Consider the following 288,358-nt stretch of genomic DNA (forward strand, 5'->3'; position numbering starts at 1 on the left):
CCATAGCCCCTGCTAGTTCTCACAGCATGGCAAATGGGCATAACTCGGTGCCTCGCACCCAGTGTTAATCTCTATGGCAGGTAAACCCATTCTGATGCAAGGGATGATAATGAGGCCGCCCTTCCTATAGATGGGTGTTTGGCAAAGCTTACACCAGAAGCACAATGTCTAAAAATAAGGGATGTTCAAAAATATGTGTTTATGTGTCTACTATCAGAATAACACTTATTAAAAATTAATGTTAGAACACCACAGAGAACAGCACTGCTCTTGAAAATATTGCTGCATGCATAAATATTACAAAAGGCAATATTTTCAGACTGTATTTGGAGGACAAATGGAACAGTATTCCAATACCAAAACCTTATCCTTACTATGAAGCATCACTATATGGGTTTGATTTGCTCTCATGGCCTGGACAACTTACCATCATTAAAGAAAAAGTGAATTTAACTCTGGATGATGCCAAAATGCAATAACCAGTTACATGAGTAAATAAATAACAGACATATATCATGATAATTGTATTTTGGAATGGTCAGAGTCATGCAGGTCTGATCAGAAGCTACAATAAACGTTATTGGTAATATTGTTTAAGGCACTAGTACAACTGTCAGTGTTTGCAAACTTTTGTTTTGTAGAAAAGTTACGTTTTCCAATTAAACAAATAATTGGCATAAGGATATAGAGTATGGCAAAGATCAGAGCCAGTCTTTACTGGTGGAAAGAAATTCTGCCTTCCTTTAATATGCACATGCTTTTGCAGGATTAAAGTCAGCAATTTAGTGAAATGCAGGGAGACTAAGTTTACATTCACCATGGATACTATTCTATCATATGATTATCATATCAAGGAGGGGAAAACCTCAGAATGGGGTCTAGTCTATGCAACATGAGCTAACATGTTCACTGCCTTCTCTTGCACAGTTAACAAAGTATCTACACAGACATAATTATATCTTAATGCCAACCTGAGTCACTTGGTAAATAGTTTTTCTAGACAAAAACTATTCTATTGCAGTAATCCGTCTGTCAGCTGGATTCCAGCTTTTACCTTCCTTTACACCATGTTTTCAGTAGTACTTAGCTAAACCCATTAGATGGAAAAACCTTTCACTCAAACCACTCTTACACAATGGAAGTCATTAATGCTAAGTTCACACTACACGACTTTCTGATTTGCCGGGTCGCTGTACAGTTCACACTACACGACTGAATCTTTTGCACTCGGGAGTCTTTCAGTCGGTGTGTATTTCACACTACACGACTGATCGGCGATAGGGGGTTTCACACTACACGACCTATCACCAACTGGAATCGCAGGCGAGCTTCTCTGCTCTCAGAAATATCGTTTTGTTACGAAAACACACGCGAGATGTGACGAAAGGTTTAATGATACCACATCCTAAAATGCACAAGTAGCGAGCGATCAAAGTTTGTGAACGTAAAAACAAAGAGGAAAAATAAATGAATCTTAGTGGATTTGGCTTGGGTTGTTGTATAGTGAGTTGGAGGATAATAAATATTTTTTGCAATGCAACGTTGGTGTTTTGTAGAGAACGATAAGGTCAGAAATACTGTAAAACTTGTGTGTAAGACCTGTGTATTATGATATAAACTATATTAAGCCCCTGTACAGCCTTTTACAATCCTCCTCTGCGTTTCTTCTCACGCTGTATCTTGCGTTCTCATTGGCTGTTCGACATAGCACTCACTGCCAGTGGGGAAACACCCATTCAGATATCTGACATGCTAGATATCTCGATCCGGTCGCCGAGCGCTCGGCGAGCCGTTCGGATCGAGTTGTTGGGTAGTTCACACTTAGCGATTAAGAGCCAAGTTTTGATCGCCGAGCAAACGCCGAGTTGCTCCTGAGCCAGCAAATCTAGCGCCGACCAGTCACTGAGCGAAAATCAGGGCAAAGATCGTGTAGTGTGAACTAGGCATAACAGACACCAAGTCTGAACCCAACCCAACTATATACACTGCTTTAAAACTTAAATCACACAACAGATCTTGAAAGATTCAAGTTGAACATTTTAACTGATATAAATTGTGTAATTTGTTGAGAATGATGATGTAGCAGTCAGTGGAAACCAAAATCAACACATTAAGGTCTGGATCCAAATTCCCACCGGAAATCAAAGAAAAATTTTAAATTACAGGCTGATCTAATTTGCTGGAATTTTAGCACAGAAAAAAATGTGACTCAGTAGAGTGTATGACCCCCCACGTGCCTGTATGCACTCCCGACCACATCTGAGCATGCTCCTGATGAGATGATGGATGGTGTCCTGGGGGATCTCCTCCCAAACAGATCAGAGCATCACTTAACTCCTGGATGGTCTTTGGAGCTACTTGGTGTCTAATGAAAGGTTCTTAATTATATTCAGGTCTGAGAAACGTGAGGACTCTCTAGTGCATCGGTTGTCACTTTCATTTGGATCAAAGCAGGTGAAATTGATTCACAATCGCTTATGGTTTCTAACTGGACAGATTGATCTTCCTAAAGCTTAACTGATTTGGTATTTCACTGTGATGATTAAGTGGTGTTCAGTTGGTCAGGAGGGTGGGTTAAATGGTGTCAAGGCTTGTGCCAGCTTCCAGTCCCTGCATGACAACGAGGTCTTGGAAAAGGAGGTGCTATCCATCCATCCATCCATCCATCCATCCATATAATTATGACCACATCCATACATTTTGGAACATGGACAGACATACAGACTTGGCATATCATATAATGTGTTAATATGTCATTAGGACATAATGTAAGAATATTATTTTTGTCTAAATTACAGCCAAACCATGCTGGTTAATTATACACTAGCCATGTGACACTTCTAAGTATGAACCATTGGTAAATGGAATACAAAACTACATCCCCCATAAAATCAAAAAGCAACATGGTATAACTAACCAGCACTGTTAGATCACATTAACTTTTTTGTCATGGTGTTGTTTCTTTCTATGCTCAGGAGAACCAGAGAGTTGAGTTATACCTTGAAAAACACCTACAAAATGTAGGCTATTAAATGCAATCATGTTGCTTATAGCTCTATACAGGCTTTCTGAATTTTATTAGTTTCCTTTGCTTGGGCCAAGAATTGTAATTGGGACTTTGGTTATGGTGCCAAAGTGGTGGGATCTGCCGACTTAGCACTCGGCTCAGGCCATCAGAGCACCGTGGATGGATTGTTAAACTCAACAGCCTACAACCAAATGCACTTTGGGTGAACACACGACTTGTGGAATTTGATGAATCCTACTAGCAGTGTAGACTCTGTTGGTTGTAAGCCATAACAGGATCCCTTTACACGCAGGATCCCTTTACACGCTGCATTCCTGCTATGCAGCTGTGGCTCAAGTGAAGAGAGCAAGAAGAAGTATGATCTCTCAGTGAAAACCCAGCATATGGTTTCACTCACATATTACGGAGAGAGGCTCACTCTTATCATCTGGTGCACATCACTAAGACACTCTATTCTACAGACCTGAAACAAAATATTAGTATAAGCACTGGCTAATAACTCATTCATTTTTGGATATTTGTCCAGATAGTGTCAGCTTGACAAGTGATAGTACAGATATTTAAGTCAGATATTTTGTTTACAGCTTCTGTACAGGCTGGTTTGCTTGAAAACATGGTGATATAGTGTCACACAGTTATTGGTATTAACAAATATAGAAAATTACAGTTTTACAGTTTGGTAAATGAAACTTGTTCAAGGACAATGTTGGCTTGGTAGTTAGCACTGTGGACTATTAACCATTGTCAAACCCTGGTTCAACCAAACTTTTATTTGGATCCCTTGAGAACAACCCATAACCTTTATTTTCACAGTGTAATTGTAAGTTACTTTAGATACAAAGCATCTACCAAATGCTTAATTGTAACTAATACAAACATTTATTAACCCTTTAATGGTCTCACCAAGAAAATAATGTTTAAATATTGTTTTCTGCATTTCTTAGTTTCTTGGGACTATACCAACAACAAAAAATTTTTTCTTCAATTTTTCCCCCAATTTTCTCCCCTAATCTAGTCATATCCAATTACCCTGATTGCGTTACGCTTCACCTCTACCGATACAACCCTCCACCACTGAATGAGGAGCTTCGCAACATGCAACACGCCCCCTCCGACACATGTGCAGTACCGACTGCATCTTTTCACTTGCACGAGGCGAGTTCATATGCGGATCAGCCTTGTGCACAGAGTCACACCCTGATCAGCATTATTTCTAAACTCTGCGCAGGCGCCATCAATCAGCCAGCAGAGGTCATAATTGTACCAGTTATGAGGAACCCTGGTCCGGATAATCCCACCCTGTGAACAACAGCCAGTCGCTGTTCATGTAGCTGCCCAGCCGAATGGCAGAGCTGAAATTCGATTCGATGTATTCAAAACCCAGCTCTGGTGTGCTAGCGTATTTTACCACTGCGCCACCTGAGCGTCACACACAGTATTTTTTTAATGAGCTTCTACCAAACAGTTGAGATGATCACAAAAATGATGCAACACATGTCAACCACGGAGTAGATATGGCCCAAACAAGATTATTTAAATACAGCTCATTTTTACCCAAGAAGAGCATTAAGGCTGTTCTATGTACTGTACTTGCATCCAAGTGGTGGAACAAACTTCCCTTGTCTGTCTGAACATCTGAATCTCTTGCTGTTTTCAAAAGACAATTAAATGCCCATCTCTTTACTAAGCACTTAAGCTGACATGGGTTTACTAATGCTCTTATTTTTTTTCTTATTTTTTTATGCTCATTTCTTGCATAAAAAAAAAGAAGAAAAAAAACCTTTGGTTCTAACACGGTTTCAGCAAATTTGTATTCTTGGACTGTTGTCTTTTTAAACTAGAGTAAGGTAAAGTTCACTATGGAAGCACTTTTGTAAGTCGCTCTGGATAAAAGCCTCTGCTAAATGTCAAAAATGTAAATGTAAATGTATTTAGGCTCAAAGTAAGACCATTGAACCATTAAAGAGTTAGTCACAGTGTTATTGTATTCAAAGCTTTTCCTCAGAATCCCAGAGCACAGCATGAATATACACCTGGACAGGGTGTCAGTCAATTTCAGGTCCCTGACTTATGCATTTACTCTCCTACAAGTGGTAAAAGAACAAGGGTACCCTGATTTGAGATGAGCATGCCAAAACTGGTAGCAAGGCAAAATTATCTTTGAGCCAGCTGGAGCCTAGACAGCCTCCCTCCTGGACTACTGAATCTCCAACTCCCTGGCCAGCACAACCCAGGACAGCCCAGTGCCGTGTTTCCTTTTGATATATGATATGCACACATTTACCTCCATTAGTCTAAATACATTTCCACAGGTAAATTTGTGGTTTTCTGCTTTTATGCATTAATCTATATACATTTTGTTAAAAGTTTTAAAAATGACATTATATTCCTTCAGTGATGTAAACTTTGAGCAACTTTGACATGAAATGGCCCTTACATAAAAAAACAAACATGGTTTAAAATTATTCAGGCATCAAGAAGATAAACGGGTGAGTGGCTGCTTAAAGAGGGGAAGTGTAAACACAGCTGACACTTTGTCTAGGAGGGAGATAAAAACAAAACTTCCTGCCACCTGTCAAAGCAATAATGACTCTGTTATGGATCCAGTTATAAAATAATAAACCCAAAAGCCAACAGAACTATGTGATATTCTGTTCTAAAAAACTGAAAGATGTATATACAGTGAGACCCAAAGGTCTGACACCACTAGTGAAAGTGCTTCCATTTTATTTATTTTATTTATGTTTTTCATTACAAATGATATAATCATTATGGCGGTTGAAGTGAAAAGTGAACATTAAAAATGTACATTAATTGAAATAATGTTTAATACACTGATCAGCCATAACATTAAAACCACCTCCTTGTTTCTACACTCACTGTCCATTGTATCAGCTCCACTTACCATATAGGAGCACTTTGTAGTTCTACAATCACTGACTGTAGTCCATCTGTCTCTCTGCATGCTTTGTTAGCCCCTTTTCTTGCTGTTCTTCAATGGTCAGGACTCTCCCAGGACCACCACATAGCAGGTATTATTTGGGTGGTGGATGATTCTCAGCACTGCAGTGACACTGACATGGTGGTGGTGTGTTAGTGTGTGTTGTGCTGGTATGAGTGGATCAGACACAGCAGCGCTGCTGGAGTTTTTAAATACTGTGTCCTCTCACTGTCCACTCTATTAGATACTCCTACCTAGTTGGTCCACCTTGAAGATGTAAAGTCAGAGACGATCACTCATCTATTGATGCTGTTTGAGTTGGTCATCTTTTAGACCTTCATCAGTGGTCAAAGGACGCTGCCCACAGGGCGCTGTTGGCTGGTTATTTTTGGTTGGTGGACTATTCCCAGTCCAGCAGTGAAAGTAAGTTGTTTAAAAACTCCAGCAGCACTGCTGAGTCTGATCCACTCATACCAGCACAACACACACTAACACACCACCACCATGTCGGTGTCACTGCAGTGCTGAGAATGCCATCCAAATAATACCTGCTCTGTAGTGGTCCTGGGAGAGTCCTGACCATTGAAGAACAGCAGGAAAGGGGGCTAACAAAGCATGCAGAGAAACAAATGGACTACAGTCAGTAATTGTAGAACTACAAAGTGCTCATATATGGTAAGTGGAGCTGATAAAATGGACAGTGAGTGTAGAAACAAAGAGGTGGTTTTAATGTTATGGCTGATAAGTGTATATATATAAAAACTATACCGTTTATAAAAACTCTGTTTAAAGGATTTAGTCAGATCTGGAAGACTAGCCTCAGTGCTGCTTAAGCAATTTAATACAGAACAGGAGCTTCTAACACTAACGTGAAATCACATTTTACACCCACAGTCTTTTTTATCAGTAAATTCCAGTCAGGAAAAAAAAGAAATTCATGGCTGGTACCCAGATGCAGAAGCATTTTAACAGATGTTTTAGTTAAATTATTATAGTTGAGCCAGCAGCAGGGGAGCACTGCTTTTATTTCTGCGTAACACAAGGTGAAGGAGTTCCATTTCTCCCCAGAGAGAGTGTTAGGCTACAGTCCTCTCCTGGCATTGCTTCTTCATGTGCTGAAAAACTGTTTGCACTTACACTCAGGTTCATCCATAATTCAAAACTTCATATGTGATAACGATTTCAGACTGTTAAAGCTCCCAGTCTGGAGCTCTGTTCTGCGGCTACATGATCCAAAGAAAATAGTGTGGAAGTGTCCAAAATCACTCCTTTTATAGTAGCTGAATTTAATTAGGACAGGAAGAGATAAAATTAAACAAACATTTCAGGTAGTCTGCAGATTGTCATTCTAATCATCTTAATTTTAATGGTCTGTGACACACATGGGTTTGCTAAGGCTTTAAAGTTTTCTTTGCATGTTTACATAGTTTGTGATAGCTCAGAAAATGTAAAAAATGACAATATTTTTTCTAATCATGCAACCACAACCTTTAGTAGAGACACAAATAGCATTCGGTTTCATCTCAGACTGCATACTTTACATAGTGGCTACATCCTTTCTTCATTTATTAATATATTTATTCATTCCTGGTTTGTTTTACCACCACTTTATGCTGATCAGGGTCACAGTGATTTCTTTAATATGTATACATATATATATATAAAAGAAATGACTGTGACCCTGATCAGCATAAAGTGGTGGTATATATATATATATATATTTCTTTATGCATTTTCTCTCCTTTTTTTCCCTTTTTAGCGCGTCCAATTGCCCGATTGCGTCACGCTTCCTCTCCACCAATGCCGATCCCTGCTCTGATTGAGGAGAACAAAGCTAACCCACGCCCCCTCCGACACGTGGGCAGCATGCCGTATGCATCTTATCACCTACATCTTGACGAGTGAAGTGCAGCTCAGCGTTGTGTAGGCGCCATCAATCAGCCAGCAGAGGTCGTAATTGCACCAGTCATGAGAGAGAGACCCCATTGGGCTCAGTCCCGCCCATCTGAACAACAGGCCAATTGTTGTTCATGTGGCCGCTCAGCCTTAGCCGACAGGCAGAGCTGAGATTCGATATGATGTATTCGAGATCCCAGCTCTGGTTCCAGCGTGTGTTTTTACCGCTGCACCACCTGAGCGGCCTGGGGTCACAGTGATTTCTGGCTTGTTGGGCGAAAAGCAGACTCACACTTAGTAGCCCCAGTTGGCCTGATTGCATGTCTTTGGACTTGTGGGTGGAAATTGAGAACATGCAAACTTCACAAAAAAAGGGAGTTTATGTGCCACCTGGCCAGGGAATTGAACCCAGGTCCTTTTTGTTCTTGTACTAATTAGTTAATATTTTTTGGTATTATTATACATAAATATACACCGATCAGGCATGACATTATGACCTCCTTCCTAATATTGTGTTGGTCCCCCTTTTTCTTCCAAAACAGCCCTGACCTGTCGAGGCATGGACACCACTAGACCCCTGAAGGTGTGCTGTGGTATCTGGCACCAAGATGTTAGCAGCAGATTCTTTAACTCCTCTAAGTTGTGAGGTGGGGCCTCCATGGATCAGACTTGTTTGTCCAGAACATCCCACAGATGTTCGATTGGATTGAGATCTGGGGAATTTGGAGGCCAAAGAAAATGTGATTCCTCAGACCAGGCCACCTTCTTCTATTGCTCTGTGGTCTAGTTCCGATGCTCACGTGCCCATTGTTGACGCTTTCGGCGGTGGACAGGGGTCAGCATGGGCACCCTGACTGGTCTGCAGCTATGCAGCCCTATATGCAACAAACTGTGATGCACTGTGTATTCTGACACCTTTCTATCAAAACCAGCATTAACTTCTTCAGCAATTTGAGCTACAGAAGCTCGTCTGCTGGATTGGACCACACGGGCCAGCCTTCACTCTCCACATGCATCAATGAACCTTGGTCACCAGTTTACCACTTTTCCTTCCTTGGACCACTTATGATAAATACTGACCCACTGCAGACCGGGAACAGCCCAGTCGTCTAGCCATCACAATTTGGCCCTTGTCAAACTTGCTCAAATCCTCACGCTTGTTCATTTTTCCTGCTTCTAACACATCAACTTTGAGGGTAAAATTGGTGTATATATAGATATATAGATGATATAGATATTTTTAAATAAGTACTCATAAACATGAATAATTTTTTAGTAAAAAGTAGTATTATTAAGTAGACAACGGTTTGTCTAAAATGTATACGTTTTAAATTCCCCCACTAATTAACCGGATCGTCAAACAGTTTGTCAGTCTCAATTCACACTGTGAAGACAGTAAACATCTTTATTTCATAGTTGACTGCCACCGAACACCAAGCTGTCCAGCTGGATTAAGCTTGTGAAATGTCATGTCATGTCACTATGCCATCATTGCTTTGTGATGGTTGGCTGCACAGATGGGTCAGCTTTCTCAAGTGCCCTCTGTCTCATGTCCAAAGCAGAGATGGGGAAGTCGCACGTAAGTCGCACACACAGCGACTTCAGACTCGACTCGGACTTGTTTCAATTGACTCGGACTTGACTCATGACTCACAAAAAAATGACTCATGACAAACAAGAGTCGCTAGCGTGAGCATGTATTAACATTAGTAATGTGTGACAATTATTTATATATACTGTATATATATATATATATATATATATATATATATATATATATATATATATATATTAGGGCTGTCAAACGATTAAAATTTTTAATCGCGATTAATCTCAGAATTTCATATAGTTCATCGCGATTAATCACATTAAAAAAAATCTGTGTAAATGTTATAGAAAACAAGGATTTTTAAGTGAAATGTTACAATTAAAATGGTGAACACATTTTATGCTAAATGTACTTATGTTAAAAACTGCTGGGACAAGAGAAAACTGTAAGGGAGTTTATTCACTCACATACTAGGCAGTAAATGTCAGATTGTAGGTTAGAATTTCTCCATCAGCAAACATTGTAGATCAGCAGTGCGTTAGGTGGGATAAGGCGTAGTTATTGTATCAGACTTGTCTGTGGTTGTATCGTGACGATGGTTTGATGGACGTTTCTACACGAAGTGAGTGTGTTTTGACCCTTTGGGGCTTCCATAGTTCATGAACTAACGTGCTCGACTCAGCTTTCCGGTATTCGGTACAGAAGAAGAAGTTAATTAAGTGTAATAAAGTATTCTGCTCCCGACAACTTGTGAATATAGCGTGTATTTATTTCTTTATTATGCAAGTGCATCACTACCACGATCGGTTACATTATGTTAACAAACCGCAAATGAAAAACGGTGGCAAGTCCGACATTAAAACGTTTGTTCTACCAGTCAAGTGTCAACATGAACTAGAATTTGCGTTAATGGCACAAATTTTTTTAATCGTGTTAAATTGAGGTCGCGTTAATGCGTTATTATCGCGTTAACTTCGACAGCCCTAATATATATATATATATATAATTTTAAATTATTATTATTATTATATATATATTCTGCTCTGGGCGGCACGGTGGCTTAGTGGGTAGCACTGTCGCCTCACAACAAGAAGGTCCTGGGTTCGATCCCCAGGTGGGGCGGTCCAGGTCCTTTCTGTGCGGAGTTTGCATATTCTCCCTGTGTCCGCGTGGGTTTCCTCCGGGTGTTCCGGTTTCCTCCCACAGTCCAAAGACATGCCACCAGGCTAATTGGAAACACTGAATTGTCCTATAGATACCTAGCCGCTACATGCACAAACCAGTGCATTGTAGTGCCGGTCCCAAGCCCGGATAAAATAGGGAGGGTTGTGTCAGGAAGGGCATCCGGCGTAAAAATTGTGCCAAGTCGATGCGCGGATCATGATCCGCCAAAGCGCTGACCCCGCAACCGAGCGGGACAAAGGCCCAGGAGAAGAAGAAGATTATATATATTCTGCTCTCTAATAACGCTCCAGCTGTCTTAACCCGCAACGCACACAATGGGTGAATGTTACAGCCAGCTTCCGGCATAGCGATGAAGCGTCACTCCCTACACAGTTTGAAGTTCACTTCATTTCAACATTTCCGTTACCTTTGGATTGGAATCTCATTTAAAATGGTGGAATACCCTACGTAGTGCACTTCACAGGAACAACTGGGTTAAATGGAACGCTCCTACAGAATTGGTGCTAATGGTTGAAAAAGTGCTTCCTGAACCAGTCAGACCTTCTGATTTTAATTTTTAGTAAGAAATGCTGCTTTTGCATTTATTCAGTTTGCATCACAGATGATTCAGTTTGCATCACAGATGATGTGTCAATGAAACAAATGCTTGATTGACTTGCTAACGAGTTAGTGTTTTACTTCACAACCGGGAAAAGTTTGGAGGTTTTTAATTATAAGCACATTTACAAAATAACGGATTATATTTCTAAAGGAACACACGGTTATAAATGTAATAGCATCTGGAAGAACTTAAGCTAAGGTAAGCAGTGGTTATGATTTTTTTGCTGTGTTTTGGATTTTGGCCGCTGTGCCGTGATTTATCAATGAAAACAAAACGTATCAGTTTGAGCTTTTAACTGGTACCTTCTTGTTACGGAAATTACATTCATTTGCACGATGACTAGGAAAGTAAAGGCACTAAGTAAAACGGCAAAATACAGTTGCTAATCTTGTTGTTTTTTATCTGAACTTACATATTATTTGTTTATTTCTATGCTACATTTCCAATATGTTTTGTGTAGATTATATTGACTTGTAACTTGACTTGGACTCTAGCCTAAAGACTCGTGACTTGACTCGGACTCTAGCCTAAAGACTCATGACTTGACTCGGACTCGTATTTTGTGACTTGTGAACATCTCTGGTCTAAAGTAACATAACTTGTTGAAATAAAGTAATGCATGTATGCATTATTAAAAGTGTTCTTTCAAAAAATGTGTAGACTTAAGAAGTATGCATTCTATTCTTTAAATTATCGGGGCAACACTTGTTGTCACCTCACAGCAAGAAGGCCCTGGTTTCAATTTCCAAGTAGAGCCGTCTTTCTGTGTGGAGTTTGCATGTTCTCCCTGTGTCTGCATGGGTTTCCTTCAGAAACTCTGGTTTCCTCCCACAGTACAAAAACTTGTAAGTTTGGTGAATTGGAGATACAAAATTGCCTGTGACAGTGTTTGACATTAAACCTAAACTAATGAATCTTGTGTAACCTTGTAACTACCTGTTCTTTTATTAACGAAAGAAAGTGAAAACATGATGTTAAAATCCTAATGAACAATCAAACACTGGATTGTGGTGCTGAAATATGTAAACATGAATCAGTGGAAAAGAGGCTTCGTGATTACATTAACATTTACAGAAAACAGATGTTATTAAGTCAATAACAGTAAAAAATTTAATAAATAACAAACATATACAGCATCTGGGCCCTGAGCGTCATTTCAAAAGCATGTTCTGGATGAATTAAGCCAGACTGTAATCCCAGTAGCCCCAGAGGAATGAACTTTATGACAAGATACTGAGTTCTCAGGCTGAGCAGGGACGACCTAATGCCTTGTTATGGTTACCGGCTAAACACAACATTAGTTGTTCTGATTTTTCTGTAATTTCCTATAACTATTAGGACTAATAGCTTAAACGTAATACAAACCAACACAGTGTATGTAATATTTAAAAGGATTAATATTCTGATCAAAAACAGACCAGTTAACTGAACCACAGTGCTGGAAGTTTAATGGGCAGCACTATCTTGTTGCACCCTTAAAGAAATTACTTCAGCAATAAATCTCGCCATATATATATATATATATATTAGGGCTGTCGTTTAACGCGTTAATTAACGCGATTAACGCGTTAAATTTTTAATCACGATTAAAAAAATTAATCGAGATTAAAAATTTTAATCTAACTATTTTTATTTGGCTGTTTGTGCCACATACATATGTGTCTCTGTGGTAATTAACTGCATTTCAGATGAATTAGGATGTAAAGCGCATGAACTGTCCGATGAAAAACTTTAGCGGTTTTCACTTTTTTTAACGTGCTGATGAAAAGAAATCACGCAAGCTTTGTAACGAGTATTTCCATTAGCTGCTAGACCTGTCCATCAAAACCGTGTAGCTCCGCCTCCTCCCCCCTCCGGTAAAAAGTGAAACTCTGAGAGATGTTTCATCTCAGGTTATTCAGGTTATTCTATCACATGGTTATAAACATGATTTATATTTGTGATGTTTGTAGTTTTTTAAAAACACATTCGTATCTGATATTTATATGGACTAAGCGTTTACATGGACTGTTTTAATTAACACTTTTTTTATAGCTACAGTCAATAACTTATATATAATGTCTGCTAACTTGACTGTTTCAGGTATTTATAGGTGTTTAAATGGTAATGTAGAACAGTATTTCCCAGTATTGTTTCTGCACAAACACAGTATTAAAAGGTTTTCTTAATAGATCTATGAAATAATCATATCTGTGTTTTGATGCTTTATTGATGCCTTATATTAAATCAAAACATTATGGTTGGTGCACCTGTTTTCAATGTCAGGGTTATAAACAGGAAAAGATCCTCACTTTTGTCAGATAATGTGCTTTCTAAAATGAATTTAGATTTAATAATTTTTTCATATTTCATGAATGTTTTATTGGTAAACACATTCTTGATATAACAATGTGCATAACTGTTCAAATTTTGCTAAATTATTAGTTTGCGATTAATTGAGATTATGGTGTGACAGCCCTAATATATATATATATATATATATATATATATATATATATATATATATATATATATATATATATATATATATATATACTGTATATATATATATATATATATATATATATATATATATATATATATATACAGTGTATCACAAAAGTGAGTACACCCCTCACATTTCTGCAAACATTTTATTATATCTTTTCATGGGACAACACTATAGAAATAAAACTTGGATATAACTTAGAGTAGTCAGTGTACAACTTGTATAGCAGTGTAGATTTACTGTCTTCTGAAAATAACTCAACACACAGCCATTAATGTCTAAATGGCTGGCAACATAAGTGAGTACACCCCACAGTGAACATGTCCAAATTGTGCCCAAAGTGTCAATATTTTGTGTGACCACCATTATTATCCAGCACTGCCTTAACCCTCCTGGGCATGGAATTCACCAGAGCTGCACAGGTTGCTACTGGAATCCTCTTCCACTCCTCCATGATGACATCACAGAGCTGGTGGATGTTAGACACCTTGAACTCCTCCACCTTCCACTTCCACTTCCACATCCAAGTTTCATGTCTATAGTGTTGTCCCATGAAAAGATATAATGAAATATTTGCAGAAATGTGAGGGGTATACTCACTTTTGTGATACACTGTATATATACAGTGTATCACAAAAGTGAGTACACCCCTCACATTTCTGCAGATATTTAAGTATATCTTTTCATGGGACAACACTGACAAAATGACTCTTTGACACAATGAAAAGTAGTCTGTGTGCAGCTTATATAACAGTGTACATTTATTCTTCCCTCAAAATAACTCAATATACAGCCATTAATGTCTAAACCACCGGCAACAAAAGTGAGTACACCCCTAAGAGACTACACCCCTAAATGTCCAAATTGAGCACTGCTTGTCATTTTCCCTCCAAAATGTCATGTGATTTGTTAGTGTTACTAGGTCTCAGGTGTGCATAGGGAGCAGGTGTGTTCAATTTAGTAGTACAGCGCTCACACTCTCTCATACTGGTCACTGAAAGTTCCAACATGGCACCTCATGGCAAAGAACTCTCTGAGGATCTTAAAAGACGAATTGTTGCGCTACATGAAGATGGCCAAGGCTACAAGAAGATTGCCAACACCCTGAAACTGAGCTGCAGCACAGTGGCCAAGATCATCCAGCGTTTTAAAAGAGCAGGGTCCACTCAGAACAGACCTCGCGTTGGTCGTCCAAAGAAGCTGAGTGCACGTGCTCAGCATCACATCCAACTGCTGTCTTTGAAAGATAGGCGCAGGAGTGCTGTCAGCATTGCTGCAGAGATTGAAAAGGTGGGGGGTCAGCCTGTCAGTGCTCAGACCATACGCCGCACACTACATTAAATTGGTCTGCATGGCTGTCACCCCAGAAGGAAGCCTCTTCTGAAGTCTCTACACAAGAAAGCCCGCAAACAGTTTGCTAAAGACATGTCAACAAAGGACATGGATTACTGGAACCATGTCCTATGGTCTGATGAGACCAAGATTAATTTGTTTGGTTCAGATGGTCTCAAGCATGTGTGGCGGCAATCAGGTGAGGAGTACAAAGATAAGTGTGTCATGCCTACAGTCAAGCATGGTGGTGGGAATGCCATGGTCTGGGGCTGCATGAGTGCAGCAGGTGTTGGGGAGTTACATTTCATTGAAGGACACATGAACTCCAATATGTACTGTGAAATACTGAGCAGAGCATGATCCCCTCCCTCCGGAAACTGGGTCGCAGGGCAGTGTTCCAGCATGATAATGACCCCAAACACACCTCTAAGACGACCACTGCTTTATTGAAGAGGCTGAGGGTAAAGGTGATGGACTGGCCAAGCATGTCTCCAGACCTAAACCCAATAGAACATCTTTGGGGCATCCTCAAGCGGAAGGTGGAGGAGCGCAAAGTCTCGAATATCCACCAGCTCCGTGATGTCGTCATGGAGGAGTGGAAAAGCATTCCAGTGGCAACCTGTGAAGCTCTGGTAAACTCCATGCCCAGGAGAGTTAAGGCAGTTCTGGGAAATAATGGTGGCCACACAAAATATTGACACTTCAGGAACTTTCACTAAGGGGTGTACTCACTTTTGTTGCCGGTGGTTTAGACATTAATGGCTGTATATTGAGTTATTTTGAGGGAAGAATAAATTTACACTGTTATATAAGCTGCACACAGACTACTTTTCATTGTGTCAAAGTGTCATTTTGTCAGTGTTGTCCCATGAAAAGATATACTTAAATATCTGCAGAAATGTGAGGGGTGTACTCACTTTTGTGATACACTGTATATACACATACTAATCAGCCAAAACCTTAAACCACCACCTTGTTTTAACACTCACTGTCCATTTTATCAGCTCTACTTATCATATAAAAATATAAAAGCACTTTGTGCTTGGTTAGCCCCCTTTCACCCTGTTCTTCAATGGTCAGGACTCTCCCAGGACCACTACAGAGCAGGTATTATTTGGGTGGTGGATCATTCTCAGCACTGCAGTGACACTGACATGGTGGTGGTGTGTTAGTGTGTGTTGTGCTGGTATGAGTGGATAAGACACAGCAGCGCTGATGGAGTTTTTAAACACCTCACTGTCACTGCTGGACTGAGAATAGTCCACCAACCATAACATCCAGCCAATAGCGCCCTGTGGGCAGCGTCCTGTGACCACTGATGAAGGTCTAGAAGATGACCAACTCAAACAGCAGCAATAGATGAGCAATCGTCTCTGACTTTACATCTACAAGGTGGACCAACTAGGTAGGAGTGTCTAATAGAGTGGACAGTGAGTGGACATGGTATTTACAAACTCCATCAGCGCTGCTGTGTCTGATCCACTCATACCAGCACAACACACACTAACACACCACCACCATGTCAGTTTCACTGCAGTACTGAGAATGATCCACCACCCAAATAATACCTGCTCTGTGATGGTCCTGTGGGGCTCCTGACCATTGAAGAACAGGGTGAAAGCAGGCTAAAAAGGTATGTAGAGAAACAGATGGACTACAGTCAGTAATTGTAGAACTACAAAGTGCTTTTATATGGTAAGTGGAGCTGATAAAATGGACAGTGAGTGTAGAAACAAGGAGGTGGTTTTAATGTTATACTATTTTTAGAAGATGAAATGTGGTTATGTTATATATGTGTTCTTTAGATACTTGCGGAGTTCAGTAGTTAGTTGAACTTGCATTATTCATTCATTCATTGTCTTTTTTGTTTAACCATAACTGTGTCCTGGTCAAGGTTGCAGTGGGTCTGATTTATTGGGTAAAAGGTAGGAAACACCCCAGACAGGCTGCCAGTCTATCACAGGGCAGACACACACACACACACACACACACACACTTCCAATTAACCTGACTGAACCTGGAGGAAACCTTACACAGACACCGGGAGAACATGCTAACTCTATACAGAAAGGACTGCGCTACCTACTGTGCCTCCATTTGCCCAGTTTGTATTATGTATATTTTAAACAGTCCTTGATTGCTGCAACAACATTTAAGTTGATGCTCTTGTAAATTCTATTTTCCAAGTGTTAAAATGATTGTATGTGGTTATCGCCAACACCATACAGCCTGCGTATGTAATAATTAAGTTCAAATCATGTATTTTTATAACATTAAGTTTTTTTTTTTCCCTTTTTCTCCCACTTTAGCGCATCCAATTTCTGCCCGTCAATTATCCTCTCACTAATGCTGGTCCCTGCTCCTGGTTGGGGAGGACGAGGCTGCTCCACGCCCCCTCCGACACGTGCACAGCAATCGAACATGTTAATACCTACACTTGACGAGTGCAGTGCAGTACAGCACTGTGTACGGAGAGCCACACCCTCTACCGCACTCCTTACCCATCTTCGTGCAGGTGCCACCAACCAGCCAGCAAAGGTCGTTATCGCACTAGTCTGAGAGAGAGTCCCCATCCGGCTTAGTCCCGCCCCTTATCTGAACAACAGGCCAATTGTTGTTCATGTAGCCACTCAGCCTAAGCCGGCAATGTATTCGAGATCTCAGCTCTGGTGAACAGTGTGTGTTTTACCGCTGTGCCACCTGAGCGGCTAACATTACGTTTTTGCTATGTTAGTGGGATGCTATGTGGGGCAGGATAGGGACAGGATGTATACTAGTGGTTAAGGAACTGGACTAGTAATCAAAAGGTCACTGGTTCAAGCCCCACAACTGTCACAGTACTGAAAGTCGCTTTGGATAAAAGCGTCTGCTAAATGCTAAAAATATAAATGTAAATCTATGTCTTCCTGCATGAGGCAGTTTACAAGCAGCACCTTAGTAAGAAATGGATTGGGATAAAATAAAATGATCTTGAAGAACCAAATGAAGATTGTTCTTCTTCCATTTCTGTACATCTACATGCTGCACTGTTATGACACACAAAAGAAAAGTTATAGGTTTGCGAGCCAACCACTGGAATGCAGACTGGGACTGATATAGATTAATGCCTGGCAGAGCCTAGCTATTTGCGTCTTGGTGGCGGGCTAAGGACACACCAACACTTCCATCCAAAGTGCTCTGCAACTAAAGTGGAAACAACCGAGGCCACCAGCGCTCCACCCAGGCTTGGTTGTGGTGAAGCTGGAAGAAAGAGAGACACAATTACACCAGCAAAGATGTCTATTATCCTACCTCCTACAGCCAAACCCACACAAGCTCCATCACAATTTAGCGTAACCCATGGAAGACCATAATAGCCACACAGATGTAATTTTGCCTCTGTGGGAAGACAGCAGTGCTAGAATGGGGGCAATAAAAATAGCAGCTTTTGTCACAGTGTTTCACAAGTTGTTTTTCTCAACTCACAGCGTCTCAAGCGCTGTAGGCCTGCATGTCTTGTTTTACAGTACATCATTTCATACTCACTCACTTTCTTATCCGCTTAACCAGTTATGGTCGGGGGTTATATAGTGTTACTGTGTGCTTTTCAAGGCACACAGTAACACTATATATACCTATAGGGCAATTCAGTTTCTCCAGTTAACCTGACTGCATGTTTTTGGACTGTAGGAGGAAACCAGAGCTCCCGGAGGAAACCCACGCAGACACGGGGAGAACATGCAAACTCCACACAGAAAGCCTGGGGATCGGACCCAGGACCTTCTTGCTGTGAGGTGACAGTGCTACCCACCGAGCCGCCCTGCACATACATTATTTTCTATTTTTCGAATGTACTACATAGGCCTTTCCACCAAATGGGTGCCATTTGCATGTATTAACTCGATGTAATTAAACTTCATTTTTTATCTTTGTTCAATACTGAATCTAGTAACAAATATACTTAACTACTCAGAATGTGTTTTGCTTAATCTCAGGCAACTTTGTTTAATTTTAACAAGGTTTTTAAGTGGAAGATGAGCTGTATATGAGTAACAGGACTGAAGGTAACAGGACTGAGTTTTTAACATAGAATTAGTCAATACATGAAATATAGCAGCATGGAGTTCATGCTAAAAGCATGAGAACACGGCACAGTCTGGTGATTTATTAAAAAAAATCTTTTTTTAAATACACAAATAACATCTAAGAAAAAATGTAGGTAACAGGAATGTACGTTGAGATGAATCTTCTCTGTCAGAGTTACAATATTATCAAACATATAGGGAGAAAAAGGGAGTACTTATTCTTCCCATGGCCTTCAGTAGATACACTCACTCACTCACTCACTTTCTTAACCACTTATCCAAATAGGGTCACGGGTGCTGGAGTGTATGCCAGCTTTTCAATGGGCGCAAGGCACACAGTAACCCCCTGGATGGGACGCCAGTCCATCACAGTGTCTCCAATTAACCTGACTACATGTTTTTGGACTGTGGGAGAAAACCGGAGCTCCCGGAGGAAACCCACACGGACACAAGGAGAACATGCAAACTCCACAGAGAAAGGACCCAGACCGCCCCGCCTGGGGATCGAACCCAGGACCTTCTTGCTGTGCTACCCATTGAGCCACCGTGCCGCCCTTAGTGGATACATTCATTCATTTTCTTAACTGCTTATTTAATTAGGGTTGCTGGAGCCTATCCCAGCTTTTCAATGGGCGCAAGGCACACAGTAACACCCTGGACGGGGCGCCAGTCCATCGCAGGGCAGACACACATACACACACCCATTCACCTATAGGGCAATTCAGTGTCTCCAATTAATCTGACTGCATGTTTTTGGACTGTGGGAGGAAACCGGAGCTTCCGTAGGAAACCCATGCAGACACAGGGAGAACATGCAAACTCCACAGAGAAAGGACCCGGACCGCCTCGCTTGGGAATCAAACCCAGGACCCACTTGCTGTGAGGCGACGATGATACCCACCGAGCCACCGTGCCACCCTCAATATTATTAGAGTTACAATATTATCAAACATACAGAGGGAAAAAAACTTACTTTTGGTCTTCCTGTGGCCTTCAGTAAATACAGATAATGTACATTTCTGTTGAAAATGTGACTTGTAGAATATTTTCAAATTATTTCAGAAGGATGAATATGTAGGGTAACAGGACTGAGTAAAAATCTGGGAACATGACTAAAACATGTATTTTAACCTCATTATTATTATACATTTCTTATGGAAAATAAATCTTAAAAACATAGGTGGGATATGGAGTCACCAAACAATATTTCATCGTAAAGTAGAGTGTTATATGGAGTTTTTATTAACGTTTTAAATTATACCTCCAAAAATTGCAATTAGATCAATGTGCAGGGCACTTTGCTCAATTAAAAAATGCATTTTAAGCTGCTCACGTGGCGTAGCGATAACACACACTAGCACACCAGAGCTGACATTTCGAACTTGTTGGTTCGAAACTCAGCTCTGCCATCCGGCTGGGCGGCTACATGAACAACGATTGGTTGTTGTTCACATAGAGAGAGTGCCGGAGGGGATTCCTCATAACTAATGCAATTACGACCTCTGCTGGCTGATTAATGCCACCTGCACAGAGTCGGGGAATAATGCGTTGATCAGGGTGTGGCTCTCCGTACACAAAGCTGATCCGCATATGAACTCGCCTCTTGCAGGTGAAAAGATGTGTCAGAGGGGGCATGTGTCAGTCTCGCTCTCCTCGATCAGAAGTGGAGATCAGCACCAGTAAAGAGGAAGCGTAATGCAATCGGGTAATTGGATACGACCAGATTGGGAGAAGGGGGACGGGAATGGCACCAGTTTGACGAAATGGCCCACATACACACTACATTACAGAAGTATGTGGAGACTCTTTCTAATAATTTAGTCTGGTGTGAGTTTAATGAGTTAAGCCTCATTGCAAGAAAGTATATAAAATAAAATGGACAGCTATGCAATTGCTTTCATACCCAGTGAGTATTTATAGTAGCTAATTCACACACAAGGCCATGTACAGTATTTGGGAGCTGTATGGAAAACAGGGTTACCTCGGGACACCCACATAGACACAAGTACAACATACCAAAAACAGTCTCTTCTCTTAGTGTCCTCAGGACCCTGAAGAATCAGTTCACACCCAGTGTGCCACCTTGCCACTCCATAAAACTGTTTGTACAAAAGAACTAACACAAACATACATGCACATGTGCCTACACAGAAATAAAATCACTCCATCATCACACTCACTCACACACACACACATACAAACAAAACAACGATTGTTGTAACTTTGATATCACTTTCCTGCCCTGTACCTAGTTCAGGTTTGTGGTGGATCACATGGAAATGCTGGATGCGAGGCAGGAATCCACCCTGAACAGAGCATTAATTCATCCTAAGCCACCAAACCAACTTTTTATGTTTTTGGGAGGTAAAAAGAAATATGAGGACTGACCTTGGAGACACAAGGAGAGCATTTGAAAGGCGAGAATTAAATCCAGGTCTACAGGACCAGTGTTGCCTTGCGACACCCACTACTGTGTCCTGTGCTGGATGGATCCCATAAAAGTGCTTTCAAAGATTAAGAAGCACTCATACATGTGGCCATTTCATTAAAGAGACTGTTTATTGAATTTACTATGCTCCAGTGCTCTGAGCAATGAACCAGATGATCTAACCAAAGTGTTTGTACAGTAAAAAGTTGTAAGAAAAATAAAGAACTGAAGGTGTTTATAGAGCTAAAGAACATGATCTGCACTGTTACATTAATATACTGATTTGCATACTTGTTTTACATTATGTAAACACTGTAGATACCGCAAAAACATCAAGTACACAAGCCAAGGTCTGACTGAATAATCCTGAAAGCTGAGGATTCATCACTGCACACAACAACTAGATGTAAACGTCTGGCCTAGTTTCACATTCTCCGAAGTGTCAGTGATTAGAACATTATTGTATTTCACTTCAAAGCTGTTGTGGAAGGCTGCTGAGAAAGGAATGCTACTTTCTCAGATTGCCAAAGTGTTATTTTGATTAAACTCTCACTGGGAGTAGAACTGACCTGAGTACAGTCACAGTGCTGAACATTTCCTGTCATTTTTATTCAGTGCTGGTGTTTCAGCTGCCCTGGAATTTGAGGACGATGTTTCATCTGGCTCGCTTTGCGGACTGTATCCTGTATGAGGGAGGACGCCTGGAAGAGCTGGAATCACCACACACACACATGTTCATTCTTTGTAACCTTTGGGATTAAATCTGTTTTGTGCATAATAAGGATTGAAAGCGATGTGGAGTAAACTAAGTAAGAAATAGAAATTATTAACATCAATGTGAAATTTTTTTATTTTAATTCCAATTACTGACTGTAGTCCATCTGTTTCTCTACATAGTTTTTTAGCCTGCTTTCACCCTGTTCTTCAATGGTCAGGACCCCCACAGGACCACTACAGAGCAGATATTATTTAGGTGGTGGATCATTCTCTGCACTGCACTGACAATGACATGGTGGTGGTGTGTTAGTGTGTGTTGTGCTGGTATGAGTGGATCAGACACAGCAATGCTGATGGAGTTTTTAAACACCTCACTGTCACTGCTGGACTGAGAATAGTCAACCAACCAAAAATATCCAGCCAACAGCGCCCCGTGGGCAGCATCCTGTGACCACTGATGAAGGTCTAGAAGATGACCAACTCAAACAGCAGCAATAGATGAGCGATCGTCTCTGACTTTACATCTACAAGATGGACAAACTAGGTAGGAGTGTCTAATAGAGTGGACAGTGAGTGGACACGGTATTTAAAAACTCCAGCAGCACTGCACACACCAACACACCACCACCATGTCAGTTCACTGCAGTGCTGAGACTGATCCGTCACCTAAATAATACCTGCTCTGTGGTGGTCCTGTGGGGGTCCTGACCATTGAAGAACAGGGTGAAAGCAGGCTAAATGTAGAAAAACAGATGAACTACAGTCAGTAATTGTAGAACTACAAAGTGTTTCTACATGGTAAGTGGAGCTGATAAAATGGACAGTGAGTGTAGAAACAAGGAGGTGCTACCCACTGAGCCACCGTGCCACTCCCTATATTATTTATTTATTCATAAGGATTTTAACATCATGTTTTACACTTTGGTTACATTCATGACAGGACAGGTTACACAAGATTCAGGAAACCCACGCAGACACAGGAAGAACATGCAAACTCCACACAGAAAGGACCGCTCCACCTGGGAATTAAACCCAGGACCTTCTTGCTGTGAGGCAACAGTGCTACCCACCGAGCCACCGTGTCGCCGTAAAAGGTATAAATGTTGACTCCGGAATAATGCAACAGAAGAGCTGATCCCTAGCCATCTGTGACCTGGAGCTGATTTATTCTGTTCTCTGGGTGAAGAGGATTATATTACACTGTCAATCAATCCTGTATATTCATCCCGGTCATCATGACTTTACATGACCTCCTGCATGAGTGGCTGTCTTGTCTTATTAGAGATGTAGTGAGTTGGAATTTACAGTGTTTTAAAATTGTACCTACAATTAACAAATAATGAAAAAGGAGGAGAGAGGGGGAAAGGGTTGCAATGACTTGTCCCACCATGTTAATTGTTGTTTGTTTAATAACCGTGTCTGCTGGCTTAACCTAGGATAGCATGGTGGTGCATCCCGCATTGCAACAAAGGTTCTGCAAACCAGCATTCAATCCTTGTCTTTGGTCACTGGCAATGAGGAGTTTTGGCATGCTCCTCCAGTGTTTAAATGAGTTTTCTTTATGTGTTCTTGTTTCCTCCTTCCTTCCTAAAACAAGAGATGATAGACTGGCTACTCTGGATTTAGGGGTGTATGAGCTGCAACATCTGTTTATCTGTTTATTTTATTCATGTATTAGTTATGCATTATTTATCTATGCAAACTAATGCAAACTCTATTGATTAATGTATTAATTTTTTCTTTACTTTGATTAACATTTTTGTCTAAGAGGCACACTGGGTATGAAGCCTGCACAAGGTGGGAATACAGTCTATACCAGGGGTGCCCACACTTTCGTGGCTTGAGATCTACTATTTCAGTCAACAGGTCATCGCGATCTACTTTTTAAGGTTAGCCTCATCATGCGCTTCAGTTGCCTATTGATATTTAGCATTACAGGGCAAGCGACTGAAAAACACAGTCCTTATTCTGATGATTTGCACTGAATGGTGTCAGCCAGGTTTATGTAGTCTGGACAATAGCTGCTGATACCAATTCTCAAGCAGGCTTCCAAGTGTTCATCAGTAAGGGTGGACCAATATTTAGACTTAATTATTTTCATGTGGGAAAAGGCTGATACACACAAGTAGGTTGATCAAATAATGCTGTCAATTATGTGGCACATTTTCTTATGTTTGGATATTTTTCCTTAGCCAGCAAGTTCCAAAATTGTCCAGCAGAGGCCCTTAACTTCATATGAATGTCAGGTTTTAAGGTTATAATTTCTGTATGTAACATGAGATCTGAGTATTCTTCGTCAGCTTCTTCCACGTATGAACGAAACAGCCATCTTTGCAGTGGTTTTGCCCGAATCGAACCATTTTTTATTACTTTGTGCTTGGTTGTGCACTCAACTCAACTCGATCTTCACAAACAGTATAGGTTACAAAAGGACAACTGCAAAATGGTGCAAACTGGCCACTGATGAATGAAAACTTTCTATATTCAGAGTGCTTTAGGTGGGCTGAGGCATAGTTTTAAAAAAAACAGTGGCCACATTTCATGTCAATCACGTTGACCTGTTTGAACGAGGCACGATCTACCAGCGTGCACTGTGCAATCGACTTGGTAGATCGCGATCGACGTATTGGGCACCCCTGGTCTATACATTTACTTAATCACTGGCTCACTTTTTTCTATTTTATTTATGCATTTCAGCCTTTTTTTCCCAAATTAGCATAGCCAGTTGGTCTTCCACTGCTGGAGAACCCAATCATGTCCGAGGAGAGTATATTCGCCTGCTAGGGGACGCACAGTCGACCGGTAGTAGTGCTGAGATTCTAATTTGGACATTTCAGAATCTCGGAATATCCCACTGCGCCACCTGGGTGCCACTGGCCCACTTTTAACTATTTTTTACCTAATTTATGTTTTTACTATGCTGTAGAAGACCAGCATTGTGCTACACAAGCCCCATGATAAAAAGCCAAGTACACCTACAGGAGATTTTGGACTGACAGCATTTTCCACCATCATCAAAATACCAGTAAAGATGGGGAGAATGAAATTTCATCTGTCCTGTTCTGGAACCTGTTTTGGTGGTTTGTTATGGTGGCTTGTTACCAACACAACATACTAGAGCTGTTTTTTTGCTTTATAGTCACACATATGGTGATGAGGGCATCTCTACACCCACCCCCCGCGGTGCCAACATGCCTTAGTACTGACAGTGGAAACAATGACTCTTATTGAAAGAATCTGCTCCCCCAAGGCAGAAGTTTACAGTTGGGCATTTGGAGACAGAAAACTACTGTTTTTGATTAACTATCCCAAAATATACTGACATGCAGAACAAATAGAGAAAACAGGCCAACTGACCCAATTGTATTTAAACCACAGATAAAATTAACCTTAATTGCGGCTCAGTATCAGTGAAAGTTACCCATGTTTAGGGATGGCTGTGCCTTACCCCTTTGGACATGTGTGCAATAACCAACCACTTTTTTCACCAGTAGAAGGCAGGTACACACAGAAATCAGTGACGCGTACAAAGAGTCAAACACTGATCTCCATTATTCACAGTCTCTGTGCAAGTGCTATAGATCAGCCAGCAGAGGCTGCAACTGCAACAGTAATAAGGAATCCATTCAGCCTGCCCTCCCTCAGACATAGCCAATCGTTCCAGTCTGTGTGTGGACCATGAAATGAGTCATTTCCTGTGTAATATGCAATTTGCTGTAGAATTCAAATTTTAAGGTTAGTGTTTAGGGATTTAACATTTTTAATTCCCGAAGCATTCCAGTGCCTCACATTTACTGGTTAATTTGCACTATAAGGCGGTCCTAGTGTAACAAAGCATCTTTACAGTTTGCTGAGTTTATAAAGAAAGATATAAACCGTACATAGACAAACTATCAGGAGCAAAATACTTTTGAGGTGCAGCACAGACTACAGAGAAATGATCATGAATGTAGAGAAGCACACTTTTCCACTGATTATGGAATCCCCAAAGGGAAAAATGCACTCAATATGTAAACACACACATCAAGCATTGTCAGCACACTACACCACAGAAAAGTCTGTTACAACAGCAATCCTACAGCAATTCAGTTAGCAATTGGTTAGTCAAAATGTCCAAGATGTTGAAGTGTAAAGCAGCTAAAAACACGACTTGGGTAACTGATTCTGTGGACACAGAGGGAGGGGGGTGTCAAAACACAGATGAGAATTTTCAACTATTAAGGTATACTGTGCTGTGTATTGCAGCTTCCATTTATTCTATCATTCAATTTATGAGTGTTAATTAATAACTGTATTGTATTTGTAAATACTATTGTATTTAGTATTGTATTTATAAAAATACTGTATTAAATACAGAAGTATTCTGCCCAACAGTGTGTTTTAAACAGGTTTGTTTTGAATGCAGCAGTTTTTTTAGCACTGTCAACAGTTCCTGGGACATGCAAACATCTGGGGTGTACACATTGAATTAGCCACCCAGCAGCAATGCAAGTTCTAATGGCTTTAAGTGAAAATTCCTCCAAGAAGTAGATGAAGCTAATCAGAAAAAGTGCATCCGGATCCCATTTTGATGTGCTTTTGTATATCCATGCACAGCACATATGGCGGATCTGCTTCGCAGGCCTATCTCTCCTTTCAACACATGGAAGCTTTTGGAAAGCAGAGCACTGTCATACTGTACACAAACAAAAGCTTAGAAAAAAGACCTCAGAGGCAGGAACATGAAGCACAATAAAGCATGGACTCCATGAAAGCATAAGGCTTTAATTGAGCAAATCTAAATCGGACATCTGGATAACAGAATCAATGAAGTTTTAGAGTTGAATGGAGGGTAGTGCTGCAGAATGTGGTACTGGATGGAAGAGAAAAGCCCTACAATCTTCTCCACAGGCTCACATTGTATGAACTGCCTTTCAATAGAAACTGGCAGGTTTGGCTTTTTAACAGGATATGTGTTTTTTTTTTTTTTTTTTTACATAAAAAGCTGCTTCAGTTTAAAGTCCCCCAATTCTCTCTAGCTCTTTATACAGTGTGCTAGCTGATAAGGTCAAAGTATTTGATACTAGTAATGCTTTAGTAACTGCTTATCCTGGTCAGGATTATAGTAGGCACATACCGAGAAAACCTGGTGCAACACATGAATAGACCTTTGACAGGGCACCAGGCCCAGATGGCATCACAAACTCACATACTCTTTCTTCATTTAGAGAAACAGACCACCAACAGGCATGTAATGGAGATGTGGGGAACTAAAAAGTAATTGATTATTATTAGTGAGTGATTATGTGGCAAAAGTACACAAATTCCAAAAAAACTGAGTATTTGATGTGCAAAGATGGCCAAAGAATCTCCAGTTTGTCAACAACTGTGAAGTAAAATCATTGAAATGTTTAAAAACAATGTACCTAAATAAAAGGAATGGAATGGATTTGCATATTTCTCCTTCTACAGTGCATAATAGTATTAAACAGTTCAAGGAATCTGAAGGAATTTCAGTGCATAAAAGGCAAGGGCGCAAGCTTAAGCTGAAAACCAGTGATCTCCGATCGCTCAGACGATCCAAAACTCAGTCATTCATCAGTCATTCATCAATAGCTGATATAACCACATGGGAAAAACCACTACAATATGGAGTTACATTCAGAGATTCAACTTTAAACTTTACTGTGCAAAAGTATTGAGTTCATTGGGCTCTGAGGCATCTGGGATGGACCATCACACAGTGGAAAGGTGTACTGTGGTCACACAAAATCAGTATTCCAGATACCAGATTCCAGATTTCTTTTTGGAAGAAATGGACACCGTGTGCTCCAGACCAAAGACGAAAAGGAACATCCAGACTGTTATCAGCAACAAGTCCAAAAGCCAGGGTCTGTCATGGTATGGGACTGTGTCAGTGCCCTTGGCAAAGGTAATTTACACTTCTGTGATGGCAGCATTAATGCAGAAAAGTTCATTGAGATCTTCAAGACGCCATCTTTTCCAGGGACGTCCATGCATTTTTCAACAAGACAATGCAAAACCACATGCTGCACACATTACAAAGGGATAGCTGCGGAAGAAGAGGGTATGGGTACTGGACTGGCCGTAGGATTAAACCCGGATTAAACCTGGGTTCCTGAAGCTGTGCCACCCCAACACTACCCGATGCTCGACTCTCTCTCTCTCTCTCTCTCTCTCTCTCAATTCAATTCAATTCAATTTGCTTTATTGACATGACAAATTTACATATTTGTATTGTCAAAGCTTACATTAGTATATATAAATATTTGAAAATGTCTCTGTCTCTCTCTCTCTCTCTCTCTATATATATATATATATATATATACACTGATCAGCCATGACATTAAAACCACCTCCTTGTGGCCATTTTATGTGGCCCGCGAGAGCTTAAACGACTGTATGATTGTTGTGATGGTTCGAGTCGTTACAGAGACGCGCTTATAATTTAACGGGACTCCTGCGCCTTTAACCGGCAACTGCTGACATCGTAGTCATGGCAACTAACTTTGACCTCGCTGAGTAGACATGTGGAATCGTCTGTAAGTAGTGGCGTTTATATTCTCAGTTGTTTGTAAATGTATATCACAGCGCTTTAGTTACAAATTTACCGTAATTAAATACAATTGTTACTGTTACTATAGCAATTAGTATCATTACACAAAATGCTAACTCCTTAGCGCTATTTTACGTTTGGTTAAATCTCATATTGTACCAGATGTAACACTTGACTACAGCTGTGTGCTTTTACTGTATTAAGTTCTTTATTGTTTTTATTGTTTGTATTTTTACTTCATTCTGGTGCACACAGTGTATCACACAGCTGGGAAGCAAATAAACCGACTGTATTCTGAAGAGAGCTGTCTGTCTGTCTGTCTGTCTGGCAGGGAAAGGGGGATAAACTATTAGTGAGGGCAGAATGATTGTCTTAAAAATACACTGTAAAATCCTAAACAAACTGCATCTTTCAAAATGCATGTTGATTTTGTGACCTGCAAAGTGACACATCCCGCCAGTAGATGAAGTTAAGAAATATTTACACATGATCCTAAAATGTACAAGAAGATAATTAAGAAAATTAAGCATAAGGAGGAAATTTAATGAAAGTGAAAACAAGTTTGTGCGTCTCTTGTGTTATGAGGCCGTGTGTGTGGTAAAGTAGGACAATATAAATGCAGAATTTAGCCTCCAAGAAAAACAACAGACTGCAATCACAGCAGGATACGTTACAATCGGCCCTTTGAGGGCCACAATAATGCTGATGTGGCCCTCGGTGAAAATGAGTTTGACACCCCTGGTCTAGAAGATGACCAACTCAAACAGCAGCAATAGATGAGTGATCATCTCTGACTTTACATCTACAAGGTGGACCAACTAGGTAGGAGTGTCTAATAGATTGGACAGTGAGTGGACACGGTATTTAAAAACTCCAGCAGCGCTGCTGTGTCTGATCCACTCAGACCAGCACACTGTAACACACACTAACACACCACCACCATGTCAGTGTCACTGCAGTGCTGAGAATGATCCACCACCTCAATAATACCTGCTCTGTGAAGAACAAGGTGAAAGCAGGCTAAAAAAGTATGTTGAGAAACAGATGGACAACAGTCAGTAATTGTAGAACCGCAAAGTGCTTCTATATGGTAAGTGGAGCTGATAAAATGGACAGTGAGTGTAGAAACAAGGAGGTGGTTTTAATGGTATGGCTGATCAGAGTATATATGTTTATAAACATGCACAAAAGGTTTGCCTGACTGGCTGCTCTGTATGGGGGGCAGCTGTATTTAGGAAATAAACACTCAGGCATTTCTGTATCCTGCCAAAATCTGCTCTTTTTCTTTTAGTTATAAATAGAATGTGCAGCACATCCAAACAGGCAACACTATTAGTCACTGAAACAATAAATGGTAGCACATAGTTTGTGTAAATGATTCAGTACCTTTTTATAGTTTGTTTTTTTCCTGCAAATTGAACTTGGAGTTGTATTTAACTGCGGAGGAGGTTCAGAGCTCTGGAATCCAGGAATAGTGGGAGTCAGAGCAACTGAAACCCATCAGTGCTAAACATGTTTTTGATTTGGGATGGCGCTGGATTTGGGGGTGAGTTACAATAATCCCTCAGGCTTTTGTGTCAAAGGTTGCCTTCTGCCCCTTCACATTCTTTCTCACCTTCGTAAGTGCTCTGGATGACTTTTCTCAAACTGACTAATGTTACGATTGGTGCCATATGCCTAAAACACTAGGTTGCGGGTTTGAATGACACAAAGTAACAAAGAAAGCTTTGTTTAAATAAACGTATCAAAAGGATTCCTATTCCTAAAGGTACTGCAGACAGCTAATTATTTAAATAAATCTTTCAATAAAATGTTCCTTGTTTTTCTATGCATCCTGAATTATCTAAATTTTTTTTCTAACATGAGCAAGTAGGCTGGAAATTCCCATGTCGGCAGCTCACAGCAGATCATCAACCCTCAACAAAGCATTTTTAAACTGTCCACATATCAACAACACTAAATCAAATCACCAAGAGCCATCACTGGTCTGGTTTTTAATGTGGCTACAGAAGGGAAGTGTAGTGGTTAGGATTATGTGTTGCTTGGTCTGGAGCACGAATTTCATTTTGAGAAGTTCAGGCATGGAAACACCAGCTTTAAACCAGTCCAAAAGCTTTCATGTTACATTTATAAAGACTACAGTCAAAGAAAAACAGATTTTTTTATTTGTCTGCACTTAAAAATGTAAGTACTGTGCTGCTTGTCATTGGAGTGCTACCTTCAGCTGAATAACTTGATAAGATTTTTTTCAATTTTCCTTTTCCAATGAATGCAGCATACTTAGCTAAGGAGCTACTACAACATAATTTGTTACCGTTATCTACTAATTTAATGAAAATCAACTTGATATCATTTGATACCTGTATTTTTAGGAAATCTTTTTAGTGTTAAGAAATACCATCTACTGCTCAGGTAGTGCAGCGGTAAAAACACACACTGGAACACCAGAGCTGGGATCCTGAATTCATCGTATAGAGTCTCGGCTCTGCCTGCCGGCTGGGCTGAGCAACCACATGAACAACGATTGGCCTGTTGTTCAGATAGGGGTGGGATATTAATCCGGATAGGGACTCTCTCATAACTAATGCAACTACGACCTCTGCTGGCTGATTGATGGCGCCTGCACAGAGATGGGGAAAAGAGTGCTGTCAGGGTGTGTCTCTCTATACCCAGTGCTGATTCGCATTGCACTCGTCAAAGTGTAGGTGACGATGCATACGGCTGCTGCCAACGTGTCGGAGGGGGAGTGGGTTAGCTTCGTTCCCCTCAATCAGGGCGGGGATTGGCATTGGTGGAGAGGAAGCATGACGCAACTGGCAATTGGACACGCTATATATATATAAAGAAATACCATCTGAAATTTTAGGATAGAAGCCAATAGTTAAACATCAAACAACATAAAAGACTGTGCAATCTGATCTAATTTTTGCAATTATGTGCATATGGGTGCCTTGTGTGAGACATGTGTTACTGTTGACTGTTACTTAAGATGGACTGTTATTTAAATTAAGTAAATCTAATAGATTATAATCAAACATAATAATAATATATTATAATAGTATATGCTATTATGTCATATTATATTATATTTTATATAGACATCCAAATAATAAAAAATTTTTTTTATAATATATTATTTTAACCACAAAAAGTTCACACAGGAACAGAACAAGCCATTAGGTCAAAGCAAAGATTAGAAATAAAACATTCATTCAGTCCTTTATCTTTAGTAAACATCCTGATCTGGGTCACCATGGGTCCTAGGCCTACACAGAAACAATGAATGCAAGACTGAAATACATCCTGGGCAGCTTACCAATTAATGACAGGCACATAGACCCACAGACTACAGAAATATTAACACACATTATGGAGGAAGAAAAAACCCTGTAGTCTTTAAATGTACAACCCCAAATCAGAAAAAGTTGGGACAGTATGGAAAATGCAAATAAAATGAAAATGCAGTGTTCCTTACATTTACTTTGACTTTTATTTGATTGCAGACAGTTTGAACCCAAGATATTCCATGTTTTGTCTGGTCAACTTCATTTCATTTGTTAATATACTGTACCTTCATTCCTGCATTTCAGGCCTGCAACACATTCCAAAAACAGCTGGGACAGAGGCAATTTAGGGCTAGTAATGAGGTGAAAAAACTAAATAATGACGTGATTTCAAACAGGTGATGTCAACAGGTGATTGTAATCATGGTTTGGTACAAAAACAGCATCCAGGAAAGGCTGAGTCTTTGATGAGCAAAGATGATCAGAGGATCTCCAGTTTGTCAACAAATGCATGAGAAAATGATTGTAATGTTAACAATTGTTTGTTAACAAACAATGAACCTCAAAAAAAGATTGGAAGGGATTTGCATATTTCTCCCTCTACAGTGCATAATGTCATTAAACGATTCAAGGAATCAGGAGGAATTTCAGTGCGTAAAGGCCAAGAGCGCAAGATTAAGCTGAACACCCGTGATCTTCGATCCCTCAGACGGCACTGCATCAAGAATCGACACTCAACAATAGCTGATATAACCACATGGGTGTACGGGTACTGGACTGGCCTGCCTGCAGTCCTGACCTGTCCCCAATAGAGAATGTGTGGAGAATTTTGAAACGGAAAATGCGACAACGACGACCCCGTACTGTTACACATCTTAAGACGTGTTTGCAGGAGAAATGGGACACAATAAAACCTGAAACATTAAATCACTTGGTATCCTCTGTGCCAAAACGTCTTTTAAGTGTGGTGAAAAGGAATTGCAACTTTTTTTGGAATGTGTTGCAGGCTTGAAATGCAGGAATGGATGTTTATTAATAAATGAAATGAAGTTGAGCAGATAAAACATGAAATATCTCAGGTCCATCCTGTCTGCAATCAAATAAAAGTCAAAGTAAATGTAAGGAAGACTGTGTTTTTTATTATTTGCATTTTCCATGCTGTCCCAACTTTTTCTGATTTGGGGTTATAGACACATGAGTGTTAATAGGGCATGTGTTTCTAATAAAGTCCCAACCACCCTAACATCAATTGGTCAATGAAGCTAACATGGGGGACAGTGGCGTTACAAACTGTAAAGAGCAACAGATAGGCCTAGGGCTGCACTAAGTTAGGTGTAGCTTATCAAATAATTAGTAAAGTGTTAAGTTAGTGTAAAATACAATAGAATAGAATACCTTTATTTGTCATATATACATATACACGTGTATGTTACAATAAAATGTTTTTAGCATATTACATTTACATTTTCAGCACGTAGCAGATGCTTTTATCCAAAGTGACTTACAGTACTGTGACAGTACACTGTGTAAGCAATTAGGGGTTAAGGGCCTTGCTCAAGGGCCCAACAGTGGCAATCTGGCAGTGGTGGGGCTTGATACCAGCGACCTTTCGATTACCAGTCCAGTAGCTTAACCGCTAGGCTACAAATGCAATAAGAGCTTGTTTGGGTCAGCCATTGAGCCAAAAGGCTTAAGGGTCTTGCTCAAGGGCTTAACATTAGCTGCATGGCAGAGACAGGATTTGAACCCACAACCTTTCTGTTGATAGCAGAAAGCTCCACCCACTAGACTGATGCTACTATAATATAATACTGTATATGATATGTGATATAATACGATCTACGCATTTGTACATGAATTGGTCACATTGGCAGCTTAGATATCATACCACTGCAAGACTTAACACTAGGAGCTAGAAGCTGAGAACTAAACACTACAAACGCATTTGATATGATTGCACTGGGGAAACAGTTCTTCCCTTTTGAAGCAGTGAGTACTGACTCTGCCAGTAAAGAAAGAACATATGACTTTGGTACTAGTCTGGTCAGGCTTTCCAGAGGAAGCACATGTTTGTTCACTGGTCCACCCACACAGTACAAAGATCACAGCTGGAGAGTTTTCTACAGTTAATTTTTTTCTTCATTTGTCATGATCAGTCAGCAAACTGTGGCTCATTTGCTGAGATATGTGGCGTTTCAGTTACATGTCTGAGTCATGCCTGCAGTCATCAGCATGTTTGTCGTTGGTAAATATTTTTTTCATCTGATATTGAAACCCTGCCTGACTGCTTAGAACATGTAACAGTGGGACTGGTACAAACTGAAAAACACTTGAACACTTGAACACATCTACAAAAAAAAAAAAAAAAAAAAAAAAGTAAATCGTGATTTAGTCACATTGGTTTTATTTATTATTATTATTATTATTATTAAATATATATATATATATATATATACAGTATATATATATATATATATATATATATATATATATTAATAGATAGATAGATACCTTTTTATATATAGTAATTTTTATATTATATTTTATTCTTTGTGCAGAGTGCCCAGGTGACGCAGTGGGATATTCTGCTAGCACACCAGAACCGACATTCTGAACTCCTTGGTTCGAAACTCGGCGTTGCCACCGATTGGCTGGGCGCCATCTAGGGCATAATTGGCAGTGCCTGCAGCAGACACGGTTCTGCTAGGGCGGGATGACCAGACTATGAAGGTGGGGTCTTCAACCGCTGTGTAAGGATACTGATTAGCAGATAGAGAGGCGCCTGAGCAGAGTGCATAGGTGAAAAAGGGTTCTGCTAAAGACTGCACGCGTGTCGGAGGAGGCATGAGCAGCAATACATCCACCTCGACTGCAATCAGGGATCCCCCAGCAGCGGAAGACAAATTGACTGTCCTTAATTCCCTCTGTTCTGCAATTTCCCTCTGGGATCAATAAAGTATTCTGATTAATTGGAACAAAATGGGAGAAAATGCCTAAATAAAATAGAAATCTTCGTGCAGAGATCCAGACAGCTGCTGTGAGACGACAGTGCTACCCACCGACGAGCCACCAAGCCGCCCGATACATAGACAGTTCTTTGGACTTAAAGGCCTTTACAAACTATGCCCAGTCATTTCAATTTGCAAAATGTGGCATCCATCTGAGTTTTAAACACACCTTGAACTGCCAAAGGGTCTGAATACTTTTGTGTATAATAGTTTTTAGTGTTTATAAAAAATTTAAATGGCAGTTATATCCACAACATTAAAATGTAGAAATAAAACCCATATGGGTCTGAATTGTCTGTTCATTAGGATTTTAACGTCATGTTTTACACTTTGGTTACATTCATGACAGGAATGGTAGTTACTCATTACACAAGGTCATATCAAACACAGTCATGAACAATTTCATATCTCCAATTCACCTTACTTGCATGTCTTTGGACTGTGGGAGGAAACCGGCGCACCCGGAGGAAACCCACGCAGACACGGGGAGAACATGCAAACTCCACACAGAAAGGACGCGGACCGCTCCACCTGGGGATCGAACCCAGGACCTCCTGCTGTGAGGCGACAGTGCTACCCACTTAGCCACCGTGTCACCACTGAATTGTCTGTGTCTGTGTGTGTGTGTGTGTGTTAAATTGTCTTTATCTACTTTAAATATACACAAACTTGTACTCATTCTCATTTTTTTTTTCATTTTAAGTATTTTTAAAGTCAATATAAGGACAAATCTAATATTTTGAGATCAGGTGTCAATATTTAAAGACAAAAGAGCTTAAACTTAAACCGACGACATTCTGAAAAGTCAATTTTTGAGACGTCAACATGACTGCTGTCTTTTTCTCCTCCTCTAGATGGAAGCAACGAGCCTTTATGGATTTTATTATGTATTACACATAGTCCATGTATATCTAGAGGGCGCTGTGAACCCACAGTTTACGGCCAACGACTCATGGAGGCCACTGGAGTTTAACAACAAAATTGTCCAATTATGTCTTTACACATTAGCACAGTCATGCTTACTCGGGACGGGGCCTTCCCTACCCTAACTAAATTTAGACACTCGCTACACCGATCAGCCATAACATTAAAACCACCTCCTTGTTTCTACACTCACTGTCCATTTTATCAGCTCCACTTACCATATAGAAGCACTTTGTAGTTCTACAATTACTGACTGTAGTCCATCTGTTTTTCTGCATGCTTTGTTAGCCCACTTTCATGCTGTTCTTCAATGGTCAGGACCCCCACAAGACCACTACAGAGCAGGTATTATTTAGGTGGTGGATCAATCTCAGCACTGCAGTGACACTGACATGGTGCTGGTATGAGTGGATCAGACACAGCAGCGCTGCTGGAGTTTTTAAATACCGTGTCCACTCACTGTCCACTATATTAGACACTCCTACCTAGTTGGTCCAGCTTGTAGATGTAAAGTCAGAGACGATCGCTCGTCTATTGCTGCTGTTTGAGTTGGTCATCTTCTAGACCTTCATCAGTGGTCACAGGTCACTGCCCACGGGACGCTGTTGGCTGGATGTATTTTTGATTGGTGGACTATTCTCAGTCCAGCAGTGAAAGTGAGGTGTTTAAAAAAACTCCCATCAGGGCTCCTGTGTCTTATCCATTCATACCAGCACAACACACACTAACACACCACCACCATGTCAATGTCACTGCAGTGCTGAGAATGATCCACCACCCAAATAATACCATACTGTAGTGGTCCTGATCATTGAAGAACAGCATTGAAGGGGGTTAACAAAGCATGCAGAACAGATGGACTACAGTCAGTAATTGTAGAACTACAAAGTGCTTCTATATGGTAAGTGGAGCTGATAAAATGGACAGTGAGTGTAGAAACAAGGAGGTGGTTTTAATGTTATGGCTGAGAAGTGTATGTATTGACACTCATGCTTATGTGAATATTCATTTGGTCTATTTTACTTACAGTGAGTTCATTAAGTATTCAGACCTATTCAATTTTGCACACTTTGTGTTGTGGATTTAATTTAAGTTGTAGGGCAAGTTGTAGCCTAGTGGTTAAGGTACTGGACTAGTAACCAGAAGGTCATTGGTTCAAGCCCCACCACTGCCAGGTTGCTGCTGTTGGGCCCTTGAGCAAGGCCCTTAACCCTCAGTTGCTCAGACTGTATACTGTAACTGTAATGTAAGTCGCTTTGGATAAAGGTGTCTGCTAAATGCCGTAAATGTAATATAGATTTAATTGAGATTTTTTACAAATCAATGTATAATTATTCACTCATGATAGTGACATGTAGTTTGAACTGGATGGCAGGCTTTTGTGAGCTAGATGGTTGATGGGGTTCAAATCTGGGTCACTCAAGGACATTCAGACAGACACTTGGCAGTTCAGTGATGTTTTGGCTATATGCTTTGGGTGATTGTCATGTTGTAAACTGTCACCACAGGAAGAATGTGTGTGTGCACTCTGGGGGAGGGTTTCTTAAAAAATTGCTTGCACTTGCCTGCATTCATCAACCCCAAAACTCTTTCCAAGGCACTTCTTGCCTGGTTGCCCACGGTCAAATCTAGACAGATCAAAGATTGTGCCATGCTTAATCCTGTGGTCCTGGGAACAAAATTTTTTACTTGTTTTATATCCTTGCTTTGATTAATGCCTTGCCAATATTTGATCCACAGACTGGTCCTTGGAGTTTGTTTGTTTGTTTATAACACTTTGGTTACATCCATGACAGGAACGGTAGTTACTCATTACACAAGATTCTTCAGTTTACGAGGTTGTATCGAACACAGTCCTGGACAATTTCATATCTCCAATTTACCTCACTTGCATGTCTTTGGACTGTGGGAGGAAACCGGAGCTCCCGGAGGAAACCCACACAGACACGGGGAGAACATGCAAACCACACAGAAAGGACCCGGCCCACCCCACCTGGGGATCGAACCCAGGACCTCCTTGCAGTGCTACCCACTTAGAAACCGTGCCACCCTCCTTGGAGTTTGTAATTTGGTTTCTATCTTGACCTTTCAATTCTGTCTAAATCAATAGTGTACCAGATTGCATTATTACATCACTCCTGAAGGCCCAACTGTCCTACAGTTTTTTTTTCTTTAAACACTTTTGATTTAGCTCATGAACTAAGGAAAGGTCAGAAAACACAATAAAAACATAGTAGTACCATTATTTTATCCAGTGAATCTTCAGCATTCCGCTAAAGTATGGGACCTAAACCGTAACTAAATGATACCATAAATAAACAAACAGACCCCTGCAGACAATCAGGGCAAAAACCAAAAATCCTACATGTTGATATATTTACAACAATCATTCTCAAGAGTTCATCAGAGACTTACCATGTTGGCTTACATAACATTTTAAAACCAAAAGCACTGATTTGCTTTAGTACACAGCCTGTGCATCAACAATAAAAACAACCAGCTCATAGGAAATGAGAGTGGAAATCAGGAACCATCACATTTGAAGTCGGGCATTCACAAAAACCTTTCTAGATTTGTAGTAGCTGTAATTTTCTCCAATGTTTTACCTTTTTCTGTCCTGTGTTTATAATTTCTCCACTAAGTTTAGGCAGTTCTGTAAATCTTTGTGTTAAAATTGTCATATTAAAAGATTTAAGGTGGTAAATCTACAGCTGTCACAGACCTTTAATTTGCTTTTGACTGGGGATAGGCATTGTTATTTATTGTTTGTTTATTAGGATTTTAACATCATGTTTTACACTTTTGGTTACATTCATGACAGGAACGGTCAAGGTTCATCAGTTCACAAGGTTATATGGAACACAGTCATGGACAATTTAGTATCTCCAATTCACCTCACTTGCATGTCTTTGGACTGTGGGAGGAAACCGGAGCACCCGGAGTTAACCCACGCAGACACGGGGAGAACATGCAAACTCCACACAGAAAGGACGCGGACCACCCCACCTGGGGATCGAACCCAGGACCTTCTTGCTGTGAGGCCTTAAATTGTTATTTAAAATACACAAAAAAGCTTGTTTTAAATGTGTAGAGATCAAATTTAAGGTTGAGGGTTAAGGGCCATGCTCAAGGGCCCAACAGCTGCAACCTGGCAGAGGTGAGGCTTGAACTGGCAACCTTCTGATTACTAGTCCAGTACCTTAACCACTAGGCTACAACTGCCCTATAAATGAAATATGCAGTAAAAATACAAGCAATACTAAAAGTCAATAATAGTAAATCCATTCATGCATTAATTTCTCCTCAACCAGTGACAATCCATTGTATAAGGGCCCAATCCTCCTCCTTCCCTTACATACCTATTCACATGATGGAACCATTGGAAGCAAATCAACCTTCTGCATATTTGGAAGGTGGAAGAAAACAGGAATACCTAGAGGGAACCCACAAAGCCATAGAGAACATGGCAAAGTACTCAACCACAGAGAACAAGAATAAGAACCCTGGGGCTGTGCAGCACATGGAACCATTCGTTTAATGTAAATGGTTTTCTATTATTTACTAAATGTGATCTGTGATTTCCAACGTCTCCTAATGCATGAGTATTTATTTTACAGTTTAGGCGGAATCTCAAATGTCTCCTTTACATACAATTTCTCTTCAAATAGTGTGTGATATAACAGTCTACATCACAATCTAATGATAATCTAGAGTAGATGGGATGCTTTTGTCATATATACAAGTGTACAGTACAATGAAATACAGCTTCTTTTCATAACCCATGTAGTGCTTTATATGCAATTAAAAACCCATTTGATAACCGTAACCACTGAGATCTAACTACTGTTCTGTATTGTCTGTTAGAGAGTAAAGGCCCACATTTACCCCGTTATTTATAAACCGCTTTGAATATACACCGGTCAGCCATAACATTAAAACCACCTCCTTGTTTCTACACTCACTGTCCATTTTATCAGCTCCACTTACCATAGAGAAGCACTTTGTAGTTCTACAATTACTGACTGTAGTCCATCTGTTTCTCTGCATACTTTTTTTTAGCCTGCTTTCACCCTGTTCCTCAATGGTCAGGACCCCCAAAGGACCACCACAGAGCAGGTATTATTTAGGTGGTGGATCATTCTTAGCACTGCAGTGACACTGACATGGTGGTGGTGTGTTAGTGTCTGTTGCTTTTGTTTGGGTTGGTCATCTTCTAGACCTTCATCAGTGGTTACAGGATGCTGCCCATGGGGCGCTGTTGGCTGGATATATTTTTGGTTGGTGGACTATTCTCAGTCCAGCAGTGACAGTGAGGTGTTTAAAAACTCCAGCAGCGCTGCTGTGTCTGATCCACTCATACCAGCACAACACACACTAACACACCACCACCATGTCAGTGTCACTGCAGTGCTGAGAATGATCCACCATCTAAATAATACCTGCTCTGTGGTGGTCCTGGGAGAGTCCTGACCATTAAGGAACAGCATGAAAGGGGGTTAACAAAGCATGTAGAGAAACAGATGGACTACAGTCAGTAATTGTAGAACTACAAAGTGCTCCTATACAGTGGTGTTCAAAAAAATAGCAGTCCAACACCATTAACTTGATAAATCACTGTTTTTAGTAGAAATGCTATTTCTACATAGCAAACAATTCACTTGAAAGTGTAGTAGAGTAATGAAAACAAAACAAACCCAACAATTAGGACTTGCATGCTGCTCATTCTAATCGAAGCATTGATTGAAAGGGGGTTGTTCAAAATAATAGCAGTGAGGAGTTCAATTGGTGAAGTCATTCATTCTGCAGAAGAACGGGTGTCAATTTTGGCCCTTATTTAATTTAGGAGGGGGGCAAATGTTGCACAGCTTGGTCATAGCACATTTCCTTTTGAAATACTGGGTAAAATGGGTTGTTCCAGACATTGTTCTGATGAACAGCGTACTTTGATTAAAAAGTTGATTGTAGAGGGAAAAAACATACAGAGAAGTGCAGCAAATTATAGCCTGCTCATCTAAAATGATCTCAAATGCCTTGAAGTGACAACCAAAACCTGAAAGACGCAGAAGGAAGCGTGGAACTACTGTTCAATTGGATCAGAGAATAGCCAGAATGGCAAAGGCTCAGCCAGTGATCACCAGCCAATTTACCAGCAAACACTCCTGCAAAGTCCCGTTGTTAAGAAAAAGACGTTTCCTGAATGGGTTCGAATCTGCCAAGGAACACATTGACTGGTCCAAAGAGAAATGGCTCAACATTTGTGGACTGGTGAAAGCAAAAATGTTCTTTTTGGGTCTAGTGGACGTAGACAGTATGTCAGACGACCCTCGAGCACTAAATTCAAGCCAAAGTTCACTGTGAAGACAGTAAAGCATGGTGGTACAAAATGATGATATGGGGATGTTTCTCATACCATGGTGTTACGCCTATTTATCACATACGAGGGATCATGGATCAGTTTAAATATATCAGAATACTTGAGGAGATCATGTTGCCCTATGTCGAAGAAGAAATGTCCTTAAAATGGGTGTTTCAACATGACAATGACCCAAAACATCTTGGTTACAGACCAACAAGATTGAGGTAATAGAGTGGCCAGCCCAATCTCCTGACCTCAATCCCAGAGAGAACTTGTGGGCTAAAATCTGAAACACGTTTTTTTGAGGCAAAACCCAAAAGTGCAGAAGAACTGTGGAATGTAGTCTAATCATCCTGGACTGGAATACCTATTCAGAGGTGCCAGAAGTTGGTCGACTCCATGCAACACAGATCTCGGAAACAATTGTTATGCCACTAAATATTAGTTCAGTAATTTAAAGTAAAGTGAAACCTCAAACATTTTTTCATGTTATAGATAAATTTTTTGAGTTTTGAAAGAAAAATGCTGCACTGCTATTATTTTGAACAGCCTAATATTCATTTTTCTTAACTTTCTGTAAAGGATGAACACAAACTGGCTACATTTAGTTAATGTTTTGATTTAGAATTGAAAGTGTAGTATTTTCAGTGCGTTTGCATTTATGGAAATAAAAGTTATTATAATGATTTTGTGCTTTATTCACTTTTTTAAAGTCACTGCTATTTTTTTGAACACCACTGTATGGTAAGTGAAGCCGATAAAATGAACAATGTGTGTAGAAACAAGGAGGTGGTTTTAATGTTATGGCTGATCGGTGTATAAAGAAATGAAATTAAATATCATAAATGCCTGAGATGAATACCACAGCTATATTTACCACATACACACATTCACACTCAATAATCAAGGAAGCCCAATTTTTCCATATCAAAGTTTTATTGCTGACATGCATGTAGAGATTTTATGAAGTACAAAAATATGTCATTTATACAAATTTGTTTTCATCTCTGTACAATTACCCAGTTCTTCTATGATTTCTATCCAAACAAGCAGCTTACAACACCAAACACTTAGGCTTCTGTCTAATTTCACCATTATTTCATTCTACACCTTTTTTTCCAGTTAGCAAAGGATTTTAGGGCAGGAGAAAATAAATCATTTTAAAATAAAAATCTCCCAAGTAATCACTGCTTCTGTTTTTAGTGTATTTTAACTGGACTATAACTTCATTTTTCAACATCTACAGCTGCGGAGATCTTGTGGCATGTCTTGCAAGTCCAAGTCATGCAATAATTACTTGATGTATGAACGTAGCTTAACATAGGTGAGATGCAATTCGGATGCCAAGCTACCATTTTTTTTTTTTTAAATCTACGCAGTTAACAATTTAGACACTGAAGTGGGTAATTTCACAAGGATAGCGGCCTAGGTTTGGGCACTGACTACAGTATATAACCACTCACACTGTAAACCTACAGGTTTATAGTAAGATGATACTGGGAAACTATGTTATCTTTCTGCCTGTGATTAATGGGTACAATAACATCAAGTTTTTAAAAGGGGATCTAGCACTTATGAATTACCCCCTGAATAATTCTGGCACTTACACAAACTGTCACACATGCCATCTAATACAATACTGCATTATATCCAAAATATTCACAGTTATGTGGGAGCAGAGTAATGCTTTTTAATGGAGGTGGCAACAATATTTTGATAAATACTAGTCGTGTTGATGCACTGGTGCATTCTTAATGGCAGCCTACTGGTACTGATGGTATATGCACACTGGCCAGAGTGTGTTGAATTCTATACAGTTCCTAAATGTGATATTAGATTTGTTTAAAAATATAGCTATGCAAAGTCTCATAATTAATGTAGCTTAATGAACCATCAAGGCTTGTGATGATGCTTACTCAAGACAAAAAAAAAAGGAAATAAACCTTCAAAGAGGCGGTTGGGGTGGGGGTACATTACTGGAAGTGGGTCACAGCAATACTACAGAATTAGATGATGTGATGTTCTGGTACTTCACACTTTACCAGGACAAATGTGATGTTCAAATAATACATAAGATCATTTATACACAGTGAATAAATAAAAAACAACAAAAACAAGAAAAGCCAAGCAGTTTCACTCATGCTACCTGCTGATTTGCTTTAGGCTTTAAAACGATGCGGGGACAAAAAATTATTTAAAAAAATAAACCACTGGTGAGAAGCTAAGACATACAGTACTGGATTATCTTTTTAACCTAATATTAAACCAGCCCAGCTAGGTCACAGGTTCAAAAGCTGATGCCACCTGTTAACTAATATACCAGACCAACTAAAGTAGATATTTACCCCTGACTGCTAAAATCGCTCTCTATGGCATTGTTTTCAGCGGCTGCATTGTACACACAGTAATCTTAAATGGGATTGAAAACAGTCCAGATTATAAACATCCTATGACATGAGGGTGGGTGAGGGTGTATCTCTAGATTAGTTCTCAATTGCCAATCCTCAATACCTGGACCTGAAGAGCAGCAGATATTTTAGCGCCAAGCGGAAGAGGCTCCGTTCACAAAGACATTTCTGATACTCACAAATACGCACTCTCGCTTCTGATATTAATGATGCCAGATAAATACAAACCCACTGTTAAAGCTTAACCGGAGCTGGACTTCCTGCTGAAGGTACTTGGATATAAACCATGTGCAAGTCAGTGCTACATGGTGGCTTTCATCATTCGCATGGTGGTGAGCTCTCAATTCTGATAGATGCACAATCCTTCAAACCCCATAAATACAGGGTATACAAGGGGTTTGGAACAGTAGTGTGATGCACCTCTGCAGGAAGCTGAATGGATTTTAACTGAAGATTAAATTTAAATTAATTAAAAATAGCACAAACTAAATGCCTTTTTGTTCACAGATTTTAAGGATATTAATTCTGCATAAAGCACCTGGGTTGAGATAGGTTTATCATCCAAAATAGGTTTCACATTTCATGCAATTGGTGGCAAATGAATAATATGCACTGTGGGTTATGGGATGTTTATGGGTTTGTATATTGTGCTGTTGGTGGAAGGGCTACAATTCCCCAGATGTGTGAGGCATTCCACCAAAAAGATTTGAATTTACCTGGGTTACTTGTTTATTATGAATGTTGGTCAAACCTCCAATTTCTGACAATTTAGCACAGAACTCTAATTTATACATGGTTACCAAGCTTTACAGAAGATCTACCCCAACAAACACATGCCTACAACAATTCACAATGCATTTATTCATGGATTCCAAAACTGTCTTGTTTATGAAGACTCAAACGCCGCACAACTTGGAGTGCCGTTTGTTTGCAAAGGGCAGCTGGAATGCTGGCAGAGGTCACCACAGGACCAGATAACATTTTCCCATTCGATGTTTGACATGATCGCAGCCATTTACTCCGGACAGCACTTTTTAAATGTGAAAACCTTAGCTACCTAATCATAGGTGTTTCATTTGCTAGATCGGGCAACTTGTGTGAGAAGTTCCATTTGGGCGTAAAAGTAGAACAAAAAATACTACAGAATCTTTAGCCGATCAGGAAGAACATCGTACCACATAGAGCAGCGAGATGCAAGAAAGCAACTGTGACCTCTTCCATTCCGTTTTTGTTATTTAGACTTTGAGCTGTACAATGCTAGCTGCCTATAAAAGCATACCAAGACCTTGGTCATAGTACAATGTCCTAAGTGGGGTTAAAGCAGGCAGGATTAAATAAAATTAGTGAGGGTAATCAGGTCTTAAAATGCTACCTTTTAAACAGGAGGAAGAGTAAAAAGCTTATTCAGAATCTGAGGGAAAACAAATCGCTGGTTTTGACATGCCTACACTTAAATATTAATAATAATGCTCTGCACCTGTGCTTGTGGCCATAAGCCCACATTTGGATACCTGTATAGGAACACAGTTCAAAGGAGACAGAAACAGACAGACTTTTTAAGAGGTAGATTTGCAACCGTGGACTTAGATGAGTGATACGGATCATCGTTGTGGTTGATGGCACGGGGACACGCGGAGGGGTGACTGAGGTCTGCTGATCTGAGCTGTTCCCATGAAAGAAGCTGAGAGAGTAGAAAACAGGGACTGAGGGTCTGTGTGTATAATGTACTGTGATGTGTTCTATGGTGTGTGTGTGTGTTTGCACCCATTTGCTACATGATTCAGCTCCTGTATTGCTGCTAATGTCTGTATGGCAGAGTAAAAGGAAAAGGGGATGGTAGGGGCTCAGAAGCCACACCTCTTGTGTGTGTCGCTCGATCAGAGTCAGGCTCCTTAAACAGCAAGAGGAGCAGATGAGAAATACCTGCTCCAAGGTCTCTCGAGGTCCAGCAGACGCACGAGCCCGGCTGCATGGCCCGGCCCGTGCGCTGCGGTCCACTACTTCCTGAGGAAGCGCTGGGCGAGTATGTCCGCGTCCAAGGGGCTGACGGGTTGAGCATCGTGACCCAGGCGCCTTACAGGAGGCACGCTGCTAAACGGCCTCTTGCTTAGGAAGTTTTTGGCCTCGTGAATAGTGTTCTTCTCTTCGGCCAGCAGCAGTTGCTGGCGCATGTAGTTCTCAAACTCGTACTGAGACGACTCCTCCGTCATCTTGACCTGACGAGCACAGAGACAGCAGGATTTAGCCATATGGCAGCACAGACATAAGTACGTAAATGCAGTACAATGGACATGTTACATCTATGCAATATAAATAATGAAAGGAGGAGGTCCTGCCTGGCAGAAATATGATATTTCAAGCAACTTGTGACATTTGTTTTGGTTATCAGGTGCAGATTAGCCTGGTGGTTGGAAGCGGTAGGTCGATACACATTATTTCTATTTCTATTACACTAGACCAATTTTGGGGTATCTTCCAACAGCTTGAACAACACCCTTACTGTCTGAGCAGGGCCAAAGTCTAGTACATGCATCCTCTGACATGTGAAGCTGCTGTGTACTTTACACCAGTTAGCAGCAGATTCTTACAGAGAGCCTCAGCATGCACAGAGAATCACGGGACAATTGCAATTGGAAATGTTTAATCTCTCCAAGCTTAAAAGGCATTATGGTGATAGAATTTAATGAAAATAAATAAGACGTCTCAGTCAACAGAGAATATGAATCGATACAAGCAGTTTTGATAACACAATCTGACATCAATGAGTTTAAATAAAACATCTAGTTCCCTAGACAAACATTTACATTTTCAGCATTTAGCAGACGCTTTTTTTATCCAAAGTGACTTACACTATTGTGACAGTATACAGTCCGAGCAATTGAGGGTTAAGGGTCTTGCCCAAGGGCCCAACAATGGCAACCTGGCAGTGGTGGGACTTGAACCGGCAACCTTTTGGTTACTAGTTCAGTACCTTAACCGCTAGGCTACAACTGCCCAAACGTCTATGTGCATTATTATTCACACCTTGTTCCGCCTGCTAATCTCTAATAAGTGTTTTAGGCTTCTTCCTCTTCTTTTGTGGAATCTTTGCCCATTCTTCTCATGCAAAAGCTTCCAGGTTCCAGAGGTTTGTTTATTCGATTCTTAAAGTGGGGGTTGATATGTTTCTTTATAGGAATTCATAAAAAGGATTAGGGTGTTTGAGTAACTGTGATGGTGTAGAGTTTAGTTGATTTTTTCATATCTTGTATGATGTTTAAGTCCTAGTGTTTGTTTGGATTTTAACACCATGTTTAACACGTGTCATTTAATGGCAACAATAGGCATTACAGTGGTGTTCAAAAAAATAGCAGTCCAACACCATTAACCTGATAAATCACTGTTTTTAGTAGAAGTGATATTTCTACATAGCAAAAAATTTACTTGAAAGTGTAGAAGAGTAATGAAAACAAAACAAACCCAACAATTAGGACATGCATCCCACTCATTCTGAGTAATCGAAGCATTGATTGAAAGGGGCTTGTTCAAAATAATAGCAGTGAGGAGTTCAATTGGTGAAGTCATTCATTCTGCAGAAGAACGGGTGTCAGTTTTGGCCCTTATTTAATGTAGGAGGGGGGCAAATGTTGCACAGGTTGGTCATAGCGCATTTCCCTTTGAAATACTGGGTAAAATGAGTTGTTCCAGACATTGTTCTGATGAACAGCGTACTTTGATTAAAAAGTTGATAGTAGAGAGAAAAAACATACAGAAAAGTGCAGTAAATTATAGCCTGCTCATCTAAAATGATCTCAAATGCCTTGAAGTGACAACCAAAACCTGAAGCGGAAGGAAGCGTGGAACTACTGTTCAATTGGATCGAAGATTAGCCAAAATAGCAAATACTCAGTCAATGATCACCTCCAGAAAGATCAAGGAACATCTAAATTTACCAGTAAGTACAGAAGATGATTAAATGAAGCCAATTTACCAGCAAGAACTCCTTGCAAAGTCCCGTTGTTAAGAAAAAGACGTGTCCTGAATGGGTTAACATTTGCCAAGGAACACATTAACTGGTCCAAAGAGAAATGGCTCAACATTTTGTGCACTGGTAAAAGCAAAATTGTTCTTTTTGGGTCTAGGTCATACACAGTATGTCAGACGACCCCTGAGCACTGAATTCAAGCCAAAGTTCACTGTGAAGACAGTAAAGCACGGTGGTACAAAATGATGATATGGGATGTTTTTAATACCATGGTGTTACACCTAGTTATCACATACGAGGGATCATGGATCAGTTTAAATATATCAGAATACTTGAGCAGATGAGCATGTTGCCCCATGTTGAAGAAGAAATGTCCTTAAAATGGGTGTTTCAACATGACAATGACCCAAAACATCTTGGTTACAGACAAACAAGATTGAGGTAATAGAGTGACCAGCCCAATCCCCTGACTTCAATCCCACAGAGAACTTGTGGGCTGATATCTGAAACGTGTTTTTTTTAGGCAAAACCCAAAATTGCAGAAGAACTGTGGAATGTAGTCTAATCATCCTGGACTGGAATACCTGTTCAGAGGTGCCAGAAGTTGGTTGACTCCATGCATCACAGATCTCCGAAACAATTGTTCTGCCACTGAATATTAGTTCAGTAATTTAAAGTAAAGTGAAACCTCAAAAAAAATTTTCATGTTATAGATACATTTTTTGAGTTTTTAAAGAAAAATGCTGGCACTGCTATTATTTTGAACAGCCTAATATTCATTTTTCTTAATTTTCTGTAAAGGATGAACACAAACTGGCTACATTTTGTTAATGTTTTGATTTAGAATTGAAAGTGTAGTATTTTCAGTGCATTTGCATTTATGGAAATAAAAGTTATTATAATGATTTTGTGCTTTATTCGCTTTTTTAAAATCACTGCTATTTTTTTGAACTCCACTGCATGTATCGGTCTTTATATTTTGGTCCATTTTATATTTTCATCTTTATTTTTATGGCTGAGGTAGGTTAAGACTGTTCTTTTATGGTTTTAGGCACTTGGTTCTCTTTCCTTGGTGTACTTGGGGCATTCCATCAGAATATGTTTTATTGTTACAGGTGTTTGGCAGATTTCACAGGTTGGGGGGTTTTCTCCTTTTACCAGGTGTTAATGGGTTATTCTGGCATGGCCGATTCGGCACCTTGTGTATACGACTTGATCTATGCGTCGTCCCTGGTGAATTCTTGGTTTGGCATTGACATTTGGGTGTATTTAAGTCCTAGTGCTTCTAAGAATTTAAGCAGTTTTTTTGGGTGGGACTGAGGTAAAGATTTCTTTGTAGCTGTCAATAAGGTTTAAATGCTTTAATGCTGCGACTGCTGTTTTTAAGTTCCAACAAAGATTTTCTATAGGATTTAAATGTGACGATGGAAAAGGCCACTCTCGGGTTTTCCAGGGTATTCTAGGACTGATTTCTTAACCAAGCTCTGATTGACTTGGAGGTGACTGGCAATAGCTAGGCTGTTAGGCCACAACCACTATCCCACCTTCTCTATTTAACGTTACTTTAGGCACTGACCTCTTGCAGATGCTCTGGCTGGTTAAGCTGATCGTCTATGTCCGGTACTACCTGCAGAGGTCCACTTAGGGATGAAACAGATTGCCTAAAAACAGAGGTCCACAAGAAAATCAATACCACAGATCTATTGAAACATTACCCAATAGAAGTGACTGAATATCATACATGAGCTTGACTGAGTCAAGTTGCTGTGAATCACACTGGTTTCTATTTGCTCTGATATCGGATTTGATTTGATTTTACTCACCAGGAGGCAATGATGCCACCGAGAGACTCCAGCACCTCTGCTGCAGTAAGCCTCTGCTGGGGATCTAGCACCAACAACTTGCGTATCAAACACACTGTGCTTTCTGACACGCGCCCGTCTCTGCACAAGAGCACAAACACAGAAATGCTGATTATACACACTTTGTAATGTGTAGTTTGTAATGCAGGTACACTAACTTTGTACTTTCACTTATTAGTCATTGGGTCACAATATATCCACCATGCTTGTGCACTTTGCAGGTATGTCATTGCTAACTGTAGCATATCTGCCATCTAGTCATCTTCCACCCATTCCATCAATGAAAGGAAGCACCATTAAAGAATATCATTTGGGTGGTGGGCCATACATGGCATAGCCGTTAAACTGATTGTACTAAAATAGTGTGCAGGTATTAGCATAGTATTTAGTGTTACCCAGCATGATTGTGATTTTTCAACTCTAAATAGGTTTCAAATAGATTAAGATACCTTTGGCACACTTTGGCCCATAAATGCAATTTTAATTTTACTACTGTGCAGAGAACGCTCCAAATATCTTCTTTTGAATATCATCCAATGAATGGCAGTCTTATGATGCCTAAAATAGCCCTAAATGGACCTATATAACAACATGTACCCAACACAACCTGGCAACCCTGTTTACACCGAGGGCTCCATTTCTGCTGTAAATACTCATGTCAGATTTGTGATGAGGTGAACAGTATCTGAGGTGCATGTGTGCAGCACTCACTCTGGAATGGAGTACTCTGCAGCTTTGATCTTGCGGAAGAGCTCCTGAGGTATGCTGTCGTAAAAGGGAAACTGGCCGTAGAGCATGGTGAACAGTACCACACCGAGAGCCCACATATCGCTCGGCTTCCCGCGGTACGGCCGACCTGCAACAGAGAAACAAGCAATGACCTTAATATTCATCAGTTTAATAACCCAGCATCTGCAAGTCAAAGTCCAGGAGCTGAAGATGATTACAAGAAGTGGAAAAAGACCCAATGCGGGTAGCTTTTGGAAGAGGGTGGCCAGGCAAAAAGTGGCAAAACATCGCAAGAAAAACAACATACAGCATATGATGTGCAGACCTGTGTGTATAGCACCTCAATTTAAAAAGCAGTCAGATAAAGTTTATTACAATTGTTCAAAGTGCAACAGAGTCAAGCACATGCACTCTCTGTGGGTATGAGGCCATGCTGTTGTAACTAAAATCACCGTGGACCTGCCAAAAGACGACATTGAAATGTCTCTGTAAAATCCCAATATATGCCTGTGTCAATAGAACCTTCACACATATACAAATCACCCATACTGTGAGTAGTAATGAAACCCCGTACCACGGGTCTGTCTGAAATCCTAGTGAGCGCTCTACATATACAGCAGTTTATGTCATCCTACACTCGCTCTCGAGAAGAAGCATGTCTAAATTCCTAGATACCTTAATATGCTGCCTACTAAGGTGCCTTATTTCAGATCTATAATCTAACTGAATAACGAGGGAGCATCCAATTCTTCCTTAGTGGAAATATGGCACATATTTCCTTACAAATATGGCAGACAAATATGGCGCAACAAACAGGCTTTTTTAAAAATGTTAATAAATTCACATTGATTTTTTTTAAATTAGTATAATTGTACAATATGTACAAGTGTAATTTATTTGCAATTTCAGGTTTGTGAGTGACAATTTAACCATTGATGTTAGATGTTAGCTGGCATGCAAGCGGGTTGTGCCGCCTCAGCCAATCGGTATGAATGGCCTAAGCCAGGGGTGGGCAATTAAATTTTCCAAGGGGCCACATAAGAAACTGGGACTGTTGTGGAGGGCCGGACCAATAAGGTGAACTTAATTCTGCTCAATATTAATTTTCTCTTTTTATTTACATTTACATTTTCAGCATTTAGCCATTATCCAAAGCGATTTATTTACAATACAGTTACAGTATACAGTCTGAGCAATTGAGGGTTAAGGGCCTTGCTCAAGAGCCCAACAGCAGCAACCTGGCAGTGGTGGGGCTTGAACCAGCAACCTTCTGATTACTAGTCCAGTACCTTAACCACTAAGCTACGACTGTCCACTCTTTATGAGAAGCAGTAAATTTTACAGTTCTAATAAGCTGTTAATGTTTTGATGTTACATTTAGAAAATTAGAAGTAGGTAGAGTAAAAACATCAACATTATTTTACTATTTAAACAAACAAATGCAAAAACAAATGTGAACAAAATGTGCAGGTTTTTAAACTTTACACTATTTTGTTTGGAGTCTAATTACCTCATTTGTTTTTCAGTCCTTTGTTATTGTTTAATATTCTTTTTAAAATCACAAAGCTGGTCCTGACTGCTTCAGTTCTGGATGTGTTAAACTTTATAAAAAGTCTTTGTTGCTTTTGCAGTTTAGTTAGTGAAGCTTCAGGTGTGACGCTCTGCATCGTTCATGTTCTTATATTTCTCTGTTTAGTACCGTAACAGCGATTTAGAGCCTAAATTCTGATCCTTAACCAGCGTTACATCTGACTTTAGTAAATAAACAATTCAGAAGTTCATGTCTTGTTAAAAACTTCACCGTTAGTCAGACTCAGTTCTGTTCGCATTACGGTGAAGCTGATACACTCGCGCACACACGCGCATACGCAAATCAAAACTTGCGGATATTTAAAGACAGCGCTCCCGTCAAAATCAATCCTGTTATATTGCATGTTTGATGTACATTTATTTACATCTAATTTTTAATTGCCTCGAACCTCATGCGGGCCGGTTGGGGATGGCTTGCGGGCCGGATGTGGCCCGCGGGCCGTACAATGCCCAGGTCTGGCCTAAGCCATCTGTGTTAGCTTAGTAAGCAAAACTGCAATGACATAAGTAGTGTGTCCAAATAATGTGTCCAAAAATGTCTCCAGACTCCCTGAATCTTTTCACAGTATTATGAATAGTAATAATAATAAGTTATACTTATATAGTCCATCAAGTAAGCCGGACCATGGCGGATGGTGGATGTATGGTGGATGGTAAAAGACCTAATTAATTTGTAAACTTGCATACAAATTATTTTTAACTGATTAAAAACTCAGTGACTTGCAAAGGCTGAGCCTTTGGTGGATACTTATTTTATACCCATTCATGATTCCATCACATGTACACTGATCAGACATAACATTAAAACCACCTCATTGCTTCTACGCTCACTGTCCATTTTATCAGCTCCACTTACCATATAGAAGCACTTTGTTGTTCTACAATTACTGACTGTAGTCAATCTGTTTCTCTACATACTTTTTTAGCCTGCTTTCACCCTGTTCTTCAATGGTCAGGACCCCCACAGGACCACCACAGAGTAGGTATTATTTAGGTGGTGGATCATTCTCAGCACTGCAGTGACACTGACATGGTGGTGGTGTGTTAGTGTGTGTTGTGCTGGTATGAGTGGATCAGACACAGCAGCACTGCTGGAGTTTTAAATACTGTGTCCACTCCCTGCCCACTCTATTAGACACTCCTACCTAGTTGTTCCACCTTGTAGATGTAAAGCTGTTGGCTGGATATTTTTGGTTGGTGGACTATTCTCAATCCAGCAGTGACAGTCAGTTGTTTAAAAACCCCATCAGCATTGCTGTGTCTGATCCACTCATACCAGCACAACACACACTAACACTACAGTACATCACCATGTCAGTGTCACTGCAGTGCTGAGAATGATCCACCACCTAAATAATACCAACTCTGTGGTGGTCCTGTGGGAACCTGAGCATTGAAGAACAGGGTGAAAGGGGGCTAAAGTATGCAGAGAAACAGATGGACTACAGTCAGTAATTGTAGAACTACAAAGTGCTTCTATGTGGTAAGTGGAGCTGAAAAATGGACAGTGAGTGTAGAAACAAGGAGGTGATCAGTGTATATTGTAGTTTTTTTTTTTAATAGTGCAACTTAAATTCTAAACTTTTAATTTGCAACCTAGAGTTGGACAGTAAAAACAATGGAAATCTTGGTTCACTTCAGTGAGATGTCATATGCCAGTAAATTAATGATATACTATTTAAGACCATAAATGGCCAATTAAACAAGAGCAGCAAGATAAAACATGAGTCACTGTAGATGACCGTTCCAGTATTATCACCTTCTCCATGTTTCACACAGGGACTTGGAGCTTTATTGTGTTTTATACAACAGTTAGTTCCGACCTTACAATCTGATTGGTTGAGAAGCGTTCTAACCGTGCTGATATTTGTGATAACAGCACGGCCTTTTCACACCACAACTGTATTACTCCGCTGACGCGTTGCCAGTAACGACAAGCTTCGTGCACACAAGCTGACGGTTGTTTTGTAGGCCTATTTGTACTTATACACATCCAGAAATCGATACGGAAGTGTGCAGATTAACATATACAAATAACGCAATAACTCTAATAAATCACTAAATTCTACCTTTTAATTCTTAGTTAATTTTATTTTTAGCTTTTTCTCCTTTCCCTTTCATATTCGCTTATTATTTTTATTCCAAACTAGCATTATTTTGTAGTGTTAAACTATATGCCTTTTTTAGCCTACTGTGTTAAGGCAGGGTAGGGATTGGGAATTTTTACCGTTGCATAGCAGCAACTCATTCGTTGTGGAACTACTTTTTGGCGGAAGGTATTGTCAATATTAAAGCATATTCAATATTAAATTCTTTGATTTATTTTCTTTCTTGATTTTGTAAAGCCTTCGGCTCGTGCCTGCGACCAAATCACAGCCGTGATGTTATTCGAGATAACACACTCCCTCTCGTGTTCTATTGCTTAATTTGATGGCTGCATGCACAAGGCAGTTTTAGTTTTTGTTCTGTGCATTTTATGAGCAAAATCACAAAAGGAAACTAAACATAAAAGATGCGTAAGAAATGGAAAGGAAAGGGAGCAATAATAAAAGGGTCAAAATAAAAGAAACTAGAAGTAGAGAAAGAGAGGAGGAAGGAGGAGGAGGAAGGAGGAGGAGTTTCCCCTCAGGGTGACTCATTGTGGTGACTCATTCAGGCAGAGCTTCATTGTTCTTTAGGTCACGTTCTGCTGAACTACAACCTCTTTGTTTCTGTCACCAGAGAAAAGCAAACAAACACTAAGCTGCGTTACTCATCTAATTTACTCACACCGCTACACTAAGCTGCAACGTTTCTGGCTTATTGTTGACCGTCAGCTATGGGTGCACAGCATTGGCAAAATCCACTCACATTTCAAAACATTATATCCAGGCAGCGTTCAAGAATATTTACACTGTAGGCACCTAGAAGCCATTTACACCTGATCAAGGACACAATTCAAGGGACCAGGTTGGAGGTGGCAGGGCTTCAATTTTACATTACATTTTCAGCATTTAGCAGACGCTTTTATCCAAAGCGACTTACACAATGAGCAACTGAGGGTTAAGGGCCTTGCTCAGGGACCCAACAGTGGCAACTTGGTGGTGGTGGGGCTTGAACCGGCAACCTTCTGTTTACTAGTCCAGTACCTTAACCACTGAGCTATCACTGGCCTCAACCCTCTGGCTTCAACCCTCATCCATCTAATCAATAGTTCAGTAGCTAAATACAATGGTACCTTGAAACTCGATGTTAATTGGTTCTGGGACTGGCGTCGAGTTTAAAAGACGTCGAGTTTCAAGCTATTTTTTCCAATAAGGATGTATGGGAAACCTGTTAATGCGGTTCATGGTCCAGTGGAACTGCATTTACACTGACCAGGCATAACATCATCACCACTGACAGGTGATCAGTTCATCACTGTTAGTGGGTGGGATATATTAAGCAGCAAGTGAACATTTTACCCTCAGAGTTGATGTGTTAGAAGCAGGAAAAATGGGCAAGCGTAAAGATTTGAGCAAGTTTGACCAGGGCCAAACTGTGATGGCTAGACGACTGGGTCAGAGCATCCGGTCTGCAGTGGTCAGTGTCTATCAAAAGTGGTCCACGGAAGGAACAGTGATAAACCGGCGACAGGGTCATGGGCGGCCAAGGCTCAGTGATGCACGTGGGGAGCGAAGGCTGGCCCGTGTGGTCCGATCCAACAGACGAGCTACTGGAGCTCAGATTGCTGAAGAAGTTAAAGCTGGTTCTGATAGAAAGGTGTCAGACTCCATGCCTGGTCAGGGCTGTTTTGGCAGCAGAAGGGGGACCAACACAATATTAGCAAGGCGGTCATAATGTTATGCCTCATTGGTATCTTTTGGGCTGATGTAAAATAATGGGGTATTTTTACACTTATACACTGAAAATAACAAGTATAACATAAAACACTGAAATACAATTGAAAAAGTTAAAATTAATATAAAGATACAATAAAACCTGCTCTTTATTTTTTACGATAAGCGTTTTAGACTCTCTCGGAAAAGCTGATTCTCACAATTTCTCAGCACCCCCCGCTTTATCACAAGTTTATAAGTGATACAGTGAGGAGTACAAGTACAGCTAAAAACAGAGTGGATTTGATGTTTTTCGTCTCATATTCACACTCTGATGACGTGTTACCACACCACTCAAGCCGAGCACTGACCAAAGCAGCTGTTCATTGTTAATTTGTAATGAAATAAATAATTATTTTTTTAATGGCTGAACATGTCGAGTTTAAGGGCACAAATTTCTCCCCAAAACGCGTCGAGTTTTACATATATTTTATGTTTAGGGGACGCCGAGTTACAAGGTACTACTGTAGCTAGTAAACAGAAACAGTTAGTGGTTATTTTTGTCAGATCTAGCATGTCTGTGCCTGTTTACTGCAAACTTTTCGATTGCGTCGAACTCTCATACAAACAGGAAATTGTCAAGCTGTCATATGGTTGATAAGTTGATAAAAGCTCATTGCCTGGCTCTGATAATTTCCTTGTACTGCAGTATAAAGGGTCTTTGCCAGAAGACAAATGTTGATGGTAAAGATCATATCATTCAGCCCTACAGTAAGATAAAAAAGCTTGTTCTTCCAAAATTCCATGGCAAAATAAAACCACTTAACGTATCTCTTTGATTACACAAAAGCATGAGCAAGCTCTTTGATTACACTACACACAAGACCAGTGACTCACTCAAGCTATGATTTATCTTAATCCATGTAACCTTTGTTATGTTGCTCTTGGCTGCTATCATGATTACTGCAGTTTGGGCAGGTCAGTTTAGTATTGGTTTTGAGCCTTTGAAAGACAGTTGCATGCTTACCGCTCAAGACGTCTGGGCTAATGTAAGCTGGACTGCCTCTCTGGTCCTTCAGTAGGTCCTCTTCACTCACTAAATGCTTGCCCAGGCAGAAGTTAGTGATCGTGATCCGATGAGTCCTACAACACAAACAGCAAAAAAAAAAAAAGTGTGAACCATGAGGGCAGACATCCGCTGAAACAAAATCAGTGATGGTGTCAAGACATTTTACCACAAAACTCAGCAGTCTAGGTTTTATGAGGAATCTTCAAAAAGCAGTGGTGTATAAAGTATAAAAGTACAAGTAACATTTTCTTCCTTTCCTCTGAACATGTTCAGAGGGAAGGAAGAAAATGTATTATTTTTTTGTAGGTATAGAGTAGTCTCTATTGTTAAAGTGAACAATCAAAATTCATTCATTCTGACCGTGTTTTTATTACCAGCATTTCCTTGTACTTCTACTTTCAATACTTAGATACATTTAATATCAGAAAATTACTTTTGATACTTAAATACATTAAACATCAGATCAAGTAATATTCTAAGAGGTGACTTTTACTTTTAATCAAAGTAAATTTCTGGTAAGATACTTGTAATTTTATACTTTATACACCACTGTCAAAAAAAAGTTCTCTCACTTTTATATTTTGGTTGGAAACGCTGAGGGCGGGAGGAGCAGTAATTGGTCGTGTCTGAGACAGAGAGAGCTTATAGTCCGGATTTAGCACCATCTGATTTCCACCCTTTTGGACCACTCAAAGAAGCTTTAAGGGGAAGAAGATTTTCATGTGGTGATGATGTGAAAGCAGTGGTGCATCAGTGGCTATGTGCTTAACCAAATACATTTTTTGCTAATGGACTTGAAAAAGTTGTATGACACTGGGGAAAAATGCATTGGAAGGTGACTAGAAAAGTGTGGAAACTTTTTGAAGAACCCTTGTATTTCAGTTTGTTTCTTAACGCCATGTCAGCTACCATCATGACTCAATAATAAAATATTTAAAAGGTCAAAGTGGGGGTCGACTTCTTTCTTTTTAGGAATTCAAGAAGACTTTATAGGGATCACATTTTAGATGGCATTTTAAGTCCTACTGCTTCTAAGAATTTAAGCAGCTGTTTGGGTGGGGCTGATGTTTGTTTATTAGGATTTTAACGTCATGTTTTACACTTTGGTTACATTCATGACAGGAACGGTAGTTACTCATTCCACAAGATTCATCACTTCACAAGGTTATATCGAACACAAGGTTATATCTTGTACAATTTAGTCTCTCCAATCCACCTCGCTGTGACTGTGGGAGGAAACCAAAGCACCCGAAGGAAACCCACACTGACACGGGGAGAACATGCAAACTCCACACAGAAAGGACCTGGACCGCCCCACCTGGGGATCGAACCCAGGACCTTCTTGCTGTGAGGCGACAGTGCTAACCACTTAGCCACCGTGCCGCCCTGCTGATGGCATTAAAAAGTTGGGGTCCTACTGCTGCTGAGAATTTAAGCAGTTGTTTGGGTGGGACTGATGCAAAGATTTCCTTGTAGCTGTTCGTATTGTATATTTTGTTTAGATATTTAGATAATTTAGTGATCATTTTGGAAGGCCTGTAGAAGGTAGAGTGCTGCATTATTGTGGGACAACAGAACACTACCCTCAACACTCATTGTCTGTCTGGTGGTTCACTCCTGCCTGCAATTCTCTGAATCAAACAACAGTGTGGGCTGGAGCTGACAAAAAAAAAAAAAAAAGACCATGGGGAGTCTAAAAATAACAATTACATTGTTAAAATCTAACTAAAAAGATAAACCAAAGATGGCATTACTCAGAACAGTACTGCACAATTCTTATTAGAGCTCTATGGTGGGAACACACTGTGCTTATCAGGTACATGTACATGGGTAAGCACTTTAAAGCACAAAGAAAATCAGAATTCACTAACAGCGTACTGAATCGTAAGTCACGGTTTCTGTACGAACACATGTGGCGTCTTTGTCGGCATCATCGTGACTTGGGCTGTCGTGGGCGGCAGACATACTTTAAGGGCAGCAGAATCGTACTGGCCCACCTTTACAGAACAGAACTCGCTGTTACAGCATGTACAGTGTCTTTCCTTTGACAAACATGTGAGTCAACCTGTGGCCTCGCACAAGCTCCATGATGACTAATCCATCATGCTAAAGAGGCGATCTTAACAAATGAACACGAACACAAGCTTAAACACCAGTTCATGTGTCGGAAAAGCCCGTTCGGCTGACGGCCGCTTTGGAGCATACAGCTGAGCAAGGCAGCTCGAGAGAAGGCACACGGAAAAACCGCATAATGCTGGCTGTGCCACCACGCTGGAAAACAATCCACAGTATTGACGGTTTGTTCTGTATGAAACGTATTTTAGTTTGAAACAAGAAAACTGGCAGTGATTGTCAATTGGAAACGTAAAAAGACAAAAACCCAGCAAAAAAATAAAACTTAAAAGAATAATAATCTTCATGAAAATTACTTTAAATATATACCACCACAGAACAGGTATTAATTAGGTGGTGGATCATTCTCAGCACTGCAGTGACACTGACATGGTGGTGGTGTGTTAGTGTGTGTTGTGCTGGTATGAGTGGATCAGACACAGCAGCGCTGCTGGAGTTTTTAAATACCGTGTCCACTCACTGTCCACTCTATTAGACACTCCTACCTAGTTGGTCCACCTTGTAGATGTAAAGTCAGAGACGATCGCTCATCTATTGCTGCTGTTTGAGTTGGTCATCTTCTAGACCTTCATCAGTGGTCATGGGACGCTGCCCACTGGGTGCTGTTGGCTGGATATTTTTGGTTGGTGGACAATTCTCAGTCCAGCAGTGACAGTGAGGTGTTTAAAAACTCCATCAGCATTGCTGTGTCTTATCCACTCATACCAGCACAACACACACTAACTGAGAATGACCTACCACCTAAATAATACCTGCTCTGTAGTGGTACTGGGAGAGTCCTGATCATTGAAGAATAGCATGAAAGGGGGCTAACAAAGTATGAAGAAATAGTTGGACTACAGTCAGTAATTGTAAAACTACAAAGTGCTTCTATATGGTGAGTGGAGCTGATAAAATGAACAGTGTTTATAAAAACAAGGAGGTGGTGATCGGTGTACATCACATTTGTCTCACTGGCGGCACTTTGAATGTTGACCTGGTTTGCTGCTGGTCTTTTTAGATTAAGCACAGTGACGAGCAGTAAAAGCCAAACAAAGCAGTGAATGTGCGCAGTGGCAAGGTAAGCGACACGGCCTCATTCTATGTGAATGCAGTCTAACAAATTTGGAAGGTTAAGCCACATAAAAGTTTTTAGTCATTACTACTGCGTGTTTACAACCCACCCTCTCGTTTAAAGAGCCTGCCACTGTTCTGATGAGCAATACAAGCTCCAGGCTTTCCAACATTTATTTCACACACAGCATTTATTTCAGATGCACTTCTGAGGAAGCACATCATAACTTCTACTCAAGAAACGATTCCCTCGGTCACATCCTCTTTTAGAGCTTCCCCAATTCTCTCTCACTTTCACACCCTGATAATGACTCACAAGCTCAGAAAGCTAAAGTTAGGATTGTTTAACAAGCATTTGGATTTTCCCTCATTAAGTTCTCTATTAGGTAGAAATTCAGGTTTATTCGGTGCTGGTACAAGGTCATGCCCGGTTCCACTCCACTGTAGATCCAATTTGATAATCTCCTTTGTGCTGCACTGCGAGATCGTTAAAGCTCTTATAAGGGTCGCCATAAGGTCACGATTTTACCTTGTGTCCACTTTCTGCAAATGTCAGCAAGTTGGAAGTTCTAGTGTTTCGCATTGCATCTAATAACAACATACACCGATCAGTCATAACATTATGACCACCTACCTAATATTGTGTTGGTTCCCCTTTTGCTGACCCATACACAACAAACTGTGATGCAGTGTGTATTCTGACACCTTTCTAACAGAACCAGCATTAACGTCTTCAGCAATTTGAGTTAAAGTAGCTCGTCTGTTGGTTCGAACCACACGTGCATCGATGACCCTTGGCCACCAATGACCCTGTCGCTGGTTTACCACTGTTCCTTCCTGATAGATACTGACCACTGCAGACCGGGAACACCCCACAAAAGCTGCAGTTTTGGAGATGCTCTGACCCAGTCGTCTAGTCATCACAATTTGGCTCTTGTCAAACTCGCTCAAATCCTTACGCTTGTCCATTTTTCTTGCTTCTAACACATCAACCTTAAGGATAAAATGTTCACTTGCTGCTTAATATATCCCACCCACTAACAGGTGCCGTGATGAGATCATCAGTGTTATTCACTTCACCTGTCAGTGTTCATAATGTTATGCCTAGTCGGTGTATAAATACAGAAGCCTTGTACGTTGGTTTTTGTCTTAAGCAGCTCATCTTTTGTGTTGGTCAATAAAGAACAGTCTAAAGTTAAGCTTTGTCCAAAACCACTCTGTACACTAAACATTTCATTCAATCAGTACACCACCAGTAACATCCACTAGTATTTTGAACAGCCTGTAGTGAAGCGTTTGAACTGTAACCTTGTCAGCACACAAGCAACAGCAGCATCTTTAACCACTTTAACCTGATCCAGTGTAAACTGTGCTAACACATTACTCACTCACACTTAGTGCAGTTTACTTTATGCGTTTTTTCGAAGGTTGAGAAAACCAAAGTAGCCCGAAAAAACACACACAAATTACAGTTCTTGCTTCTGATGGTTTGGAAGCCTGTTTATTTAGCCTTGACTGCACACTATGTTTTGAACAATAGGTAATCTCTGCTGTCCAAATCAACCCAATCAATGTAGCCTTCAATTCCAATGTCTCTGTTTAAATTTCAGCTGTAGAGACACACGAGAAACTAAGTCATGAAACCACTCCACACATAAGCCTGCCATTTGCAGCAGCACTTACTTAAAAGTGTCTCTTAACCATGTGGTCTCTTTGTTGAAGAAGCCCAGAGGACCCCTAGTGAAAAGGAAAGTGTGTGGGCTCAGCAGGACATGAATGGGTGGAGGCAGCTGTTTGTCACGATGGAGATTCACTTACTTCTCAAACAGCCATTTTTTAGAGGACAAACTACTGAGCACAAACACAGCTAGATAACCACTCACTTTGCAGTCTAGCATATTGGCAACAGCTGTATTTGACAATCCATTAGAACCACCAGGTTGTGTTTGATCTATGTTATAAGTCTCAGTGACATGCATGCAATGTTCTTAAATAGAACTGATTTCATAAGGCAATGCAAGTGAAAGTAAGAAAAGTGGTTGACACTAACCAATACTGGAGTATAGTATCAAAGAGTAGAATACAGTTAAGTAAACTTCAGGATGCTACATTTTTTTTTCAAATGACTAAAAATCCAACAAAGAAGTTCAGTTAATGCTGTCAGTTAAAAATGACTTTGACCAACAGCAGGTTATGAATTAAAAACATTGGGAATATCTACATCCCATATGCCACACAGCACTAGAAACGTGAGGTCCTGGGTTTAACACGTCACCCTTCATCACTGTCCCCTGTAAGAAATTATTTTGCACGTTCTCTCCATGTCCATATGGGTTTCTAGCTAGTATTCTTAAAAACAATGATGGGTGATTGGCTGTTATTATTTTCCACTAAAGGTGAGAAACAAGGTGGCTGTTGCATCTTTTCCACTGCATGGTACCCTGTGGTACCTTGTTTAGCGGTTTAACTAACCCCTGCTAAATTTTATTAACTCCGCTTGAAAGCAAACTTGGGGGGACATTAAGCAGGACATTAAAGGCCACAGGAACTGCAGCGGGGCAAACAAAAATCGTTCTATTAGCGCCCAGGAGGCGCAGCGGGATATTCTGCTAGCACACCAGCACCGAGATTCTGAACTCCTCGGTTCGAAACTCGCCGTTGGCACCGGTCAGCTGGGCGATATCTAGCGGGCATAATTGGCAGTGCCGGCAGCAGATACTAATTGGCTACCGTTTCTGCTAGGGCGAGATGACCGGACTATGTGGGTGGGGTCTTCAAACGATGTGCAAGGACCCTGATTAGAGGATAGAGGCGTCTGTGCAGAGTGCATGGGCGTAAAGAAGGGGTCTGCTAGGACTGTGCATGTGTCGGAGGAGGCGTAAGCAGCAACATACCCTCCTCGAATGCAACAGCGGATCTCCCGCAGCGGAAGACAGATTGACTACGCTAAATCGGGAGAAAATGGAAGAAATTGCATAAATAAATAGAAAAAAAAAATCGTTCTGCTGTTGCTACTTCTGTTTACAGTTACCATGATGTATTTTCTATCAGCGTCTGGTGAAACAACAACATCACAGCCTTACTTTCACTGAAGTCCTCTTACTTTCACGAGCAATCTTCACCAGAAATGGATAACAGTACATTAGGTACAGAACAGACAGTTCTGTATTTAAACATACACTGATCAGCCATAACATTAAAACCACCTCATTGTTTCTACACTCACTGTCCAGCTCCACTTACCATATAGAAGCACTTTGTAGTTCTACAATTACTGACTGTAGTCCATCTGTTTCTCTACATACTTTTTTTAGCCTGCTTTCACCCTGTTCTTCAATGGTAAGGACCCCCACAGAGCAGGTATTATTTAGGTGGTGGATCGTTCTCAGCACTGCAGTGACAATGACATGGTGGTGGTGTGTTAGTGTGTGTTGTGCTGGTAAGAGTGGATCAGACACAGCAGCGCTGCTGGAGTTTTTAAATACTGTGTCCACTCACTGTCCACTCTATTAGTAAAGTCAGAGGCGATCGCTCATCTATTGCTGCTGTTTGAGTTGGTCATCTTCTAGACCTTCATCAGTGGTTACAGGATGCTGCCAACGGGGCACTGCTGGCTGGACATTTTTGGTTGGTGGACTATTCTCAGTCCAGCAGTGACAGTGAGGTGTTTAAAAACTCCATCAGCATTGCGGTGTCTGTGGAGGTCCTGACCATTGAAGAACAGCATGAAAGGGGGCTAACAAAGCATGCAGAGAAACAGACGGACTACAGTCAGTAATTGTAGAACTACAAAGTGCTTCTATATGGTAAGTGAAGCTGATAACATGGACAATGTGTGTAGAAACAAAGGTGGTTTTAATGTTATGGCTGATCGGTGTATACTGTATTATACTATAGGGTTCACATTAATAAAAAAAAGGTAATAACAATTAAACAGCCTTAGTTATCACGACCAGGCTACCATGTATGGTCCATGAGCTTAGACTGTCAAACATTTTCTTAATGCAGTCAAAATAGAAAACGATCCAAGACCAAACATCTGCAGGGAGTCTGTTCAAAGCCACTAAACATGCAAGTGTAAGTGCAACATTAGTGCTCGACGTCACCTCAACTACTGTATCACCAAGGCAGCCTTTGAGAAAGCCTCACTCGCTGCCTAAACCTACAGTCTTCAAAAGCAGATCCTGGTTAAATTAAAAAATAAATCGATACACTTCAAAGGCGGCTGCTTACTAAGCTGCATGTTTACCTCCTGTTCTTACAATCAGGTTTTGCAATGCGATTTTGCAATCAGCAGAAGGAACAGGATGAGAAGACTGACGGGTATATGGAAAAACTGCAGGGGGAGAGCGGTGCCAGGGTGACGTGAGCGTATGTATGACTCAGCTCTGAGTTATGGCTCGTTTGACAGCGCTCTGTATTGTCTTCAGCTGGGACACAGTGTTCTGCTCTCCAGCTCCACTGAGCCAGGCAGACTTGCTTTCATCACCACAGGGGACGACATGCGAGTGTGTGCAGGCAAGTAAGCTGGAAGAAGCTTGCTGAGCTGTTTCCAAGCGGTACACGTCATGACGTCTTGCTAACCGTTCTGATTTTTCGTTTGAGGAATTGCATACACTGTGCCAACAAGTAAATGTTCCTGAAAATGAGATACCTCCCATATGAAGAGTTTCCTGTTTTCCTGTTTTGGTCATTTCCCGATTTGCTTAGAACAAAACACTAACCAGCCTTATTAAATACACAAATCATGAGTACTGACTGACTTAAACCTTGGAATCTCTTGGAAGGTCTTTACCAATCACTGCTCATAGAGCTATAATAAAGCAATAAGCCACGAGAGGCCGTGCGTTACTGTGATTTTAGCATGGGGATGACGTTTTTGGCATGACGCGAAGCGGAGTGCCTAAAACTTCTTTCCCCGTGCTAAAATCATAACAGTAATGCACGGTCTCGAGTGGCTTATTGCTTTTATAAAACGGCGGTCAACATAAAATATAATAAATACAACAATGTTTAATTCATAAATGTATTTATTGTGTATAAACTTACAATAAAGCGTTCTTCCGCGACGCAAAATAGTTCGATTAACAGTGTTGCTAGGCAACATGAGGGCGAAAATAACATTAACTTTTTCTATTCAGTGGCGTATTAATATGGAATGATGTGAGGTGGTCATAGGTGTGCGTTTATCGGGGATTTTACAACGGCTTCGAACGCGGCTCAGCCAATCAGATTTTAGGACCGGAACTATCCGTTTTATAATTTTATATAAGTGTTCTGCAAATGGGATCGGCACATTCTGGGAATAGACTGGAGTAAACAAGAACGGGTATTACACATTCACACATTCCACAGAGCAGGTTAATCCTAATGTAATCCCCCTGCAACCCAGACCCTTTTATATTAACAGAAAAGAAAAATCAGGACTGAATGGGTCCAATTATTCTGTAGTATGAACCAGACACGCTGGCAGGCTTTTTTAAAATGACGTTGTCAACAACCACTTCATCCTGATTAGAGCTGTGCTGGCTCTGACACCACTCAGACTTTGAGAAAATAAGTCTCTTCTATGTTCTAGGTCTTTCCTGGAAACCTTTCCTGGAAATACTAGGTGTGAGGCAGAGGTGAACAGAACACCAAACCAGCGCAGGGTTTTACAAACTTGCACAAATGGGAAAATTGAGTGTCCAGTACGCACACAGGGACATTTTTGGAAGGTAAATAATTGTCTTGGGGAAAGCGAGGTGTTACTGTGGCTGAAGAGCCTAGCCATTGGGAGGTGAATGTGCTAATGCACTCTGACTGCTGGTCCCACACCCAGATAAAAAACACAAGTAGAAGGAAAAAAAACAAAAGTAGGGTTGCATCAGAAAAAAATGTGGACCAGAATGATCTGCAGTAGCAACCCCTAAAATAATAATAAACAAATATCTAGCCACCTATCCAAGGTACAGTCAACTCTAAACAGATGGTAAGTTACAGCAAGTCTGACTTGTCAAGCTCAAATGGTGCAGCAAAGTGTGGTCCAGGTTTGGATTGCTAAATTAAGACCAGCAGGAATGGTTTTAACCTGGCCTCAAGTTTGTGTGTTTATTAGGATTTTAACGTCATGTTTTACACTTTGGTTACATTCATGACAGGAACGGTAGTTGCTCAATATACAAGGTTCATAATATCAAACACAGTCATGGACAATTTAGTATCTCCAATTCACCTCACTTGCACGTCTTTGTGTGGGTTTCTTCCGGGAGCTCCGGTTTCCTCCCACAGTCCAGACACGGGGAGAACATGCAAACTCCACACAGAAAGGACCCGGACCGCCCCACCTGGGGATCGAACCCAGGACCTTCTTGCTGTGAGGTGACAGTGCTACACACTAAGCCACCATGCCACCCACCTGGCCTCAAGCGACATGCAGATAAATATGAGCAGTCATGACAAACATGCATATCTACATATTAAATTGTATCATACACACACGGGCTGCCACTAACGACTACTTTTCTATCGATTAATCTATAGACAACAAACTATATGACATAATAATATGGCACAAAACTAAATGTAAACAGGGTTTATGTCCATATTATCACATTCTCAAGTGCTCCATATTAAACAAAGTGCAGCATGTGTTTATGGCATTCTGTACACAAAGCAAAGTGCTTAAACTTACAGCAGAAATAAAAGTTAGAGGTGAGCACGTCTCATCAAGTCCGACGTACAGTAACGACAGAATGAGCCCAGATTCTAACACTCCCTTAAAATTTACTTCACATTCTAAGCGATGTAAACACAGTGGTTAGCGTTAGGGCTCATTCATATGAGAAGCTTTTTCCGCTAGATCTCCACGATTAAGAAGCTTAATGAAACAATACAGACATGCAACATCGCACTGGTGTTGCTGTGGTATACCCTCAAAGCTTTGCAGTGTACAAACCACCTTTATGTTTACGCCAGTTTTACGTATTCACAAACTTTTAATGATTTGGGTCTTGGAAAACTTTTAGCTTTTCTTTGAAAGCTCTCTACAATCTGCCTCTGACTGCTGAAGATGACATTTTTTAAGACTGCGCTTAACGCTGCCAACCAGTGACCGGACCAGTTATGACTTAGGTCATGTACGCAGCATGTAGTGCTGAGGAAAATCATATGAATGGTAATATGAATGGAAACATTGAGAAATTTAAAAAGATCATTTATAAGCATAGTTTTAAAAATGATGTATCGACTTTAAATATTGACTAGGTCGACCAATCAAGTGCTAGTGGGAAACATCCTGGACAGGTCACACACAAACTCTCTCTCATACAGTCGCACCTAGGGCAATTTTTGTATGTCCAATTAAGCTTAATGCAGACCAAAGTCAAACAGACCAAATGTCAAACATCAATAACTATTAAAGAAGTGCAAAGAAAGACATTAAAAGTTAAAAAAAAGTTAAAAAATTATGGAATAGACCATTGACAATTTGCTTTCTTCTCAAAAGTTCCTCTCTATAACTCAGTAAAAGAGTAAACAGTAAAACAAAATTCCAATTATCTGACATGCACACATTACGGTGTCTAGAACTGTCTTAAGACAGAGTTGGAATCCTGCACAACATATTCAGTTTGCTGAACACGTTTACCTCAACCAACCCCTGCCTCTATATGTGGTTTTCCTGCTACTCACCCATTCTGCCAAAGAATAAAGCATGGGCATGTTCCACACTGTTTTATTTACACTGGAAAACGCTCCAGAGCCCAACTGCAGGGCTGAATCACGGGTCTTCCCCCAAGCTTGGAGCATGCCTACAAGGCCAGACTTCAATCTGGTGAGCAAGCACTTTTTTCCAAATCTGCCAGCAAGATAAAATGCAAAAAACCCAGAGGTGAGGTCTTACCTTTTGTTAAGCACCATGTTTCCAAGCTTTAAGTCTCTGTGCACAATGTTCTTCTGCAGAGAGAAAACACATGCAAGATATAAGAGCATGGAAACAACTACTTTGAGTCAAGTGCTCACTAGATGACTTTCAAAACCTCAATATTTTTTGTAGCACTGATACCACATGACTCACTTGTACTCTTGTTGTTATTATAAGGGTGCACACACACTGTGATTGTTGACTAGCGTCTCACACTATGTTTTCACCAGTGGCCCAGCAAAAAGTCATCCAGCTTCTCAAAAATGATTGCAAAAGTGATATAGTAGTAAAAATTTTTAGAAATGTGACCAACTGCAAAGACACACTTTAAGAAAAAGCAAAAAAGATCTAAAAGTATCCAGTGTGATACAGCAAGGTGCTTGTTACACTTCAGCATGAAAAATGGGGCTGATACCAAAAATCCCTCTATGGCTGTGTTTCAAACCACATACTACACTGATCAGCCATAACATTAAAACCACCTCCTTGTTTCTACACTCACTGTCCATTTTATCAGCTCCACTTACCATACAGAAGCACTCCCAGGACCACTACAGAGCAGGTATTATTTAGGTGGTGGATCATTGCAGTGACACTGACATGGTGGTGGGGTGTTAGTGTGTGTTGTGCTGGTATGAGTGGATAAGACACAGCAGTGCTGATGGAGTTTTTAAACACCTCACTGTCACTGCTGGACTGAGAATAGTCCACCAATCAAAATATCCAGCCTACAGCACCCCATGGGCAGCGTCCTGTGACCACTGATGAGGGTCTAGAAGCAATAGATCAGCAGCAATAGATGAGCGATCGTCTCTGACTTTACAACTAGAAGGTGGACCAACTAGGTAAGAGTGGACAATGAGTGGACACGGTATTTAGAAACTCCAGCAGCACTGCTGTGTCTGATCCACTCATACCAGCACAACACACACTAACACACCACCACCATAAGTGTCACTGCAGTGCTGAGAATGATCCACCACCTAAATAATACCTGCTCTGTGGTGGTCCTGACCATTGAAAAACAGCATGAAAGGGGGCTAACAAAGCATGCAGAGAAACAGATGGACTAGAGTCAGTAATTAAAGAACTACAAAGTGCTTCTATATGGTAAGTGGAGCTGATAAAATGGACAGTGAGTGTAGAAACAAGGAGGTGGTTTTAATGTTATGGCTGATCGGTGTATATTCAGCAGCAACACTACTGGTGGTGAGCTAGTATACGCACTAATACAGTAATAGAGTTTGGGACACAGCCAGGTTATGCTGTGATGTAATTCTAGCTGCTCTGAATCTATTACTTGTTGCCAGCTTGCACAAGTTTCCCCACCCACACTTTTTTTTTGCTGCTGATCACCTCTTGGCTTTCAACTAGTCATTTAGGGGTCACACACACACTACATCACTAATAGCTAATAACATCAGTAATGCTGGAAAGAAAGCTAGAAAGCTGATCTGAGAATAGGAAGTAACACATTGGGCCTCATTTAAATGGGCCATACAGTTCTTGATGGTATACCTGTACTTGTACATGGATTTGTGAGATGCCGTTTAAAAGCCACTGCTTACCTTATGCAGAGCCTCCACAACTCGCACCACGTCATAAAAGATGACAATGGCTTCACGCTCACTCAGCCTTTTTTCTTTAATGACATAGTGTTGCAGGTTGATCAGGTCCACTGTTTTGTCGCTGAAGTCGTGGGCGCACAGACAGTCCAGCACTAGACAGATCCGCTTCATCTTGCGCACCTTACTGGCCTCAGTGTTCTCCACAATCTCATAGGAGCGGTCCTATTTTAAATATAAATGTTGTATTATATACACTGAATACTATATACACTGAGTCTACACACCGCTATTAAAATATCAGGTTTCTATGTGATGTAAAAAAATCAGACCAAGATAAATCAGATTTATGTCCACCTTTAATGTGACACATAAACAATAATGTTTGGCGCAAAAACACAGTGCATCACCAAAAGTACACCATACCCACAGTAAGGCATGGTGGTAGCACACATTATGCTTTGGGGCTATTTTTCTTCAGCTGAAACTGGGTCTTTAGTCAAGGTGAAGAAAATTATGAACAGTTAATTATAGTCAATTATAGCACATCAAGTATTGAAACAGATCTGAACAAATCTGAATCCGATTGAAAAAATCTATGGGGGCTGTGCAGAAGAGATGCCCTCACAATCTGACAGACTTAGAACATTTTGGCAAGGAAGAGTAGGCAAAGATTGGCAAGACAAGATGTGGAATGCTGATAGACACCTACCCAAAAAGACTGAATGCTGTTATGAAATCAAAAAGCACTTCAACCAAGTATTAGTTTAAGGATGTGCATGGATGTGCATATACATGCAACTACATTATTGAAACTTTTCTATTATTTTCCCAGTAAAAGGTTTCAGTGTGTTTTTCTAATGGACTACAAATTATTGATCACATTAAAGGTGGAAAAAAGTTTAAAATTATTTATGATGGTCTAATTTTTTACCTCACAAAGCCTGTCATTGTATCATTGGTGTGTAGACTTTTTATATCCATTGTATAGAATTCAAAACTGCAATACAAAACTTAAGCTCTCACGTTTAACTTTGAGATTAAACATTCCCAGATGAAACCGGATAAGGTTTGAAGGGGTTAAATCTTCGTTTCTCTCCAGCTTCAGGTGGAAATTCACATTTTTCATTTATTTAAAGTTTACATTTTGTTCTTTTTCACTTTATATTTTGAATGGCGGACCTAAATCGGTATAACATAAAACCACAAAAGACGAACTCTAGCTTCGAGTTTGAAAGGTGCAGCAATCCAGCAAACTTGTACAAAAGAACAAAAACTAAATCATTAAGACACGCACAAAAACGTACAAACAAGTCTGATGCATGAACGAGAAATGGTCCATAAACATTTAAAGGATTCAAATATGGCAGGGAGGTAATTCATTACATGAATGAGCAGCAGGATGACTGTACTGTACTTTACAGGCTTAGTAAACTGAGCCACAAGCCCACTGGAGAGGAGATAAAATAACCCAATCAATAACGTGTGCTTGAATGAAAGGTACCTACAGCTCAGCGGCACTGTAAAGCCTTGCTTCACTGGAATTAATGGTAGAAGTGGCAATAGCAGCCGCGCAGATGGAAGAGTGGGAAAAGAATGTCTGGCTCAAAGTAAAACTAACTGATGAGTCAGTATGAGTGCTGGGGAGTAAACGTTCTTATAGAAAGAACATTTATGCAAAGACTATGCAGAGAGAGCCAAATACGACTTTGCGAAACAAAGCTTTAATCTACACGGCAGCAAAAATAAGAATTTAATAGACATGATGTTAACTGAGCATGAAAAAGACCAAAGTACATTTCCAGATATTTAATATGTTCTTTAACAAGGATTGTCTCAATTTTCAATCATTTATAGTCAGGATAACAGAATTATACCATGGTATTTAAGGGTTACCCAAAATATACACCCATATTCCATGAAATTACACTTTCTGGGAAATCACTTCCAATTTTTAATTAAGAATCTGCTGCTGCTTGCATAACCCCTGAACTGATCAAGGGGAGCTGGATCAATACACATCCCCTCAGACACATGTCCATTCTACATGCCCTCCAACACGTGTCCAATCTACAATCACTTATCACCTGCCAGTGTTGGGTTTCCCACACAGAGCTGTATCCATCCAGACAGCCACTCTAGCCTCCGACATTAAAACGTTGGTTCTACCAGTCAAGTCTCAACATGAACTAGAATTTGCGTTAACGGCACTATTTTTTTTAATCGCGTTAAATTGAAATCGCGTTAATGCGTTATTATCGCGTTAACTTCGACAGCCCTATTTTAAACACATTGATTGCTGCAGTAAACAGGGCTTACTGTTTAAACAGCTGTCACTATGAAGATATTCCTCATTTTGTTGTAGCATTGTTTTAGACAGCTACAGTATTTCAGTGGACTGCAAGGTTATTATTGCTGGAACATTCAAATATTGTGATAAGAGGAAAACACTGAAAATATGTTACAGGATTACAGCTATTGTAACCGCACTACATGTAGCTCTGCCTTGTCTAGTTTCATTTGTATAGCTGCATAGATGCCGTTTAACCAATCAGTGTTTTCTCTTACCTGAAAAAGGCCATGGTGGTGCACAACCCCATCCTGATTGTGAAGCAGTGACAAGAGTGAGTATTCAGTGTGCAACAGCATCTTGCCCTGCCTCTCCTCCTGTGTCTCCCCGGCTGCGTCTGGCCGTTCCTCCAGGGTCAGTATCTAAAGACAGGCCAAAGCTCAGAGGTCACGATCCCGACAGATTCGATCTTAAGTCACCATGAGCTTCTAAACATCCTTATCTTCACAGTACAAAGCAAGCAGAGTCGAGATATTGATCCTGACAGATGATCTGATAACAGCTTTAGTTGAGAGAAACAAGTCCATAGGCTTCATTCAGCACAGCCAGAAATAGGAACAAAGAGCTAACGGGCACTTGGCTCTCCAGAGAATTGGGGTAAAAAGTTCAGATTTTAGATTGGACGGTGCATCTCAGTTTTCCGACTCATTATGTAATAGCACTCCATAAAATCAGTGAATTGCCCGAAGATCTCCAGATCACACAAATCCCTTGATGAAGGTCATAATTGAACTATATGGAGCAGATCTGTTAAGGAAGGTCAGAAGTTCAGAGCAACAACGACATGGGTCTTTTGTTCTCAGCTGACTGTCTTGAACAGGTCACTTCCGAACACAGGTTCAGGTCAAGCAATAAAAAGAACTCACTTTCAGCTGGTAGAAGTCGTCGGTTCCATCTCTCCTTGCCAGACATTGCACTATGCTCTGCACAGGAGAGTTACCCAGTCGAGGCCCTGATAAGCAGAAAGAGGTGGAAGCGTGAACAGCTGGTGTTGGACCAAATGGCAAAGTTTGTACAGTGGACAGCAATTTCCCCCAGACCCAAAGATGAACCCATTAACAATTCACACATTAGCAATGGTGTTAATTCTAATACCTACATGAGCACACCATACAGTGTGAGCACATCCTAGTGCAAATACTTCTTCCCATATAAGCTGCAGATAATCATTTAGATTCCAGGCATATCCTAAATATCTAGCACAAATGGAGGAAACCAAATTTTGCATTGACCACTCTTCAGTCTTTTACCTAAGACAAAGGGTCCGGCTCTCTTTGCATTGCTGCAAGATATCCCATGACAAAGAAGCTTGCTGGCCCTGCCGGATGACTCCCCTGCTCCTCTGTCTGAAGCACGGCGCTTGGACATTCTGCAAATCTGTAAAAACAAGCAAATCATGTAGACGGAACATCAGACAGACAAGTCATGAATGTGTCTGACAACTAGCAAAATGTTCATCAAAATGAAAGACACACATTGATGGATTAGCAAACACTTTGAAAGTTCTTAATGGCCCATTATGCACCTATGCAAACCTATAGGAAGCAGAACCGGCTCATTGCATTACAAATCAGGGAGAAAACATTCAGTCAACTACTGCTGAGAGCTTCCAGTAAACTGGCAGCGAAGGGGTGAGCCACAGGGAGGGGGGGAGGGGGGGATTTATATGGGGGATGGGATTTGGTTTCAGTAAAAGATATCCCCTCCCCACCACTTTTTGACAATCAGAAGATTCGCCAACAGCGGTAGCTCTGAATGAATGAAAGCCATCACAGGCCCATTTGCATCAACAGAGCATCAGAGGATGGCTGGGGTGAATTCTTTAATGGGCTGCATCAACACAACGGGGTTACATGCATAAAACCAGACAGTGGACATGAGGTGATTGAATTGTAGCAAATGTGAAAGACTGCACGCAAAGACGAACTAGTCAGGGTTATTATGATGACATCCAAGTGGATTGGATTCTTGTATTAACCTAATCAGCTACTCAAATATTGCATATGCAAGTTGCAAAAACAGGTAACAGCCAAAGGAAAAAATTGTATTTAAGCTTAACTAGAAATAGAACCGACAGTTACATTAAATTCTGAATGTCTTGCTATTCCCTAGACGGCCTCACACGGTATAGAAAGCACATTTGGCTACATAAGATACAATTATAACAAAATTTCTGCACTCAAGCAGTGCACTATCTAACCAGAAAAAAAATAATAAATAAATAAATTCACATCTGAATATGAAGTTAAGCTTAGACGTAAGTACAAGTGGCTTCACAAAAACGTCAATAAAATGCACCAAAACAAACCAATCTTACAAATAATTAACATTCAAATATTTCATCCACCATGTCCTTTAGCCTGATTTATGGTTTTGGTAAATCCTGATTTAGTAAATCCAAGGCATTTAAACAAAATTTATATTCCAGTATTTTTGGATTTGGATGCTCCTCCTAAGCCTTAACTGGTTTACTAACCTATAATGCTCACAAACACTTTACTATGTAATAATTTAATTACTATCAAGTAGGGATGTAATGTAACGATGCACCACAAGACAGTTAAAAATCGATGCACATGAGCCACGATTTGAATCGGTTATTCATTTAAGATGAATCGATATCCACATTAAACAGCAGAGGGCACTGGTGCTATTTACCTCGCCTGGTTGACGGTACTTTACAAAGTTGCCGGGTAGGGAGATTTTCCAGCCACATTTATTTGTGAGGATACTTTCTTTATTTGTATTATTCATTTATTTATATAATGTCGGATTTGTTTTAAAATTTCATTTCATTTTTTTTTTTTTTTTTTACACAATAAGCATTATTTGGCATAGTTTGTACCTATCTCAGAAATAAAAGGGCATTCATTATTAGGATGAATAAAGGATAAGCACGAATACAGTATTTTATTTTATTTATTTTTTAAAGAGAAATAATATAAGGAAACTGTCATAATTTGTCTTCAAACCATATTGTGAACCCAGTATCGTGAATCGTATTGCGGGTAGAGTGTATCGTTACATCCCTACTATTAAGTCTAACTTTATACTAAAACTACACCTCACACCACACAGTCACATCTGTTAGTTCTAGTTTTTCTGTTTTTTGTTTTGCACTGTACTGTTAATTCTTTGTTGTATAATGCTACTGGGGCATTAATCCTTCGAGATCAATAAAGTATCTATCTATCGTCAATAAACAATAAACAAGCATTACATTTTGTTTGTGATCATTAATAAGTAATATATTAACTCCCTTTGGCTGCTCCCATATTTAGGGCTCCCTATAGCAAATCACTGTCTGCATACCTGATTTGTCTGCATTTCCTTATTTAATATTTAAATACTTTTCCATTATCCAAGCAAAACTGCAAATGTGCACAGACCAAAGCAGATAATCTGGTCAGCAAGTAAACTAAAGGCTTCCACTTTGGCCTTTTGTTTACCTGCTCATTATTACTCACCTGTTCTCACTTTGCAGTTAGAAGTCTAGCTGTGAATACATCAAGCTCAAAATCGAACATTTCTGACTGATTCCAATTCCAAGAGCTTTTAAAAATGCTGAATTATGCAAAACAGCATTTTAGAATAAAGTCCTTTAGAACTTTCAGCCTTAACTACTAATAAACTAAACCATCTAGAGCAGGGACAGCTCGCCTATTTGTTTTGTCAAGAAACTGGTTCCTATAATTAGCTGAAACTCTCTCCTGAGTTCCTGTAAGAAGGAAGTACATGCCCAATATTAACACTGCATGATTCACACAGAGGCTGCAGGGTTGTCATGACTAGTCAGAAACAAAAATACCTTTTAAAACTAACAGAAGCATCACAGCTCATAACAGATGTTGGATATTTAGTCGAAGCTGAAAAGATTTTGTCGAATAAATCAAGAAAAAAATCATTGTAAATAAACACTAATCCATAAACTATGAGGCAGGGCAAGTTATTATTACTACCAGATTGCAACTTAAAAAATTGATAGACATACAAAGATATATAGATATTCCAGTAATTGATTAAAGAGTCATATGTTCATGCATGCTCATGCTTTCATGCGTAACAGTAATATGCATGACTTTATAGCAGCTCTTTAGCTCAGCACATAGTGCATCTGCAGAGAGTACGATTCAACTGGCTGCTCTTGTTCATGACACTTTTTAAAAGGGATTAATTTACTCGACTGACTAGACACTGTAAATGAAACCAACATGTTAAAACCATCACAGCCCTTTTAGGATGTAGTAACAGATTGCACAATCTATCTGTACCTGATCTTGCATGGTTTGTTGAGCATACGTATATTTAAAGAGTTATAAAGCTGAGTCAATGCTTTTTATATTTATTTTCTGCTTAACCTAACGTTTGCTGTGCATTTAGTCATTTTCAGGAACGCTACTATATTAGGTCAAATGATGACATCTGTGTGTAATGCACTTCGTAAACACACGCCATAGTGTGAGCTAAAGTTTCAGCCATATGGCCGAAATTACAGAAGAGGTTAGAAATGCCAGTAGATTTTTCTCTAAAAGCTCTGCAGTGTTCTGTTTCAGCACAGTAAGAGCCAGTCATCATATCATAGCAACTTAAATAAATTCCATTAATAAATAAATTGAAATACATCACATTTTTATGTTCTAAACGTGACACCACTGCATTGTTACCAAGCCTGAGCAAGTCATTATAGAATATTTATTGTAGAGTGAAATTATGCATTATACATCTAGCGCATCATGAAATGCCTTAAATAAATAAATAAACAATTTAATTTTGCTAGATTCGTATTTAACAGCTCTGCTAGTAAAGTCCCCCTGGTGTTTAAAAACAGCTGATCAGTACTAAGGCACTTGAACAAGATCATCAAGATCATTAGTCACAGGAATAAAGGAACGTCGTCTAGATTTGGGGTTTAGTTGATTAGACTGATAATGCTGCCTTTACACACTCAGACGATCTTAATGCATGCTTGCTGAACAGTAATCATGACTTGCATAGAAGTGCATTGCTATTATTAGGCAGTCTGATCCATTTTGGTATTTATCATTAGAATCTGCTTCATTCTAATTAGGATCCTGATCCCAAGCCTATTACAGAAACCCAAGGTACAGGTCAGATACTAAACCTGACAGGGCACCATTTCATTGTAGTGCAACATATTTAAATCATGCACAAACAATAGTGCCCAATACACATACTGGGATGTTTTAGGACATAAGAGGAAACTGTAGAACACTGAAAAAGCTCACACGCATGAGAACTTGTCCAACTCTAAACAGTTACCAAAGGTGAGGTTTAAACAAGGACCACAGGTCCATGGAGAAGTGCTGCATTCACACTACCTACAACTAGAGGTTTATTACTTTTATTATTACTCTACTTACACCCCATGTTATTTTATTGTGTAAAAAGCCGTTTTGGTTTTGAATTTTTCACATTCATTTCATTTATTTTAGGGACAGTGGCAGCCTAATGGGTAGAGTTTTGGGCTACCAACTGAAAGGTTGAGAGTTCGAATCCCAGCTCAGCCATTCCAAACAAGCTGGGATATGCGAAGAAAGAATTTCGTTGTACTGTACACGTGTAATGTATAAATGATAAACATTTACATTTTCGGCATTTAGCAGACGCTCTTATCCAGAGCGACATACAGAAGTGCTTCCATAGCAAACATTTCATTACTGTAGTTTAAGTAGACAACAGTTCAAGAACACAAATCTGCTAAAATAAGGGCATTGTATTCTATTTATCGACCACTATCATCCAGGTCAGGGTTGTGGTGAGTCAAGACAGGGCACCAACCTATTGCAGAGCATTGGCCACCTACATTCCCTACAATTTTTTGTAAATTGTAATATTTAAGACTGATCTGTATCTGACCTTTCACCTTTCACCTTTCATTAGGAGTTGGATTGTTTTGTGTGTTCAGCAGTAATTCTTACATTAAATAAAATGTAGAATTAGATCTCTCTGTGTTTGGATTAATATGACTACAAACATTATTTTGCCATCTTTATTGTAGAAAATGGAAATGAAAAGACTCTTTCTCTATTGTTGACCTCCTTAACCTGCTGCCTGTAGGAATGTGGCCTGTACTATTACTATTCTTATTAGTGTAATACTTAACCACTACTAGTGTAAGACATTTAGCAGTCACTGATAAGACCACAAAAGCTGCTTCCATTAATAAAGATTGGTCATATGAATATGTTTACAACAAACTTACTAACGTGCAGCTAAACGCTACATATTTGTAATTATGCATTTTATAGTGGCAAATATCACTATGCCATGAGCAATATCGACTGATATTATTTCGTTAATTAATAAGCAAGTTAATATTAAGTTATTGTTATTAACTAAACATACATACATTCTGTCTCGGGCTAACTGTATCTGAACCAACAATAGCGTTATTTCTAAACACTGAGTTAGCACTGGTTAGCTGCTAGCAGAAGAGCTTGAACTAGTCGGCTATGGCTGCGTCCCAAACCACACAATACACGCTACATAGTGAATAAAATCTTAAGTCTTTTGAAGCTGGTGTATACACATTTAAACCCCTATTTAGTAATGCAGGACGCGGTTTGGTACGCAGCCTGTGCAGCAGCAGTTTGGCTCTTTAATCCAGCGCTCTGAATGACGGGCCATTTAATAACTCACCTCTAGCTTAAAACCGCCGCGACAGTCTTCAATGTTCTCTACACAAACGCCGACATGTTGGTCCAGGTTACAGCTGAGGAGCGGTGCACAGACGCTCAGTCCACACCACACAGCGATGCGACTTTCGAAATGCAGCTTATTTCACAGTATTAGCGACAGAGGGAATGAGGAAAAGCCTTCTTCTCCCCTACTGCTGATCACATCTTTCCATAGCAGCACCACCTGACAACGGAAATGACGCACGTAGAACGAGTGACAGCCCACCTCAGCCAATCAAACAACAGCGCCCGCCTCTTTTACTTTATACCAGCCCGGTCTTGCAGAAGGACAAATTATGAAAGCGCAGAAAGTCATGTTAGCACACTTACTATCCTGACATGCTTAATATGGAACACGGCCAATACACCCATATGCATATATATACACTGATCAGCCATAACATTAAAACCACCTCCTTGTTTCTACACTAACTGTCCATTTTATCAGCTCCACTTACCATATAGAAGCACTTTATAGTTCTACAATTACTGACTGTAGTCCATCTGTTTCTCTACATACTTTATTAGCCTCCTTTCATGCTGTTCTTTAATGGTCAGGACTCTCCCAGGACCACCACAGAGTACCACCAGCACTGCAGTGACACTGACATGGTGGTGGTGTGTTAGTGTGTGTTGTGCCGGTATGAGTGGATCAGACACAGCAGCACTGATGGAGTTTTTAAACACCTCACTGTCACTGCTGGACTGAGAATAGTCCACCAACCAAATATATCCAGCCAACAGCACCCCGTGAAGGTCTAGAAGATGACCAACTCAAACAGCAGCAATAGATGAGCGATCATCTCTGACTTTACATCTACAAGGTGGACCAACTAGGTAGGAGTGTCTAACAGAGTGGACAGTGAGTGGACACGGTATTTAGAAACTCCAGCAGCGCTGCTGTGTCTGATCCACTCATACCAGCACAACACACACTAACACACCACCACCATGTCATTGTCACTGCAGTGCTGAGAATTATTCACCACCTAAATAATACCTGCTCTGTGGTGGTCCTGGGAGACATATATATATATATATACATATATATGTATGTGTGTATATATGTACAGTATATAGATTTGTATTTGTCAGTACTTGCACAACTTTTCTTGTCACTTTTGCACACTTAGTTAACTTAAAAAACCCTTTTTTTCAATTTCTATTTTAAATGTTCTAATTTTTCTACACTTTTTACATTTTAAAACATTTCTATTTTTAATATATATATATATATATATATACTGTATATATATACAGTATATATATATATAGTCTATTTTGTAATTACTAAAGTGGCTGAGCAGTCACAAAAGCATTTCACTGCCAGTTGTACTGTGTATGATTATGTATGTGACAAATAAATCTTGATTTGATTTGATTTTAATATTTTTAACAAGAATGTAGATAACAATTAAATAACAGGCATAGTTTTTGTTTATTAATGTGTTCATTATTTTTTACTAATCACTTCATATTGTTATAAGACACTGTTGTTGGACAAGAAGGCCTGACCCAGTTTACGCCCCAATTTGTCCCACAAACTGGGGTTGAGGATAGTGTGTTGTGCTGACCACACCAAACCTGACAGACTTAACTTTGTGCACAGGGGCACATGTTGACAAAGTTATTTAATATAATTAAGTGGCTGGAATACTTCATAATTAGAAGGGATGTACACACACAAACACACTTTTGGCCATATATTATATAATGAGGTCTTTGTTGGCCAAATGTTCCAAAAGGTTTGGGAATTATCAAGGAGATTATCTTCTTTTCAAGCACTGGCTAAGAGTTGTGGTATTATATCATGAACAGTGCCTAATGACATCTCCAGTGCTGTCCTGCTTTTTAACTGAAATCTTAAATAATAAATTGTTGTGACATTATAAATGTGAGCAGACCAGACAGTCCTTGGTAGGTTTACTATTGATCCAGTATTCCATTTTTTGGCTAAATGACTTTTAATGTGAAGTTCTTGAGCCTTACATTCTGGCACAATTAAATGTGAAAGAAAACCACAGGCAAAATCTGACACAGATCTCAGGAGCTGTGTGGACTAACCCTACCTGGTGCACCACCATCTACCCATAAAATATTTGTCAAAAGGAGTATAGGCCCAGTACCTAAATAATTTGATACTGTTTTTTTATATTTTTCATTAAATAAAATTACTATTTTCTGCATATCTCAGTATCTCAATTTTATTTTCGGACTCTACTCTGTACTTGTTTGCTTTGCAGATAGATTGGTTAGACTATAACAGTTAGAAGGTACAGTACAAGGACAAAAACAGCAGAACATTGTGTTTAGTTCTTGACTCCACAATGCTGGATGTTTAGCCCAGATACCTAACTAGTTTAAGTTTAAGCAGTGCAGGGTGCTTTTTTCTTACACATTTATACATGCTTGAATAAATGGTTTACTAATATTTCATTGTGTTCTTCAGATGTTGTTATTGTAATTATTTACCAATGCTCATTTAAATGCTTAAACAACATTTCTGCTTGATCTTCGATTTATTCTACATGTCTAGAACATATGTTGCCTTAATTACACAAGCAAATGGAGTATAGCTTATTAGGTTTATGAGCCTTTAGTTCCATTTACTTAAAGGCTTTACAAGGAAAAAAATTAAAGGCTTAAAATAGACAACATAATCAGAACATCCTTCACAAAGAATAGAAGCAGTCAAACTGCTATACAAATATTCAGCTCAGCCTGTTCTAATACTAAATTAAATATTTATTCTTAAACTGGGTATTGAAATCAACACTGATCATGACACTATGACACCCATTTCTTTCATGCACATAAACCCTTAAGAGCAACTATTTTAGTGTTTGTTATAAAAAAGCCCACATACTCCTGCCAACTCAGTTCAGTTTAGAGGAGTGGGCAGCTTGTTAAAACCCAAGTTTGGCTTTCTTTCATAACTGGTTTTATTTTCCTGCTTTGACTCAGCAAACCTTCTTACATTTAGCCACATAAAACACACGATGAGTCTGTGGCTTAACATAGGACGTCCCACAGTGTGCTGGGTGGAAACTAAGTGAATCATGCTCTAGGGAGTGGGTTCACCTTATGTAATATAAAAACAGTGAAAATGTAAATGTAGCTCCTCCACGCCGTCTCAGACTCCAGTCTCGGCTAACATCGCACTGTCATCGTGCAAACCGAAGTGGCATAGATGATAACTCTTGGTTGCATCCAAAGCGCATGTTTAGACACACATCACTGCCTTTTAATCCACATTGCTTTTGGTGTGGGCCATGGCTTGAGTATTCTTTAAAAGTGAATGCTTGCTTTTGCTTTTCTTGTAGCTTTCACAAAGCAAGTTTTTACTTTAATTAGAATTATTTTATAGACTTTAAAAAACTTTTTATATTAACTTTTTTTTTTTACATTTTATTTATTTAAATATTAATTAAACTAAACAGACTGGGTTTTAACATCTTCAACATCTTCCACTAAGTAATAATGCTGGTTATCATATATCACCTCAAATATTTCTGTATTTGTAGCATTATCCAAGGCATGTGTGCAGGTTGTACCACACCATATACAGCATAAACCAACGATAAAAGAAAGCTGGTGATTCTATATAACCACATCTGTATTTCCCTTATAGTTGTTTGACATTATGGATTTTCAAGGCAACTTGGTGTTAATTACATATATGGGTAAAGTGAAAAAAATGACCATACAGTCATGTGAAAAAGTTAGGACACCCCATGAGAACCTTTGTCTTTTTGAACATATTTAAACATGTGAACGTTTGAGCTTCATTTGAACAGTACTGAGAGATGGAGCTTATATAACTAAACAAAAATGTTAAAATGTACTTTTAAACACAAGTTGTAAAATGTAATGAACAAAAATAGAAATGTATTGTGAGGAAAACGTTAGGACTCCCCCACATTTATTACTACCACATTACACCACATCAGCTGCAATGATTAGAGCATCGTTAGAGGACACTGGAGTTTTATTTAAACCTCAGACATTAGTCTGGTTTGCTCTTGATTGCTGAAGTGAGTGGTATCACCATGGTGAGATCTAAAGAGCTCTCTGAGGCCTTCAGAAAGAAGGCTGTAGATTCATGATTCTGGGAAGGGATTTAAAAAGATAAATTAAACAACTTTAATTTAACAACTAGAAATCAGCCATTCCACTGTCCGGAAAATCATTTACAAGTTGAGAACATTTAAAACAACTGCCAACATGGTCAGGTCAGGCCATCCTAGCAAGTTCAGCCCAAGAGCAGACCGCAATATGCGTAAAGAAGTCTCCAATAATTCTACAATGTCATCACAGGACCTACAGCTAGATCTTGCCACAGTTGATGTCAAGTTACATGCATCTACCATCAGAAAGAGACTGCACACGTTTGATTTTCATGGGAGGTGTGCAGGGAGGAAGGAAACCCTTGCTGTCAAAAAAAAAAAAAAAAAAAAACATCAGGGCAAGACTAAAGTTTGCCAGAGAACACCTAGACAAAGACCAGGACTTCTGGAACAATGTCCTTTGGAAGCATGGAGGTGTGAAGCATGGAAGCATGGAGGTGGAAATGTCATGGGCCTGGCAGGCTCTCCATTATATTTACATTTACAAAATACAATCAAACTGGTCTACCACATTTTACAGTTGGTGGGATGTTACCACCATGTTACTCCATCAATGTGAGTTTCTGCCACTAACATTAAGGTCTCCTATATAAATATATCCCTCTGACAACAAGTCCATTTAGCAGAACCCAAAGTCACCTACAGTTGCAGACACAAAATTCTGCAAGTCACAATATTTTTTCAAGGCTGTGTATATTTGTAAAAACTACACAGTGGCTCAGTGTGAAAGACAGTATGAGTGTTTTCTTATTGGGAATGGAATGTGACAGCAATTGATTCATTCATGTGTAGGAGCAGAATGGTTCTCCCACCACTACATAGATGAATGTAGGGTTTCAGAATTGCTTATTAGAAAATGTCATCAAAAGCCTGAGTGAGCAGTGTGGGTGAACGAGAGACTGGGTGGGCAGCGGGACATGATGACTAATATGACTCAGTGACCTGTTTGCACTGCTGGAGGAGCAGATTTTATTGTCTGTTACTGTTACAGGCCTAATAAAATAAAATGTAATGTAATAAACTGACATACTTTATTGCCATAATTATCAAAACAGAATTGTGTTTACTGTGGTGTTTGCATTTTTAATACAACACAAGTATTACAAACGTCAAATGTTCTGTGTGGACTTGCTTCTTAAATATTGCATTTTTCTACTTGCCAATTGTAGACAGTGATGGAACTAAATGAGAATTACAACCCCAAATCAGAAAAAGTTGGGACAGCATGGGAAATGCAAACAATAAAAACAGTTTCTTACATTTACTTTGACTTTTATTTGATTGCAGACAGAATGAACCTGAGATATTTCATGTTTTATCTGCTCAACTTCATTTCATTTATTAATAAACATCCATTCCTGCATTTCAGGCCTGCACATTATACACATTTCAAAAAAAGTTGGGACAGTAAAGCATTTACCACTTTGTAATGTTGCTATTCCTTTTCACCACACTTAAAAGATGTTTTGGCACAGAGGAGACCAAGTGATTTAGTGTTTCAGCTTTTATTTTGTCTCGTTCTTCCTGTAAACACGTCTTAAGATGTGTAACAGTACGGGGTCGTTGTTGTTGCATTTTTCCTTTCAAAATTCTCCACACATTCTCTATTTGGGACAGGTCAGGACTGCAGGCAGGCCAGTCCAGTACCCGTACAATCTTCTTCCGCAGCCATGCCTTTGTAATGTGTGCAGCATGTGGTTTTGCATTGTCTTGCTTGCTGAAAAATGCATGGACAACCCTGGAAAAGATGACGTCTTGAAGGCGGCATAAGTTGCTCTAAGATCTCAATGTACTGTATATGATAACAATCACCTGTTGACATCACCTATTTGGAATCACATCATTATTTAGTTTTTTCACCTCATTACTAGTCCTAAATTGCCCCCGTCCCAAGTTTTTTTGGAATGTGTTGCAGGCCCGAAATGCAGGAATGGAGGTTTATTAACAAATGAAATGAAGTTGAGCAGATAAAACATGAACTATCTTGGGTTCATCCTGTCTGCAATCAAATAAAAGTCAATAAAAGTAAATGTAAGAAACTAAAATAAAATGTAACTTTTATTATTATTATTTTTTTTTTGCATTTTCCATACTGTCCCAACTTTTTCTGATTTGGGGTTGTACAAAGAAGTACCATAAACAATCTTGTGTGTGGACTTCCTAAATATTTTACTTTACTTGCCAGTTACTTACTTACATTTAGGGTCAGTTTAAAGACTTTAGTTTAGGGTAATTTTACTTTTTCCTAAAGTTAACATACAGCAAAAAAATAAAAAATATATAAGATCTGTTTTAATCTGCCCCTTGCATATGGCACATTTTATATTTAGCAAATGAACAATAATGGTTTTAATACAGTATATTAATAAAATTTCTTGGAATCATGTGGTGTAAAAGCTTTTGTATATGACTTGCTGTGGCACCCAGTGACAAAATAGTTTAGCATTTAACCCTTGTGTGGTGTTTATAGTTTTGTTACTCAGCCAGTGTTTGCGGGTCTGGTGGACCTACCGCATTATTGTGTTTTTAAATCAATACAATCAAACTTATTTAACATACAAAATATCAGATGTTTACTTTAAGATGTTTACGAGCAATAAAGACAGCATATTTGGTTAACATTTACTATTTACCCATGTTGGATCATGTTTATAAACAACAGTGCCATCCATTTGTTGTGATAAAATATAAAAAAGGAAAAATCACTATCAAAATATGGCTGGAAAAACGTGTTTACTTTGAACAAATCAAAATGAAACAACCTGTCTGTCTGTCTCTCTCTGACTGCCTGCCTTCCTGTCTGCCTGTTTTTCTCTCTCTGTGTGTGTCTCTGTCTGTCTCTCTGTCTGGCACTCTGTCTGTCTCTCTCTTACACAGAGACACACCCACTCACAGCAGGACATGTTGTAGTAGGACAGAGTAAAGGGACACACATTTATACCTGTGGGTCCAGTGGACCCAAACACCACATGTGTAATATAAATGTGTAATATAAATGTGTAGGGGGGGGGGGGGGGGGGGATGTACAGTGTGAACTAAACGTGTTATTTTATATGTTCTTCACACAAAATAAGCCAAAGTCAAGGAGTCTGAGGTTAAAATAATAATAATAAATTGCATAATTGTTTTTTTGGTAAACATTGAAAATGGGTCCCACAGACCCGAACACCACACAAGGGTTAAAATAGCACTTTTTTAGATTAATGTACTAGCACTATTTTAAAGAATGCTTTCTAAAAGTAAAACCAATAATAATAAACCAATTATTTGTATCGAGATACAGCATCACTACAGCTGTAATGAGGCGACTGTCATTCCCCTTTGCATTGCTTATTCGGAGAGACGTCAATTTGTATACGCTAACAGGATTATTATTTATTAGGATTTTAACGTCATGTTTTACACACTTTGCTTACATTTATGACAGAAACAGTAGTTACTCATCAGTTCACAAGTTTAATGTCAAACATAGTCATGGACAATTCTGTATCTCCAATTCACCTCACTTAAATGTCTTTGGACTGTGGGAGAAAACCGGAGCTCCCGGAGGAAACCCACGCAGACACGGGGAGAACATGCAAACTCCAAACAGCAAGGACCCAGACCCAGGACCTCCTTGCTGTGAGGCGACAGTGATACCCACCGAGCCACCGTGCCGCCCATACGCTATCAGGAACCTCAGATTGTTTTAAGGTTGGTTGATAAAAAGCACACATATATTTTCATTCCATGATTTTTATTTTTAGATGGAACTACTTAACATAACATTCCAACAAAAAAAAATTATGTAAAGCAATAAAGACCATTCCTGATACACACTTAAATTACTATAGTGCCAACAGCTCCCCACTGAGGAGAAACTTGGAGAAACTGCCTGCACAATGTATGTTACAAACATAATAAATAAAATAGATTAGACATTAAACCTGAATCTACTGAAATGACATGATCTGCACTTCATGAGGAGGGCTACTATACTTAACACGTGTGTGTGTGTGTGTTTTCCTCTTTACATTTGAGAATTTGTTGGTTAAAATAGCAATTACATGGGGTGTGCAACAAACTTATGGTCAGGTGGTCTTCACAATTTGAACCATACAGTGAACCCTTAACATACAGATCCAGGTAAGAAAAAAATCAACATGATTTACATTTATGCATGTGTTAATGTGCTTTAAAAGCAAAACTTAGATTTTTTTTCTCAGATTTTGCAACAAAAGCACAGAGACAAAACACAATAAATACAATAATAAATGAATTAGTTTCTAGTAGTATGCTGACCATTCTACTGGAGTAACTTCTTTATCTTCATGAATTATGGGTGCATTATCAGGGACTGTTTGCACCACAGTGTTTTCCTGCTGTAAAAATCTTCACATTTGTTTTTTTTTCTTTTTATGACCACACAAAGCAATAAAATATTCATCCCGAGGGACATTTTTGAGCAATTAAGGGATAAGGGTACTGGTTAAGCGGGGCGGCACGGTGGCTAAGTGGGTAGCACTGTCGCCTCACAGCAAGAAGGTCCTGGGTTCGATCCCCAGGTGGGGCGGTCCGGGTCCTTTCTGTGTGGAGTTTGCATGTTCTCCCCGTGTCCGCGTGGGTTTCCTCCGGGTGCTCTGGTTTCCTCCCACAGTCCAAAGACATGCAAATGCAAGTGAGGTGAATTGGGGTTGCTAAATTGTCCATGACTGTGTTCAATATAACCTTGTGCAATGAGTATCTACTGTTCCTGTCATGAATGTAACCAAAGTGTAAAACATGACGTTAAAATCCTAATAAACAAACAAACAAACAAACTAGTTTAGCGCTTTACCACTGGCAATATTAAATATCTGTTATTGTTGATCCCTCTCTGCAAAAAAAATCTACATGTTTCTGTAATAAATATAACCACATCGTTTTTTGGGGAATATTTCAGAAAACCAAAAAAAGCAGAAACTAGACATCAACAACATTCAGAAACCCACCGACTTCTCTGGGCTCTGGCTGATCTCACCCAAAATTCTTTAAATACTGGTGCAGGTATTGTGGGTGCAGCACAGCTTCAGGGTCCCGGGTTTCCCACATGCTGAGTAATAGACTGGCTACAGTGATTGCCAGAAGGTGCAATAGAGTCAGTTATTAGGTAAGTGAACTGATACCATGTCCAAAATGTGTGCTCGGCTTGTGCCTGTGATGGACTTAAGACCCACTGTGACCCTGACCAGGATAAATGAATAACAATGGCTTTTTATGACGTTTGATTCTACAGTGCTTTGAATACCTCAGTACAAATAATATAACACACTAACACTTCGTGTAGGGTGTAGTGTCTTCTCGTATGCTACTTTTCACTTTTACTTCAATTTTTCTCAAGTAAAATAATGACGGGGTGAAGTTGGATGGGTCATGACTAGTGCCTTGTTTCTTTAAATTTTTAGGAAAGGGGTCTGAATACTTTCTGAATGCACTGTATTGTATTTTCCAGCAAATCTTGTCAGGGAATAGTTTTTTTCTACTGATTTAGCGAACTTGAATTGGCTGGCTACTCACAGTCAGTACCTTAAAAGGCAAATTACACTATCTGAAATCATTTTCATTTTGTTTGGTCTAGTTCTGATTTGCTGTTATTGGTTGACCAAATTGTGCTAACATTTCAAGATATACTTTCTCGCAGACTGTCTCCATCGTGACTTAAAATAGCATTTGTTGCTGAAACAACAAAGTGGCTGACAGTGAATTCACTACATTATGTAAACATACATAAAGTTATGACTGCACTGCAGCTGCTTAGACGTGAAGAATCCTCCACACCGGAAGGCTCCACACAAGATGAACAGATCGACTACACCAGTACGAACACACATCAGCTCCTAACAGTTGCTGTGGTGTAAGATGGTAGGTCTGTCAGCTCCCAGATTAAGACACTTCAGTACATCCACACAGTACAAAGCCTGATGTAATGCATCATCACTGTGTCACAGGCCGTCCATCATGGCCAGCAGGTCATCTCCTTTGCTGCTGGAACTCGGAGCAGGATCTCTAGCTTCAGTGAATTCTCCCATGATCTTTTGCAATTCTGCATTGGCCTGTTTGTCCTAAAACAAAAAGCAGTTGACAGAAGATCTTTTAATCACCTGTGATCGTTTTAAGTCAGTGAAAAATATATACCGATCAGCCATAACATTAAAACCACATCCTTGTTTCTACACTCACTGTCCATTTTATCAGCTCCACTTACCATATAGGAGCAATTTTTAATTCTACAATTACTGACTGTAGTCCATCTATTTCTCTACATATTTTTTAGCCTGCTTTCACCCTGTTATTCATTGGTCAGGACCATTATTTAGGTGGTGGATCACTCTCAGCACTGCAATGACAATGACATGGTGGTGGTGTGTTAGTGTGTGTTGTGCTGGAATAAGTGGATCAGACACAGCAGCGCTGCTGGAGTTTTTTAAATAAGTGTCCACTCACTGTTCATTCTATTAGACACTCCTACCTAGTTGGTCCACCTTGTAGATGTAAAGTCAGAGACGATCGCTCATCTATTGCTGCTGATTGAATTGGTCATATTCTAGACCTTCATCAGTGGTCACAGCACGCTGCCCATGCCCACGCTGCCGGATATATTTTTGGTTGGTGGACTATTCTCAGTCCAGCAGTGACAATGAGGTGTTTAAAAACTCCATCAGCACTGCTGTGTCTGATCCACTCATACCAGCACAACACACACTAACACACCACCACCATGTCAGTGTCACTGCAGTGCTGAGAATCATCCACCACGCAAATAATACCTACTCTGTAGTGGTCCTGGGGGGGGGGGGCTGTCCTGACCATTGAAGAACAGCATGAAAGAGAGCTAACAAAGCATGCAGAGAAGTAGATGGACTACAGTAAGTAATTGTAGAACTACAAAGTGCTTCTATATGGTAAGTGGAGCTGATAAAATGGACAGTGAGTGTAGAAACAAGGAGGTGGTTTTAATGTAATGGCTGATCGAAGTATTATTGAAAGTTGTGTCTTAACATGTCATTAGTATTAGTATTGCACTGGGGTGCTTAGATGGGGCAGCGGTCTACAATGCTAGCCCACCACCACTGAGATCAGGGTTTGAATCGCTGCCCGTCTGCACACACATGATTGGCTATGTATGGGAGGGGGATGTCTGAGGCCATGCAATGGGTTTGGCGCTCTGTCCAGGGTGTTCCTGGCTTGCGCCCAGTGTGTCTCAGTGAAACCAGGCCCTGCCACAACCCTGACCACAATAAAACAGTTAAAGACAAAACTAATATAAAGCAGTTATTTTACTATTTACATAATTTTTTAGATACAAAACAAACATAAGGCAAGTAAATGAGGATAAACTATATGCCTTGTCACTTTCTTACACGCACTACTTAATTCTCCATATTCTTTGGCTGTGCATGCTTTGAGATGATAGCCAAACAGACCAATTTGTTTTTATGCCTGCACTTTGAATGTAGCATTAAAACAATGGCAGTGTAATTAAAGCGTTTATGCAAATAAGTAGCTGATGTCATGCCTATTGTGCAATTCAAATTATTAGCCAGTGAAGACTGTCGGCTAAAAATAATGCACTTGCTTGACCACATGAGATGTAAGTAAATGGCACCTCACAAAAGCATGATGGTGCCTGACAAAAGTGAAAAAGGCTGAAGGTCTGCAGCATTATTTACCCACCAAGCACAGGAAATGTGGGTTTGAAATGTTTGTGCGAGCCAGGGTGTCTGGCTTTGTGTCTGGCTTTATTCTGTACACAGACAACATTTAATGTAACTACATTACTAAATGTACTTTACATTTAGACAAAAAGGCAAAAAGCTGCAACTGTGGTTCTAAAAAATGTGGTTGAAGCCCTGCAATAGTTTGACGTCCTGTCCGGGGTTGAACCAGACACACTGCTACCCTGACCAGGATAAAGTTTTTTATGAAGTAATCAAAAAAGTGTAGCCCTACCTTAGTTGCTTGGATATTAATAACTTCATAGGAGAACTCCTCTGGTCTTGAGATCAAAGCCTCCCTGTGGGAGAACATGACCTTTTTAATAATCAGAACCCATTCAGTGCAATAAATCCAGTGGCACAAAAGTAGCCCAACTATACTGTATGGTCAACAATATGAGGACACCCCATGTAAATACTGAGTTTATATTTATTAATAATAAATATTTATTTATTTATTAGGACTTTAACATCATATTTTACACATTTTGCTTACATTCATGACACATTTTTTAATGTCAAACACAGTCATGGACAATTCTGTATCTTCAAATCACCTCACCTGCACGTCTTTGGGAGGAAACTCCACACAAAAAGGACCGGACCGCTCCATCTGGGAATTAAACCCTGGACCTTCTTGCTATGAGGCGACAGTGCTACCCACCAAGCCACTGTGCCACCCCGAAAAGTGAATTAAATTCAAAAGCGAGGTCCATATAGACAAAGCTTGATGAGTTGGGTATAGAGGAGCTTTAACCTCAAAACTTATTAAAGCCCCAACCTCAAAACGTATTCAATGTCTTAGGGCTAAAGTGTAACATCAAATGGAGCCAAGCTTCTTGTTCAAAATAAAAACCTGGCCTCACTATTGCTTTTTTACCTGAATGGCCACCCATAGAGACACTTTATAAACCTGCGGAACGCCTTCTCAGAAGTGTAAAAGCTGTTATGACCACATTGGAGGGTTCCAAATGGATAAAATAGGAAAGCCAAGAAGCTCATGGTCAGATTTGGCCAGACAGATTTGGCCATACAGTGCATGTCATTTTCCCACTGGTTAGTTAATATTGGACTTCAAAGGACAACTGCATTTCCCTGCTCTGACATCACGCATAGCTCACAATCAGTGAGAGTGCCATATGTTTCTTCAGAGACACAAAGGCCAGTCACAACATTGTTATAATCCAAAAATATCAGCAGGTGAACTGGCCTCTTAAAATTGCAAGCAAATGTGTAACGCCTGCAATAGATGAACTTGCTCTTTATGTGTATTCCTACAAAATAGGATCTGGACTCATCATGACTTCAACAAAAATGAAACTTAACTTAAAGTGAATGTACAACAAGCTAATGGTCAGGTGTCCTCATACATTTGGTAATGTAGTGTTGCTCTATACTGGCCTTGAAAAAGTAAAAATCTCGACTGAATGCAAACTCACTCTTCTTCCTCGTCAGTAGCAAAGAGGTTAACGCGGAAACCAGAGTCTGTGTTGCTTGATTTCTGAACCTCTAAACCTCCCATCAGTTTAGCAAGCAGATTTAGCTCCTCCTTTGCCAATGGGTTTGGTATTGTGTTGACCTTTATAAAGATGAGCAGATAAGAACACAGTGTAAATGCATAAATACAGGGGTTGGACAAAATAACTGAAACACCTGTCATTTTAGTGTGGGAGGTTTCATGGCTAAATTGGACCAGTCTGGTGGCCAATCTTCATTAATTGCACATTGCACCAGTAAGAGCAGAGTGTGAAGGTTCAATTAGCAGGGTAAGAGCACAGTTTTGCTCAAAATATTGCAATGCACACAACATTATGGGTGACATACCAGAGTTCAAAAGAGGACAAATTGTTGGTGCACGTCTTGCTGGCGCATCTGTGACCAAGACAGCAAGTCTTTGTGATGTATCAAGAGCCACGGTATCCAGGGTAATGTCAGCATACCACCAAGGAGGACAAACCACATCCAACAGGATTAACTGTGGACGCAAGAGGAAGCTGTCTGAAAGGGATGTTCGGGTGCTAACCCGGATCGTATCCAAAAAACATAAAACCACGGCTGCCCAAATCACGGCAGAATTAAATGTGCACCTCGACTCTCCTGTTTCCACCAGAACTGTCCGTCGGGAGCTCCACAGGGTCAATATACACGGTCGGGCTGCTATAGCCAAACCTTTGGTCACTCGTGCCAATGCCAAACGTCGGTTTCAATGGTGCAAGGAGCGCAAATCTTGGGCTGTGGACAATGTGAAACATGTATTGTTCTCTGATGAGTCCACCTTTACTGTTTTCCCCACATCCGGGAGAGTTACGGTGTGGAGAAGCCCCAAAGAAGCGTACCACCCAGACTGTTGCATGCCCAGAATGAAGCATGGGGGTGGATCAGTGATGGTTTGGGCTGCCATATCATGGCATTCCCTTGGCCCAATACTTGTGCTAGATGGGCGCGTCACTGCCAAGGACTACCGAACCATTCTGGAGAACCATGTGCATCCAATGGCGGTGCCGTGTATCAGGATGACAATGGACCAATACACACAGCAAGACTGGTGAAAGATTGGTTTGATGAACATGAAAGTGAAGTTGAACATCTCCCATGGCCTGCACAGTCACCAGATCTAAATATTATTGAGCCACTTTGGGGTGTTTTGGAGAAGCGAGTCAGGAAACGTTTTCCTCCACCAGCATCACGTAGTGACCTGGCCACTATCCTGCAAGAAGAATGGCTTAAAATCCCTCTGACCACTGTGCAGGACTTGTATATGTCATTTCCAAGACGAATTGACGCTGTATTGGCCGCAAAAGGAGGCCCTACACCATACTAATAAATTATTGTGGTCTAAAACCAGGTGTTTCAGTTATTTTGTCCAACCCCTGTATAAGAGATATGCATGAGTGAAGCATGATTTAAAAAAAGGACAACAGCTTATTTTTTAGGGATTAAGATTTATCCTTCGCTTACCTTGGTATGCTGGGAGGAATTTTTAGATGTTCCAGACAAGTGTGTCTCCACAGGACGACTAACACTATACCTGTTGGAAAAAACCTCACTGTCAGAGTCTGTGTAAAATACACTGGGGTTTTGATGCTGTCAGTGTTGCATTTCTGTGATGAGTGTTTCATGCTTCGTTCCCCTCAAATATTTGCGGCTTAATAAAGGGTTTAAGCTGTTCACATGACATGACTGCTTTCTGCTGGCTGTGTAACTGAGAGGCAAGCTTGAAAACAAACCACAATACTGACAGACTGTATTGACAGTTTATTCACAAGCAGTTGTTTGAAATCTCTTGTAGTTTAAAACGAAAGCACTGGTAGTGATTATTGTTCTGAGACATAAAGGATAGAAAAAGAAATGGATTAATGAAACTATATTACTTCAATCATAGTGCACATTAATCCTATTATGAAGCTACAAGGCCACAACAAGCAATTTCAGGATTAGTAAATGCTGGATTGCCATCTCTGCCATCTAAATTACAAACCTGGTCCCCATTTTACAGTATAATATTTACCATAGTGCATTCTCCCTCTCAATGTTTAATACAACAAAATGTCAATGTTTAATACAATAGTTCAGGGTTTTGTGAAACAGTGAGAATCAGTTTTGCTCTGCCATGTCTCTACATCATATAAGCAACTCATCTGATTGGCAGTGCTTTGAAAAGGTCAGAGGCAAACTAGGTCAAAGTTCAGTTAGACTGAACTTCAAGTGCAGAGGTAAGCAGTAAAAACTGACTGTCAAAGTGGTAAATGTGCATGGTGCTCAGCAATGCACCATCTCACTACACAATAAACATGGCACAGCCGGCACAGAAGCACTTTTGCCGTGTATCAAGCAAATACAGCCATAATAGCACATAAAGTACACAATTAAAATGTAACAATAATTACAATATGGTCTAATCATTTATCAGTAATGGACTCACATGTTTGTGCCTAGTTTAATAACTCTGTCTCCAAACAGCTCGAAAGAACCCTCACGAAGTGCAGCAGTGTAGTTTCCTCCATCATGAAACTGCAACCTCTTTACCTCCTCACCGTTACAGCTAAACATGCTGCAGATCCAAGACAAGATACAAAATAAATGCTAAATAAAAATTATTAGATTATTAAAGGATGCAGTCACTAATCGTATAATTGTTTGTAGTTTAATGCCATGTTTACACATTGGTCATTCTCATGGCAAGATAGGCACCTAGATTTTGTTCAGGTTATTTATTCATGTTCTTTGTTTAGTGTCCTTTCCGTGTTTAGGTCTAGATGTGTATTATCAGTCTTGTATTTTTTAAAACATTGAGTCTCTGTTTTGGTTTGTAAAAATTTTTTAAAAAAACCATTGTATTTGGTATTGCAAGTCTTTGACGTTCTATGTTATATTTTGTGCACTTTGTTAATAAATGTTCAATGGTTATTTGTGTATTACAGTGGTCACATATCGGTGGGTGCTCTCCCTTCCACTAATCATATGATCACCATTCAGAATAACATTTATAACAATAATGTGGGATTGATATTGCTTTGACACTGCGTTTACTCCATTAGACTAATAGATTGTGTACAGGCTGTTCCTATTTCAAGTACTTTTCACTTACATAAGATCTCATGTACTTTTTATTCTTTTTCCTATATAGTACTTACTTCTTCTTATTACATTATTTCTGTTGCTTAAATGTGGTTTACTTGGGCATGAGTTGCACTGCAGGGTGTATCTACTGTACAAAATAATATAGTATAAAACACATGAATAGTAAAGAGGAAGTCAGTCTAGTTTGCAAATCTACAACATTTGCATTTTTTAATATTAGATGATGGCATTGCCTTTTCCTAATTTACTTTGCTCCAACAAGAGACAGATTTCACCCATTGTAAATTAGGTGATGCCCACAGTGTACCGCTACTGCTAATATTTGCTTGGTCTGTTCTTTTTTAAAAGCCTAACATAATAAGCTTTAAATCTTTTGAGGCATTAATTATTTAAAAAAAATAAAGTCTGAAAGACTGGTCTAGGATAATGTTGCATATGCAAAGCAATCTAGCAGATAGGATGGTTTTCTAGACGACAAAAATAATTTTTGTAATGGTCACATATTGCACATTTATACCTTTTTTTTTTTTTTATCTCATTTGATTCTGCATAGAGAGTAACACAATACATTAGTACATTTTCAGCAAATATATTTTGGTTAAGATGCCTAAAAGCTTGTATTTCAACTTTTTACTTTTTAAAGTATTAGTACTTCAATATATTAAGATCTTGCTACTCTATTGACAGTCTATAGCTACACAAACACATAAAAATCTAAAGATACCGAATAAGTCCTGGGGTTTGGGTGCCATATGGAACAGGTCCTGATGTTGGAAGTACGAAGCGTCCGTTGGAGTTCTGCACTTTGTCTTTTAAAAATATAGACACCTGTGAATATTAGGGGACAAAAATACATTATATTTTTACAATTTCAATAAATTAAGATGTACTAAATGTATTTGCATTTTACTATTTTTATTTTCATTAATGATTCCTCACACATTTTAGAATGAATGCAATCTTGATTCTATCTCAGTATATCATAGCTAATTTTAATGTACAATATTTGTAAATTAAAAAAGATCTGACTTACTCTTATATGCATATCTTGAAAGAATATGAGCAATGTTTGCCTAATAAGTTGAAATTCTCCAGCAGACAGAGGTGTATAGATCTGAAAAAAAGTATGTAAAATATGTTACATTCCCTGCATAATGGAGGTATGTAATGTTATTTAAAGCCATAGGAGCACAGTTGGTCATTGCTTGATGGATGAGTGATAGTATGAGGATACAGTATGATTTACCTCTATGAGTTGGCTGTATGTCTCATCAACTTGGTTTAGAATGCTGGGAGTGTCCCTCACAAAATCCTTTATTGCATCCATGTGGTTAAAGGTCACAAGGAGAATATCTTTTGGGCGAGGACACAAAAGGACTTGATATTTAAATGCCATGGTCATTAAGTCATAAAGCTGAAAAATAAGAAAACACAGGCAAACAAAAAGTCAGCCAGAAGGGTTACTGGTACTCTTGGTAAAGAAAAAAAATGCAGTTGCATTCAAAAATATTCCGCAAAGAAAACCAGGATTTATAACTCAGACAAGAATCACACACTACCATGTCGATACCATGTTAATGTCATTGCAGGGCTAGGAATGGTCCACCCAAACATTATCTGGTCAGTAGTTCTATGGGGGTCGCTTTCAATTGATACATGTCTAAATTATGTGTTGAGAAGGGGGCATTGATGTGGACAAAGTGTACAGAGCAACAGATGGGCTATAATCAGTAACTGTATACTCATAGCGTTCATCTTAAAAGTAGGTGTGGCTTATAGGTTAATCAATAAATGCACAAATGAACTAAACCAAATATGGCACAATTATTGGCACCCCAAAAAATGTTTTACAAACAAAATGTGAGTAAGACATGTTTTCAATTACATTTTACTTTTTTTTATGTTAATTAAAAAAACAATAAAACATTACAATATTTAAAAATAAATACAATAATGCACTATTTACAGCATAACTGAATTTAAAACAAGTGGTGTCACAGTAAGGCTCACTGGATGGTATTGAGGATGTTATTGAGTCTAGATATACAGAGACCACATCCTTGCAGACAAACTATTCAAAATGCATAGCAAGCACAATTTTTTATCACTCTAGGTAAGACCTTAAGCACCTGAGGTTTCCTTTAATGATACTGATGTTTTGAAAACAAGTTCTATTGGCAGATGAAAAAACCTAAGCGCTCTTGACAACAAACCCTCAAAATCGGTTTGGTGTTTAAAAAAATGAATAAAAGAATCACATTCTACGTTCACTATGGTGGAGAAGATAGATAGATAGATTAGATAGATAGATTAGATTAGATAGATAGATAGATAGATAGATAGATAGATAGATAGATAGATAGATAGATAGATAGATAGATAGATAGATAGATAGATAGATAGATAGATAGATAGATAGATAGATAGATAGATAGATAGATTAGATAGATAGATAGATAGATAGATAGATAGATAGATAGATAGATAGATAGATAGATAGATAGATAGATAGATAGATAGATAGATAGATTATTACCCATATTTATCAGAGGTGCCAATCATTTAGGAACAAGAGTACTCATTTTAAAAGGCAATAACTCACAGACTAACTTAAAAAAAACCTACACCAGAGGGAGCCGTTTAGCCCATGAGTGAACACTACTGGCAAATAACACTCACTCACTTTCTTAACCACTCATCCAATTAGGGTCGTGGAGCCTATCCCAGCTTTTCAATGGGCCCAAGGCACACAGTAACACCCTGGACAGGGCGCCAGAGGAAACCCACGCAGACAAGGGGTGAACATGCAAACTACGCACCGAAAGGACCCGGGCCACCCCGCCTGGGGATCAAATTCAGGACCTTTTGCTGTGAGGTGACAGTGCTACCCACCGAGCCACTGTGCCGCCAGATACTGCGAAAACTAGTTTATTATTATTTACTGTTGTCAAGCAACCAAAACAAAACCTAACTTTATTTAATGCTGTTAGATTGTTGGATATTATATCATACTTGATTAATTTAAGTAATAACTTATAATGTACATATTTATTAAATCATTCTCTTTTGTGTTACTGATCTGGTGTATTGGCATGTTGTTCTTGGGCATGTGTGTGATGCATTTTGGCCTTATGACCAGATTTCCTGATACATAGATCACTGTGGCTTTTGCTAAGAGAAATTTGTTACTGCAATGTACAGTCTTTTCTTTCCGGTTGTCTTTTTACACCACGCATCTATTAAAGCATAGATCAATAGTAAAGTTGACATGAGATTAAGCATCTGTTGTTACCTTGTCCATACTTGCTTGGTTCAGTCTCATGATGGAGGCATGGGCAAGTCGATCAAACACTGTCCTCAAAGCCTTTTTGGAGTAGAGCTCTTGTGGCTTGAACAGTTCCTCCAGGAATTTCTTGTTGAACATAGTGGTAATGATGTCATTCATCACTGCCACGAAACAGAAACAGAGGCTGATAATCATTTCAGTTCACATGGCTTTTACCCAAGCAAGCAAACAGCAATCTATGAGCTAAATAGCAAGTATAATATATGCCAAATATATGCAAAATAATATATGCCAAATTACATCCTCATGGAGATATTTCAATAGAAAATGCTCTACTCTTTTTAAATGCCATGTTTTTGGTGAAAGTGTCCTGGCTTTTTGAGGCAATCGCTTCAATGGTCTGTTGTTAAAAATGCTGCTAAAGGACTTTAAAGGAATTAAGCATACTAGAAGAGTCCCAAATCTGCCATGCAAGGTGACCTGCAGTTTCAGATACTACTTTCGTTATACTGCCATAAGCAAAGCAAGCGTAGGAGCAGCAATACCTCGTTTTCTGTCCTTCTCTATCCATTCTGCTACTGTGGCTAAAAAATTGCAAAATGTTATGGTGAAGACTGTTAGGAGAAAGCTATGACTAACTACACATTTATCACAGTACAATGCCCACTTTAGATTTCCGAAGCATTTTGTTAGCCTTACTTGTGAAAACATACAGTACATTATAATAAATCTTGTTTACAATTAGATTGCGTCAGAGCTCTAATAAATGCATCATTACTCATTGAAACCAGTAGCACATGATTGTCTTTGTTGTGGATTAGTAGGTCATATACAATATCACAACATATACAATTCAGTATATAATACAGTATTTTAATTTACACTTTATAGCCAAAGGTTTGTGGACACCTGATCATTGGCATGCTGGACATCCCATTCCAAAACTATGGGTATTAATATAGAATAGCCTTCAGTAACAAACTCCAAGAATTCCACTCCAAGAATAGATTTTTAAGTGTGTCCGTAATAATTGTGATGTTAGGTACTGATGCTGAATTAAAAGCAAAGCCTTAATCACACTATATATACAATATACATACAGTATATGCTCAAAATGCCCCCCCCCCCCCCCCCCCCATACTGATGTAAACATTATAAATTGACTGATTTTCTACACCAGTTAACACCAGTGTGGCTGAATTGCACAACCCTACACAGATGAGCCAAAACATTAAGGCCACCTGTGTTAAACAATCAAAACAACTTTGAACCGCTAAAACATGGACTCCACAAGACATCTATAGGAGTCCTGTGATATCAGGCACCAGAAAGACCATTACATTCTGAGGTGGATCATCCAACCATGCCTCTCTTCCACGAGTAAACCATGCCCAGTCGTCCACATGATCTTGGAGAAAACGTGATTCATCAAATCAGTAAGTTTCTTCCGTTGCTCTGATGTCCACTGTCTGTGCTTTCAGTGGTGGACAGGAGTTGGCATAGGCACTTTGACTGGACAGCGACTATGCAGCCCCATACAGGTGATGGTTCTGTCCACAGTGTGTTGTGAGCAGCACTTTCTGTTTCAAAAATACTACAAATCATTTGTCTCACCACAACAATTTAGAACCTATCAAAGTCCACTCAGGTACATTATGCATCTATTTTGATTTTTTAAGAACCTGAAATGAAACTTCCCTCTATATGTTTGTATATACAGTGGTACCTTGAAACTCAACATCAATTGGTTCTGGGAGTGGCGTTTAGTTTTAAAGACGTTGAGTTTCAAGGTATTTTTTCCCAAAGGGATATATTGGAAACCTGTTAATGCGTTCCATGGTCCCGTGGACTTGCATATATTTTAGACTAATGTAAAATAATGGGGTTGTTTTTAACACTTATACACTGAAAATCACACAAGTATAATAAAAAAAACACTGAAATAAAAAGCTGATTCTTACAATTTCTCAGAACCCCGAGCTGTAACACAAGTTTAAAAGTGAAACAGGAGGAAAATCCAGCTAAGCACAGATACACGTGGAGCTTTCAGTGTGAATCTGACGGTTATTCCACACAAATGCAGATTCGTCTCATATTTGCACTTTGATGACTAGGGATGTAACGATGCACCACAATACAGTTAATAACCGATTTAAAAATTCCACGATTAAAACCGATTTGACATGTAAAATGAATCGATGTTCACTTTAAACAGCAGAGGGCTGTTGGCGCTATACACCTCGCCTGGTTGCCGTCACTGGCGCTATATGCCTGGTTGCCAAATTTGGGGTTTTTCAGCCAAATTGGGCTTAATTCAAAATTGTTTAGCATAGTTTGTTCATACCTCAGAAATAAAAGGGCATTCATTATTCAGATAAATAAAAGATAATCACAAATACAGTTTCTTATTTTCTTTTTTTAAGATAAATAATAAAAGGAAACTTAATAATTTGTCATAACTTGTCTTCAATTTCAAAAATCGGGAAAAAAATCGTATCGTGAACCCAGTATCGTAAATCACATCGCATCGTGGGTAGAGTGTATCGTTGCATCCCTATTGATGATGTTTTACCACACCGCTCAAGCCGAGCGCTGATCAAAACGATTGTTCATTGTTTGTTTGTTTATTAGGATTTTAACGTCATGTTTTGGTTACATTCATGACAGGAACGGTAGTTACTCATTACACAAGGTTCTTCAGTTCACAAGTTTAAATCAAACACAGTCCTGGACAATTTGGTATCTCCAATTTACCTCACTTGCATGTCTTTGGACTGTGGGAGGAAACCGGAGCTCCCGGAGGAAACCCACGCAGACACAGGGAGAACATGCAAACTCCACACAGAAAGGACCCGGACCGCCCCACCTGGGAATCGAACCCAGGACCTTCTTGATGTGAGGCGGCAGTGCTACCCACTGTTCATTGTTAATTTGAAATTAAATAAATCATTTTTTATAACCGAACTGAACACGTTGAGTTTAAGGGAAACGTTGAGTTTAAGGGTACACATTTCTCGACGAAGGGCGTTGAGTTTCAAAGACTTTTGGTTTAGGGGACGTTACGTTACAAGGTACCAGTGTACTTTATAATACATACTTGCAACATTAATAACTAACTAAATTAATTGACTTATCTAATATATTTATTTATTTACTGACACATTCATTAGATTCTTCTTACTGTATATCAATGTGCTGACAGGTTAGAAGCAGGTTACTTAAGTTTGTTTGTTTGTTTATTAGGATTTTAACGTCATGTTTTACACTTTCGGTTACATTCATGACAGGAAACGGTAGTTTATCTTCACACAAGTTTTTTATCAGTTCACAAGTTTATATCAAACACAGTCATGGACAATTTAGTGTCTCCAATTCACCTCACTTGCATGTTTTTGGACTGTGGGAGGAAACCGGAGCTCCCGGAGTAAACCCACGCAGACACGGGGAGAACATGCAAACTCCACACAGAAAGGACCCAGACCGCCCCACCTGGGAATCGAACCCAGGACCTTCTCACAGTGCTACCCACTTAGCCACCGTGCCGCCCGGTTACTTAAGTATTTTGTGAAATGGTAAAAATACACATATAAAATAAAAAAACAAGACACATTGTAAAAGTGACATTAGCAGGTAAACTAGGACTTTGTTTGTTGTAGTTTTATGTTGTGATAACAGATTCATTAGCTGCGTGTACACCGCTTAGCTTTAGCTGCGTTACCTTTCTTAGCTTTGTCGGTTGGGATATTTTGAGCTCGCAGTCGCTGGTCCAGAATGTACAGCATTTCACCACCGAGATTAATAAACACAAGAGGCAATGTTCGCGCCGACATGTTTACTGTGTTTTTATTTCCTTTTATTTTAAACCCACCCGTCCTATTTAAAACAGCAGTGAGGGTCTACTAGAAGCACCCAGAGAGGATGAACAGGCGTCTATGAGCTTCTTCTCGGTTGCCAGGTCACGACGAACAAAGACCAATCAGAAACCGCCTTACTGATCCGCTCCACAGCAGCGTTTCAGCCCACGCAGAGTTGCCCAGTGTTGCCAACTCCTCAGTAAGGAAAGTAGCTATTGGCTGTCCTAAAACGTCATCGCCTAATTTGCATAAGGGTTAGCGCATGTCTATAGGTTTATATATTATTATAGGTAGTGGTAGCACATCTCAATAAGTCTATATATTATTATAAACTATAGGTAGCACATCTCAATAGATCCATTGATATGTATCTCAGACATATATCTCAAATGTATTTATTAGGATTTTAATTAAATTTAAATTTATTTTTATATTAGCCAGTATACAAAACATTTTGTAGTAAATAATATGCTAACACTATGAGGAATATCTTCTGAGGTTTTGCCTCCGTGATTTATTATACCCTGTTGGATAAGATCCCAGTGAGAAAACTATAGATCACACAGATCTCATCTATAGCTACAAAAAACATGGAATAAGGAACAAATAATTAGAACTGAACTGACAAGGGAAAAGCAGCAAACATTGATTTACGTATACAAACAGCTAAGTACAAGATAACGTAATAAATGCTCAACATATTCACTCAGTAATTCACTTTGACACAACCTTTACTGCACCAGTTGAACTGTTAAGAGCACAAAACTGAAAAATAACCAAATACATTTTGTGTTGTCGTAATGTTAAGGTCGCAGATGATTGATTGGCTTTCCTAGATGTATGAAAAACACTCTAAAATCACTGAACGCATGTATAAATGTGGTTAAATAAAACGTTAACACATAGCATTAGTTAAACAACTGTTATTCAACTGTATGCAATCACGTATAGCTAATTTGAGCATCTTGCATAGTTCTGAAATAGAATACAAAATAAGTGACATAATAACGGCTTTACATTCACTCAAACTTTACACTTTTAAAGGAATTAAAACTAAAACCACACATTACTAACCGCTAGCAGAAATCAATTGGGCAATGTTAGCACAGAATTCTAGCCGTTCCACTCAACGAGTCAAAAACAGACTCGGCAGGACAAATCGATGGGTACTTTGGGAAGGATAAATTAAGAGAGAACAACGACAGCACCCGCTGCTCATTGAGGACAGAAACTGCAGAGCGATATGTGCTTTCGTCCGAGTCTCCAAAACTTTCCAATAACACCATAAAAAGTCGCTAGATTTGTCTCTAGTTGCTTTTTTAAAAGGGTCTGAAAACTCGCTAAATATAGCGACAAAGTTGCTAAGTTGGCAACACTGTTCTTGACCCTTTACTCTTATACCCCCTGGATATTAAATTAAAAATTCTGGGACCCCTTGACACAGGTTACGATATTATTCTTACACTTTGCACAAGGATGGTAAAAGCTATTGTGTTCTTGCTCATGAATAATTTATTGAATCCATGATAAGAGTAAATACACTATATTGCCTAAAGTATTCACTCACCCATCCAAATAATTAAATTCAGGTGTTCCAATCACTTCCATGGCCACAGGTGTATAAACCAAGCACCTAGGCATGCAGACTGCTTCTACAAACGTTAGTGAAAGAATGGGTCGCTCTCAGGAGCTCAGTGAATTCCGTGTGGTACCGTGATAGGATGCCACCTGTGCAACAAATCCAGTCGTGAAATTTCCTCACTACTAAATATTTCACAGTCAACTGTCAGTGGTATTATAACAAAGTGGAAGCGATTGGGAACGACAGCAACTCAGCCACGAAGTGGTAGCCACGTAAAATGACAGAGCGGGGTCAGCGGATGCTGAGGCTCATAGTGCGCAGAGGTCACCAACTTTCTGCAGAGTCAATCACTACAGACCTCCAAACTTCATGTGGCCTTCAGATTAGTTTAAGAACAGTGTGTAGAGAGCATCATGGAATGGGTTTCCATGGCCGAACAGCTGCATCCAAGCCTTACATCACCAAGCGCAATGCAAAGCGTCGGATGCAGTGGTATAAAGCACGCTGTCACTGGACTCTAGAGCAGTGGAGACGTTCTCTGGAGTGATGAATCACGCTTCGTCTGGCAATCCAATGGATTCTGGATTAAGAATGGGATGTCACTCAAGTTCATATGCGTCTGAAGGCAGATGAGCGAATACTTTTGGCAATATAGTGTATCTTGATATTTCCTGATTTTGGTTGATGTAGTGGGTTCACTTTTGGTGAACTGGTGGTGGGATCTTTTTCACCTTGATAAATCTGCATCAACAACTGAACTGAAATGTCCATTGACCTTTACATTTTAGAGGTGAATAAGTGAAAGCTATAGGCAGTTTGAAATACTTAAAACAAGCCACTGCATCTTTATAATCCAAAACATGGCAGCAGGTGGATTGGCAACTTTAAAGTGTAAGTGAGTATGAGTATGTATGTGAGGTCTGCAATAGACCAGTGTCTTTTCTGCCTTGCACTATGTTTAAGGGCTATGGACAAGGATGAAGTTGGAGTAAATTAAAGTTGAGTTAACTTTGGAAACAAGAAATGTCAGGTGCTCGGGTGGAGCAGTGGTAAAATAGCACGCTACCACTGGAATCCAGGGTTCAAATTCCCAATGGTTGTATCAGCCAGTCGGGTGTCTACATTAGGGATGTAACGATACACTCTACCCACGATGCGATATGATTTACGAAAATTGGTTCAAGATACAATTTCAAATTGAAGACAAATTATGACAGTTTCCTTTTATTATTTCTCTTAAAAAAAATAAATAAAATACTGTATTTCTGCTTATCTTTTATTTATCTAAATAATGAATGCCCTTTTATTTCTGAGGTAGGTACAAACTATGCCAAATAATGCTTATTGTGTAAAAAAAACAAATAAAACAAATCCAACATTATATAAATAAATGAATAATACAAATAAAAAAAGTATCCTCACATAAATAAATTTGGCTGGAAAATTCCCCTACCTGGCAACTTTGTGAAGTGCCGTCAACCAGGCGAGGTGAATAGTGCCAGTGCCCTCTGCTGTTTAAAGTGAATATTGATTCATCTTAAATGAATAACCGATTCGAATCGTGGCATCTTGTGGTGCATCGTTACATCCCTAGTCTACATACAGACATGATTGGCTGTGTCTAGTGGGGAGATGGCTGAGGCCCTGTGATGAATTAGCATTCTGTCTGGGATTTATTACTGCATTGCACCAATTCAGGGAAAGCCAGACCTGCTGCGACTGTGACCAGGATAAAGCAGAATAAAAACATAACAATGAAATGAAACTAGATATGCCAAAAGGGTTTATTTTAAAGCAGTAAAATGTGTTCACATAAACAAGGTAATGCAGAAAAATGTCATTTAACTTAATTAACTTGTTTAAAAGAAAGAAATGTGTGAAACAAGTTTACAGAATGTTTTGACACATGTCCATTTCCATTTATGACATATTTTACCAGTATTTTAAAAAAGGAAAGAAGTAAGGTTCATAAAATCAAAGAGCTGATTGTATGTTGAATTTTTACAGGCCATAACATCATCTAGTATCTATTTAGTCATTAAAACCAATATATATATTTAATATAAAACCCCTTAAAACTCTTTAAGCCAGTAAAATAAAACAAATTGAAGGGACATACAGACTGGTCCGCAGTAACTGTAGATCTTTGCTACAAAGTACTGTTACAGTGGTAACATTATTAAGCCTCTCCATTTCTAATACGAATTTCTCTGGCCATTCGACAGGTCTCAAAAATTCCACAGCAGAAGGTCATCAGGGCATCGTTGCATATTGTACCCTGTAGGAGTGATGAATGACTTAGTGAGTGTCACACAAATTGATAAATATGTTGTACAAAATTAAATATCATATAAAATGTAAGCCTTTATATTAAATGTATAAATGTAAGCCAAGATTTTCACATTTACTTCCATTTCTTATTTATATATTTTTCTACTTTCTATAGTTTTTATTTTGCACAAAACTGCACCTTTTTGAAACCACAATGTAAATTGCACATGCTAAATGTTTACAATGTTTTCTATGCTTACGGGTATGAATGTGTGTGTTAAGGAGAGAGTGAGCTGTGAGCTGAGATTGTCTGTATTGTATTTTTCATGCACTGCAAGCATCTGTGTAACCAAAAACAAATTCCTTGTATGTGTGAGCATACTTGGCCAATAAAGCCTGATTCTGATTCTGATTTAGAGTCTTCATTTCATATAATAATGACACTTACTTGGATGCCATAAGTCAGTCTCATGTGCGTCCTCATAGCAGCCATGCCTCCAGGAACGCACGCCAGGCATGGAGTCTCACCATACTTATTTGCTGTGTAGCAGTACAGTGCAATTGGACAGAGACAACCAATGGCACCTGTATAACAAGAGAGAATGAAAAAAGTAAATGCTTGTCATGGAGAAAGAGAAAAGATTAAAAAAAAAATTCATTTTAATGCAACAGCTTTTAACAAAAACACAATTTTAAATCAGATTTTGCCTTTAAATCATGTTCTTTCTTTATCAGTATTCTGTTTTGGTTATGTAGGCTATTTAGAATTAAAACTGAAGCCTTTGGAGTTAGCTGGATTTCTGAATTTATTACTAATAAAATTACAATTATATCACATTAAAACCACCTCCTTGTTTTTACACTCACTGTCCATTTTATCAGCTCCACTTACCATATAGAAGCACTTTGTAGTTCTACAATTACTGACTGTAGTCCATCTGTTTCTCTGCATGCTTTGTTAGCCCCCTTTCATGCTGTTCTTCAATGGTCAGGACCCCCACAGGACCACCACAGAGCAGGTATTATTTGGGTGGTGGATCATTCTCAGCACTGCAGTGAAACTGACGTGGTGGTGGTGTGTTAGTGTGTGTTGTGCTGGTATGAGTGGATAAGACACAGCAGCGCTGATGAAAGTCTAAAGGATGACCAACTCAAACAGCAGCAATAGATGAGCGGTCGTCTCTGACTTTACATCTACAAGGTGGACCAACTAGGTAGGAGTGTCTAATAGAGTGGACAGTGAGTGGACACGGTATTTAAAAACTCCAGCAGTGCTGCTGTGTCTGATACACTCATACCAGCACAACACACACTAACACACCACCACCATGTCAGTGTCACTGCAGTGCTCTGAATGATCCACCACCCAAATAATATCTGCTCTGTAGTGGTCCTGGGAGAGTCCTGACCATGGAAAACAGCATGAAAGGGGGCTAACAAAGCATGCAGAGAAACAGATGGACTACAGCCAGTAATTGTAGAACTACAAAGTGCTTCTATATGGTAAGTGGAGCTGATAAAATTGACAGTGAGTGTATAGAAACAAGGTGATTTTAATGTCATGGCTGATCAGTGTAGATAAACACAATCAGTTGTTCTGCTCATGTCTTTATTAAGCTCATTAGGTAAACATCCACAGTGCATGGAGAGTAAGTGGACCTCTGTGTTAATTACTTCTTCAAGAGGTAATTGGCGAATGGTATTTGAGTTGAGATCAGATTGCATATGTATGTTTCACAGGTGGTTTGTTCAATAAATTATGATTTTGTCCAATAAATTACAACACACAAAGCTTGGTTACTGACAAATGTTTCTCAAGAAAAAGTGGTTAGTGTGAGTCATGTATTGAGGCAAACAACTTGCAGAAGGCTTCAGAAGATGTGCTGAAGAAAGGTGTGAAACTCAAAAAGGCTGTTGCTAAAGATCTCAGTGTACATCAATCTACGGTTAGACAGACTGTCTACAAATAAAAAAAAAAAATTGTGTTGTTCGTCCTGTTAAGAACACTCCAAAATCAGAGCAGGCAATCTTCAAAGAGGTAAGAAGGAACCCAAGGGATCCTGCTGAAGACAAACTGCAAAAGAACTCTAGTCCACTATTAGAAAAACACTCAATTTAAATGGTGTTCATGGAAGGACACAATGGAGAAAGCTGCTACTGTCCCAAAACCCTTATTGTGGTCAGCTTTGAGTTTGTCCATGACCACCTGAATGGTCCACATTGCTTTTTAGCATAAACCTTGGGGAAAAACACTTCACCAACCCCAAAACCTTATCCTAACTGTAAAGCATGGCGGAGCGAGTATCATGGTTTAGGGCTATTTGGCTCCCATTTTCTCCCAGTTTAGCATAGTCAATCTGTCTTCCGCTGCTGGGGATCCCTGATTGCAGTCGAGGTGGGTATATTGCTGCTCACGCCCCCTCCAACCTGCGCACAGCCCTTAGCAGAACACTTTTTCACCTATGCACTCTGCACAGGCACCTCTCTATCTGCTAATCAGGATCCTTACACAGCATTTGAAGACCCCACCCACATAGAAACGTGTCTGCTGCAGGCACTGCCAATTCTGCCCGCTAGATAGCGCCCAGCCAACCGGTGGCAACGCTGAGTTTTGAACCGAGGAGTTCAGAATCTCGGCGTTGGTGTGCTAGCGGAATATCACGCTGCACCACCTGGACACCTGCAAAGCTGTTTTAAAATGCTGAAATCTTATTGGCAGCTACAGAAAAGATTTGGTGGAGGTAATTGCTGCTAATACAGGATCTACAGGCTATTAACATCAATAGTTTATGTTTTCTCACTGAGCTGTGGATGTTTAATCAATGCGCACAATTAAAAAAACATGAATTTTAAGTTTGTGTGTTACTAGCTTAGGCTGTGTTTGTGTGTTATTGTGACTTCGATAATAATAAGACCACATTTTATTAGCAATCGATGCAGAAATGCAGGTAATTCCAAACAGTCATTCATTCATTTCTTGTTTTACTACCGCTTTATCCTGGTCAGGGTCATAGTGGGTGCAATTTGGTGGGTGAAAGGTAGGAAACACTGTGGACAGGTCGCCACTCCATCACAAGGCAAACACACACACACACACACACACACACACACACACACACACACACACACACACACACAGTCACAGCTAGGGCAATTTTGTATTTCCAATTAACTTGACTACATGTCTTTGGACTGTGGGAGGAAACTGGAGTACCTGGAGAAAACCCACACGAATTACGGGGAGAGCATTCAGGCTCCACACAGAAAGGACCCAGATTACTCCACCTGGGAATCAAACCCAGGACCGTCTTGCTGTGAGGCGACAGATATATTTTTGCAACTTTACTCAGTCCATGGGTTTTATGAAGCAAGATTTACATATGATGTGCTGAATTTTTTACTGGCAGTTTGACTCTGTGCAGCAAACTTAAAGGGTATCATGTCTATTAACTAGGTAAATATTTGTGCATATAACTATACCATCATAACTAAACTAACTTATTACCATTTATAAAAGTTACTGCTTTTTGCACTTATACTGAGATATTACTGTATGTTTGTGTATTTGTCAGTACTCACAGACGAGCATGTCATTGCAGCAGGAGCAGAGACCCGTGCTCCACTCTCCTGTCTGTACGTTGGTGCCATAGGAGGCGGCTCCTGGCTGTTGAGTGACTGGGTTGGACATGTCAGTCAGCTGGGGGTACTACACTGGTCTGGAATATCTGTTTTATAAAGAACAAGGTGACAACAGTGTTTTACTGATGAAAATGTATTGTCTCGCTGTACTAAAAATGTTTATAAAAATATCATATAGAGCTTGAAGCCCTAAAGAATAAAAATCTACAGTACATACAACATTTAAGCTCATAAATGAACAAGCTGGTTATACTTTTATTATCATAAACATTTATCAGAAAGCAAAAGATTGCTAAATCTCACTTACACCTAATCTCAAAAATTACTAGAAGATTTTTCACAATCCCCTCATCCTCATCAGGATCAGAGTGGCCGTCCAGAATTACATCTACTTACACAAACCTAGGGACAATTAAAAGTAGCCGCCTCACCTTTCGCATGTACCCCCCCCCAAAACAAATCCTTGCAAACATGTAGTGAACATCATCAACTCATGAGATTACTAGATAACTAACTAGAAATCTTTAATAATGGTAGATTATCAAAGCACAACCATATTTACCCAAGTAACATACATAGACAAATTAATTGCTGCCAAAACAGCCCTGCAACTGTGATGCACTGTGTATTCTGACACCTTTCTATCAGAACCAGCATGAACTTCTTTAGCAATTTGTTGGATCGGACCACACATGCCAGCCTTCGCTCCCCACGTGCATCAATGAATCTTTGTCACCCATGACCCTGTCGCCGGTTTATCACTGTTCCTTCCTTGGACCACTTTTGATAGATACTGACCACTGCAGACCAGGAACACCCCACAACAGCTGCAGTTTTGGAGATGCTCTGACCCAGTTGTCTAGCCATCACAATTTGGCCCTTATCAAACTCACTCGAATCCTTACGCTTGCCCATTTTTCCTGCTTCTAACATCAACTTTGAGGATAAAATATTCACTTGCTGCCTAATATATCCCACCCACTAACAGGTGCTGTGATGAAGAGATCATCAGTGTTATTCACTTCACCTGTCAGAGGTCATAATGTTATGCCAGGTTGGTGTATATTGTCAATTTAATGTGTATTTTTCTTAGCACGCTTTTACAAATACATGCTGGAAATAATCTAACAATTCATAGCATAGCTATTTAAAAGTAACTCCAAATAAACACATTGATTTGTCTTATTCTGATGATGCTTTCACAAAAAAGAAGACATTTAAATTATAGGTTATCTACAAACCTCATTTCCAGAAAAGTTGGGACATCTAAAAAACAATAAGTGCAAAAAGTATGTTTCTCTATGCAGATGTCAAGAAATGTATTTCCTTTACTATCAACTGTACCCAATATTGTAAAAGGATTTAAGGAATATTTAGAGATCTCAGTCCATGTAGAGCAAGGTTGGAAACCACTGTTGAATGTGCATGACCTTCGAATTCTCAGAAGACGCTGCATGAGAGGCAGTCACGCTACTGTGTTAAATATAGCTACATGAGCTCTGGTGTGCTTCAGAAAACTGTCGTAACCTAACACAGTCAACCGCATCAAGTAATGCAATCTGAAACTGCAATATAAAATATTACACCAAGAGAATGCTGCACATCACTTCAATACAGTAACACTGCCATATTCAGATGGGCCGAAAGACTTGGACACGTGCACTGTTGTCAGACGAGTCCATGTTTCAGCTTGTTTTGGAGAAAAGGACATAGATTTCTCCATGGCAAAGATGAAAAGGTCAAAAGCCAACATATGACATGGCACGGGTGACTTGCATATGTCTGAAGGTACCATTGATAGGAATGCATATACTGGGATTTTAGAGACATGCTGCCATCAAGGTGACATCTGTTCCCAAAAAGTCCATGATGCCAGGCCTCATTCTGCACATCCTTAAACAGGACGCATGTGCTTGACTGGCCTGCCTGAAGTCCAGACCTGTCTCCTATTAAAACGTATGGTGGACCATGAGTAAAATCAGACAACAGCCAAGGACTGTTGAGCAGCTGGAGTCTCATATTAAGCAAAATGGAGCAAAAATCCACTTGCAAAACTGGGACAATTAGTGTCCTCAGTTCCCAAACTATGAAAATGTGTCATTAACAGGAAACGTGATGGGACTTAGTACTAAACCCGTCCCATCTTGTTGCAGGCATCAAATTCAACGTTTTTATATTTACAAAATACAATAATTAGTGAAAACCTTGGACATTTTTTCAATACACGATTGTCAGTTAAATAAACATTAGAGTTACAAATTGTCACAACTTTTCTGGAAATAGGGTTTCTACAAATAATGTTATAAATACGTAATAATCAATTTAATAATGTATATATGTATCTATCTACATATCACACACTAACTTACAATTTATATATATATATATATATGTCCATTTATATATGTGACAACACAAGGAGATTAAAGCTTCATACCTGCTCTTCTGATTCTCTCGATCTGAATCTTTCAACCCAAAAGGAAGTTGTGACACACTACCGCACAATGATCCACGCCTGCAATGTTTCCGATGTTCTTTACAACTCTAACGGTGGCTTGGTCACAAGAGAGCCTTACGATCAAAGCTCAAAGAGAAATGTCACTCAATCTTAAACTCGGTCATAAAAAAGCATTCTGACCCGACACGTCAGCCTGATCTGACACGTTGACCTTGAATTTATTTCACTTTCATACCCTTCTTGTACAAAACAGAATTCGCTGAACTGAGAACAGACAAGATGCATCTTCTAACCACAACCACAGATGCATCAGGCTGCAGACGTGGCTTATCCTTAACTCGAGACTTTTATTAGTCAGTCTGATTAGTCAGTCCGATAAAACCTATTCTTTGTAACCATGTGTATTACAGGATATAGTATTTATTTAGACTCCAAATCAGAAAAAGTTAGACAGTATGGAAAATGCAAATAATAAAAAACACACAGAGTTTCTTACATTTACTTTGACTTTTATTTGATTGCAGACAGGATGAACCTGAGATATTTCATGTTTTATCTGCTCAACTTCATTTCATTTATTAATTAACATCCATTCCTGCACTTCAGGCCTGCAACACGTTCCAGAAAAGGACAATAAAGCATTTACCACTTTGTAATGTTGCCATTCCTTTTCACCACACTTAATAGACACTGAGGCACAGAGGATGCCAAGTGATTTAGTGTTTCAGCTTTTATTTTGTCCCATTCTTACTGCAAACACGTCTTAAGAAGTGTAACAGTACGGGGTCGTCATTGTCGCATTTTTTCATTTTAAAATTCTCTATTGGGGACAGGTCAGGACTGCAGGCAGGCCAGTCCAGTACCCGTACCCTCTTCTTCCACAGCCATGCCTTTGTAATGTGTGCAGCATGTGGTTTTGCATTGTCTTGTTGAAAAGTGCATGGACGTCCCTGGAAAAGATGACGTCTTGAAGGCAGCACATGTTGCTCTAAGATCTCAATGTACTTTTCTGAATTAATGCTGCCATCACAGAAGTGAATGACCTTTGCCAAGGGCACTGACACAGCCCCATACCATGACAGACCCTGGCATTTGGACTTGTTGCTGATAACAGTCTGGATGGTCCTTTTCATCTTTGGTCCGGAGCACACTGAGTCCATTTATTCCAAAAAAGACCTGGAATGCTGATTCATCTGACCACAATACGTTTCCACTGTGTGATTGTCCATCCTAGATGCCTCTGAGCCCAGAGAAGTCGATGCCACTTCTGGACATGGTTAACATAAGGCTTCTTTTTTGCACAGTAAAGTTTTAAGTGGCCCATGTGGTTATATCAGCTATTGTTGAGTGGCGGTTCTTGATGCAGTGTCGTCTGAGACTGGGATTTATAATCACGGGCGTTCAGCTTAAGCTTGCGCCCTTGGCCTTTTCGCACTGAAATTCCTCCCGATTCCTTGAATAGTTTAATGATATTAGGCACTGTAGAGGGAGAAATATGCAAATCCCTTCCAATCTTTCTTTGAGGTTGTTTTTAAACATTGCAATCATTTTCTCACACATTTGTTGACAAACTGGAGATCCTCCGATCATCTTTGCTCATCAAAGGCTCAGCCTTTCCTGGATGCTGCTTTTGTACCAAACCATGATTACAATCACCCGTTGACATCACCTGTTTGGAATCACATTGATATTTCATTTTTTCACCTCAATACTAGCCCTAAATTGCCCCTGTATATTAACAAATGAAATGAAGTTGAGCAGATAAAACATGAAATATTTTGGGTTCAAACTGTCTGCAATCAAATAAAAGTCAAAGTAAATGTAAGGAACACTGCATTTTTATTTTATTTGCATTTTTCATTCTGTCCCAACTTCTTCTGATTTGGGGTTGTATTTAGATGTTGTATGCCGTGCTTACTCAATGCTTATATTCACATCATTTTTATATCAGTCACTTGATATCGTCAAGTGTTGTTTTAGTAGGTTGTTTTTTAGTTGCGTTCTTTTAGACCAATTATTTTCAAGAAATTAAGGATTCTTTCTCTTCTGGCTTGGTTAAACGGTATTGCTATATATTGTCCTTCCTGTAAGTATTTAGTATTCAGTCAGTATATGTTTGACAGAAATAGGTATTTGGCAAATATCACAGAGTGGGGTAGCTTCCTCATTTACAAGATATGAAAGTGTGTGTGTCTAATGCAGCATCTGGTATAGACCACATGATTAGATAAACAAAACAGTTGAATAAGACATTGCTCACTGTGCGTTTAATTTATTGACCAGAATTTCAGTATAGAAAGAAGAAACACAGAGTGAAATATGTAAAATTTAAAACACGGAACATCAGATGTTGTAATCATGAGTGTTCAGTTCTGTTGTAAGTTCCGCAGCTGCAGTTTCGGTTGGTGATCACCATGTGGTTGAACCATTTAGTTGAACGTTATTATACTTCAGTTGTCTGTGTGTCTGTAGGATCTGAGCTGGTGCTCTTACTCTTCTGAGCCAGAGCTGGATTCATTTTATTCCTCTTCTCTGCTTTTTGCTTCTGCACTTCTTTGAAAACCTAAAACAGAAACAAAAGTAAGGATCCAAAATGTTAATACTAGGGCTGGCTCAATACCACCTTTTATCGGTCCGATACTGATACTGCAAATTGAGTATCTGCCGATACCGATACCAATCCGATACCATCATTTCTCCTCTCAAACAACTAAGCAGTAATTACATGTCTCAATGCACCATGGTTAAACTACTGTAGCTATCTAAATAACAATGCTCAGACTGTGAAACAAATATTCTACAGATATAATATAAAGGTATTAATATAAAGGTAAAGCAATGGTTTGAACAGAAACAAACTTGTGAACACTGTATTAGTTGATAAACAGATATAAAGATGGACTCATCACAAATGTAATCGCTTAAATCAGTATGTTGTTTTATGTATTATATGTATTTACATTTTATACTATTTTGTTATAAAAGCCTAACCAGGGACGGGCTGAAAATTAGCATATGCTAGAAGCCTTTTATACAATACATCTGGTGCATTTTATATAACAATGTTTATCTGTATTGTCCCTGTTAAATAAACTATTAAAATATTAAAAAAATAAAATAAATAAATACAGAACCTACAACATCACACTCATACAAAACTGCTGTTTTTATTTTCAGAACATTTAGCAGCATTTTTGGCTTGTTTAACAAAAGTGTCTACAATTGGAAGATGTGGATGTCAATCGAACGTGATGGACCAATTAGAATTGATGCAGTGCTTGGTTGAGATTTTCCATTAAAGTTCGGTCACGTTTTTAGATTATTAAAAACTAAAGCGCGCTAATTAAAAATCCCTGCTGGATTTTGAAGAGGACGTCTGTGGCTAAACGGGCAACAGTGTAGTTTGTTTTATTACATTACACTAATGGATTAATCGTTAAGGATGTGAGATATCTCCAGGCTGGGACAAGATAGATTTTCTTTATCTCAGGTGAGTGATTTATCATTTATAAAGCAATTATTGTGTTTAAACAGTGTGTTTAGATGTGGCAGTAGATGATGATTTTTAAAATGCTAAATGTTTAAGTAGATCAGTGTGTTTTCATTTCTGAACGGCTGTTGCGGATGAGTTGTAGATCAGTGGCACATGATAATGATGTCCTCAAGCGTGAGTGGTAATAAATGGCACTCTGTTGGAACGTATCATTGTGTGTTATTTGCTTTACACACAAACAATGGCCTTATTTACATTAAGTGTTATTTACATTAAGCAATAGTATTGGATCGGATTACACGTTTTTTTTCCTTCTGATATCCGATCCAGTGATTTGGGCCAATATCGGACCGATACAGATACAGAGTATCGGATCGGTGCCAGCCCTAGTTAATACAAGTGATACCAAATATTATTCAAACAAGGATGACAAGGTCTACTGAATTAATAATAATAATAAAAAAAAAACAATTCTTAACAGCAAACATGGCAGTTATGTAGAAAAGTTGCATGACCATAAATTTAATATCTACAGCTAGTTTAACATTTACAATGCACGTTACAAATAATAAAGTCAGTAGCATAAAGTTTATTACAAGATGGAGTTTAAAACAGACCAATCGAGTAATAAAATGTAGCCGGTATCTCAAAGCTAATCTTTAACAACATTAGTTAATGTAATCAGTAGCACCTCACTATTATACTGTACCACAACACAAAATATCTGTATCCTTTTTTATTAGAAATACTGACATTTACATGTGCAGCTCTATACTATTACACACTAAATTCCTACATAAAAAAAAAAAACTAACACACAGTACTGATGAGTGGGGATGACTGCACTATTGTGTTCTCCTAGTTAAAGAGGAAAAGGATCTCAATTGTTACCAACACAGTTGTTAAAAGGTCAGCGTCTGTCAAGGTATGGGGGTTTATTAGTGCCAGTGACATGGGGAACTGATGGGCACAAACAGATTTTGGAGCAACATACACCGATCAGCCATAACATTAAAACCACCTCCTTGTTTCTACACTCACTGCCCATTTCATCAGCTCCACTTACCATATATGAGCACTTTGTAGTTCTACAAATACTGACTGTAGTCCATCTGTTTCTCTGCATACTTTCATGCTGTTCTTCAATGGTCAGGACTCTCCCAGGACCACCACAGAGCAAGTATTATTTGGGTGGTGGATCATTCTCAGCACTGCAGTGACACTGACATGGTGGTGGTGTGTTGGTGTGTGTTGTGCTGGTATGAGTGGATCAGACACGGCAGCGCTGCTGGAGTTTTTAAACACCTCACTGTCACTGCTGGACTGAGAATAGTCCACCAACCAAAATCATCCAGCCAACTGTGTCCCATGGGCAGCGTCCTGTGACCACTGATGAAGGTCTAGAAGATGACCAACTCAAACAGCAGCAATACATGAGCGATCGTCTCTGACTTTACATCTACAAGGTGGACCAACTAGGTAGGAGTGTCTAATAGAGTGGACAGTGAGTGGACACGGTATTTAAAAACTCCAGCAGCGCTGCTGTGTCTGATCCACTCATACCAGCACAACACACACTAACACACCACCACGTCAGTGTCACTGCAGTGCTGAGAATGATCCTGTGGGGGGGTCCTGACCATTGAATAACAGGGTGATAGCAGGCTAAAAAGGTATGCAGAGAAATAGATGGACTACAGTCAGTAATTGTAGAACTTTAAAGTGCTTCTATATGGTAAGTGGAGCTGATATGAAATGGACAGTGAGTGTAGAAACAAGGAGGTGGTTTTAATGTTATGGCTGATCAGTGTAAGCTGCCATCTAGACCTTGCCTTTTTCAGGGACGTCCCTGTTTGTTCACCAAGCCACATTCTGAATGTTACAAGAGCAAGAAGATGAAGCAAGAACAGGGAAAACGTCCTTTCACAATTTCACTTCATGAACAATTACAAAACGTCAACAGAAAAGGTGACGTAGAGGTTAATTGGTTGTACTGTTTGGTCTGTCGTTTTTATTAATATTTTTCCTATGGTCCCACTTATCTTACGGTCCCAATTTTTTAAATCAATCAAAACTAAAAATACTACAAATAACTTATTTATTTCTTTACTAGGATTTTAACGTCATGTTTTACACACTTTGGTTACATTCATGACAGAAACTGTAGTTACTCATTACACAAGATTCATCAGTTCACAAGTTCAATGTCAAACACAGTCATGGACAATTTTGTATCTCCAATCTACAGGGGTTGGACAAAATAACTGAAACACCTGGTTTTAGACCACAATAATTTATTAGTATGGTGTAGGGCCTCCTTTTGCGGCCAATACAGCGTCAATTCGTCTTGGAAATGACATATACAAGTCCTGCACAGTGGTCAGAGGGATTTTAAGCCATTCTTCTTGCAGGATAGTGGTCAGGTCACTACGTGATGCTGGTGGAGGAAAACGTTTCCTGACTCGCTTCTCCAAAACACCCCAAAGTGGCTCAATAATATTTAGATCTGGTGACTGTGCAGGCCATGGGAGATGTTCAACTTCACTTTCATGTTCATCAAACCAATCTTTCACCAGTCTTGCTGTGTGTATTGGTGCATTGTCATCCTGATACACGGCACCGCCATTGGATGCACATGGTCCTCCAGAATGGTTCGGTAGTCCTTGGCAGTGACGCGCCCATCTAGCACAAGTATTGGGCCAAGGGAATGCCATGATATGGCAGCCCAAACCATCACTGATCCACCTCCATGCTTCACTCTGGGCATGCAACAGTCTGGGTGGTACGCTTCTTTGGGGCTTCTCCACACCGTAACTCTCCCGGATGTGGGGAAAACAGTAAAGGTGGACTCATCAGAGAACAATACATGTTTCACATTGTCCACAGCCCAAGATTTGCGCTCCTTGCACCATTGAAACCGACGTTTGGCATTGGCACGAGTGACCAAAGGTTTGGCTATAGCAGCCCGGCAGTGTTGTTGACCCTGTGGAGCTCCCGACGGACAGTTCTGGTGGAAACAGGAGAGTTGAGGTGCACATTTAATTCTGCCGTGATTTGGGCAGCCGTGGTTTTATGTTTTTTGGATACAATCCGGGTTAGCACCCGAACATTCCTTTCAGACAGCTTCCTCTTGCGTCCACAGTTAATCCTGTTGGATGTGGTTTGTCCTTCTTGGTGGTATGCTGACATTACCCTGGATACCGTGGCTCTTGATACATCACAAAGACTTGCTGTCTTGGTCACAGATGCGCCAGCAAGACGTGCACCAACAATTTGTCCTCTTTTGAACTCTGGTATGTCACCCATAATGTTGTGTGCATTGCAATATTTTGAGCAAAACTGTGCTCTTACCCTGCTAATTGAACCTTCACACTCTGCTCTTACTGGTGCAATGTGCAATTAATGAAGACTGGCCACCAGACTGGTCCAATTTAGCCATGAAACCTACCACACTAAAATGACAGGTGTTTCAGTTATTTTGTCCAACCCCTGTACCTCACTTGTATGTATTTGGACTGTGGGAGCTCCCAGAGGAAACCCACACAGACATGGGGTACTACAAATAAAACAACAAACAATAGTAAACACAATATATTTGGAAACACACTATAGGGCTATACAATTTGTCTGAGAAAGATCCCTATCCCTGTGTTTGCTGCTATAACAGGCTACTCTTTGGTTTGTTTGTTTGTTTGTTTATTTATTTGGATTTTAATGTCATGTTTTACACTCTTTGGTAACTTCTATATTACTACTACTATAAACTATATATTAAAAACACTTTAATAAAGCATTTTCTTAGATTTTTTCTCTCCCAATCTAGTCTTATCCAATCGCCCAATGTTATTTCACCTCTACTGCTGCAGACCTCCACTCTCTCAAACACGTGTGAAGTAGCCGGCTGCTTCTTTTCACCTTCACGAGGCAAGTTCATATGGAAATCTGTATAGTGTATAGTCACACTGTGAGCTGCAGTATCCCCCATCTCTGTGCAAACGCCATCGATCAGCCAGTAGTTATGAGGAATCCCCTCTGCAATCCCACCCTTGGACGAGCTAGCAAATCATTGTCCACATATAGGCATCTGGTCTGCCCGTAGCGGAGTTGAGATTGAAACTTGTGAGTCCAAATGTCAGCTCTGGGGTGCTAGTGTGTTTTACCACTGAGCCACTCGAGAAAAAAAGAAACCTTTTTATAGGTACAACTAGTACATAACTTTGGGGCTGTCAGTATACTGAAGAGGGGGTCTTTCATTTTGGTAGTCTCTTTGATTTAGAGTGCAATGGCAAAGTGCTTTACACAACTACAGCTGACACACTGTGAACAGTTCTTGTATTAATGTTGCTTCTAGAACTCATTAGTAAGTGTTGCAATAAAGGAAAGGACACTCGATGATGAGCTTGTTTGCTTTGTTGCTTTGCAGTTGCGCTGTTCCAATTCCCATCAGCAGTAGCTGACCACCACATCTCTAACCTGGCAGAACTTTGACCTAATTTCATTCAAAAGTACCCTGTAATGTAATTAGGCTAAACACTGTATATAGATTTTGTATAGCTAAATGTTTAATTTTATGCACCTGTATGCAATAGCTAAATAACTGAATCAACCAGTTAAAATACCTTATTTTATTAACCCTTGGCTTATGTATTTGTAATTACAAGAGCAACTATCAAAATAATAGACCAGTGTATTTTGCAGCATTTTAGCACTAAAGCTCACTTTTAGGTTGTGTTTATACTTGTCAGTTTTAGTTTGAGTAAAACGAACCTTGGTGCAATTGCTTTATTAGTGCAGCTCGTTACAGTAAGTATAAATGCTTCCTTTCGAGCTCTGGTAATAATGCTAAGTTCACACTACACGAGTTCAGATCGCTGTACAATTCACACTATAAACAACTTGATCTCTTGTAATCGGGGTGTGGTTTTCACACTACATGACTGATCGGCGATAGGAGGTCACACACTACACCAACTATCAGCAGAAGGATTCTCAGATGAGTCTGACTGGTCTCCCAAACTATGTTTGTCACGAAAACACATGCAAGAAGTGATGAGGTGTTTAATGATACCGTGTTCAAGAATACACGTCAACAGAAAATAAATCTGATTGGAGGAGAGGATTTGGCTACGCGGCCAGCAAGGATCAGCTGATCTGCAGACAATCACAACCTGATCGCAACACCTTTTACACTACATGGTTTTGACTTGCCGACAGGTCCAGATATTTAGCATGCTAGATATTTTTCTTGAGTCTGCAAGCGCTTAGATCGAGGTGTTGAAAAGTTCACACACAGTGATAGAGAGCTGATAGAGAGATTGCCTCAGCCGGATGGTCTCGGTCCATTTTTAAACAAATGCTGGTGAGACTGGTTTCAAGTATAAACACAATACAAATAAAAAGCATCTAAGTGAACTATACACTATATGTGACGTCACAATATGCACTATATGCGATATATTCATTAAACACACCGCGAGAGAACAGAGTACATTCTTTGGTGTGTGCAGCACAGGAATTTTTGGTGCTGTTTTTTTACTCCTTTATCCATTTTCCCACCTCCTGCTGTGTTTCCAAATGGTAAAAATACCAGCTAGTATACACAACCCAGTGGAAAGGCAGTGGTAGCTCAGCGGTTAAGGTACTGGATTAGTAATTGGAAGATTGCTGTTTCAAGCCCAAATGCCAATAGGTTACCACTGTAAAGCTCTTGAGCAAGGCCCTTAACCCTCAATTGCTCAAACTGTATTTAATCATAATTAACGTCATGTTTTACACTTTGGTTACATTCATGACAGGAACGGTAGTTACTCATTACACAAGGTTCATCAGTTCACAAGTTTATATCAAACACAGTCTTGGACAATTTATTGTCTCCAATTCACCTCACTTGCATGTCTTTGGACTGTGGGAGGAAACCGGAGCACCTGGAGGAAACCCACACAGACACGGGGAGAACATGCAAACTCCAAACAGAAAGAACCTGGACCGCCCCACCTTGGGATCGAACCCAGGACCTTCTTGCTGTGAGGTGACAGTGCTACCCACTTAGCCACCGTGCCGCCCAAAATCATAATTGTAAGTCGCTTTGGATTAAAGGCATCTGCTAAATGGCGCAAATGTAAATGTAAAACCCAAATAAGGTTTGGCACATGTCCTTACAGACATTCATAACATCTCCCTGAGACAAGCTATCGTGCCACCATGCTTCAAGACCACCACTATTGTACCACTACCAAAGAAGTCACCAGCACGGACACTTAACGACTACCGCCCTATAGCACTCACTCCCATCATGATGAAGTGCTTTGAAAAACTGGTAAAAGACCACATTACATCCAGACTCCCTGCAACTTTCGACCAACTTCAATTTGCATACCGCCCTAACCGCTCCACTGATGATGCCATATCAGCAGCACTACACCTGAGCCTGGACCATCTGGAGAATAAGAACAGTTATGTGCGGATGCTCTTTATCGACTTCAGTTCAGCGTTCAATACAGTAATCCCCCAGCACCTGGTGAGAAAACTTGGACCAGTAGGCATCGAAACCCCACTGTGTAACTGGTTATTGGACTTCCTCACTGACAGACCCCAGACAGTAAAGGTTGGAAAAAACACCTCTCAAACTATCATCATGAGCACTGGGGTTCCCCAGGGCTGTGTCTTGAGTCCTCTGCTGTTTACCCTGATGACACATGACTGCTGTGCCAAATTCAACTCGAACCACATCATAAAGTTCGCGGACGACACAACAGTGGTGGGCCTTATCAGCAACGACGATGACTCGGCCTACAGAGAGGAAGTAAACCAACTCGTTGTCTGGTGTGAAAGCAACAACCTGTCACTGAATGTCAACAAAACAAAGGAAATCACTGTTGACTTCAGGAGGAAACACATGGTACATGCACCGCTTACAATCCATGGAAACGCTGTGGAGTCAGTCAGAAGCACCAAGTTTCTGGGGGTGCACCTCACAAACGACCTGACATGGACTACACACACCACCTCCCTTGTCAAGCGGGCACAACAACGTCTTCACTTCCTGCGACGGATGAGAAGAGCAAACCTTCCCCCTCCGATCCTCACAACTTTCTATAAAGGTGCTATGGAGAACATTCTCACCAACAGCCTCCCAGTCTGGTATGGAAATTGTACAGCCTCAGACCAGAAATCCCTTCAGAGAGTAGTGAGGACGGCGGAGAAGATCATCAGAACCTCACTCCCTTCCATACAAGAACTATACCAGTCACGCTGCCTCAGAAGAGCCACCACGATAATTGGTGACCCCACACACCCGGCCTATGGACTGTTCAGTCTCTTGCCCTCTGGCAAACGCTACCGCAGCACGCGATGCAGGACCACCAGACTCAGCAAGAGCTTTTTTCCACAAGCCACCAGATTACTCAACTCCCTGTAACAGCAAACATAATGTACCTGCTCACACTTACGGACTTTCTAACCACATATATTTATTAAGATTTAAATACCTACACCATGCTGCTACTCTTTATTATATTCTGTTTAACACCATGCCATTTTTTATTTATTTATTACACCGGTACCTCATCACTATAAATTATGTGCAATATTTCCTACTGGTGTGTATATATTTTTTACTTTACTTAACGTGTATTTTATGTCTGTTTACAATGTATGTGCAATAGTGCTTTTTTAATTTTTAAATTTTTTACTGAATGTATATCTTTTTTTTAAAACTTAATGTATATTTTGTCTTGTATATGCTCTTTTTCTTCTTGTTTTATATTCTGCACATTGGAGCTTGGGAAACGCAATCTCGTTCAGCTGTGCACTCCTAGCTGTATAGTCTGAATGACAAAGTTCACTTTGACTTTGACTAAATTAAACCCAGTTTTTATTTATTTACTTTTGTTTGACTGTAAATGTGTTTAAATGTGAATGCTAAGCAAACCAGGACTAAATGTAACACTGTATAATTTTCTTGTTTAGTCTTGACCAAGCGAGTTGAACTACAAGTATAAACACAACCTTAAAGGAAGAAATTCAACTTGGTGTGCTACCTTGATGCATAGGGCCTTCTTAGCAAGCCAGCGTCGAGTGGCTCGTCTGTAGTACTCTGGAGGGAAGGTGTATGTGATGCCCAGCTCAGCACAGACCTTCTCAAAAGCGTCATAGCGTGTCCTCCTCAGGAACTTGAGCATTTTCTTTCTACGGTCAATGCTCATCAGCATCCACCTTTTGTTAGCTTTGTCCTGGCATAATATAAAGGAATATAAAATTGGTGAGCAAGAAACATTAAATAGCTGCAATATGAGTAACAAACTACAAAAAGCTCAATAAGTTTAATATGTACATTTTGCTTCGTGTGTGAACAGGATATCCTGTTTCTCACTAAAGTTGTAAATGACACAGACGATGCGACGTGATATCACACCTTTGTTGTTTGGAAACAGGTCTGCATTTATCTGAGCATAATACACAGCTCATACTCATTCTGTTTTATACCTTAGGGTGCTTCTGCAAATGCTCCTGGAAATTGCGGATCCGTGCCGTCAAAATAGCCACTAAAACAGACACCAGGAAAGTCCATTAAACCGTGTCAGTCTGTGTTAAGGTCTGAGGTTGCCAAGTGGTTAAAGCTCTGATTATCTCACATGGACAAAAGAGGAACTTACCCTTCACTTCAGCTGAAGTTCGGTCATTTTCACGTCTCTGGACCTTCGCAATTAGCTGTTCTTCTTTCAAGCGCAGTCTCTCACTCTGAACATAAAGTGAAATAGTTTTTATGTTAAATGAATGTTCTGTGAGAGTTTTATTAAACATATTAAGCTCAGGTGGTGCAGCAGTAAAATCACATGCTGGAACCAGAGCTGGGATCTCGAATACATCATATCGAATCTCAGCTCTGGCTGCCGGCTAAGGAACAACTATTGGCCTGTTGTTCAGAAATGGACGGGACTAAGACGGATGGGGTCTCTCTCTCTCATAACTGGTGCAGTTACGACCTCTGCTGGCTGATTGATGGCACTTGCACAGAGATGAGAAAAGAGTGCTCTCAGGGTGTGTCTCTCCTTACACAACGCTGAGCTGCACTGCACTCGTCAAAGTGTAGGTGATAAGATGCATACGGCATGCTGCCCACGTTTCGGAGGGGGCGTGGGTTAGCTTAGTTCTCCTCAATCAGAGCAGGGATCGGCATTGGTGGAGAGGAAGCATGATGCAATCGGGCAATTGGACACGCTACAAAGGGAGAAAAAAAAATGGGAGACAATGCATAAATAAAATAAATTAAAATAAAAAAGTAAAGAATCCTACATGGCTTGCAAGCTCCAGTGAGAGAAGCTTCTTGACCACATCATCGACTCTGAAAACATACAACAGAATTTGTGTAAGACAGAAAAAGAATGTGGACTTATTCTAATTACTGAGTTCAAGTGTTTGTTACAGAAAGCTATTGATAAGTATTGCCTTTGCACATAGCAGTACTAACTAATTACAATAGCAAACAGAAATACAGTAGAATGCCTTTATGTCATATATACATATACACGTGTACACTACAACAAAATTCTTTCTTCTTTCTTGTTTGGAAGCTCAGTGCCTTTCAACTTGACACTGCTATACAATCCCATCATTCAAGCAAGTCAGTTGATCAAATTATCAATTAGAAATACATAGAAGCAATAACAGTATGAGATCCATAATAAAATGGTTTCCTAAAGCTAGTGTCAAGAACATAACTAGCCTGTTGAATGAAGACCACAAACCCAATTCAATACCCTTCGTTTCTCTGCAACACCAATTGTGAGCTATGCCCTACTGGCAGCAGTATCAACATCAGTAATTTAAAACACTTGTAAATAAACACTTCCAGAATTGTGAATTCTGTTAGAGGTGAATAAGGAACAAAAGATTTAAGCATATATGGATGTAATGTTTAGGTGTCCACATAGTTTTGGCCTAAAATGAACAAAATAACAGTTCAGTGCCAAGATGAATCAGAAAGTAAAGAGTGGCAACTTACGTATGAGCAAGTGGAACAGAAGCATAATCAAGTTTCAGCATTGTTGGCGGCAGGTCTTGCAGCTGACTCTGAAATTCTGTTTGTAAACGGAAACAGGTCAGAAGGCCGAGCACAAATTCAAACAGACAACATATTAAAAACATGAAACTGTTTTATAATACTCATACAGACCTTGCTTTTTTCGTACTGCTCGCGCATACTGTCTTACTTGCAGGTTTGTGACTGATTCATTACCTGAAAAATCACCATAAAACTTAAATTAGCATTGGTCAAAATGTTATTGTTGTTAATAATACAAATAATGTAAAATTAAATACGTAACAAATACAATGAAACTAAAACTGTTCATAAAATGAGACCAAAACAAGTTCATCATAAGCCTGAGAACATGTAAATCCAATCACTCAACACATTTATTTAAACTGGATTCAAAAAAGTATTTAGACCTTGTTTTATGGATTTCATCTGAATGAGAATCTTTTGCCATTTTTACACATTACTACATCAAATCAGCCATACTAACATTAGCATTTCAGGCATTTAGCAGATGCTTTTATCCAACTTACAATTATGACTGAATACGATTTAGGCAGTTGAGGGTTAGGGGCCCTGTTTAGAGGCCCAACAGTGGCAACTTGCTGGTGTTGGGGCTTTACCAGCAACCCTCTAATCACTAGTCCAGAATATATCTATGTTTATGATCTAAAGTCCTGAAAATGCATTATAAATTGCGAGCCCTTATAGATTATGGTGTACATGTTTGTTTGTGTGTTTATTAGGATTTTAACGTCATGTTTTACACTTTGGTTACAATCATGACAGGAATGGTAGTTACTCATTATTACTCATTACACAAGGTTCATCAGTTATATTGAACACAGTCATGGACAATTTAGCATCTCCAATTCACCTCACTTGCATGTCTTTGGACTGTGGGAGGAAACCGGAGCACCCGCAGGAAACCCACATGGACACGGGGAGAACATGCAAACTCCACACAGAAAGGACCCGGACCGCCCCACCTGGGGATCGAACCCAGGACCTTCTTGCTGTGAGGCGACAGTGCTACCCACTTAGCCACCGTGCCGCCCTGGTGTACATGTACAATTAATTCAAAAAAACAGCATGTGGACTGCCATATAGCTCTAGATACATCCTAAAAATAAAGAAACAAGATGCACCTGACCACAATTTAAAATTGCCACAGCAAATGGTCTGAATATCTGTGTAAATAATAAAAAAAAGATTTAAAGTGTTTTGCTTTTCAATTAATGTTCCATTTTGTCATTATGGATTAAGTGCAGATTAAAGGGCAAAAACTGCAATTTTATAGATATAAACAAAATAAAATCCATAAATGCGTGTAAAAAGTCAATCTTCCATCTAATATCTATGTATTTATATATTTAACATTTTCGACATTTTAACAGATGCCTTTATCCAAAGCGACTTACAGTACTGTGACAGTATATTTTCTAAGCAATTGAGGGTTAAGGGCCTTTTTCAAGGACCCAACAGTGGCAACCTGGCAGTGGTGGGGCTTGAGCCAGCGATCTTTTGTTTACTAGTCCAGTACCTTAACCACTAGGCTACAACTGTCCCACAAATAATGTAGAAATACTAGTGAATGTTGTGAAACTACATTGTTAAATGCAGTGAAACAAAATAAGATCAAAGCACATAAATCATAAAGCTGAAAATGCTAAAAAAAACACCTTTAAATATAATGCACCAGTATAAAAAAAGATCTTTTACAGAAGAAACCTAAAGATGTTTATATTTCTCTAATGCTGACAGTTATTTCTACTGTTACTACCCCCACTACTAATAAGCAATCATTTATTTAGCAATTTTTGTCACACCCCGATTATTCTTTAACATTCAATCAATCAACACATTTATTATACATCTACAGCAAAAACACAAATCTAATTATGTTTCATATTATAAGCATATTCTAAATGTCAATCAAACTAGGCCAACATTAAGCCAAATAAGCAAACGCAGTAAAAAGCAGGTTTAAAGACCAGAGCTGACAAAATTGCCTGAGAAATGAAAAAGGAAAAGCATGTCATGAAGGGGGGATGGTGGTAAAATATGAGTTGGTAGCCCACATCCTTTCTACACCCACATACAAGAGTTCTCACATCACCACTGACTAGCATTTCACTCTGAACGGAACTTCTGCCAAAAGCATTATTGTAGACATTAAGCATTCTGTATTATATAGCATGTTAACACAGAACTGTACAGATCATAATATTTGATATTGTAAAGAATGCATTCATGTAATCACTTAGTTATCCTACCAATATTACCTTGTGTATACAATATGATGATCATCATCTTTTGATTATTATTATCACTATCTTTTACACTAACATGGTTGTGATTTGCTAAACCATTATAAATCATTTACTCCATTATGTTGTGTAGTTATTGTTGTCTAGACCAAAGCACAAATATCTTTTTTTCACAGTTTTCATCTTAATTTAGTCATTTCCAATTACCTGATCGCATTTCGCTATCTTTACTGCTGCAGACCTTAATTCCTTAGCAAGTAAGGCCTTAACACGTGCCCCCTCCAACACGTGTGCAATAGCTGACCACTACTTTTTCATCCGTATAGGCGTGATACATATGGAGATCGGTCACATGCAGAGGTCAGCAGATCAGCCAGCAGAAGTCATTATTGCAGCAATTATAAAAAATCCCCACCGGCATTCCCGCCCAACCTGCCGGTAGCAGAGCTAAGATCCAAACTTGCCAGTTTAAGATGTCAGTTCTGGTGTGCTAGCGTGTTTTACTGCTGCACTATGCAAGACCCTTAAAGCACAATCATCTTAAAGTTAATCCCAACAAAGCCAACAGCATCCAAGGACATCCTGCTTCTAGGTCCTTCACTAAAGCAGTGTCCCAAGTAGACTTAAACCGTATAGAATTTCTGTGGAGGGACCTAAAAATGGCAGTTCACATACGATAGCAATCCAGCAATCCAGCAATCCAGTCCGACAAAGATTGAAAGGATCTGCCATAAAGAATGAGATAAACTGCCCAAAGCTTATACAGACATACCCAGTACAACAGATATACCCAGTCTCTCTGTCTCTGTCTCTGTCTCTCTCTCGATTTACACAAGCAGAAAGAATAAAATAACACACAATATAGACCAAGAGGTTACTGTAATCTTCTCCAAACTGGTCAAAGCCAGGGTGAAGATAGATTTTATTTTTTACAAAAGTATGCATGACCTGGACTCTTTCCGGATGGTATGGTGTGATGGAGATGTGGTGTGCTCGGTGGAGGAAGGTGAACTCTTTTTCGCACCTGAGCTTATATGAGAAGTATGACTATATTTTAAAGGACTACAGTGGCTGGCCTGCTTGCTTTTATTCTCATCTTTTTATTTTTTGTATTGAACTATTATGAAAGTTAATAAAATGCAAAACTGACAGACATAATAAAGGATTGTTAAAAGTCTCTCTCTCTCTCTCTATATATATATATATACATATATTTTTTTTTTCAATCAAAATTCTGAAAGCAGAGTCCTCAAATCTACTAAGCTGTCTAGCCACATCACTCCCATCCTCCATCAGTTTCATTGGCTTCCAATAGCCTCCTGTATCAAATACTAAATAATTCTGCGTACTTTTCAGTTACTTTTAAAGCCCATCATGGCCTCGCCCCTGCCTACCTCTTTGCACTTCTTCACCCTTACTGTCCCAAACGCTCCCTTAGATCCTCTGGCATGGGCCTTCTAGCTGTCCCCCGGTTTAGACTGTGTTTGTCTGTGGGTGGCAGGTCTCTGGAGCTCTTTGCGACTGTTCCATCTCTGTATTCAAAGGTCAGCTAAAAACTGTACTGCACAATAATCTTCTTTTTCCATGTCTTAGCTTACTTGTGTTTTTTTTTTTTCATGTTGCTATGTGTTCTTTCTGCTAATATTTACTTTGTAAAACATCCTTGGATATGTGGAATGCGCTATATAATTTAAACGTAATAATATATTATAATTACTATATAATAGTATTATAGTATATTAATTCGAGTGACAAACACCATCACCAACAAGCTTCAGACCTTTAGTAACAGATGCCTGCGCCACATCCTCAATATCAACTGGCCTGAGAAGATCCTTAGTAACGACCTGTGGGCAAGAACCAGCCAGAACTCCATCAGCCAGGACGTGAAGAAACAGAAGCGGGGTTGGATTGGCCATACCCTACACAAACCAGCTGGTAATGTCACAAGACAAGCCCTGGACTGGAACCCACAGGGGAAATGCAGAGTGGGGAGGCCAAAACAGACGTGGAGAAGATCAGTCGAGGGCGAGGCAAGGCAAGAAATCCAGCCTGTCATGGAGCCAGCTGAGGAGGGACACGCAGAACAGGGTCCGCTGGAAGGGGTGCATTTGCGGCCCTTTGCTCCACAAGGAGCGAACAGGCAAAATGATGATTATATATTATTTATATTATTAATGAATTCTATTATTATACTATAATATTTAATAATTATTAAATGATATCTTCTTCTTCCTCAGCCTTCGTCCTGTTTTTCGGTTACGGGGTCGGCTTCTTCCCGTTAGGGGTCGGCGGCGGGATTTGGCACAGTTTTACGCCGGATGCCCTTCCTGACACGACCCTCCCTATATATCCGGTCTGTGCATCCCAGCGGCTAGGTAACTATGGGACAATTCAGTGTCTCCAATTAGCCTAGCGGCATGTCTTTGGACCGTGGGAGGAAACCGGAGCACCCGGAGGAAACCCACGCAGACACGGGGAGAACATGCAAACTCCGCACAGAAAGGACCTGGACCGCCCCACCCGGGGATCGAACCCAGGACCTTCTCGCTGTGAGGCGACAGTGCTACCCACTTAGCCACCGTGCCGCCATAATTATTAAACGATAGCATTAATATATAATAATAATCATTATCACTAATATTAGTATTATATAATGAATATATATACTGAACTATATATGAACTTAACATAATAACTATTACATGATATGAAGTTATTAATAATAATGATTATTATTGCAAAGTTGATGTTATTCGTTGGGCACGACATTTACAGTTTAAAGTAACAAATGGCGCCACATAGCGGTAAATAAAGGAAATGTATAAATCCAGCACAGCAAAGTGGTTTATTGTAGTTATTTTAATTTATCAAACTAAGTCACTTGTTTTCTAAAATGAAACAAATGTGTTTGGAGTGTTTTAACTGAATATTGATTAGACACAACAGCTAAACATATAGAATTGTTTACTAGCATTACTAACAGGCTAGTTACTAGAATTACTAGCAGGCTAGCTAAATGAGCTTAATGCGTTGGTGACATAACTAGTTACATTAAATAAAGAGTACATTAATATTAGGATTTTTATAATATAAACATAAATAAACATACATGTCAATGCACTCCTTCGTATCCAGGTCAGGTCACCATAGCATCGTCCACTCGCCATGCACGGCCGGTACTGCAGCTTTGCTGACTGGACGCTGCCCTGTTTTAACCCTGTAAATACATTCCACGCTCGCAAAGCCGCCGCTGTCGAGTTCAGACTGTTTTTTAAAAGCATTTTGTTTACAAAAATTAAACGTGCATTTAGCAGAATTAATCATACACAGACGTCCTCTCAGTACACGGAGGCAGCCATCTTTCTCAAGCACTCGCGGTGCTTGTCCGAAATCACAAGCTAATCCCTACATAGTGAACTAGATTAAGGAGCCTCGATATTGCATAACTCGTGCTTTAAAAAAATAATAATACTTTTTTTATATTATCTAGCGCACATATGGAATTACAAAACGAGCTGTAATAAACACAGGTTAAAACAGTATAGCCTGTAGGACGCAAAGCACTCATTATTTTCTTTTCACTTTGTAGGGAATAGGGAACAAGAAACCATTTTGAACACATCCTTCCTTACTTAAGAGACTATATGAATGTATGAGGTGTTTACCGCCGCTCTCTGTTGTGGAGAAACAACGACTGTACAGTAGTGGTGTCCGATACCAAGTAAATACAGGGCTAGTATCGCCGATATCGATCCGATACCGATACTTTTTAATAATTAAGGTAGATGCATCCTTAAATTGCTAAATCTGAATGAATTTTCATGACCTTTAAGTGTATTACTGTAATACATACTTTTTTTGTAAGTAACTGCTTTCAGAAGGGTTGTAGATCAATTCAGTTGTTTAAAGCGGTCCGATTTCTTGTTTCTGGTGCTATACTTTCTCACAACGTTACCATCAGGGCGTATCACCACCAAGCGGCTAACTCATACCACATAGTTGTGTTTGCTGGGTGAATAAATTAGTAAATTTTTAATAGTGACCGAATACATGTGTCCTTTATAAGCACAAAGACAAAAGAAAAGAGCACTTATTCACCAAAACACAGAATAACAACCTCACTACATGCACCGATTCATGTGCGTAGGCTGCACAAAGTGCATAAGGTGCATCCGTACTTCACCTATGTATAGTTTACAGGAGGGGAGGAGCGAGGTGAGCATGTAAGATGTGAGAGGAGCGAGTCTGTACAGACATGGTCTTAACTTTCTGGCGAAATGGGAGAAACGTGCTGAATGTAGCGGAGAAAAAGTAAAACTAAAGTATTGATCCCATCACACTAGTATCGATCCGATACCAATACCAATGTTGGTATCGATAATATCGATATTTGGATCGATCCGCCCACCACTACTGTACAGTCTGTTTTATAACAGTAGACACATGCTGCATCATGGTCGAGTATAAAAACAGTATTTACATATATTTTATTCATTTATTAGGATTTTAACTTCATGTTTTACACACTTTGGTTACATTCATGACAGAAACGGTAGTTACTCGTTACACAAGGTTCATCAGTTCACAAGTTTAATGTCAAACACAGTCATGGACAATTTAGTATCTCCAATTCACACAGAAAGGACCCAGACCGCCCCACCTGGGGATCAAACCCAGGACCTTCTTGCAACAGTGCTACCCACGGAGCCACTGTGCCACCCATTTACTTAAGGACAAGTTTTCCTAATATAAATGCACGAAACAGGTCATCACTGCACAAATGAAAATCAGGACTTAAGTACACAAAGCAGAAGCCATTCTGTTTATAACCATCAACAAAAAACTGTAAAAAAAAGTATGCTGTGGTATTTCAAGTACACGGAAACGTGGTAAATAATTAATGTTTTTTTTATTTATTTGTTTTGGAACTGTTTAACTGTACCTAAACAACAAAAATTGTTCAAAGTTGCATGATACCCCCAAAAAAGACCCTGAAAAGTGGACTTATGCCTAGTTCACACTACACTGAAAATTTTTGCCCTGATTTACGCTCGTCGACTGGTCGGTGCTAGATTTGCTGACTCAGGAGCAACTCGACGTTTGCTCGATCCAAGCAACTCGCTGATCGCTCAGCAATAAATAAAGATAAATATCTAGCTTGCTAAATATCTGGATATGAGTCGGCCGACTGGAGTGTGGTGTTGAACAGTTAATGAGAACGCAAGATATGGGGTGAGGGGAAACGCAGGGAAAGAGTTTAAAAAAGGTAAGACACGAGCAGACACTCAAGTTTTACAGTATTTCTGACCTTATCGTTCTTTACAAAACATAACACTAATGTTGCATTGCAAAAAATATTTATTAACCTCCAGCTCAGTACAGAACAAACAATCCCTGCTGGCCATGTAGCCCAATTCACCCAGATTCATTTATTTTTTCTCATCAGCGCACAAACTTTGATCGCTCACTACTTGTTGACGTGCATTTTTGGACATGGTAAACAGGTTTTGTTAAATATTAAAAATGTTGTTAATTTTTTTTTCTATTTTATCTGTTCCCGTAGTTTTTAAAACGATGGCTGCTCTTCCTAATAGGAAGAGGAAAGGGCACTATTCAATGGCAAGGATATTTAAAAGGATCTGGCACATCAATAATCTGTGCCTCCATGTGCCCTCTCACAGGCATTAATGGCATTGCAGATGGGCATAATTCTGTAACTTGTGCCGATTACATGCCTTATGTTGTGTCTGCATAAGAAGTAAGATAAGATAAGATATCCTTTATTAATCCCACAATGGGGAAATTTGCATCGTTAGAAATGGTAATACATTGGGAGAGTAGGAGATAAAAAAAAAACTAGCAACCAGATTGTGCTCCCTGAGGAGCACACTGTGGTAACATGAAAAAAAAAGCCCCTAACAGCACACAAGCACATGTAAACATAAGAACATAACATAGTCACACAACGAGCCACGGGTTAGGGGTGAGGGGATAGGGAAGGTACCAGCTACGACAAGCAGCCTCAGCGATTTGCAGCCATATGCAGGCGCACACTGCAGACCCGTCCTGCCGTATTGGTGGGATCAAGCTAAGAGAGTGGAGACGTTGTTTTTGGGTTGGTAAAGTTCTGACAGTCATTCGTGCAGCAAGAAAAAGTCTGTACAAAGTTCACGATGACATGGTTGTTGACAGCTCTTACTGCCCCGAATGAACCAGCCAGTGGAGGGAGGGTAGGGTACTTCGCAGCAGATCCTCTGGAGGAATTTTCTTATCACCAAGGTCGTTGATGATAACAGTGGGAGCCAAGAGCAGAAATGACATGTTGTTTAGTCTGAGCCCTAATACAAATTTAACAAGAACTCACGGAATTAATGCATCTCTGATCCGTCTCATTTCGCAAAGCCGTTAGTTTCTCCAAAATGGAATCCATGTTGCGATTAATAACCACAGTCCGAGTTCCAACAGCTCTACCCACCATATCAATCAAATTGGGCAGTTCCTTGGGACCATTGACAACTGACCCAACTTTTTTAATTTCCCGATACAGCAGGGCTAAGCCTAAACCAATCAGCAGAAACCCCACAATTAAAGTTCCGAATAGGTAAACATCCTCTACGTCCTCCAACGAAAGAGGTGCCAGGCACACGACTCTCCACTTCCCCCACGAGTCCGTCGCGTATCCTGCCATCTGCGTTCCATCGGGGCATGTGGGTTCCCCCGAACCCGAACTTCTCGATGAGAAGATGGTGTCAATAGCATTCAGAGACCATTTAACCAATTCCATAATTTGTTCTTTGAGGAGCTGTGCTGAGAAAATCTCTGTAGAGTAGAGTAGACGAGACAGTACGATACAGGACAGCCAAGCAGGAAAGATAAGGGAGGAGGGAAAATGCAACCGCCTTCCACGAGAGCAAGAACAGAAAGGCAGGAAGGCAATGTACTCAAAATACCACATTAAGTGAATGTCAGGTACTGAAGTCATGCACTGTGCTTTAGAGTCATTGGCATCGACAGGTCCGATATTGGCCCAAATCACTGGATCGGATATCGGAAGGAAAAAAAGGTGTAATCCTATCTGATACTGTTGCTTAATGTAAACAACACTTAATGTAAATAACACTTAATGTAAATAAGGTCATTCAGAAATGAAAACACACAGATCTACTTAAACTTTTACCATCTTAAAAAATCATCTACTACTGCCACATCTAAAAACACTGTTTTACGGCGTGTCGTCCAAAATGTATACAATTGGAAGATGTCAGTGGATGTCAATCAAGCGCGATGGACCAATTAGAATTGACGCAGTGCTTGGTTGAGATTTTCCGTTAAAGTTCAGTCACATTTTTAGATTTTTTTTAAATTAAAAACCAGTGTGCTTATTAAAAAACCCTGCTGGATTTTGAAGAGGACGTCTGTGGCTAAACAGGAAACAGTGTAGTTTGTTTTATTTCATAACACTAATGGATTAAATTTCATTGAGGATGTGAGAGATCTCCAAGCCAGAACAAGATAGATACATTTGTTTATTTTTTTATTATTTAATTGTTTCATTTTTATTGTTTATAAATAAAATTTTTTTGCTGCCTCTTCAAGGTGTAGACTTGACTGTTGACAGATCTAGAATTTTATATTGAAATTATAAATTATTTGTTAAATACAGATAAAGTTGCACTTTACAGTTTATTTTAAATGTTTGTATGGTGCTGTTAAAAACAGACAAAAATGCTGCTAAATGTTCTGTGTGTAAAAGTGAAAATAAAAACAGCAGTTTTGTATAAGTGTGATGTTGTTGGTTCTGTATTCTTTTAAAATATTTGTTTCACAGTCTGAGCATTGTTATTTAGATAGGTAATTTAACCATGGTGCACTGAGACATGTATTATTACTGCTAAGTTGTTTGAGAAATGACGGTATCGGATTGGTATTGGTATCGGCAGATACTCAATTTGCAGTATCGGTATCGGACATAAAAAAGTGGTATCGAGCCAGCCCTAGTCTGTATAATATAAAACTACAATATATATTTCTGTTTGTATTTGTTTATTTATTAAAAGTATTCAAAAAGAAAAAAGTAATAGAGTAAAAAAAGTTAAAAAAAGTAGTAGAAATACAAAAAGGGTAACAAACAACAGGTGAGACATAATTGGGCAGTTATTTTATGATTTAAGTCATAAACAAGTCTTGCAAACTATAAAAGAAAGTTTAATAAAATGATTTTATACATCTTACTAGTTGCCTCACATGATCAGCAGCTAAGGCACATGGTCAAATAAAATTGCATAACATTGTATCATCCCTTAGGTCAAAAATGAGCAAAATAAACATTATTTAAAACAGCACCTTTTGAGACAATAGTACACAAACGCAGCCAATAAATTTAAACCTTTTTGTGATTTTCTAAAGAGCTCAGCATAGGAAAATCCTCCCAAACTGTCACCTTATTCTCATCTCCACTTAAATCCTCCTGAAATGTCGAAAACTGGTCTACATCAGAAAGACTCACTTGGGAGGACAGTTTCTCATACGAGCGAGGACTGGATGACTCTTCCTCCTCCAGCAGGGGTTGGGTGGACTCTGATCGCAGGTAGATTGGTGGAGGGACAGGCTGGCTGCGATAAGGTGCAGACAATATGACGGTCGCGTAAGTCACAGATTCACTCCGCTGATCTGAGTTATAGGCCACTGAATCAGGTGATGAATCACTGTGGCGTTCATCAGCGTTTCCACTATCGTATTTCCACTTCTCACACTTCAGGTTCTTTTCTCCCTTCCACAGATTCGTCTCAGACAAGCTCAACAGGCTGAAGTGGGAAACGTAGACCAGTGCAGGGTCCTTGTACTCTTTAAATGAAGGCATGCCCTAAGACAAACAAATTATAAATATATTACACAATAAACAAGCCAATGAATTATACAAAAAAAATTACTTTTCAAAAAGTATATGGACATTCCTAACTAGATAACTGTACTACCTGATATACTTGACAGTATGTGGACACCTATTCTAATTATTAAGTTCAAGTCTTTTAGCAACACACATTCCTAACATGTACACCGATCATCCATAACATTAAAACCATCTCCTTGTCTCTACACTCACTGTCCATTTTATCAGCTCCACTTACCATATAGCAGCACTTTGTAGTTCTACAATTACTGACAATTACTGACAAAGGACCATCCAGACTGTTACCAGCAACAAGTCCAAAAGCCAGGGTCTGTCATGGTATGGGGCTGTGTCAGTGCCCTTGGCAAAGGTCATTTACACTTCTGTGATGGCAGCATTAATGCAGAAAAGTACATTGAGATCTTAGAGCAACATATGCTGCCTTCAAGACGTCATCTTTTCCAGGGACGTTGATGCATTTTTCAACAAGACAATGCAAAACCACATGCTGCACACATTACAAAGGCATGGCTGTGGAGGAAGAGGGTACGGGTACTGGACTGGCCTGCCTGCAGTGCTGACCTGTCCCCAATAAAGAATGTGTGGAGAATTTTGAAACGAAAAATGCAACACTGACAACCCCATACTGTTGCACATCTTAAGACGTGTTTGCAGGAAGAATGAGACAAAATAAAAGCTGAAACACTAAATTACTTGGCATCCTCGGTGCCAAAACGTCTTTTAAATGTGGTGAAAAGGAATAGCAACATTACAAAGTGGTAAATGCTTTACTGTCCCAACTTTTTTTGGAATGTGTTGCAGGCCTGAAATACAGGAATGGATGTTTATTAATAAATGAAATGAAGTTGAGCAGATAAAACATGAAATATCTCAGGTTCATCCTGTCTGCAATCAAATAAAACTCAAAGTAAATGTAAGAAACTCTGTGTTTTTTATTATTTGCATTTTCCATACTGTCCCAACTTTTTCTGATTTAGGGTTGTATATGCAAAAATAGCTTTTTACACAGCAAGAAAATAAAAATGTGTAAGATATATTTCCCTACACAAAACAAACCATACTTACTACCAGTGAATCAGCAGTTGTCCACTTTTTAATATTACTGTTAGCTGGGTCTGGAATGATAGGCCATAGATGCTTCTTCCTATAACAGAAAAACAAAGAGAAACAAAGTGTTTATAACTATAAAAATACATTTTAATAAAAGTAAACCATATTATAATTTAATCAAAATGAGTAGTAATTTAGTGTGTATTGATATCAACTTTAGGGTTTGTTTGTTTGTTTATTAGGATTGTAACGTCATGTTTTACACTTTGGTTACATTCATGACAGGAACGGTAGTTACTCATTACACAAGATTCAACACTTCTCAAGGTTATATTAAACAGTCATGGACAATTTAGTATCTTCAATTCACCTCACTTGCATGTCTTTGGACTGTGGGAGCACCTGGAGGAAACCCACGCAGACACGGGGAGCACATGCAAACTCCACACAGAAAGGACCGCACCCAGGCGACAGTGCTACCCACTTAGACACCGTGCCGCCCCAACTTTAGAGGTCTGATAGACTACAATAACTATGCTCTGTTTTTTTCTAATAGGATGTATGTGTAAATTGAGTGAATTAAAAATTTGGTTTACTATGAATTATGTGGAACCTGTAACTACATGCCATGTCATGAATGGAACCAAAGTGTAAACATGACGTTAAAATCCTAATAAATAAATGAATAAATAAATAAATTCCCTTAAAACTAAACTACATAAACTGGAGTTTAAAAACTAGATCTATCAAATATTAGCATTAAATAATTTTAGGAATAGCCATTTAGTGGAGACCTACCAGTCATTATTACTGAAACAGGCAAAGATGATAAAGATGAGGATTGTAAAGCCAACACAGGCCGGGATGATAAAAAGAACTAATTCAAAGGCATCTGCAAACAAATAAAGCATGCATTCTTGGTAAAATACATTTATTTCATTAACTTATTCATCCTTACTAAACAATTCTTCTTAATCATGGTTGCTTTGGGTCTAGTGGCACTTAAAAACACTGGGGACGGCCGCTCAGGTGGCGCAGTGGTAAAAAAAAAAAAAACATGCTGGAACACCAGAGCTGGGATCCAGAATACATCGTATTGAGTCTCAGCTCTGCCTGCCGGCTGGGCTGAACAGCCACATGAACAACGATTGGCCTGTTGTTCAGATAGGGGTGGGATATTAAGCCGGATAGGGACTCTCTCATAACTAATGCTACTACGACCTCTGGTGGTTGATTGATGGCGCCTGCACAGAGACGGGAAAAGAGTGCTGTCAGAGTGTGTCTCTCCGTACACAGTGCTGATCCGCATTGCACTCGTCAAAGTGTAGGTGACAAAATGCTTGCGGCTGCTGCCCACATGTCGGAGGGGGCATGGGTTAGCTTTGTTCTCCTCAATCAGAGCGGGGATCGGCATTGGTGGAGAGGAAGCATGATGTAATTGGCAATTGGACACGCTAAAAGGGAGAAAAAGGGAGAAAGTGCATTAAAAAAAAAAAAACACTGGGGACAAGGCAGGAACGTACCCTACACAGGACATCAGTCCATCCCATCACATGCATTCACTCACACCTAGGAGCAATTTAGAGCAGCCAATCTGGACAGAAACCAGAGACCAGGGGCAAGGCTGAAAACCTGCACTCCCCTGCTGCACCACCATGCTGCCCCAGTAAAGAAAGATCATTCTGCAGAAAACAGTCTGGAATTACATACCAGTAGATACAGTTGTCACAGTGATAACAGGGCCATTTAAACTTCCACCATGTGTGCTGGTCATGAGGAAGATTTCGTAGTGGGAAAAAGGATGAAGATCTTTCAAAATCACTTTTCTGTTGGCCGCACTGGTGTCCACAGCTTAAAAAAAACCCACCACAGTTAAGAAACTCAAGTGAAATGGCAAAACGGTTTTAAGAATAATGTAAGATAAAAAAAACTAATAATTTATAAATAATTTATTCATACCTCCTGTGTTGTTTTTCTCATCTGTGTAAAAAACCCTATAGCCAGTAATAATTCCGTTCCTCTGCAGCAGCGGAATCTCATCCCAGAAAAGCTCAATGTAAGAAGATCCGATCCTTCCAAACTTCAGTATTGGAGATACAGATGGTGCTGTATGGACAGTCTGTATTATTACAGAAGGATTTTTTTTGTTTGGCATATTACTAAACAGATTTAATACAAGTTATACTTAACCCTTGTGTGGTGTTCATAGTTTTGTTACTCAGCCAGTGTTTGCGGGTCTGGTGGACCCATCACATTATTGTGTTTTTAAATCAATACAGCCATAACTTATTTAACATACAAAATATCAGATGTTTACTTTAAGATACAAGCAATAAAGATACAAGCATATTTGGTTAACATTTACTATTTACATATGTTGGATCATATTTATTATTAACAGTGCCATCCGTTTGTTGTGATGAAATATAAAAAAGAAAAATCACTATCAGAATATGGCTGGAAAAACGTGTTTACTTTAAACAAATCAAAATGAAACAACCTTAAGTCATTTAAAACATTTATCAGTGTAAGAAACAGCAGCCTGAACAGATCCAGTATCTGTATCAGTCTACACATCAGTCCTATTGAACACAGTTTATTCATGCTCGCCTATACAACACATGAGGGTCAGCTTTACTGTGTGTGTGTGTTACATACATTCATTTGATGCATGTATGCTGTGTCTGTCTGTCTGTCTGTTTCTCTCTGTATCAGTATGTCTCTCTGAATGTCTGTCTCGCTCTCTCTCTGCCTGCCTGCCTTCCTGTCTCTCTGCCTGTCTGTCTTTTTTATCTATCTGTCTGTCTCTGCCTGTTTGTCTGTTTCTCTCTCCGTTTCTCTCTGCCTGTCTCTCTGTTTCTCTCTGTCCATCTGTTTCTCTCTGTCTGTCTGTCTGTCTTTCTCTCTCTCTGTTTCTCTGTCTGTTTCTCTCTGTCTGGCACTCTGTCTGTCTGTTTCTCTCGCTGTCTGTCTCTGCCTGTCTGTTTTTATCTATCTGTCTGTCTGTCTCTGCCTGTTTGTCTGTTTCTCTCTCTGTTTCTCTCTGTCTGTCTCTCTCTCACACACAGAGACACACAAACTCACAGCAGGACATGTTATAGTAGGACAGAGTAAAAGGACACACTTTCGTACCTGCGGTACAGTGTGAACTCATTAAAAACGTGTTATTTTATATGTTCTTCACACAAAATGAGCCAAAGACAAGGAGTCTGAGGTTATAATAATAATAAATAGCATCATTTTCCTTTTGGTAAACATTGAAAACGGATCCCACAGACCCAAACACCACACAAGGGTTAAATATATTGGGAGAAAGGTTCCACTAGAGGGAAGTATTGTATCATTATAAAGGACACATTGTATAACTCGGGATTTTTGTCCTCCCGACAGAAAACTAACCTTTTTGTTTTGTGAACATCACAACGCTGTATGGTTGACCAATTCCATCCTTATACTTAGGATATACTGAAATTTCATAGGGCTGATATGGCTCGAGACCTAAAAGCAATAAGAGGATTGATAAAAGCATTACAAATACAGTTAAACATATACACCGATCAGCTATAACATTAAAACCACCTCCTTGTTTCTACACTCACTGTCCATTTCATCAGCTCCACTTTATAGTTCTACAATCACTGACTGTAGTCCATCTGTTTCTTTACATACTTTTTTAGCCTGCTTTCACCCTGTTCTTTAATGGTCAGGACAGAGTAGGTACACTGACATGGCGGTGGTGTGTTAGTTACTTAAAAAACTCCAGCAGTGCTGCTGTGTCTGATCTACTCATACCAGCACGGTATGAGTGGATCAGACACAGTAGCGCTGCTGGAGTTTTTTAAGTACCGTGTCCACTCACTGTACACAATATAGACACTCCTACCTAGTTGGTCCACCTTGTAGATGTAAAGTCAGAGACGATCGCTCATCTATTGCTGCTGTTTGAGCTGGTCATCTTCTAGACCTTCATCAGTGGTCACAGGACGCTGCCCACGGGGTGCTGTTGGTGGATTATTCTTAGTCCAGCAGTGACAATGAGGTATTTAAAAACTCCATCAGCATTGTTGTGTCTTACTTACTCATTCCAGCTCAACACACACTAACACACCACCACTGAGAATGATCCACCATCCAAATAATACCTGCTCTGTAGTGGTCCTGTGGGGGTCCTGACCATTGAAGAACAGCATGCAGAGAAACAGATGGACTACAGTCAGTAACTGTAGAACTACAAAGTGCTTCTATATGGTGCTGAGTAAATGGACAGTGAGTTTAGAAACAAGGAGGTGGTTTTAATGTTATGGCTGACAAGTGTATTCAGTATGCAAGCTGTAAAATAGTGGTCAATGATTTTTGATAGATTTTTAATACATTTGATTTTACACACATTCCTAAAAATAGAATTAAAATTGCAGTTTGGGAAAAAAATGTTTGGTTGTGACATGAAGTCCTAGAAAATTAAATAAATATGTACATTTAACCAGTTACAATAAGAAGGCATTCTCAGTAGCTTGTGTGTTTATGATGTGGTTGTGGGAAGAAAGTTGTGGGCAATGGTAGCTCAGAGGTTAAGGTACTGGACTGCAGGTTCAAGCACCACAATTGCTAAGTTACCACTGTTGGACCACTGAGCAAGGCCCTTAACCCTCAATTGACTGAGCTGTATTCAGTGATTAGTGTATTTTGCTTTGGATAAAAGGCTCAGATCTAACCTTTCCCAAAATTACTGATAGACTATTAATAGATGCTAAAATACATTTAAAATTGTACCTGTCATCACAAAGCTGGTTTGATTTTTGTTTAGAATTTCAAAGGAGGTTAGACTTGAGTTTGAGTCATTCAAAGCTTTCCACTCGATCACATAAGCATTAACAATCAGATTTTCAGGGCTTGCCCATTCTGTCAACAAAGACTCATCAGACTGTGGAAGCACTGTTAGAAGAGATACAGGATCCATTTCTGAAAATCAAACAAAAATAAAAGGACATAGTAAATGTTTGTTATTGATATTTGACTGAAAATGTATGAAAAATCACCCACATAAACATAACATATGCTGAAATTAGCCATAACATTAAAACCACCTCCTTGTTTCTCACACATTTTATCAGCTCCACTTACCATATAGAAGCATTTTGTAAGTAAACAATTACTGACTGTACTCCATCTGTTTCTCTGCACTCTTTGTTAGCCTCCTTTCATTCTGTTCTTCAATGGTCAGGACATTTCCAGGGCAGAGCAAGTATTATTTGGGTGGTGGATCATTCTCAGCACTGCAGTGACACTGACATGGTGGTGGTGTGTTAGTGTTTTGTGCTGGTATGAGTGGATAAGACACAGCAATGCTGATGGAGTTTTTAAACACCTCACTGTCACTGCTGGACTGAGAATAGTCCACCAACCAAAAATATCCAGCCAACAGCGCCCAGTGGGCAGCATCCTGTGACCACTGATGAGGGTCTAGAAGATGACCAACTTAAACAGCAGCAATAGATGAGTGATCGTCTCTGACTTTACATCTACAAGGTGGACCAACTAGGTAGGAGTGTCTAATATAGTGGACAGTAAGTGGACACTGTATTTAAAAGTCCAGCAGCATTACTGTGTCTGATCCACTCATACCAGCACAACACACACTAACACACCACCACCATGTCATTGTCACTGCAGTGCTGAGAATGATCCACCACCTAAATAATACCTGTTCTGTGGTGGTCCTGACCATTGAAGAACAGGGTGAAAGCAGGCTAAAAAAGTATGTAGAGAAATAGATGGACTACAGTCAGTAATTGTAGAGCTACAAAGTGCTTCTATATGGTAAGTGGAGCTGATAAAATGGACAGTGAGTGTAAAAACAAGGAGGTGGTTGTAATGTTATGGCTGATCAGTGTATATGGCTGAGTACTGAATATACTGTCTGTAATGTATTCTGCACTGTATGTATGTATTTCAATTACATTATAAAAATGCACAAATAAAACAGACAAGTCACAATATTCCTTATTTCTGTTATTGAAAGTGGGCAGTGCCACTGCATCTCTAAACCTCTATTCACTGCGGTCCTCAACGTATGAATTTGAATTAGTGGATCTGTTAAGGGAATTGGTTACATTAATAAATATAAATGGCACGGAGTTGACCGAATTTGGAGCAAATGTGAAGTGTTTTCTAAATTAATGAAGCAGATAGCTGTTCTATTTTATTCATATTTACCACTAATAATAGTACAACGGCAAGAGCTAAATCTTAACCTCAAACCAGTTAACTGATAATTAGTTGTGGTTCAGAAGAACTTGGCAACCCTGTGTGGAGTGCAATAGAAAAAGAACCCTGCTCTGTAAAGGGAATTTATGTCATTAAACTACCCTTATTTTTTAAATATAAAATGTTTAAAGTGTTACAGTGATGCAGCAAGTACAGTGGGTTCTGCACTGCTTTGGGGTCTTTAAAGACCTGTGTTTAAATCTTACTAATTAGTCTGTAAGGAGTTTAACATGTTTTTGAGCAGAATTAAGCAGTTACATAAGTACAAGAAAATAAATAAATACATTACTTAATTAATTAATGGAGTATTTGGTCACAAATACTTAGGTCACAAATTGTTCTTTACACCAATCAACCATAACATTTAAACCACCTCCTTGTTTCTACACACATTGTCCGTTTTATCAGCTCCAATTACCATATAGAAGCACTTTGTAGTACTACAATTACTGACTGGCGTCCATCTGTTTCTCTACATACTCTGTTGGCCCCCTTTCATGCTGTTCTTCAATGGTCAGGAAACCCAGGACCACTACAGAGTAGGTATTATTTGGGTGGTGGATCATTCTCAGCACTGCAGTGACACTGACATGGTGGTGGTGTGTTAGTGTGTGTTGTGCTAGTATGAGTGGATAAGACACAGCAGTGCTGATGGACACCTCACTGTCCCTGCTGGACTGAGAATAGTCCATCAAACCAAAAATATCCAGCCAACAGCGCCCCGTGGGCAACGTCCTGTGACCACTGATGAAGGTCTAGAAGATGAGACAACTCAAACAGCAGCAATAGATGAGTGATCGTCTCTGACTTTACATCTACAAGGTGGCCCAACTAGGTAGGAGTGTCTAATAGAGTGCACAGTGAGTGGACACGGTATTTAAAAACTCCAGCAGCGCTGCTGTGTCTGATCCACTCATACAAGTAGTGGTCCTGACCATTGAAGAACAGCATGAAAGAGAGCTAACAAAGCATGCAGAGAAACAGATGGACTACAGTCAGTAATTGTAGAGCTACAAAGTGCTCCTATATGGTAAGTGGAGCTGATAAAATGGACAGTGAGTGTAGAAACAAGGAGGTGGTTTTAATGTTATGGCTGATCAGCGTATATTACTATAATTATAGCACTACTCTCCTAACCCTCCCGGTACTACGTTGTGACTCATTTGCTTTATTATTTCTGAATACCACAATAGAATAGAAAACAGAATTATAGATAGTTGTTTTATGTTACAGCTCAACCCTGTGTATGAATTACCTGTTCCTCTGTGAACTAACACTTCAGTAGGCCAGGATTTTCCTTTTGCATTCATGGCTGTCAGGTGAAATTTCCTGACCCCTGCAGGGATTTGGAAAGAGCAGTATTGCTGAACAGTGACACACACATTTCTCCCCTTCACTGAGATGGCGTAAGACACGTTCATGCTGTTGGGACGGAAGTGTGAAGATGGCTGAAAGAACAAGTGTGGCATAATCAAACCACTTCCAAAGACTGAGTGATTAAAATACACAAGGTTGTTTATATAGATATCTAGTATGCAGGAGAAGAACTAGCGCTATAGTGCTAAGACAGATGATACAAGAGTTCAAAGTGACCCTGTATTCAATAATCAATCCCTCACAGCTTGGTAAGGTGTTGTATTTGTTGGGTTCTCACCTTCCAGAAAAGTTGTGCTTTTTGATGTCTGTTTTCTAGCCGCCCTGTGAGCTTCAGCCATGTGACTAGTCGGCCAGTAGGAGCTGAAACAAGACCCTCCAGTTAAGCAAACTTCAGAACACCAAAGCTTTTATCATTTTCATTGTAATCATCATCACAGAAGCAAATGTTTCAGGGAAAGTGAAACATTGTAGCACACAGCTTATACACCCATCCGCCATAACATTAAAACCACCTCCTTGTTCTAGACTCCCTGTCCATTTTATCAGCTCAACTTACCATATAGGAGCACTTTGTAGTTCTACAATTACTGACTGTAGTCCATTTGTTTCTCTACATACTTTTTAGCCTGCTTTCACCCTGTTTTTTAATGGTCAGGACCCCCACAGAGCAGGTATTATTTAGGTGGTGGATGATTCTCAGCTGCAGTGACACTGACTTGGTGGTGGTGTGTTAGTGTGTGTTGTGCTGGTATGAGTGGATAAGACACAGCAATACTGCTGGAATTTTTACACACTGCTGAGAATAGTCCACCAACCAAAAATATATCCAGCCAACAGCGCCCCGTGGGCAGCGTCTTGTGACCACTGATGAAGGTCTAAAGGATGACCAACTCAAACAGCAGCAATAGATGAGCGATCGTCTCTGACTTTACATCTACAAGGTGGACCAACTAGGTAGGAGTGTCTAAAAGAGTGGACAGTGAGTGGACACAGTATTTAAAAACTCCAGCAGCGCTGCTGTGTCTGATCCACTCATATCAGCACAACACACACTAACACCACCACCATGTCAGTGTCACTGCAGTGTTGAGAATGATCCACCACCTAAATAATACCTGCTCTGTGGTGGTCCTGTGGGTGTCCTGACCATTGCAGAACAGGGTGAAGGCAGGCTAAAAATGTATGTAGAGAAACAGATGGACTACAGTCAGTAATTGTAGAACTACAAAGTGCTTCTATATGGTAAGTGGAGCTGATAAAATAAAAGTGTGTGTCACTGATAAAAGTGTGTGTAGAAACAAGGAGGTGGTTTTAATGTTATGGCTGATCAGTGTATAATGCACTCAATGAGCTAACTAGAAACCAGGGACTCCTACAGCCTAATGTTTGCTCTTCGCCTCCAGTCATCTTCTGTGAAGAGTTTTACATGTTCTTTCTGTCTACCCATCATTTTCCACAATTTCTACATCCCAGAAACTCTAAATTACTCCTAAGTGTGAGGCAAAGTCATGTATAAAGCTGTGATGTCTTGCAATGTGTTGGTGCCTAGTTCAGGTGCCTAGTTGTCCTGCCATGTATGCAGTGTTTCTGGGCCTGGGCCCACTGGGACACTGACCAGAATAAAATGGTTAATAGAAAATAAATAAATTGTATAAATCTTGGGTGGCACAGCGATAAATTATGCTATTCCACTACCACTAGGATCTAGGGTTCAAATCCCCAGCAGTGCTATCAGCCTGTTCTCATAGAGACATGATTGGCTATATCTGACAGGGAGGCCCAATGTGGATTGTCATCCTGTCCAGTATGTGTTACTGCATTGCATCCAGTAATTCCATGGAAACCGGACCCATTGTGGTCCTAACCAGGATAAAGCAATGGTAAAACATGATAATGCAATGAAATAAAATTATATTTATGCCAACTATGCAGCAACAGTTTGAGATTAAGATTAAGATTAAGAAAGATTCTGTACTGTTTCATCATAACTGTGTCCCTGACTAATTTGGTGTGAAGAAATTGACCCTAACCAGATAATAATGCCCAGTGAGATATCTGATAAGCTTATGATCAAAGGACAGTGGTAGCCTAGTGAGTATAGCCTTGGACTATGGTATGGAAGGTATGGGTTTGAATCTTGGCTCTGCCATAAAGGCACTGTTGGGCCTTTGAGCAAGACCCTTAACCCGCACAGCTCCAGGGGTGCCAGAGAATGGCTGACCCTTTGCTCTAACACCAGCTTACAAACAAGATGGGAACATTTCATTGTACTATGCACATGAATATGTATGTATGCTAACATTGCAAATATCTACCCATCATTCTGTCTGATTCAAAATAAAATTATAAACAAGTGTCCACATATATCTGAAAATACTAAATATTCTTACATTAGTACATATTACTTCTTACTTGTGGAATTACGTCTAATTTAATATACTGTATATATATATATATATATATATATATATATATATATATATATAAATATATAATATAATATATATATAACAACTTTTAAATGTCCACAAAAAAGTATAAGTACCACTCATGGGTGTGAAAGCGACGGCAGGTTTACTCCACTCGCTCCATGGGCTATTAGTGTGATACTTTACTCTCATCCTGGATTCATACAACATTCCATAAAGTAGGCCACACACCTCCTTTGTACCAGGTCTGGCTTTGAAAGAGGTGATCTAAAACAAGTAATCAAATTAAAAGTTATTAATGAAAATGGTTTAAAATAACTGCTCATAGTTGTAAGAGTCAAAGACATCATAAAATCTACATTTGGATCTATAATCAGTAATTAAGTTTGGAAATTGTGGTTAAAAACAAAACATTTTTACATACAAAAAAGGTTTTTAGTATTTAATCACTTAATAAACACTATAAGCATTTAAGCTGACTTGTACTTATTTATTAACATCTTGTTCCATTCTTTTCCATTTCCAAAAAAAAAAAAAAAAAACTTTGGTTCTAACAGGTTTTAGCAGATTTGTGTTCTTCGACTGTTGTTTACCTAAACTTGAGAAATGAAATGTTCACTTTGGAAGCACTTCTGTAAGTCGCTCTGGATAAGAGCGTCTGCTAAATGCTGAAAATGTAAATGTAAATATGGACAAAAGCATTGGGACACCACATCTAATTATGCAGTGTATGTGTTTCAGCCACAACCATGCTAACGGGTAATAAATGAATGACCCACTGCTGGAGCCTATCCCAGCTTTTCAATGGGCGCAAGGCACACAGTAACACCCTGGAGGGGGTGCCAGTCCATCGCAGGGCAGACACACATATACACACACACCCATTCACCTATAGGGGAATTTCATTGTCTCCAATTAACCTGCCTGCATGTTTTTGGACTGTGGGAGGAAACCGAAGCTCCTGGAGTAAACCCACACAGACTTGGGGAGAACATGCAAACTCTGCACAGAAAGGACCCGGACCACCTTTCTTGCTGTGAGGCAACAGTGCTACCCACCGAGCCACTGTGCCGCCCAATAAATGAATTATATAGAAGGAAAGTACGTGCTTCCAACTTTGCAGCAACATTTTAGGGAAGGTCCTTTGCTGTTCCTGTATGACTGTGTCCCTGTGTACCAAGCAAGGTCTATTAAGACATTAAGAGGCTTTCTTGACCCAGCCATTCAAATGGTCTTTTGACTGAATGCACACAAGCACCACAGACATACTTCTAAAGTCTTGTAAGAAGCCTGCTAAGAAGAGTGGCTGTTGTTCTAGCTCACTTAGGTGTCCAAATACTTTTGGCCATTTGGCATTTTTGAGCTTTGTGAAATGCACAAACAGTAACAATATGTGTCCTCATCTATTTGTTTTATGGACAGTTTAATTTATTAAAGGAAAAAAGCAAACTATGTGCTATTTCCCCTCTTTGCTATCAACGTGTTCTTTTTGGGGTCCCTGAGACCCCAGAGCCTCTTTAACAGCTGAACTTGATACTTTATGACTTTTCTTAATTTTTTTTATATTGATATAGTGTTCCAAACACCACCTTAATTTATACACTTATGCTTGCGGTCTCAGAGACCGCAGCTAGTATACATGATTAAAGGTAATAGATTTTTATATGTTTTTATTTTCTGTCTGGTGTTCAGGATACAGCTGGTTTTCTTTTTGTATTTCGAACTCAGTGTAATTTAATTTTACCCTGACGACACTGGGGTCTCTGGGTCCCCAAAGAACAAGGCAACAAAGTAAATCTCAACAGAACACAAGAGTTAGGGTTAGGATTAAATGTAATCTGTTGTTTAACATTTACAACCCAAATCAGAAAAAGTTGGGACAGTATGGAAGTGCAAAGAAAATAAAAATGCAGTGTTCCTTACATTTACTTTGACTTTTAGTTAATTGCAGACTGTTTGAACCGGCAACTTTCATGTTTTGTCTGCTCAACTATATTTCATTTGTTAATATATGGGGGGTGATTTAGGGCTAGTAATGAGATGAAAAAACTAAATAATAGTGATACCAAACAGGTGATGTCAACAGGTGATTGTATTCATGGTTTGGTACAAAGCAGCATCCAGGAAAGGCTGAGTCTTTGATGAGCAAAGATGATCAGATGATCTCCAGTTTGTCGACAAATGTGTGAGAAAATTATTAAAATGTATAAAAACAATGTACCTCAAAGAAAGATTGGAAGGGATTTGTATATTCCCCCCTCTACAGTGCATAATATCATTAAACTATTTAAGACATCGGGAAGAATTTCTGTCTGCAGTCCTGACCTGTCCCCAATAGAGAATGTGTGGAGAATTTTGAAACAAACAATGTGACACTGACGACCCCGTACTGTTGCACATCTTAAGACGTGTTTGCAGGAAGAATGAGACAAAATAAACCCTGAAACACTAAATCACTTGATATCTTCGGTGCCAAAACGTCTTTTAAGTGTGGTGAAAAGGAATGGCAACATTACAAAGTGGTAAACGCTTTACTGTCCCAACTTTTTTTGGAATGTGTTGCAGGGGTGAAATGCAGGAATGGATGTTTATTAATAAATGAAATGAAATTGAGCAGATAAAACATGAAATATCTCAGGTTCATCCTGTCTGCAATCAAATAAAAGTCAAAGTAAATGTTGCATTGTTTCATTTCCCATGCTGTCCCAACTTTTTCTGATCTGGGGTTGTAAAATACTAAATGACATGATATTACTTCTTAATTTCTTTATGTATTATTGACCTAACTCACTAAATAAGAACATTACTTAATAGAATCACACAATCATGGGCTTAAAAGCAGGGTTGTGATGAGGTTAAATCTGAGGAAAAACCTTGAGCTTGTAAAAGGGGGTCACTTAAGCAACACACTTTTCTTAAAAGCCAAAGTAAACCAGAGCCAAGCAGCCAGAATTATCATCATTTAAGAGCTGGTACATGATTAGGGTCAAAGCAATGGTCCACTCAAAAGCAACCATATTACACCAGAGACATAAGCAGGTACACAGATATTAAATAAAGATAAGATAAATAAGACAGTAGTAGCCTAGTGGGTAGAGCTTTGGGCTATCAACCGAAAGATTGATTAAATCCAGGCATTGCTATGCAGCCACTGTTGGGTCCTTGAGCAAGGCCCTTAACCCTGTCTGCTCCAGGGGCGCCGTATGATGGCTGACCCTGTGCTCTGACCCCAGCTTCCACCAAGCTGGGATATGCGAAGAAAGAATTTCATTGTACTGTATCTCTAGGGTGGCACAGAGTGGCTTAGTGGGTAGCACTGTCGCCTCACAGCAAGAAGGTCCTGGGTTCGATCCCCAGGCGGGGCAGTCCGGGTCCTTTCTGTGTGGAGTTTGCATGTTCTCCCCGTGTCTGCGTGGGTTTCCTCCAGGAGCTCTGGTTTCCTCCCACAATCCAAAAACATGCAGTCAGGTTAATTGGAGACACTGAATTGCCCTATAAGTGAATGTGTGTGTGTGTGTGTCTGCCCTGCGATGGACTGGCGTCCTGTCCAGGGTGTTACTGTGTGCCGTGCGCCCACTGAAATGCTGGGATAGGCTCCAGCACAGCCCCCCTCCCCGGGACCCTAATTGGATAAGCGGATAAGAAAATGAATGAATGTACTTCTGTATATGTATATATGACAAATAAATTATGTTATAAGGCACAAATGGTGTGTTATTTCTTTGTGCGTTATTTCTTTCTTTCTTCAGGTATTTTGGTAGGAACAATTCATAACTCCCTTTAACATACCCAAGGCTATGCTTGTTGTACTTATTAATGCAGACAATCACAATGAGAAACAGAAGAAGCAATACTAAGTACCTGCTCTTTCTCTGAAAGCTTGTTTATCACAGGTTTAAGGCTTATCTCCACGTATAAACTATTTCTTATCCAACTCTGCTTTCTTGAGAGACTCCAGTTGTGCTCTAGACACTCAAACCTTTTTGTCCCAACTTTAATTTCTGGAGGATCAAGCTTAGCTGTAAATGAAACACATGGAATTAACATTATAATTACAATAGAAAGATTTCACATGAAGTAGTGAGTAGTAGCCACACTAATTGGCCTAAAATATGTGAATGCCATAAACTGTTGGGCATCTCATTCCAGAATCAATTAGTTACGAAGCATACAAATGATCTTATATTGACAATGTCAATATTTAGGAGGTGTGTCCTCATATTTTTGGCCATATAGTGCATATCAGATGACCATGTACAGTGCAATGAAAGTGCATTTCTAACCTGTTTCCATTGGGTTAAACATTAAGAGCTCAGATGTTGCACGTCCAAAATCATTTACTGCCTCCACAAACACTTGCACAGTACTGTACAAAGTAAAGCCATGACGTGGAACCCTGTATAAATACTCTTCAGGTAGTGGGACATAGGAAAACCTTTCAGACGAATCACTAAAAAACAACAAAAAATTCACTGTAAACTCAACTTTTTTTTAAAATCAATAATTATAATTAATCTGTGATAATTGATAATGTTCATACATTTATTTTAAAAAGGACTACATCATTAGCTTTTTTGACTTTCATCAGTTTATATCCTCTAACCATTTTATCTTGATCAGTTGTGTTTTATGGATTTGGAACTGCAGAATTATAAACTACAAGTACAAGCTAAAAGACATTCCATCTGTCAGTCCGTCCATCCATCCATCTTCTAAAAGACATTCCATCCATCAGTCTGTCCATCCATCCATCCATCCATCCATCCATCCATCTGTCTATCCATCCATCCTTCTATTCATCCATCAATCTGTCCATCCATCCATCCTTCTATTCATCCATCAATCTCTCCATCCATCCATCCTTCTATTCATCCATCCATCCGTCTGTCCATCTATTCAACCATCCATCAATCTGTCCATCCATCCATCCATTCTTCCATCCAATCCATCAATCTGTCCATCCATCCATCTCTCTGTTTGTCCATATGTCCATCCATCCAACCATCCGTCCGTCCGTCCATCCATCCATCTATCCATCCATCAATCTGTCCATCCATCCATCCATCCATCCATCCATCTTTCTATTTTCTAAAAGACATTCCATCCATCAGTCCATCTGTCTGTCCATCCATCCTATCTTTATGTTGCTATAAAAGTTGATAAATACTTGTTTACATTTTTGGAAGAATTGGTACATTTCATAAAATGCTATAAAATATAGTTTCTGTGATTCTGCTAATTATCTTGAACTTTCAGGTAAACTGGTAACATAAGGATGAATGTATCATGTATCATGGTTATCAACAGAAGGATCCTTCAAAGGCTCAGTCTTGTCAAGAATTTGGTCAAGCATTTATTGCATTTTACAACATTTCCTAATTCTTCCAGAAATGGGGGTTGCAAATGGATTCCAGGTTACATTTTTGAATTTAACTCATTGTTACATATTGTTACAGTAGTAATGAATCCAAAAACACTATATAACATTGTTTTGTTTTTAGAGAGCTATAAAATGACCAATGCTCTTAAAAATTATTTTGCTAAATTAGTACTATATCACTGATGGCTTGACAAATGATGAGCTTGACATTCTGCTCAGGATGTTATTTTTATTTTATTTTGAATAATGTAAAAAATTCAGAAAGAGAAAAAAAATCCTTATCTAACCCCCATAGGCACTGTACATTCTGTTGCTAAAAACAGGCCTTGTTATGTATTATCAGCAAAACCTGACAGAGACCACTAAACATTTACCCCCTTATATGTCATTGCAAGTTTGACTGCAAAGATGTGAGAGTTACATACAACCAAACCTCATAGGAACATTACAGCAAAAAAAAAAAAATTAGCTAGGTCTATTTAACTGTGAACTTTTCTTTGATGTGTTCATAATGAGACGAATGTCATGGGAAAAATATGTCACACTACAGTGCCACTACCTGATTACTGTGTATAGTGTGTAGTTTGTTCGACTATTTAAAGTTTTTTGGCCAGGGTCCCACTTGCACACCAGAGTGTTTGGTTCCATGAGATTTAATTGGCAGGTTAGGTTCTCAGGGGCAGATGGAGGATCTTTAAAAAAGAAAAAGATTTTAGTAAAATAGAACTTACACTTTATAAATCACCATAATTAAAGTCAGCTATAGATAGTGAAAAGCGGTCTGCTTGCTTTCCCCCTGCAGTTTTAAAACATGATGACACAAGAATGCTAGAGGTAGTGCTAGAAGGCACTAAATACTGATATCTTTTTTTTTTTACTAAACTACAGTCAAGAGTCTCAAAGAAGTCCATAAAGTTAAGCATTAAAAGTGCCTCTACAAAGTCATTTCTAAACTAGTAGCATATAGTGATATAATATACACTGACCAGCCATAACATTAAAACCATCACCTTGTTTCTAAACTCACTGTCCATTTGATCAGCTCCACTTACCATATAGGAGCACTTTGTAGTTCTACAATTACTGACTGTAGTCCATCTGTAGTTTCTCTGCATGCTTTGTTAGCCTTCTTTCATGCTGTTCTTTAATGGTCAGGACTCTCCCAGGACCACTACAGAGTAGGTATTATTTAGGTGGTGGATCATTCTCAGCACTGCAGTGACACTGACATGGTGGTGGTGTGTTAGTGTGTGTTGTGCTGGTAGAAGTGGATCAGACACAGCAATGCTGATGGAGTTTTTAAATACCTCACTGTCACTACTGGACTGAGAATAGTCCACCAACCAAAAATTTTAAGCCAACAGCGCTCCGTGGGCAGCGTCCTGTGATCACTGATAAAGGTCAGGAAGATGACCAACTCAAACAGCAGCAACAGATGAGTGATCGTCTCTGACTTTACATCTACAAGGTGGACCAACTAGGTAAGAGTGTCTAATAGAGTGGACAGTGAGTGGACATGGTATTTAAAAACTCCAGCAGCGCTGCTGTGTCTGATCCACTCATACCAGCACAACACACACTAACACACCACCACCATGTCAGTGTCACTGCAGTGCTGAGAATAATCTACCACCTAAATAATACCTGCTCTGTGGTGGTCCTGTGGGGTCCTGACCACTGAAGAACTGGGTGAAAGCAGGCTAAAAGTATGTAGAGAAACAGATGGACTACAGTCAGTAATTGTAGAACTACAAAGTGCTATATGGTAAGTGGAGCTGATAAAATGAAGTGAGTGTAAAAACAAGGAGGTGGTTTTAATGTTATGGCTGATTGGTGTATATCCTGGTTAAGGTCACAGTGGAAACTACCTGGAACCAGTAAGAACAAACCAGTGAGCAACACTGTACTAGGTGCCAGTCCATCACAGGGCATTACAAACTTAAACATTCACTCACGTTACACCAATTGGCATTTTTTTAGAAAGGCCAAAAATTGAAATGTGTGTATTGTTAGCAGTCGATTTTGAAATGATTTCCATATGCAATAATATGTGTAGGCAACATTAGCTTGTGCTAGTCAGTGATATAATCTGATAAAGTATCCTACTAATAATAATTGAAATATGTAATTACTTTGATTCCCAGGTGAAGTGGTTTGGGACCTTTCTCCCTGCATCTGAATAGTTTTCCTCTGGAAGCTTTGGTCCCACTAGGTATGCTTACGTGTGTGAGTGTGCCCTGTGATGGACTAGCAACTTGTCCAGTGTGTTTCCAGCCTTTTGCCTAATGCCTAGTTCACACTACATGATTTTTGCCCTGATTTGCTCTAGATTTGCCGGCTTGGAGACAACTTGGCATTTGCTCGGCTCTTGATCGCTATGTGTGAAGAGAGATATCTAGCATGCAAAATATCTGGATATTAGTCGACCAACTGGCAATGAGTGCGGTGTCAAACTACAGCCATTGAGAACGTGAGATATTGACAAGTGCAGTGCAGCTCAGTGTTGTGTATGGAGAGACACACCCTGAGAGCACTCTTTTTTCATCTCTGTGTAGGTGCCATCAATCAGTCAGCAGAGGATGTAATTGCACCAGTCATGGGAGAGAGACCCCATCCGGCTTAGTCCTGCCCATATCTGATGTCTGATGATCTGATGATCATATCTAATATATATTAATGCATTTTCTCCTCTTTTTCTCCCTTTTAGCGCATCCAATTGCCCGATTGCGTCATGCTACCTCTCCACCAACGCCGATACCTGCTCTGATTGAGGAGAACGAAGCTAACCCTCCGACACGTGGGCAGCATGTCATATGCATCTTATCACCTACACTTTGACTTTGTGCAGTGCAGCTCAGCATTGTGTACAGAGAGACACACCCTGAGCACCTTTTTTCTCATCTTTGTGCAGGCGCCATCAATCAGTCAGCAGAGTCGTAATTGCACCAGTAATGGGAGAGAGACCCCATCTGGCTTAGAAGAAGAAGTCCCGCCCATATCTAAACAATCAGGCCAATCACTGTTCATGTGGTCGCTCAGCCTTAGACGGCAAGCAGAGCTGAGATTCGATACGATGTATTCGAGATCCCAGCTCTGGTTTCAGCATGTGATTTTACTGCTGCACCACCTGAGCGGCCTATAAAAAAAATATACTGTATATATATATATATATATGCCTCTTTTTTACTAAATTAATCATATATCACTGATGACTTGACTCGTGATTAGCTTGACTTTCTGCACAGGATGTTATTTTACTTAGATAATAATCAGATAGAAAAAAAATCAGATAGAGAGAAAAAAAAAAGTCCTTACATCCCGCTTCCATTTCCACAGCATCAACTATGTTGCAGGTATCGCCTGAACAGACCAAACATTTTAGCACCGCTTGCCTGTCAGTGAAGCTGGGTATGAAAATCTCATACACTTTCTTTTCTTGACTGGCTTCAATTTTCTGGATTAAGGTATTATTGTAATGCCACTCCACAGATAGTCTTTGGAAATTCATTAGCAAACAATCATCTTTAAAGTGACAGGAAGCTGTGACTGGTGAGCCAAAAAGCACCACTTTTGATGTAGTGTGTACCTCAGCACATGGTGATGCTCTGACATCTGTATGAGATAACATATAAAACAATTCTTGTTAACTTTTATTATCATCATTTTATTAGATAATAATAAATGTTTTTATATGAAGATAAATAAAGATAAAAATGTATTATCTTAATTTATCTTCATATAAAACATTTTAAACTATATGATATGAAACATGTATACTCAATGAATTTTATAATACATATAAATAAAGTTAGTTACTGCACTTTCCACCCTGCATTTGTTCTAATCAATATTTTTGACAGCTGGACCAATTAAAAATACATGGTAAGAGTGTTTTTGTTAAAATGCTGTATATTTAGACTTCAGCAGGATATCTGAAGAAAACATTGAAAGTCATTATGGCTCATGTGCAGTGAGCAGTCAACAAAACGATACATTTGCATTTTTTCATTAGTAAACAAAGCAAATAAGAGCTGTTTATATACAGAATTTTATTGCTGTACATTTCAGAGTTCAATTCTAATCTCACGTATATTATGTTGAAGTAACCATGAAGTCTTTACAAAGCTTTAAGCTTTAAGCATTTGAGCAAGTCCATTCACACCAGACTTATCAAACTACTTCTTTATAGACGTTTCTTTGTGTACAAGGGCACGGTCATGCTGGAACAGTGAAAGGCTTTTTCCAAATTATCATTAAAAAGTTGGAACCCTGTTATTAGAAGGCCTTTATTTGTGATTGTACTTTTTTTGCCATTGTATTGTACATATACTGTATATGTATAATTTATAATGTATAATGCATATAATGTATTTATTAAAAGTAAAAAAAAGTTATGAAACACATATTCCGTGTGGCAAAGTAATTGCACATTATCATTAACTTAATGATAATTTTGTGCTAACTCAGGTCGTCTTATATAACAGATGAAGTGAAAGATCTGTAGTCTGACAAATATACAAAAACAGATAAAACCAAGAAGAGGGACAAATACGTAGGCAATGTATGTGATATTCAGTTAAAGGAAAAGATTTGCAGAAGTCATTGAAATCTTAGTACTGCTATATCTATGACATACACGTCTCTTACAAGTGTATATATATAAAAATCAATGAGAATTTTTTAATAATGCTCTGCATTCGTTCGCAATATTTGAAATCTTCGGAGAATTCTAGTAATGTCTTCACCGCTAAGGAAGTGCATTTGTCCCTTTTGGGATTCCATAGTCAATAAAAAAGTGAGCTTCTACACACAAAAAATAAGCCAGTAAAGTATTATGCTTCTGATAATTTGTCTATGTATAGTTTAATTCTTTCTTTATAAACTCAGCACACTCTGAAGACGCTCAGTTACACTAGCAATCGGTTAGACAAAACTGAGTTTGGAAAACTCCCAACCGATTCTGTGGAACCAGAGGGAGGAGTGTGAAAACACTGATGAGTATTTACATATATGTTAAGCTAAGTCTTTACAATGCTTTAAGCTTTGCGCACAAGTACATTCACACCAAACTTATCAAACTATTTGTTTATAGACTTTTCATTGTGTACGGTCATGCTGGAACAGTAAAGGGCTTTTTCCAAATTATCATTAAAAAGTTGGAACCCTGTTATTAGAAGGCTTTTATTTGTCATTTTACTTATTTGTCATTGTACTGTACACATGTACGTATAATTTATAATGTATAATGAATATAATGATTTTATTTAAAGATAAAAAGGTTATGAAACACTTATATAACCAAAGTCAAATTCCCTGTATGTGTGAGCATACTTGGCCAATAAAGTCTGATTCTGATATCACTTGTGTGGCAAAATAATTGCACATAACCTTAATGATAAAACAGTATTTTGTGCTAACTCAGGTTGTCTATTATAACAGATGAAGGAAAAGTGATGAAGTAAAAGATCTGTAGTCTGACAAATATACAAAAACAGATAAAACCAAGAAGAGGGACAAATACGTAGGCAATGTATGTGATATTCAGTTAAAGTCGCAGAAGTCATTGAAATCTTAGGACTGCCATATGATACGATATTATTTGCACTATTTAACAAGCAACATTTTTTTTCCTGAGACGTTTACTGTCACTTTATGTGTAAACAAATCAGTTAAACCATGTCCTAATAAATACCTGAGCAGCTTTTTTGTGTACAGTGATGTTAGTAAATAACTGTGAGGTCATAAGTTCTTCTTGATTTAATGACTTTAAATGACCGTTTTACCCTAATATTTTTTATTCAGTTGTTCATGATTACTAATAGATATAACAACATAAATATGCGCATTTTATCTTACTTGGAATGAATGAATTTAAGGAAAGCAGCCGTATAGAGCAGCATATAGAGTTTAAATATTTCTATGGATCTTATGTTACGTTTTATCAAAATATGATGTAATACAAATAAAAAAAACATATTTGCATTAATACGTATATTAATTTACATTAATATATAACTTATGGTAAATGGTCAAGATATTAAATCACTGTAATGCACATTAATACAACAAAGGATACAGTACATCTCATGTTTGGCCCTTATTTATTAATTATTTAATTAATTAATTAACTTATTTATTATTTATGCATTAATTTTTAATTGTCTATACTGAAACTATAAATTTTAGACTGTGTAACTGTACTTGATTTTAAACTGGTCGACTGGTCTAGTGACAAATAGTGGTTAAAAGAAAGCATTTCTCTTACTTGCTATGAATAAAGACATAAAAGTCCAAAGCACAGCATGTACTGAGGTCCAGTGCAGCACCATGGTAGAATCTGTAAAACAAGCATACATATGTTTAGTTTGTCATTTATTACTTACTTTACATTCCTTTAATTGGAATACTTTCAAGATCAAAAACTAAATGAAAGTCATGTGTCCAAAGATAAACAATTCTAAGAAATGTAACCAGATCCACTTCAAGAAAATTCCCAATTCTTCTTTTTACTTATTGCCACATAGTTACTGTAAAGCAGAAGTAACCAAACAGTAACTAAACACACCCTAACTGAAAAATGGAAAATGCACAAATGCAGGAACACACCAGCAGTCCTTTTAAAACATGGAAGTTGGGTTTCTTCTGTACAGGTTGATTTTTCCAGAAAGACAGACCTTCTAAATTTAAGTCTTCTTATAACTAGATGCTGTTAGGAGGAAAGATTCCTTGTTTCTCACCTGTGTGCTCTCCCTGGTGTGTTGAGTGCTTTGTGGTACCGTTAACCCCATCCTAAACCGCAGGGGCCTCCCAGAGGAGGAAACGTCAACCTGTTGTGCAACCCGCTGCGACCCTTGTTGCAACACACACTGCTGTCTCCACCTTACTCCCCCACATCCGTCGTTACTAGCCTAATTTATTAATCTGTGTTATATGTTTAATATACCTAGTTTTAGAAAAGGATTTAGCCTTTTTAAATGATTTTATAAATTCTGTTAATACTTATAGATACATTTCTGCAAAAAGTTGGTACTGTTTGTTTATTAGGATTTTAATGTCATATTTTACACTTTGGTTACAATCATGACAGGAACGGTAGTTACACAAGATTCTTCAGTTCACAAGGTTATATCAAACACAGTCATGGACAATTTAGTATCTCCAATTCACCTCACTTGCATGTCTTTGGATTGTGGGAGGAAAACGGTGCACCCGGAGGAAACCCACACAGACACGGGGAGAACATGCAAACTCCACACAGAAAGGACCCAGATCACCCCACCTGGGGATCGAACCCAGGACCTTCTTGCTGTGAGGCGACAGTGCTACCCACTTAGCCACATGCTGCCCAAGTTGGTACTGTAGGTAATATGGTATTAAAATGAAAATTTCTGAACAGATATTTAATTGACAACAGCTCAAACTAATATTTTATCCTATTAACATTATTTTTTTAATATAACATTATCTCTAAACTGATGCATGCAACACATTCCAAAAAAGTAGGACAGGGTAGACTTCAGTAAAACTGCAAAGTTTGTGGAATGATCAGAAACACCTGTTTGAAACTTTAAACAAGTAAACAGATCAATAGGTAGCATTAACAAAAGGCTTAGTTATTTACAAGCAAGGATGGGTTAATGTGTGTCAATCTCTGAGAAAATTGTCCAACAGTTTAGAATTCTGAATCACAATAGTAAGGGACAGGCAGGAAGGCAGGAATTTTACCATCTACAGTCCATAACATTATCAAAAGATTCAAAGAATCTGATGATAATTGTGCAAGGCCAAAAAACAATATTGAACTTTTGTGACCTTTGATCCATCAGACAGCACATGGAATGGTTTGTCGCTGGATGTATATATCCAGTCTGTTATGCAATGCAGATGCCATATCAAAACAAAATGTGAAATAAACAAGAAAAGGTTAACACAGTGGTAAACATTTTTTAACTGGCATATTTATACGAATCATCACGCCCTAGCAGACATGGTGGAGTTAGTGTCTTCTGCAGGCACTGCCAATTATGCCAGCTAGATGGCGCCCAGCCGACTGGTTGCAACGGCGAGTTTCAAACCAAGGAGTTCAGAATCTTGGCGTTGGTGTGCTAGTGGAATATCCCGCTGTACCACCTGGGCACCTTGAGCTGCGTTTTTTGTGTGCATTATTTCATATTCTGCCTGGATTACTAAAGTTTATGAAATTCACAGCACCTGGTTTTGTACCTAATTTTTTCCAGTTCTTAAAAGTGTGTGTACATCAGCCACAGTCAATATTAAGTGGTTGGACAGTGAGTGGACATGGTATTTAAAAACTCCAGCAGCGCTGCTGTGTCTGATCCACTCATACCAGCACAACACACACTTACACACCACCACCATGTCAGTGTCACTGCAGTGCTGAGAATGATCCACCACCTAAATAATACCTGCTTTGTGGTGGTCCAGTCAGGGTCCTGGTCATTGAAGAACAGAGTGAAAGCAGTCAGTCAGTAAGCAACTACAGTCAGTAAATGTAGAACTACAAAGTGGAGCTGACAAAATGGACAGTGAGTGTAGAAACCAGGAGGTGGTTTTAATGTTATGGCTGATCGGTGTATGCTTATAATATAATATAATACAAAAGAAAATACTTGACCTTGGATGGAATAATGAACAATAATGTGACTACATCTGATCATTGACACAAAAATATGATTTTAGTCAATTTTATACCAGAACAAGTTTATTTTCTCACCCTAATTAGGTCACCCCAGTGCAATCTGTCCCTGTGGTAGATAAAAATTTTTTCCTCCTCTGGAATTATGTGCATTTGTGAGGGAATGTTAGAAAAACTGGAGTATTGAAGTTGAACTCCATTCTTTTCTTATCATTCGCTTCCATAAAGGCCTTCATTTCTCGGCATTCTTTTTTCAGCATTTCTCTTCATTGCGGAGGCTAATTGCCTGTGGCTTCTAAATTTGCTTTGCAGCCTGCCAAGGAGAGAGTAGTTATTATATTTGTAGTGATTTTTATTGTGTCTGCCTGGCATGTTGCTTCAGTACAGTGATTTAATGTGCTTGTGAACATAAATGAGACTGCCAGTTTCTCATTTTCTCCTAAAAAAAGCTTGTTGTTAATGAGTTTTTTTTGCTCTCAATTTGGTTCCATGCATTTATTAACTGAATTAATTTAATATCGTAATGCAAATATAAAAATTATATTTCAAATATCTAACTGTCTGTCTGTCTGTCTGTCTGTCTGTCTGTCTGTCCTTCTATCTATCTAGAGTTACTACTGTGTACTTAATACTGTGTACTTTTTATTGTGTACTTAATACTGTCTACCCAATATTGTCTACTTAATACTGTCTACTTTTTATTGTGTACTTAATACTGTCTACTTAAAACTGTTTACTTAATACTGTCTACCCAATACTGTCTACTTAATACTGTGTACTTAATACTGTGTACTTAATACTGTCTACTTAAAACTGTTTACTTAATACTGTCTACCCAATACTGTCTACTTAATACTGTGTACTTACTACTGTGTACTTACTACTGTGTACTTAATACTGTCTACTTAATACTGTGTACTTAATACGGTGTACTTAATACTGTGTACTTAATACTGTGTACTTAATAATGTGTACTTAAAACTGTTTACTTAATACTGTCTACCCAATACTGTCTACTTAATACTGTCTACCTAAACCTGTCTATCTAATACTGTGTACTTAATACTGTCTAACCAATACTGTGTACTTAATACTGTCTACTTAATACTGTCTACCTTAACCTGTCTATCTAATACTGTGTACTTAATACTGTCTACTTAATACTGTCTACCTAAACCTGTCTATCTAATACTGTGTACTTAATACTGTCTACTTAATACTGTCTACCCAATACTGTGTACTTAATACTGTCTACTTAATACTGTGTACTTAATACTGTGTACTTAAAACTGTGTACTTAATACTGTCTACCTAATACTGTGTACTTAATACTGTGTACTTAATACTGTCTACCTAATACTGTGTACTTAATACTGGGTACTTAATACTGTCTACCTAATACTGTGTACTTAATACTGTCTACCTAATACTGTGTACTTAATACTGTCTACTTAATACTGTTCACTTAATACTGTCTACTTAATACTGTCTACTTAATACTGACTACTTAATACTGTATACCTAATACTGTGTACTTAATACTGTCTACCTAATACTGTGTACTTAATACTGTCTACTTAATACTGTCTACCCAATACTGTGTACTTAATACTGTCTACCTAATACTGTGTACTTACTACTGTCTACCTAATACTGTGTACTTAATACTGTCTACTTAATACTGTCTACTTAATACTGTCTACTTAATACTGTCTACCTAATACTGTGTACTTAATACTGTCTACTTAATACTGTCTACTTAATACTGTGTACTTACTACTGTCTACCTAATACTGTGTATTTAATACTGTGTACTTAATACTGTCTACTTAATACTGTGTACTTAATACTGTCTACTTAATACTGTCTACCTAAAACTGTGTACTTAATACTGTCTACTTAATACTGTCTACTTAACACTGTGTGCTTAATACTGTCTACTTAATACTGTCTAATTAATACTGTGTACTTAATACTGTCTACTTAATACTGTCTACTTAATACTGTCTACCTAACACTGTGTACTTAATACTGTCTACTTAATACTGTCTACCCAATACTGTCTACTTAATACTGTCTACCTAATACTGTGTACTTAATACTGTCTACTTAATACTGTCTACTTAATACTGTGTACTTACTACTGTCTACCTAATACTGTGTATTTAATACTGTGTACTTAATACTGTCTACTTAATACTGTGTACTTAATACTGTCTACTTAATACTGTCTACCTAAAACTGTGTACTTAATACTGTCTACTTAATACTGTCTACTTAACACTGTGTACTTAATACTGTCTACTTAATACTGTCTAATTAATACTGTGTACTTAATACTGTTTACTTAATACTGTCTACCCAGTACTGTCTACTTAATACTGTCTGCCTAATACTGTGTACTTAATAATGTCTACCCAATACTGTCTACCTAATACTGTCTACTCAATTCTGTCTACTTAATACTGTCTACCTAATACTGTCTACTTAATACTGTCTACTTAATACTGTCTACCTAATACTGTCTATATAATACTGTCTACCTAATACTGTCTACTTAATATTGTCTACCTAATACTGTCTACATAATACTGTCTACCCAATACTGTCTACTTATTATTGTCTACCCAATACTGTCTACTTAATACTGTCTACTTAATACTGTGTACTTAATCCTGTCTACTTAATACTGTCTACCTAATACTGTCTACCTAATACTGTCTACTTAATATTGTCTACCTAATACTGTCTACATAATACTGTCTACCCAATACTGTCTACTTAATATTGTCTACCTAATACTGTCTATTTAATACTGTCTAACTAATACTGTCTACTTAATATTGTCTACCTAATACTGTCTACTTAATACTGTCTAACTAATACTGTCTACTTAATACTGTCTACCTAATACTGTGTACTTAATAGTCTACTTAATACTGTCTACTTAATACTGTCTACCCAGTACTGTCTCTTTAATACTGTGTACTTAATAGTGTCTACCCAATTCTGTCTCCTTAATGCTGTGTACTTAATACTGTCTACTAAATACTGTCTATTTAATACTGTGTACCTAATACTGTCTACCCAATACTGTCTATTTAATACTGTGTAGTTAATACTGTCTACCCAATACTGTCTCTTTAATACTGTGTAGTTAATACTGTCTACCCAATACTGTCTCTTTAATACTGTGTAGTTAATACTGTGCACTTTATACTGTCTACCCAATACTGTCTCTTTAATACTGTGTACTTAATACTGTCTACCTAATACTGTGTACTTAATACTGTCTACTTAATACTGTGTACTTAATACTGTCTACTTAATACTGCCACCATTATACAATGTGTTATAGAAAAAAAAGAAGAAAAACAAGAGTAAGAAGAAGAAACACAGACCCTGCTAATCTATGCTGTCTGTTTTCCCATATGTAACAGATTTTGTATTAAATTGTTAATATAACCATGATTTTTTTATCTTTTAAAACATAGGTATACACAACCCTATTTGTTTCTTCCAAGCAGTGGCCTTAGAACATGCTGTACTCGGGTAACAGGAAGCTGTTTGTTTGCCAGTAATTGTTTTTTTTCTTTTAAATAGAATGTTTTGGACAAATACCAGACCTCAACTATTGTGCAATAGTGTGGGATTGTGTCATGTCAAAAGAAGAGGAAAAAGCAGAAGAAATGAGACTTTTAAAATGTTTTTTTATGGATATATATAATAAAAAGTGTATTTTTAAATATGTAGACAGAAACAAGTATTTAAAAAAAGCAAAATTACTGGTAAAATGACGTCACTGTAACTCTATTGAAACATCATTTGTAAATAAAACAGCTCTGAAAGATCTGAGAATGTAACATTAATTAAAACATTAAAACATTTTTAATTAAAAAAACACAAAAATTAGATTTTTTAAAATAAATGTGTATAAATGTAAACACAGAAAAAAAAAAAAAAACACGTACCACATGCAGTAGCACAACCCGGGCACTTTCATAGTCTTCAAGGGTGTTCTGCTAAAACCAGACTGATCAGTTACCCCTGTTTGCGTCAGAGCAGTATAGCAAAATGGGTTTCACAATTTTTAACATCACATGACTTAAGGAAGAAAAGCAGAAATCTAAGATTAAGTGTATTTACACACAAAAACATTTCATAAATTACAAACTAATAATAAAAGACTGAGTGCATGCCATAGACAAAAGTATGAGGACATCTGACACTTGAATGTTATATCCAAAACCTTGAGTAATGCAATTAATTTGCTTCCATTGGCCACTAAGAGCCAAAATTGGCAAGGCTTTCCACTAGATTTTGAAAGTGTAGAGATTCATTTTTATACAGTCTAAAGACCATTTGTGAGTTTAATTAGAGATGCTGAATAATAATGTTTGGCTCACAGTTGGCATTTCAATGTTGAGTTGGGTAGAGATCAGTTAGGTTCTTTCACACCAAACTCTATTGAAAACTATATTTACAGACCTAGTTGTATAATGAATGAATGAATACATGAATGAATGAATGTCTTTATTTTTATAGTATATAAAATGAAACAATATAAAATACAACAAAATGGTTCTGACAACATACACTGTCACATACAATACAAAGGTAAAAAACACACAACAATTAAATCCTTTGATATTAAGGTCAAATAGTATGTAGAAGGCGCTCAAGTGGTGCAGCAGTAAAACACATTAGCACACCAGAGCTGACATTTCGAACTCATAGGTTCTCTCAGCTTTGCTACTGGCTGGGCTGGGCGCCTACATGAACAACGATTGGCTGTTGTTCATACAGGGTGGAAGCCGAATAGGGACTCTCTCATAACTGATGCTGATTGATGGCGCCTGCACAGAGTCGAGGAATAATGTGTTGATCAGGGTGTGGCTCTCCGTACACAAAGCTGATCTACATATGAACTCGCCTTGTGCAGGTGAACAGATGCAGTCGGCTACTGCACACGTGTCGGAGGGGGCATGTGTCAGTCTTGCTCTCCTCAATCAGGGCCGGGATCGGCATCAGTAGAGAGGAAGCATAATGCAATTAAGAAAAAGGGGAGAAAATGCATAAACAAAAATATGTATAAAAAATAAATATGTACAAAAGTATGTAAGAAACAGTATATATATATATATATATATATATATACACACACACACGCACGCACACATATATATAGATACAGATATATACATATCCATATGAACCAGGGGGCCCAGCTCTTATCAAAACATCAAAAACTACTGAGCTTTCAGGTCTCAAGTTTGAATCTTAGCTGTGCTATCAAACTGGCTGGACGTCAAGCAGAGAGAGAGATCGATAGGGTTTCAAGTGCCTTCGCTGTCTGGTTGAGATTCCTGCATTAAAGGTGACTGATTCATGGAATAGTGTGGCTCTCTGGATGATGATACAGCTAGGAATGAGACGCCACCTCTGGCAGGTAAAATAGGCAGTCGGTGACTGTCCGGATGAGTCTGCGGCTCCCACAGGTCAGTGTATGGGTAGTGCAGGCAGCAGGGAATTGCAATGGGGAATTGGAAACTGCTAAATTTGGGAAAAAATCCTCCCGGGGCCAGAGCATTATGCCCCCTCCAGTGTAATTTAGACCATTATGTCCCTCCACTCTAATTTAGACCATAAAATCAGACAAATAGGTTTATCAATGTTTTTTATGGGTATCTTCCATGGATTTTATTTTGCCCATTTCTATTCTACTGTTGTACTCTTATTCTAATACAAACACAGTCTACAGTCACCTCCAGATGTTTGTCTTGGTTACTTTGTTCCTGGATGAGTGCTTAATGATGGCTTTGCAACCCATTTCAGAGTAATAAACATTACATGGATGTGTGATTAAACTATAATTAAAGAACTGAAGTAAAAATCAAAGTATAATTTGCTGTTAAGGTAATAACCTTATGTCAACAACAGCTGACATCCAGGCGCCCAGGTGGCGCAGCAGGATATTCCGCTAGCACACCAGCGCCAAGATTCTGAACTCCTCGGTTCGAAACTCGACGTTGCCACTGGTCGGCTGGGTGCCATCCGGGCATAATTGGCAGTGCCTGCAGGGAGGAATGACTGGAATATGTGAACGAGGTCCTCAAACGCTGTGTAGGGACTAGGGATGTAACGATACACTCTACCCACGATGCGATACGATTCACAATACTGGGTTCATGATACGATTTTTTCCCGATTTTTTTAAACAAAATGAAATTAAAGACAAATTATGACAAAGTTTGCTTTTATTATTTCTCTTTAAAAAAATAAAATAAAACTGTATTTGTGCTTTTCTTTCATTTATCTAAATAGTGAAGGTCCTTTTATTTCTGAGGTACTATGCCAAATAATGCTTATTGTGTAAAAAAATGAAACGAAAATTTTAAACTAATCCAACATTAAATAAATAAATGAATAATACAAATAAAGAAAGTATCCTCAAATTTGGCTGGAAAATCCCCCTAACTGGCAACTTTGTGAATAGCGCCAGTGCCCTCTGCTGTTTAAAGTGAATATCGATTCATCTTAAATGAATAACCAGTTCGAATTGTGGCACATGTGCACTGATTTTTAACTGTCTTGTGGTGCATTGTTACATCTCTAGTAAGGACCAGATATACCGAAAATGACACTGATCCCGCATTGTTGCTTAATGATGTTGAAGGTCATAAGAAATCCATGTTAGCTTGTTTTAAATCCTGTTTTCCTGAAGACCAGGCAACATGATTCTGAGAATTTTCAAACCCTAAAAGAAGAAGCTGACAGTGCTATGCAACAAAAACAGGAAATGTTGTAAGTTATGCGATTCATCAGTGGTACAGCAAATCTGGGCACGCAAGCATAAATCTTGAGTGTGCATCTAATATTTAAGTTTAAATTGTGCTTGAAATTTATTTATGTATTTATTAGATTAATTTCTTGAATCTTTCTTCTATAGTAAGAGCTTTAATCTGAACAAGCGTCATGTGGTACAGAGTGCCAGTTCATCATAGTTACACCGATCACCCCTTTGGCTGCCCCATACACAACAAACTGTGATGCACTGTGTATTCTGACACCTTTCTATCAGAACCAGAATTAACTTCTTCAGCAATTTGAGCTACAGTAGCTCGTCTGTTGGATCGGACCACATGGGCCAACCTTCGCTCCCCACGTGCATCAGTGACCCTGTCGCCGGTTTACCACTGTTCCTTCCTTGGACCACTTTTGATAGATAGTGACCACTGCAGACCGGGAACATCCCACAAGAGCTGCAGTTTTGGAGATGCTCTGATTCAGTCGTCTAGCCATCACAATTTGGCCCTTGTCAAACTCACTCAAATCCTTATGCTTGCTCATTTTTCCTGCTTCTAACATCAACTTTGAGGATAAAATATTCACTTGTGTCCTAATATATCCCATCCACTAACAGGTGCCGTGATGAAGAGATAATCAGTGTTATTCACTTCACCTGTCAGTGGTCATAATGTTATGCCTGGTCGGTGTATATCAGATCACTTGTTAAAAGAACTTTACTAGCTTATGTAATTAAACATTCATTCATTGTCTGTTTTACCACTGCTTTATCCTATTTGTGGCCACTGTGGGTCTGATTGACTGGGCAAAAGGTGGGAAACTCCTTGGACAGGTCACCAGTATTCACACACACACACATACACACACACACACACACACACACAGACTCATACCTAGGGAGACTTTAGGATCTCCAATTTATCTGATTGCATGTCTTTGGACTGTGGGAGGAAACCGGAGCACCTGGACAAAACCCACACAGACACGAGAATTCCAATCCAGGACCTTCTTACTGTGGGACGACAGAGCTACCCACCAAGCCACCATGCCACCCTGTAATTAAACATATTAAACCCAGTTGAGACAGAAAATAAAATGCAAGTAAAAACAGAAATCAGTGATTTGTAAACAGGTATTTAGTTAATAACAGTGCAGCTTTAGTAATTTTTGTACATTTACTCCTAATTCCAAATGTGATGCTTGCAATATAATCTGAAAGTCTATGTCATGATGGCGCCGTGGATAATTTTTCTTTGTTTTTGTTTATTTTATGTGTGTTATTTAGCGTGTTAAATTTGTACATTATCTGTATAGTCTTGTCTGTATGTTGTATTGTTTGTATATTGTAGAGAGATAACAACACCCGAAAACAAATTCCCTGTGTGTGTGAACATACTAGGCAAATAAAGCTGATTCTGAACACATTGAAAAGAGAGCAATAAAAGACTGTAAAGTTTGTGGAATTATTAAAAAAGTGAAGAAAAAAGGCCACTCAGGTGGTGCAGCGGTAAAACACGCTAGCGCACCAGAGCTAGGATTTTGAATACATCGTATTAATTCTCAGCTCTGCCATCCGGCTGGGCTGGGCGACTGTATGAACAACGTTTGGCTGTTGTTCATACAGGGTTAGGGAGCCGGAGAGGGACCTCATTACTGATGCAATTCGGCTGGTGCAGGTGAAAAAATGCTACTGCTCACGTATCGGAGGGGACCTGTGTCAGTTCGCTCTCCTCAATCAGGGGCAAGGGTAGGCACCAGTAGAGAGAAAGCATAATGCAATTGGGTAAAAATTGGACGTGCTAAAAATTGGGAGAAAAAATAGAGAAAATAAAAAATGAATAAATAAGAAAAAAGCTTTTTGCAAATAAACATAATTAAAAGGCTTATTTGTTTATGAGCAAAAAAATGTAAATGAATGCCGCTCAGGTGGCGCAGAGGTAAACTACGCTAGCTCACCAGAGTTGGGGTTTCGAATACATCGTATCGAACCTCAGCTCTGCCTTTCTGACTAGGCTGGGCGGCAGTATGAACAACCATTGGCTGTTGTTCTTAGGGGTAAGAAAGTCGGATCATAGGTCCTCATAACTGGTGCGACTGTGGCCCCTGCTGGCTGACTGATGGCGCCTGCACAGGGCTGAGAAATAATGCTGATGGGGGTGTGGCCCTCCATACACAGTGCCCGTCAGTGTATGAACTCGACTCGTGCAGGTGAAAAATGCAGTCTGTACTGACTGTGCGTACCGGAGGGGGCGTATGTCAGTTGAGAGGCGTCCTCAGTCAGCGGTGAAGGGTCGAATCAGTATAGAGGACGCATTCAAGGTAATTGGACACGACTAAACTGGGGGATAAAAATTGGGGGGAAAAAAGAGGGGAAAAGTTATAAATAAAGAAAAATGTAAATGAGTTAATTAAAGAGACAGCACAGTGAGGATGTTTTAGAGCCAAAGTTAGGGAGAAAAGATTGAGATGGTGTGGGCATGTGCAAAAAAGGGGTGAGAGTTATATCGGGAGAAGGGTGCTGAGGAAGGAGCTGCCAAGCAGGAGCAGGAGGGGAAGGCCAAAGTGGAGGTTATGGATGAGGTGCAGAGGGACATTCAGGTGTTTAATGAGACAGAGGAGGATGTTCAGGACAGGACAAGATGGAGACGAATGATCCATTGTGGCGACCTCTAATGGGGGCAGCCGAAAGACGACAAAGAATGAGTGCTTCTTTTTTAGGGACTGTCACCTGCCCACAGCCCAGGCCTGTTTGTCACTGAAAACGTTTGGCACGCTGTACTGGCAATATAAAACAACAAGGCTGCAGACTAATAAGCAGCTGAAGTGTTCTATACGGTGGCCGAGAAGTGCAAAACAAATTAACATTTTAGAAAACAAAATTACAAAAAAACCAAAAACAAATGTACAAAAAAACAAAAACAAATTTACAACGAAAACAAAAACAAATTTACAATAGGTGAAACACTTTTACAAATGCCGAAACAAATTTACAAGTGCTGAAACACTTTTACATATGCCGAAACAAATTTACAAGTGCTGAAACACTTTTACATATGCCGAAACAAATTTACAAGTGCTGAAACACTTTTACACATGCCGAAACTAATTTACAAGTGCTGAAACACTTTTACATATGCCGAAACAAATTTACAAGTGCTGAAACACTTTTACACATGCCGAAACAAATTTACAAGTGCTGAAACACTTTTACACATGCCGAAACTAATTTACAAACGGGCAGATATGACGGAAAGGGTAGGGACAATACACCGGAAGTACATGTTGCTTACCTGCTGTCACTCAAACTGTTTCTCGGTGGTGAAGTGAACATAATTTGTGATGGGAATTATAAAACTGCACTTTATAAAAAATATAACGGGTCATTACACTGTCATGAGAACATTATCAAAATGTTTTATTTAGGGTGTTTAACATTTATTATTTTCATTCTTTATTATAACAAGTCAGAACCATATTTTAGGCAAAACATCGCACTCTGCCCACTGCGCTACTCATACAGTGGTGTATTAAACAGGTTATGCTGCTATAACCAGCGCACACACACCGTTACTAAGAATAAAAAGTGAATACCACTTAATATAGTAACCAAATGCTTTCTAATTCCCATGGTAGCAGCCGTTTTCTTCTGTTTCATACACATCACCCTGTCTCCCATTGATAAAAATACAGAACAAAGCACGTCCTGTATCAGTTCAATACGGAACACCACGTTTAGTCTCCGAATAAAGAACGATTCTGTATTTTACGGGACGGTTGGTAACCCTAGTTTGATTGTCTCTTATATAGTCAGTGAGATAAAACACAGCACCAAAGCTTTGAATCAGTCCCGCACATTCCTGCTGGTTTAATACAAGCTCCGATACACTGAGTCCAGTGTTACAAAAGTGAAACAAGCTTCAAAGCCTCGGTATCAAATGTTCCGTCCCTAATAAACTATCGTAGTAGTAGAATCTACCCAGATTCTGGTGCAATCACTTGTAATCTCACGGTTGGACTACTGCAACTCCCTTCTGGCAGGAGCGCCCATGTCCACGATTAAACCCTTACAGCTCATTCAAAACGCAGCTGCCCGTCTGGTTTTTAACCAGCCCAAACACTGCCACATCACCCCACTGCTGCGTTCTCTTCACTGGCTTCCTGTAGCTGCACGCATTCAGTTTAAAACACTGATGCTCGCCTACAAAGCCAAAAATGGACCAGCCCCAAGCTACCTTCGTGGTCTAATCAAACCCCGCTCTGTACCACGCAACCTCCGAGCCACCAGTCTCGCTCAACTTGAGCCTCCATCCAGGACTAAAGGAAGACAAGCATCAAGGCTCTTCTCTGTTCTAGCGCCCAAGTGGTGGAATGAACTTCCTCTGTCTGTCCGAACATCTGAGTCTCTTGCTGTCTTTAAAAAACGATTAAAAACCCACCTTTTTATGAAGCACTTAAGCTGACTTGTACTTATTTACTAACATCTTGTTCCATCCTTTTCCATTTCCAAAAAAAAAAAAAAAAAAAAAAAAAAAAAAACCACTTTGGTTCTAACAGGTTTTAGCAGATTTGTGCTCTTCGACTGTTGTTTACCTAAACTTGAGAAATGAAATGTTCACTTTGGAAGCACTTCTGTAAGTCGCTCTGGATAAGAGCGTCTGCTAAATGCTGAAAATGTAAATGTAATAAACAATGTTTTGTCCATTTTGTGTTAATTATTTCAGCCAGTTGGCCGCTTTTGTTTTTCTTGTGGAAATTCTTTAGATGTTTAGAAGTGCGGATGATAGATAGAGATGCACAGGCCACGTCTGCACTTTTAAACGATCTAATGACCCCCCCCCCCCCCCTCGAGTCAACTGGATAAAATGATTTCCACAAAATAGACAAAACATTGTTTAGCGTTACCATCATTAACTCCGTTCACCGCACCCCCGAGAAACAGTTTGATTGACAGCAGGTAAGCAGCACGCACTTCCGGTGTATTGTCCCTACCCTTTCCGTCAGATCTGCCCGTTTGTAAATTTGTTGTAAACTTTTACAGCACTTGTAAACCTTGTAGATGTAAAGTCAGACACGATCGCTCATCTATTGCTGCTGTTTGAGTAGGTCATCTTCTAGACCTTCATCAGTGGTCACGGGACGCTGCCCACAAGACGCTGTTGGCTGGATATTTTTGGTTGGTGGACTATTCTCAGTCCAGCAGTGACAGTGAGGTGTTTAAAAACTCCATCAGCGCTGCTGTGTCTGATCCACTCATACCAGCACAACACACACTAACACACCACCACCATGTCAGTGTCACTGCAGTGCTGAGAATGATCCACCACCTAAATAATACCTGCTCTGTGATGGTCCTGGGAGAGTCCTGACCATTAAAGAACAGGGTGAAAGCAGGCTAAAGAAGTATGTAGAGAAACAGATGGACTACAGTCAGTAATTGTAGAACTACAAAGTGCTTCTATATGGTAAGTGGAGCTGATATAAAATGGACATTATATGTATATATATAAGGCATATGCCGATCAGGCATAACATTATGACCTCCTTCCTAATATTGTGTTGGTCCCCCTTTTGCAACAGCCCTGACCCATCAAGGCATTTACATTTTCAGCATTTAGCAGACACTTTTATCCAAAGTGACTTACATTATGCAGTCTAAGCAATTGAGGGTTAAGGGCCTTGCTCAAGGGCCCAACAGTGGAAACCTGGCAGTTGATAGGGTTTGAACCAGCAACCTTCTGCTTACTAGTCCAATACCTTAACCACTAGGCTACAACTGCTACAACTGAGGCATGGACTCCACTAGACCCCTGAAGGTGTTCTGTGGTGTCTGGCACCAAGATGTTAGCAGCAGATCCTTTAACTCCTGTAAGTTGTGAGGTGGGGCCTCCATGGATCGGAATTGTTTGTCCAGAACATCCCACAGATGTTCGATTGAATTGAGATCTGGGGTATTTGGAGGCCAAGTCAACACCTCAAACTCATTGTTGTGCTCCTCAAACCATTCCTGAACCATTTCTGAACCATTTTTGACAGGGTGACTTTGTGGCAGGGTGCATTATCCTGCTGAAAGAGGCCACAGACATTAGGGAATACTGTTTCCATGACAGGTTGTACATGGTCTGCAACAATGCTTAGGTAGGCGCTATGTGTCAAAGTAACATCTACATGGATGGCAGGACCCAAGGTTTCCCAGAAGAACATTGCTCAAAGCATCACACTGCATCCGTCGGCTTGCCTTCTTCCCATAGTGCATCCTGGTGCCATGTGTTCCCCAGGTAAGCGACGCATCCGGCCATCCACGTGATGTAAAAGCAAACGTGATTCATCAGACCAGGCCACCTTTTTCCATTGCTCCGTGGCCCAGTTCCTTGGACCATTTTTGATAGATACTGACCACTGCAGACCGGGAACACACCACAAGAGCTGCAGTTTTGGAGATGCTCTGACCCAGTCGTCTAGCCATCACAATTTGGCCCTTGTCAAACTCGCTCAAATCCTTACATTTAAAATGATTTTACAGCCATAAAGCTCGAGTCAAACTCCTCACAAAGTTCTTTACTCCATTAATTTTAATTTTAAAAAGAGAAATACAGCAGTTAATTAGAACCCAGTGAACACAAACTGAGCAAAGCACAGTTGAAATAAAAAACGCAATTATCTGATTAGTATGAAGCTGACACATTTTCATTCATCTATGTGCTAATCAGCAATAATGAACAGAATACATTGCAAAGGACATTTTCTGCTTTGTGAACTTCAGGCCTGCAGTTAACAGCGCTGGATAAAAACTGACACATTATTCCTGAGTAGAATCAGTAATGCCAATCTAATCTAATACAACATACATCACTCTTAATCCTGCCAGCAGCGCTAACCTTAACTGTGTGCTTTCTTCCACACCGGTTAGTTTTGTGGACGAGTGAATTTGCAATCATTTATCGTGTTGGATTTGCATTTTATCAGGTTTTATACCACAAATAGTTTCAGATACAAAATGTAGTAAGATAATGAGGACACAAAAAACAGAGATTATTTATTCATTCAATTTTCACTGTCTGTTTTGCCACCATGTTTTCCTATTTAGGGTTGTGGTGGGTCTGATGTACTGGGTGAAAGGCAGGAAAACACCCTGAGCAGGTCACCAGTCCATCACAAGGCACACACACATACACACACACACACTCATACCTAGGGGGACTTTAGAATCTCCAGTCAACTTGAATGCATTTCACTTGTAGGAAACCCACACAGACACAGGGAGAACATGCAAACTCTACACAGAAAAGGACCCGGACCACTCCAAATTGGAATTGAATATATACGCTATATAAACCCTATGCTGCTAACTGTATATCAGACTATGTTTTTACCTCACTTATCACTTACTCATTACCATGTACTGGCCAACACTACTCTTGTCTTTGGTCCCGTCCCCCTTAATTTCTTTAGATTAGAAATGTATTTTTGTTTTTATTGTAGATCTTAGTAATTATTGTACTGTTTCTTCATGGTGCATATTGAATTGTTTTTTGTAGTTGTGTCCTGTGTTGCACCCTGGTCCTGGAGGAACTTTTTTCATTTCAGTATGTACAGTGCAGAGGTGGAAAGAGTACTAAAATATTGTACTCAAGTAAATGTACTATTACTTTAATGAATTTTTACTTAAGTATGAGTAAAATCACTAGTCTAAAAATTTACTCAAGTAAAAAGTAACTCATTTAAAATGTACTCAGAGTAAACGTTACTTAGTTACTTTTTTTAACAGGAGAGGGTGAAAAGTGGCTGTAAATCTCACAATAGTTGTTTTTTATTTAAATATAATAGAAACAAACATGTTGATACAACATTTAAAACATTTAGGGATGTGTAATGTGTCATTTAATACAGACCATCCCATAAAACGTTTTTAAACTGTATAACCACTAGTGATGGGTCAATTCTATTGAACGGCTCTTTAAAATGAACGAAAGGATCATATATATATATATATATTGTTTTTTTAATTTAATTTTGCGCACTTCTTATCGGCGGTAATCCACCCATTCCGCTTAGCAGAAACAAACACAGGCACATCTCTGCACAAGAGAGGATTTTTCTGAAACTAAATGCAATGCAACCACAGTATGTCTCTTCCCTGTAGTTTTTTCTCTATCACATATTACCGAGCGGAATGTAATGAAATGAAATGTAATGTACAAGCCTACTTGTAGCCCAGTTTGGCTACAAGTTATACAACAGCCTCTCGCTGCCTGAACAAAAGAATGAAGAGCCATTTTTTTGAACGGCTCTTTAAAAGGAACCGAGCCAAAAGATCCCACTCCCCTTCACAGAATTTACTGCAGCAGTTTCCCAGATGCGATTTTTTTAGTGTTTATTTTACTCAGTAATGGATGTTATTTAAAATGTAGCAAATTACAATTCCTAATACAAAACATACTTAAGTAAATGTAAACTTACTGGTTGTAAAATCTACTTTAAAAAGTACAAGTACACAAAAACTACTCAATTACAGTAACGCGAGTAAATGTAATTCGTTACTTTCCACCTCTGGTACAGTGGTATCCTGAAACGATACGTCAGTTGGTTCTGGAAGTGGCGTCAAGTTTTAAAGGCGTTGAGTTACAAGGTATTTTTTCCCCATAAGAATGTATGGGAAACCTGTTAATATTTTAGTCTAATGTAAAATAATGGGGTTGTTTTTGACACTTATACACTAACAATAACACAATACCTGCTCGCTCTCCCTTTTAGTTATGCTGTAATAATTCGGGGTGCCGGAGTCTAAAGCTACTCTCTGCAAACCTGACATTTCATTCTTAATGATTTCACATTTTAACTACATCTTCTGTTGTTTTACCGCGAGGTTAAAGACTACACGTCAAAACTGCCGTGGCAACAATGCTGCTCCTGCTAGATGTGATGGAAACCTGGCTTGTTTGCACCAAAAATGTCAAGAACTCACTACAGACTTTATCACAGACAAATAATAAAGAACTCCAATTATTTTTTACTAGTTATAACTTTTAGTTTCATTTAATTTTGTGTATGTATGATTTGTGTAAATCCTATTTATTCAAATGATCCTCCAGGCCACCCAAGAAGGATGGGTTCCTGCTGAGTCTGGTTTCTCTCAAGGTTTCTTCCTGTAATTTTAAGGGAGTTTTTCCTTGCCCTTGTCACCCTTGGCTTGCTCAACAGGGTTTTCTGGTCTGTAGGTCCTGGATTCTGTGAAGTTGCTTTGAGACATTGTTCATTGTAAAAAGCGCTATATAAAATTTACTTGACTTGTATTTAACTGAAATGACAATAAAGCCCCTCTTAAACTCTTGAACACAGAACCTTCTTTCTATAAGGTGAAAGTGCTACCCACTGTGCTGTTTAAATAATCATTTAATTGACTGTAAAAATTGCAACACCTTTATCACCTATGTAAAACAGTGACCCCCCAAAGTTAATGACTAGTTGTGCCACCTTTAGCAGCAACAAGTACAACCAAATGCTTTAGATAAATTAGATTCATGTCTTTAACATTACTGCGGAGGAATTCTGGCTCACTCTTCATTGCAGAATTCCTTTCATTTAGCCACATTGGAGGGCTTTCAAGCATGAAGCGCCCTTTTAAGGTCCTGCCCCGACATTTTAATGGGCTTTAAGTCAGACCTTTGAGTTAATTAGGGCAATTGCTTGTTCAAACAGGTTAAGCTGGTGGTGGAACTTTTTCCTTCAGAGAATAAATGAATAAATTAATCATTTATTGGTAGGTTTTGTCTTATAGTAATCTTTATACAATCAAGTGTGCGAAGAAATCAAAGAGAATTAAAAATGTAAATAATTTTTTTGACTTTTCATTTTTAACTCAAAAAGTTAATCTTACTTTAAAAAAACAACAAAGAAGGAAAGTCTGTAGATCTTATATACTTCAAACATTCAAGATTATTAATGACAATTCAGGTTTTACTAGTAATGTTAGTTAATTATGTTATTATAGAAAGGAAGACAGACAGTTTGAACCCAAGATATTTCATGTTTTCTCTGCTCAACTTCATTTCATTTAATAATATACCTCCATTCCTGCATTTCAGGCTTGCAACACATTCCAAAAAAATTTGGGACGGGGGCAATTTAGGGCTAGTAATGAGGTGAAAAAACTAAATAATGATGTGATTCCAAACAGGTGATGTTAACATGTGATTGTAATCATGGATTGGTACAAAAGCAGCATCCAGGTAAGGCTGAGTCTTTGATAAGCAAAGATGATCAGAGGATCTCCAGATTGTCAACAAATGAGTGAGAAAATGATTGAAATGTTTAAAAACAATGTACCTCAAAGAACGATTGGAATGGATTTGCATACAGTATTTCTCCCTCTACAATGCATAATAACACTAAAGGATTAAAGGAATCGGGAGAAATTTCAGCGCGTAAAGGCCAAGGGTGCAAGCTAAAGCTGAAACTTTACTGTGCAAAAATGAAGCCTTACGTTAACCATGTCCAGAAGTAGCGTCGACTTCTCTGGGCTCGGAGGCATCTAGGATGGACCATCACACACTGGAAACTGTATTGTATATTGTGGTCAGATGAATCAGCATTCCAGGACTTTTTTGGAAAAAATGGATGCTGTGTGCTCCGGACCAAAGATGAAGAGGACCATCCAGACTGTTATCAGCAACAAGTCTAAAAGCCAGGGTCTGTCATGGTATGGGGCTGTGTCAGTGCCCTTTGGGAAAGATCATTTACACTTCTGTGATGCAGCATTAATGCAGAAAAGTACATTGAGATCTTAGAGCAACATATGCTGTCTTCAAGACGTCATCTTTTCCAGGGACGTCCATGCATTCTTCAACAAGACAATGCAAAACCAAATGCTGCACACATTACAAAGGCATGGCTGCAGAAGAAGAGGGTACGGGTACTGGACTGGCCTGCCTGCAGTCCTGACCTGTCCCCAATTTGATGGAAATGCGACAACGACGACCCCGTACTGTTGCACATCTTAAGACGTGTTTGCAGGAAGAATGGGACAAAAAAAAAGCTGAAACACTAAATCACTTGGTATCCTCGGGGCCAAAACATCTTTTAAGTGTGGTGAAAAGGAATGGCAACATTACAAAGTGGTAAATGCTTTACTGTCCCAACTTTTTTTGGAATGTGTTGCAGGCCTGAAATGCAAGAATGAATGTTTATTAATAAATGAAATGAAGTTGAGCAGATAAAACATAAAATATATCAGGTTTATCCTGTCTGCAATCAAATAAAAATAAAAGTAAATGTAAGAAACTCCAACTTTTTCTGATTTGGGGTTGTATATTTCTTGTAACCGAATGGGTTGGGGTTAAATCAGAAGACACTCCAGAGACAAAATTCTGCGTAGAGTGACACTTTAGGTTGCCAGGTTGAGACTCTCCAATATATAACACATATTGGCAATGCTAACACATCTCAATTTGATAACTAACCATCAGAGATCCATTTAAATAGCAGAGAATAAGAAGAGTGTATATGTATATGTGTCTGTCTGGGGGGTGCCAGACAATTTTGGTTCAACACTTCTGCTCCTTACAAGCATCCAATGAACTCCTATCTCACAGCTGTCATAGGAAGCTGCAAAATGGAATTGACTATTGATTTCCTTCTTACCACAGGTCAGTGGCACTGGCAGGGAGGTTAGCGGGAGGCAATATAAATTATATATCTCCCTTTAAAGCAACGGAGGTATAGACGGGAGGACATGTGAAGGGTGTAGGTGTCGGGGCGAGAGAGAGAGAGAGAGAGAGAGAGAGAGAGAATGACACTCTTATTAACCATAGCAGCCCTCCAGCACCTGCCAAGAAATAGACTATAAGAATAGAAAGACAGTTATTTTATGAGGTTGGCAATCACATGGCATAATAGCAAGTCAAATTGATGACAATTATTGATTAGCATTGAATACAAGCATGGTGAGCAGTCAAAAATTTTAATACATTTGGTGGGGATATGTACTGTATGTCAATGCAATCTTGTGATTAGATAGATAGATGGATGGATGGATGGATGGATGGATAGATAGATAGATAGATCTCCTGACCACATCTGAGCATGCTCCTGATGAGATGATCAATAGTGTCTTAGGGGACCTCCTCCCAGACCTGGATCAGAGCATCAGTGAATGGTCACTGATACATAAAGTTCCAGATGTTCTCAATTATATTCAGGTCTGAGAAACATGAGGACCAATCAATGGCATCAATGCTTTCATAATCCAGGAACTGCCTACACACTCTGGAAAGATGAGGCCGGGCATTGTCGTACACCAGGAGGAACCCAGGGCCCACTGCACCAGCGTAAGGTCTGACAGTGGCTCTGAGGATCCCGGTTCCTAACAGCAGTCAGGGTACCATTGGCTATCATGAGGAGGTTTGTGTGACCCTTCAAGGACCATGGTGTGACCATGTTGTCTCCAGACTTTTGCACTTTTATCACATGTGCTCAATGTGATCCTGCTCTAATCTGTGAAGAGAACGGTCACCAGTGGCAGATCTGCTATTTCAGTTCTTTGTTAAATGCCAATTAAGCTGCACAGTGCTGAGATGTAAGTACAGGTTCCGTTGGAGGTCGACCCCTCATTTCATCCTCATGGAGTGTACACCATTAGCTCACTGGAGGTCATTTGGCTCTGGCAGTGAATTTGTCCAGATTGTAAGATGTAATTTAAAAACCATTAAAAACAGGTTCACCATGAATTAAAAGCTGATGGGACATGCATGACACTGTCCACAGTCAAGCTGTGCTGCCATTTTTTTTGTAGAAAACACTTAATTCACTTGAACCTTTATTTAACTGGCAAAAGTACAATGATTCCCAAAGTTTTTACTAATAAACTTAATTAGATTTGGTAACATTTTGGTAACATCAAGAATTTGCTGCCTGCAACACTCAAAAAACTTGGGAGGCATTTTCTTCAGGTGCTATATCACCTTTAATATTAAATACACTTTTTAAATGTTTGGGAACTGAGGACAATAATTGTTATAGTTTTGCAAGTGACATTTTTACTCATTCTTGCTTGATACAAGTCTTGCTGCTCAACAGTCCATAGTCGCTGTTGTTTAATACTTTGATACACTATACATTTTAAGTAAAAGGAAGATCTGTACTGCAGGCAGGCTAGTCAAGTGCACACAGTGGGTGTGTTCGAAAAGCTAGTGAGCTCTCTACATAGACAGCATTTTACGTCATCCTACGCGCGCTCCAGAGAATGAGGCTGTTCGAAATCCTAGATGCCTTAAGCGTCCTTAGTGATCAAGGCAATCCCAGCATTCAGTGTGGCAGCTCTTCTCTCACAGAAAAATAATAAAAACATGGCTGATGGGGTGGAGAGTTATTTTCAAACGTAAATAAATTATTATTGATTTTTAACTTGTATAAACTTGCACGAGTGTTTTTATTTGCAAGTTCGGGCTTGTGAGCGAATGTAACCGTTTTCGGTACATGAAGGGAGATAGGGAGAAGAGAGTTAGTTGACATGCTAGCATGCTGTGCCACCCCATCCCATTGATTTGAATGACAAGATGCTAAATGCGAAACCCGATGGAATCATTGTCTAAGTAGCATGTTCGAATAACCTGACTTATAAGTCACTGACTTATTAGAATCCTCTCTACTGAGGCAGCTGCCTATGTAGACAGTAAGACAGCAAGGCAGCTCCCTAGGTTTTCGAACACACCCACTCTGTATCTAAAAAGCTACATGGTTTCAGCATAAGTGTAATGATATATGGGCTATGACAAGACAAGAGCGGGCGGACACAGACGTTTTAACTAAAGTTTATTAATAACAAGACACGACAAGGATACACAAGTCAAACACACAACCTATGCTAAATGCTAACTATAAATGAACAAAGTTAAACATGAACTGGACTAAAACAAGAGACAAACCTGCCAAACAGGGGCAAACCGGAACAAACAGAGCTAAACAAGGCTAACAGGGCTAAACGGGGCTAAACAGAGTTAAACAGGAACTTAAACAAATAAGCCAAACAAACCAGATCAAACGGACAGGACAAAGGCAATCAAAATAACATGAGCAAACAGCAAGACGATTCAAATCAAAGTCATATCAATCCCAATCCCAAGCCCAAGCCCAAGTCCAACATCAGAACAACACACATTCTCAATTAGGCGCCGTGCTGAGTGGCTGCCAATTGCAACAGCTCCGTCTTTAGAGACGTTACTTTTAACCTATATTAGATCGATACTCTACCGTACTTCTTATTATGCTGCTTTCTTACCTTAACTTTTATTTTTACATTCATCTTTAGTTTTTGTATTGTTTAGTCACGTTTTTCATTAGTTATAAGCGCTTTTCTAATCCGGAATGGAGAACAGAACTTGCTTCACCTACTCACGGGAGCAGCTTTTGGAGCTCCGTAAATCTGCTCCACGCTCTGCCGGTGTTATCATTCCTAAAGAACTACGGAGACCATTCAGAGGATGCAGAGCTGGAGTTAAACAGATGTCAAAGAGGAGACGCTACAAGCCCTTCATCCCTTACATCATCATGGGGAACATGAGGTCTCTCGGAAATAAGATGGACGAGTTGAACGCGCTGATCGGAACCCAGCGGGAGTATCGGGAGAGCAGTGTGCTGTGTTTCTCTGAGACGTGGCTTCATGCTGATATTCCGGACTCCAATGTTTCGATTCCCGGCTTTCAGATCGTGAGAGGGGACAGAGATGCTGAACGAAGCAGTAAGAAGAAAGGCGGCGGAGTCGCACTGTTTGTGAATAACAGATGGTGTAATCCGGGACATATTACTGTGAAGGAGAGTCACTGTTGCCCGAACGCCGAACTTTTAGCTGTCGGATTACGTCCGTATTACCTGCCGAGGGAGTTCACGGTCGCCATTATTGTTATTGTTTACATCCCGCCGACCGCCAATGCGGAAGTGGCGTGTGACGTCATCCTCTCCGCTATTTGTTGCTATCACAGGGGACTTTAAACATGTCACACTCACCACTACTTTACCAAACTTTCATCAGTTTGTTAATTGTCCAACAAGGGAAAACAGTGCTGGATCTACTTTATGCTAACGTAAAGGATGCTTACAGCTCATCTGCTCTTCCACCGCTGGGAAGATCTGACCACAACCTGGTTCTGCTGACTCCCACATACTGGCCTGTGGTCTTAAGACAACCAGTGACAAAGAAAACAATCAGAAAGTGGTCACCAGAGGCAGAGGAGGCTCTGCAGGTCTGCTTTGAGCCCACAGATTGGGAAGTCTTGTGTGAATCAGCTGGAGAGGACATTAACGAGATGACAGAATGCATCACTGATTACATAAACTTCTGCACAGACACCATTGTTCCTGTCAGACGGGTGCGTTGTTTTCCCAACAACAAACCATGGATCACCAAGGACCTGAAGGAATTGTTGAATAAAAAGAAGCAGGCCTTCAGACTAAAGGATAAAGAGCTGCTAAAGGGTGTGCAGAAGGAACTGAAGGTGAAACTGAGGGAGAATAAGGAGGCCTACAAAAGGAAGCTGGAGGGGAAAATACAACAAAATAATACAAAGGAAGTCTGGACTGGAATAAAACAGATTACTGGCCTAAAAACGAAGCAAAGACACAGCCAATGAGCTGAATGTATTCTTTAACAGGTTCAGCACAACACCATCCTTCTCCAGCAATGGCAGCACCCCCCCCCCCCCCCCCCCCCCCCCACTCCTTCACAGCCACCACTTCTTATGCACAACGACTCACACCTCGTCACCCTACAGCCTTGTTCCTCTGACGACAACCCATTGCAGGAGGACCCACTGACTGATGACAGCCATTCACCCCACATCACTACACAGCCTTCTTCTGACGACCCATTGCTGGAGGACCCACAGGCTGACGACAGCCATTCACCCCACCTCACTCCACAGCCTTCTTCTGACGACCCATTACAGGAGGACCCACAGTCTGATGACACATCAACTGATGGCCCACATTCCCCCCTGGAGGGGACAACGAGCCAGGTGAGGAGACAGCTGGAGAGACTCAAACTGGGCAAAGCTGCCGGACCGGATGGAATCAGCACGAGAGTACTGAGGGTCTGCGCCACTCAGCTATGTGGGATTCTCCAGCATCTCTTCAACCTAAGCCTCAAACAAAAACGGGTACCAGTGATGTGGAAAACATGGTTCCTGTTCCTAAGAAGTCACATACTTCCTCACTAAATGACTTCAGACCAGTGGCCCTCACATCCCATGTCATGAAGGTCCTGGGAAGACTAGTGCTGGCACATCCTCTGCAGTTTGCAGAGGGCTCATTCCCATCTGGACCAGAACAACATCACAGTTAAAATCACCTTCTTTGACTTCTCCAGTGCATTCAATACAATCCAACCTTACATGCTGGGGGAGAAGATAGAGAACATGTGGGTGGACAAAGCCATGATCGACTGGGTCTTGGACTACCTGTCTGGAAGACCCCAGTATGTGCAACTTGGGACCTACCAGTCTGATCGCCTGGTCAGTAACATTGGAGCACCACAGGGAACTGTGCTCTCCCCCTTCCTCTTCACCCTGTACACCACCGACTTCCAGTACAGGTCAGACCTCTGCCACCTTCAGAAATTTTCTGATGATTGTGTGGTGGTCGGATGTATCAGGGATGGGCAGGAAGGTGAATACAGGGACCTTGTGGACGGCTTTGGCAAGTGGTGCGTTAGGAACCATCTGCTCCTGAATGTCTCCAAAACTAATGAGATGTCCGTGGATTTCAGGAGGAAGAGAAGGACTGCGACCACCCCTGTTACCATCATGGGTCAGCATGTTGAACTGGTGGACACGTACTTGGGTGTCTGGCTTGACAACAGACTGGACTGGATGGCCAACACAGAGGCTGTGTACAGGAAAGAGATGAGCAGACTTTACTTTCTGAGAAAGCTCAGGTCCTTTAATGTGTGCAGCAAGATGCTGACCATTTTCTACCAGTCTGTTGTTGTGGGGGCTGTGTTTTTTGCAGCAGTGTGTTGGGGAGGCAGCATCAGAGCGGGAGATGCAAAAAAACTTAATAAACTGTTTAAAAAGGCTGGCTCAGTCTTGGGCTGCTCACTGGATGGCTTCGAGTTGGTGGTCAAAAGGAGGTCTGTAAACAAACTCATTTCCATACTGGACAATCCATCACATCCATTCTATGACCTCCTAGTCAGACAGCGGAGCACCTTCAGTAACAGACTCATTCAGCTCCGCTGTAAGAAGGAACGATACAGGAAATCGTTTGTACCAACAGCAATCTCACTGTATAACTCATCCCCACTGTGCCGGGACATCATTGCTCACTGAATTAATACCAGGACTATCAGGACAGACTCATGAAGCATGATCTGTCACTCTGTTTATGTCATTGCACATCTCTGTACATTTAATGCCAAGACACTTTTGTAATTTCTCTATTATATTACATATTGCATATATATTTATTCCTACCAACATTGAACTGCAATACTTACTTAATATTTCCTATGCACCTTTAGCCTATTTAATTAATATTTTTTAACTGACACTTTTATTTACTTAATACTTTTTCTATTGTACCTTGAGCTGTTGTAATACTTGACTTTCCCCTCTGGGATTAATAAAGTGATCTATCTATCTATCTGTCTGTCTGTCTAAAGTCCAAGCCCAATTCAAATCCCAATTCAAATCAGAACAGTCACATCAAAATACTCTCCACAGACTGTTCCCCAGCTCCCCTCTTAAATACTCTCAGATGAGGGGCAGCTGGGGCTAATTAGAGCAGAGGGGACCAATCATAAGAGGGGCGTTGGCTCAGAACTGAGAGTGAGAAAGGGGCGTGGCACCTCTACACTGGGAGCACAGAAGGCTAAATCCGTGACAATAAGCAGAATTTGGTCTGGCATTGTCTTGTGGAAGCAACCATTGACTTCCTGGAAAAATACATCGCTTTGATGGCAGCATGTGTCTTTCTAAAATCCCAGTATGTGTTTTTGTACCATTGTTAACTTCACACATATGTAAGTAACCCATCTTTTTTTTACAATATTATGTACAGTAGATGATGATCTTATTACTTTTTCTAACTGATTGAGGATTTCTTTGCCATTTTTGCTTGCAGACTAAGCTTTTGGTGGATCCATTAATACCAAAGCATGTACCACTTAACTTGCTTAATATGGACTTTTCCAAAATGGTCAAAGGAATAGAACATGCTGATAAATGCAGCAAAAATAAAAGTGATGAACACTAAAGAAGTACTGGGGATTATGGTGATGGGCAAACTGACAAGGATATGAAAAAGAATATGAAAATATAAAAAAAAAAAACTGTCAATTAGCACCATCATCAAGTTACAATTGATAAAAGCCTTGATTTGGCCTGCTGCCACATATGGATGTAAAGCCTGAACACTGAAAAAAAGAGAAAGAAAGATGCTTTTAGGCTTTTGAGAACAAATGCATCCAAAAACTGATGAAGATGATCAAGCAAGTTTACAAGACATCCAGAACAGAAAAGGAGCTACTGAACCACTTTAAGTTCCACAAGTTCTGTTACTTTGGACATAAGCCACCCACATGACAACATTGAAGGCAGTGTTATGATGTGAGAATTGGTCTCTAACTGATGCCAATCTAAGCTGGACTGACATCATAACATAAGTTGCTTTATCAGGGGCTGGTCTGCAACACAGACTGCAAGACAGAAAGCATTGGAGTAAGATAACCCATCTGTGAAGGCAAGCTTTGCAAAGCAATGCCAGCATAGTGGCATTCAAAATGGTGCAACTCTCAAGTTTTATAAAGAATTTACTCGTTTTGCAACCGTCCCAGCTTTTAAATCCTGGAGAGTTCTCTTTTTCTTTGATCCCCCCAATTTTCTTCCCTAATCGAGTAGTATCCAATTACCCTGGTTGCGTTATGCTTCACCTCTACCGATACAACCTTCCACTGCTGACTGAGGAGCTTCGCAACTGACACACGCCCCCTCCGACACGTGTGCAGTACCGACTGCCTCTTTTAACCTGCACAAGGCGAGTTCATATGCAGATCAGCATTATTCCCCAACTCTGTGCGGGCACCATCAATCAGTTAGCAGAGGTTGTAATTGCACCAGATTTGGCTTTCCCATCCCTGAACAACAGCCAATCGTTGTTCATGTGGCCACCCAGCCCAGACGGATGGCAGAGCTGAGATTCGATACGATGTATTGAAAATCCCAGCTCTGGTGTGCTAGCTTGTTTTACCGCTGTGCCACCTGAGCGGCAAGACATAAAATTTTATTCACATTTACAAAAAAAAAAATCAAGTTGGTCAGCTTGATTCTTGTTTTATTGCATTTCACAAAATATCCCAACTTTTACATCAATGGGGTTTGTAGTAAATACTTTTTCCTCTAAATAGTTCCTAAGTGTAATGTATTGGAAACCTGGATTGGAAACCTTTCCAAAATGAATCCTTGCAGCATAATTAGCATTTCTGAGTAGGCTTTGGAACCACCCCGGCCAGTCACAGGACAAATAGGTTACTAAAGTTGAATAAATGTTTAGAATAATACATTTTACAATAGCAGCAAGTCATAGTTGTACTTTTACTTTTCTTTTAAATATACAGTAAATAAGCGCTCAGAAAATCCACTTTCCTTAAACTGAACATCTCTGGTACACTTCCTCACCGCATTCAGCTCACCGATTTATCTCCCTTCCTTCTATAGGACCCCCACACAACACTCATTTCAACAAATGATGAATAGCCGGATTCCCTCTCTTAAGAAAACACAGTGAATTGCCTGACTTTGTTCTGTCACTTGCTATTCCATTTGCGCTAGTAAAAGGTGTTTAAAGTCAGCTCCCTTTTTAGCAAGATTGATTTATGAACCGCTGGCTGTAATCGTTTTATCCTCTGGTTTCAGCTCTGAAAAGGGTTTTCAGGAGGAGATGAAAGCGAGAACTCAGGCTCCAACACAAAAAGGAGAGGACAACCAGATTAATCAATCACACCTGTAGAACAATGACAATTCTACAGTTCCGCTCTACAGCCTCTACAATGCGCAGACGGGAAATATCCATTCTTCTACAAGTCAAGTATAGATGATAAGTTTAATGTGTGAAATACTTAATGTGCACAAAAGTTGAGAAGTGTAAATGTATCTAATATTCTATCATTAGCGTACAGTGTGAATCATGAGAAGTGGACCATTATATAATTATTGTAAACCAATAACGATTGTACATGAGAATATCATTTTAATGCACATAGCCACTCAACATTAAACACTTAAGTCAGTAGAACGTTTCTACATCACCAAGTGCAATGAACCCATTGACATCTATTAAGGTTAAACATAATGGTAACAGAGTAATACATTTGAAGTGCCTGCAACCACTGTTGAACTTAATGCAGCTCGTTTTATTAAGCACAGATTCCAGACAAGTTACAGCACACACACACACACACACACACACTTATTAAAATTTTAATGTCATGTTTTACACTTTGGTTCCATTCATTACAGGACAGGTAGTTACTAGTTATACAAGATTTATCAGTTGAAGTTCAATGTCAAACACCAACACAGCCAAGTCTGTATCTTTAATTCACCTTACTTACACTTCCTAATGTGGGAGGAAACCCACATTTACACAAGGGGAAAATGCAAACTTCACACAGAGAGGACTAGAACCATTCCTCTTGGGAATCAAACCCAGGAACATCTCCTTGTTGTGATGCAACAGTGGTAACCACCGAGCCACCATTATATACTGTATGCTTTGTGTATATGATACATACATACATACATAAATACATATATACCGATCAGCCATAACATTAAAACCACCTCCTTGTTTCTACACTCACTGTCCATTTTATCAGCTCCACTTACCATATTGAAGCACTTTAGTTCTACAATTACTGACTGTAGTCCATCTGTTATTCTGCATGCTTTGTTAGCCCCCATTCACCCTGTTCTGCAATGGTCAGGACTCCCACAGCACCACTACAGAGCAGGTATTATTTAGGTGGTGGATCATTCTCAGCACTGCAGTGACACTGACATGATGGTGGTGTGTTAGTGTGTGTTGTGCTGGTATGAGTGGATCAGACACAGCAGCGCTGATGGAATTTTTAAATACCATGTCCACTCACTGTCCACTCTATTAGACACTCCTAGCTAGTCAGCCCACCTTGTAAATGTAAAATCAGAGACAATCGCTCATCTATTGCTGCTGTTTGAGTTGGTCATCTTTGAGATCTTCATCAGTGGTCACAGGACGCTGCCCACGGGGTGCTGTTGGCTGGATATATTTTTGGATGGTGGACTATTCTCAGTCCAGCAAAGACAGTGAGGTGTTTGAAAACTCCATCAGCACTGCTGTGTCTTATCCACTCATACCAGCACAACGCACACTAATTATAACAGAGTAATTCCTAAACTCTATTATAATTAGTGGGGACACATTTAGAGGCCAATTTAATGATAGAGCTGAATACTATTGCCATAAAAATAAGTAAATCATTTATTTGTTTAGCTAAGCCAGACAAAGACCATGTATGTGAAAGCAGCCCTGGTATTAAAATCCAGATTTTGTCGAAATTGTAATCTATTATAAATGCTGTACAAGGAATTTATTTGAATACAGACCTTTTAAAATTATTATTATACATCTAATTTTTATAGGACCTCAGCACTTATTTTGCAGCACACAAACTACTTACTGTATTTTCTAGTACAAATAAATTAATATAAACTTGTATTACAAAGGTTTCTAATTGTGAAACAACACTAATTTATTATTGGTTTAAATTTCACAAACAACATGGTAGCTATGGGTCCATTGACAACTGGAAATGGAGTACAAGGCAGAAATACAATTTGGACAGGTTACCAATTAATTATAAACAACTAGGGCTGGCACCGATTCTATACTCTGTATTGGTATCGGTCCGATATTGGCCCAAATCACTGGATCAGATATTAGAAGAAAAAAAAAAAAACGTAATCCGATACTGTTGCATAATGTAAATAACACAATGTAAATAAGGCCATTTTTTGTGGGTAAAGCAAATAACACACAAAAATATGTTCCAACAGATTTTTCATTTTTTGCCAGCTCACTCGGCAACTGCCATAACAAGGTGCATCTTGATGACATCATTAACGTGTCACTGATCTACAACTCATCTGCAACAGTCATTCAGAAATTAAAACACAATGATCTACTTAAACTTTTCGCATTTTAAAAATCATCTACTACTGCCACAACTTAAAACACTTTTTAAACACAATAGAAACGCTTTATAAATGATAAATCACTCACCTGAGATAAAGAACCTATCTTGTCCCGGCTTGGCGATCTCTCACATCCTCAACCATTAATCCATTAGTGTTATGAAATAAAACAAACTACACTGTTTCCCGTTTAGCCACAGATGTCCTCTTCAAAATCCAGCAGGGTTTAATAATCTAAAAACGTGACAGAACTTTAACGGAAAATCTCAACTCTAATTGGTCCATCGTGTTTCATTGACATCCACATCTTCCAACTTTAGACACTTTGGACGACACGCCGTAAAGCGAGATGTGTCACATGAACAGCTTGAACGTAAGTGAAATAAAAAATGCTGCTAAATGTTCTGTGTGTAAAAGTGAAAATAAAAACAGCAGTTTTGTATAAGTGTGATGTTGTAGGTTCTGTATTTATTCCTGTAGAATATTTGTTTCACACTCTGAGCATTGTTATTTAGATAGCTAGTTTAACCATGGTGCATTGAGACATGTAATTACTGCTTAGTTGTTTGAGAGGAGAAATTACGGTATCGGATTGGTGTCGGTATCGGACATGAAAAAGTGGTATCGAGCCAGCCCTAATAACAACACATTGTAGTTTGCAATAACTGCTTTATTTATATATCACACACACACACACACTCACACTCACACTCACACTCACACTCACACTCACACTCACACTCACACTCACTTTTTGCTGGATAAATCTGTTAGGTGGCCACTTCATATCAGGATCGTAGTTTTCATTGGGGGAAACTATAGCCAATCCAGGTTCATAATTCCTAATTCTTAGCACTGTGGGATTGGATGCAGTTTCTCTTTGAACAGACTGAAACCTGCTGAGAGAGGGCTGAGCCCAAATATCCGTGGAAGGATCTGGGTGCTTGTTTGGAATTTGCCACTGCTGGTTTGAAATAGCTCCATTCCTGCCACCACTATAGCCAAAGGCACTGAATTTGGGGTTGAGTTGTGGATAGTGTGCTTGTGCCCAGTCACTTCCATAGGGGTAAGGATAATAATGGCATCTTAAACCAACAGGTACATTAAGGTTTTCTGTAGGTATTCCAGTTCCTGGTGGTGGCAAACCTCTAGCTGCATCATATGCTGAAATAAAGGAACAAACACTAAGCAATGTTATAAGAGCCATTTCAAGGAATAAAGGTAAATACTAACAAACAAATGTACCTCTTGCTTTGTGTGCACAATATGCACCGCCACCGAGCACCAAGCAGCCTTAAAAATGACAAAGAAAGATGTACACCGATCAGCCATAACATTAAAACCACCTCCTGGTTTCTACACACACTGTCTATTTTATCAGCTCCACTTACCATATAGAGGCACGTTGTAGTTCTACAATTACTGACTGTAGTCCATCTTCTTCTCTACATACCTTTTTAGCCTGCTTTCACCCTGTTCTTCAATGATCAGGACCACCACAGAGCAAGTATTATTTGGGTGGTGGATCATTCTCAGCACTGCAGTGACACTGACATGGTGGTGGTGTGTTAGTGTGTGATGTGCTGGTATGAGTGGATCAGACACAGCAGCGCTGCTGGAGTTTTTAAATACTGTGTCCACTCACTGTCCACTCTATTAGACACTCCTACCTAGTTGGTCCACCTTGTAGATGTAAAGTCAGAGATGATCGCTCATCTACTGCTGTTTCTTCATCAGTGGTCACAGGATGCTGCCCACGGGGCGCTGTTGGCTGAGTATTTTTGGTTGGTGGATTATTCTCAGTCCAGCAGTGACAGTGACTCCATCAGCATTGCTGTGTTTTATCCACTCATACCAGCACAACACACACTAACCCACCACCACCATGTCAGTGTCACTGCAGTGCTGAGAATGATCCACCAGTCAAATAATACCTGCTCCGTAGTGGTCCTGTGGGGGTCCTGACCATAAAGGAACAGGGTGAAGGCAGGCTAAAAAAGTATGTAGAGACACAGATGGACTACAGTCAGTAATTGTACTGTAGAACTAGTGCTTCTATATGGTAAGTGGAGCTGATAACATGGACAGTGACTTTTGATAAAACAAAAAAAAAAATAGAGCATTTATAACAGGAAGGGATTAAATAAATAAATAATTAATTTAGTAGACGTACATCCACACACAACTGTTAGTGTTGTGTGTGGATGTACGTCTACTAAATTAAATGTTTTTATATTTTGTATAATTATATTAGTATTTTAACGTTACATTGTCCAACCTGGCAACCCTACATATAGCGCTGTTAGTGTTGTGTGTGCATGTACATCTACTAAATTAAATGTAAATAGACACAGGGAGAAGATGCAGGACCCAGGCCACTCAAACCCAGGATCTTCTCATTTTGAGGTGACAGTGCCACCCACTAAGCCACCTATATATGTATTTGGATTAAACATTTAAATATATTTTCTTTTAAGTGATAACAGGTGTTCTAAATACCACTTTTTCAAACTGAATCTTGAGCTAAATACAAATTCTCCTGTTTTGCATTTTGAATATGTATTCTTTAATACGTGTGTTCCATTACTGCACAACTCTGCCTGCAAAGCAGACCGTGAAATTCAAAACCAAATTTCACAAATTCATATTAAAAACACAACTCACCAGAGATAAAGTGAGACTTTAACTAACTGCATATTTGTACCCACAGCTGAAGAACAAACTGTTAAACCTCTTTAGATGGTTTTGTTTTGTGCTGCTTTGGGTTCTGTTGCTTGATTAAGTAATTAGAGGCAGCTGGTTGACTCAGTACTAATGCTACATTCAAGTGCTCCTTCCAAATACGGTTTTCATGGGGAGTATTTATTTGCACTCATATTTTGCAGATTCTGACAATTTGTAACATACTGCTTACATGCTGATTGATTAAAGTAAAATAGTTAAAGTCCTAAATCATTTGAGAATTATTGGATGCTTTACTGCATGTGTTTGTTTATTAGGATTTTAACGTCATGTTTTACACTTTGGTTACATTCATGACAGGAACGGTAGTTACTCATCACACAAGATTCATCAGTTCACAAGGTTATATCGAACACAGTCTTGGACAATTTAGTATCTTCAATTCACCTCCTTTGCATGTCTTTGGACTGGGAGGAAACCGAAGCACCCAGAGGAAACCCACGTGGACATGGGGAGAACATGCAAACTCCACACAGAAAGGACCTGGACCGCTCCAACTGGGAATTGAACCCAGGACCTTCTTGCTGTGAGGTGACAGTGATACCCACTTAGCCATGTGTGTGTGTTCGCCCTGTGATGAACTGGCAACATGTTTCCTGCCTTTCACCCGGTGAATCAGACCCACCACAACCCTGAATAGTATAAATTAGTAAAATAAATGAAACAGACAATTAATAAATGAAAGAATGAGTGCCCCTGTGACAACCAGCTTGGCCCTCCCTACAGCCCCCCTAATGAGTGAGTCAGCTCACTCTTGCGAACACACGGTGACAAAGCTGCACACCAAAGTAACCCACATTTTCCAGTCGGACTGTTTTAAGTGTTTTTTTGACTGAAAACTACATAAATAAAATGTTGAATTGTATTGAATATCAACTGTTTTGTCTTAATGCCCACAATGCACATTTGGGCAGAAAGTAATTGGCCCCTCTAACATAGCCTCTGGCCCCTGCCTGGCCCCCCCACCTCACATGGTCTAGAACCGCCACTGCCTGAATGGACATACAAGTATTTTTTTTATGAAACGGACCATGACGTTTTCTCATGTCTGGTGTGCTTGGAATGCATGGCAGTGGCAAAGGAATATAATTTACGGAGGCATTACGAAACAAAACACCCAAAACTCGGCGATCTCCGAGGTGAGGACAGAAAGCAAAAAATTTAAGCACTAAAAAAATTGAGACCACCACATTAATCAGTTGGTGTCAGAAAGATGCTGCAATATCTACCATTGACCAAGACATTTCTTGTAAGTACCTGATTTTATGTAACTGTATTACAAATTCATGTGGACAGGTCTGTAAAAATGACATTTGTGGCCCTCTAGTGTAGGTGTTTATGTGAAATCGGCCCTTGGTAAAAAGAAGTTGTGCAACCCCGCTCTAGAGAATCGAAGCCTGATCAGTCAGGCTAGAACTGCGTTCTGTAGGCCAAATTTTCAAAAACAGGTCTGATGATTACTGAGTTATACTATAACAAGGTGTTCACTTATCTTTTAGAATTGAGAACTGAGTAGTGTAAATGTGACATTTGAAGAACAGAGTCTCTGGTAGGGTATTCCTTCAGTGGTCTGTCCAAAACTCACTAAAATGTACTTAATGGTTTTATTAGATTACAACAAAAAGACCAAGAATTGGACATTTTGCAGTATTGCTGTGGAGGCGTTCAATAATTCACTGAAATTATCTCTGTCAGCAGTGACAAGCTAAACGGTGACTTTGATTTAATTCTGTAATTGCACATGCACCTTTACCCTCAGCCCATACTTTGGTAATTAATAGGGCCTTCCATTTTTTTGAAAAGTGGCATGGCAACTAATGGAATTCAGATTGAACTTGATGTGTGGCTGAGGATGTCTGGGCCAGCAGAGCTCAGCCATTCACCTTTTAATGGGTTCAGAATTACTGGAGAAGGAAGCTGCCGGAAATAAAAGTCAAGCTTTACTCCACCTGTAAAGGCAGGAAAGAGAACTGGGCTGGAAATATTTTAGGACAGTGCAGTGGTTATCACATAGCACCAGAGTCCTGAGGACCTGGACTCAAATCTTACTTCCAGCATATTATTTGTGAATGTTTGGCATGTTCTTCCTGCATTCATGTGTTTTCACTTTGGGTTTCCTCCCACCTCCCAAAAACACACAGTATATATACACCGACCAGGCATAACATTATGACCACTGACAGGTGAAGTGAATAACACTGATTATCTCTTCATCACTGAACCTGTTAGTGGGTGGGCTGTATTAGGAAGCAAGTGGACATTTTATCCTCAGAGTTGATTGGTCAGAGCATCTCCAAAACTGCAGCTCTTGTGGGGTGTTCCTGGTCTGCAGTGGTCAGTATCTATCAGAAGTGGTCCAAGGAAGGAACAGTGGTAAACCGGCGACAGGATCATGAGCGGCCAAGGCTCATTAATGCACGTGGGGAGCGAAGGCTGGCCTGTGTGGTCCGATCCAACCAACGAGCTGAAGAAGTTAATGCTGGTTCTGATAGAAAGGTGTCAGAATACACAGTGCATCACAGTTGCAGGGCTGTTTTGGCAGTAAAAGGGGGACCAACACAATATTAGGAAGGTGGTCATAATGTTATGCCTAATTGGTGTAGATAGTCTGTTTTAAATAAAACATAGTTGTGACTGAGTGAGTGAATTGTATGCTGCCCTGTGATGGACGGGTACCCTGGGTTTCCAGGGTGTAATAATGCTTATCACTCCCAACCCACTGTTACCCTGGTAAGGATAAAGCATTAACTGAAGATGAATGAAATACATTGTTTTTTAAAAGCATGCCAAAATAAAAGTACTTCACAATGTCAACATTTAGGAACAAATTTTAAAACATACGAGGGAAAAGTTTCTGCACTTTTACATTTTGGTTGGAAATGTTGAGGCCGGAAGGAGTAGTAATTGGTTGTGTCAGAGACTGAGAGAGAGCTTATAGTCCAGATTTAGCGGCATCTGATTTCCACATTTTTTGACGCTCAAAGAAGCTTTATTTTTATTTATTTTTGTTTATGCATTTTCTCCAAATTTTCTCCCTTTTAGTGCGTCCAATTGCCTGATTGCGTCATGCTTCCTCTCCACCAATGCCGATGCTGATTTTGGAGAATGAAACTAATCCACGCCCCTCTGACACGTGGGCAGCAGCCGTATGCATTTTGTCACCTACACTTTGACGAGTGCAATGCAGATCAGCACTGTGTACGGAGAGACACACCCATCTCTGTGCAGGCGCCATCAGTCAGCCAGCAGAGGTCGTAATTGCATTAGTTATGGGAGAGACCCTATCCAGCTTTTAATATCCCACCCCTATCTGAACAACAGGCCAATCGTTGTTCATGTGGCTGCTCGGCCCAGCCGGCAGGCAGAGCTGAGACTCAATATGATGTATTTGAGATCCCAGCTCTGGTGTACCAGCATGAGTTTTTACCGCTGCGCCACCTGAGCAGCAAAAAAGGTTTAAGAGGAAGAAGATTTTCATGTGATGATGATGTGAAACCACCAGTGCATCAGTGGCTGCTGATGGCATTATAAAGTTGGTACGATGCAGGGAAAAATGCATCGGAAGGTGATTATATAGAAAAGTGATGTAATTTGTTTTTGAAATTCTTAATAAATAGAGAAAAAAAAGTGCGGAAACTTTTTGAAGAAACCTTGTATTTTTAAGTGGCCTATTTTCTATATAATTTTCTAAAAAAGTGTTAATTAATGTTTAAATATTATATTTATATTGTATAATGTTACAGCCTAAGATGTCAGATGGCACACACATTAATAACATAACATCTATCAGTATAGAGGATATTTATTTATCTATTATTATGCTTATCTGCAAATCTAATTATATTACATGCTGTTCTACACGGCACTTGGCTTATCTCTAATTTCCACACCAATAATTCATTTTCGTTGTTAACAAAATGTGTCATTAATTCCATGAGTTGACAGAATTGTCCAGGTTAACAAAAAATGTCAACTGTACTTCTGCCAGTGGGTGTGTTTTGATTGTACAACACAATGTGGAAGCTCTCCAGAGCATGCCACTGGGGCTAATTTGTATCAGGCTGCTAGTTTGTGGTTCTGCTTTTGGCAACTGTAACAAGCTCAAAGTTGACACCGTGTCACGCAAGGAAACATGAATCAGTGTTGAGACTGGAGTCTGGGGGCAGAGTAAGAAAAACAAAATTAGAATGAAGAGCACTGGTGTGTAGAGGCAAGAATTCTGACCAGTACTTTGAAATTCATAATTTGAAGTTACAAGATTTATTTAGTTATTAGGATTTTAACGTCATGTTTTACACTTTAGAAACGGTGGTTACTCATTACACAAGATTCATGAGTTCACAAGTTTAATGTCAATTTTGTATCTCCTATTAACCTGACTGCATGTCTGTGGACTGTGGGAGCAAACCGGAGCTCCTGGAGGAAACCCACACAGACACGGGGAGAACATGCAAACTCCACACAGAAAGGATCCAGACCGCCCCACCTGGGGATCAAACCCAGGACCTTCTTGCTGTGAGGCAACAGTGCTACCAACCGAGCCACTGTGCCACCCATACATGAGAGAAACGGTAGTTACTCATTACACAAGGTTCTTCAGTTCACAAGGTTATATTGAACACAGTCTTGGACAATTTAGTGTCTCCAGTTCATTTCATTTGCATGTCTTTGGACTGTTGGAGAAAACCGAAGCACCCGGAGGAAACCCACGCGGACACTGGGAGAACACGCAAACTCCACACAGAAAGGACCTGGAGCGCCCCACCTGGGGAACGAACTCAGGACCTTCTTGCTGTGAGGCGACTGTGCTACCCACCATGCCACCCAAGTTGCAAGATAAATGCTACATTATTAATAGTACCAGGCTTAGGTTGTAAAATAAATATAAAAATGTGTGAATAGAAAAGAAAATAGATTGTCCAGTGAACTTTCTTTCTGTTTTAATTAAATACTATTAACTACTTAACAGTTGCAGAAAAATAGTAACGACTGTAATTCATAACCTCAAGAAAATAATTTATCATTTTTCTTAGTTTTTTTACTGCAAATTTGATAATTACCTCTGCATCACAATCAATTACACTTTATTGAGCAAAATATGTTAAAATTGTGGTGCATCAAAACACATAACAGAATTATTACAAGTGTTCACTGTGCAGATTCAATGTAATTGCTATAAATTTTTATTAGTGATATACAGTATACCAGCATATGGTGTGATATAACCATAAAACCAACTGGTTTGTTGTTATAGTCAGCACAATCATAATTGTTTTACAAAACTTGTCCTTTGACATGTACTTGTTAGCCTGACCTACTTCCCCTTGACATGCAATGATTTTCCTGCAATCTTTTAATAATGTTTTGGACATTTGGTGAAAAGATGGTCAAATTAATAAAATCCACGCAATCGTGCATAAAATTTTAACTATTCACTCATGCAGCTTTTTTATTTATTTATTTTTCTGGTCAGTGTTGACAGGTTGGCTATACTTTTTTTTTTTTATTATCTATTTTTCCCCACTTTGTCCCCCCAATTTTTTTCCCCCTATTCTAGTCGTGTCCAATTACCCTGATTGGGTCCTCTATGCTGGTTCGACCCTTCACTGCTGACTGACGATGCCTCTCAACTGACTTGCGCCCCCTCCGGTACGCAATCAGTACAGACTGCATTTTTCAGGTTGGCTATACTTAAAGTGTAAAAAATAAAGAGTCAAATGTTTAGTTTTAGAATTGTACATTTTCATATTGTAAACATGTTGCTCACAGAACAATGTGTAGTGATATTCTAACCTCTCAGCTTGGCAAAAACTTACCAGGATATTTTTTTGTTAAATCTCCCATACCAGTGTGGACCTGAGGTTAAAACTTTGTTAGTTTGATTATACAATTCTGGTTTGACTCCAAATCTTTTGGCATTCACCCATACACTTTTGTTTATGAAGTTTATGGAGTTTTAAGGAATGAATTTGCCAAAATGTTTGGGGTGTCATAAAGCATTTACAACCCCAAATCAGAAAAAGTTGGGACAGTATGGGAAATGCAAATAAAATAAAAATGCAGTGTTCTTTACATTTGATTGCAGACAGCTTGAACCCAATATATTAAATGTTTTGTCTGTTCAACTTAATTTCATTCAACAATAGCTGATATAACCACATGGGTGAGGGATTACTTTGGCAAACCTTTGTCAAGCACTACAATACAGAGTTACATGCACAAATGCCACTTAAAACTTTACTGTGCAAAAAAGAAGCCTTATGTTAACCATATCCAGAAGCGGCGTCGACTTCTCTGGGCTCGGAGGCATCTAGGATGGACCAACACACAGTGGAAACATGTACTGTGGTCAGATAAATCAGCATTTCAGGTCTTTTTTGGAAAAGACAAAAAGGACCATGCAGACTGTTATCAGCAACAAGCCCAAAAGCCAGGGTCTGTCATGGTATGGGGCTGTGTCAGTGCCCTTGGCAAAGGTCATTTACACTACTGTGATGGCAGCATTAATGCAGAAAAGTACATTGAGATCTTAGAGCAACATATGCTGCCTTCAAGACATCTTTTCCAGGGACGTTCATGCATTTTTCAACAAGACGATGCAAAACCACATGCTGCACACATTACAAAGGCATGGCTGCGGAAGAAGAGGGTATGGGTAATGGACTGGCCTGCCTGCAGTCCTGACCTGTCCCCAATAGAGAATGTGTGGAGAATTATGAAATGAAAAATGAGACAACGACGACCCCGTACGGTTGCACATCTTAAGACGTGTTTGCAGTAAGAATGAGACAAAATGAAAGCTGAAACACTAAATCACTTGGTCTCCTCGGTGCCAAAACGTCTTTTAAGTGTGGTGAAAAGGAATGGCAACATTACAAAGTGGTAAATGCTTTACTGTCCCAACTTTTTTTGGAATGTGTTGCAGGCCTGAAATGCAGAAATGGATGTTTATTAACAAATGAAATAAAGTTGAGCAGACAAAACATGAAATATCTCAGGTTCATCATGTCTGCAATGAAATAAAAGTCAAAGTAAATGTAAGAAACTCTGTGTTTTTTTATTATTATTTGCATTTTCCATGCTGTCCCAACTTTTTCTGATTTGGGGTTGTATATAATTTATAACTGATGGTTGGTTATTTACAAGAGCATACATTTAATCCTTTTCGTATTACAAACACTAATTAGCATACCTCATAAAATAAAGGTGGCCCAAAGTAACCACTATAGTTTTGTACATCCTAAAATACATACACTTTATAAAGAAAACTATTGGGAGCTTTTATAATATTTCATCTTAAATTCATACATATGCACTGATATGAAGTTGGTCCCACCTTTGCAGGTATAACAGCTTTTACTTTTCTGGGAAGTGTCACAAATGCAGCCTCTCTGTGCTCCCAGTGTTTGTGTATGTGCCACACCCCGGTCTCTGGGAGCACATGGTTGAGGAGGATTTGGTTTATGTTGTCAGGCCTATGCCTCCTCATTCTGATTGGTCAATGATGCTAATGATCCACAGCTGCTCCTTGTTGCAGGTAATACTCAGGGCATTTAAGGGAGCAGCTGTGGATCCTTCAGCGGAGACTATTTTGATTCCAAGCTCATGCTGGTTCGGTTCGGTTCGGTTCGGTTCATTTCATTTCATGCTCGCAGTAGTTAGCTCATGCTCATGTTTGTTCATGCTCAGAAGTCAAGTTAAGTGTTTTATTCTTGTTCATGTTTGGTGTTAGCTTAGCTTCGGGTCTAGTATAGTTTAGTCAAGTTCCTTGTGTGTTTAGGTTAGTGCTAGCTAATTAGCATTTAGATTAGCATTTAGCTTAGGTCATCTGTTAGTGTGTCTTGTGAACCCCTTGTCTTGTTTGTATAACCTTGTCTTGTGTTTTGCTATTATTAAACGTTATTAAACATCTCTGCATGTGTGTCCGCCCCCTCTTGTCTCGTCTAGCAAAGTTGGAAGCATATCATTGTCCACGATGTCTTGATTTGCTGAAGGGTTAAGATTTCCCTTTACTAAAACCAGAGGTGGAAAGAGTACTAAAATATTGTACTCAAGTAAAAAGTATTATTACTTTAATGATTTTTTACTTAAGTACGAATAAAATTACTAGTCTAAAAATCTACTCAAGTAAAAAGTAACTCATTTAAAATGTACTCAGAGTAAACGTTACTTCGTTACTTGTTTAACAGAAGGAGGGACGTTCTTTTCCAACAGAAGTTGATAGATGAATGATACAGCAGACTCTACACACAGCTCACCAGCCATGCAGCATATTAGCAATTCATGTGTGGATTTAACCTCTCTACACACCTAACAGACTGCAACTGCTCTTATCAATTCAAAACAGCATTATTTCTGTTTATCCTCAGTAAAAGGGTTAGACGGTTAGGGTTGCACCTATGAAAAATATAACGGGTCTTACACCATCATAGGAACATAATCAAAAACAAACCAGAATCTCACAATCACATTTATGCTGTCCGTTTTACTCAAATAAGTACTCAAAAATAATGAACATAAAAAAATCACAATATTTCATAATGCTTTGCTATCATTGCAAAATGAAAGCCAACCGTAAACAGCAGAACCGCGACCCAGATCAGTCACACAGCAAAAGAAAATCATAACCACTTATCTGCTTACCTGATCTATATCCATGTGTTGTTCCATTAGGGATATAATCCACTTTATATAAGACCATCTTGTATGTTTCCAGATTATATAAATCCATACTCAACTGTTTTATCCACCTAATTAATGAAACCTATATTTATTCTCTCGGCTTTACCGGTAAAAAGCTTAAATTGGTGATTCGTTCACTAAACTGTCATTTATAGAACAACCAATGAAGAAAGAGATTGAAATTCCGCCCAGAATGTGAATTCTGAAGCTCTGATTGCTTTATACATCTGAATCTCTTCACCAAATGAACCGATTCATGGAGTTGTTTATGCACAACATCATAATGAAACAGAGTGAGTCGTTTCTGACTCGTTAAATCAGTGATTCAGTTCGCAAGCCCAACTCTAAAGCACACAAATGCGTAAATGCTCAGCGGGCCGGATCAAACAGCATAACGGGCCGGTTTAATGTCGAGTTTTTTATTGTTTTCTTTTTTTTTTTTTTTTACTCAGTAACAGATGTTATTTAAAATGTAGCGAATTACAATTCTTAATACAAAACATACTTAAGTAAAAGTCAAATTACAGGTTGTAAAATCTACTTTAAAAAGTACAAGCACAAAAAAAACTACTTAATTACAGTAACGCGAGTAAATGTAATTCGTTACTTTCCACCTCTGACTGGAACTAAGGGGCATTGGACAACCAGTGAAAATGAAACCCCATAGCACTATCCCTCATTAACCAAACAGTTAAGTAACGTTCTCCTGGGATTTGCCAAACCCAGACCTGTATATCAGACTGCCAGACTGAAAAGCATGATTTGCTTCCAATGCTGCAGTGTCCAGTGGCAGTATGCTTTACACCACTCCATCCAACACTTGGCATTGTGCTTAGTGTCGTAAGGCTTGAATGCAGCTGCTCGACCATGGAAACTCATGCATGAAGCTCCCGGCACACAGTTTATGTTCTGATGTTAATGTCTGAAGAGGTTTAGAACTCTGCATTTACTGAGTTAGAAGAGCGTTGGCGACTTTTATGCACTATGCACGTCAGCACTCGTCGACCCCGCTCTGTAACGGTATGTCGTCTGCCACTTCCTGGCTCAGTTGCTATGGTTTCTAAACACTTCTTTTTTTAAATAATATTAATCACAGTTGATCATAGAATATATAGAAGGGAAGAAATTTTACTAGTTGAGTTGTGAGCATTTTAAAACGACAGGCAGACTGCATGTGCTTTGAATTCAGTGATTAAGGCATGTGTCCTAATACTTTTGTCCATATAGTGTACACCAAAATAGAACCTTTCATCACCTACCCAGTGTGATGACTTTAACCTTGACATCATTTTCAGGTTTGAGAGACCAAACATATTATCTATAATGGGGCTGTTTTCCCATTTGATGCTTTTAACAATTTTTATTCCTCTGTGATAAGTTTCCATTAAAAAGGAAGAGTATGTTTTACTTTCATCTATCCAAAGTGGAATTAGGCTGCCAAATGTGTTGAAAGGGATCAAAGTTAATGCTCTAAACAGGTCAGTCCTTCCCTACCAAACATGGCAAACTATTTCTATCGGAGGCATTGCTATGCTGAAACAGGAAACAGTTTACTTAACATTAGTCCAGCCAAACTGTCAAAAACAGCTCTAGATCATTATTTTTCCTTCATCATTTCTTCATCTTTATAGTAATTAAATTAGACAAGTACAGTATCATCTCTACACTGGCTGCCAGTTAAATTCCGCATTGATTACAAAATACTTCTACTAACTTATAAAGCGCTACATGGTCTGGCTCCACAGTATCTAAGTGAACTTATTGATCACTACAACCCAGCATGTTCACTTCATTCACAAGGTTCAGGGTTACTTATAGTTCCTAGAATTAAAAAGATCATGGCTGGTGGAAGAGCATTTTCTTACAAACCTCCACAACTTTGGAATAATCTCCCTGCCTCTGTTCGGGACTCGGACACAGTCTCAATGTTTAAGGCTAGACTAGTAACATATTTATTTACTCAGGCTTTTGAATAGTTTTTTCCAGACTAGGGGTGTGTGGCTATGGTCCTGGAGATCTGGGGTCTTGGCGGTCTGAAGCTCGCATGTTTTGTCAGATTTGCTGGCGCTGCGTGTTGGCTTCTGGCTGCGTTTAGCTTCTGGACTCTGGGGCTGGAGCTGTCCACCCCGAATATAGACAAAGGCACAGAGCTTGGGGGTTCTTGGTCATAGAAACTTGTGGTGATCAGGGATGTTGGGTTGAAGTCGTTCTGCCTCTCTCCGATCACTCAGGTTTGATGACGGTGGGGGAGATGGGCACTACTGGCCTTCATGACCTTGTTACCTGCTCGCTCTCCCTTTTAGTTATGCTGTAATAATTAGGGGTGACGGATTGCTACTCCTACGAAGCTACTAGTAAAACTGATATTTTACTTAATTCACATTTTACATTTTGAACTACATTTTCTGTTGTTTTACCCCGAGGTGGTTCTGATGGAAACCTGTTTACCCACCCGAGGTTAAGGAATGAAGTCGAAACTGCCATGCCAACAATGCTGCTCCTGCCAGATGTGATGAAAACCTGGCTTGTTTTCACAAAGAATGTCAAGAACTCACTACAGACTTTATCACAGACTGGACTAAATAATGACGAACTCCAATTATTTTTGCTAGTTATAACTTTTAGTTCATTTTAATTTGTGTGTATGATTTTGTGTAAATCCTATTTATTCAAATTATTCTCCAGGCCACCCAAGGAGGATGGGGGTCCCTACTGAGTCTGGTTCCTCTCAAGGTTTCTTCCTGTAATTTTAAGGGAGCTAAAATGTTGGTCCTGGATTCTGTAAAGTTGCTTTGAGACAATGTCTATTGTAAAAAGCGCTATATAAATAAAGTTGACTTGACTACAGTGTTTTGATAGACTACCAGATAGAGATGCATAAATAATTAATCCACTAAATTTCCAATAGAAGTCAGCTTTTAGCATGAAACATCTTTTTTCTATTCTATTTATACAATTTCCTCCCAATTTTCTCCCAGTCTAGTCGTATCCAACAACCTTATTCAAAATTATACCTCTACTGCCAGTGGTGTAAAATAATGAAGTAATAATACTTCGTTACAGTACAAAATAACGACATCGTGTAGCTAAATGATGTGAGATGTGTGACAAACTGCAGACAAGCAGGTTTGGCGAATCTGCACTTGTAAATTAGATTTGTGGTTAAACATGTTAATGCACAAGTGCAAACAAGCTCTCTAATAGTGATCGGAGTGAAAGATTCTCCGTATCAGAGGGAGCACTTTTTATGTCTACCCAAAGTTACGGAAATATGGCCATTTCAGAACAGAACTCCCCCTCCAACCTCACCAAACACACTGATGTAAATTAAGAATTTACATTTTCGGCATTTAGCAGACGCTTTTATCCAAAGCGAATTACAGTTGTGACAGTATACAGTCTAAGCAATTGAGGGTTAAGGGCCTTGCTCAAGGGCCCAACAGTGGCAACCTGGTAGTGGTGAGGCTTGAACCGGCAACCTTCTGAATACTGGACCAGTACCTTAACCACTAGGCTACACTGCCGAAGAATGATTAACAAAGTAAAGCAGCAGCATCATAGTTTTTTATTTTTTAGAATTAGCATTAAGATTGTTAAGTGAAAATACAGTAGACCCTTGAGTTACGAACGGTTTACCGTACGAACATTTCAGGTTACGAACGATCTTTTTCAACTTTCAGATTACGAACAGAAATTTCGGATTACGAACAGAAATTCGTGAAACACGTGACATCACGAACAAGTTGACTCCAACCGTCTCTCTCTCTCTCTAAATATATATTTATACAGTGAGCGAACAGGAAGTGCAGTGGTGAGAAAATGAAAAGAAATCACTATTTGTTGTGTTGTATAATTACTCCTGCCAGTAGCTGTCACTGTCTATTCGGCTGAGTAAAGTATTCTTTCTTTCGTGCAATTACACCTACAAAATACAACACTATTGAAATAAAGAGGGAAATAACAGAGAAATATGAGAGTTATTGTTGTTTCTGGTAGATACATTTTATATAAAAAGAAGGAAATGTATTATGGTGTATGGTACAGCACACGTACTGTACTGAAATGTGATGTGTGTTTTTATGTACAGTACTACTGTGTATTGTTGTTTATTATTGTTTATTACAGGAATGTATATTCTATCATTTAAGATTAAGGGAAAATATACTTGTATTTATAAAAAAAAGAGCATTTAAGACATTAGAAAGGTTAGGTAAGGGAGTGGTTTGGGAGGTCTGGCACAGATTAATTCTATTTACATGATTTCTTATGGGGAAAATAGGTTTAACTAACAAACATTTTGACTTAAGAACAGCCCTTCGGAACCAATTAAATTCGTAAGTCAAGGGTCTACTGTAATATTCTAAAAGGTGACTTTTACTTCTATCAAAGTACATTTCTGGTAAGATACTTGTACTTTTACTCAAGTATGGCTTTCAGATACACCATTGTCTACTGCTGCAATCCTCCCCTCCCGATCCTAACAGAGGCATGACCACCAAACACCAAACTTGACACGTACAGAGCCAGAAGCCTCTTTTTACCTGATGATGTGGGATCATAAAGGGATCTGTATCACATACAGAGAGTTGCACACCGATCCCCCTTATCCCCCGTCTCATTGTCCAGATGCTCTTGATCAACCTGCGGAGGTTGTTATCTTCTTTGGTGATCCCACCCCACTGATGAGTCAATCATTGTCCAACTAGGTGTACGGCCAGCCAGGCAACCTGACATCTGGCATGGCTCTTGTTTATCTTTGTGTGCGGCCATGAAAACCCAACCCACAAAGCTTCCGCCGGACAGTAAAAGTAATGTTTCTTAAACAATAACCAGAACATTTGTTACAAAACTATGTCCTACATACATCTGAATAACCAATCATTAACATGTCTGTCTAAGAATCAATAGAATTATGTAAAAGTTGGTGAAACTGTGGAACAAATCTATCACCATTTCTGCAAATAAAAATGAAGGTAAGTGACCAGGCACCTGCTGGTACAGTGATGGACCAGTGTCAACATTAACCTTGACAATGTCACAGAGACAGCTTTTTAAGTTCAGCTCTTTTAACAGTGGCGCGCAATATATCCCTATTAATCCACCCATGCAGACTGAATGAAAGTTTGTTTTGGTGAGAGTTAGCATGCAATTTCCTGTGAACTGATCTCGATGTTCAATGTCGGTATATCTGCGTGCCACCAAACCCACATCCTCCGAGCATCAGCTTGTGTCTAGGGACTAATTAATCAGGTCGGGCTTCTTTGTGGGATTTAAGCTCAAAGGGAAAGACAGATACAAAGAGAACACAGACAGAGAGAACACAGACAGAGAGAGAGAGCTCAGCTGTGGATTCTGAAAGAGTTGGGGGGGGGGGGGGGGGGTTCTGAGTTGTGGTATTGTAGCACTAAATGAGCAATCATTATTGTATTATAAAGTCATTTTGTATCAGTTATGTTTTGATACTGAGCAACTTTATAACCTTTAGACCTGACCCACTGGGCACTGAGAAAACAAACATTTAGAAATGAGCAAATAAGTTCTAACTTTCTGTTATACACTTGTGTTCTTGTGGGGACTTGATATTTTAGATTTATTGCAAGTAGGCCTAGAAATGAGCAGACAGAACTTCTACGTAAAACAGTCTGCCACCAATTAATAAAACCATATGTCATAAACCTTTCACACAAGATTCTGTACAGCTTTGGAAGGTTAAACAGAAATGTTACTAAAGATATCAGGGTTGCATGATACCCAATTTGGTATGTTTATACTACACAGCAATATTTCTTCATTCATTGTCTGTTTTACCACCGCTTTATCCTACTTGTGGTGGGTATAATTCACAGGGTGAAAGTTAGGAAACAACCTGGACAGGTCGCCAGTCTATCACAGTGCAAACACACACACACACACACACACACACATTCATACCTGAGGCAAATTTGTTAGCTTACAGACAAGAACAAGACTTGACTACATAGCACCAGAGACCATCTTATATACACCGATCAGCCATAACATTAAAACCACCTCCTTGTTTCTACACTCACTGTTCATTTTATCAGCTCCACTTACCATATAGAAGCACTTTGTAGTTCTACAATTACTGACTGGAGTCCATCTGTTTCTCTGCATGCTTTGTTAGCCCCCTTTCATGCTGTTCTTCAATGGTCAGGACCCCCACATTACCACTACAGAGCAGGTATTATTTAGGTGGTGGATGATCCTCAGCACTGCAGTGACAATGACATGGTGGTGGTGTGTTAGTGTGTGTTGTGCTGGTATGAGTGGATAAGTCACAGCAGCACTGCTTGAGTTTTTAAATACCGTGTCCACTCACTGTCCACTCTGTTAGACACTCCTACCTAGTTGATCCAAAATGGGCAAGCGTAAGCATTTGAGTGAGTTTGACCAGGGCCAAATTGTGATGGCTAGACGACTGGATCAGAGCATCTCCAAAACTGCAGCTCTTGTGGGGTGTTCCTGGTCTGCAGTGGTCAGTATCTTTCAAAAGTGGTACAAGGAAGGAACAGTAGTAAACCGGCGACAGGGTCATGGGCGGCCAAGGCTCATTGATGCACGTGGGGAGCGAAGGCTGGCCCGTGTGGTCTGATCCAACAGACGAGCTACTGTAGCTCAAATTGCTGAAGAAGTTAATGCTGGTTCTGATAGAAAGGTGTCAGAATACACAGTGCATCACAGTTTGTTGCATATGGGGCAGCAAAAGGGGGACCAACACAATATTAGAAATATATAGAATTATTAGTCATAATGTTATGCCTAATAGGTGTAATTAATAAGTGCTTATCTGTCATTTACAAAAAAGCACCTGGAACGATGAGACCACATCGGAGGTCTCATTATGTCTGACTTGCTGTCATTACAATCTTTAGTAGAATCTAAATGGCTGGAAATTTAGAATAATTGAAGTTTTGGAGTGTGCTAGTCAAAAACTTACTTGCACTGAAAAGTTCATTTACAAGTTCATGACGAAAAATCTAGTGGTGTGTCTGGTTCACTGAAGTTCTACCTTAATTACCTGCAGTTTCATCATTGCTCACCTCAAAGGACCAAAGTTTAGAGACTATGAGAGAGATGGAGCAGTTCTGTAAAGGAAGGAATGCATTAATCTGTGGTATATCTGAAGAAATTATTTAGACATGACTGACAGAGTGTGTGCCAAAAGTAAAATTCTTCTGCTTTAAGGGTATTATGTAAGCAGTTAATGTCATTGCATTTTAATTGATGTATAATTATTTGCTGTCCTAGTAGTTATATTTACATGGAGATTAATCACTGTATTTATTTTTAGTAGCAGCTTCATTCTAGTCATGGCTGCAATGGTTTGGAACCTCTAGATAGGGCACTAATCCATCACAGTGCAACTCATTTACTCACTCCCAGAGACAATTTAGATTAACCAGTTCACCTGCAGGCATGTTTTGGAGATTCAGAGAAAACTGTAGTACCTGGAAAAACATTTCAAACTCTGCACAGACAGTGACCAAAGGCAAGGCAAGGTTTAAATCTAGTTTTTCAAAACCATGGTGTTTTGCAGCTCTCACACTGGGTGTGTTTGAAAACCTTGTGAGCTGCCTTGCTGTCTTACTGCCGACATAGACAGCTGCCTCAGTAGAGAGGATTCTAATAAGTCAATGACTTATAAGTCAGGTTATTCGAATGCGCTACTTAGACAGCGATTCCATCGGGTTTTGCATTTAGCATCTTGCCATTCAAACTAATGGAATGGGGTGGCACAGCACACTAGCATGTCAACTAACATCTCCCTTCGTGTACCGAAAACGGTTGAATTCGCTGACAAGCCCGAACTTCCAAATAAATCACACTTGTGCAAGTTTATACAAGTTAAAAATCAATAATAATTTATTTACGTTTGAAAATAACGCACCGTCTCTGCCGCACTGAATGCTGGGATTGCCTTGATCACTAAGGACGCTTCCGATGCTCACTCGTTCTTGAGTCAAAATAACATTGAAATTTTAAGATGCCTAACTATACAGCTTATTAAGGCATCTAGGATTTGGAACAGCCTACTTCTCGGGAGCGCGTGTAGGATGACGTAAAATGCTGTCTATGTAGAGAGCTCCCTAGCTTTTCGAACACACCCACTAAGTGCTGTTCTAGGTACTGTTGCTGTTAAGGTACTGGTTTAGTAATCAGAAGTTTACTGGTTTAACCACTGCCAGGTTGCCTTTAGCAAGGCCCTTGAGCAAGGCCCGTTACCCTTAATTGCTTAGATTGAATACGGTCACAGTCCTCTAAGTCGCTTTGGATAAAAGCGTCTGCTAAATGCTGAAAATGTAAATAATTTTTAAACATTGTTTTCTCGGTCAGACCATTAAAAGGTTAAGTTCAGCTTTTATTACCAAAATAAAATGAAATGTTATGCTATTTTTATCCAAATGGTTATCAAAATATACCTGCAAAATGACTATAGGGTCTTTGAAATATATTCAGTATTTTGAAATGTACAGGTTATTACTTTAGTGTGTTAAAGGTTTATACATATTTTATGTTTGAACTTACAAAGGTGCCTGCATTCTAAAAGCAAATCTTTATCACAAATGTGAAACATGATTTGAGGACATATAATAGACTGGGACAAGCCTGGACAGCTCGCTATCAGAACAATGCATTTGAATTTAAACAAAACAATCAATCTAAATTTGTGGTTCTGCACAGGTATGAGTATACAAGTATATAAATTAAATTGATATAGCGCCTATCTCATACCCAAGGTCACTTTACAGAGTAAAAGAAAAGAGAGGAGAGGGGTGAAAATCTTCAGTGAGTAAAAGAATGAAAGTACTGCGAAAAAAGGTAAATTTTAAGCTGAGCTTTAAGGGCAAATAGTGAGTGACATTAATGAAGAGATTGGTGTTTCATAGTTTGGTGGCCATAAAGCTGAAAGATCTGCCCCAACAGTAACCAGTATAGATTTTGGGACAGATAAACACCCTGTAACAAAAGACCTAGGTATTTGGGCAGGGCAGTAGGGGTGCAGGAGTTCAGCTAGATAGGATGGTCTTAGGCCAAGTAGAGATTTGTACGTTAGCAGAAAGAGTTTACAATGAAGTGGGACAGGTATTTAATCAGTATATTATGGGGGGAATGGGGGGTTAGCATATCTGAATATTCGGGGGTCATGTCCCCACCAAAAAATATTGTGATTATGGCCTTGCCTTAAATACAAGATACACTGGCAGGGGTGGAAGGTTAGAGGCAGACTTGTCGCTGACGTAGATCCCAATATCATCAGCATAACAGTGAACATGAGGTCTATGATGGTAGCTAATCTAACCTAAGGGTTACATATATATTGTATATATATATATATATATATATATATATATACAGTGTATCACAAAAGTGAGTACACCCCTCACATTTCTGCAAATATTTCATTATATCTTTTCATGGGACAACACTATAGACATGAAACTTGGATATAACTTAGAGTAGTCAGTGTACAGCTCGTATAGCAGTGTAGATTTACTGTCTTCTGAAAATAACTCAACACACAGCCATTAATGTCTAAATAGCTGGCAACATAAGTGAGTACACCCCACAGTGAACATGTCCAAATTGTGCCCAAATGTGTCGTTGTCCCTCCCTGGTGTCATGTGTCAAGGTCCCAGGTGTAAATGGGGAGCAGGGCTGTTAAATTTGGTGTTTTGGGTACAATTCTCTCATACTGGCCACTGGATATTCAACATGGCACCTCATGGCAAAGAACTCTCTGAGGATGTGAGAAATAGAATTGTTGCTCTCCACAAAGATGGCCTGGGCTATAAGAAGATTGCTAACACCCTGAAACTGAGCTACAGCATGGTGGCCAAGGTCATACAGCGGTTTTCCAGGACAGGTTCCACTCGGAACAGGCTTCGCCAGGGTCGACCAAAGAAGTTGAGTCCACGTGTTCGGCGTCATATCCAGAGGTTGGCTTTAAAAAATAGACACATGAGTGCTGCCAGCATTGCTGCAGAGGTTGAAGACGTGGGAGGTCAGCCTGTCAGTGCTCAGACCATACGCCACACACTGCATCAACTCGGTCTGCATGGTCGTCATCCCAGAAGGAAGCTGACGCACAAGAAAGCCCGCAAACAGTTTGCTGAAGACAAGCAGACCAAGAACATGGATTACTGGAATGCCCTGTGGTCTGACGAGACCAAGATAAACTTGTTTGGCTCAGATGGTGTCCAGCATGTGTGGCGGCGCCCTGGTGAGAAGTACCAAGACAACTGTATCTTGCCTACAGTCAAGCATGGTGGTGGTAGCATCATGGTCTTGGGCTGCATGAGTGTTGCTGGCACTGGGGAGCTGCAGTTCATTGAGGGAAACATGAATTCCAACATGTACTGTGACATTCTGAAACAGAGCATGATCCCCTCCCTTCGAAAACTGGGCCTCATGGCAGTTTTCCAACAGGATAACGACCCCAAACACAACCTCCAAGATGACAACTGCCTTGCTGAGGAAGCTGAAGGTAAAGGTGATGGACTAAACCCAATTGAGCACCTGTGGCGCATCCTTAAGTGGAAGGTGGAGGAGTTCAAGGTGTCTAACATCCACCAGCTCCGTGATGTCATCATGGAGGAGTGGAAGAGGATTCCAGTAGGAACCTGTGCAGCTCTGGTGAATTCCATGCCCAAGAGGGTTAAGGCAGTGCTGGATAATAATGGTGGTCACACAAAATATTGACACTTTGGGCACAATTTGGACATGTTCACTGTGGGGTGTACTCACTTATGTTGCCAGCCATTTAGACATTAATGGCTGTGTGTTGAGTTATTTTCAGAAGACAGTAAATCTACACTGCTATACAAGCTGTACACTGACTACTCTAAATTATATCCAAGTTTCATTTCTATAGTGTTGTCACATGAAAAGATATAATGAAATATTTGCAGAAATGTGAGGGGTGTACTCACTTTTGTGATACACTGTATATATATATATATATATATATATAATGAAAAGTAAAGGACCAAGGATTGATCCCTGGAGAACACCTTGTTTAACACCACTAATAGCAGGATGATGCTTACCAAGAGCAACAGAGTGTAAACTATTAGAGATGTAGGATATAAACCAGGCAAGGTCAATGCTAGGAATGCCAGCGACTGAAAGGCAGGAGATAAGTATGTCATCATTAATGGTGTCAAATGCAGCACTTAATCTAACAGTAGTAGAATATTGATAGCACTGGAATCAGAAGAAAGGAGAAGGTCATTTAGTACCTGAAAAAAGGCTGTCTTCGTGCTATGCATTGTACAGAAACCGGATTAAAAAAGGTTTAAAAAGACCATTGTTTTTAAAAAACGACTGCACTTGGAAGCGACGACCCTTTCTAACAGCTCGGATAAAAAGGTTAGATTAGAAATTCATGATAGTCTTCAAGGGTGGCTGTATCCACCTGGCTTCTTGAGAATAGGAGCGATAGTCGAAGTTTTACGAGCAGTAGGGACATAACCAGAAGCGAGAGATGAGTTATTAAAATGACAGATAAGGTCAGAGATAACTGAAGGACATTTTAAAGAGGTGAGGCGGGAGCTGGATCGAGCTGACAGGTAGATGCATTTGATTGACAATTAACTCAGAAATAAGCCCAGGTTCAATAGGAGAAAAAAACAGGCAGAGGTTCGACAGCTGGGTTGGGAGGAATGTGACTGTAGACAGGTATTAACAGTGCAAGAATGAGTAGCAGGACAGTAAGGAAATGTGTTAATAGTAGAGACAAGTATCTTGAAAAGTATCTTATATCAATTACAATTAATAAAATATACCGGGCAGGTAATTCATCAACAATAGATAGATGGATGGATGGATGGATGGATAGACAGACAGACAGACAGATAGGTGGATGGAAGGATGGACGGACAGATAGATAGGTGGATGGATGGATGGACGGACGGACGGATGGGGGAGGATCCATAGAGCGAACACGGCAATCGAGATGGTCCCACAGATGCTCAATTGAGTTCAAGTCTGGGATATTAGGGAGCCAGGGTAGTACTTGGAAGTCTTGGTCATGCTCTTCCAACCAGTGTTGGACATTTCTAGCCATGTGACATGTCACACTGTCTTGCTGGAAGATTTCATCCACCTCAGGGAAGACAATTTTACCCATGATACTTTTACCCATGACAGCAACGAGGGATATACAGTGTATCACAAAAGTGAGTACACCTCTCACATTTCTGCAAATATTTCATTATATCTTTTCATGGGACAACACTATAGACATGAAACTTGGATATAACTTAAAGTAGTCAGTGTACAGCTTGTATAGCAGTGTAGATTTACTGTCTTCTGAAAATAACTTAACACACAGCCATTAATGTCTAAATAGCTGGCAACATAAGTGAGTACACCCCACAGTGAACATGTCCAAATTGTGCCCAAATGTGTCGTTGTCCCTCCCTGGTGTCATGTGTCATGGTCCCAGGTGTAAATGGGGAGCAGGGCTGTTAAATTTGGTGTTTTGGGTACAATTCTCTCATACTGGCCACTGGATATTCAACATGGCACCTCATGGCAAAGAACTCTTTGAGGATGTGAGAAATAGAATTGTTGCTCTCCACAAAGATGGCCTGGGCTATAAGAAGATTGCTAACACCCTGAAACTGAGCTACAGCATGGTGGCCAAGGTCATACAGCGGTTTTCCAGGACAGGTTCCACTCGGAACAGGCTTCGCCAGGGTCGACCAAAGAAGTTGAGTCCACGTGTTCGGCGTCATATCCAGAGGTCGGCTTTAAAAAATAGACACATGAGTGCTGCCAGCATTGCTGCAGAGGTTGAAGACGTGGGAGGTCAGCCTGTCAGTGCTCAGACCATACGCCGCACACTGCATCAATTCGGTCTGCATGGTCGTCATCCCAGAAGGAAGCTGACGCACAAGAAAGCCAGCAAACAGTTTGCTGAAGACAAGTAGTCCAAGAACATGGATTACTGGAATGCCCTGTGGTCTGACCAGACCAAGATAAACTTGTTTGGTTCAGATGGTGTCCAGCATGTGTGGCGGCGCCCTGGTGAGAAGTACCAAGACAACTGTATCTTGCCTACAGTCAAGCCTGGTGGTGGTAGCATCATGGTCTTGGGCTGCATGAGTGTTGCTGGCACTGGGGAACTGCAGTTCATTGAGGGAAACATGAATTCCAACATGTACTGTGACATTCTGAAACAGAGCATGATCCCCTCCCTTCGAAAACCGGGCCTCATGGCAGTTTTCCAACAGGATAATGACCCCAAACACAACCTCCAAGATGACAACTGCCTTGCTGAGGAAGCTGAAGGTAAAGGTGATGGACTAAACCCAATTGAGCACCTGTGGCGCATCCTCAAGTGGAAGGTGGATGAGTTCAAGGTGTCTAACATCCACCAGCTCCTTGATGTCATCATGGAGGAGTGGAAGAGGATTCCAGTAGCAACCTGTGCAGCTCTGGTGAGTTCCATGCCCAGGAGGGTTAAGGCAGTGATAATAATGGTGGTCACACAAAATATTGACACTTTGGGCACAATTTGGACATGTTCACTGTGGGGTGTACTCACTTATGTTGCCAGCCATTTAGACATTAATGGCTGTGTGTTGAGTTATTTTCAGAAGACAGTAAATCTACACTGCTATACAAGTTGTACACTGACTACTCTAAGTTATATCCAAGTTTCATGTCTATAGTGTCGTCCCATGAAAAGATATAATAAAATATTTGCAGAAATGTGAGGGGTGTACTCACTTTTGTGATACACTGTACATTGATCAGCCATAACACCACCTCCTTGTTTCTACACTCACTGTCCATTTTATCAGCTCACTTATAGAAGCACTTTGTAGTTCTACAATTACTGTCTGTAGTCCATCTGTTTCTCTGCATGCTTTTTTTAGCCTGCTTTCACCCTGTTCTGCAATGGTCAGGACTAGGGCTGAAAAGATTCCTCGAGAAACTCGAGTAATTCGATTACTAAAAATCTACAAATTTTTTCGCATCAAAGCATCATTTCATCCGTACAACTATATACAACTCACGGTGTTTCGCACTTTTGCACAACCCGTTCAGGCTGTGGGCAGTGACATGAAGAAGTCAAGGGCTGCATCCGGAATCTCATACTTAAACAGCACTTAACAGGACTTAATCTGGGCACTTTTCACGTACAGTTTAATGAATACTACGTATTTGTACACGCTCACCACTCCTGCTTACTGTTCAGTATGAAAGTGCGATTTAGGACGCAGCCGAGATTTGATAGCGCGGACTTCAAAATGGAGAGATATAGAGAGAAAATAACGTGGGCGAACAGAGGAGACTGAATAGAGAAAACCACAGAAAGTTTAAGATCATTTTAAGCTGGAAAAAACGAAACTCAGTACAACATCCACACCATCAGAGCGTCTTGTTGATACGTTTACTTTTCTTCATTGCAACCACCGCAGGTAAACACACATGTACACGCGTACATGCCAAATCTACTTCATCTGACAGATACAATTGCCACAAATCCTCCCAATAAAATATTAAAGCTTTATGTTCTGCCTGAGCTGTAGCTGAAACTTTTAGTTCTGAAAGTTGCACAAATTAGAGGCTTATGTTTATGTATTATTGTTTATTATTATTTATGCCTTAGTTTTAGGTTTAAAAGTATTTTGATTTATTTTTGATGTATTTGTTTTTGCATTTTTCAATAATGTTCTCTTTAAACTGTCTTGTATGCAAGGAATAAAAATGTGCAGTTTGTTGTAAGAGACATGTCTTATTTAATCTTATATGTATTTATTTTTGCTCTTTATTAAAGCAAAAGTATTTCTTATCCGATTACTCGATTAATCGTTGGAATAATCGATAGAATACTCTATTACAAAAATAATCGATAGTTGCAGCCCTAGTCAGGACCCCCACAGAGCAGGTATTATTTAGGTGGTGGATGATTCTCAGAACTGCAGTGACACTGACATGGTGGTTGTGTGTTAGTGTGTGTTGTGCTGGTATGAGTTTTTAAAAACCGTGTCCACTTACTGTCCACTCTATTAGACACTCCTACCTAGTTGGTTTACCTCATAGATGTAAAGTCAGAGACGATCACTCATCTATTGCTGCTGTTTGAGTTTGTCATCTTTTAGACTTTCATGAGTGGTCAGAGGACGCTGCCCACGGGGCACTGTTGGCTGGATATCTTCGGTTGGTGGACTATTCTCAGTCCAGCAGTGACAGTGAGGTGTTTAAAAACTCCAGCAGTATTGCTGTGTCTTATCCACTCATACCAGCACAACACACACTAACACACCACCACCATGTTACTGCAGTGCTGAGAATGATCCACCACCCAAATAATACCTGCTCTGTAGTGGTCCTGGGAGAGTCCTGACCATTGAAGAACAGCATGAAAGGAGGCTAACAAAGCATGCAGAGAAACAGATGGACTACAGTCAGTAATTGTAGAACTACAAAGTGCTCCTATATGGTAAGTGGAGCTGATAAAATAGACAGTGAGTATAGAAACAAGGTGGTTTTAATGTTATGGCTGATCGGTGTATGTGCAGACAGCCTATCGCACACCTTATATACCCACCAAGCCAGCTCACTAAACATCGTTTCATGAGGTACGTGCTGCCACTGTCGAAAGTGCTCATAATAATGTCTCGATTATAATAATGACATTATTTTTGTTTTCTGTTTGTATTCATGACATGTAAGATCTAGTGGTAGAGACCTTCAGAGCAGTACAGCTGGTCCCAGCCTGGTCTCTAATTTAAAATGGTCTAAAACCGTCAATGTATGCCAAAGCTTTGACTTTCACTTTCTGCCCCGTTTGTCACCCCACTGATCATGGGTATGTTTAATAAAGCCGCGGAGAGCAGGCTTACTCTTCCACTAATGAGACATGGACAGATGGTGCTAGGTGCACCATATTGAGTTTATTGATTGGCCCAACAAAGATGCGTGTGGCACATGATGCCTTTGACTGGGCCATGCCATGCTGAGATAAACCGGTTGAAGTGACTGTGATAAAAGACATCCAGTCTTTTATTTGGCACATGGCTGTATTCAGAGGCCGTGGGGCAATCTGCAATGACATAGACAGCAAGGTCAGAAAAAAAAAACACTTCCCATTGTGGCTCAATCTGCAGGGTGGGGTCGGTGAGTTTGTGACAGTGTTTGGGAGGGGTGCAGCAAAAGGATGAGAACGATGACAGTCGATTAGACTTAGTGGGATATTTCAGGCAGCAGGTTTCTGAAACAGCGCTCGTACCCGGTGTCTGTGGCAGACGTCACCTAGCAGGGGAGAACGTGCAGGAAACACTGGGATGCTGTGCTTTTCATCAATGTGCCTTTTAATTTGCCAGTAAAAGAAGCTTTGTTGTTTAAGCAGCAGATTTTTTTCTTTCCTCCCACACAGATGCACCTAACTCATGCTGAATTTTAAAGCTGGCAGTAAAGGTACAGCATGCAACATTTGGGAATTGATGGATTTAGAGCAGGTACAAAGCATTAGCTTTAAGCATGAGCTTATGGAAAAAAGCATCTAGGGTGTTAGAGGCCCATTTAAAAGTAGCTATTTATAAGTGTTTATTTATTTCAAGTTGTCTTTGATTGAATAGTACAAATAATATTCTGAGTCATATTAGATCATCTAATACCATAATTAATTTTATTTTATTTCCTTTTCATTAACAGCTTTATCATGGTCAGGGAAACACTTGGTAGAAATAGGCAGAAATACCCTGGACAGGGCACCTGTACATCAGATAGATGGATGGATGGATGGATGGATAGGTCCTTTTTGTGTGAAGTTTGCATGTTCTCCCCAGGTGCTCCAAATTCCTCTTTTTCACCTTCATGTTTCTCAATTTTCGCCCGGTGAACAGTCTGTACCCACCACGACGCTAAAAAGGCTGAAGTGGTGGCCTAACAGACATGTGAATAAAAATTAAATAAAAACATTTCAGGGTTTAATTTCAGAGATAAATGTAACATTTTTGGGCATTTTACATCAAGCTATTGTCCACACTTACACACAGTCTAAAAAAAAAGTAAGCCGTTAACAATAATAATAATAATAATGATAAAAACAATAATAATAATAATAATAATAATAATAATAAAAATAATAATAAAAATAATAATAAAAATAATAATAATAATAACAACAATAAAAAATAATGATAATAATAATAATAAAAACAATAATAATAAAAATAATAACAACAATAAAAATAAAAATAATAATAATTAAAAAATAATAATAACAACAATAATAATAATAACAATAACAATAATGATAATAATAATAACAATAACAATGATTACAATAATAATAACAATAAAAATAACAATGAAAATAATAACAATAAAAATAATGATAATAATAATAATAATAATAACAATAATAATAACAACAATAATAATAATAACAATAAAAAATAATGATAATAATAACAATAATAATAATAACAACAATAATAATAACAATAAAATAATAATAATAACAATAATGATAATAATAATAATATTATTAATAACAATACAAAATAATGATAATAATAATAACAACAACAACAATAATAATAATAATAATATAATAATAATAATAATAATAATATAATAATAATAATAATGACATTATTAAAATTCTCAGTTTTTAAAAATTGGAAAACTAGATTGACTGACATTAAGGTAAATGTTATGTAATTTAATACAATGCATTTATTTGCAAAACAGTATACATACATTCATTTATTTTTTACTATGAGGGTTGAGCCAAAGCCACCAGGACCCTGAGCTGAACATGATGTGTTGCCTCACTGTACGACTTTTGTATGGGAAATTATGAATGATTTTATAAAATAAAAAAATAAAAAAATATAAACGTTTAATTAACTTTTACAAAAAAGACAACACCAGCAATGTTTCCCTTTATATAATATAAGCATATGTTATTTATATACCATAAGCATTTAAGATAAATGTAAGATAATGCATTTAATATAAAGTTACAATAAAAACAAAACATAAAAGCATACTACAAAATAGGTTTTAATATAGTAGGTCTAAGTATTTGGGTCTGTATCCTATACCTTAACCTAGCTGGATCCCAGGTGGGTCCAGTCCATGCAATCTACATGACCCAACAAGCTGAACTCAGCCACTGAGTCGAAAATCTAATTCAGCATATAAATGTGTCGATAAAATAGTCTGACTATTAGGGTCTTTAGCATTGGTTAAAACTGACCAGTGAATTCATCTTTTTACTGTAAAATACATAACAGGAATAGGAATAAGAAGGCTGGATAATAAGATGTCATCAGTGTCACACATTTCACATGCAAGGCTTTAAAAACCTATTTAAGTCGTGTTCAGTGAAGCGATAAATTAAAGCTGCATTTACATTACATCCTCAGAGCAGGTGTGAGATGTGTGTCGAAACAAGCTACAGGACAATGAAGGGACATGAGAATATATGCTCAGAATGAAACCATTACTAATTCAAAAGCCATGCTTTTTCATGCTAAAATCTGACCTGTGAGGACATCTCATTCCAAAACTGAATGCATTAATATGACGTTAGCACCCATTGTGGCTAAAACAGCCTTCCGCTACTGGGTAGACTGTCCACAAGATTTTTAATAATGTCTGAGAAAACCATTCACTTAAAATATAATTTATATGGTAAGGTACTTGGAGGAAAAAACCAGGGGCTCTCAATTGCCCTTAAAAAAATAAATATATATTTTTTACAAAGTACTTAAAAAAACATAGTGCTTTCACTTTTATTTCATTGTAGGCAGTATGTCTGGACAACTTTATTCCTTTATTCCTGCAAACAGTGGGACTGGAGCAATTAAGGGCCAGGTTAAAACAAGTGATGTCAACAGGTGATTGTAATCATGATTTGGTACAAAAGCAGCATCCAGGAAAGGCTGAGTCTTTGTGGAGCAAATATGATCAGAGGATCTCCAGTTTGTCAACAAATGTGTGAGAAAATGATTGAAATGTTTAAAAACAATGAACCTCAAAGAAAGATTGGAAGAGATTTGCATATTTCTCTCTCTACAGTGCATAAAATCAATAAACAATTCAAAAAAACTGGAGGAACCTCAGTGCTTGAAGGGCAAGGGTGCAAACCTAAGCTGAACCCACGGGATATCCAGTCCCTCAGACGGCACTGCATCAAGAACCATCATTCATCAAAAGCTGATACAACCGCATAGGCAAGGGATTACTTTGGCAACCTTTGTTAAGCACTACAATACAGAGTTACATGCACAAATGCCACTTAAAACTTTACTGTGTAAAAAAGAAGCCTTATGTTATGTTATGTCCAGAAGCAACGTCAAGTTCTCTGAGCTCTGAGACATCTGAAAAATGTGTATTGTGTAATGTGTAATGTGCATTGTGACCAAAGGCAAAAAGAACCATCTACACTGCTATCAGCAACAAGTCAAAAAACAGTGTCTGTCATGGAACAGGGTATGGGGACCTGCTTAAAGTTCTAAAGAAAAAAATAAGTATCTATCTATATGTCTGTCTCCAAGAGAATGTGTAGAGAATTTTGAAACAAAAACTGTGACAACGGCGACCCTGTACTGTTGCACATCTTAAGACGCGTTTACAGAAAAAAATGGGACAAAATAACACCAGAAACACATCATTGCTTGGTACCTTTGGGGCCAAAACATCTATTAAGTGTTGTGAGAAGGAATGGCAACATTACAAACTGGCAAATCCTTTACTGTCCCATTTTCCATACGGTCCCAACTTTTTCTGTTTTGGGGTTGAATATAATGATTCAATATACACCAATCAATCACAACATTAAAACCACCTCCTTGTTTCTACACTCACTGTTCATTTCATCAGCTCCATTTACCATGTAGAAGCACTTTGTAGTTCTACAATTACTGACTGTAGTCCATCTGTTTCTCTACATACTTTTTTAGCCTGTTTTCACCCTGTTCTTCAATGGTCAGGACCATCACAGAGCAAGTATTATTTGGGTGGTGGATCATTCTCAGCACTGCAGTGACACTGACATGGTGGTGGTGTGTTAGTGTGTGTTGTGCTGGTATGTGTGGATAAGACACAGCAGCGCTGCTGGAGATTTTAAACACCTCAGTGTCACTGCTGGACTGAGAATAGTCCACCAACCAAAATATAAATCCAGCCAACAGCACCCCGTGGGCAGCGCCTTCTTGAGGAAGACCTCAAAAATGACCAACTCAAACAGCAACAATAGATGAGCGATAGTCTCTGACTTTACATCTACAAGGTGGACCAAGTAGGCAGGAGTGTCTTATAAAGTGGACAAGGTATTTAAAAATATTATCAGCCTTGCTGTGTCTGATCCACTCACACCAGCACAACACACACTAACACACCACCACCATGTCAGTGTCACTGCAGTGCCACCACCTAAATAATAACTACTATGTAGTGGTCCTGTGGGGGTCCTGACCATTGCAGAACAGCATGAAAGGGGACTAACAAAGCATGCAGAGAAACAGATGGACTACAGTCAGTAATTGTAGAGCTACAAAGTGCTCCTATATGGTAAGTGTAGCTGATAAAATATACAGTGAGTGTAGGAACAAGGAGGTGGTTTTAATGTTATGGCTGATCAGTGTGTATAATGAATCTATAACAGCTGAGCTATTGGGAAGTCCCTGAACAGAGTGCCAATCCATCACAGGTCTATGGCCACCCCCTTGAAACATACCCAAACTGCTAGTTTGACTAGAATAATTTAATCATTAGTATATGTAATTTTTATTCATTTATTTGTGTGTCTTTCATTTTATTTAACATTTAAAGGATCATGTGTCACACCCACTACCTTTAGCCCACACTTCACTGTAAAGTAATAGCTGTGTAGCTAATTTTTTAAAAATATGTATCACTCAGGATATTCTGGATTTGCTAAATGCTGCATGTTTTACGCTCTAACAGTATTTAAAATATGAATGTAGATAATAAACCCAATACGTACATTAGATTAATTAGCTTTATTTACTGGGCTTACCTTGGGAGAAAGCAGATTTTTAATAGGCATCCAATTTGTGTTACTTTATGTAGCAATAAGCATGCTGGTTCCCCAAGGTCCTGCTGTATGCCCAGTAATTAATATGATTACTTCATAATTGTGGAAATTAACGATGCCACTATCATGTATGTAATAAATGGACAAATATTCTTTTTCTATTAGGTACTTATACATGGTGCCTTTTTGTAAGTTAATTTAATTAGCTAATTGCTTTTCCTTGAAAATGAAATCTCCCGATAGGAATTTAAGCAAGAATGGTGAATCCCATGAGCAACACAAGCAGTCTGATTGCAGAAAAGAGCACTTCAGAACCAGTTATTTAAGTAGGACCTGATCACTAGAGCTACGATTGTATTCTGCCATTATGAAATATACACAATTATGCCAGGCTGTAGAGGGTGTAAGTTTTGATTTCTTTTGTTTTCTGGTGGCAGAGCAGCAAATTGGAGTTCTTTGTCAGACCTGTGGTTTGATTCAGTTAAATGGAAATCACAAAGAATGTTTGTAAGGAACGTGTTCCAGTCTGAACCTGAGCCTGAAATGCTGTGATTTTCTCTTCATTTATTTTCATTCTGATTCGCATGTCATTTCAGCTGTGGTGCAGCTTAACAATACAGAGCTGATTAAAAGCTTGCTTTAAATGAAGTTCAAGTAGAGAAAGTCAACCAATCATAAGTATTTGTCTTATGTTAACATCTGCAACATCTGCGTTAAATTTGGATATGTTGATGAGATTTGTTCAGATGAGTTTATGTTCATATTCTTGGACTAATGTTAAATTGGTGTATAGGTAGTAGTACTCCCTCTCTGCTATTCAGGGAATAAAGTGAATCTCAATGGCCTATAAGTGATGCTATAATACAGCACTTTAATTTAGGATTCTTTGCCAATTCTTAGCTTCTTCTAATAGTTGGTATTTTAAACTTATTTTTGCAAAGTAGTCCTAGGATTTCTGCTTTACCCCTGTCCCTGTGGGTGCACCACATGGAAGTACTTTCTCAAGCCCGCATTACAACATGAAAACATAATCGAATACATACACTGATCAGCCATAACATTAAAACGACCTCCTTGTTTCTACACTCACTGTCCATTTTATCAGCTCCACTTACCATATAGAAGCACTTTGTAGTTCTACAGTTACTGTTTCTCTACATTCTTTTTTTAGCCTGCTTTCACCCTGTTCTTCAGTGGTCAAGACCCCCACAGGACAACCACAGAGCAGGTATTATTTAGGTGGTGGACCATTCTCAGCACTGCAGTGACAGTGTGTTAGTGTGTGTTGTGCTGATATGAGTGGATCAGACACAGCAGCGCTGCTGGAGTTTTTAAATACTGTGTCCACTCACTGTCCACTCTATTAGACACTCCTACCTAGTTGGTTTACTTCATAGATGTAAAGTCAGAGACGATCCCTCATCTATTGCTGCTGTTTGAGTTGATCATCATCTAGATCTTCATCAGTGGTCACAGGACACTGCCCACAGGGCGCTGTTGGCTGGATATTTTTGTTTGTTGGACTATTCCCAATCCATCAGTGACAGTGAGGTGTTTAAAAACTCAATCAGCATTGCTGTGTCTGATCCATTCATACCAGCACAACACACACTAACACACCACCACCATGTCAGTGTCACTGCAGTGCTGAGAATGATCCACCACCCAAATAATACCTGCTCTGTGGTGGTCCTGAGAGAGTCCTGACCATTGAAGAACAGCATGAAAGGGGGCTAACAAAGCATGCAGAGAAACAGCTGGATTACAGTCAATAATTGTAGAACTACAAAGTGCTTCTATATGGTAAGTGGAGCTGATAAAATGGACAGTGAGTGTAGAAACAAGGAGGTGGTTTTAATGTTATGGCTGATCGATGAATATAATATCATAACCTGTATCCTTGGGCGCAGGGGAGTCTAAAAAAAGATTGAGAAGCACTGACCTAATGGATCCAAAAGTAAGCTTTGGCATCATAGCACAGACAGTTAAAAAACCCATTCGCTTAAAATCTCCAGTAGCTGGATATAATCTTACATTTAACACAAAATAAAAAAACTGAAGACCTTCCAGTGTTTGTATTAACAGAGTTTCTATGACGTAAGGCACAGATTCCCAAATCATCAAACTATTTACACAGACAAAGTCAAAACTATGTAGCTGCAGCAGGATCCACCTGGGATGGACAGCATAGTACCGGAACAGAGCAGAATATTTACTGCAGAGTCCAGGCAATCCTCATGGCACTGGAATACATAGAAAAACTTCAACAGACTATGATCTGCACAGATTCAAAAACATGCCTGCAAAGACCAAGAAATCAAACCACCTAGTCATAAAAAAGAATATTCAGGGAATATACTCTCTAAAAGAAAAGAGATATGAGGTGGTTTTGTGCTGGGTACCTGGTCACTGTTGACTAGAGGGAAAGGTAAAGGCTGACACTACAGCAAAGAAGGACAACAACTGTTTATATTACCCAACAGATCTTAAAAACACAGTGAACACTTATATTATAAATAGAAGGACCCTGAAATGAAATGATTAAAAGATATCTGAAACATCTTGTTGAAAAATGAGATTGGAGCAAAAAATATCCCCAAGGTGCAGGACTGAACATACAAGACTTAAACACAAACACCTAATCAAAAGAGAAGAAACACCAACATGTCTAACTTGCACCAACACAATAAACATACAGCAGATAGATAGATAGATAGATAGATAGATAGATAGATAGATAGATAGATAGATAGATAGATAGATAGATAGATAGATAGATAGATAGAATGTTTTTGAAATCGGTTACCGTGGTTAAGCGTGGTGTTGCTATTAAGCTTCTCAAGTATGTTTTAATTAAATCTTAAGAAAACTCTATACAAGTTTACATAACATAATTTTGGAAAATACGTCAGAACATGATCACCAACAGGGAATCAACATTTTTACACCCTTGATCCACAAAGCTTGTAATGTTTTTGCATGTGCTATCTGTAAGTGGTGTTTTATGAATGACTTTATTAGTTAAAAGCCAAATCTATTACGATCATATCTATCACGATCAAATGTAAGCATTTCACAGGCATTTGCCTGTGACCAGGGGCGGCTCGTTCCTTAGGGCGATCGGGCGACGCACCACCAAAGGGCGAAAGGGAAGAAATGATTCCATCACAGCTGTGACTGTTCTGGACAGTCTCTTGCCTCTGAATATTGTAGTCCAATCAGCTTCGAGTTGTGTTCCGTACAGTACCTGAAAATTGCCCCGGATTGCTCTCATAGACTCTCATGTTAAGGCTCTTTTTTTCGAACTGCAGGCGCTGCAATACATTCTGAATGGGTTCCGGGAGGGCTCGCGCTTACGTGCTTGCGTCACACGTAACCTGGTGTCGCGATCTCGTCACCATGACTACCATTACCTCAGTTCGGAGCAACTCCATTGTGTCAGGAAATGCCATTCAGTCGTCGTAAGTAATCAGGATAAATTAACAACTTAAGAATTAGGGCCACCCAGACCAAATTTAAACATCAAGCAAGTATCTACAAAGGGGGGGAAATCATATAAGTTACAAGTAAATTACAAGTAAGAAATATAATTTTTAAATTGTGAATTGTGATTAATTGTTTAATTGTTTAATTGTACTTCTTTATTCATTGCACATCAGCCACAATGCCAATCTTTATTCTGGATCTGCTGCACCAAAAATAAAATGCTATCTGATGAAGACTTCTGAATTAAATTGTTAGTGTGAAGGCTTTACTTAATTTTATGATTAATGAAAAAGCTGGTCTCTCTCCATGTTCAAAGTTATTTGTGAGGACAAACTGACAGATGACTTAAGATGTTAATTATTTAAGCTTTAATTTACCCATTGAACCTTGGCCATCATCGCAACAATTGCCCACCCCTGAGAGATTTGGCAGGAGCCGCCACTGCCTGTGACTTAATACACATTATTTTGATATTTTCTGATTTAAAAGTGCACATATTACAGCATTACACTTTTTTTTTAGAGTTAACCTACCTTTATAGTTAACCTACTTTGGACAACAACTATGGTAAAAAATTATATTTTATTTATGTAAAATCAATTATTAATTATTATACATATGATATTTTTACTTACTTTTGACCAACCACTTTATCCTGGTCAGGGTTTATTCTGGGAAATGCTAAAGGCAGGATTATAGAAGGTTTCTGGAACACATAAGAAAGTTATTGGTATCCAGAATGACCACAATCATCAGTCCACTAAATCAAACTGTTTTGACTGTCTTTGACTAAATTATTCCTTATTACATTAACACACACTGTTTCAGATTCAGTGATAAGTTGGACTGTAGCATTTGTTCCAGGTGTTTGGAGGGTGACAGGAAAGTTGACCTGGATTAGTATGTCATCCAGGTAGACAATGCAGGAGGTTAGTGGAATTCCCACTCGCATCTTCTTCATTAGTTGCTCATGGACTGCTGCAAAGACCAAAGGGAGGAAACAAATTCCCCACAATCCCTTCTCTAAGAAAATACTTCAGAATTACATTAGAAGGCACAGCACCTGCCAGTACCTGCTGTACAAAGGAAGGGTGCTGAACATACTGGAGTCTGAAAGCCAGTCCAGTGCCTTGTCAATAACCTCCGGTAATCTAGACAGAACCTCACTGGAATGTCCTTCTTAATGGCCAGGAGGACAGGAGATGCCCGCAGGCTGTTGAAGGCAACCTGGTCTGTAGTCATCTCTTCCACTATCCTGTCAGCCTGTTGTTGGAGCATCAGTAGAACAGTGCATGCTCTCTGGTGAATATAAGCGTGTAGCAGATATTGATTTCATGTTGGCCCATATGCGTGAGGTTTCAGTCCTCATTCCTGATAGTAAACAGATGTTGGTGCAGTGCATAAGGGCCTTCAGAGATGCTTAAATGTTGCTGATACCCCATCTAACTGCTATTGCTGTCAGAGCAGCGTATTCACGACAGATTTTATGGCTCTACATACATGGCCACAGAAGTGTTAGCCAGTTGTAGAAAAGGATCTGGATCACAAATGCATTGGGCAAGGATCCCTTGAAGGGCAGCAGATTCAATCGGACTCATCAACAGGAGTGAGGAGTCTGGATTCAGACCAGTGGCGTTTATCAAGGAGTACAGAGTACAAAATGCTCTAAGACTTCATTTACAGGATATGAGGCAAAATCGCTATTGTGCTGACTGTGCCATTGTTTCCTATAGATTGAGGTGGTGCCACTTACTTTGTCACTGCACTTTCCTGGGTGTCTTGGACAGTGCAGATTTACAGAGTTGGCTTGCGATTTTTACCACCTACTTTTGTGCTCAAAATCCAGTTTGATTGAACTTTGATTTAGTTTGTCACTGACCTTTTTAAAGCACTGCATATGAGAAGTTATTTATATGACATAGTCTGAGGGGAAACCCATTTGATGTTGCTGAGACAAAAATTTGGGCATAACAGCAAGAACTGTGTTCGGCAAAAACAGGCAATGCAAATTACATGTACATTTTTAGCATTTAGCAAGCATCCAAAGCGAATTACAGTACTGTAACAGTATACTGTCTTAGCAATTGTGGGTTAACCAGCTTGAACCAGCTACCTTTGAATTACAAGTCCAGTACCTTAACCACTAGGCTACAATTACCTGGCTAATAACATACCACCATTTACATTATATGTACATTTTTTGGCATTTAGCAGAGGCTTTTATCCAATTATCACGGAATACAATTTGAGCAATTAAGGGTTTGAGAGCTTTGTTTATGTACCCAACAGTGGCAACTTGGTGATGGTGGGGCTTGAACCAGCAACCGTCTGATTACTAGTCATAAAACATGTCATTCTTTGGGGTGCATCCTAACCCCAGCAGGGATGAGGCAAATCCTAGAAACTAAGAGAACTGAGAGGTAAATGAATGAAGCATAATACAGCAATATCCTTAAAAGTAACCTTGGACTGGGTGACAGTTCTTCTTCAACAAGACGGTGACCCAAAGCATACAGCCAAAACAACACAGGGGTGCATTTAGGGACATTTCTGCATCCTAACAGCAGGGACAAGGAAACTGTAGGAACTACTAGAACTAAGGGGTGAATTTATGCAGCATAATACAGCAATATCCTTGAAGAAAAACCTAGGACTGGGTGACAGTTTCTTCTTCAACAAGACGGTGACCCAAAGCATACAGCCAAAACAAAACTAGAGTGCATTTAGGAACATTTTTGAGACTTAAACCACACTGAAACTTTGTGGAGATCCTGAACATGGCAGTTTAGAGATGTTTGCAGCTACCTAAAAAGACCTACAGCTGTAATTGCTGCCAAAGTGCCTTCTACAATGATCGAATAAAGTGTCTAAATAATTTTGTCTTTAGTTTTTAAATTTGGGCGGCTCGGTGGGTAGCACTGTCGCCTCACAGCAAAAAGGTCCTGGGTTAGATCCCCAGGCAGGGCGGGGTGGGTCCTTTCTGTGCGGAGTTTGCATGTTCTCCTAGTGTCTGCGTGGGTTTCTTCCGGGAGCTCCAAAAACTTGCAGTCAGGTTAATTGGAGACACTGAATTGCCCTATAGGTGAATGGGTGTGTATGTGTGTCTGCCCTGCGATGGACTGGCACCCCGTCCATGGTGTTACTGTGAGCCTTGCACCCATTGAGAACTTGGAAACTTGGAAAAGTTAAATTTAAAATAATTTTAATAAATTATTTATTATAAATAAATTTATAATAAAAAAAACCTTTGTATTTAATTTAATAAAAATGCAAAATAAAAGGATTTAGGATTTCAGACCCTTGGCCACCTTTTGTATTAAATAGAAACAGTATTTGCAGGCTGAGGAACACCCACAAAATGTCAAGTTTCACAAGATATTGTTTTTCTAAATCCCTAAAAACAGAACTAAGTCAGCAACAACCTGTGCTTTCACTTCCCTAGTTTATAGTGCCCACGATGTTGTCATTTTTACAACCCCAAATCAGAAAAAGTTGGGACAGCATGGAAAATGCAAATAATAAAAAACACAGAGCTTCTTACATTTACTTTGACTTTTATTTGATTGCAGACAGGATGAACCTGAGATATTTCATGTTTCATCTGCTCAACTTCATTTATTAATAAACATCCATTCCTGCATTTCAGGCCTGCAACACATTCCAAAAAAATTTGGGACAGTAAAGTGTTTACCACTTTGTAATGTTGCCATTCCTTTTCATCACACTTAAAATATGTTTTGGCACCGAGGAGACCAAGTGATTTAGTGTTTCAGGTTTTATTTTGTCCCATTCTTCCTGCAAACAAGTCCCCATACCATGACAGACCCTGGCTTTTGGACTTGTTGCTGATAACAGTCTGGATGGTACTTTCCGTCTTTGGTCCGGAGCACACAGCATCCATTTTTTCCAAAAAAGACCTGGAATGCTGTGTGATGGTCCATCCTAGCTGCCTCCGAGCCCAGAGAAGTCGACGCTGCTTCTGGACATGGTTAACATGAGGCTTCTTTTTAGTACAGTAAAGATTTGTGCATGTAACTGTATTGTAGTGCTTGACAAAGGTTTGCCAAAGTAATCCCTTGTCCATGTGGTTATATCAGCTATTGTTGAGTGGTGGTTCTTGATGCAGTGCCGTCTGAGGGATCAAAGATCACGGGCGTTCAGCTTAAGCTTGCAGCCTTGGCCTTTACGCACTGAAATTCCTCTTGATTCCTTGAATGGCTTAATGATATTATGCACTGTAGAGGGAGAAATGTGCAAATCCCTTCCAATATTTATTTGAGGTACATTGTTTTTAAACATTTTAATCATTTTCTCACACATTTGTTGACAAACTCTCATCAAAGACTCAGCCTTTCCTGGATGCTGCTTTTGTACCAAACCATGATTACAATCACCTGTTGACATCACCTGTTTAAAATCGCATCATTATTTAGTTTTTTCATCTCATTACTAGCCCTAAATTGCCCTGTCCCAACTTCTTTTTGGAATGTGTTGCAGGTTTGAAATGCAGGAATGGATGTTTATTAATAAATGTTATGAAGTTGAGCAGATAAAAAATGAAATATCTCAGGTTCATCCTGTCTGCAATCAAATAAAAGTCAAAGTAAATGTAAGGAACACTGCATTTTTATTTTATCACATTTTCCATACTGTCCCAACTTTTTCTGATTTGAGGTTATACAAAAAAACCTGAACCCTAAAGATTGATTAAAAGAAAAATTGAACATAAGAAGTGTTATAATGAGAAAATGTTCTGGATTGAGGAGTAACAGCACTTCAGTTTTAATCAGCCTGATATGTTTAACGTTCCAGCAGAATTTTTTATCATCTGTGGCCATAACTTCTTGGATTTATTCCCTCCTGTGGTACTCTTTCCGTATGTTGCTGTGCATTTTAATTAGTGAGTGGTCTGGACTTCTCTCACTGCCTGCCCAGTCATCAGTTGGAAAGCTGTGATACAGGCTTGTTTGGCACTCAGGCACAGTTTCAGAATCCAAAAGCTTTTCCAACATTTGGTCATCTGGTGTGTGGCTCAGAGGAAAAAAACTAAAATCTTTTAAATTTATCTACAACCCCAAATCAGAAAAAGTTGGAACAGTATGGAAAATGCAAATAAAATAAAAATGCAGTGTTTCTTACATTTACTTTGACCTTCATTTCATTGCAGACAGGATGAACCTGAAATATTTCATGTTTTATCTGCTCAACTTCATTTTATTTGTTAATAAACATCCACTCCTGCATTTTAGGCCTGCAACACATTCCAAAAAAAAGTTTGGACAGGGGCAATTTAGGGCTAGTAATGAGGTAAAAAAACTAAATAATGATGTGATTCCAAACAGATAATGCAAGGATGGCCAGAGGATCTCCAGATCAACAAATGCGTGGGAAAATGATTGAAATGTTTAAAAACAATGAACCTAAAAGGAAGATTGGAAGGGATTTGCATATTTCTCCCTCTACAGTGCATAATATCATTAAACCATTCAAGGAATCGGGAGGAATTTCAGTGCGTTAAGGCCAAGGGCGGAAGCTTAAGCTGAACACCCGTGATCTTCGATCCCTCAGACGGCACTGCATCAAGAACCACCACTCAACAATAGCTGATATAACCACATGGGTGAGGGATTACTTTGGCACATCTTTGTTAAGCACTACAATACAGAGTTACATGCACAAATGGCACTTAAAACTTTACTGTGCAAAAAAGAAGCCTTATGATAACCATGTCCAGAAGCGGTGTCGACTTCTCTGGGCTCTGAGGCATCTAGGATGCACCATCACACAGTGGAAACGTGTGTTGTGGTTGGATGAATCAGCATTCCATGTCTTTTTTTTTGGAAGAAATGGACGCTGTGTGCTCTGGACCAAAGACGAAAAGGATCATCCAGACTATTATCAACAACAAGTCCAAAAAACAGGGTCTGTCATGGTATTGGACTGTGTCAGTGCCCTTGGCAAAGGTCATTTACACTTCTGTGATGGCAGCATTAATGCAGAAAAGTACATTGAGATCTTACAGCAACATGTGCTGCCTTCAAGACGCCATCTTTTCCAGGGACGTCCATGCATTTTTCAACAGGACAATGCAAAACCACATGCTGCACACATTACGAAGGCATGGCTGTGGAAGAAGAGGGTACGGGTACTGGACTGGCCTGCCTGCAGTCCTGACCTGTCCCCAATAGAGAATGTGTGGAGAATTTTGAAATGAAAAATGTGACACCGACGACCCCGTACTGTTGCACAAGATGTGTTTACAGGAAGAATGGGACAAAATAAAAGCTGAAACACTAAATCACTTGGTCTCCTCAGTGCCAAAACGTCTTTTAAGTGTGGTGAAAAGGACTCATGGACAGTGACTGAGATCAAAGCCAGGTACCCTGAACCTTTGTTGCTGTGCAGCACCCACACTATCAGCTGCACCACGTTGCCCTTTTCCTCACGCTGTTCTGTCACAATTGGTTCCAATAGACTACATCAAATCTCTTTCTGCACCTCATCATTATGGTGTGCACTCAACCAGTCTGCCTACCCTCGCCAAGACGGCTCTGGTTTTTAATATATCAGTAATTAACAGCAGTGTCATATAAAGCCACTAAAGGGAGTCTATAACTAAGACTTAAATACATTTTATTACTAACCCGAAAGAAAAAAATCAAATTTATATCTAGCTAATATTAGGCCAAGTCATATATGAATCATAATTAAAGTTATGATCACGTTTTGGAGTTTCCAAATTCTGTATTACAGCTACCAATGGGGGGCACCACAGAATTAAACAGGACAGGGATGGTATTATGCCAAATATATAATAAATATAGTTATTTCAATTGGCAAATGAGGTATGGAAGTACTGATGATTGACATGTCAGGTTTTCTTAACTGACAAGTTTGCACCTTGTGAGAGTTACTTCGCTCTAGGTGGGAGTGTTTCTATATATCACAGTTTCTCTCTAACAGATTGTGCAGCTCCTCTGTTGGTAAACATGCCCTTTCTCTAGAACCATGATGCCAGGTTAGGTCTGGTCCAGTTTTCAGATGTCATGGTGAAACTGCCCTGGATGACCGAGCTGCCCCAGAGTCATGTGATGACCCTTTTCCTGAGTGGACCCACCTGTAATTCCATGTAGATTGGTGCAGTTGTTGTGTCGCTCATTAATTGAAGTCCCCAGGTTTGTTTCCTATCTTGTCATATTGTGACAACCAGTTCTCAGTTTTCCACTATCCCTGTTCTATCCACCTCCTCCATTGTGGGCTGTGAATGTTTTTGTGTCTATCATGGATTACTTTGTTTCTGTTGTTTCTAGTGTTTTTGCCACAGTGTTGTTCTATCTTGGTTGAGAATACTGCACTTGGGTTCATTTTTAATTACTGTAGGTGGGGGATAAACCTCATACTTCAGAAGTGAAGTGCGACCTGTTCTATTACAAAAACTATAAAAACATTTTAGGTAACTAAAACACAATGTGATCTGACCACAGTTCACGTCTTCAAGTCTTTTACAATGTTATACATTGTACTGTTAATTTGTCTATTGTTATACATTGTACTGAGTGCCATGCTATCCCTTCGCTGCTGCAACACTGTGAATTTCCCCACTGTAGGACTAATAAAGAACTATCTTATCTTATCTTTGGTCTATCTGTGAAGAGCTCAGTAGAGTTATTGTACGACTTTCTCTTTGCATAATAGAGTTTCAGGTTGCACTTCTTGATGTAGCGTCAGTTAAGGCCCTTCTTGGTCAGGAGTGGAGATATGCAGCAGTTATATATCCAGCAGGGTAATTGAATATGACTAGATTGAAAGGGATGAAAATTGACAGGAAAATGCATTAAAAGTATTTTATTTGTACTTTTGCTATTTAAATAAAGGTTTATTATAGTTAACAAATCACAGATTCATGTTTTTTGGGGCACAGTGGCTCGGTGGGTAGCACTGTCGCCTCACAGCACAAAGGTCCTGTGTTTGATTCCCATGTAGAGCGGTTTGGGTCCTTTCTGTGTGGAGTTTGCGTGGGTTTTCTTCGGGAGCTCCGGTTTCCTCCCACAGTCCAAAGACGTGCAGTCAGGTGAATTAGAGATACAAAATTGTCCATGACTGTGTTTGACATTAAACTTGTGAACTGATGAATCTTGTGTGTCCAATAATTACCTGCCTTGTCATAAATGTAACAAACGTGTGTAAAACATGATGTTAAAATCCTAATAAATCAATTCATGTTTTTATCATATTTTACAAAATGTTCCAACGTTTCTGGAAATTGAGTTTGCACATACACATATTTAGTTTATTACAGAATCTTACATTATAATGCAAGGGCGGCACGGTGGCTAAGTGGGTAGCACTGTCGCCTTATCGCAAGAAGGTCCTGTGTTTGATTCCCATGTGGAGCGGTTTGGGTCCTTTCTGTGTGGAGTTTGCGAGGGTTTCCTCCGGGAGCTACGGTTTCCTCCCACAGTCCAAAAATATGCAAATGTCGTAAACTGTAGATGCAAAATTGTCCATGACTGTTTTACATTAAAGACTTGAACTGATGAATCTTGTGTAACCAATAATTACCTGGCTTGTCATAAAAGTGTGTAAAACATGACGTTAAAATCCTAATAAATAAATAAATTCATGTTTTTTTTATCATATTTTACAAAATGCTCCAATTTGTTTTGAAAACTGTGTTTGCACATAAACATATTTATTTTCTTACAGACCCATATATTATAATGCAACACTAACATGTACAGTGTATCACAAAAGTGAGTACACCCCTCACATTTCTGCAGATATTTAAGTATATCTTTTCATGGGACAACACTGACAAAATGACACTTTGACACAATGAAAAGTAGTCTGTGTGCAGCTTATATAACAGTGTAAATTTATTATTCCCTCAAAATAACTCAATATACAGCCATTAATGTCTAAACCACCGGCAACAAAAGTGAGTACACCCCTAAGAGACTACACCCCTAAATGTCCAAATTGAGCACTGCTTGTCATTTTCCCTCCAAAATGTCATGTGATTTGTTAGTGTTACTAGGTCTCAGGTGTGCATAGGGAGCAGGTGTGTTCAATTTAGTAGTACAGCTCTCACACTCTCTCATACTGGTCACTGAAAGTTCCAACATGGCACCTCATGGCAAAGAACTCTCTGAGGATCCTAAAAGACGAATTGTTGCGCTACATGAAGATGGCCAAGGCTACAAGAAGATTGCCAACACCCTGAAACTGGGCTGCAGCACAGTGGCCAAGATCATCCAGCGTTTTAAAAGAGCAGGGTCCACTCAGAACAGACCTCGAGTTGGTCGTCCAAAGAAGCTGAGTGCACGTGCTCAGTGTCCCATCCAACTGCTGTCTTTGAAAGATAGGCGCAGGAGTGCTGTCAGCATTGCTGCAGAGATTGAAAAGGTGGGGGGTCAGCCTGTCAGTGCTCAGACCATACGCCGCACACTACATCAAATTGGTCTGCATGGCTGTCACCCCAGAAGGAAGCCTCTTCTGAAGTCTCTACACAAGAAAGCCCGCAAACAGTTTTCTGAAGACATGTCAACAAAGGACATGGATTACTGGAACCATGTCCTATGGTCTGATGAGACCAAGATTAATTTGTTTGGTTCAGATGGTCTCAAGCATGTGTGGCGGCAATCAGGTGAGGAGTACAAAGATAAGTGTGTCATGCCTACAGTCAAGCATGGTGGTGGGAATGCCATGGCCTGGGGCTGCATGAGTGCAGCAGGTGTTGGGGAGTTACATTTCATTGAGGGACACATGAACTCCAATATGTACTGTGAAATACTGAAGCAGAGCATGATCCCCTCCCTCCGGAAACTGGGTCGCAGGGCAGTGTTCCAGCATGATAAAGATCCCAAGCACACCTCTAAGACGACCACTGCTTTATTGAAGAGGCTGAGGGTAAAGGTGATGGACTGGCCAAGCATGTCTCCAAACCTAAACCCAATAGAACATCTTTGGGGCATCCTCAAGCGGAAGGTGGAGGAGCGCAAAGACTCGAATATCCGCCAGCTCCGTGATGTCGTCATGGAGGAGTGGAAAAGCATTCCAGTGGCAACCTGTGAAGCTCTGGTAAACTCCATGCCCAGGAGAGTTAAGGCAGTTCTGGGAAATAATGATGGCCACACAAAATATTGACACTTCAGGAACTTTCACTAAGGGGTGTACTCACTTTTGTTGCTGGTGGTTTAGACATTAATGGCTGTATATTGAGTTATTTTGAGGGAAGAATACATTTACTGTAACGGTTTGTGGGCTAGACGGACAGGAGGGGCGGACACAAACGCGGAGATGTGTGACAGAAACTATATTTAATAACAATAAAGACAAGACAGGGTAAACTGACAGAACAGGACTGAACAGGACTAACGGACAGGCGAAACAAAGACTAAACCGGCTAAACAGACTAAACAGGCTAACGGACAGGCTAAACAGGCTAACGGGGCTAAACAGGCTAACGGACAGGCTAAACAGGCTAACGGGGCTAAACAGGCTAACGGGGCAAACAAACAGGCTAAACAGGCTAACGGGGCTAAACAGGCTAACGGGGCAAACAAACAGGCTAAACAGACTAAACAGGTTAAACAGACGAAACAGGCGAAACCGACGAAACAGGTCAAACAGGTCAAACAGAGCAGACAGAGCAAACAGAGCAGACAGAGCAGACAGAGCAAACAGAGCAAACAGAGCAAACAGAGCGAGAACGGACAGAGTACCAGGAGCCGAGATCCCAGACGCAAACAGAGTTACCATGCAAATAGTCTCCAATTAGCCCCAGCTAACCAATCAGGAGAGGGAGGCTGGCTGGAGACTGGGGAGAGAAGGGCGTGGCACACTGGAGCACAGGATCACCCTGAGGCTCCAAGCGTGACAGTAGGCCCCTCCCCGAAGGCACGACTCCTGGCGTGCCCAAATACAAAAACAAAAAAGGAGGTCCTGGACCTTGAGGGGCAAATTCGAAGTCATTCAATATGCCTTGCGGTAGGCATGATAGGAGACCAGAAGCGCTGTCGGGGAGCGCCGACGAGAGTTCAAAAGCGCCGTCGGGGGGCGCCAACGTGGGAACAGAAACACCATCGGGGGGTGCCAACACGGAAACAGAAGCGCCATCTGGGGGCGTCATCTCGGAAACAGGAGCGCCATCTGGGAGTGCCGACGAGGAAACAGGAGCGCCGTCGGTGGGTGCCGATGAGGAAACAGAAGCACCCTCGAAGGACACCAACTCTGGAACAGAAGTGCCGTCGGAGGACACCAACTCAGGAACAGAAGTGCCGTCGGAGGACACCAACTCAGGAACAGAAGTGCCGTCGGAGGACACCAACTCAGGAACAGAAGCGCCGTCGGAGGACACCAACTCAGGAACAGGAGCGCCATCGGGATGCGCCAACTCGGGAACAGGAGCGCCATCGGGATGCGCCAACTCGGGAACAGGAGCGCCATCGGGATGCGCCAACTCGGGAACAGGAGCGCCATCGGGATGCGCCAATTCGGGAACAGAAATCAACTGCGGTGAGCCTGGCGAAGAGGCTTCGGGAGTCAGCTGCGGTGAGCCTGGCGAAGAGGCTTCGGGAGTCAGCTGCGGTGAGCCTGGCGAAGAGGCTTCGGGAGTCAGCTGCGGTGAGCCTGGCGAAGAGGCTTCGGGAGTCAGCTGCGTTGACCCTTGAGAAGAGGCGTCCGGAGTCAGCTGCGTGGACCCTTGAGAAGAGGCGTCCGGAGTCAGCTGCGTGGACCCTTGAGAAGAGGCGTCCGGAGTCAGCTGCGTGGACCCTTGAGAAGAGGCGTCCGGAGTCAGCTGCGAGGACCCTGGCGAAGAGGCGTCCGGAGTCAGCTGCGTGGACCCTTGAGAAGAGGCGTCCGGAGTCAGCTGCGTGGACCCTTGAGAAGAGGCGTCCGGAGTCAGCTGCGTGGACCCTTGAGAAGAGGCGTCCGGAGTCAGCTGCGAGGACCCTGGCGAAGAGGCGTCCGGAGTCAGCTGCGAGGACCCTGGCGAAGAGGCGTCCAGAGTCAGCTGCGAGGACCCTTGAGAGGCGTCCGAAGTCACTTGAGAAAACACTGGAGAAACGTCATTCAGCTGTGAGGACCCTGGAGAGGCGTCCGGGGTTAGCTGCGAAAACACTAGAGAAACATCACTCAGCTGTGAGGACCCTGGAGAGGCGTCCGGGGTTAGCTGCGAAAACACTAGAGAAACATCACTCAGCTGTGAGGACCCTGGAGAGGCGTCCGAAGTCACTTGGGAAAACACTGGAGAAATGTCATTCAGCTGTGAGGACCCTGGAGAGGCGTCCGAAATCAGCTGCGAAAACACTAGAGAAACATCACTCAGCTGTGAGGACCCTGGAGAGGCGTCCGAAGTCACTTGGGAGAACACTGGAGAGGCGTCCGAAATCAGCTGCTTGGACCCTGGATATGCGTCAAAAGTCAGCTGTTTGGACCCTGGAGAGACTGGACTCAGCTGCGAAAACACTGGAGAGGCATCCGAAATCAGCTGCTTGGACCCTGGATATGCGTCAAAAGTCAGCTGTTTGGACCCTGGAGAAACTGGACGCAGCTGCGAAAACACTGGAGGCGGCGAACACACAGAAGGACCCCCGGAGCCCTTGGGGTTGAAACAGGAAACAGGACCTAAATAATATTGACTGGCTCCTAACGTGGACTTGGGACAGTCACGAGCTTTATAAGCGGGCACTGGCTCCTGGACCACATCCGCAGTGGGCACTGGGGAAAATTTAACCTCCCCAGTGGGCACTGGATGCCAGGTATAAGCTGCAGTGGGCACTTTGCTACATGAACATTTGGTTCTCATGAGGCCCTCGAAATCCTTCACCGAGTTCAGCTCAACTCCCCTGTCAGACCAAAGCTGCTTAGCCCACTCACGAGCAGCACCCCTCAGCCGAGACATCATAAATCGAATCTTGTCGATTTCAGTTGGCTGGGGGTCCAGAAGGTTCTGCAGGTAGAGCTGGCTCTGTAGAAGGAAGCCTTCAACCCTATGGTTGCTTCCATCATAAGGAGCCGGCCTACTAAGCGGGAAGACTTGAGGAAACCTCATAGAGCCAAAGTCTGGGAAAGAATAAACCAGCAACATCTCGCTGTGTCCTATAGGGGAGACTATTCTGTAACGGTTTGTGGGCTAGACGGACAGGAGGGGCGGACACAAACGCGGAGATGTGTGACAGAAACTATATTTAATAACAATAAAGACAAGACAGGGTAAACTGACAGAACAGGACTGAACAGGACTAACGGACAGGCGAAACAAAGACTAAACCGGCTAAACAGACTAAACAGGCTAACGGACAGGCTAAACAGGCTAACGGGGCTAAACAGGCTAACGGACAGGCTAAACAGGCAAACGGGGCTAAACAGGCTAACGGGGCAAACAAACAGGCTAAACAGGCTAACGGGGCTAAACAGGCTAACGGGGCAAACAAACAGGCTAAACAGACTAAACAGGTTAAACAGACGAAACAGGCGAAACCGACGAAACAGGTCAAACAGGTCAAACAGAGCAGACAGAGCAGACAGAGCAAACAGAGCAGACAGAGCAAACAGAGCAAACAGAGCAAACAGAGCGAGAACGGACAGAGTACCAGGAGCCGAGATCCCAGACGCAAACAGAGTTACCATGCAAATAGTCTCCAATTAGCCCCAGCTAACCAATCAGGAGAGGGAGGCTGGCTGGAGACTGGGGAGAGAAGGGCGTGGCACACTGGAGCACAGGATCACCCTGAGGCTCCAAGCGTGACATTTACACTGTTATATAAGCTGCACACAGACTACTTTTCATTGTGTCAAAGTGTCATTTTGTCAGTGTTGTCCCATGAAAAGATATACTTAAATATCTGCAGAAATGTGAGGGGTGTACTCACTTTTGTGATACACTGTATGTATAGACCGTATGAATTTACCATTTGAAGTTGGGTAAATGAAATGATTTCAGTCATATCGTGACAATACCACAGATAATATTGTATAAAATATTATATTGTAATGCAATATTTCTAATACAATAGTAGCTTTAAGATTATCATTAAGACATATTTTGTCTACAGTGTAGAAACACAGGTTTAATTACTACATGAACATTGCTGCGGTAAAACATTGGTGTGCTGGTGCAAATGTGGATCATGCCAGCTATGCTTACTAGTGGTGGGCGGATCGATCCAAATATCGATATTATCGATACCAACGTTGGTATTGGTATCGGATCGATACTAGTGTGATGGGACCGATACTTTAGTTTGACTTTTTCTCCACTACATTCAGCACGTTTATCCTGTTTCGTCAGAGAGTAAAGACCATGTCTGTACAGACTCCGCTCCTCTCACATCTTACATGCTCACCTTTGCTCCTCCCCTCCTGCTCTGCTGTGTTTTGTTGTGGTACCGTCACGTTGTTATGTTGTTAAAATCCTAACAGACATCAGTACATTGGTAGGCATTAGAAGATTGTAAGTTTTTGAATACTTTGCTTTGCAGATACAGAAATAGGGTCAATTTCATGGAAATAATAGAGTAAACCATACGTACGTAAAGTACAGACACACCTTACGCACTTTGCACACCCTACGCAAATGAATCGGAGCATGCGTAGTGAGGCTCTTTTTTTGACTTTGTGCTTATAAATGTAAACAGAATAGCATTGATTTTTTGTTTTAAATTAACAAGGACACAGTTATTCAGTCACTATTAAAAATGTACAAATGTGTTCACCCAGCAAACACAACTACGTGGTATGAGTTAGCCGCTTGGTGGTGATACGCCATGATGGTAACGTTTTGAGAAAGTAAAGCACCAGAAACAAGAAATCTGACCACTTTAAACAACTGAATTTTTTTACAACCCTACTGAGAGCAGCTACTAACAAAATATGTATGTATTACAATAATACACTTAAAGGTCATTCAGATTTAGCAATTTGATGTTTAAAAAGTATCGGTATTGGTATTGTTATCGGCGATACTAGCCCTGTATTTACTTGGTATCGGATCGATACCACATTTTGCAGTATCGCACACCACTAATGCTTACACTGACAAACAGATAGTGTAGCTACAGTAATCTCTTACACATTTTGACATTTAATATAAATTATAATGTGAATATAAATAAGTAAACATTCTAAAATATCTAAAAGAAAACCCCTTTGTGATGTTCAGTCACACGTTTGTTGAATTATTCCAAACTCCTTGTATCATAAGGAAAAAGCTTCTTTGTCGCTGTGTGTGTACTTACATGATTTATGAGCCATCTGCTGTGTCTGATGTTCCCGACACTCCAGACAGGATGTGTCCGGCTGGCATACTGTGTCACAACATGTGGGTACCGCTTAGCCATGCTGAGGGCTTCTGTAATTAAATTAAAGAGCTTACCAGTACTGGCAACTGACGAAGCAAACTGATATTAAAATCATATCACAATATTTAATTTTATCATTTGAAAGTATTTCTTTTAGTGAACTTCAGTCATTAGGCAGGGAAAAGCAAAGCAGATGGGCTAGTTGTTATGCTAGTACAGTAAATCCTGTGTGAGAGAGAAGCTAGTGACCTTAAAAAAGATAACAAGGCATTATCTGCTTGTGTTTTTCTACCTTGAAAAGGCTTTTTATTTACTTTATTTTAAGCTCTGGCAGACTAATGCAGATAGCAAAACAAGTTAATTCCGCTTTGATTAACAATCATTATTTAATGCTGTTCAAACTTCACTGTTTGAGCTTTGTTTAAAACATTTACTCAGTAATCAACAATCTTTTACGCTCATAAACAGAACAAATATTTCCACTGACTTCCTCTTGACTACATAGGTGTTTTGAACACTGCAGGAATCTAATAAAGCTCAGATATTAAGGAGGCATATAGTCACAGTGCAAAATCCCACAGTGTGATCAACCACCCATTTACTAAACAAACCTATAGTCAATAAGTAAATAAACCCAAACATTTTGTAGTCATTGGTCATTAGGATGTGGTCATTTCAAAAATACAGTCTTGTTCATTACTGGTGCCACAAAATATTAATGACAACATACACTGATCAGCCATAACATGAAACTCACCTCCTTGTTTCTACACACATTGTCCATTTTATCTGCTTCACTTACCATATAGAAGCACTATGTAGTTCTACAATTACTGACTGTAGTCCATCTGTTTCTCTGCATGCTTTGTTTTTCCCCCTTTCATGCTGTTCCTCAATGGTCAGGACTCTCCCAGGACCACTACAGAGTAGGTATTATTTAGGTGATTTATCTTTCTCAGAACTGCGTTGACACTGACATGGTGGTGGTGTGTTAGTGTGTGTTGTGCTGGTATGAGTGGATAAGACACAGCAATGCTGATGGAGTTTTTAAACACCTCACTGTCACTGCTGGATTGAGAATAGTCCACCAACCAAATATATCCAGCCAACAGTGCCCCTGGGCAGTATCCTGTGACTACTGATGAAGGTCTAGAAGATGACCAACACAAACAGCAGCAATAGATGAGCGATCGTCTCTGACTTTACATCTACAAGGTGGACCAACTAGGTAGGAGTGTCTAATAGAGTGGACACAGAGTGGACACTGTATTTAAAAACTCCATCAGTGCTGCTGTGTCTGATCCACTCATACCAGCACAATACACACTAACACACCACCACCATGTCAGTGTCACTGCAGTGCTGAGAATCATCCACATGTGGGGGTCCTGACCATTGACGAACAGAGTGAAAGCAGGATAAAAAAGTATGTGGATAAATAGATGGACTACAGTCAGTAATTGTAGTACTACAAAGTGCTTCTATATGGTAAGTGGAGCTGATAAAATGGACAGTGAGTGTGTGTTTTGGCTGATCAGTGTATCCCAGACTTCCTTGCTCTGCTTTGTTCATCCTTCACAGAAGGTGTAGCTACGGACGTTAAACAGTTCTGTGATGAATCGGACTCGACTCCATCAAGAATTTGTCTTTATAATTTATTAACACATCACAGAAAATGTTTACATCCTATTAGTTTTGTTAAACCCAGAACATCTGATTTTAAAATGTCAGCACTTATGCAGTTTGCAGAACAGAATATCCTTCGATATTACTGTGACCTTTTATAGATGAGATATTATACACAGAAACTTCAACGCAACACTGGAAATCCTGAGTTGATGTCAGTCTGCAGTATTTTTTTAATCCAGCATCTTTTTTAATATTGAAAGTTGATAAACGTCATGGTGATGTTAATTTGTTCATATTTACATTTACATTTTCAGCATTTAGCAGACGCCCGTATCCAAAGCGACTTACAGTACTGTGACAGTATACAGTCTAAGCAATTGAGGGTTAAGGACCTTGCTCAAGGGCCCAACAGTGGCAACCTGGCAGTGGTGGGCTTGAACCAGTGACCTTTTGATTACTAATCCAGTACCTTAACCACTAGGCTACAACCGTATATATCTGTAGATGTGTTTATTAAATAAATGTCATTTAAAAAGTAGTCATATGCTGTTCATACATTTAAAGACATCATAATTATAAATTATATGTTTTATGTAAAACAGCATATCTGTCTTTTCCCCTAACATGACCTAGCTGATGTATTCAGTCCAAGAACTTCATTCATAAAAAATTGGCCCTCTTTCGATCTGTAGGTGCATGGAATGTCACTTTAAATTTAAATGTTTATGCCGCTCAGGTGGTGCAGCGGTAAAACAAGCTAGTACACCAGAGCTGACATTTCTAACTCATCGGTTCTAAACTCACCTCTGCCATCCGGCTTGGCTGGGCGGTTGTATATATATAAAACAACAATTGGCCTGTTGTTCAAACAGGGCGGGAAGCCGGATAGTCATACTGTCTGCTGGCTGATTGATGGCGCCTGCACAGAGTCGAGGAATAATGTGATCAGGGTGTGGCTCTCCTGACACAAAGCTGATCCACATATGAACTCACCTTGTGCAGATTAAAAGGTGCAGTCGGCTACTGCACATGTGTCTTAGGGGGGCTCACCTCAATCAGAAGTGAGGATCAGCATCAGTAGAGAGGAAGCATAATGCAAAAAATTTTATGTTTAAGACAGATTTAAAGTTTTATTACTACATGAACATTGCTGTGGAGAAATATTGGTGTGTTTGTGCAAATGTGAAAGAAAATACAGAAATATGTTGAGGAAAGTACATGCAATTCTTGATTAAAGCACTACATTCCTTCTTCTTTGTTTTCATTTTATTTCTTTGTTATTACCTCCATTAATATAAATATTATATATGCAATTTTTTTTTCCTGAAAGACGATTTGAATAAATCTGACAAGACGTTAACTTAAGACATAATTTTTTCTAACAACATTTAATATAACTACTTCTTTATCTAGAAAGTAGATTTAACACACTAAGCATTTTACTAATTTTAAGCTGTTTTTAAATATTGTTTTTATTTAATTCTACAACTGCTTTATAACTGTGTGTAGCAGAGCACAGAAACGTCACTGATTTATGTCAGGCTGATCATGTCAGAAATCCTTGCTACCTCAGGCATAAATGGACAGGAAAGGAAACAGGCTAGCAGATGGGGTTGGGTTGGTTCGGATGTTTGGATGCTTGTTTATGCTAGGAAACAAGGAATTCTGGGAAAGGGAACCTGGAGTGACTATAACAGATACCATGACACCATCTGCTTTTTTGTTTTTATATTAGAAATGGCTTGGGTGGTAACGTCCTATTGCCTCCAAGCCCAGAGAAGTCGATGCCGCTTCTGGACATGGTTAACTTTTTTTTTGCACAGTAAAGTTTTAAGTGGCATTTGTGCATGTAACTCTGTATTGTAGTGCTTGACAAAGGTTTGCCAAAGTAATCCCTCACCCATGTGGTTATATCAGCTATTGTTGAGTGGTGGTTCTTGATGCAGTGCCGTCTGAGGGATCAAAGATCACGGGCGTTTAGCTTAAGCTTGCGCCCTTGGCCTTTACACTCTGTCTACTTAAACTAGAGTAATATTTACTATGAAAGCATTTCTGTAAGTCACTTTGGATAAGAGCGTCTGCTAAATGCCGAAAATGTAAATGTAAATGAAATTCCTCCCGATACCTTGAATGGTTTAATGATATTATGTACTGTAGATGAAATTAAATTGAGCAATCGAATAAAAGTCAAAGTAAATGTAAGGAACACTGCATTTTTATTTTATTTGCATTTCCCATACTGTCCCAACTTTTTCTGATTTGGGGTTGTAATTTCTGTTCATATTAATTGTAAAATAGAACAAAAAAATGTCCAAAATCATTATTAATGCAAGCGTTGTACAACTAGTCTGGATAATTTGGCCCAAGGGGTTGGCAAAAGCAGCTCGGAACATCTGCATGCTTCTAGCATGTGCATCTTGGTCGTGGACTTTAACATATGGCTGGTGTGAAAACAGGCTGAGGATTGATGGGTCCACCTGTGCATTGTTGTAATATGATTCTGAAGAACAGTTCTGCTGTAGACTTTTTACAAGAGACAACTCAGGAGATAAATAATAAAGTACAAGAAAACATGTGGCTTTCTTTTGAGGAGTGTTTTCAATTTTGAGGCTAAATGTGGACTAGAGCCTTAAGTCAGATCAGTTAAATTTACACCGATCAGCCATAACATTAAAACCACCTCCTTGTTTCTACACTCACTGTCCATTTTATCAGTTCCATTTACCATATCTGACTGTAGTCCATCTGCATGCTTTGTTAGCCCCCTTTCACACTGTTCTTCAATGGTCAGGACTCTCCCAGGACCACCACAGAGTAGGTTTTATTTGGGTGGTGGGTCATTCTTAGCACTGCAGTGACACTGACATGGTGGTGGTGTGTTAGTGTGTGTTGTGCTGGTATGAGTGGATCAGACACAGCAATGCTGCTGGAGTTTTTAAACACCTCACTGTCACTGGTCGACTGAGAATAGTCCACCAACCAAAAATATATCCAGCCAATGGCGCCCCATGGGCAGCGTCCTGTGACCACTGATGAAGGTCTAGAAGATGAGCAGCTCAAACAACTCAAAGCAATAGATGAGTGATCCTCTCTGACTTTACATCTACAAGGTGGACCAACTAGGTAGGAGTATCTAATAGAGTGGACAGTGAGTGGACACGAAAAATTTTAAATCTCCAGCAGCGCTGCTGTGTCTGATCCACTCATACCAGCACAACACACACTAACACACCACCACCATGTCAGTGTCACTGCAGTGCTGAGAATGATCCACCAGAATAATACCTGCTCTGTGGTGGTCCTGTGGGGCTCCTGACCATTAAAGAACAGGATTAAAGCAGGCTAAAAAGGTATGTAGATAAATGAATGGACTACAGTCAGTAAGTGTTTCTATATAATAAGTGGCGCTGATAAAATGAACAGTGAGTGTAGAAACAAGGAGGTGGTTGTAATGTTATGGCTGATCTGTGTAAATGCAGTCTAAACTAGTTAGTGTTGGAGTCTAAAAAAATATTACAGTTCATTAATAATCCTACAAAAAACCAACCTTATACATACAAAGCTGGTCAATCATTAAAATCCATGGAAGCCCTACCTTACAACTTAAAGGATCTACTGCTAACATCTTGGTGCCAGATACCACAGCACACCTTTAGGGGTCTCATGGAGTCCATGCCTTGACGGGTCAGGGCTTTTTTGGCAGCAAAAGGGGGACCAACACAATATTAAGAAGGTGGTCATAATGTAATGCCTAATTGGTGTATTTGTTACTGTTTTGGGGTATATTAATTTAGAAATAAAAACACTAAAAACTATGTACGAAAGATAATAACAAAATACAAATAAAAACATAAACTAATAATTTTATAGAATATAAAATTATAGAACAGATTTTTTGTAGTATTTTATACAACATGCATTTTATTGGTGTGTTTAGCTGTTAATTCTTTGTCCGTAAACAAAATTCCACTTCCCAAGCAGTAAGTGTTTACTGAGTTCAGGCCTGGGACGTGCTTTACATCATGTAGAGTTTGATGAGTCAGGGAGATGTTTACACCTCCCGTCACTTCCGCTTGTCCGGATGACATACTACTGATCTGCCATACCTCTGACATTGCAATGAAGTGGAATTTTTTTATCCTCTCTAGCTGCACTGCTGTTCAGGGTTACTATTGATGCTATATTTATGAACTGTGCACAGCAAGAGTGAAAAGGAATGATGTGTACAAGGTCTCTCTTCAACCACAACACGTTCTGAATTCTTTTTCTAGTATCTGCATGGCCTCCTGCGCTGATCCAACACATGCTCTGAGGCAAGTGAACTTTGACAAGGTTACACAAAGTTTAGCTGTAGGGAACAACCAGGCAGTGAAACGTCTACAGCTCGTCTCATGTCTCAGTGTATGTATGATTGTATCTGAGTGGGACAGGACAAATGGGTTGGGACAAATGGGTTTTTAGGGTTATCGGGGTCAACACATCCCCTCCAGAGCTGAGCCTGTGCTCAATCCCATCAGGCGTTCGGAACTTGATTGTTTGAACTCAGTCTGTAGAAAGTGAGAAAGGACACACAGAGTTAAAGAAGCTCTGCTAACGGCATAAAAAGCAACTCCTGCACCTTGGGGTGGAGAATGACCTCAAGCCATCCCTGTTCCTCGATTTATTATTTATCTCGGCTCACTCCAATAGCCAGCACATAGTCCAGTCTTCAACATGGTATCGACCCAGCTCTCTGCGAGGAGGATGGCTTCTCGTGCAACACCAGAGGCATGGAGAAGTACAGAGCCTCCCTGTCAGCTCTGGTTTTCTCATCAGCGGAGTGTAGAGCCTTAATTCGGGGTGATGGCTGGTTAACGCTGTCTCTTTGTTGCCCTCTAACAAGATTCGAGATTTGATTAGATTACATGGTTGCAAGAGAGGAACAGTCAACTCCACTTGTCCTGTACAATAGTGTTCGTGGCAAACACAATATCTTTTGACACTAAGGAAAAAAGATATCCAGTACATCACCAGGCAGTTGTGTGAATGTTACTGGTAAATTATGTATTAACTAGTATCTGAGAAAAAGTAAAAATAAATAATAAATAAAAATACTATCTGAAACTCCTGTACAGTAAATGATTAAAATCATGCTGAAGCCAAGGCTTTCCACAATATATTATTATATACACTGATCAACCATAACATTAAAACCACCTCCTTGTTTCTGGACTCACTATACATTTTATCAGCTCCACTTACCATATAGAAGCACTTTGTAGTTCTACAATTACTGACTGTAGTCCATCTGTTTCTCTGCATGCTTTTTTAGCCCCCTTTCATGCTGTTATTCAATGGTCAGGACCCCCACTGGACCACCACAGAGCAGGTATTATTTGGGTGGTGGATCATTCTCAGCACTGCAGTGACACTGACATGGTGGTGGTGTGTTAGTGTGTGTTGTGATGGTATGAGTGGATTAGACACAGCAGCGCTGCTGGAGTTTTTAAATACCATGTCCACTCACTGTTTACTCTATTAGACACTCCTACCTAGTTGCTCGACCTTGTAGATGTAAAGTCAAACATGATCGATGATTGCTGCTGTTTGAGTTTGTCATCTTCTAGACCTTTATCAGTGGTCACAGGACGCTGCCCATGGGGCACTGGATGGTGGACTATTCTCAGGTCAGCAGTGACAGTAAGGTGTTTAAAAACTCTTATCCACTCATACCAGCACAACACACACTAACACACCACCACCATGTCATTGTCACTGCAGTGCTTAGAATGACTCACCAGCCAAATAATACCTGCTCTGTGGTGGACTACAGTCAGTAATTGTAGAATCTCAAAGTGCTTCTATATGGAAAATGGGGCTGACGAAATGGACAGTGAGTGTGGAAACAAGGAGGTGGTTTTAATGTTTTTGGCACAGAATGGGGCTAAATTAGGCCTGAAAGAGGTACAAAAAGCACTTGTGTCTAGCACTTGGTATTTTTTTCAGCTGTAGAAAGAAGCAGTTTGCTTAAAGCTTATTTAAAGGTAGATTTCTTTACTGAGTTAATTAGATGCCATTTCTTTGTCACCGTTGCTCATGCAAGACTAAACTCATTTTATGGCAAAGGAAACAAATCTCTCTCTCAAATGCCACAAGCACAGCAGGAATGAACCTTTAGCATGACAGAACTCCAAACTATAATTACTAATAAATCTGGAACCAGCACTGGCACACACACACACACACACACACACACACAGAGCACTAATGCGGTCAGTAAAAGGCCAGTAGTTCAACTGATTTAATCCCCACTTACTGTTTCATTGACACATCTGCTTCTGCGTGATACTTTAATTTGGGTTAAGGAAGAAAAATGCCCATGACATTAGTGCTCAAGAATATAGTGCCACTGTACTGTACATGCCAAGTGCTATAAAGTGAGCAGCAGTCCTTTAGGCTGTGGAGTAGACCCGTCTTTAAAAGACATGAAGTTATACACTGCTTGTGTACACAGTTGTGAGCACTTTAATTATCCACCCATTTGGCAGACAGTGCCAAGCGATAACAGAAGATAATAAACTGGCAGTACAGAGGTCAGGAAGAAATAAGCTGTGGTTTGGCATCGGCAGCACAGGACCTGAAAGGAATCAATGTGTGTATGTGTGAAAAATACTGCCAATATGTACAATGTGTTGATTCTACTGTTATCCCGTGACACCTTGCCTGGTTACATCATTGGTCGTGGGTGAGCGGTATCCCACGATGCAGTGTGCTCACAGCTGAAACAGTAATGTGGGTTAAAAACGGGTTAATGGTTGAACTGGTTCAGTAGCATTTGCACACAGCAGGTTTGTAAAGTGACCATTTTTGTAAAGTGTTTTGAGTTTAACTACCTGTGTGTTTAATTTCCACTTGTTCAGCATGTGGGAGGGATCTGCCTTACGCCCATGTGATTCACGCTAAATGGGCAAAAGTTTGTGGACATCCCTTCTGACAAATCTTTGCACTCGTAATGCTAGTGGGTCTTTACAATTAGTATGCAGTCATGCAATCTTCATTGACGAACAATAGAAATAGAATGGGTCATGTACTTGGGCTACCCAAGACTGCATGTTATACACCGATCAGCCATAACATTAAAACCACCTCCTTGTTTCTACACTCACTGTCCATTTTACCAGCTTCACTTACCATATAGAAACACTCTGTGGTTCTACAATTACTGACTGTAAAATCATCTGTTTTTCTGCATGCTTTGTTAGCCCCCTTTCATGCTGTTCTTTAATGGTCAGGACCACCACAATACCACAGGTATTATTTAGGTGGTGGATCATTCTCAGCACTGCAGTGACACTGACATGGTGGTGGTGTGTTAGTGTGTGTTGTGCTGGTATGAGTGGATCAGACACAGCAGCGCTGCTGGGGTTTTTAAATACCGTGTCCACTCACTGTCCACTTTATTAGACACTCCTACCTAGTTGGTCCATCTTGTAGATGTAAAGTCAGAGACGATCACTCATCTATTGCTGCTGTTTGAATTGGTCATCTTCTAGACCTTCATCAGTGGTCACAGGATGCTGCCCACGGGGCTCTGTTGGCTGGATATTTTTGGTTGGTGGACTATTCTCAGTCCAGCAGTGACAGTGAGGTGTTTAAAAACTCCAGGACCATTGCTGTGTCTTATCCACTCATACCAGCACAACACACACTAACACACCACCACCATGTCACTGCAGTGCTGAGAATCATCCACCACCCAAATAATACCTGCTCTGTAGTGGTCCTGGGAGAGTCCTGACCATTGAAGAACAGCATGAAAGGGGGATAACAAAGCATGCAGAGAAACAGATGGACTACAGTCAGTAATTGAAGAACTACAAAGTGCTTCTATATGGTAAGTGGAGCTGATAAAATGGACACTGAGTGTAGAAACAAGGAGGTTGGTTTAATGTTATGGCTGATCGGTGTATACATATGATGAGAAATAGGGAAAAAGAGAGAGGAAAAAAAAAACAGCTCACCTCTTTGAATTAAGAAATGTAATAGATGTGGGTATAAATGTGGGATTGTTTAAAACCGATTTAACCTGTACACTGGCATTCCTAATCTTATTCCCAAACAAAGAAGCTGGAACTCAGAGAATAGAACAAAATGCCACCCTTATGACAGACTGCTCATAGAATGCCTGAGGTCAGGAGTGCTGGTTACAATCAATGATTTTCCAGGCGTTTTTGACACCTTCTCATTTGTCCATTAGCTGTGTGAAAGATTACCAAACCAAACTGAGATGGCATATCTTAAAATCCTCTCTGATGTAGCATTATAAAACAAGATCATAAGCCTTTGATCTACTCCAAAGCTTCAAAGTGTCAACAAAAAGGGTCTCTGCTGCATTCTGGCACAAAGATATTCCTCATAAATCGACCATCCGAGTGTACTATACGAATGAACACTCTGATACCTATAAGACAGCATTGGAGATAGTCTTAGATACCTTAAAATGCTGACTACTAAGGTGCCTTTTTTTGAAGCTATAAACTGACTGAATAATGAGGGAGCATCCGATGCTTCCTTAGCAGTGAAGGCAATCCCAGCATTCAGTGCAGCACGACTGAAAAATACAAATTTTAGCCTTAGGTGGTACCCCTGGTGGCATAAGGCCATCCGGGTGTGTAAGACCGCAAGGTCGAGGTAGTTAGGGTTTTCTTTCTACACTCTTAGACTTAGCGTGGTGCGACACCGTGCAGTCCTCGAACTGCCTTTTGTTTTCCCGTTTAGCAATTAGCATTAGCGGTTGCACGCCGCGCCTCGAAACTCAGTCATCGGATTCCCAAACCGCTGGGTGGCGACTCCGTAAAGCGCTCGGTTTGTCTGCCAGTAACCCCCGGTTCGAATCCGCATGCTGAGCTTGCTTAATCTAACTTGTATCTTTTCCTTTTGTTTCAAATCGCTTAGCAGTAGCTTTGCGGACCTACTGCAGCACTCGTATACAGCGCTGGCAGGCACTCGCTAGCAGTAGCGCTAGTGGCAATTAGCATTAGCGGTTGCACGCCGCGCCTCGAAGCGGCGTTGGTTCGGTGCTCCGCTATATGCCTCTTATTGAACTCAGTCATCAGATTCCCAAACCGCTGGGTGGCGACTCCGTAAAGCGCTCGGTTTGTCTGCCAGTAACCGCCGGTTCGAATCCGCATGCTGAGCTTGCTTAATCTAACCTCTGTCTTTTCCTTTAGTTTCATATCGCTTAGCAGTAGCTTTGCGGACCCACTGCGGCGCCAGTATACAGCGCTGACAGTCTCTCGCTACCATTAGCGTCAGCGAGTTCATTCAGCGCCGGTATAAAGCGCTGGTGGAATTTCGGGCTCAGCGCCTGTAGTTAATTCAGTCGTTGGATTCCATAACTGCTGGGTGGTGACTCCGTAAAGCGCTCGGTTTGTCTGCCAGTAACCCCCGGTTCGAATCCACATGGCTGAACTAGACTAATAAAGCTTGTTTCCTTCTCTCCCTTGTTTTAGATCGGTGTGCTTCAGCGGCCGCGACCTAAGGGGTAACGCACTCCGATCGAGACCCACGCTAGAGCACCGCAGTGCTGGGGTCTAGCGTGCTGCGGTGACCCCCTCCCGCAGCTATTCACTGGAACGCCTTGGACGTTCCCGTGCTGTTGTTTTTCAGCGCTACATTAGCGCGGTGGTGACGCTCCCGGCTACTCAGCCGGGACCCGGGTGAGCGTCCCACTTCCTTTCCCTTTTGCCTTTTGCCTTTTCTTTTCATTTAGCTGCAACCGCAGCCTCCGTCGGAGTTTCCGATTGGTTTTTATTTATCTCTTCTGTTTGTTGTTTACATTTTCTGTTGATTTTATTTAATAAAATAACCTTTTATTTAAAAATGTTCTCTGCACTTGAGTCCTTTCTCTCACACGTGACAACAGTGGCATGATCTGTGACCCTTCCATACCTACAGTGTATCACAAAAGTGAGTACACCCCTCACATTTCTGCAAATATTTCATTATATCTTTTCATGGGACAACACTATAGACATGAAACTTGGATATAACTTAGAGTAGTCAGTGTACAGCTTGTATAGCAGTGTAGATTTACTGTCTTCTGAAAATAACTCAACACACAGCCATTAATGTCTAAATAGCTGCCCACATGTGTCGTTGTCCCTCCCTGGTGTCATGTGTCAAGGTCCCAGGTGTAAATGGGGAGCAGGGCTGTTAAATTTGGTGTTTTGGGTACAATTCTCTCATACTGGCCACTGGATATTCAACATGGCACCTCATGGCAAAGAACTCTCTGAGGATGTGAGAAATAGAATTGTTGCTCTCCACAAAGATGGCCTGGGCTATAAGAAGATTGCTAACACCCTGAAACTGAGCTACAGCATGGTGGCCAAGGTCATACAGCGGTTTTCCAGGACAGGTTCCACCCGGAACAGGCTTCGCCAGGGTCGATCAAAGAAGTTTAGTCCACGTGTTCGGCGTCATATCCAGAGGTTGGCTTTAAAAAATAGAAAATAGACACATGAGTGCTGCCAGCATTGCTGCAGAGGTTGAAGACGTGGGAGGTTAGCCTGTCAGTGCTCAGACCATACGCTGCACACTGCATCAACTCGGTCTGCATGGTCGTCATCCCAGAAGGAAGCTGACGCACAAGAAAGCCAGCAAACAGTTTGCTGAAAACAAGCAGTCCAAGAACATGGATTACTGGAATGCCCTGTGGTCTGATGAGACCAAGATAAACTTGTTTGGCTCAGATGGTGTCCAGCATGTGTGGCGGCGCCCTGGTGAGAAGTACCAAAACAACTGTACCTTGCCTACAGTCAAGCATGGTGGTGGTAGCATCATGGTCTTGGGCTGCATGAGTGTTGCTGGCACTGGGGAGCTGCAGTTCATTGAGGGAAACATGAATTCCAACATGTACTGTGACATTCTGAAACAGAGCATGATCCCCTCCCTTCGAAAACTGGGCCTCATGGCAGTTTTCCAACAGGATAACGACCCCAAACACAACCTCCAAGATGACAACTGCCTTGCTGAGGAAGCTGAAGGTAAAGGTGATGGACTAAACCCAATTGAGCACCTGTGGCGCATCCTCAAGTGGAAGGTGGAGGAGTTCAAGGTGTCTAACATCCACCAGCTCCGTGATGTCATCATGGAGGAGTGGAAGAGGATTCCAGTAGCAACCTGTGCAGCTCTGGTGAATTCCATGCCCAGGAGGGTTAAGGCAGTGCTGGATAATAATGGTGGTCACACAAAATATTGACACTTTGGGCACAATTTGGACATGTTCACTGTGGGGTGTACTCACTTATGTTGCCAGCCATTTAGACATTAATGGCTGTGTGTTGAGTTATTTTCAGAAGACCGTAAATCTATACTGCTATACAAGTTGTACACTGACTACTCTAAGTTATATCCAAGTTTTATTTCTATAGTGTTGTCCCATGAAAAGATATAATAAAATATTTGCAGAAATGTGAGGGGCGTACTCACTTTTGTGATACACTGTATATGCACACTGAAAGGGATTTAAAATGCTGCTGGCGTCCTCCTTTAGTTTGGGGACATTATTAATTAATCTTTAAGAATTTTGCCACCACTGAAGTCAGAGCAACAGGTCTAAAATCATTGTTTTTCTTACAGCAAGTTTGTTTATAAGAACTGGAATAATAATAGATTTTATTTCAGATGACTGGAACAATACCTTCTGTCCAAAGACATTTAAAAGAGGGGGAATCATGCCTCAGCTAACTTTGTACCACATGATTTTAACAAAAAAGGTGAAATCCCATCTGGCCAAGTGGGATTGGAACACTCTTATGTCAAATTTTAAAAAAATGGGTTTTCACAGGACATTGATCGCTGACTAATCTTAGTCTATGTTTCTTGCTTTTCGGTTCATAGTCTAAAACCTGTTCCAAAGAAGCATTCCCTGAGTTAAATCTACAAAAAGAAAAAAATATATATTCCTTGACTATCCATGCCCTACTGACTATATTAATATGCTATCTGTATTAATATTGACCTGTGGTCATATTAGCCTCAGATTTTAATGAGTACTCCAATTCTCTGGAGTTCTTAAGATGAAATTGTTCCTCAAATGTAACTTTAATTGTTTTCTTGGCCTTCTGCATCTTACAATTAAGTTATTTTTAAATGATTTTCATTTGAACTTAATTTCTATTTCTAAAAGCCAGACTTTTACACTGGATACAATCCTTAACTTCTTTTGTAACACAGGGCTTATTATTGGGGTATACTAAAATAATCTTTTTAGGCCACAGCCATCAGGGAATACCGTTTCCATGAAAGGGTGTACATGGTCTGCAACAATGCTTAGGTAGGTGGCATGTGTCAAAGTAACATCCACATGGATGGCAGGACCCAAGGTTTCCCAGCAGAACTTTGCCCAAAGCATCACACTGCCTCCGCCGACTTACCTTCTTCCCATAGTGCATCAGGGCTTATTATTGGGGTATACTAAAATATTCTTTTTAGGCCACAGCCATCAGGGAATACCGTTTCCAGGAAAGGGTGAACATGGTCTGCAACAATGCTTAGGTAGGTGGTATGTGTTAAAGTAACATCCACATGAATGGCAGGACCCAAGTTTTCCCAGCAGAACATTGCCCAAAGCATCACACTGCCTCTGCTGCTTGCCTTTTTCCCATAGTGCATCCTGGTGCCATGTGTTCCCCAGGTAAGCAACACACACGCACCAGGCCATGCACGTGATGTAAAAGAAAACGTGATTCAGTAGACCAGGCCACCTTCTTCCATTGCTCTGTGTACCAGTCCCGATGCTCATGTGCCCATTGTTGGCGCTTTCGGTGCTGGACAGGGGTCAGCATGGGCACCCTGACTGGTCTGCTGCTATGCAGCCCCATACACAACAAACTGTGATGCACTGTGTATTCTGACACCTTACTATCAGAACCAGCATTAACTTCTTCAGCAATTTGAGCTACAGTAGCTCGTCTGTTGAATCGGACCACACGGGCCAGCCTTCGCTCCTTACGTGCATCAATGAGCCTTGGCCGCCCATGACCCTGTCTTCGGTTTACCACTGTTCCTTCCTTGGAAAACTTTTGATAGATACTGACCACTGCAGACCGGGAACACCCCACAAGAGCTGCAATTTTAGAGATGCTCTGACCCACTTGTCTAGCCATCACAATTTGGCCCTTGTTAAACTCGCACAAATCCTTACGCTTGCACATTTTCCTGCTTCTAACACATCAAGTTTAAGGATAAAATGTTCACTTGCTGCCTAATATATCCCACCCTCTAACAGGTGCCGTGATGAAGAGATAATCAGTCTTATTCACTTCACCTGTCAGTGGTCATAATGTTATGCCTAGTCGGTGTACGTATAGTCTGTAACAGACTGTGCTTGTGAAAAATGTCTTAGTCCGTTGCCATAAAACACCTCTTCAGAGTCTCAATGGCATCATGGTTCCAAACACTCATTGTCTTCACTTTTAAAAATTGGCTTACAGAAAGGATGGAGACGAATCATATTATGGTCCACATTCAACACAGGAGGTTTAACCTTTGTCTTATATGCAGTTTTAATCCTCCCATAACACTTACACATAGTGCAAAATGTAGTGCAACAGTCTACATAGTGCCATTTCAAGTTTACAATGATTAAAATCCCCCATAATGAAACACAGGACCTCTGGGTAGTGTAATTGCTCAGATACACAGTCAGCTCTTGTGGAGGCTGCGTCCATAACAGAACAATCTGGAGGGATATAAGCAATGCACAATAAAATGCTCCCAAACTCTCAAGGAAGATATAAGGGTCTAAAACATACAAATAAAAGCTCAATATTGTGTGTTCCAAACTGTGTACTGTGTGCCCTATTTATCGTTACAAACACACATACACCTCTACTTATGAGCTTGGTTCAGTTTTCATTCCTGTCCAGTCGAATCAAGGACAAACCATCCAGGGAAACCAGAGCATATGGCAGCTCACTCTGGAGCCAAGAACCAGCAGACATGATTCCCTGTATTCCTGTTGAAATCTGGCAGAGACTCACAGTTTTTTTCTTTTCTTTTATTCTTCAGTAAATGAACATTACTAAAATGCTGGTTTTTATTAAAGGTAGAGGAGGTCTGTGGATCTCTGAAGCTGCTGTCTGATTCTTCCTCATCTTCCCTTCTTCCTCATGCATTTCCTTGGCTCTGTCACTAGCAGCTACTTTGGCAAGTCCTGAAGGGCAGGGAAGTTGAAACGGCACAACAGGAGAAGCGCATCCCTTGTATAGCAGACAGACAATAGCTCACTAAAACTATGCATCCTATTAGGGATGTAACGATTCAGCACAAGACAGTTAATAACCGATTCAAAAATTCCACGATTCAAATCGATTTCACATGTAAAATGAATCGATATTCACTTTAAACAGCCGAGGGCGCTGGCGCTATTCACCTCGCCTGGTTGACATCACTGGCGCTATACGCCTGGTTGCCAAATTTGGGTTTTTTCAGCCAAATTGGGCTTAATTCAAAATTGTTTTGCATAGTTTGTACCTACCTCAGAAATAAAAGGCCATTCATTATTTAGATAAATAAAAGATGAGCACAAATACATTATTTTATTTTTTATTTTTTTAGGAGAAATAATAAAAGGAAACTGTCATAATTTGTCTTCAATTTCAGTTTAAAAAATCTGGAAAAAATCGTATCGTGAACCCAGTATCGTGAATCGCATCGCATCGTGTGTAGAGTGTATCGTTACATCCCTACATCCTATGAGTAGCAGACCCCAGAGGCAAGCCATCATGCAGTTAATGTTACATTACTGACCACATGAAAAAAACAAAACACAACAGAAACACCAGCAGTGTGGAATCACACCAACAGTGGTCTCTTTCTCACCAAGCTTCTTGCTGATGGTCTTGTAGCCCATTCCAGCCTTGTGCAGGTCTACAATCTTGTCCCTGACATCTTTTGATAGCTCTTTGGTCTTGCCCATGGTGGTCGAGAGATTTGAATGGAAGAAACTGATTCTGTGACAGGAGTCTTTTATACAGGGACAGGACTAATTTGTGTGCCTCATGGGCACATAACCGGTCTGTGGGGGTCAGAATACTTGCTGGTTGGTAGGGGATCAAATACTTATTTCCCTTAATTAAATACAAATTAATTTATAACTTTTATTTAATGTTTTTTTTCTGGATTTTTTGTTGATATTCTGTCTCTCTCTGTTAAAATAAACCTTCCATAAAAATTATAGACTGTTCAAGTCTTTGTAAGGGGGTAAACTTACAAAATCAGCAGGGGATCAAATACTTATTTCCCCCACTGTATATGAACAACAGGCCAATCGTTGTTAATGTGGGCACTCAGCCCAGCCGGATGGCAGAGCTGAGATTAGATACGATGCATTTGAGATCCCAGCTCCGGTGTGCCACCTGAGCGGAAACTAGAAATGCACTTTTAAGTAGAAATGCGTAATAGTGCTTTACAATCCATCAGTCTGACTAATATGTGTTAGTTGGGTATCAGAAAAGTGTAAAAAGATGTAAAACTGTAAGAAGATCAGCTAAAAGTAGAGGAAATCTAAATTTAATCCTGATCTCCTTTCTTACCACCCTATCCTGTGCAAGTTCTCATCTAATGTGACCTCTGCAAAGACCAAAGCAAAGCTACAGAGCCATGAAAGCTTCACACCATCTTTTCTTCACTTCAGACTCCTCCACCTCTTTCTTCCTGAACCTCCCTTTAGTTTCAGAAATACTCTTTTCCCCCAGCTACCATTACTTCTGCCGACCCTCAACCCCCTAACTCACTTACCTGCCCTTCTCCTCTTTCCACATAAGAGACTGTACAGATACTCTCATCCTGCAAGCCCACAACCTGTCTGCTGGATCCTATCCCATCTAAAATCCTTCAAACTATTACTCAAGACCTTCTCTTCTTCATCACATCCATCATCAGTGAGTCTCTGACATCTGGTATTATACTTACAGTATATAAGAAAGCCCAGGTGATTCCTTTCTAAGAAACCCACACTGGACACCACAAACACACACCACTGCAGACCAATATCACTCCTCTTCTTCTATCAACAATCAGCTATCCCTTTTTCTCACACAGACCGATCTCCAGGATCAGCATCAGTCTGGCTTCATGGCAGCACACTCTGCAGAAACAGTCATTGAAAAGCTTCATGCTGCCAAAGCAGCTAAACTGTCATCAGTCCTGATTCACCCAGGAAGAGTCTTCTTACCAGGTGTCATTGACGGGATCTATACCATCATCATGCTCTCTTTTAATTGGAATCCCATCAGGTTCTGTACTTGGTCCACTTCTTTTTCCCATATACACCCACTCTCCACTGGCTCCCCATCGGCTTCTGTTGCTGTTCATATGCTGATGGTACTTGGCTTATTTTGTTATTCCCTTTTTTCGAGAGCCAAGTCTCTGCTTGCTTGATGGCTTAAACAGCAAATAACCCTGCACTTCTTCCTATATACTTTTGTTTAAACAGGGATTCAGCAGAGTTTTGCTTTTAAACTGTTGTCTGTTTGTACTACAGTAAGGAAATGTCTATGAAGGAATAAAGTGTCTGCTGAATTCTGTGAATGTAAAGTACGGTCTTGGGTGGTTTTTATAGTTTGTCTCAAGCCTTGAACCTTTTTCATGTCAGTAAAGGAAAATCTTACAATGCATGCAATAATATTCTAAAGAATCATCTGTTTTTCTAGCAGTAGATAGGAGAGGGTCCTGTAAATGTTTATTATGAAAATGCTCCATGCACAAATCAAGTTTGGTGTGGAAGAATTTAACCTGAACACGATTCGACTCCTTTACACTGAATTGGAGGGCGGCCCGGTGGTTCAGTGTGTAGCACTGTCACCTCACAGCAAGATGGTCCTGGCTTCGATTCCTAGGTGGGGCGGTCTGGGTCCTTTCTGTTTGAAGTTTGCATGTTCTCCCCGTGTCTGCATGGGTTTCCTCCGGGAGCTCCGGTTTCCTCTCATAGTCCAAAGACATACAAGTGAAGTGAATTGGAGATACAAAATTCTCCATGACTGTGTTTAACATTGAACTTGTGAACTGATGAATCTTGTGTAACGAGCAACTACATGTCTTGTCATGAGTGTAACCAAAGTGTGTAAAACATGATGTTAAAATCCTAATAAATAAATAATAATAATACACTTAATTGGAAAGCTGACTGCTCACCATTTACATTTTACATTTACATTTATCCAAAGCGACTTTCAGTACTGTGACAGTATATTGTCTAAGCAATTGAGGGTTAAGGGCCCAACATTGGCAACCTGACAGATGTGGGTCTTGAACCAGTGACCTTCCAGTTACTAGTCCTGTATTTTGGACTGTGGGAGGAAACTGGAGCACCCGGAGGAAACCCACACGGACACAGGGAGAACATGCAAACTCCACACAGAAAGGACCTGGACCGCCCCACCTGGGGATCGAAACGAGGACCTACTTGCTTGTGTGTGTGTGGTAGTGCAAACAACAGTAGTGCACATCATGAATGGGAATCATACTGTTGTGTACGATGTAGTGTACAACTATCTGTAAGGGTGATGGCGTGAGGAAAAATGTTGGAGTGCTCACATTTTTTTGGTATCTGTGATGACACACACACACACAAAATCACAACATTGAAATAGATGCTGACTTTGACCTTAGGCAGTGAGATGGATTAAACAGTAAACATGCAACATCTTCAGATCACCACATACTACCATAAAACCTAACTTTAACTCTGATGTCACAAGTATTAAATTCACATTTTCTTATCCTGTGTTGCTCTTGTTCCAGGGCTCGATTGGCCCCGAGGTTCATCTCAGCATGTGCTTGATTGCATCACATTTTCTGAGTGCCAAGCAGTGGGAGATTAGGAAAAAGTAGAGTGCGGAATCAGCAATCAAAGTGACACTGTGCTCAGTCTCCAGCAGTCAGGATCACGCCACTTTCTAAACCCGCTGTTTACCAGTGCACCTGCCGAACGTACGCATCCCCAAGGACACGCGGCTGTCTGAGCCGGTGTCGTGCTCTCTCTCTGAAACTCTAGATGGCACTGTGGAGCTTCCAGCCTTCAGGATCGATGGTGTTAAACTGCTTGTCAGTCAGGCCGGGCGATGGAGAGCTCTCCCTGTACACCTGAATGCCTCATTTCACTCCAATCCCGCTCAGATTCTGTTATCACTGCTCATCATTGTGACTTGAACTGGGTGAAAGTTGACTTTGGAGCTGCTAGGGAGGAACAAAAATGCATGAATGCAGTGAATTTGTATTAAAACATATTATATATAAATACAAAGTACACAGTTTAATTAATGATAAGCATCTTTACTATTAAGTAAAGCTTTTTTACTGTTATGATCTGCAGCTGTCTTCCTCAAATCCCACCAAAGATTTTTCTAAAGGGTTCAAGTCAGGCGACTGTGACGGAAACTCTAGAATCTGCAAGGACTTCTTCCAACATGTCTTGGTGGACTTTGAGGTATGCTTGAGATCATTGTCCTTTTGGAAGTTTCAGGCTTGACAAAATATGGACATTCGTATTGCCAAAGCATAGTTACAGCAGTTTTAGGAAGAATAATAATACAAAAAAAAAATAATAATAGAAAAAACACAATATATTAGAATAAAAAAGAGATATACATATAAAAAAAATTAGAAAACAGTGCAAATAGTAACAACAATGTAACAATATATATACACACATACATTTTTTTATTGTGATTAATCGCGATTTGAACAGTTATGCACATTTTTATTCCAAGAAAATGTTTACCAATAAAAAAATATATACAATTATGCTAAAATTATTAAATCTATATTATCTTTAGAAAGCCAGCCAATGCCTATATAAAGTTGTTAACAGCTACTCATCTTTTAGCCAGTTCACATTATCTGGCAAAAATGAGGATATTTTCCTGTTTATAACCCTGCCACTGAAAACAGGTGCTCAGGGTTCTACAAAGAACCATTTTTAGATGCAACACGTAGCAGCAGCTCGAGTAATTTGTAACTCACAACTACAAACTGGAAAAAGACCGGTGTTATTGCTATACAGTATAAACACGATGTTGCTGTGTCCATAGTGACGCATGTTTAAAGTGGCACAAACATAGCCCATATATACTGTATATATACAGTATATATATATATATATATATATATACACTGTGTTCCAAATTATTATGCAAATAATATTTTCTCAGATTTTCCAAAATTACCTATATGAATTGCAGTCATTGTAATTTTCCAGTCATCAACTATTAGAGTACAATTGAAAGGTTTTTGAACAAACTGCCAATGATAACAGTATATTTTTAAAAAAATAAAACACTCAAAATGCACTCAAAATGCATGTTCCAAATTATTATGCACAGCAGAGTTTTCAACCTTTTCATTTTTATAAAGAACAAAAAAATGGTCATTTGTGAAATTCTAAGCATTAGCAGGTTATTACAAACTGAAATCAAAGAGTTTTCAAGTCAAAACTTTATTCTAGGTGATGTTACATTTGCACATAGGACCCCTTGTTCGAAAGGAGCTTCTGAACTCTCTCGTCCATTGAATTTGTCAGGTTTTGGATGGTATCTGCTTCAATTGTTTTGCATGAGGACAGAATACCCTCCCAGAGCTGTTGCTTAGATGTGAACTGCCTCCCGCCATCATAGACACTCCTTTTGATGATGCTCCAGAGGTTCTCAATGGGGTTGAGGTCAGGGGAGCATGGGGGCCACACCATAAGTTTGTCCGCTTTTATGCCCATAGCAGCCAGAGATGCAGATGTGTTCTTTGCAGCATGAGACGGTGCATTATCATGCATGAAAATGATCTTGCTGCGGAATGCACGGTTCTGCTTCTTGAACCATGGCAGGAAGTGCTGTTTGAGAAACTCCACATACATTATGGAGGTCATCTTTACCCCTTCAGGGATCCTAAAGGGGCCGACAATCTCTCTCCCCATGATTCCAGCCCAAAACATTACTCCACCTCCTCCGTAGCCTTGTTTGCATGGGGTGTCCATCAACCAGCCATCCTCCACTCCATCCATCTGGACCATCGAGCGTTGCACGGCACTCATCGGTGAACAAGACAGTTTTGAAGTCAGTCTTCATGTATTGTTTGGCCCACTGGAGCCGTTTCTGCTCGTGTGCAGTGGATAGAGGAGGTCGACAGGATGGCTTACGCACAGCTGCAAACCTCTGAAGGACCCTGCATCTTGTTGTTCGGGGGACGTTGGAGGCACCAGCAGCTTCAAAAACTTGTCTGCTGCTATGACAAGGCATTTTTGCAGCTGCTCTTTTAACCTGACGTAATTGCCTGTTGGAAAGAGTCCTCAATTTTCCCTTATCAGCACGCACACGTGTGTGCTCTGAATCAGCTACATACTTCTTGATTGTGCGATGATCACGATGAAGTGTCTTGGCAATGTTGATTGTAGTCATGCCTTGACCTAAACACTCCACAATTTGTTGCTTCTCAGCAGCCGACACATCCTTTTTCTTTCCCATTTTGGCTGAAAATGTAGGCTGCTTAATAATGTGGGACAGCCTTCTTAAGTAGTCTTGCCTTTAATTGGACACACCTGCCAAACTAATTAGCACAGGTGTCTGCAATTGCTTTCAGTGATATAAAGAGCCCTGACACACATCACCATCAATGAGTTTAACTGACAAACAAAGAAATTCTTACCTTATCACTCCTAAACACTTTTTGCATAATAATTTGGAACACAGTGTATAAAGAACCATATATCGATATATATGTAATATATAGTAATAGCTGTAAGTAGTAAGAACAATATGTGTGTGTGTGTGTGACATGGTCACCTACTGTCTCTTACCTGGTGACAGGTGTGTGTGTAGAGTGCTGCTAGTGTGCAGTCCAGTCTGTGCTCCTCCAGCAGTTGGGGCAGTTGGTCAGGGTCTGGGAGGGAGCTAAATGTAGGGATAAAAAGTGTTAAATTTGGGGAAGAATTGGGTTCGAAACTGGTGGTATTTGGTGCATTGGGTGAGGAAGTGCAGCTCTGTCTCTACCGTACTGAGAGTGCAGTGCTGGCATCTTGGATCTTGAGTCCAAAGAAGTCAGCAGCATTCCTGGACCTTGTGGATGACTTTCACTTTGCTTAGTAGACGCTTAAATTGCCTTAGTAGATGCAGTAACTGTATTTACAGACAAAAAATCTAGGATGCATGTGGTTATATTCGTTATAGGAGCATTTTGTTTATTATAGGAGAGCTGTCTAAGGGGTTCGGAGGTATTTTGTACCTGTCATTCTGTTGTGTGGCTTTAATCAGCTGTAGGTAAGTGCTTAATGAGCCAGAAGTAAATGAGGACAGATTAAGCACTTATATTAGAAGACATCTCACTGTGCTTTTAGTCTTAGGACCAATAAAAAAATACATCAACCTGATATACATCTCTTTCACTGGTTGAAATGTGTAATTATCTACAAAGCCAAGTCCAAAAAAGTTGGGACAGTAGGGGAAAATTTTCTTGCCAATTTTCTCCCCAATCGAGTCGTATCCAATTACCCTGATTGGTTACACTTCACCTCTACCGATACAACCCTCCACTGCCGACTGAGGAGCTTCGCAACTGACACACGCCCCCTCTGACAAGTGTGCTGTACCGGCTGCATCTTTTCACCTGCACAAGGCGAGTTCATATGCTGATCAGCCTCGTGCATGGAGAGCCACACCCTGATCAGCATTATTCCCCAACTCTGAGCAGGCGCCATCAATCAAACAGCAGAGGCTGTAATTGCACCAGTTATGAGGAACCCTGGTCTGGCTCATCTCACCCTGAACAACAGCCAATCAGAGCTGAGATTTGATACAATGTTTTACCGCTGCACCACCTGAGCGGCCAACTAGTACTTATTGAAAAACAGTAAATAGAGAAAATATTGGGACAGGAGCATGTTTTATAAGAAAGTTTTTTAAGAAAATTCTATAATTGTTTGAGAACTGAGCACAACTTAACTGATGTAGTTGTAAAAGTTGTCAAAACATTGGTGGATATTGTGCAATAACTAGTATTAACATCAACTATATGTTTTAACAGTAGACAGATCTGGACTGCAGGCAGGCCAGTCTATAACCTGCTGTCTCTTTAATGCAGAATCTGGCTTGGCATTGTCTTGATAAAATAAGATACCAAATTATAGAACATATAAACGCATTGTGTATATTTCTGCACAGGCAATGCTTTAGTATATTAGAGCCCTGTGATTGTTACACATCTACGTACAATAAAAGTAAGTACAAAATAATAAAATTGTTATTAAAGCCGCTCAGGTGGCGCAGCGGTAAAAAAAACACGCTGTTCGCCAGAGCTGAGATCTCGAATACATCATATCAAATCTCGGCTCTGCCTGCCGGCTAAGGCTGAGCGGCCACACGAACAACGATTGACCTGTTGTTCAGATAAGGGCGGGATTAAGCCGGATGGGGACTCTCTCTCAGACTAGTGCGATTACGACCTCTGCTGGCTGGTTGGTGGCGCCTGCACGGAGATGGGAAAGGAGTGCGGTAGAGGGTGTGGCTCTCCGTACACAGCGCTGTACTGCACTGCACTCGTCAAGTGTAGGTGATGTTTGATGTTTGATTGCTGTGCACGTGTCGGAGGGGGCGTGCAGCAGCCTCGTCCTCCCCAATCATGAGCAGGGACCAGCATTAGTGAGAGGATGAGTGACGGGCAGAAATTGGATGCGCTAAAGGGAGAAAAAAGGGAAAATAAAATTTTTTTATTAAGCCTTGCAGTTCCCGTCAGCATCTTATGAGTTATTCTATTACACCAGTGCATGTTGAACAACCAGCTTTAGCATGCTGCGTTTTCCAAAATAATAACGAACATGACAATAGTAAATATGTTCAGCACTGCTGCTTTAGCTTGGCTAAGCACTTTCTGCCGTGTTGCTACGCTGTCTCTGTGCGATTAGAAAAAGCTATTTATTGTAGAGGCTTACAAGAAACAACAATGGTTGTGTGTGTGTGTGTGTGTGTGTGTGTTTGTGTGATCCGTGTGATGTACTGGTGACCTGTCAGGGGTGTTTCCTGCTCTCATACAATTAATCGGACACACCACAACCCTGACTGGGATAAAGCGTTGGTCAAAAAGACAATTAATGAATGGTTGTCACATACATGTCACATACACCGATCAGCCATAACATTAAAACCACCTCCTTGTTTCTACACTCACTGTCCATTTTATCAGCTCCACTTACCATATACAGTGCCTTGCAAAAGTATTCAGCCCCCTTGAACTTTTCAACCTTTTGCCACATTTCAGGCTTCAAACATAACGATATGAAATTGTAATTTTTTGTGAAGAATCAACAACAAGTGGGACACAATCGTGAAGTGGAACGAAATTTATTGGATATTTTAAACTTTTTTTAGAAATAAAAAACTGAAAAGTGGGGCGTGCAATATTATTCAGCCCCCTTGCGTTAATACTTTGTAGCGCCACCGTTTGCTGCGATTACAGCTGCAAGTCGCTTGGGGTATGTCTCTATCAGTTTTGCACATCGAGAGACAGATATTTTTGCCCATTCTTCCTTGCAAAACAGCTCGAGCTCAGTGAGGTTGGATGGAGAGCGTTTGTGAACAGCAGTTTTCAGCTCTTTCCACAGATTCTCGATGGGATTCAGGTCTGGACTTTGACTTGGCCATTCTAACACCTGGATACGTTTATTTGTGAACCATTCCATTGTAGATTTTGCTTTATGTTTTAGATCATTGTCTTGTTGGAAGATAAATCTCCGTCCCAGTCTCAGGTCTTTTGCAGACTGCAACAGGTTTTCTTCCAGAATGGTCCTGTATTTGGCTCCATCCATCTTCCCATCAATTTTAACCATCTTCCCTGTCCCTGCTGAAGAAAAGCAGGCCCAAACCATGATGCTGCCACCACCATGTTTGACAGTGGGGATGGTGTGTTCAGGGTGATGAGCTGTGTTGCTTTTACGCCAAACATAACGTTTTGCATTGTGGCCAAAAAGTTCGATTTTGGTTTCATCTGACCAGAGCACCTTCTTCCACATGTTTGGTGTGTCTCCCAGGTGACTTTTTATAGATATCTTTGAGAAATGGCTTTCTTCTTGCCACTCTTCCATAAAGGCCAGATTTGTGCAGTGTACGACTGATTGTGTCCTATGGACAGAGTCTCCCACCTCAGCTGTAGATCTCTGCAGTTCATTCAGAGTGATCATGGGCCTCTTGGCTGCATCTCTGATCAGTCTTCTCCTTGTTTGAGCTGAAAGTTTAGAGGGACGGCCGGGTCTTGGTAGATTTGCAGTGGTCTGATACTCCTTCAATTTCAATATGATCGCTTGCACAGTGCTCCTTGAGATGTTTAAAGCTTGGGAAATCTTTTTGTATCCAAATCCGGCTTTAAACTTCTCCACAACAGTATCTTGGACCTGCCTGGTGTGTTCCTTGGTCTTCATGATGCTCTCTGCGCTTTAAACAGAACTCTGAGACTGTCACAGAGCAGGTGCATTTATACGGAGACTTCATTACACACAGGTGGATTCTATTTATCACCATCAGTCATTTAGGTCAACATTGGATCATTCAGAGATCCTCACTGAACTTCTGGAGTGAGTTTGCTGCACTGAAAGTAAAGGGGCTGAATAATATTGCACGCCCCACTTTTTAGTTTTTTATTTCTAAAAAAATTACAATTTCATATCGTTATGTTTGAAGCCTGAAATGTGGCAAAAGGTTGAAAAGTTCAAGGGGGCTGAATACTTTTGCAAGGCACTGTAGAAGCACTTTGTAGTTCTACAATTACTAACTGTAGTCCATCTGTTTCTCTACATACTTTTTTTTTTTTAGCTTTCATGCTGTTCTTCAATAGTCAGGACCCCCCACAGAACCACCACAGAGCGGGTGGTCATTGTTTAGATGGTGGATCATTCTCAGCACTGCAGTGACACTAACATGGTGGTGGTGTGGTGGTGTGTGTTGTGCTGGTATCACTGTACACTCTTTTAGACACTCCTACCTAGTTGGTTCACCTTGTAGATGTAAAGTCAGAAATGATCGCTCATCTGTTGCTGCTGTTTGAGTTGGTCATCTTTGAGATCTTCATCAGTGGTCAGAGGACGCTGCCCACGGGGCGCTGTTGGCTGGATATATTTTTGGTTGGTGGACTATTCTCAGTCCAGCAGGGACAGTGAGGTGTTTAAAAACTCCAGCAGCATTGCTGTGTCTTATCCACTCATACCAGCACAACACACACTAACACACCACCACCATGTCAGTGTCACTGCAGTGCTGAGAATGATCCACCACCCAAATAATACCTGCTCTGTAGTGGTCCTGGGAGAGTCCTGACCATTGAAGAACAGCATGAAAGGGGGCTAACAAAGCATGCAGAGAAACAGATGGACTACAGTCAATAATTGTAGAAACACAAAGTGCTCCTATATGGTAAGTGGAGCTGATAAAATAGACAGTGAGTGTAGAAACAAGGAGGTGGTTTTAATGTTATGATTGATAGGTGTACATAATCTTGCTAAGATTCAGTTGGACTGGCCACCCTAATCCATTCAAATAAATACATGCTACAAATAAAATAAAAACATGAGACGTAAATGTGTGGCCTAACTTTTTTACTTAGCTGCTCACTGGCTGCCTTTATAGCATTACAGAACATGAGTACATGACCCTGATCAAGAGTGCCTGACTACTGAACAATTGTTAATAACAGATGTATAATGGAAGGGCAGTTTAGCAAACAAATTAAGAGCATTAACAAGTCAAAGGTTTTTAGGATAAGGCAGTGTTAGCCTTTTAAATACAGCTAATCAAACATTTTTTTTACTCTGACCCTGATGAAGGGTAAAAGTGATAAAGTTAAGTGTGTTTATTTATTCTAGGTCAGGAGTTACAAAAGAAAATGCATTTTCTTTTCAATGGAAGGCTTCGGTTGTTCAGGAACGCATCCTGATGATCCATTATAAGCCCAAGCACTGGTTATAACTTGTGTGTGTCTTTGATTAACTTCAACAGTTTTTACCTAAACAATCCTGGTTTCAATCTTTTCATAAATCATTATGGTGTTGATGTGCTCATGTGTGTGGGTTTTATTTTTGCATCATTCATTCATGTTTTTGCATCATTCATTGTTTTACCACCACCGTAACCTATTCAGGGTCCAATTTACTGGGCGAACGATATAAAACACCCCAGACAGGTCACCAGTCCATCATAGGGCACACACACATTTACACATTTACATCTAAGACAATTTTGTATCTCCAGTTAACCTGACTGCATGTCTTTGGACTGTGGGAGGAAACCAAAGCCCACAACAGACGGAGGGGAGAACATGCAAACTCCACACAGAAAGGACTCAGACCTCTTGCTGTGAGGCAACAGTGCTACCCACGTCGTATCTTTTGCATCATCCAGCTTCAGGTGATATACAGCTTTAGTGACATTTTCCTAAACACATTTACAAACTGTTTTTAAATTGTTGTTTTCTTAATGACTGCAAACTATTTAGGCCTTAATAAAGCCAAGAAGCTTTAAACTTCGATGCACCCTCCACTATGTTTTACAGTTTTGGTGTGACAAACAGTGACACACACACAAAACATAAGTGTTATATTGATCCATTAAATTGTCCTACAGGCATTATGGAAAATCAAGATCATCTTTTGCAATATTGCATGCTGATACGAAGCACAGTTTTGTAATCAACAGCTTTTTTTGTAGTGTTGATATACAAATAGATACCTACAGAGGGAAAGATCTGTGCAGGGTTTTTTTTCCAAGTCTTTTTTAATCTTCTTTATTATTGCATGTTGTGAGTCTTTGAAGGACACCCGCTACTCAGAAAGAAAGTGTCTTTTAAAAATGTCTTTTGTGGATTTCTGGATTGGTAAATACCCAAACTGTTAAAAATGAAAAGAGCTTTTACAGCTTTTCAGGCTTCATTCATCTTTACAATTATTTGAATGTCCTCTGCATTTTGTTTAAATTCTTCAAATAAATATATAATTAGATTTACAATACACCTCTGTCTCATCAAGTGGAACATCTTTTAGTGTGTTAAATAATTGTTCTTAGTTAACACAGAATAGTTTTACTATGTTTGTTGTTGTTTATAACCTCCTCCCCTCTGGCAGGCGCTACAGAACCCTGCACACAAAATCCAAAAGACGCAAGAACAGTTTCTTTCCAAATGTCTTTAAACTTATTAATAACTGACCTGTGGTTTACCTGCACATTATATATACTGTTAGTAATTACTTTTTATATTTTATTATATACAGAGGGGTCCAAAAATGTATACACAATTTAATAGTAGTTATATATGCTTTTTTTATCCAAATTGTAAAAGCTTTTATGCAGATATTTTTCAGTGTGTAAAGTGTGTAAACATCCCCCCGTAAATATATATATTATTATATATTATTATTTTTTATTATTAATTCATTCATTGATTTTCTTATCCGCTTATCCAGTTAGGGTCGCGCAGGTGCTGGAGCCTACCCCAGCTTTTCAGTGGGCGCAAGGCACACAGTAAAACACATACACACATACACACATTCATTCACTTATAGGGCATATCAGTGTCTCCAATTAACCTGACTGCATGTTTTTAGACTGTGGGAGGAAACCAGATCTCCCGGAGGAAACCCACGCAGACACGGGGAGAACATGCAAACTCCACAAAGAAATTACCCGGACCGCCCCGCCTGGGGATGGAACATAGGACCTTCTTGCTTTGAGGTGACAGTGCTACCCACTAAGCCACCATGCCACCCTCATTTTTATTATTTTATTATTTTTTGTTAAGCACGTAGATAATTTGTACTATTGTCTATTTATTGTAAAGAGTTACTTACAACAATTCCTTGTGTGTATTAACATACATGTCCAATAGCTGATTCTGACTAATTAACAGATCCAGCAGGTAGATTGGGTCCTGGGGATCTGGCTTCAATCTTTAACTTGGGTCACTGTCCAGTTAGCCTTGCTCTGGTAGTTTAGTATCCTTTCACCTTCTAATACATACACAAAATGAACTAAATGCTCTAAATTGTCCATATTTATTAGTCATAAACTGAATGCATGATGCCTGTAGTGTTTCCGGGTAACTCTGGACTTATGACAACCTTGACCAGAATAAATCACTAAGTAGACATAAATTAATAAATGAATGATAAAGACCCAATTTGCAAAAATTCAGATGATTACAAAGGGTTTACACATCTATTTTGCAAGTAAAATAACTTAACATTTTAGTTCCAGGTAAGTTTAATATATAGATGCTTCTTAAATGAATACAAATGCAGGTTTATTAGAAACGTCAGGCAAAACTAGGAATACCAAGAATCCACTAGTATGTATCCTGCAAAAGTACAATAGGTCAGGCAAACAAATGGAAAACACAATCCAAAACTCAAGGTGAAATCACAAACAGGTCGATCTACACACAGACTGTGGTAGGCAAGACACAAAACAAAGAGTCGAAAATACAAAACAGGGGTCATGATCAAAGCTCTCAGTTTGACTGCTCAGTACAGACTATGGACAGTTTCATGTTTCAAGCTACTAAGCTCACAGCCTCTGGTTTATTTTTATATTTTTTGTGAAGGTTGTTTTTCTAACACTCGTTTCTACCTTCCAACCATCCCTCATACAGTCAATACAGGAGCTCTCAGATAGCCATCCTTCTGTCAATGACTATCATTTTCTGTTTGTCAGACCTTATTAGCCATGGTAAACCAACTACTCATCAGAAGGTGCCAGATCATCAGATCCATCTGTCCCCCCCTCTGAGGATAAAAGCCTGGAGGGAACTCTCACATAGCACAGCTCAGTAAAGACTCAGTGTTGATTTGCTCTTGTTGGTTTTGAGCGGGGCCTGGCATGTTATTGATCCCCCTCTGGTTTAATCAGTGGCCTTGTCACATTGTAACAAAAGGAGAGCCGAGCCAAGATGAAAGCAATTTACTCAGACGTCTGGAAGATTGCAAGCTAACATTTTTTTTCCCCTCAAGCACTGAATGTAAAGGTTTAGACTGTTTTTAGTGTGTGCATGTGTGTGCAGCATTTTAACATTTTGGATAACCAAAAGCACCGTCTCAGCAGGGCTAACCTGTCTGAAAGTATTAAAATGTCACATGCAATTTACAATTTATGTTTTGATTAATGTAGATACATGACAAAAATGGTAAATTAGTTATTTGTTTATATTTTCTTTTTTATCAGTCTGTAAAACACCACACAAATATATAAATATAATATTAAAAAAATCACATCTACATTTATTTTATAACCTACTTACGAAATACTGTAACAAGGGCTCGCGAATGGGTTGAATACAAATTCAGGTTTATTTAAAGAAGTCAGGCATACTGTAATGAATAGGGCTAGACGTGACAAGAGAGGTTTGAAATGTTTTTGCTTTTGGTAAGTATACATAAGACCCCTGTGGTCTAAAATATGTTTATTCAAACTTTCCTAGTAATATCATGTATTGTTAATAAAATTTATGTACGAGGGATCTTCAAAAAGTCTCCGTTTATATTATGGTTATAAATGGTGAGGGTGGGAGGAGTAGTAATCGGTCGTGTCTGAGAGACTGAGAGAGAGCTTATAGTCCAGATTTAACGACATCTGATTTCCACCTTTTTGGATGCTCAAAGAAGCTTTAAGGGGAAGAAGATTTTCATGTGATGATGATGTAAAAGCAGTGGTGCATCAGTGGCTACACGCTCAACCAAAATAATTTTTGCTGATGGCATTAAAAAGTTGGTATGATGCTGGAAAAATGCATTAGAAGGTGACTGTGAAGAAAAGTGATGTCATTTGTTTTTGAAATTCTTAATAAATAGAGTTTAAAAAGTGTGGAAACTTTTTGAAGAACCCTCATATTTGATGTGACACACATGTAAAACAGAATTTAAAATGTAGCTTTTTTACAGCACTAAACATGTTTAAATACACCTCCTCTGAGCTAATACGCTTGACACGTTAACAACCTCAAATTACTCAAGCTATTATGTAAATCAGTCTGAACCATGAACCTTCCAACCTATGATCATATTTTACACTTTAACTACTTCTAATTGTTTAAAAGAATTAGGTTTTGTTGATTTTTTGGAGCAGGAGGCTTTTATTGATTTGTAGTGATATCATTCTAGAAAGTGAATCTCTTTAATCTCACAGTTAACCTCTGATTACTACTTAATCTGCTCACTGGAACAAACTGTTGCCTGAAAACACAGAAACACTCCATCATGTGGGAAATAATTGACTGTCTTCAGGCAGGTCTAGCTTCTAAGTGCTATGTGCAAATTCAGTTATTTATTTGTGTGGTCTGCAGGTTGGTTGCATGAAGTTCCTTCCAAATAAGTCAGCATTTTTTGTTATTTTATTTATTCATTTTTCTCCCAATTTAGTGTAGCCAATTACATTTACATTTTCAGCATTTAGCAGATGCCTTTATCCAAATTGACTTACATTATAGTTACAGTATACAGTTTAAGCAATTAAGGGTTAAGGGCCTTGCTCAAGGGCCCAACAGTAGCAACCTGGCAGTGGTGCAGCTTGAACCAGCCCAGTACCTTAACCACTAGGCTACAGCTGGCCATTAGCTGGCAATTAGTCCTGGCTTCTTTCGACAGATGCGTGGTCCTATTATTGGCCCATACTTTGGTGGATTCTTGTGTGAGGCCAGTCTTGTGCATGAAGAGTCACTCACTGATCTCTGTGTTTCTCCACTTCTATACAGGTGCTTTTGGCTACTGACCAGGGTCCTTAAACAGCTTTGAAGACCCTACTCTGTTTCTCTTTTCTCAGCAGACTAGTGCCCAATTGTGCCAGCTAGAGGACACCAAGCCGACTGGTAGCAGAGCTTATATTCGAACCAGGAGAGATCAGAATCCTAGCGCTGGTGTGCTAGTGGGATATCCCACTGTGCCACCTGGGCACCCTTAGTCAGAAATGTCTTCAACACAGCAAGCATAGAAATCATGTTTAATCCTTAGTATGAATACACAATGATGTTCTAACGTTTTGCACAACCAGAAATTATCCTTTGGAACTAAACATATAAATACAAAGATTTAGCAAACAGTTGCAGATTGTAGTTTAATGATTTTGTCTTGTGGCACTACAGTATCTACATTGGATTTGGTTACATACATCCTCACATTCAGAGACTGATCTTAGGTGTATGCTTTGGGTCATTGTCATGTTAAAAGACAAACTTTTGTTCCAGTCTGAGTTTGTGTATGCTAAAATAACCTTTGTCTCTTCCTGAATTTGACTGCATACATCTGTCTCTTGATTCTTAACACTGTCCCTGCTGCTAAGAAGCAACAACATAGCATGATGGTGCCACCAACACGTTTCAGCCTAGGCATTGTTTTAGCTGGGTGATATGCATGGCCTGTTTTTCACCAGATAAAGTGCTTGCTGTTCTGCCCAAAGTGTTTATTTTTTTGTCTCATCAGACTGCATATTTTTCATCTCATGTTGCCAAAATCCTTTGACCGTTTATCAAACTTAAAGTAAGCTGCCATGCACCTTTTAGTCAACACTGGTTCTTCCTTGCCATTCTGCCATTAAGACCTGATTACATATTGAGGTGGTTGTCCATCCAACAGGTTCTTTCATCTCTGCACAGGAGATTTGAAGCTCTTCAGGTTTTGGAGCACTTTACCTTGGCAGCCAACTCTACCAAGATTCTAGGTAGTGCCAAACAAATTTCATTTCAAAATAAAATGGACTGTGTCAAAGCTTTAGATATTGTTTTATATCCTTTCCCTGATTTATGACTTGACACAATTTGATCAAGAGGATCCACAGACAGGTTGTTGGACTTAATGGCTTTTTTCATGACACTGTAGGGTAAATTTTGGGTCCTTATAGAGTTCTGTGTCTGCCTTTACAAACTATGTACAATCAATTTCAATTGCTAGACTACAAGTAGACTTCAGCTAGGTCTACAACACAGCTACAATGTCTGTTGTAAAAAGCACTATACATATAAAATTGACTTGACTAAAGTATTATTAAGGTAAGATAAGATAAGATTCCCTTACTGATCTTTTTGGGGGGGATTCAAGTGTTCCCCTAAGGGGAACAATAAAGGAAATGTATCTTATCCTAATTATACTAAATCAAATTAAATCAAAAAGGTTGCACCTGACAATGATTTAGATAATCTGAAGACTCATATAAATAAATAAATGCATAAATAAATACAATTTCAACCATGCAAAAAAGAGTGTCAATGACAGTTCAACCCAGAGCCATCCTCTCTGATGGGTGAACACTTGGTTGTATAACAGTTAGACAGAGATTCGGAGAGGCCTACAAGTCACAGTGTGTCACACCCACTGTGTAAATTAGTGGAGGGTTGGTAATGATGGTGCTTTAGCAAGACTAGAATCTTACAGAACTTTCTTGTGAAGGACACATTAATTAAGCTGTGTAAAAGGTTATTTAAAAAAAAAAAAAAAGCTGTCATTTAGCATGATAGTACTCCATGCCACACGGCCAGGTCCAACCAAGGTGTGGATGGAGGACCAACAGAAATTGGGCCAGGGCAAGTTCTAGACCTAAGCACTATTAAAAACATCTGGAATGGGATTAGAAGGAGATTGAAGGTCACAAGCCATCAAGCATAGCAAAGCTGCTATAATTTATGTTCAAGTAGTGGCATAAAGTCACCCAATGGCAATGTAATAGACACATTGAAATGAAATGAAAGCTGGGACTGAATATCAGAATGTTTTTCTTGCCTTATTCGAGGTCTAAAACACTGCATGTTGTTATTTGTACTATTGCAACATTTCTCCCAACAAATAAAAACATTGTCATTTATTTGCAGAAAATGACAATGTTTTTATTTGTTGGAAGAAATGTTGCAATAGTTTAATTAATAATTGTTAACCAGAATTGTTCATTTTATCCAAGCAAATAACTATTAATAATAGTTAGAAAACTGACAATGGAGAAACGGATAATTTTGGAAGGGTTTCTTTTTTATTCTTTTGCAGAGCTGTACAAAAAAAAAAAAAAAAACACTTTTAAAGGACAAGGTGAAAATGACATTTCGTTTCCTTCAGCATTGAATATTCTAACAAATTTTGGCGGAAGTGGATTTGAGTGAATTTAAATTTCACAGTCTTCCATCTGCCATTCATGTTGAGGCTACAACATGCTTAGCTAAAAACACTGTTCTATCAGAGACATTGTGAAAATTATTTATAGTAGTTGGCACATATAACAAAAGTATATAATTAATTTAGTTTTAATTAAGTTGCATTTAAAGAACTTTTTTTACAACCCCAAATCAGAAAAAGTTGGGACAGTATGGAAAATGCAAATAATAAAAAAAACTAAAACCTAAAATGCATTTAATTTATTCCAAAAAAAGTTGGGACGGTAAAGCATTTACCACTTTGTAATGTCCTTTTCACCACACTTAAAAGATGTTTTGGCACCGAGGAGACCAAGTGATTTAGTGTTTCAGCTTTTATTTTGAATCATTCTTCCTGCAAACACGTCTTAAGATGTGCAACAGTACGGGGTCGTCGTTGTCGCATTTTTCGCTTCAAAATTCTCCACACATTCTCTATTGGGGACAGATCAGGACCGCAGGCAGGCAGGCCAGTCCAGTACCCGTACCCTCTTCCTCCACAGCCATGCCTTTGTAATGTGTGCAGCATGTGGTTTTGCATTGTCTTGTTGAAAAATGCATGAACGTCCCTGGAAAAGATGGCGTCTTGAAGGCAGCATATGTTGCTCTAAGATCTCAGTGTACTTTTTTGCATTAATGCTGCCATCACAGAAGTGTAAATTACCTTTGCCAAGGGCACTGACACAGCCCCATACCATGACAGACCCTGGATTTTGGACTTGTCGCTGATAACAGTCTGGATGGTCCTTTTCGTCTTTGGTCCGGAGCACACGGCGTCCATTTTTTCCAAAGAAATCCACACATTTCCACTGTGTGATGGTCCATCTTAGATGCCTAGTTTTTAAACATTTTAATAATGTTCACACGCATTTGTTGACAAACTGGAGATCCTCTGATCATTTTTGCTCATCAAAGACTCAGCTTTTCCTGGATGCAGCTTCTGTACCAAACCATGATTACAATCACATGTTGACATCACTTGTTTGGAATCACATCATTATTTAGTTTTTTCACCTCTTTACTAGCCCTAAATTGCCCCCGTCCCAACTGAAATACAGGAATGGATGTTTATTAATAAATGAAATGAAGTTGAGCGGACAAAACATGACATATCTTGGGTTCAAACTGTCTGAAATCAAATGAAAGTCAGTGAGAACTAAATAAGATTTTTGGGAAACATTATGTGCATCCTTATTACAATCTTAATTTTACAGCTGGAACACTTTTACTACATAAACCCTTCAGAAATGAATAGAAAACCTTCACAACAATGCTACTGTTTTGTTTGCTTTAACCATATTTATACCTCACTTGTGGCTCTGCTCTGATGGGCAGACTGACATGTGCAAGGCTATGAAAATGAAAGTACAATCTGTTCAGAAATACATTTTCAAATCTATTCTGCAACAGAATATATAATTCCAAAAAGAGGACATGCTGTTTCCATCATCAAATTTAAACTTTACCAGTTTGTTCTAGTTTTCAATAATAAAATGGAAGTATGGTCAGGAAATAATCATGAATATTCCATTTCTACATTAGCAAATGAATTTACATTAACATTTTAACATCATTGATGCACCTTCTAGGACGGACTGATAGTGCAGCTGATAGAATGAGTGCTGCGCAGCAACATGGGCATTTAGGACCTAGATGGGATTTTTACCATCAGAAATCTGGTTTTACCCACCTACCAAAACATGCAGAAGGTGTATTGGCCTTCATTGCCTGTAAAATGTTGTGTGCATTAATACAGAAATTAATAAAAAAAAATTACAAAATTAATAAATAAAAACAAAGAACATCAGTAAACTTATATATCTACATATGATTAATATAATAATTATAACTATAGCTGTTTACATATATGGTATTAGGTCTATATACATAATAATAATAATAATAATAATAATAATAATAATAATAATAATAATAATAATAACAATAACAATAATAATAATAATAATTAATAATAATTAATAATAATTAATATTGATAATATTAATAATAATGATCAATGATAATAATGATAATACTACTAATAATAATAATGATAATGATAATAATAATAATAAAATAATTAATAATAATGAATAATATTAATATTAATAATAATAATAATAATCATTATCATAATAATAATAATAATAATAATAATATTATATGATATTAACAAATAACATAATGACATATTTCTTGATAATTAATAATAAAGAAATAATGAATGAATAATGATTTTTTTAGCTGTTCCTGTTAGGGGTTGCCACAGCGGCTTGGTGAAATGATGTTAAAATGAATTAATGAATTGACGTTAAACTTGTGAACTGATGAATCTTGTGTAATGAGTAACTACCTTTTCTGTCATGAATGTAAACAAAGTGTAAAACATGACGTTAAAATCCTAATAAATAAATAAACATACCAGGGATACATATTGAGGGATCCCTGATTGCAGTCAAGGTGGGTATATTGCTGCTCACGCCTCCTCCGACCTGCTTGCAGCCCTTAGCGGAACCCTTTTTCACCCATGCATTCTGCACAGGCACCTCTCTATCTGCTAATCAGGGTCCTTACACAGTGTTTGAAGATCCCACCTACATAGTCTGGTTATTCCGCCCTAGCAGAAACGTGTCTGCTGCAGGCACTGCCAATTATGCCCGCTAGAGGAGCCCAGCCGACCGGTGGCAAAACCGAGGAGTTTAGAATCTCGGTGCTGGTGTGCTAGCGCAATATACCGCTGCACCACCTGGGTGCTATATCAGGGTATTATTAATTATATAAATTAATTTCTTTTCTTGCCCCCTTTTCTTGAGTTTTAATTTGAGTTTGCACAATTTAGAGACCTGGTTGTCTATAAGAGGTTCGGCATGTTTTATTCTTTGTTTGCTTGAGGTACTCAGATTTCCGTCTACATTCTTAAAACATGTTATGTTGTGTTGTATGTAAGTAAAAGTGTAAAAGCAAGTATGCGTGTGTAATACTAGAGCAGATGTGGACCAAGGCCAGGCTCTGGTACCATGTCTAGTGTTATTAGTATAGACTTTTAGCCACATAAAGCAGTTACTAAGTATGATTAAATACATCATTTCTCAAAAATTTAAAATGAAACAATAATCAATAATCAGCCCTCCTTTCTAGGACAGTGTGTTTTCAGTAAAGCTGAATTTTTTGTGTTTCCTTTACAAAGCTGTTGGGAGAGAAGTGAAACAGCCAGTTCAAATGAATAATGGTAAAAGAGTTTTTTTTTTCTCTGTTACAGCCCAGAGCTATGTTCCCACTTTAAAGACCAAAAGGAACTGAGCTTTATTATAATTTTTAAAGTCTCTTACATAAATTCAATCCACTTCACACACATCACAGTTCCCTTCACAATTATTGGCAACCAGGGTGGCACGGTGGCGCAGTGGGTAGCACTGTCACCTCACAGCAAGAAGGTCCTGGGTTCGATCCCCAGGCGAGGTGGTCCGGGTCTTTTCTGTGCGGACTTTGCATGTTCTCCCCGTGTCTGCTTGGGTTTCCCCCGGGAGCTTCGGTTTCCTGAGGGCAGCCTCCAATGTTACTGTGGTTATCCAGTAACCCGTGGTTATTTTTGAGCGGTGGTTTGTATAGTACGCTTCCATCCACATGACATGATGACTAAACCCGTCAATGCAACCATTTATAGCGATGCCATACAGCTTTAGCTTATCGTACGAGTCCATAAGGCTCGGCTGAAGTACTGGTGACGACGCAGACGCCGAGTGGACCGTTGCCGCACGTTCTTCTGAATAAACCCAGTTTATTGCGAAGCCATTTCAGCGTCCTTACACTAATAACAAACTGGTGCTGATGTGCAGGAGATTGGAGATTTCTTTATTTGTGAAACCGATATGAAAGTATAACTTTACCAAATCATGAACATCCCTTATTTTAACACAAGGAGGTTGCTATGGCCATAATATTTCAACTTTAATCTCAAAATTATTTCGACTTTAATCTTCAAAGAAAAATATTTTTTTTAAGTTTTGATTTCAAGTGGCCCTAATACACCGTCTTAATAAGTTGATTTAGCCTACTTGTGTCTATAGTTTTATTCCACTGCAATTTAAAATCAACATAGACCTGGTTCTCATTAATCTGTGTGTAGTCTTAACATTCTCTTTACTTTTCTTGTCCTGTGGATCAGGACTTTTCTTGTCCTGAAAAAACTTTTCTTTTCTTGTCCTGTGGATCAAAAATGACCAGCTCTGATTAAACATTTACAATCATTTAGCAATAAACCCCAAATCTATTTCACTTGGAAAAAAAACCCTGTAATTTATCACAAACTTTGTGAATATGTTTCTAGTTTATCTAGAAAAAGTCAATTTTAAATGGAAAGATACAGTAGAGATACACTGACTATGCATAACATTATGACCACTGAGAGGTGAAGTGAATAACACTGATTATCTCTTCATCACAGCACCTGTTAGTGGGTGGGATATATTAGGCAGCAAGTGAACATTTTATTCTCAAAGTTGATGTGTTACAAGCAGGACCCTGTTTATGAGCCATGGCCGGTTTACCACTGTTCCTTCCTTGGACCACATTTGATAGATACTGACCACTGCAGACCGGGAACACCCCACAAGAGCTGCAGTCTCCCACAGTCCAAAAACATGCAGTCAAGTTAATTGGAGTGCCCTGCGATGGACTGGCGCCCCATCCAGGGTGTTACTGTGTGCCTTGCGCCCATTGAAAAGCTGGGATAGGCTCCAGCACCAATTCATTAGTCAGGAATGACTATAAAACAGTGGCCGAACAGCCTAGCCATTTATTTTTGCATCAGAAAAAGTGAAAAAAATAAAATACAATGACCCCCTAATATGGGAGCAGAAGAAAGAAAAATTTTCTTTACCACCACCTCAGATGGTTCTAAATTTAATTTAATTTATGGAGTCAAAACTATGAAGGCATATTAGGGCCACTGTAAAAAAAAATATTTTAAAGTTTCGATTTCGAGAAGTGATTATGAGAATAAAGTTGAAATATGATGAGAATAAAGTTGAAATATTATGATAATAAAGTCGAAATATTATGATAATAAAGTTGAAATATTATGATAATAAAGTCGAAATATTATGAGAATAAAGTCGAAATATTATGAGAATAAAGTCGAAATATTATGATAATAAAGTTGAAAAATTATGATAATAAAGTTGAAATATGAGAATAAAGTCGAAATATTATGAGAATAAAGTTAAAATATTATGATAATAAAGTTGAAATATTATGAGAATAAAGTTGAAATATTATGAGAATAAAGTTGAAATATTATGAGAATAAAGTCGAAATATGAGAATAAAGTCAAAATATTATGAGAATAAAGTTGAAATATCATGAGAATAAAGTCGAAATATGAGAATAAAATCAAAATATTATGAGAATAAAGTTGAAATATTATGATAATAAAGTCGAAATATTATGAGAATAAAGTTGAAATATTATGAGAATAAAGTCAAAATAATATGGCCAAAGAGTGTGCAGCCGTTGTAGGCTTGTCAGTTCAGAGCAGCACGGGTCTCAGTACCTAAATCAGAACGTAAGCGCTGAGGGCAGCCTCCAATGTTACTGTGGTTATCCAGTAACCCGTGGTTATTTTTGAGCGGTGGTTTGTATAGTACGCTTCCATCCACATGACATGATGACTAAACCCGTCAATGCAACCATTTATAGCGATGCCATACAGCTTTAGCTTATCGTACGAGTCCATAAGGCTCGGCTGAAGTACTGGTGACGACGCAGACGCCGAGTGGACCGTTGCCGCACGTTCTTCTGAATAAACCCAGTTTATTGCGAAGCCATTTCAGCGTCCTTACACTAATAACAAACTGGTGCTGATGTGCAGGAGATTGGAGATTTCTTTATTTGTGAAACCGATATGAAAGTATAACTTTACCAAATCATGAACATCCCTTATTTTAACACAAGGAGGTTGCTATGGCCATAATATTTCAACTTTAATCTCAAAATTATTTCGACTTTAATCTTCAAAGAAAAATATTTTTTTTAAGTTTTGATTTCAAGTGGCCCTAATACACCGTCTTAATAAGTTGATTTAGCCTACTTGTGTCTATAGTTTTATTCCACTGCAATTTAAAATCAACATAGACCTGGTTCTCATTAATCTGTGTGTAGTCTTAACATTCTCTTTACTTTTCTTGTCCTGTGGATCAGGACTTTTCTTGTCCTGAAAAAACTTTTCTTTTCTTGTCCTGTGGATCAAAAATGACCAGCTCTGATTAAACATTTACAATCATTTAGCAATAAACCCCAAATCTATTTCACTTGGAAAAAAAACCCTGTAATTTATCACAAACTTTGTGAATATGTTTCTAGTTTATCTAGAAAAAGTCAATTTTAAATGGAAAGATACAGTAGAGATACACTGACTATGCATAACATTATGACCACTGAGAGGTGAAGTGAATAACACTGATTATCTCTTCATCACAGCACCTGTTAGTGGGTGGGATATATTAGGCAGCAAGTGAACATTTTATTCTCAAAGTTGATGTGTTACAAGCAGGACCCTGTTTATGAGCCATGGCCGGTTTACCACTGTTCCTTCCTTGGACCACATTTGATAGATACTGACCACTGCAGACCGGGAACACCCCACAAGAGCTGCAGTTTTGGAGATGCTCTGACCCAGTCATCTAGCCATCACAGTTTGGCCCTTGTCAAACTCGCTCAAATCCTTACGCTTGCTCATTTTTCCTGTTTCTAACACATCAACTTTGAGGATAAAATGTTCACTTGCTGCCTAATACATCCCACCCCCATACAACCCCACTAACAGGTGCCGTGATAAAGAGATAATCAGTGTTATTCACTTCACCTGTCAGTGGTCATAATGTTATGTCTGGTCGGTGTATACATCCACATACAGTACATACGCATATGTATGAATTTACTTAAGATCATGTAGTGTTTCCCTCTGCTGTTAAACATACTGGCAGGTTATTTTTGACCCTTAAGACAACACAAAGGTTAATAGAACACTTGAAAAAAACCCTTTGCATATACTAAATAAACAGGGCACTTTTAAAAAAGGAAATTCAGCTTTACCCTTTCTGGTAGGTGGCCTCATTGAGATGGTTCATTGGTGTTTATTGTCCAAGTGTTTACCTAAAAACTGCAGAGAAACAAAATTAAACCTAATTGTGGATTTGTTGAGATAATTACCTCTGTTAGCATTTTAAAATGAAAGAGTTGTCCTCCTCCACCTTAATGATTAACTGTTAATTGAACTTAAATAAAAGAAAGCTGATGGGAACATATAAATCCATCAACATGAATGAAATTCTTTCGTATATATCCTTTGGATGCAAATAGGTTTAATGGACAGAAGAAGCAGAATGGACAGAAGAAATTAACCCCTGACCATTTTAACCCGTGTTCAGTGATGAGCCTACATGATAAGAGAACAGGGCCATTTTCATGCCTCGTAGACTAGCCAATTTCTTACGTTGTGTAAGTTAGCATCAACAGCCGTGTAACTATCTAATTATTCAATGTCATTTATACCCCAAAGCACAGATAATTAAACAGTAGATGGCATGTGGGATAAATTAACTAGCTCATTATCACCTGGACTTAAAGCTTATTCTTAAATAAATGTATAGCACCTTTGGCACTGTGATCAATAATATAATGGTTAATGAACATTAAGATAATGATTTATTAATTCTTCTAAAGAGTGACAAATAATCACTGCAATGCCCATCAGTTCTTTTTACCTGATTGTAGTCTGATTGAACAAAGCTGCCACCGGTGCTAAGAAATAACCCAGCTCTGGTTTATTCTTGACATAATAATTTTTTTTAAATCCACCTCCCCAAGCAAACCAAACAAATAAGCAAACCAAAAAATACTTTGGGGTGGCTGTCACTCAGGGTTTAAGGCACTGGCTTTTAATCAGAAGATCAAGGGTTCCATCTCCGCACCACCAACAGGTTTTTCTTAACTCTGTCAGTTGCTTGGATTCTTTCCTGTTTCAACTCGCTTCATAATACAAAGACAAATCTGCAAAATACATATATTAACAGTCTGGTGTAATGATTTTGAAACCCAAATTTGGTTAAATTTGATATTTTGTTGATCCATCTGATGAAAAATAATTTTACATATTTTCTATTTGTTTTAATGCTGATTTCAACACATTTGGTAATTATTATTTCTATTTTATTTGTGCATTTTCTCACATTTTAGCGTAGTCAATAAATTAAAAAAATTCTAGTTTTTTAAATGTATTGTTTATAACACTAGAGAGTATTGCACCTTAATTTTGTTATACCTGGTATAATGACAATAAAGATATTCTGATTCTGATTCAATTTGTCCTCTGCTGCTGGGGATCCTTGATTGCAGTCGAGATGAGTATATTGCTGCTCAAGCCTCCTACAACCCACGTGTAGCCCTTAGCGGAACCCTTTTTCACCCATGTATTCTGCACAGGCGCCTCTCTATCTGCTAATCACGGTCCTTACACAGCGTTTGAAGACCCCACTTACATAGTCCGGTCGTCCCGCCCTATCAGTAACGTGTCTGCTGCAGGCACTGCCAATTATGCCCGCTAGATGGTGCCCAGCCGACCGGTGGCAACGCCGAGTTTCAAACCGAGGAGTTCAGAATCTCGGCTCTGATGTGCTAACGGAATATCCCGCTGCGCCACCCACCTGGGTGCCCACATTTGGTCATTAATAATAAAAATTAAACAGGGTCTATATTATAACATTAAGCAGTGACACATTAAAATACAGTGGTACCTTGAAACTCAACATCAGTTGGTTCTGGGAGTGGCGCTGAGTTTAAAAGGCGTTGAGTTTCAAGGTATTTTTCCCATAAGGATGTTTGGGAAACCTGTTAATGCGTTCCATTTTTCACTGCATTTTTCAGTGCATATATTTTAGGCTAATGTAAAATAATGGAGTGGTTTTTGACACTTATACACAACCACAAATATAATATAAAAACACTGAAATAAAAAGCTGATTCTTACGATTTCTTTTTACAAGCTCCCTTCGTGGTCTAATCAAACCCCGCTCTGTACCGCGCAACCTCTGAGCCACTAGTCTCGCTCGACTTGATCCTCCACCCAGGACTAGAGGAAGACAGGCATCAAGGCTCGAACTTTCTCTGTCTGTCCGAACATCTGAGTCTCTTGCTGTCTTTAAAAAACACGATTAAAAACTCACCTTTTTACTAAGCACTTAAGCTGACATGTACTTACTTACTTGTACTTACTTACTAACACTCTTTTTCATAAAAAAAAAAAAAAAAAAAGGTTCTAACAGGTTTTAGCAGATTTGTGTTCTTGGACTGGTGTTTACTTAAACTAGAGTAATGAAATGTTACTATGGAAGCACTTCTGTAAGTCGCTCTGGATAAGAGTGTCTGCTAAATGCCGAAAATATAAATGTAAATGTAAATTTCTCAGCACCCCGAGCTGTAACACAAGTTTAAAAGTGAAACAGGAGGAAAATCCAGTTAAACACAGATACAGTGTATCACAAAAGTGAGTACACCCCTCACATTTCTGCAGATATTTAAGTATATCTTTTCATGGGACAACACTGACAAAATGACACTTTGACACAATGAAAAGTAGTCTGTGTGCTGCTTATATAACAGTGTAAATTTATTCTTCCCTCAAAATAACTCAATATACAGCCATTAATGTCTAAACCACTGGCAACAAAAGTGAGTACACCCCTAAGAGACTACACCCCTAAATGTCCAAATTGAGCACTGCTTGTCATTTTCCCTCCAAAATGTCATGTGATTTGTTAGTGTTACTAGGTCTCAGGTGTGCATAGGGAGCAGCTGTGTTCAATTTAGTAGTACAGCTCTCACACTCTCTCATACTGGTCACTGAAAGTTCCAACATGGCACCTCATGGCAAAGAACTCTCTGAGGATCTTAAAAGACGAATTGTTGCGCTACATGAAGATGGCCAAGGCTACAAGAAGATTGCCAACACCCTGAAAGTGAGCTGCAGCACAGTGGCCAAGATCATCCAGCGTTTTAAAAGAGCAGGGTCCACTCAGAAAAGACCTCGCGTTGGTCGTCCAAAGAAGCTGAGTGCACGTGCTCAGCGTCACATCCAACTGCTGTCTTTGAAAGATAGGCGCAGGAGTGCTGTCAGCATTGCTGCAGAGATTGAAAAGGTGGGGGGTCAGCCTGTCAGTGCTCAGACCATACGCCGCACACTACATCAAATTGGTCTGCATGGCTGTCACCCCAGAAGGAAGCCTCTTCTGAAGTCTCTACACAAGAAAGCCCGCAAACAGTTTGCTGAAGACATGTCAACAAAGGACATGGATTACTGGAACCATGTCCTATGGTCTGATGAGACCAAGATTAATTTGTTTGGTTCAGATGGTCTCGAGCATGTGTGGCGGCAATCAGGTGAGGAGTACAAAGATAAGTGTGTCATGCCTACAGTCAAGCATGGTGGTGGGAATGCCATGGTCTGGGGCTGCATGAGTGCAGCAGGTGTTGGGGAGTTACATTTCATTGAGGGACACATGAACTCCAATATGTACTGTGAAATACTGAAGCAGAGCATGATCCCCTCCCTCCGGAAACTGGGTCGCAGGGCAGTGTTCCAGCATGATAATGACCCCAGACACACCTCTAAGACGACCACTGCTTTATTGAAGAGGCTGAGGGTAAAGGTGATGGACTGACCAAGCATGTCTCCAGACCTAAACCCAATAGAACATCTTTGGGGCATCCTCAAGCGACCAGCAGAGGAGCGCAAAGTCTCGAATATCCGCCAGCTCCGTGATGTCGTCATGGAGGAGTGGAAAAGCATTCCAGTGGCAACCTGTGAAGCTCTGGTAAACTCCATGCCCAGGAGAGTTAAGGCAGTTCTGGGAAATAATGGTGGCCACACAAAATATTGACACTTCAGGAACTTTCACTAAGGGGTGTACTCACTTTTGTTGCCGGTGGTTTAGACATTAATGGCTGTATATTGAGTTATTTTGAGGGAAGAATAAATTTACACTGTTATATAAGCTGCACACAGACTACTTTTCATTGTGTCAAAGTGTCATTTTGTCAGTGTTGTCCCATGAAAAGATATACTTAAATATCTGCAGAAATGTGAGGGGTGTACTCACTTTTGTGATACACTGTACATGTGGACGCTTTCAGAGTGGATTTGACGGTTATTCCACACAAATGCAGATTCGTCTCATATTCGCACTTTGATGACGTTTTACCGCACCGTTCAAGCAGAGCGCTGAACAAAGCGACTGTTCATTGATAATTTGAAATTAAATAAATACATTTTTAAAAAACTAACTGAACACGTTGAGTTTAAAGGAAACGTTAAGTTTAAGGGTACAAATTTCTCAAC

General features: G+C 39.7%; 5 protein-coding genes across 5 annotated transcripts; all 5 read right to left on the reverse strand.

The window, feature by feature from the left end:
- Nucleotides 1-42,274: 42,274 nt before the first annotated feature.
- stk40 (serine/threonine kinase 40) lies at nt 42,275-78,579 on the reverse strand. The gene is made up of 11 exons (XM_062991389.1): nt 78,441-78,579; nt 73,031-73,157; nt 72,647-72,732; nt 71,999-72,142; nt 69,434-69,655; nt 67,845-67,897; nt 56,735-56,850; nt 50,303-50,447; nt 49,553-49,672; nt 49,306-49,390; nt 42,275-45,981 (listed from the first exon to the last, which is right to left on the reverse strand). The coding sequence occupies exons 2-11, from the start codon at nt 73,146-73,148 to the stop codon at nt 45,763-45,765; spliced, it is 1,308 nt and encodes a 435-aa protein (XP_062847459.1). The 5' UTR covers nt 73,149-73,157; nt 78,441-78,579; the 3' UTR covers nt 42,275-45,762.
- A 7,745-nt stretch (nt 78,580-86,324) lies between these two features.
- oscp1b (organic solute carrier partner 1b) lies at nt 86,325-102,151 on the reverse strand. The gene is made up of 10 exons (XM_062992163.1): nt 101,924-102,151; nt 98,212-98,366; nt 96,166-96,333; nt 95,953-96,033; nt 95,644-95,747; nt 94,261-94,389; nt 93,297-93,366; nt 91,778-91,917; nt 90,574-90,637; nt 86,325-88,685 (listed from the first exon to the last, which is right to left on the reverse strand). The coding sequence occupies exons 1-10, from the start codon at nt 102,033-102,035 to the stop codon at nt 88,566-88,568; spliced, it is 1,143 nt and encodes a 380-aa protein (XP_062848233.1). The 5' UTR covers nt 102,036-102,151; the 3' UTR covers nt 86,325-88,565.
- A 3,268-nt stretch (nt 102,152-105,419) lies between these two features.
- Nucleotides 105,420-112,117, reverse strand: LOC134310549 (cornifelin-like). Its single transcript, XM_062992164.1, has 4 exons — nt 111,989-112,117; nt 109,492-109,637; nt 106,361-106,497; nt 105,420-105,919 (listed from the first exon to the last, which is right to left on the reverse strand). Exons 2-4 carry the CDS (start codon nt 109,598-109,600, stop codon nt 105,821-105,823), a joined length of 345 nt encoding a protein of 114 aa, XP_062848234.1. The 5' UTR covers nt 109,601-109,637; nt 111,989-112,117; the 3' UTR covers nt 105,420-105,820.
- A 2,148-nt stretch (nt 112,118-114,265) lies between these two features.
- mrps15 (mitochondrial ribosomal protein S15) lies at nt 114,266-131,174 on the reverse strand. The gene is made up of 8 exons (XM_062992165.1): nt 130,921-131,174; nt 125,677-125,739; nt 125,506-125,581; nt 124,797-124,845; nt 124,157-124,241; nt 123,987-124,045; nt 123,542-123,733; nt 114,266-114,572 (listed from the first exon to the last, which is right to left on the reverse strand). The coding sequence occupies exons 1-8, from the start codon at nt 131,090-131,092 to the stop codon at nt 114,453-114,455; spliced, it is 816 nt and encodes a 271-aa protein (XP_062848235.1). The 5' UTR covers nt 131,093-131,174; the 3' UTR covers nt 114,266-114,452.
- A 4,674-nt stretch (nt 131,175-135,848) lies between these two features.
- csf3r (colony stimulating factor 3 receptor) lies at nt 135,849-165,901 on the reverse strand. The gene is made up of 16 exons (XM_062992166.1): nt 165,850-165,901; nt 159,488-159,559; nt 156,538-156,834; nt 153,782-153,914; nt 152,126-152,292; nt 151,704-151,861; nt 147,959-148,109; nt 145,691-145,773; nt 145,292-145,484; nt 142,543-142,731; nt 141,172-141,270; nt 139,732-139,878; nt 139,483-139,623; nt 138,571-138,664; nt 137,788-137,866; nt 135,849-136,674 (listed from the first exon to the last, which is right to left on the reverse strand). Exons 2-16 carry the CDS (start codon nt 159,549-159,551, stop codon nt 136,192-136,194), a joined length of 2,478 nt encoding a protein of 825 aa, XP_062848236.1. The 5' UTR covers nt 159,552-159,559; nt 165,850-165,901; the 3' UTR covers nt 135,849-136,191.
- Between the last annotated feature and the right edge of the window lie 122,457 nt (nt 165,902-288,358).

Source organism: Trichomycterus rosablanca, chromosome 3 (assembly GCF_030014385.1).
Source record: "Trichomycterus rosablanca isolate fTriRos1 chromosome 3, fTriRos1.hap1, whole genome shotgun sequence".
Classification (NCBI taxonomy): Eukaryota; Metazoa; Chordata; class Actinopteri; order Siluriformes; family Trichomycteridae; genus Trichomycterus; species Trichomycterus rosablanca.

Bases quoted from the DNA above. Each gene is read 5' to 3' on its own strand.
- stk40 (XM_062991389.1), bottom strand. From the start codon at position 73,148: ATGTCCAAGCGCCGTGCTTCAGACAGAGGAGCAGGGGAGTCATCCGGC. The intron at 69,656-71,998 runs GTAAGAGAAAAC...TATTTAAAATAG, and splicing joins ACCACCATGGCCTTTTTCAG to GACCGCTCCTATGAGATTGT. The intron at 50,448-56,734 runs GTAAGCATGCAA...TCTCTGTTGCAG, and splicing joins TAGCCCAGACGTCTTGAGCG to GTCGGCCGTACCGCGGGAAG.
- oscp1b (XM_062992163.1), bottom strand. From the start codon at position 102,035: ATGTCGGCGCGAACATTGCCTCTTGTGTTTATTAATCTCGGTGGTGAA. The intron at 98,367-101,923 runs GTAACGCAGCTA...GTTTCGTGGCAG, and splicing joins AACCGACAAAGCTAAGAAAG to TGATGAATGACATCATTACC. The intron at 90,638-91,777 runs GTGAGTTTGCAT...GTTCTCCCACAG, and splicing joins GCTACTGACGAGGAAGAAGA to GGAGGCTTTGATCTCAAGAC.
- LOC134310549 (XM_062992164.1), bottom strand. From the start codon at position 109,600: ATGTCCAACCCAGTCACTCAACAGCCAGGAGCCGCCTCCTATGGCACC. The intron at 106,498-109,491 runs GTGAGTACTGAC...CTTGTTATACAG, and splicing joins CTGCAATGACATGCTCGTCT to GTGCCATTGGTTGTCTCTGT. The intron at 105,920-106,360 runs GTAAGTGTCATT...TCACTCCTACAG, and splicing joins GACTGACTTATGGCATCCAA to GGTACAATATGCAACGATGC.
- mrps15 (XM_062992165.1), bottom strand. From the start codon at position 131,092: ATGCTTTTAAAAAACAGTCTGAACTCGACAGCGGCGGCTTTGCGAGCG. The intron at 125,582-125,676 runs GTCTGTATGAGT...GTTTACAAACAG, and splicing joins AGCAGTACGAAAAAAGCAAG to AATTTCAGAGTCAGCTGCAA. The intron at 124,046-124,156 runs GTAAGTTCCTCT...TGTCTGTTTTAG, and splicing joins AACTTCAGCTGAAGTGAAGG to TGGCTATTTTGACGGCACGG.
- csf3r (XM_062992166.1), bottom strand. From the start codon at position 159,551: ATGGTGCTGCACTGGACCTCAGTACATGCTGTGCTTTGGACTTTTATG. The intron at 139,624-139,731 runs GTATGAATAAAT...GTTTTTTTTAAG, and splicing joins TGAGAAAAACAACACAGGAG to CTGTGGACACCAGTGCGGCC. The intron at 137,867-138,570 runs GTAGGTCTCCAC...TTTCTGTTATAG, and splicing joins TGTTTCAGTAATAATGACTG to GAAGAAGCATCTATGGCCTA.